The sequence below is a fragment of the Sturnus vulgaris genome, chromosome 18 (assembly GCF_052056855.1).
Source record: "Sturnus vulgaris isolate bStuVul1 chromosome 18, bStuVul1.hap1, whole genome shotgun sequence".
In the NCBI taxonomy this organism is placed as follows: Eukaryota; Metazoa; Chordata; class Aves; order Passeriformes; family Sturnidae; genus Sturnus; species Sturnus vulgaris.
The window spans coordinates 6,422,515-6,681,739 of NC_142260.1; the positions used below are offsets into that span (position 1 = coordinate 6,422,515).

Sequence of the window (259,225 nt, forward strand, 5' to 3'; positions counted from 1 at the left end):
TGCCCCTCCTGCATCTCCCCCTTGGCTGACCCTGCCCACAGAGGCACTTCCCCTTTTATTTGGGGTGACCTGGCTGTGCCTGGCTCTGGTGTGGGACACGAGAGCTCTGAGTGGTGCCTGGGAGGGTGAACAGAGCTGCTCCTGGCTCTGGATCTGGCAGGGAACAGCTCCCTGTCCTCCAAAGCTTCAGCCAGTGCTGATTCCCAACCAGGATCCAACAAAAGGCTGTTTTGGGAATGTCTTTGCACTCCTGCTGACCTACCCGTGGTCACTCTGTCTGTGCTTTGCTTTCAAAGAAAGGCCAATAATTACTGGTGGCAATAATTATGGTACTGGGGAGGCAGGAAAGCAAAATCCTGTTTCTCCAAAGCTCCTCTAGGCCTTCCAGACCTTCTAAAAGAAAATCCAAATAAATGAGATTCCCAGCCAGGCCCAGCTCCTGACTCACTATTAGCCTGATGTTTATTCCTCACTTAGGACTCCTCCTCGTGCAGAGAATTAACAAATCTTGTTTAGCTTTCAATTCCTGTATCTCTGTCACAGTGATTTTTGCTGTACTGCCTGAAACTTCCAGAAGCCAAAACCTGGCATCAGGAACTGGCCTGGGAAGTCATGTGAGCCCAGCTCTCTAAGGATCGTTTTCTTTTTTTTTTAAATAGGGTTTTCTGCAAGAAACAGCTGAATTGGATGATTTTAAATTTTTGGCTACTTAAAAGTAATTATTTAATCAATTTTGCCTGACTCCACCTGGCCACTAGACCCTGTTTTTGGGGAAGCTGTACCAGAGCACCACACTCCTCCTTTTAGGGATGCCTTGCTGCATGTGAGGCACTTCCCAGGCAGTGGAAGATGCAATGCCTCTTTTGCTGTCCCAGCTTCCCAGATTCTGCCACAAATCTATCAAGTGAAGCTACTTTGATCAATCCAAATTCCCTTTTTGGAAGCAATCCAGGGCACTACTCTACACTTGGCCTCGAGATCGATTGATTCCTGCTCTTTTCCTCTGCCCATGGATTAATGTCTCACTTTCTCCTTCACCAAGGGACTTTGCAGCAGCTCCTGTAGAAATGTGCTCAGCGTGAGAGGAATTTGAAGCAGCTTCTTCAAATTTAGTACAAATCCAGCACCACTCCACGAGCATCCCATTGATAGATATGGACATTACTGCAGCCTGAGTTGTGGAGGCTCCACATCCCTCTCTAACAAGGAGAAGCCTGCAGCAAGGGGAAGAGTTCTTGAACATGACCCCAGCAGGAGCTGACTTGGAATATTCAATGTCCATGGGCTGCACTGGGAAAGCTCCTGCTAGACTGGATTGTCTCAGAAAAATCAGAGATGTCTCCAAGTCTGTGTTTGCAAAGCCAAACCAGCACTTAGGGCTGCTCCCTGTGCTTCACTTGGTGATTTCCCCTGACTCCTGCTCCAGGTTGGTTGATTCTTGCTATTGAAAATCTGTTTAAATTAAAAATCAACCACCAGCAGATTGGACAGTCAAGGTGTCTCATGACTGAGAATTTCTCCATTTTGTGAAACCTTCTCCACGAGATGAGCCAATCCATGAATAACAAGTAACATTAATCAGCAGCAGCATTAAAGAATCAAAAAAAGGCTGCTGGGGTTTTCTTCCTCAGTGTTTCCAGCGGTGCATGGAGCACCAGATTCCCAGAGAAGTTCAGGGTTGGAACTGTAAAATCTGGACAGCAAGGCAGGACCTTCCTGCTGGCAGGACTGAGAGGAGCAAAGCCTTGGGAATGACCCACCCTGCCATGAACATGAGCAGAACAGCGTTAAAGGGATGGAAACGTTTATTTGATGTAACCCACGACTGTGCTTGCAAGAGCACTCAGTGCCCTGCTGCCACCAGCATTCCCAAAATCCAGGAGCAGCCACAAACCCTGCAGCCCATTGCTGTTTTTAGCAGAAGTAACTGGCACATAAAAGACAAAGCTGTGCCTGATGCTGAGATTTTTCGAAAGAAAATTATTTAAAAAAAAATATTCCATGCAAATGGTTCAAAAAGTTTATTGAATATTTAATTTACAAAAATCATATCCCTATGAGGTGTTCTATGCAAAATTGGATAAAATAAACTGCATATAAAACCCAACCCTAGTAATGCAAATACAACACAGATATGAGACCATGGAAAGGAGAAAAAATAGTAATAATAATCATGACACACATGTGACATTCATGAAGGATTGTCCCAACCATCCAAGAATTGGCTCAACATGATGCCTTCTCCCTTGATACTCTGTACATTTCACCATTTTGTACAGGCCTTCCATATTCCATTGGTCCAAATTTAGAGTTGATAGAAGTCTTTGCCTTCTTTCTTGGCTGCTACACCAGATTTGCCATTTTCCTTTTGATCAGAAAGTGGGAACAGACAGTACAGACACTGAACACGTGCACTATTGGATGAAACTTGCTATCTTTGGTAGGGACCCTAAATCTGCAGTGGCCAGCTTTCTAAAGCAACAGGAATTTCAGTTTTGGCAAAAAAACCCCCAACAACCAAACAGGTTTAATTGTGTTGTTTAGTAGAACAGTACTGGCAGTTTTTGTTGAACATACAAAAAAAAAGTCTCATTTGGTTTAATAATGGAGATCATTGACATGGGTTTCAAATCCAATGATTAACATTCCTTGACTCGAAAATGGTTCAATAAAATGTCACTACTGCACAGCAGGCCCTTCCTTGTGTGAGCATGAATGCACTGCACAAGAACACAGCTGCAATCCCACCCCTCCTGCCTTTTCCTTCCATTTAAAGCAATGGGAATATTCCTGCAGATCTGGATGCCAGTTTGCTTCTGAACAAGCAGGAATCTCCTTGGGTGACTTAACACTTGCACAGTAACTTTTCCAAGTTTTCCTGGGAAACGAGGAGGGTGAAGCAAAAACAAAAGAGTGAAGGAATTTGGGACAATCAGTGCTAGAGAGTTTGCAGCCCTCCTCTGGGATAACACGAACAGGAGGAGCAGGACCAAGAAAAAATAATTAAAAAAGAGGAAAAAAAATTAATTCGAGAGTCAAGGAACTCCACTTTAAAAGAAAAGGAAAAAGTACCAGACTGTTTCCTTCATAACATTAATATTCCATAAATATTGGACAGTATTTGATTAACTGCCATTAGCTGCAACTTTCAAACATATTGTTTTTTTCAAGCACTATCTGGAAAAGAGGAAAGAAAAAAAAGGAAAAAAAGAAAAGAAAAAATATAATTCTGCACCTCCCAAGTCCTCCCCACTTGGTGGAAATGCAAACAGCCTGCATAGCCATGACTCTCTCATCTGCAAACGCTTAGTGGAAGACTAACTAGACTTGAACACGTGACTAAATCTGCTCATTTAGAAGTAAAACATGCAATATTACAGCAGACAGCTACCTGTCCTCCAAAAGGCTTGGCTAATTTGGCAGAGAAGAAACGTTTCCAGATGAAAATAAATCCCAAGAGCCTCGGTGAAAGGCGGAGTAGTTACAATATATTAGCGATTTCTGTGGCATCAACGTTTTAAAAAGCGTCAGCAAAGTATTAAATATAAAAGCCATATGCATATACCCCCTCCATCGTCGGGAAAGCCTCGTGGTCTGTCTGTAGTGTGTGAAGTGGTGTGTGGGCTGGGGAATTAAGGCATGAGCAGCAGCAGGAGGCCCTACTGCCTGAGCTCCACGTAGTTGGCAGGGAAGAGGCCGTAGCGGCCCTTGCACACCCCTCGCCACCAGCCGTCGTCGATCATCTCGATGTTGGTGATGATGTCGTCGGGGTCGAAGGAGATCTCATCGTCACCCGCTGCAGGGAGAGCCCAACAGGGTCAGCACCCACACAGCCAAGGGCTCACAGCAGCCCCAGCCCTTGGGTGGAACAGCTTTTTGGGAATTCCCACCATTCCCACAGACAGCAGCCAGCAATTTTCAATCCGCGCTCCTGTTAAACCCCCAAATCCCCGACTTCTCATTTGCCACAAGAGACATAAAAAGGCAAAGGAAAAAATCCAGATTTATCTCATGCAGAACAGAGTTTTCAAAGCCAAAGGGTGAAAACAAGAGCTTTGCTCACCAGCTTGGTAGTCGTAAAGGGCTATGGCTGTGATCCCAAGTTCATTTTCATACTCATCATACGTGTTTTCTTCTGAAGAGAGGAGGAAGAACAATGAAAACATGAAGTACACTATCACCCTCAGTTTCCTCCTGCAGTGATTCTCCTTCAATTGCACTGCTAACCCACACAGGAAGCAGGCAACAACCCATGCTAGGTTTCAGCAGTGCTGCTGTTCCTTCTGCATGGACTTTTTCCCTCAATCACACACAACTGAAGCATGAGAAGAAGCATTTACAAGAGACATTGAGTACAGACTACATAAAACCAATCAGCCCTGTACTGCTTCTGTAAAATGTGACAGGACAGCTGAGCCCAAGATTACTGTGTAAGAGAATAATTAATACAAAAGTGCATGCTGGGGGGGCAGAAAAGGGCCTGTTCTAAAATTGCCACGCTTTTGTATCAGAGCAGGTTCATCATTCACAGCTCATTTAGTAACCAGAAGAGGTGAGAAAAAAAAACAGGAGTTCAAAAGAATCTTACTCTTACAGTTTCATAGATCCCTACTCCACTCCCTCACAGGCACAGAACTCAACACATCAATTTCCAACTCCAGGAATTGTTGATTGGGTTTTTTTGCTGGCGTGGCACATGTTTAATCTCCAGCTTGGTGCTTTCTTCTCACGTTGATCAACATTCCATGGGGTGGGAATGATTACTCCTGAATTTCTTTTTGAACTGAGACCCTGGGGAGCACTGTAATTACTCCAACATCATCTCACAGAAGTTAACTAACTTCAACACCTTGCTGTATTTATTAATTTCCTAATTAAAAGTTTGTTGGTGGGGAATATAGAAAGCCTCATGGAAGTGAGAGTTTTGCAAACCAGGACAGTGTGTTACCAGCACAGCTGCTCATTAAGCTCTCGCACAAGGAAATAATTCTTATCCTGAAGGGTTTGCTGTGAGACACAAACCTGCTTGGTAGTGGTCTGCTGCTCCTGCCACCTCATAGACAGTCTCTGGCTCGTACTCTGCCTCCTGCTGGCTCACTGCTTCCTGGTAGTCCGGCTGTGCTGCTTTGTAGCCAGCCTCTGGCTCCCGGGCAGCAGGGTAGGATGGGCTGGAGCTCTTGTAGGCTGACCCTGCTTCATAGGAAACTGCATCCTGCAGGAAGACAGGGGAGCTCTGTCAGGGCTTTGTGAAGAGGTTCCTGTGCTCAGGATCAAAGCCCACATCCCAAAGGGAATCCCAACAAACCTGATAGACCGGGCTGGAGGGCGCCTTCTGCTCCGCCACCTGCGTGACAGGAGAGGCTGGTGGGGTCTGCTTCTTGGCTTTAGCTTGCTCCTAAATCCAGGAGAAAGGAAAACTTCAGTGCAGTTCAGTCACTGAGGAGGTGAACAAGAGACAGCCCTCCAGAAGGAAGGACAGGCAGCATATCCTGCAATGAACTGCTGCAGTCACAGGACTGGGCTGGCTGGGCCAAGCAGAGCACCAGAAATGCAGCACAGCAGAAGAGAAAAATCCCCATGGCACATAAGCATGCTGCATTTCTGACTAAAAACAGTCTGAACATTCTGTTTAAAACAGCCCCAGAGTTTTTTGGCCCATCTCCAGAGGAGCTGCAGAGTTTTGGTGCTCAGTGTATTCATTCTGCTCATCAGCTGGCTGGGCCTTATGTCCCATTTCAGCCTCAGCTTAAAGAACCTGAAGCCCACACATGTTCTGTTCTGGGTGCACAACTGATGAACTGCCTTTGATGATGCTCTGGCAGGTCTGCAAAACATCCTGCCAAGGCAAAGGACTGAATAGCTCAGACAAAAGTGGGTCCTATACAGTGACATTCAAGACTCCAGTGTTCAGAGTACAGAGATATGGTAGAAATAAAAGCAGTGTTGCTTTTGTGTTCTGTGACACAAACAACGTGGATCTGTTCTGGCACTTAAGTGCTTCATGCTGTGCCATCCCACCTGTGAATCCCAGGGCAATTCCACAATCATTGGAAAGCCACTCATTAGGGAGCCAGGACACTGAAGTGCAAGAAATGCTGTGTTGTTGTTCACATGACACAAAACACGGTAACTACTTCAACAGATAACTTTCATTTTGCCTCTCTTTATCACAGGGGAAAAGCAAATAATGAATCCAGAGCCAAACTGGTCTTCTTCATTTAAAAAAGGAAGAGAAGATGTGTGCACTGAGAATCTGTGCAATCCAGTAGTTTAGGCCCATCAAGCTGTAACACTCCAGAGGATTCTCAGGAGAAATGGCAGTACAGAGATGTAGTGGTAGGACTCTGTTGCAAAAAATTCTTCCTTTCCTTTGCTTGTCACAGGTCAGAAAAAAATACGTATAACAAAGTGAAAAGTGTGTCTTGAGAGCAGAAGCAGCTTTGAAGACAATTCAGAGCTTAGTGCTTTGCTTTCTGGAAAAAGTCTCTCATGATGCAAACCCTCCCCCACTTTCAATTCCTGTGCTACAAATAAAAAAGATAAAAAGGCACCAGCAAAGTGATTATTAGAAGTCAAACTTAAGTTTGGGGACAAATGAAGCAGTATCAATCCATTAATGATGGCAAATCTGGCAACAGTTTGACTGATTTGTCCTAGGAAATGGGTCTGCAATCCAGATTATAGTTTAGGATAGACACAGTGTAATTGTCATAAAAATATTTAAATTGCACAGTTCCCCTCAAGCTGGGTTTTGTTTCACGGTGAAATGCTCCATGTGAAAGAGCATCCTGCCTTTTTTTGCAAGGCAGCAGAGCACAGTGAAACCATGAGGCAGCATTGACTCAAACCCAGCCATCAAAGAAGAGCTCCCTGAGCACTCTTTGCCTGTGTGACATTTGTGAAAAGCAAAGCAGAACGAGGATTACCAGTAACCAGGGCTCTGGAAGGAATGCAGTCCATATATAAAATCCTATTGTGGGAGTGTGTATGCCCACATACCCTCTGAAAGTGAGGCTTTATTCTTTTGTGTGAAGAAGTTCACTGACAGAAATAAAGTTCACTCCAGAGTCCATCCCTGCCCTTTGCACTCTCTGTGGATCGTGTGGATCACATCCCTGTCCTTCCCCTGCTCAGCTGGGGAGCAAGGGGCACTGCCAGCAGAGCCATTCCAGTTCCCCTCAACCTCATCCCCCCTCTCTCTGTATCTGCAGAATCCCACAATTAACCATGGAGATGTTCAGGCTGTAAGAACATTAATCATCTGGTTACGGGGAAATTTAAATACCAGCTTTGGGGGAAAAAAACTTCAAATGTGTCCAGGCAACAGAATCTTTGATGAAGCACAAGAAAAATCCAGCATAATGCTTGGATTTAACCCACACTTACAGCATAAATACCAGTAGAGAAATAATGTAATTTCTGAGATAACAAAGTAATTTCAACAAAAGACAGAGCAATTAAGATCCCTTCCAATCCAAACCATTCCATGACCTCTTCCTCTCCCAGCTTTCCTCCAGCACAGTAAAGAAGCCCCAGGAGTATTTGGGGGAAGGTATTAGAAGTCCACGTGGAGGAAAGGCAGCATTAGAATGATGCATAGAAGATGAGCTCCCATTCAGCTCGTGATACATTTCTGCAGTGAACATATGCTCACACTGCACATCGTGATGCCATAAGGCAAAATAGGTGATAAGCTGAGAGACAGAGGGGAAACTGGGAAAAATAAAAAATAAAAGCAATCACTTTAGAGGAAGAGAGCCTACCAGGCACTCTTTTGTACTCTTACAAATTAATTACATCAAACCTTAGTCTCCTCTAACACAAACTAATTCAAACAAATATGCAAATTCCATAAGACAGATAAGATGCAGTTTCTGTCCTGGAATTATCTTGCTTATGAATAACACAAAAATCACGAAGGTTTTACCCACGCCAATGCAAAGTCAATTTTTTTAATTCCCTAACTAAGATTCAATTAACATTTGGAAGATTATCTTCCCCTAATCTCCTGGCTGTGTGCTATACCACCTCCATCTTCCAAAACGCTGATCCCAAAGGAACAGCATCACCAGCTCTCACCACGGGGTTAAACTTCGTGAACCTGCAGGGCCTTTTGAGGACCACAGAGCTCTCATGGGCTCCTCCAAGGCCAAAGGGAACGTGGGACTGCCAAAAGGCAGAAGTACAGGAGGAAATGGCCAGGCCTGAGTCAAACACAGCTGAAGCACAGGCACAAACACACACTTTGAGCTTTAAAGGCCAGCTGGAAAGAAGGAACCTTTTCTCAAAGGTTCCTGTTTCTCCCAGCATTGCATTGAAACCAAGCTGCTCCAATGGGATTTGAGTCTCACTGACCTCCAGTTTCCTCCGAGCCTCCTCCTGTTCCTGCTTCTCCCTGGCCATTCTTTGGGCTCTCTCAGCTTCTGCCTTCCTTCGGTCTTCCTGCTCTTTCTCCTTGGCCAGGTTCTCAAAGTTAGCTCGGATGCTGCTCGTTTTATTGGCAACTGTAACATGGAAAAGAATTGAAATCATGTTTCAGGTTTTATATAAAAGTAGCCTGGAATGAGTTTTTGCTACAAATTTCTGCTCTTCTGCCCTCTGAGCTTATAGAGAAATAGGATTTCCCTGGCTGAACTTTCTTCCTCCCCCTTCCCAGCTCAAACCTCTTGTGCACCTTATTTCTCTTCCAAAAAATCCTCTGTAATGCTTCTCTCTCTTCTCCTTCATGGTACAGCCTCCACCACTACTCCACACAGTTTATTCTCCCTTACTCCTTTCTTATTCTCACGCTTTTTATTCTCCCTTCCTTAACTCTGGTGACCCTCAAGACAAAAAAACAAACTGGAACAACCTCTAAAGGAGGGAGGGAGAGTATCTGAGACTGCTAAAGAGCTGCAAATACAGCAGCTCTCCCTGGATGACCCTTACTCAGCACTACTATCAGTATCCCAGGATTTTGGACATTATCACCTCCAAAGAAAGGACTTGGGGCCAATGCCTTACCAGCTTCTACTGGCTTGGTCTTCTGATAAGTTGATGTTGGTTTCTCAATATCTTCAAAAGTTGCTGCATTCTATCAGTAAGGACAAAAGGGATACATGTAAAAACCCCCACAAATTCACACAGACTCAATCTGAGATATTTTACTGTGATACTGTCCCTAAGGCTTTAAGCAGAGCATCAAAACCAAATCAGGAAGAATCAAAACCTGACAATCAGAATCTTTCTGCAAGTCAAGCTAAAAAGAATTAATCTTCAGAGGCAGTTCTAAACACATGAAAATCCTATTAATTAAAATTTAAAAGTTTGAGTGACTCATCAGAACTAAAAACAAGGCAATAAACATACATTGTGTAGCTGCTGCTGTTCTAATCCACATAAAATGGCATCAGCTCTATGTGTATAAATTTGCTTTTCAAAGGTTTAGAAAAGCACAAAATTCTACCCTTAGACTGGAGAAGTGTCCAGAAATAGAGAGCTGAGCAGTGCAGATCTAACCAGGCTGTTCTGCATGGTCAGAAGTCATGGCTCTTTGAAGCAACTCACCTTGTCCATCCGATCTTTCTGGACACCGTACTTCCCTCCAAATCCTTTGGAATAATCTAAAGGAAGGACAGAAAAGGTCAAGGCAGGGAGCTGGGTGCCCCTCCCGCCTCGCTGCCAAATGCAAAGAGCCACCTCAGGTGCAAAGAGCCATTTCAGCTGCATGCAGAGCCAGTGACAGCCACCAGAGAAAATGCAACTTGGCTTTGATGCAGAGAGGACACAGAAGCCCAGGAGCCCTCAGGAACACCAGCAGATAACAGACTGTGGGCCACATGCATTCCCTGAGTAAACATGAAGCTGAGGATTGAACAGGGATCAAGCAAGGAGTAAGGGAGGAGCCCTCCTGATGCATCACTTCTGTAACACAGCCTTTGACAGCAGCAATTCTGAGCCCTCTGCAGGAATCACAGAGCCTGAGCCATTCTGCTTTGCTCAAAGGGGTCTTCGGTGACCACAGAGGTGTTTTGGTTTTGGCTTTTTTTTTTTTTTTTGTACTTTGTGAATGGCAGGAAAATGTAATAAATTTCTCATTCCAGTGGGTTTGGTTGTGATACCCAGCTGGTGAACATTAAAGCCATTGGTGATAACTCCTGCTCTACACATGGAAGGGGGCAATTGCACAGGCCAGCTTTAGCTGCCTAAAGCAACTCACCAGCACAGAAATGGGGTGGCTGTGCTATCCCACAACAGCTCTGTGCAGCACACTCTTCCTCCCAGCTGCTGCTGCCCTCAGCACTTGTCACACTCCCAAATTCACTCAGTGACATGGATAAAAACAAACAAACCCACACAGGAGAGGGGTTTCTGCTCTCAGAGGAATGTCTGAAGAGCACCAGAGCAGCACAACAGCAGCAGCAAGAGTGTGTGGCTGGAAAAACACCTCTTTGTGGTGGCAGTGAGCTGTAGGAATGTGCCCTTACACTGTCCACGTTTCCTATCCATCCCTGGAATGCAACCCCTTCTCCTCTCAGCCCCCAAACCATTGGTTCTCCCTGCCAGCCATTGCAGTGCTTGCACTCGGGCTCTGGAAGTCTGAATATGTGTCACTATAGCACAGGAAAATATCAGCTATCAATGAACAACCTCATTTTCTTCAGCTTTGTATGTATTTTCAGCCACAATAAATATACTACACTTACATTTTCCTGCTCCAGACTCCTCACTTTAAGATAACGGAAAACCAGGAATTCATGGGTTGTACCCCAACTATTTCACAATGAATAAACAGAGCATTATAACAGCATTTGCTCACCCAAGAACCACAAACATTTTCTACTTCTTTCAAAGACTACAATCTTCTAAAAATCATCTTGCCACAGCCCATTGCTTGTTAATGGTTACATGCATGGTCTTTATCTGAATATTTTCCCACCAATTACCCAGGCAAAACTTTATATTTAGTCCCTAAAGCTGACTTCATTAACATCATACTAACAATAATGTTATTGTCACACCGCATGTACAGCTATTAACTAATTCAGGATTTTGCAGAGCTGTTGACTAAACACTGGGTATTTCCTGAACACAGGCTTGCTTTAGGTAATATTTTAAGGTAAAATGAAGAAAATTGCTGGATCATGATAGAATAGAAGCGCAAGAAAGTGTCTGCACATTCCTGGCGTTGCTCTACTCAGAAAATTATTTCAGACTGTGTAAGAAGTGGCTGCACTGGTAAGAAAGTAACAAGTGAAAACGGTGCCTTGTTGAGATTCATGCTTGGCTAGTTTCTCCTTGTAATCAAACCCCACAGCAGATGGGTCCTGCCTTTCTGTCTGTACACCAAATTTGCCTCCGAAACCACTCTTATAGTCTGAAAAAGCCACATGGGATACATTAAAACCAAGGCAGGAAAATAAAGAAGTTTAGTCAGAGACACTCAAAATAATTTTTGCAATATTTTCAATTATCAGCAATTTTGGATGGTGAAAAAGAAGAAATATCTCAAGATACTTCTGTAAAAGTAAACTGAAAAAAGTCTCAGCTTGAGGTGATTTATCAGATATAAGAACACCATTCTGAAGTCACAGAAAAAAAGCATTTCTCAATATTTTTCATCCATACTGCATAATGCACTTGCATTTGATCAAAGGTATGAACACAGACACACAGGTAATTTGTTCACCCAAACAAAACAACAAAACAAACAAGAGAATAATAAAATAAACACTAAAACATACAATGGAATCAAATGAGCTTCCTTCATCAGTGTGGTTAACATCTGTACAGAGAGCTGACTTTTAAAGAGGTGAAGATGGGCTCCATAGAGAACACCCTCCATATATTCCTTAAAGGAAGGAGGAATATTCCTGCTGCCACACAGCTTGAGGGAGAAAAGGTTTCAGCTAAGAGCTGATCATTCCCTAGTGCTGCCTAGGGAACAGCCCTTTACATATATATATATATATTTATTTATAGATATAAATATACATGTGTGTTATAAAATTACGGATGGCACAGAAAGAAAGGGCTTCAGGTAATCCTCTCATAACAAATCTGCTGGAGCACCCAACAGAACAATATTTTGAGGAAGTTTTAATTTCATTACTAAAAAAATATTAATTTCTTTAAGTCAAGAGCAGTGACAGGCAGAGGCCCTAGGAGCAATAGCTGTATTTTACAGGAAGTTTTATTTTTACTGGGCACCAGGTATTTCACAGAATAGGTACCCCACAGGCCAGGAAAAAGGACAGAATTTGGGTTAGACTCTTCCTGCATGGAAATAGGGATATACACACCAGAATCCAGACGGGAAAATTTATTTGTAGAAAGCACGAGGGAATTCCTAACCTGTTGTTTTCACAGCTCAATTGAAAAAGGAAAATAATCCAGCATGCTTGCAGGCTCATAAAGGGAGAATTTAGCCTTGAGCCTGGACTTTGAGGGGGTGGGTGTCAGCTGTGCCAAAGCTGCTCTGCCACCAGTTCAACCAGTGACAGCAAAACCCAGACACAGGAAAGGAGCCTCACATCAGCCCCTGAGGGGCTGTGCCCAAGACACCAGGGCAGGGCTCACACAGGCAACAGGAGGTCAAAATGAGGGCAGGCAGAAAGAACAGCAAGGAAGTGAGAGCTGATGTACCTTTCTGGGACTCATGCAGCTGCACCTTCTCCTGGTGGTCCCAGCCAAGGGCACATTTGTCTTGTCTGTCTGTCTGCACACCAAACTTGCCTCCAAAGCCCTTTACGTAATCTGTGAAGTTTTCAGAAAACATTATTGCAATCTGTAGCTGTAAACTACATTTAATAAAAAACCCAGGAATATGTTAGGGGGTGAGCTGCCCTGTTCACTTCATACATTCACTTTTTTAAGGGGATCCAAAATTTGCACACACACGGGGCAAACTCACATTTACCACAAAAATAACCCCAAACAAACTAAAAACTCCCACCCAAAAACCCCCCAAAGTATTTTTCCCAGGCTGAAAATGGTCTGAGCTACTATTTTTAAAGAAGATAATAAAAACCTTTCTGTGATTCGTGTTTTTCCGTTTTGCCTTGATATTCAAAGCCAACAGCACTTTTATCCACTTTGTCCTTGTCGACACCATATTTACCACCAAAGCCCTTGGAATAATCTAGAGATAAGAGGGAAGAGTTTTGTTTGTAAGTGTTCAGCAACAAAATCATCACCTTGAGAAACTGTGGTAATCAGGGCTGCTAACATTGCATCATGTTTTGAAAGCAGCACTGACATCCACAGTTTAACTTGATTTCAGACACTGAAGTCAGAAATCCTTCAGAACATATTCTCCAGGATGGAAAATAAAACTGCATTTTGCTGGGCAATATCAGCAGTTCAGCTGCCTGACTCCTCAATAAAATTCTGAAGACACTTATAGCAAAGTGAACTTCAAAACCCATGTCAGCAACAGCCTGGATGATTTTAAACACCCCCTGCTCCTTGCCAGCATTTCTAGAGTGCAAATATTTCTTTGGGATAAACAGAAAAACAGATGACAAAAATATCCCCATTGTTCAATAAAACGGTGGATTTTTGATCAGATATGCCTGTAAACTTTTGAGCAGCCACACAATATTAACTCTAAACACTGCTATGTGTTTTAATCCATAAACAGCTGATTCTTTTAGAAGCACTTCTCTGTGGTTGTTAAGCTGCTCACAGTCTGAGTACTTTGATTTACAGCTTTTCAAAAGGAGCTGTAAAAAACCCCCAGATAAACCTGTGTGCCCTAGACCATCCCTTAAAACCAGGTAGATTATTTTTAGGTTTTTTTGTTGTTGTTGTTTTTGGGGTTCTTTTGGTTTTTTGGGGTTTTTTTTCCAGAATTCAAGGTTTTCAGCAACATAAATTTAACCAGCGTTACCTTTCAGCAGGTTAGTAGTGCAAGAGGTGTAAAATATGAGTATTTTACAACATGGCCTATGGGCAGTGCCTACAGCACCAGGGAAGGAGCCTGCTAACACATGTGTGTCTATTCACCCTTCTGGGAGTCGTGTTTCTCAGTTTTCCCCTGGTAATCAAACCCCACTGCACTCTTGTCCACTCTGTCAGCCTGTACTCCGTATTTTCCACCAAAACCACTTGAGTAGTCTGCATTGAGAGTAAAGCACAATAAAAACAGCATGAAGGCAACTTGTCATGGATACAGCATAGCCTAGCAATTAAGGGGAAAAACAAGTTATTTCAGAACTGGAGTATTATGAATGTTTTAGCACATAAAATTCAGTTTAATTTTAAACACAAGCAACAGTCCTATAGCTTATGATGGTTCCCTTTAAATTTTTACCTATTTCCAATATGGTGCACTGAAGCAAAAAGAGCAACTCCCAGTCTTCCTGACATGTCCTTGAACCTCACTTCAGAGAGAACTCCTGACAACTATTCCCTACTTCCTTGTCTTAAAACCTCATCAAGTCATGAAACTGCTAGAAATTAATTTTTTCCTCCTCTGTTCCACCAAACCCACCATTTGATGCATTAAGAATGTCATGCAGAAGTCTCACTAATGGAGGTATTTCCCATACAGTGAAAGAATCTACTCTATTTTTTATAGAAAATGTGCCCACCGAGGTGACCACCTCCCCACTTTACCTTTCTGGGAGGGATGCTTCTCAGTTTTGCCCTGATATTCAAACCCAACAGCTGACTGGAAGAGAAATAAAATGACAAGTGTGACAGAGTTAGGCATTAGGAGAAAAACTGCACGCACTTCAGTGGACATAGAGCACAGCAAGATCCTGTGTCTTTCTATACTGCTCTGACCTTCTGGACTGGGGGCATAAATACCTCTTTAACTTAGGGGCCATATTAATTTACAAGATCATTCAGTGCATATGTTGATGGCCAGGCTTTTGTCCTCCCTTGCCAAGGCAGATTGTACCAGCAGCACACTCCAGTCTGGCCTTGCCAGGTCCAGCAATTCATTATGACAGAAATCCAGCATTTCCATGCAGGGATTGTTAGGCAGTCTTGGAACAGGACATCAATTATCCTGCCCAGTAACTCACGTTGTGATACAGGACAAACCATCCCCAGACATTCTACAATATTCACACTGACCTTGTCAAAGAACACAGAAAAGTAGTATTTTAACATCTCTTTTCAACTTTCTTTTCAATTCATCTCAACTTTTTTCTACTCTGCTTTAAACAGTAATTTATCTCCCTAGAAGTTAGCGTTAGCTTCTGCTAACCTTCAAAAAGAGCAGCCCACACCAGCATCCTGAGATACTGGAATTTTTCAGTTTTATGTACAAAAGGAGAAAATCAAACACCGTGGGTGTCTGCAGAAAGAGATGAAATCACTCACCTGGTCAACTCTATCGGTTTGTACTCCAAACTTGCCACCAAACCCTTTCACCGAATCCACTTGGGAGCAATGCTTAGAAAGTTTGGATTGGTATTCATGTCCAACAGCTGACTGGAAGAAATTGGTGAAGTTCAGAGACAGCAGCTCTACACAGTCCTGTGTGTCAGACAAAACACTGCACCAAGCAACCTGAGGGTGAGTTTTGTTACCAACATGCATCACTGCCACTCCTCCTGTTGAAAATGACTTCCCTGGAAATCTCTACTCACTTGGGAAGTCTCCACAAGGATGCTGCCATGCTACCAATCCAGCCTAGGCAAGGGAAGTGACTGCATTTTATGAGGACTACTTTATGCCCTGCATTTGCACTTCAAAAGCACAGGAATGAAAACAAGACAGGTACAGAGGGAGTCTTGATGGTGCTCATGCAGAATTTGAAGTGAGTTCTAGGTGAAACACACAGCCTTGTGTTTATTTAGGGATCTGTTTTAGCTGACAGGGGACTGCAACAAATAAAACAATATTGTTGTACAACAATACAAATACAACCCAAGCCAGCTGCCATTTGGTTTAGGGAGGCACCCAAGTCTCCTGCATAAATCACAATTAGGCATCTTCCTCATATGCAAAATGGTATTGAACATGAGGAGATGCATCCACACCTGTGCCAAAGGTATCCCAGCCCTGCATTCTGGCTCTGGAAGTTGAGCTGAATGGAGGCTGAGCTCCATCCACCCCACAACAAGTGGCAGGACACAGGGATATGTAATTACACACCCTGAAGTGCCTCCACACAGCCCTTGCTAGTGTTACACTGACCTAGTGCTAAGGAGCCCTGGAATTGATGCTGGAGCCTCACACCTCCAGCAAAAATGCTTTTTCCTTGCCCAGTGCCAACACTGGGAACTGGCCAGAGCAACCTGCAACTCACCAGTAATCCAATATTGCACAATCCTGTGCCAGGCAGCAAGACCAAGGTGAATTAATTTGAGGACACAAGGTGTCTGCACAGCTAAGTACCCTGGATTTGACAGTGTTTGCTCTTTTATTTCCACACAGGGGCTGGAGGAAACATTCCCAGCTGGTATGGAAGCAAAGCATTACTGGCTGAAGTAATTTGCCAGGTAACAGATCAAGGAGATCAAGGATGACAATAACAGGACACTACTTTAACTCAAAAACATTACAAAAGCTCCTTGTTTTCCTGACTGAACCACGCTCCTGTTCATTCTGCAGGTGTTCTGTAGCAGAGTATCTGTGAAAAGTGACAGAAAAGGCTCCCACCTCCCTTTATTCTTCTCATTACATTTATGGAAAACATGAAGCTCGGACAGTTTTAGGTTTTACATGGTTTTACCTGATCTCCCTTTTTTAAAACCAACTGAGGTATAAGCATGGTGTTTTCTTGGTGGTATCAGGACTTTCTGCATTTCATCAAATACCAAGCATTACAACAATATACCCTTTAGAAAAGACTTAGAATTTTTTTTTTTTGTAATCTGTATTTCAGACTAATACCCTCATAACTTTTCTATACATTTTACACCAGCTCAGGAGGTATGGCACACAGAGTGATGGAAATGTTCATTTTTACTCAGCACCAAGGTTTTGCCCTAAATGCAGCAAAACCCTGCTCCATGACAATGCTGCAGCAACCCTCATTTAATGGCCAAGCTTTCAAGCCAAGCTTTAGGAGCAGCACACCTGCACAGATACCTGCAAAGGAGACATCTCAGCCACAAGGCTTCAGAACTACAGTTACAAGGGAGAAAGATTTATTACAAACAGAAATCATGAACACCTCCTGCCACCAGCATCACTCACATGGGCATGACCAGCATGTTTTTCCCCATGATTAATTCTTGCCTACGGGAAACACTGCTGACTTTTATTCCTTTCTTTTTCCCCGTGGACACAGGTGAGGGATAAACTGCTGACACTAGAGAGCAGCAGAAGAACAGGCCTGGTGGTTGAATCTGCTCAGCAATTCATTTTCTCAGATTCAAAGGTTAGCCTACTTCAAAGGCCTACTGAGAATTGGACAGCAATTAACTCAATTAACAGCAATTAACATGAGAAAAAATTTATGGCTGTCAAGTTACCAAGAATACAGAATACAAATAAAGTAAGAAAACTTTCTTATTTAGAAATGTTTTGACTCTTATCCTAGCAGAGCTCATGAAAGAAAGCAGACAGAAGTTGATATGCTTATTTATCACATGACTAAAGGAATTACACTAAGAATTACATTTTTTTAACAGTGTAACATAAACAGCCATCAACTTCTTATCTAAAAATCTACCATCTGATTGAAGTACAATATTTTAAATATTTGTATTATTTGTCACTGTTCACAGTTTGTTCACAAGACCTGCACTCTGATTTTAATGCATTTCATTTTTTGGCAGTCTCTACCTATACACATAGAGGAGCTGGCCCAGCATCCAAATAAAAAGATCACCCCGGATTTATTAATGCACCAAGTCCTTTGTTCATTTAGAAACATAAATTTAAAAACTTGAATCCTGACTCCGGGGAAATCCTCTCCAGACTTGGCATCAATCAAAACCATGTGTGGCCGTAGCACACCCCAGAGCAAAGCTGGAACAAGCTCAGCTCACACACAGAGTGCTGCTGGCCAGGCTCATCACTGCACTGATCACCTCGCCCCAGGGAAGCCCCATCCACACTTACTTTATCCATGCGATCTTGTTCCACGCCAAACTTCCCTCCGTAGCCATGGGAAGCTTTTGGTCCTGTTTGCAGTTCCCTCTCTTTGAGGTTCTGGTGCTCTTGGAATACATTCTCCCTCAGCTGATGAATACTTTAAAAGACAATGAAGCAGCAACTTTTACTAAGCAAGTTTCAGCTAGCAACTTCATAAAGATGCAAAATATAAAGCTGACAAAACTATCATCTTAATTAGAAATAGGTTTTATTTTTCAAGCCCTTCCTGTTTTTACAGTGTACAAAACATTTCTTCATATTCCGAGACACTGTATTTGTCCCACTGCAAAATGTTGTTTAAAAAAAGAAAAGAAACTGCTGGTTTTAAGACTAATGTGGAAAGGAATTTTGGTCTTTTAACAATCCTTTACCTAGAATTGATTTGTGCCCAAAACATATTATTTTTCCTCATGTCCTAATTCAAATTCTTCCCAACACTTTCTATTTAGATGGCAGCTTTTTGGAACAGGGATCATCTCTTATCACACAGTCCCTGTGGTATCAGGGCAAATTCTAACAGAGCATTCTGGACAGCACTGTACTGCAAAATGAAAATATAAGGAAACTTGCACCTTCTCTTCCCAAAGTGATTCCTTAAAATTTGCAGGAATTGAACTGAGGGCAGTGCAGGCTATGAAAAGAAGGGCAACCCAAGGTGTAATCTGTACTTTAAGCACTTCCCACCTGACTTTTAGGCTTCTTCAGGTGTAATTCAGCCAGCAGGAATCCCCACTGCCCTCAGAATAGAGCAGAGTAACACTGATCCCTGAAGTAACCAGAGTTCAGTCTCCCTCTGTTTGCAACATCACACATTTCCTAAAACTGCTTTAAAGTTCGGTTCTAGACACTTTTTGTAAGAAATACAATATTTAGGAGATGGCATCATTTCTGTTTCACATATCCCTCTGTGATGCACTCATTTGCTTTTCCATCAGAGAGCTCAGTTTGTTACTTTGCCAGGGTTTTTATGAGTTTGGGGTAGCAGCGTTCTAAACAAAATGTAAGAATTAAGGGACCAAACGTTTCCTTAAAGTACCAAGCTGGAGCAGCTCAGATCCCTCAGCATCTCCCCTGGCACTACTGGCTCTTGCACCAAAACAGCACAAAGAAAACCTTTTCATCTACAGAGGCAGGAAAAATTATATTTCCAGTGACAAAGAAAGATTTAAGGGTCCCTGCACCATATTTCTGCTCTTAATTTCAGCTCTGAAGACATTGACAGATTTGAAAGACTAGCAATCTGACAAATAATCAATCTTCTACAGGGACTCTTGTTTTAATTATGAAGACACAAGGAACTGAGATCATGAGTTGATTAGAAGTCGCCTGGGACTGTGCCTATTAATACACTTCACAAGAGAGCTGCTTTACTTGATGTGCTCTTGGTGGCCGGACCCATTCACCGTTTTAGCTCCCCAGCGCTGTTCTTTCTCACTCACATCATTCTGTGAAGGACACACATAAAAAAAGAGTTAAAAACCCAGAGAAATCACTAGTCACACACATTTCAGAGCTCACAGCAAAAGTTTCCAGCAGTCACTGAGACCACAAGTGTTAAAAAAGCAGCTTCACCTCCCCTCCACTCCAGGGACACGCTCCTGACAGTTTACTTGGCCAAGACACAGCTCCCACCCTGCAGAGCTCCTCTGGAGCTGTCCCAGAACATGCTCCTGGTGGATCAGCAAAGCCCAAATCCATACCACAAAGTCTGGATCCGTCTCCCAGTCATCAGCTCCGTCATCCTGGCTGACAGACACGGTGTGGCCTGCAGTAGCCTTCCACATCTGCAACACCAGCAGGAGAAGCAGGGTCATGCTCCCCTCACATGCCAGCTCATTTTATTTGTGCAGAAGCTAACAGAGGAGATGCAATCCAAAATTCCCAATAAAGTATGTTATTTAACCACATCACCAAAAGCTGGGCTTGCAGTGAAAATAGGTTTGACCATTGGTGCTCAGGCTGTCTTCTCAAGCTGGCTTAAAAACCTGTTTAACTCTCCCATCTGCACTGTAAAAAGACTAGGAGCAATTGCTGTTTCAAAGAGAACAAAGTCACCTTTCTTTGCTCAAATTAATGTGTGCTTTTTGTGCAGTCACTGCACTCAAAGACTTCTGCTCACACAGGTTTCCAAGCCAACATGCACTTCCAAAGCCTGCTGCTAATTCTGGATCCTGTGCATACAATTAAGGTGTAGGAACAGGTGATTTTTTTCCCCCCCAGGCATTAAAAATGATGAGCACAGCATTGTTCTTCACCTGCACTACACCTGCACAACCTCCTCTGCCGTGCAGGGAGTTTCAGCACAGTGACAGAAATCCCAACCACTCTAAGAACTTGCACACGAGCCAGGCACTGCTCCAACAACAGACACAGGAGTGTCTGTGCTCCTCGGGTAATCCCCGGTGAGACACAGTGCACAAAAACTCGGCACCTCGTCACCTTTCAGGGGAAACAGAGGGTGACTGCAGGAAGCAAGACTCGTAAAAAAGGCAAACAATGACTTCTAGAAACAACAGCCAGCACTTTCAAGAGGTTAATGATTTGGGGCCTCTCACTTTCTGGAAACTTTATCCCCCATGGAGTATCAAGTTGGATGCTTTTAATTAACACTTCTGAATATAGCTAGTTAGCAGAATTCCTCATCTTCCTGGTGCTAGTGGCTGGATTTCACACCCTTTATTCTACGCAAATCAAAACAAATACATTCTAGAAAGCAAAACTAAAACATCAAACTACAAGCTGCCTGTTCTCCCAGCTTTTTCAGAATACACTTCAGAGAAAGGATTTTGTTTTTCTCTGCTATTCAACTAGAGTTCAGTTTTTTAACATACCATCATTATGTCCACTTACCTTTATACTTCTAATTAAGAACAGATTACGAAGATAATTATCACAGGCTATTTAATTCACACAAGCATAATTCAGTGGGCGGGATGAAAACTCACTCCCTCTTAAATGCATAACTAATAAACCCTGGGTAAAGTCCACAGCTCAGTCTGTCAGGCTTGTTCTGCAGCCTGGCAGAACGAGCTGATGAGCCACTTTAATGGAGCATTTCAGAAATTTCAGGACTACTAATATGAGTGAGAACAGCTGAAAAACTGACAGCCAAACACCAGGGTAGCAAATGCTGGAGTAGCCTGGAAGGAGGTGTAAAAGCAGAGCAGGTGACATCCTAACAGTATTAGCAGGCTTCCCCTCATGCTTTTTCAGGTCTCCCATCTCCAAATTCCTCTGGAAGTTAAGGAAGTAACCTTTACAATAGTACTTCATATCCAAAAAACCTCTGAGACTATAAGTTTATAACCCACTTGTCCAAAGCCTTCTCTCACATGATTGTGTCCGACTGTCCTACTCTTTTCCTACAAAAATCCAACCTCTCTCCAAAAAAAGCCCCCAAAGACCCTGTAAAGCAGAACTTGACCAGCTCAATAATGAAATTCAACACAGGTCCAAGTTCTTGCTAACTTCTCCTAAGAGGGATGCTTTGGATCCATTTTTCCGTGCTCCACCACGCCGTGCAAGATGTTTAGGAATGAAATTCAAGTGATGAGAGCTGACACAGGGGTACTGTGTATGGTGAATTTCTAGACGCTTTGTGCCAAACACAACTTTTTTCCCCAAGTACTTGTTTCTTACGCTCACTTGATTGATGTATTTTGTTCATTCAGCAGTACTTGGACATTTCAAAGAACAAAAGCTGGATCCTTCAGCCTAGGTGTCACTGCTTCCTCCTCAAGCTCTCACAAACAATAGCGCAGGGAAGAAGGATTTCACACGCACCCCCGTGCAAAATCCAGAATGCACCAGGATTCTTTGCAAATCATGCGCACAAACGCCAACATTTTTCCACAGCTCAACCCTGCACTCAGTGAATCCCACAAGGAGCAGAGCAGCCCCAGCGACCAGGGCTGCCAGTCCACAGCTAGCAGCAATAAGCCTGGTTTCCGCCTGCTATTCCAGCACCGATTCCAGGGCAGAACGAGGAGAAACACGATCTATTCATGACTCACTGGCTCACGTGGTCATGATTCCTGAAGGAAGGAGCAAATGCTACGGTTTGAACACAAACCCAGGCTAAATATATGCCTCGAATGTATGCGCTCCTGGGCGCTGCTATGACTAATCAGCACACACATCATCCCAGCCAGCGCCTTCAGCGGCCCCCTGGGCACCTCCCGCTGCCCGGGGCCTAGGGACGGGCTCTGGCCGGCAGTGCCGAGGCTCGGGAGGCAGCTGGGGGAGCCGGGCGGCGGGGCCCAGGCTCGGGAAGCAGCTGAGGGAGCCGGGCGGCGGGGCCCAGGCTCGGGAAGCAGCTGAGGGAGCCGGGCGGCGGGGCCCAGGCTCGGGAAGCAGCTGAGGGAGCCGGGCGGCGGGGCCCAGGCTCGGGAAGCAGCTGAGGGAGCCGGGCAGCAGCTCCCAAGCTGGCCGGGGCCACACGGCCTGAGCCCGGCACGGCGGGCGGGGCTGGGCCCTGAGCGGCTCCCGCAGCGGCGGCACCACGGGTGCGGGGAGCCCCCGCCGCAGACGCTTCCCTTCAAGTTCCCAGCTTCGGAGTTGAAATAAAACTGAAGAAAAAAAAAATAAAAAAGAAGAAGAAAAAGACACCGAGTCGCGACACCCCCCGGCCCTGCCCTGCGCTCCCCGGCCCGGCTCCCTCTCAGCCCCGCCGCGCTTACTGTGCCTCGGCCGCCGCCTCCTCCTCGGCGCTGGCTCCCCGCCGGTGCTTCCCGGGCTGGCGGCGGCTCCTGCCTCTGCAATTTCCGCTTCTCCCGAGCTCCCACTTCCTCTTCCCGGCTCCAGGTGGGAGCGGGACGGGCTCCGCTCCGCCCTGCCGGGAGGGGCGGCTGCGGGAACGCCGCCTCCCGCCGGGCCTGCGAGCCGCTCCGGCTGTGAGAAATGTTTGTTCCTGGAGCTCTTCTGTCTCGCTCTTTCTTTCAGCCGCTCATAAAATGCACCATCGGTAGTTTTGAAATGGCCACAGGGGAGTTGCTGGTGCAGTTTTGAACATCCTTCTTTATTTTTTAGTACTGAGTTTTTGCACCGTCATGGTTTGGAAGTCGCATCTACTCCGTCCCTAAGGGTTTCCATCATTTTTTATCAGTGGGCAAAAGGTTCCCCCGTGGCTGGCATCCCCCAGAGGATCCCAATGAAACGGATGCCAGAATGGAAGCTACGGGGTTTTAAACCACTGTGGTAGGAGGTGCTGGTTTGTCCGCTGTTAGCATCTTCAAGAGGAGCAAGGAATGACATTTCCAGCGAAAAAAACCCCATGTTCTCCAAATCCTGGCATGATAAATCACTACTGTCTATAAGACACTGCTACAGCAGTTCAAAAGACAGTTAAAACATATGTTTTGAGAGTCTCTTTAAACATGCAAAATTGCAAGTTTAAAGTTCACTCAGATAATTCTGAAGCATGCAGACAGGATGCATGGTTTAATTTTTACAGCCCTCTTTCCACCTAAAGCCTTTAAAGACATTTGGCAATTTACAAAACGTTGTATTTATTCAAGTATTATCTAAAGATCACTGCAACAGACCCAGGTGCCTTTTCCACATGCATGGTTTTTTTTCAGCAGGGTGTGTGGGAGTCATTAAAATTGAGCAAGACACGTTTTTCTGGATCTCTCCAGCACAGCTCTGCTGTGTAACTCAGAAGGAAATCACCACACACAGTTTTGCCAGTTTGTGAAAGCTTTCGCCATTTCACTCATTTATTCTACCTCTCGTGTCAGTTCCATTGTTCCATAACAGTTAAGGTTTTACAGCCTCGAAATAATAAACGCATTTTCTGTTCACATTTTACAAGTCTATCCCGCATTGGTTTCACTTTTGAGAAGCAACAATACATGACTTTGAACACCTACTATCACATCAGTGACCAGCAACGCCTAGGCAAGGTTTCTCTAAACAGCAAAGTTTAGCTGAGCAGTGAGTCAGGATTTCCTTCTGCAGTTCCATTTTAGTTTTTTTTTCTAGAAAGATAGATTCTCTGAGAATATAAAAGAGACTGCAAATGAACAGACAGCAACTCGTACAGACAAGCCAGACAAACAGAGATGCATCACTGAACAAGGTTTAGAGCATCCATGGCAGTGTTTCTCCAGGCATTCCACATCCTGCTGTGGAGGGCATGATAAAATACACTTCACTACTGCTTCCATTATTCTGCAACTTTATCCTTCTGTCTTCTACTCAATGAAATGGTTTACAAATATATCAAAATGGACAAGAACAGCCCTATTGTGACCCCATTTTGCATTTCCCTCAACTCCTGTGTTTCTCCCCAAATATCACTATGGCCATGGTCTCTTTGTTACCATAGCAAATGTTGCTGCTGACTAGGACAGCACTTCCATCTTTACCATGTGGACCAGAATACACTGAAGTTGTGTGACAGGTCTGGTTTATTATATTAAAAAGCAAATCATAGCTCTAACTAGGAGTAGAAGTAGGCAATAAAGCAGTTTTTTCCCAGAAAACTGGTATTAATGCATGTGAACTTGAACAATTCCAAAGAAAATGTCACATCTAATGGAATATACTGGAGAAAGGTCATCTCATTTGAAACCAGATCTACAGGGCAGCAAACAATGATTAAGATGCTTTATTGACAATATCCACTCACTGCAAAAGTTTCTGCCTGCATACAATTAGATCTTAGCTTTTCCATAGTGTTTTATTGGCAGTGGAAAATGCATCAGTACTTTATTGAAAGCAATAAATAATACTGTGATAAAAATAGTTCAAAAGTAGACTGTACATATTGTTACATAATCTGAAAATACACAAAAGATTAATAGAAAAACAGAACAGTAACAATGAATTTCAGTTTTACAAGCAAGTTAAAAGTGGAAAACAAAATAAGAAAAAAGACATGCTATATATATTGTTGCATAATAAATAATGCACCATCTGAACAGATTCTTGCTGGCTTTTTAATATGCCATTTACAAGTGTCAAGATACATTTTCTACTCATACAGTCCAACATGGCTACAACCATCCAAATTAAAGTCCAGACAAGTCTTTAGAACAAGTTTACAAAACACATAGGATGACTTACATAAGAAAAGTAAGGCCTTTATTAGAAGATGCACTGCTTTACTTTTCAGCCCATTGTACCTTCATCTTTCACTACTCATTTGTGAGGCTGCAGTGCTTTAGGATTGGTCCATTAAAACTGGTTCCACCAGCATCTTTCCACCAAGTGTTTTCAAGCAAAAAGGTCTAGGACAAAAAAAAACCTCTCTGTGGCCTGTGGCTCACGACCAGGAATCATTATGAAGTCTTTCTTCCTCAGGGAAGGGAAAGCAAAAATAAAAACAGTCCTTGGTTTATGGCTTGTTTTCAGTCACTGCGAAGAGTCGCTACACAAACACAGCAGAGGGTGTTAGGACTGAGGCAACACGTCCTGCAGGGTTAAGAGTTCCTCCCAGCTTTTCAAACCAGTTCTACTTTAAATAAAGACAAATTGCCACTACTTGACACATCCTCTGTGTGGAAAGGTACAGCTCTGAGAAGAACAACACTCGTGTACCGTCCCTCCTACGTCAAGAAAGGCTCACCTGAAAAAAGCTGGACTTGTTTTCAGATCTAAGCTAAGAGCTCCAAAAGACAAAATATATACTGCTCGGTGTCATGATACTTTTACAAAGGTATTAAAATCCTTTTCACCTTCAGTTTCATTATTAAAAAACAATGATAATTACAGTAACTGCATAATTTACAAAAACCCTATACTGGTCATAGGGACATATACATACAAGCATTACAGTACATTCAGTTGGAAAGACTAAAATTAGAATAAAAAATCAGCAATGATTTGATTTGTAGACTGAATAGAAACAGAAAAAGTAAGTAACTATATAAATGAGAAGTCACATAAATATAAGAAACATTTAGATTCTAAAATATTTTCTCTATAGTACTCATGAATTTATTTGCTAATTAAAAACTCTGTAATAAAATATCTCAAAGTGTCCATTTAACAAGTATTAACAGGTTAAGGGTTCCAAATGTTCAAAATGCTGCATATCACCGGTAGAAATAGTGTGGGTAAACTGCAAAAACAACAAACAAAAACAACAAACAAAAACAACACACAAAAAGAAAAAAAACACAGAAGATTCCATTAGCAGGTTTTAACAACTATTTCATTCCAAGAGTGTCACAAACGGCTCAGCAGTGATGCACTGAATTACTGCCATGCCATATGTTGGATATCATTTTATTGCCTCCTGCAATCTCCAGCTGCAATGCAAATAAAGCAGTGAGGGCAAATGTTCTGCCTTGAGGATTTCCATCCCACATCATCTGACTACAGAAAATCCTGAACCAGGGAGGAGAATCTTGGGGAGAAGAGACTTAAAACTTCCATTTCTTGCAACTAAAAATACTTTAAGAGAGCCCCTGAGATTATGAACTGACACACTCATATGGTGCTGTGTGCAGGAGTTTCTTCTCTCAGCATTTCATATCTAAGAACTCTTTAGAACTCAACTCATACATGCAAAAAGGTTCTGAGTTTGAGGAAGCAAACACATGAGTTGGAAGGGATGCTACCAGTAAGAAGAAAGAAGCTGCAAGCAGAGAAGACACACAGCTTACAGTCCATGAAAGATAGCAGTGAGGGGGAAAGATCCACTGAATTGATTTTTTTAAAATTCATTGTAGTTTAAAAAAACAAATGTTTCCAGACTTGCTTGCAAAATGAGAGAAGTACTGTACCAAGAGAAAATACAGCAGAGGCTGCTGCAGAGACATTCCAGATCCTGGAGAAAGACAGGACTACAGACCTTTCACAAGCCAGAATATTTGTATTTTCTGTTACAACACATTAAGCTGCCTTTTATCAGCAGCACTGCTCCCAGCTCCCCAAATTGAAGCTGCAGCTAGCTAAATCCAACCAGCCAGCCTAAGCCATCACAGTAGCATGGAGTGTCCAGGAACTGGAAATATCCCTGTAACAATTCAATACTGAAGATCCCTGTAACAATTCAATACTGAAGCATGTTTTAGTGGGACAACTCCGGCCAAACAAAGACTTTGAGAGATCAATAATCTGAGCTGCGGTGTCACACACTGGATGATTTTCTTTCCATCCCTAATTTATTCTCTTCTCCCCCTTTCCACTTCCACTAGCTGTGCTTCATCCAATCTTTGATTTCAACACTTTCTGCAGAGCTATTTTTAGCACAGGTCCTTTTGGAAGCTGTTTAAAAAAACCTCACAGGAGGAACACAGTACTGACAAAACCCAGTATTGCAACCCTCAGTCTTTGTTGTAAGAAATAAAGTCGGGATTTCCAATATAATAACCTACCCTGAAAACCTGGATTGTTTTTAAGTGGGTAAAAGCACTGTAGGAAAATCTCTGCTGTTTTATTTAATAAATAGCTGCTTCAGTGTTATTCCTACCAGCTTTACTCACCAGGAGAAGGCTTTAACAGGAGTAGGTCCTTACTGTAGCAGAATCCAATCTTTGTGTTCCTGATACACTGCCTATTCCAAGAAGCATGGGAAGACATGCAGAACACAGCATGCATGTTAGTTTTCAAAACAAAAAAAAAAAAACCTCCACAGCAATGGTGATTACAGCTTTGGTACTCACCCAACTCTAAGGTTACAAGTTAGAAAAGCAGAACTAATTTTACAGTTGGTATATTAACCACTTGTTGTTCCAGGGGCTAACAAAAAATTCTAAAAAAAAAAATCTGCTTGCCAACTAGCACAGAGAAATTGGCAATTTTGTACATTATTTAATACCTTATGTAGTTTGTAAATATCTAATATTTCAAAAAGAAAACGGTTTATATGGTAAAGACTTGGCTTACTTTCATTTACAGAATTTTCCACATAAATTCTGGTAAATATTTTGTGCTAGTGGCAGTATCTAAAATTTAGAAGAGCTTACTGAGAGTAGCATCACATGCAAAAATTGGTTTTTTTGAGCTTTATGAATAAATAAGTTTTCAGAACCTCAGGCAACTCCAACAGATTGTGTTCTCATCCTGTCTGTTCCAGTACAAAAAACATTTCATATTTGTTTCTATGTGTCTTTCATAAACTAAATTAAAGCCAAAGTTTATTCTTATGCTGCTACAGATACAGTTTTTAAACAGACAAGATCCCTCATGTGACAGGTGATCAATTTCCACTTCCAGATGGGATTTTTGGGGTCTGCTTTTGTTGGTTTGGTTTTTTTAAACTCATATCTGTGTGTGCACACATATACCCAAAGATCATTAAGTACACAGCAATGAATTAAACAATGATTTCAAATATGGTCAATACTGAACTGACCACTGCAGGGGGAGTAATGCACCTATTACTGAAGTTTTACTCATCTCAAAATTATCTGAGAGGGTTTACTCACATCATTTTTGAATGCTTTTTATTGCATTTCAGAAGTGGGGCTCATATTGGTCTAATTGCTACTAATCAGCAATTATGTATCATGTGATTAAAAGACTCTTACTAAGCTGTCACATTGTACTTTCCTAAATTACATTTCTATGATTCTCATTTTGTTACTCCAGTGATGTAAAAAACTCCACTCCTAGTACAGCTTCCTGAATGACAAAGCACCCTATGGTTAAACAGTGTTACAAATGAAACCATGCACAAGGCAGATGCTTTTATGCAGCAAAAAGGTCATTTGGACTTAATCCCCCTGGAATCTCAGGCAAAAAAAAAAAACCACAGCATGCTTAGAATTATACAAAATCAATACCATCAATCTGCATCTTCTTTGGCTGCATAGAGGGTGAAGACATGGAGGTTGTAACTCTGAAATTTGCAGGAAGAGTCTCTGCTGATCCAGCAGCTAAACCTCTTATGTCCTTTGGTCTAAACTTCTTTCTCCACGAAGGTGCTCTCCTAAAGCTCTTATCATCATCCTGTCATATTGACAAACAACATTAGCAGTGCAAAAAGTGTGGGATTGTTACTGACATTAAAAGGATTACTGACAAACTTAAGTAAATGTATCACCACTGAAGGAGGTGATTGTGAGGAAATAAAAAGTAAGTGTATTAAATACTGCATTGCCAAGCAGGGTTTTCCTTAAGCACTAGGGTAAATGTAACTTAATTACCCAAGTGCATTTTCTTTCCCTCATTAATATATTTGCATCTTTCAAGCAATATTCCCACCTCAGAAAATATAAAACTGTGTTTAGTAAGTGCAGCATAAGTCCCATTCCCAAAACCAGAGAAAGTATTATATCAATGCAAATATACCCACTGGGCAGCTCCATTTGCCAACTTCCCATTTAGAAACAATTCAATTCTTTGAATGCCGTTTTACCTCAGATTTATTCCCTTGTACAATTAGGAGATAAGTGTCTACATTATTTGAAGACATCTTCATGATCAAACTGCCCTGTGCCACTAGAACAGAGCAAACATCTGTTCCCTCAAAGCTCCTTTTGCAGTTTGAAATCTCCAAGGAAAATACTTTAGAAAACCATCGATGCTTTCTGATGGGTTGTTAAAACCTTGGTAAAGATGCAGATGGGAACAGAGCTGTCAGGTGCTTCCCCTTCCCCTGTCCTTTTCCTCATTGCAGCACCAATGATTTTGAGGCTGGTTTCCTGAGCTGGTTAACCACAGAAGGGTTTTGTCACTTCAGCTTTAATCTGGAACACTTTTGCCTACATGTGCTACCACATCAAATCCCATCAGCACCAAAGATGAGGCAGCACAGAGTTAATTAAAGCTCTCCTGGGGAAGTAACACCAGCTTGAATCTGTCCACTGAGCAACTTACAAGTTTAAAGATGGAAAAGATGGAAAACTCTCCTGTGTGCTGTGGGTGCACAGAACAGCTTCACACTTAGAGTTTTACACTAATTTCAATGCAGTTTATACAACAAGATCACAGGCTGCACAACAGAAATTACTTTGTGTTAACACACCTGGTAGTCTTCAGTATGAGTGAAAATTAACACGAGATTTCTTTAAAACCCCTCAAAGCTGTTTCAAATACTGCTCTTCAGAAAAAAGTGCCTTTCTCTATCACAGTTTGTTCATTGCAATGCTGGTCACTAATTTTCCCATATTTTAGGTAAAGAGGATTCAGCCCAAAGCACTACTATTAGATACTAATCATGTGAGCTAGAAAACCAAACTTGCATATCTTCCCAATACTTTCATATTCAAAGTCATCTTACCAAAATACACAAACCATGCTGTATTTAGAAACCCTCAGAGACAAGGAGTTTCAAGTTAAGGTTTCTGTCATTATTCTGTCAAAAACTTGAAGAGCTTCAGGCTAAATTCTTTCACTGAGAAGTTCTGATAAAGTTTCCAGGACCATAAAATGGGTCAACAACTCGAGTAACTTACTTCATCAAGTCTTCTGTCAGTGCCCATAGCAAGAAGGTTATTGAATTCCCTCTCCAGAACAGCACGAGCCTAAAGTTTGTAGCACGAAAGAAATGGAAGATTAGTAATTAGTAACCTATAATGATTAAAAAAACACAACAGGACTCAAATTGTTTAGTTCTTTCTTATCATATTAATAAACATACTTCATACTTGAAAGGTCAGTACTTGAAAAGTTACAATTTAATTTGTAACTTATTAAAAATTTAAGGAAGACTTAACAGCTCTCCTCTAGTTGTATCATGAAAGTTCATGATTCTGCCTCGAACTTAATTATTTCAGAGTAAAAACTAGCACACAACAAAAACGATGAGTTTCACACTACTGTTGTGAAGATGAACTGTGAGGAAAATATTAAAACAATTTTTTTCTCAAGCAAATTTACCAAAGAGAATTGCTATTAACAAGTAGAAAACCATTAGAAAAGCACAATTTTAAGTTTTTGTCTTGTGCGACAATGGACAACTTTGCCCTGTTAAAGTTTCTAGATGTCTTAACGGTGAAAAAAACCCAATCAGCTCCATTTTTAACCTTCCTAGGAGGCCTAAAGTGCCTCGTCCTTGCTTACCTGTGTGTTTTGAGTGGGGATTTGCAGCAGGAGAGCTAATGCATTGTAATCGAAGGACTCATCTAAGGCCACAAGTGCACCGTGAACGCCGCTCTCGAGCAGGTTATTCGCGTATTCCTTAAGGCCGATGGACACCACCCAGTGGATCATCCTCTCGTTGCTCCACACGAGGACATCTAGGGAGGCAAAACCAGAGCCAGGCTCGTTATAACACCACTCCTCTGAACCAAATCATCCACAGTCATTAACTGAATGATTGGACTGGTGTGGAAAGTAATAGAAGTCTGCTGGGAGAAGTTTCACACTGTAACTGAAATATCCCAAGGAGCAGCTCTGTAAAGGCAAGAGAGGCACCCACTCCATTTGGAAAGCTACAAACAGCCCACCAGCCACAACTCTGGCTTGGTTGCTGCCAGTTAGTTGTGACTCCTGGGTATGATCTCAGGCACAATTAGCAAGTTAATCACCAAAAGGTATCAAAGCTGTAAAAGGAAAGGGAAAGAGCAGGCACAGAATCTTCTAAGCAAGTTTTTAGATTCAGATATCAGAAAATACTTCTGCTGTTAGGCAAGGAACAAAATTTGTATGGGAAATCTTGAAAAAACATTAATTCCCACCCCAATTTCTCTTATTCTTTCACTCTTGTACAATAATCATCATGAATCTGTAGGATATAAAATACCTAAGTAACTTGGATATTTTTTCATCAACTGCTGAGCAATCAAAGTTACCAGCCACAAGCAACAGTAAAATCATGCAGATGTAAAGTTAGGTCAAAACAGGGGGAAAAGAAGAAAATAAAGATACCCCCCAACTTAACTCTCATTCTCCTAAACATTTAGTTTCAAACTTCAGAGCAGTATGAGTTTCAAAAATGTTCACATTTGTAGCATAAGTAAATGATTTAATGATGTGTTTTATCATTCAGTGTTCATAACCCACATCTACACATGCCTTGTGCACTTGATATTTTATAAATGGTTCCATCCTCTAAAGACTTTTCTTCGTTAATGAAGGCTGATCAGTGAAAACATGGCAGAATCAGACTGAGGTGAAGACAGTGCACTAACCTTTAATTTCATTCTGGCTTTCTTCTCTTTTTCTTTCCAGTTCTTTTCGATCATAATTCAGTCTTCGGAGGCACATAATTCCACATTGAAAACTGTTCCTGTTTGGACAGAGAAGAGAAAAAAAAATCGGAAAAAATATTTAGAGATAATGGAAACACTTAACTGTGGGTGAGGTCTCCAGCTTCAACCTCCTTACCTGTGAAAGCTGTCCACCATTTTCAGCTGCCCACGCAGGTCTTTTTTAGTTAAGTGGTCCAGCATCCGAGCATCCACCAGACATTCCATGAAGTAGCTGCGGTACTGAGGGAGCCCCAGGCTCGGCAGCCACTCGTTGCCAATCCACTCGTGGTTCATGTCACCATAGGCTAATGTCTGGTTTGGGAAAAAAAAAAATTAAGGGACAAGCTTATTGAAATGAGAAATGAGAAGAGAAAAAGCTGTTTTAGACAGCATAGTTTAAAGAAATTGCTTATTTGATTCTTAGTCTATAAAGATAAGCACATTACTGAATACTACATGTGGGTTTTCCAAAAAAGTCACCCCCATGAAGTAAAGCAAGTTCAGATATTCACATCAGCAAGTAAAACTGTCAATTTATATCAAGAAATAGCATGACAAAATATGCAAGAGCTAATAATATTTTTTAAAAAGACTTATCTACATGGTCGGATAGCAAAAGTCATAGAATTTAATTGAGATGTTGCAAATACTCTCAAAAACTGGGGGGGAATCTTATTTTAAAGGTGACTTTATACAGAAAAGATATCAGAAAAATAACTGCAGGCCTTTTAAAATACAGTTATCTATTTTCAGAAGCTGATAAAATCCTGCTACTGACGAATAAGCCATTCTAAATGCTAGTCCTTATCCTAAAAGAGACTTTTCTCATTACAGTTTTGATCTGCAACTCACTAGGCTTTTTTTAGAGAAAACATCTATCAAGATGAGAGCTTGTAACCATATATCTAATCATTCTTTGGGCAACAAAACCCAGAAGCTCCTTTTTTCAAAAGCATAAGAATTGATTTTTCTGTTAAATGTCAAAAGTTTTATTTCTCCTCTAGAGGAAGCACCTTCCAGAAAGGAGCAAGGCCACACGGAAATGCACCTCTCCAAGCCATCAGAAGGTGGAAGAATGAAAGAGCTCCTTACTCTGGGCTTGTTATCACTGACAATTAACAAATGAGTAGCTGAGATGTAGTTAATGGGACTTATTAAATCAGGTTTAAGCTGGAGGGCAGCCAAGCAAGAAGAGCCCATACTGTCCAAAGATATGGATTATGGGTAAATGCCAAGTTTTGTTTCCATCCCTGTATAAATACTCAGCTACATCAATGCCTGAAAATACAAATAGGATTTGCCACCACTTTAAGGCAAAACAATCAATCAAGGGGGATTACAGAATTAGTGCATAGAAATCTACTTAACCATCCAGGCCCAGGGTATCTTGTGGCACACCTGGGATGGTGGCTGGGTTGGACAGGGACTTTCTGCACAGAGTAGATATTCCTCTTGGAATTCTGGCTTCCTCAGAGAGCCATCCCCCCAAAACATTAAAATATTCAAATCACATGTATTTCCCAAGTGTGCATTGTAGTGAGATAAGCCTGCAGGCTTCCCCCTCTCCCCATCCCCAGGTCAGACCCAGAATCATTAGAAGATGCTGGCCTAAAGGAAAAACAGATTCTTTCATGCTCTAATGATTATGACAGTTTACATACAGTCTGTAATATTAGATAAAGTTTCCAACCTGAGCCCAGCTTCCCTCCTCATCTTCCTGTTAGGTGGTTAAGAAAGCAAAAGAACACACACATATTAGTGTTTAAGTTTAGTAGGGAGGTCAAAGTTAATGGTGCACTGCAAGACTCTAAATCTACTGCATACCAAAACAATCTAGATAAAGCAAGCATCATGCAGTGTAAAAAATTATACACAAGGCACTTTTTTTTGTATGAGAAGTTGCAAGCCCCATCTACTGATTAAGTTTTCTGGAGAGAAGAAATTTCTGCACCAATAATTCAATTTGTCTATTTGTCAATCAAGTCAGAGGTCCATTTTATTAGATTTTTGTTTACAATCTTATCAACATTGATTTTTTTTTCCTCCCTTCTGGAAAAAAAGCGATCAAGATGCAGATTACAAGGTTAATAATTAGAAGAAGCAATAATCCAGAATTTTAGTGCGTTATTTTGAAGAAAAAAAAAGAAAAAGAAAAAAAGACCAAAAAGTACTTGATTCAAATGTTCAAGAAGTGGGAAAAGCACTCTAAGGAAGAGAAGTGGCAACACTGTAAACTAACCGTTTGTTGTGTGGCTGTAAGATTTTCCATCTCTTCATGTGTTACCCAGACATTTCCCGTGGTCTAATATGAGCCCACAGGGAATCAATCCCATCCAGTGAAAGGAAAGCAGTAACAAAGAGGAGAGGTTGCAGAACAGATAAGCAATCGGTACATGTAAGGAGCAGGCATGGGCAAAGCAATGGTCTCTAGGTCAGGTACAGCTACTGACAGTCATGGCATGCAATAAAAGCCTACTCACAGGGATCAACTTCCTTCATACATATTAACAGATATTAACAAAACCGAGCAGCAGAAACGGCTGACAGCATTTAATTAATGGGTAAACACTCGGCTCTGCTCTAATCCGAAAAATACATTTGTAATCTAGCACATAACTCCAGGAACAACTTCAGACTGCAGGGCAGCCAGACTCATGAGAGAAAATTCCCACTAACTGCCTAATTTAATTTTAGAGAGACAGGTAACTCCTAGATGATGTAGTTTGAGTTATATGGAGTTAATGGCTTTATAGCTGCATTAAAAGAGCCTCCAACTATCCTACAAATTTCTGTACGCAGTTGTATGCTTCATCTTGTATTTTAAATTCTCTGGAGGCCAAAAGATGAGGCAAATAACACATACTCTAAATACTTTGGATTGCATACTTAGACTGAAATAAACTTCTCTCTTCCTCAAGAAAGAAAATTGCAGTTATTCCTTTAATTAATTTCCATGAAAGGAAGGAACAACCTATATTTAAATAATATGTTCCTTTCCAGAAATTCTTAGTAGAAGTTCAGTTCTAAGTTAACAGTCAAACAGTGGGGAAATTCTAGGTGTTTAATGGTGCAGGAGTTTCCTTACCGTCCTGGAGGTGGGAGGGGCAGAGGGGCTGGTTAGGGACATGATTTCCTGGATGGCCAGGCGGAGCTTGAGCCTGTGCAGGGGATTGCTGATGCCGATTTCGCGCTGGATTTCCGTGTCAGACAGGGCTGACATGATAGCACCGCTTTTCACATTGGCTCGGCAGGCAGCCACGTACCAGGCTGGCATCCCCACCCACAGCTGGAACACAGACAGAAGGAAGTGAACGGGATATGGAAAACATTCCTGCCTCCAAACCCACACAGTTTTTACAAGTCTGTACCGATGAGGGGCTTTTTATTCATTTTGGGAGGACCACTCACCTCCAGCCACACCACCACAGTGGGCCCATCCCACTGTGCAAAAGGCAAACCTTGTCTTCTGGCCTCCTCCAGCAACTCATGCCTACAGTTACAGAAACAGGCATTAGTTAGAATGGACAGTACAATTCCAGTGCTGCACTCACTTCACTATCTTCTTTCCAATAATTAACTTATTCCTTTCCCAGCCTTATATGATCCACCCTCCTCAGGCAGGTACAGCACATGTACAAAGACTACACAGGGATGAAAGCTGAGCTGGGCAGGAAATCTGAGAGCAGCAGAGATGTGGATCTTGCCTTTCAGAACCTGGTGTCTGAAGCCACTACTGACACTCTACCCAACACTCTCAAGCCAAAGTGGAGATGTCAGGCTGATTTGGCAATCAGATTCTCAGCTGCTCCGTTTTCTGCCCAGCAAAGCTGAACCAAAGTAGTCATTTCTCCTCAGCGTGTACATGCCTGTCCATCAGGGCTGCACACTGGGACAGTGACCATTTCACTGGTGAACCTCAGCCTGTCACAACATGAGGCACAGCCTCACACAACCAGAGTCGTGTTTGGCAATTCTACCCTGACAGGCTTTGTACTGAAACTCCGCTTTTATCTCCCCTGATGACACCATTTCCTTTGTTGTTCTGGAACAGAAGCGTCTGAGGTTTAATATTGACAATTCAGCTTCCAGAGACAATGGAAGCTCACAAGGTCCCTATAAACAGCTGCCGAAATTGTTTGATAAACTAAAGGACAAAAAACTAGAACTGTGGGTATAAGCATGCAATGCTGCTTGGATATGCCTGGCTGAAAACATGGAGAAAACAAAAAAACCACCATTTTACACTTCCTTTGAAAGCCAGTTGTATATGGTTAAATCCCCACTCATTCCCCTTTGAAAATCTGAAAAAACAACTTCACCTAATTAGACTGATTTTACTGTTCTTTATTCATGCCTGTAAGTGTAGAATTAAGATACGCAGCAATGCTACAGATTTAAGATCCTATATTATGTATTTACCATTTTCTTACTATTTAAATCAAATAAAATCTTGCCTTTTCAACTGTCTCACTGGATAGATCTAAGATGATAACACTTTTAGAAGTGTATCAAAATACACAAGGCACCTTTAAGAGAGATTACTGACAGACAAGGAGCTGTTTTGCTACTCCTAGAAAATGGAAATGCAGCATTCAGCTCTTTTAGACATACCTAGGATCCTCACGTTATATTGGCAGGTAACTAAATATTAAGAATCAATCAATGAAGCAATAAACATACTAGCAACTGCTTTAATAGCTAGCAATTCCCCACCTGCACACCAATAAATTCCTATTGTTCTAAAAGAACCTCCCAGTAATTTGTCCTGATTAAATGTACTTCCCAGGAATGGGAAAAGGGGAGGAAGGAAGGCACTGCCGGACAACTGGTTACAAATAATCCTTCTAGGTACCACTTTGGCATCCATCCATTAGGGTGAAACAATGTTCAACAGTCAGCAGCTCAATTGCTGAATTTCACTCCAAAGAAGACTGTAAAAGCTTAGACATATTTATATACTTCAGAAAGAAACATATATTTCTAAATTGGGAATAAAGGATCAGCTATTTCCCTGCTACTGTGGAACACATTACATTCATTCCACAATTAATTAGCCCTGAACACATTTAGTTCTACTTCTCTTTGTTGTTTAAATATTTAAAAATTAGAAAAGTAAGTTAATAAGATCATATGAAACACTATTTGGTAAGAACAGAATAAAGTGCTTAATACTGTATTTGCCAGAAAGGAACACACAGTTTTTTCCAAGTACTTTAGCTTCCAGATTGGTGTCAATGCCTTTCTTTTTGGTGGTTGTATTGTGTGGAGTTCGAGAATAACAATATCGTTTCTGGTTGTTGTGTTAAGTCTCATTGCATACTTCATGGTAACCATGGAACAGTGAATCTTTTGGAGTAGAATACAAAGAATACATCAAAAATTTAAGGAGAAGTTATGATGCCAACTTGAAACTCATAGTGGTATTGTAGGCAGAAAATAATTGTGTGATGGAGGAAAACACATAAAAATAGAAACAGGGAAAAAAATGTTTATGAGATTACTTTATGCAGAAATTATTCAATGGATCCAAGGAGGAAAGCAACCATGAAGTGGAAAATTAATTGCAGAATTTGTTCACATGCAGTAGGAGATAAACTTGCTTGCACAGGAAATCCTTAACCCCAAAGCTCAAGATGTAGCCCAGGCACAAAACATCTCATAGGAAGAATTCAGAAGCAGCTGCTGTTTCATCTGCAAATGATGCATTGATGTTTTTTGCCTATAGCAGAGAACTTCCCTTTTGCCACTATCCCCTTCTAACTCCACCAAGACACTCACTGCATTCCAGTAAAATGTGATCAGATCCCTGAAAGATCACAACTTTGTTTGGCCAGGCCAACTGAGTCTCACCATTATCCCCAGCCATTGTACCACCTAGGAAATAGGTGCAAAATCCAGAATATTTGTGAGGAAAAAGTATTGCAGTGGCATCAGCAATTAACAGGTGGTACAAACCTGGCCCTGTGCCAAAAGAGTAGCTGGCTACTGGAACAACTCCTAGGTGACAAAACCAAGGGAGAGATGTCTGGAGATTTAATAAAAAACCTGGCTGAGCTTCCCTTGGAACAGGAGCCCAAACATGCTGCTGCAAGGGGGGAAGGCTTGTTGTTAGACACATTCCAGAGGCATCTCAAGCAGCTGGAGGGGACAAAAGCTGTGGTCACAGGAAGTGAGAAATGATGTCAAAGCTGCAGGTGGTGCCTGATGCAGCAGAGAGTGCACAGCACCCTCCAGAACCGTGTGAAGTGTCTGTGCTCAGAAGGGCTCTTGGCAGGAGAGCACACACTCACCCCACAAGGAAAATAAAGCAGCCCACAGCAAGCTCACTTTGTCACTGGATGAAGACAGCATGGGAATGGATCCATGCAGAGCTCATAGCCAGAGGGGAATGCTGTATCCCAGATTTCTTGGATGGAACTGAAGAGGACTGATTTGGAAGAAGTTCAGAACACAGTAAACACTGCAGTGTGGGGAAGAGAGTGATGCTGATGGAAGTGACAGAGCTTCAGGGTGTAAAAACTGAGAAGCAACAGTTGTAAAACATGAGATGGAAACAGGCAGAGCATGAGGGGATAGTTAATATCCTTACTCCAGACTGAGCTCGGGGGATGTAGTAAGTGTTTGGTGTGTGAGAGTTTTCTTTAGAGTAAATTTAGGGTTGCCTTCCTTTTTGATTAATACAGTACTGAGTTGGTTGTGCTGTACACAGAAAAGCACAAACACAATTGTGGCAAACATTGTCACTACCACAGCTCACACCAGAGAGGAACACAGCACTATAAACAACTAAGGCTTAGTAAACACCAAACAACACTTTTACAGAAATACATCTACCTTGGAAACACAAATACCTACTACTGCTAAACAACGTTCAAATCCCAGATTACTAAACTAATCTAAGAGTCTAATATTTCCACTATAAAAGCTTCACACCATGCAAATTAAGACAAGACACTGAACTACCTTTCATACTGAACTAGGTGACATTGGATTTATTTCAGCAACATTTTCATAATACATTCTTTTGAATCTAGTATTTCCTCTCATGATCATACTTTTTTGAAGAAAGGATAGAGGTTTTAATATATTGCTAAAAAATCCAAGTGACTTTTATCATACTTGCACAACAATCCTATATAAAAATAAATACAAACTTACCCTGATTTTGCACTACCACATCAAATGGTAAACAAAAGGAAAATAAAATAATGAAGGACAAATATAAAACTAGGATTAAATTGAACTCAAAGGCATACAGAAACAGACAAATAATGTGTACTGTAATTTAATTCTGTAACTATAAATAGGTTTTTGTTAGCAGACACTGAACACTGCCCTCAGCCTGTTTGTGCACATGCAAGCAGAAACCAGAAAGATAAATGAGCAAATAGGGATTAGAGACAGCTATAAATAGAATGAGCTCTTGTTGTTCCAAGCATTCAGGTAGCTGGAATTCTTTTTGCTGAATACAAGGTTTTGTAAGCAGTCAGTCAAAATCTGTTTTAACTTATCCTCCTCCAATATCAGAGTGAAAAGCAATTCAGAGCAGCTTTCCCACTTTTTCTTTTGATAAGGAGCATCTCAAGAAGGCAGCAAGGGATCTTTGACCTCTTGTGATAATATTGCTTCCCATGTTCAGAACACCCCTCAGGATTCTGAACAGCTGCATGAAAGCACCTTGGATTTTTCAAATGATCGTTCTAGATTGAACTAATTTCATTGAGTGCTAGAGAACAGAAGGCTCCAGGGAGCCCTTAGAGCCCCTTCCAGTACCTAAAGGGGCTGTGGAAGAGATGGAGAGGGGCTTTGGAAGAGCTAGGGAAGGCAATTCCAAACTAAAAGTTTTCATTTGTTTAGAAGAGACAGCTGCCTTTTAAGCAATCTGCAACTTGCAGCCATAAATTATGCTTTAAGTAACACCAGTATATTTTTGAAAAGCAGAATGTTTACAAGAAAAGCCATGATTTATCTGCAACTGCACTTCTTGCATTTCTTAAAGCAAGACAGTATGGATTATTTCACTTGAGAATGAAACTTGTGGCTGGTATTGAGAAATACCTATATTGCTCAAAGAACAGACCTTACCACTCTTTAGATATGACCAGACTAAAACTATTTATTCAACCAAGATGTGGTATGACTTTAAAGCGCTGTAGAAAAGGGAAAATACCAGCTCATAATAATATATGATTGCCTTCAGAGCAGCAGTCTGAAGAAAAACAGCTGAGCCTTCTGTTATCCAAACAAACCCACATTCCATTCCAACTTTTCAAACCAACACACTGCTGGTTTTCATTAGCAGCCACCAGGCATTATTCGTATTAGTTAACAGAACTTAGGTACTGCAAGAAATCCCTCTCAAAGGGAAAATTAGCACCCTTTCTTTTCAACATTTACTGTCTGTCCTCAGAAGGCAAGGAAAGTCTGATCTTCATCAGTTTTTTGACAGCTGAACAGAAGCAGCAGAAGTTTAAGGTATATGGCTCAGCACTGGGAGAAAAAAATGCAAGGAATGCCTGATCCTACTAATATAAATATGAGTGTTTCCTGTATCCCCATATAAGCATCAAGTCAGGATTTCTACCAGTAGCAATATCTGTTTTTCACCTATGATTAGTCTTTGCTTCATGTGTTCCAAGTCTGGAAACAACAAAGCATGCAGACACTCCAAAGCTAAGCAGTAAACTAAAGATTTTCTGGGACAGAGTGAAAAAATTCTCATGACTAGGAAAGGGTAACTGCATACAAGGTGCCAAAAAAAAAGGAGTAGTCACAACTGATTAAAAAAAATTGAAGAAACCAGGGCTATATGGTACAAGGAAAAAGATTTCAGCAGACAATCTTAAACAAAAGTGAAAAAATTAGTGGAGAAGCTGCCAGCAGCTGCAACACAAAGGACAGAGAAAGGAGACAGCAAATTCAGACAGAGGGATGTCTGCACACAGCATCTCATGCTTCCCTTCTGTCAACTCCTCCACACTGGAGAAAAGAACAGCCAAGGGCAACTTTTGGAAAACTCTCATTTGAATGAAAGGTATTTTTAATTTATTATATTTAATACCTCCCAAAGCAGGTATGAAATATAATAAATTCAGGGGGAATTTGGTAAGAGTCCACTTCTATCTCCAAATTTCTTTATTACACCAGTCCAACTGTAAGTTTTCAGCTTAAATTCCTTTCAAACTTACCATGACCTATGCTGCTATTAATGTTCTGGAAAAAATAGATCTACAGAGGCTTATTAGCCATAGCACCATATTAGGCAAAAATACCCCAAAACCAAACTAAAAAATAAAACCACAGCATTTTTAAACAAAGCAATACATGAATAACACAGGATTACAAATATTTGATAACTTACTTTTTCTGCATTTTCCTGTTTTTCTCTGCCTGACCTCCAAGTTTGCTGAGACCTAATGCATCCTGAGAGGAACCATCTGCTTCTCCCATGCCACCTACAAAAAAAACCCCAAACTCAAGTCACTCTCAATTTAATCCTTTGTAATATAACTGATCAGGAATGTGTAAAACCAAGCCCCCAAGGCCATCTCTCTCACTGTGTAAGGAAAAGCAAACCAACCTTGTCCTAGAGCTTCCTTGCTTCCTTGGCCAGGTCGTCCCTTTTCCTTCTTGCCAAACAGGCGGCCAATGGAGGATTTGATCCCCTTCTTTTTGGGGGCTTTGTGAAGGGAATCTTGGCTGCTGTTACTGCTGCTAGGATTACTTGTTTGCCCATCTTGTGAACCTGTTGAACTGTACCAAAAAAAATTAAAAAAGAGTCATGAAGGAGCCCACGTACAACAAATTCATCAGAGGTAAGTTCAGGGTTCTGTTCAAGTTAATTAAGTTCAGTAACTCACTAATGACATTCAATTCCAGCTTTTATGAATTATGAAAAGAAATGTTGATGACACAAGTTCCTGACTGAAAGGGGCAAATGAAACACTTGAGTGGAATCCATCAGATACTTAGGTAGTTTGAAAAGAATATCTGTCAATCAAAGTGATGGCAATTTTATGAGTTATTTCGCAATTTATAGCTAAATTACAACTTAAAAAAGAGTTATATTTTTCATATCCCAAGCATGAAGCAAACTTAATGCAGACTTTGAGTACCAAAAGAATTCCCACGAAGCCATTTCTAAGCATTAGCAAAATCTACATTCCTAATGTTTATGTAACACAGTCACCCATTCATGTGTTCACACTCCTGACTTTGGAGAAACATCTTGCAACACTCAGACTAAAATCCTATAGGCTGAACAGCTCTGCAGTTTGGGGCTTTATTCTGATGCTGTGGAATATTGAATTCCTGGTAGGTCTGAGTGATTCCCAGCTACTTACTTCCTAATGTCCCTGATATCTTCGTGGCTCACTGTGTGCAGAGCTCCTTTCTGGACTCTGTCCAGACGCAAAGACCGAGGTGAAGAAGGTGGTGATGTCTCACATTTGATGGTGGTTTTGTCGTCTCGTACCTCTTCTCTGGAAGCTGGAGACTGATGGAAAAGGAAGGAAAACTTCAGGGGTAATGTCAAAACATGAAGGCAATACCAACACTCCACACTATAGTGAAAGGAAGAATCTTATTTCAGTGTTGAAGGATCACTCTTGCCCTTACCATTCTGCAGTTGCCTATTTTTTGCTTGATTGCTTTATGAATTTCTTGTTATCTTCAGTGACAAACTACTAAATTCAGTCTTAGCTACTGAAATGAGAAAGTAGCACTTATCTTTTATTCATTTATAGGGCTAGATAGTGAAGTAATGCCTTCAGCACCATAAAAACAATATACCTGTCCCCAGTTTAAGCAACTGCAAAGACAGAAAAGCTAAAGAGACCTGAGGAAAGAATTATTAGCAAGATTATTGACTCTGTGAAGTCAGTTTCTACACACCTGTGGCTACAAAAGCTTGAGTGGCAGAAAGAATAACTTATTTGTGTGTGCAGTGACAGCTTTTAAAATGAAGCACTGATGCATGAAGCCTGCAAAGCAGTGGTTGCAAACAGAAAGCAGCACAACAGTCCTCCACAGCAGCAAAAACAGGCAAACACAAAAACCCACAAAACAGACCCACACTCAGGCTAAAATGATAAACCATAATCTTGTTTTAATCAGAGCTACCCTGCAAGTGCTTTATGTTCCTGTTATCCACTAATGAGTTTGGGGACAGGGAGGGAGACGAAGGGGCACACCATGAAATAAACTAAAGATTTTTACCTTTCTACGGTGTTTCCTTAAATCACTAGGCTGACAGATGCATGCAAAGAAAAAAAATTTGGAAAAGCTGTATTCATTGTAAACTGTAGAACAGACTGAAACAACTAATACAGACAAAACATCTTAGGGAGAATATAAACAACAATTACAACAATGGCACAGAGAAATACTGGGTGTGAAGTTCTCCTTAAATCACAGATTACTTAAATATAACCCTGAAGTGAGGAAAAAAGGAAGCAAAAATAAACACTTAGAGTTGGTTATCTACCAAAGTACCAGAGATGCTTGAGTGTATTGTACTGAGTGTCTTACCCCCAGTAAAGTGCATGGGGGTGCAAGATTCTGCTTTGAAAAGGTGAGGACCTGCCTTGAACCTCCAGGGCAGCCACAATAAATCATCTGCACTCATCCGTCCTCACAACCCAGGGATTCCTGCAGCTGTTTCCTACACTGCACAAAAAGCAGCCAAGACTTTAATAATGGCAAAGAGTGCCAACAATAGCCCATTTCTATACAGTAACAGGATTCTGTTCTTTTTACAGCTTTCAAGTGCTGGAATGTTTGAGCAGGAATTCACCACCACTTTTATTTTATCCTCCATCCACTGTACCTCACTCCCCAGGGAGTGCTCACCTCTGCCAGTGCACAGAGCAAGAGTTACACAAACAGCTTATTCAGACTGATGCTGACAAAAGTTAAATTTAGATAATTTGTTTAATAGCCCTCATTATTTAAAAAGGCTGTAACCAAAAATAAAGTTGGCCCCCTTTGAAGTGGGACTGAGGGGAGGGATGTTGTTTCCCTCCCACAAAGGGTAACTTTTAATTGTTTTTGATTTAGCATACATGTAAATTTTGCAGCATTAATATGGAAAGTTTTGTTCAATCTGACTGTAGAGTACTACATTAATAAATCATAAGTTCACTGAATCATAGAAGGGACCTTTAAAGATGATCGAGTTCCTCCTCAAGTTCTTGACAAAGCACTGCAGACTCATTTTACCATTATTGGATCTTTCATCCATTAAATCTGATGAGCATAAAAATGAAAATGTTCACCACATGGAATGAACTGCCCACAAGGGCTGCTCAAGAGAGCTGTAGGCTTCACCATTTATCACGTTGATGCTTTTTAATCATGAGGGGCCTTCAACTGACTGAGCTGCATAACCACTGGCATTAAGCTAATTTGCCTACATGATCAAAAACTAATGCAACTCTATTAAATTGGAAGACACAGCAGAACTCAAGTCTAATAATTCATGATAGCTCTTCCTAAAGTTTCTAGAAAGCTCTTGTTCTCTAACTCTTGATTTCAAGCTTTCATAAATCAGTTGCCAAGTACAAAATCCATGAAATACAACTGAAAACATTAGATCAAGTGACTTTGATGCACAATTAGGATCTAAAGTGAACTTAATTACAGTTCACTTTTCTTCAGTTGCATTGGATTTCAGACAAGACACGTTCTCCTGATCTAGTTTTGGGGGAATGAGCTACTTAAATTTGTATACTGTTTTCTGCATGAGAAGTATTTAGTGTAACTAATTGTTGTGAAAGGTTAGAAGATAGAGCACTCCACAATCAGAATTTTGGTAGCTTTTTTTTAGAAGACTGCTTGACCCTGGATATATGGCTAGAGCTAGTACAATGATTTTTATTTTAATGCAAATAAGGCAAATTTATTCCCTTTTGTGAAAAAAACAGCTATTTTGGTATATGTATGCATTCATTTTAAAAAGCCAGCAAAATTACTTAGCTGAAAAACTTGTTTTTAACTGTTCATTTTTAATTAACATTTATGTAAAAACCAGAAAGGGGGAAATTTGTATCTTAATTTTACAGATGTGTTTACATGCATAAAGCAGCTCAGAGAAGGATTAATCTTCCTAAGAATGTCAATAGAATGAAAACATCTTTCTCTACTCTCTGAACTCCTAAGACTAAACTACTTTATCACCTACAGATAAGGTCTAACATATTTCTTTTACCAAGCAGGCTTTAATAGCCAAAAACAGGACACTAGCACTCATTAATATTCAAACAGCAGCGATACCATCCCAGTCTTCAAGATTAATATGCAAATTGCTTTTTAGCTGAGTGTTTAGTGGAATAGTGGACTGCTAAAAATAAAGTTTGAAGCAGAGGGCGAAAGTGGTTGAAAAGAAAACATTTCTTCTAGGAAGAGGAGTCTGAAGAAAGAAACAGAAGGGATAAATACTTAGGCACAAGAGGTTGACCAAATAATAGACTTGAGCTCTGACCGTTTTTCCTAATCTATAAAAAGTGTAAGATACATAATGAAGTTGAAAGGAAACAGTGGGAAAACCTAGAGGAAGCAAAAATACAGCTGAGTAATCAGGAGAGGAAAGAAGGGGCAACCGAACCGAAGCGAGGAGAACAGGCACGTTGCTGCGAGGGCGCTGCAGGCCGCGGGTACCCACCAGGGTCATGATGCCCAGCCTGTCCACCTCCCTGGCCGGGCTGTGCGGGACGCGGCGGGGCGTGGAGCGGCCGCTGCCGGGCGGGGAGGAGCCGGCCAGGGCTCCGCCGTACGCGGGGGCGATGGAGCCCAGCGAGCGGAATCGGCCGTGAGCCTCCAGGCTGCCGCTGCCCACGCGGCTCTCGATCTCCTCCGCGCGCTGCTCCGTGTTCTCCTTCTCCTCCTGGATCAGCCTAGGGGGAAAAAAAAAAAAAAAAAAAAAATCAGCCTCAGTGGAACGGGCGTTCCAGCAAGGAGCACGCATTGAGAGAAGCGGCACTTGGCAGGAAAACACGGGAAAGTTACCATTTCCCAACGGGATTTTAACAGCACACACAGACCGTACCTGATCTCTTTGTTGATTGCATCCAACTGTTCCTGCAGCATTATGGCCAAAGTCTGAGCATCAGCCTGGCCACTTGGTGACAGCAGGTCAACGGAGCTGAAAATGGTCTCCCTGTCGTCCTCCACGTCAGACACATCCACATCACTCTCAAATGCTTGTGCCACGTTTGCCAACACACTGGCTTGCTGGGCCCTCTCCCACTCCTGCTCGTTCAGGGTCTGAACCTACAAGAATCCATTAAAGAAATAAATCCAAGCTCAGATGGGAAAAATGTGACATCTCTACTGCTTATCAAGATGTTTAAAATAATTTATGTAAGTCCACTTACGTGCTGAACGCATCCATCCAGACAGCAATGTTTGGAGAAATGTTAAAAGAAAAGCTATAATTTAAGTATAATAAAAGCTACTATTTGAAGTAGGAAACTTGGAATTTCATTGAACTGCAAGATGCAGAACAAGCTCATTGAGTCAATTATTATACCACATATTTTGGTGATAAACGCTTTTAATTACAGTAGAATTTTGCTATCAATTCCATGGGAACAATGGAATCAGTTTTATGTAATGAGTACTCATGTCCTGAAAGGAAATGGAAATTGCTTGCAGAACAGTAACGTGTTAGATTAAAAAAGCAGGATTGTTTCAAATTGTCCATTAAAGGCTTATCAAAATTTAAAAATAAAAACAAAAATTAAAAAAAAAAAACAAACAACAACTGGACAAAAATTAAAAAAAAACCAACAACCCAACAAAAAATTGGAGCTCCAAACCATAATCTTGCAACTCTTTGCTAACAATTAAAAGGACCAGCAGCTGTTCATGAGTTGGTAATACAGGATCTATAAAATCCAGGAGTTTATTGCCAGGTCCTCCCAATTCAAAAACCTCCTTGCACCCCATTAGCCTCATGCACTGACCAAATCTGGTTTTTTGTGTTATTTTTATTTTCCCTCCTCACCTTTGAAGGCTCGTCCCTGAGAGCAGCCAGACGTCCCTTCTGGGGCCGCCTCAGCACGGAGGAGGTGCCATAGGAGTCAGTGTGACTGTCCCCCACAGAGGAGGATGGCACAGGGAATCTGAAATCCTGTCTGCTGCAACACAAAACAAACATTTCATCCTTACAAAAGGGAGAGAAAAAACCAAAAAAATGTCACCCAAGGGATTCCTCTTGTCCCACCACTGCCAGTTGGTTTTAAGCAATATAAACATTGCTTTGTGTGCTCTATAAAAATGAATTTTATAGCCATGACTAAAACATTTTCGTTTATAATCTACAAAATTCTATTTAGTGACCTTAAAGAAAATAGGAAAAAACAAAACTACTGCTGGTACCTATGATGAAGTGATGTGGCTCTGAGCCTCACTTGGTCGTTTTCAGCCCTTAATGCATCAACATTTAATACAAGCTGATCCTGGAACAATAAACAGAAAAAACATATAATATGCTTTTTTTTTTTAATAGTATCAAATATAAATTTATAAACTAACATTTAGGTTTTTTATCTCATTTCTCTGAAACTTGGAAATAACAGATTTTAAGATATAGCCTTCAACTATTTAAACATTGTTTTTGCTGTACACAATACAGGACTGTCACAAAAGGGCATCCCAGAATAATTCTGTTGCCTCTCTACCCTGACTCTAGTAACGACAATATGTATTTTAAATCAGCTATTAGTTCACATGCTACTAAGTTCATTATAATTAAGTGACGATAAGAAACAAGATTTGTTCAAGCTGTCTGCACAAAAGGATGTAAAAGCATTCACTTTGAACTTGGACATTTTTATATGCTCTAGAAACCCGGAATTTAACAGCAGAGAAATACAATTAATGAGAAAACAACAAAAGCATAAATAAAATAAAAAGTGGTTGATAACGAACATCTGTAAGGAGGGACCTTGTCATTTCCAGGACAAGAACACCAGGCAGCTGCTACTGCCAAGGAGCAGCCAAGTCTAATAAATATTTCTCCCTCTGCTCCCCAGGTCTTAAAAAATATTTGCAGTTGCAGAAGCATTTTGTGATATTCAATGCTTTGAGTTGAAACTTTAAGGAAAAACGCCCAACATTAAAAGTATTTCTTGTTTGGTTGTGCTGTTCAACGTCATATGTACAACAGTATAAAAATTCTACACAATCTCCAAACTTTGGCCAATTGCCAACATATCCAGGCACTTCACATATTCAAAAGTGTGTTAAGTCTTGGACTCAAAGGTTATGTATTACCTATAAAATCCTCCTAAAACTGTGGCACACAATACCATAAAATAAGCAATAACAGCTCATTTCTCTTAAACAGAGCAGGAAATGTTAAGTTTTATGAGTAATTAAAATCTGATACTGCTATGTAGCAAGGCAGCAATTAAGTTCCAAGATAATATTTCAGAAATGCAAAGTCTACCTTTTCATGTTGAAGTTCATCTATTTGTTTTTTTGCATTTTCAATTTCTCGAAGAAGTGAATTCTGAAATTAAAGGCATCACAAATTAAGCCACTCATAAGCTTTACACTTTTAAACTATAACCATGAGGAATATAAAAAAAAATTGCAGTCAACACTACACAAATGCAACTTAAATTACAGATCCTTGATTGTTTCCATCATTTCATTTTGATTATAGCTGAAGGTGTGTACAGCCCTCTAAATAATGGATTTAGTAATAGTACTGGTTCCATAAATCTTTAATAGCAATAGCAGCCCTTTAAAGCTCCATGTCACAGTCTAACTAGTAAAAAAAAGAGAATAATTATGGAATAATTTGAAGTCATTCAAGAAAGAACACGTGATCAGAACAAAGTCTTAAAATGTCATCTCTGTGTTTCTTCCCAACTCAGCATAAAAGAATGAGCTGGAAGCCTCAACAAGAACACTTTTCTAGAAGCTGTTAACTACAGTAAAGGAAAAGTAGATTTTCCTCATTATTTGCAAATGTAGTTATGGTTTGGAAGATAAAGAGTCAAGGTTAACCCTCAGACATCACCTATTCCTCAAGCATTATGCATGAATGCAAGGGCAAGCAAACATTCAGTAAGAGTCTGGAAACACCATTTCTATTCCACAGCGTTTTACTGCCATGACTTTAAAACCAAAGACACTCAGCTTTTCCTGAAACATTTCCCCAGATGGTCATTTTACCCTCTAGTAAAAGAAACCAAATATATTTTAATCCAAGACCAAGTAACTCAAAGTCAGCAAATCAAGCAAAGTGCCACTTTAGAAGACATTGCTTAGCTGGATGGAGAGCAAGGGATCTAACTTCAAGCTGTGCATGGAAGAATAATCCATAAGGACCTGGATCCAAAAGCAGAAGGGAAGAAAAGGAGTAAAAAGTGTGTCAGAAGAGATTAATTGAGTGCAGGGGAAAACTCCAAGATATGCACTGACAATGCAGGAACAGCCCATTGACATTCATAATATGAGTCTCAAAATGAAGTACCTGAGAAGAAAAGCAAATTGCAGGAATCCCACAATGACTCAGGGGAACTGGTACAGCCAAAAGCAGTGGGAAACAAAGGAAACTGAACTGGAAAGGTCAAAGTTCCAATGCTTTAGGCTTCCTGTAATACACTGGATGAGCCTATTTATGTAATCTGCACTGGTCAAGTGAAAAAGGATAAAGATTCTCAAAAGCTGCTTCTCAACACCACAGTGCAGTGCCTAGGGACAACCTCAAAAATTATTTTTAAGAGCATATTTTCAAAATCCATGCTAAAAAAAGCCTTAACAGCAACTACTTATTAATAAGGTGTTTGTGTTTATTTGCTGAAGTTACAGACACATTGCAAAAGGCACAAATCATTACAGAATTACACATTCATTACTGGAATGTGACTTGTTACCTTATCTTCCAGGGCAGCCATCCTCTCCTTGAGATGAAGCTGAAGCCTTTCATTGGATTCAGACAGGAGCTTATCAACAGTTTCTGACAAACGTTTATTATGCTCTTCATTCATCTTCTCTCTCTGTCTAGCCTGAGATACAAAAAAGCTACTGAAAAAACTTGACATTTGCAATACCTCTAACAATTTTCAGCTTATGAAGGCAGCAAGCTTTCTTTAATCCAAATGCATTTTCTCTAACAGCAATATTTTTCCACAGTGTTCCAATGGAACACTGAATGTGCCTCCAGGGCTCTGTAAAGGGAATCTAAGAGACACTTCAGACTTTAATAAGTGATCCAAGATCAGAAGTTTAAAAATCTAAGCATACCTTAAAAAAAAATTAAAAGACACAATTCAGAATGGATTCCATTATTTATAACCCAGGAACCAATTTTTCCATAGTCATTTAATTCAGCAAGTTTCTTCAAACTTTCATTGGAGACTTTCAGCACATTTTCCTTGAGATTTAAGGTTAGCCACAGTACAGTGACTCACTATCAGCCAGCCTAAAACTCTGGCTTTATTTTAAAGCTGAGAAATAAAGAGGATTAGGTTCTTTCTTTCAGCTTTTTGTCTTTGTCAAAATGATGTGCTGTACCCTTTGCAGTTCTTGATTCTTCTCTTCAAGCTGTGCCTCCATCTGTCTCAGTCGCTCCTCGATATTGCCATGTCTCTCCTCAGCCTGTCAATTTGAGAGCAAAATTAGAATTTGGGTGGGTTTTTTCAGGCTTCTAAAGCACAGAAACACTGAGGCACAGGAATATTTCTAACATGCTTTGCACAACTGCCATTTATGGTAAAGGACAATGCAGAACAGATGCTTTTCTGTCACCAAAAGGACCTTGCAAGAGTTCAAATGGGAAGTGGCAAAATGATGAAACCTCTCACCCCTAAGTACCATGAATCAATTACTATTTGTAAATGAGCTTGCAACAGCAAAGTTCATTCAAATTCCCAAGAAATAAAACCAAAAAACAAATAAAAATAAAGACTGAGTGCATTTTCAGTTTCTCCTCACTAGCCTGGACGATGGGACCCTTTGTTAGTAATCATGGCAAAGCAGAAAGCAGCAAGCAGAGACAAGGACTAAGATACAAATTCTACCTTCCTAAGCTTGGTGGCAAGTTCCAAAACTTTAGCATCTTTAGCAGCAGAGCTCCCAGGAGACAAAAGGTCAGACTACAGAGCCAGTTAGGGACAGGAAAGATAACAGGGAAAGAAATGAAACTAAGGCTTTGAAAGAAAGCAGATACACACTTGAAAAGGCTCATTTGTAGTTAACTAAATACAATACTTCAGATTTCATTACTCCATTTGCAGCCCTCTAAAAATCTTGATATTTTCTAGTACAACATCTCTTGCTCTCCACTTGCTTCACTTAGCAAGCACTGGAAGAAACTTAGGTTTCTCTTTCAGAAACAGTTCATGTTTAGAAGATTTTATACCTATTATTGAATAATTTTAATAAAAAGCACCAAAATAATAATGCAGAGAGATATTTTTATGATGTAGAAGAGTTAACAGAAAACCCGCTCAAGTCCAAAAGAGTGAAAACTAAATAAAAAGAGATTAAAATTTTTTTTAAATAAAAAATTAAGTAAATCAGAGTGTCTTCAGAGAGATTAATGGAAAACAAGTAGGAAATAAACAAATATTTTCTGAAATATTTGTGGGAAAACTGGAAACCAACTGTAATCAAACCAACACTAGGAACAGATTTCCTGCACTGGGACACCAGTGGAAGAGGGAGTCTGGAGGACACTGTGCCATCACCTCACCTTTGTAAGTGCTGCCACTCTCTGTGCCAGCTCAGCCTCCACCTCTGGCAAAGTCTCAGCTTTTCTCAGGGTCTGCTGCAGCTTTTGCTCAGCCAGTTCCAGTCGCTCTTGCAGTTGCCTGTTCTTATCTTCACTCTGCACAGGTTATGGCCAGTAGGTGTTGAGGGTTAAAGAAGTGATTAGTTAGAAAGTGGTTGGCTAAACAACCATTTCTGGCTTATAAAGTTGGACTATTTCACATCAAGCACTTGACCAACTTCCTCTCTCACTAAGGCAATAGCCTGTAAAAATCACTACATGCTATGTAAATCTTCAAAGTTTAGCTCAAAATGAGTAATTCTCACCCACAAAACTAAAGATGCTTGGATACACACTCAGTAACTTAAAAATCCACAATTAATAGGGACAATAGCCCTGCTGCCCCAAGATGAAGTGCACTAAATTTCTCAAAACCATTTCCCCTTCCCAGTAAAGCTCTCTCATCTTTATTCCCAGGGTAAAAATCTCTATAATGTATGACTCCAGCTCCTGAAAAACAATCACTAATAACAGCACATTACAGCTGATATTTATCTTCCTAAAAGCAAAGTGCTTCAGCACGGCATGAACCATAATTATCTCCATTAGCTTTATGCTGAGCAAAATGTACTTCATCTCATTTGAAACCACAACCTGTCGGTGCATGGAGTCTTTAGTGGCAATTTCATTTTCAAGTTTATCATTGAGGTCATGCACGGATGTAGCTTCACGTTGTGCGGCGAGGTAGCGTTTCTCCAGAGTGGTGATTCTCTCCTCCATGTCCTCCTTCTGGGCCAGAGTCTGGGCAAGGACAGAAGCCAGAAGGTGAGAAATAATCATTTAGTGATCAAATAAAAAAATTTTTAAATCAGGATATTTTTCTCAGTAGAAAATGAAGTAGGCGGAAGTGTTTTTTTAAACAGTGAATGATTAAGAACCACTGGTCTTAAATACCTTACACCACAGATCTGCTACGCTCCTTTCCAGTGGTACCCAGCAAATTCTTGACTTGCTGGGGATGATCAGAGAGTGTTCTGGAATTTAACTAAGCTCTCTTTCCATTTAATAAGGATATGTGGGACCCTGGAGATCAGGGATTCAGCAGTGACAGGAACTGTCAAACACCACTGAGATCAAAGGGATTCCTCAGCCAAGTGCATCTCTTAAGAAAGGAAGCATGAGCAATAAGCTGAGCGTGTATGACAAGATCAAGCATCTCTTACAGAACATGCCGAAGTTGGCAATAGTAAATCTCCAATCTATTAATGAAATATCTAGTTAGTCATAGATGTATCCTGAAGATAAATTCTCTCAAATGACTGGTCTTTTAAACAAAAAAAAGACACCAAATCATATCCTAAAAAACCATTTTCTTCTCATCTATCAAACCAAAGACTTCCAAAAACATAAAGGTTCAACTGAGCACCTAAAATTTTATAAAGTAATGGCATTTGTGATCCCCCAGATCCTGACAGTTCTTTCCTCACCTCTCGTACATCCCTCTGTAACTTTGTGTTCATTTCTTCAGATTTTATTAAGTCTTTTCTTGCTGTGTCTAGATCTTCTTCCAGCTCTGTTACTCTGCTGGACAAAGCAGTGAGGCGTTCTTTCATTTGAGTCTGCTCTTTGTTTTGCTTATCTATGATGTCTTGGAGTTCAATCACTTTAGCAAGGTTTTCATCGTGGCATAATGAACCATCAGAGGATCTCTATTAAACAGGGAAAAAAAATGTGTATTAGAATGATGCAAATAAGATTGAAAAACAAATTGTTGCTCACCTGTAAACATCCCTCCCCAAAGATAATTTTAGTACTGGATAGACTGCAAAAGCTGAAATTTCAATAACTAAGACTTCTAAATTGGATGATCACTTAAAAATATTTTATTATGGTTTAAAATTAAAATGTTATAGGTAATGATTAAAAACCAGATGTCAGCTAAGCAAAGCAAATAGCTGTACCTTCCCATTTGTAGTTGGTGTATTTTCTTGTTCATGATTTATATCCAGCATCCCATCTGGAAGTGTTTTCTTCTGATTATTTTGCTCTTTCAGAATCATTAACTGAAAGAAAAGTTTACAGACACATGTTTCAAGTCAATTCCTTTCTCACTAATAATATAAGGAACAGCTGCAAAAGCAAAGGAGCAAAACAACAATTACTGATCTTACTGCCAGGTATGTATTAATAAAATCTGGCACAGGCACTCAATTTATGCCACTGCAAACCCTTATTTTAAAGGCACAGGAACTCTTTTTGTTGGTTTGGTTGGGGTTTTTCTGGGGGTAGAGAGGGTGTCAGGAGGTTGAGGTTTGGCTTTTTCCTCTCCTGCTCTTTCAAAGCAGCTAAGTTAAAAATTAACAATTATTTCATTTGGCAAGAAATCAAAAGGAAGAAGTGAAAGTGAAACTTAATAAATTACTCTGTACAAATATTGACTGAAACACCCACAATGGACACATGAAGCCTTCTTTACAGGCAGAAACTTACCTCTTTATGGGTAGTACCTAGTTCTTCTTCCAATAAGCTGCATCTTTCAAGTGCTACTCGTAACCTCTCCCTTACCTGAAAGGGTAATTTCAAATTATTTGAAATTATTCAAATCAAAAAGAAATCAATTTCACTTGCTGCCATGCCTTTACAGATAATAAATGACAGTTTCCATTACACTTAGCAACCTTCTTAATATGGAGTCATCACTAATTACAACACAAGCTACCAAAAAAAGCCAAATAATGTGCATCTTATAATCTAGCTTTTCTTTTTTTGCCATAAGCAACATGACCTGCACATTTAGGCACTAAAGAATTAAACATACCTAGAATTTTCTTGACCTTCTGCAAGGCACAGACTGTTTGCTTTTTCTCATTTACAACATGGAAGAACAAGCAAAATTCCACTTAAAATCATTTGCCAGATTTTATATACAAGGGTCACAAAGTCAGGTAAACCACAAGTTTGCAACAAAATTCACAATGAACTTTAGCAGTTGCATATCCTGCTGTTAATATCAGGCACAACTGACGGTAGGAGTTCTCTTAATTCAGATTTCTATCCCAGTGTAAGCAGATTCCCCTCCTCCTCTTCTCTCTAGTCCATTTCTTGTATTAGATAATCAAAAGGATAAATCCTGATGCTGTACAGGTAAGCAGCTGTGTGCATTCCAACAGCAAATATAGTGCCCTTGAACCATGCTGAGTTTACATTAATACAGTTAATAAAGTGCTTCAATAAACCACAGCACCCTAATTTAGTTAAATCCAGCATCTTAATTTAGGAGAGCAGTTACTAATGCAGTTACACTGCAGAGATTTCTACAACTTCAGTACAAAAACTAGCTGGCCCACACAAAGGAATGAGGATAGAAAGATGTTAGGTACAACACTTCATTACCTTTTCATCAAGGGCTTTGTGGTGCTCAAATAAAGATTTTAGTGCTTTGAGAACTTCTACTTCACTAGAAACTCCTGCTGGAGACTGAGCTTGCCTCTTCACAACAGTCATCCTGAGGGATCGCTCATGCCTGGAGACAAGACACTCCAAATGTTCCAGTAATAGCTAAAGCAAAAGGAAAAAAAAAAAGAAACAATGTTTATTCCTGTTCTGTAAAGCTGCAGAAAACTTTGTCTCCTAGAACATCAAGTTTAGAGTTCTGAACTTCAAATTTCAGAGACAAAGGATATGAGTGTAAGGACTGTTGTTTAGCATTTCAGCTGTATTAGCAGTGTAAGCTGCTCAAACAGATCACCACAACCTGCCCACTGCTCCTCTGATCCCAGAGCTGCAGGATTACAAAACTTTAATAACAAGAAATCTGGATGGCAGATAGCAGTGCAGTCTTACAAGCTTTTCCTGATACTGCACAGCAGCATTTGGAGCTGTGCACAAACTGCCAAACCTTGATGAACACACACACATTTGCACTTCCATGGGGATTCATGTACAAGTATCAGGAAAAAAATACTTTTAGCTTTTCAAATTCAAATTTTTTTTCCCATCTGTGGCTGGATGCTTTAACAATGGTGAGTTTGGAGAAGACAAGGAACTGACCCTTGTATTATTTCTTTCTGCTTTTAGTTCAGCAATTTCTTCTTCCCTTTCAAGCAGCTGCTCCCTGCATACATTCAGCTCTTTTGTGAGTGCTGCAAATTCCTGGAACAAACCAGACAGAAATATAAGCACATCAAATATCAGGATACAGTGAGAGTACATATGAACACTTGACAGTTCCTTGAAGCATTCATTTCAGATGTGCAAAGCCAATACAACTGTAGAGTCGTGCTAAGCCAGCTTCAGTTCAAACACGTAAAACCTTTATGCTGCCAACTGTAAAGACAAAAGATGTTTGACCAGGACTTTGAAAACTTGTTTGTGTCTCAAGGCAATCATATGACTTGGGATTTCCCTGGTAAGCAAAGGGAAAAACAAATATGTAACACACTTTGTTATGGTTTCAAAGATTTGTTAGTTTTGTGTGTTTTGGTTTGTTGGAATATTTTTTTTTTTAAACAACTGCTGAGGGAGACACAAAAAAACAGAGCACTACGCACAGCAAAATAAGGAAATCAACAAACATGACAAATTTCAAGTCAGTATTTAACTGTGAGCAACAATGCATAATCCTGACATGTACCAGAATACAGCTAAATACAGGAATTTCATTCATGCCTTCCTTCCAATCTCTCAAAAGGAAATGAAGCAGCCCTTTCCCTACAGTCCTCCAAGGATTCTAGAAATCTCCGAGGATTAGAATCAGAATTTTCTGAAAGCTGAGCCTGGGGGCTCAAAGCCCTCACAAGACTCACCCTTCAAATTCAGTAAAGATTTCACCAAATAAAACCCAACCAAAGTGAAATAGCACAGAGTGAAGTGTCATCAGGGAACAGGAGTGGAGCTAACTCACATCACTTAGTGCATGCTCATTACTGCAGTGAACACAGTCAATAGGAAAGAATATCCTCCTACAGTTTGGGGTTTCTGTCAGGAAATGATTATCCTAATATCTGCAAGAGCCACTGCAGCCTAAACCATTTCCCCTCACTAAAAATACTTAATATAAAAGACATTTTAATGTTCTATAACCTCAGGGAGCATACTCTGAATAGAATAAAAGGTACAACAATACACCATATTTAGAAGCAAACACAGAGCATAATTTTGTCTACCCTTGCAAAATTTAATACTAATCTGAACCATGCTGGACATGAGAATTGACAGTGTGAATGTGAACAAGTCAGTCCATCCTTTAGAAAAATGCCTTGCAAGAAAGCAATTCTCGTGTCTTGTCAATACAACTTATAATGTGAAAATAAATATGCCTCAGTCACTCCAGTGGCCAGTGAACACCTCAGGAGCACTTGGAAAAGAAAACATCGAAATGCTACGTAAATAACACTCCTTTCTGCTGTCCAAAATAAGGAAAATACTCATAAACAAGAGCCTTGCCTAATAAACAATGGATTTGTGATTAGCAGGACAAGGTGAACACAAATAGCCAGCTAAGTGGAGACACAATTGCTGCTTCTCTACTATTTCCAAACTCTGTAAGACACACTGCTTATCAGCCAGCAGCTGCATATCAAGTGAAAGCTTAAGATGGAGTTGTTTTGCAGCAAAATTCAAAGTGACAGAATGCACATGCTTAAAGGGCCACATCAACCAATTAATTATACTAAGCACATCTGCAAATTCTAACATGCAGCTAAAATAAGACAGTCAAAAGACACTGCAATTTCCAATATTCATTTGGTAAACTTCATTCTAAAATATACACATGACTGAAAAGACAAAAAATACATTGCACAATATACACCTGGAGTGAACTCCTCTGGAATTACTAATGTCTCACGCATTTAGAAGTTGCTGTGATAAAGACAGCAATACCACCACCATAGGCGCAGAATCCATCCCTGTAACTCCTCTTCCTAAATCAAAATCTCCTAATTGGAAAAAAGTTTCAGTCCCTCCACTTAGGAAAAAAGGAAGATTTTTTCCGTTTTTTTGTTGATTTTCTCAACTGCTGAATTATTTGATTGCTCTAACACACTTAATAATTACATTCATATAAATATTACACTGCAGTATTTCATTTGCATTCCTTAAAAAAAAAAAGGGGGGCCTATTATTTTCAAAATGGTCAGGAAATACTTCCAAAACGGTCAGGAAATACTTCCAAAACAACCTGGTCTGTAAATACATCTACCAGTTACACACACAAAAAAAATTACAAAACAAATTTTACAAAAGGGTCTTGAGTGCAAGGTAAATCAAGAAAGGAAAAGCTACTTCAAGCTTCACTGCAGCTGACAGAAGTACTGACTGTACTACAAGCTTTCCCAGTAGAATACTCCTTCACATCCAAGCTTTTCCTGCACCTTCAACACTCCACCTGTGGGAGCTTCCAAGAATCCCAGAGAATTGGCAGCACACTCCCCTTTTGCTCTCACATGAGATCAGCTAAACCAGAAACCAAAGTTGTTATTTCTCACTGCAGTCCCTGCTCATCTTTACAGATTAGATAATTATGTACTACTGAGAAGAGCTTGGTACAAACCTACTTGCTTGCTGTGTTTCCCTTTCCAAATTTATAATATAAGAAGAGTAATTTCAAAAACCCTAAAAATGTCAACATCGACATTTAGAAACACCAATATTGCCCAGCTCTCCAGGTGACACTGGCCTGACATGGGAAGTTTTAGATTTTTCCAGCCTCTATCTCAAGTCTCGAGAACAGGATGAAGAGCACAGCAAGGACTACCAAACACTGTCTCACCATCCTTTTTCAACTTCCAATCACTGCATAGCATCAATCAATATATATCTTTTTATCTGCATGAGCCTTCCCATGTGAAAACCAGCTGTATATTTGAAAGGAAGGTTAGCCCCTCTTCAGATGGTTATAGGACAGAGAGTTCCAGTCCATTGCATACTCCTGTGTAAATATAAATTGTAGCACAAATAGATCCCAATTGTGACACGAACCATCACACTGTCAGCTGACCCAGAGCAAGAGTGCACACAGGAATTTATATTGCTGCTGCATAAATACACTGACAGGGATTGCTGGCATTGCATAACACCTCCATTGCTGTTTGTTTTGACAAAATAAGAGTTGCTTCCAGTCCCGTGAGCTGCCTAAGAAAGAACATTTGAACGTCCTTAGTTTCAGCTGACACTGCCAAAAGACATGTCCTTTCTAGTTTTAATACTTACCTTCAATGGGAGACAATTTGTGATTTCCTTAAGCAGTTCAAAAGCAGAGAAACTATTTGCAGCTTTATAATCTCAAAAAATTTCGAGTTGTCTAATAATTTCTTCCTTGGCATTAGATGAATGTACAGAAAGAATAAAAAGAAAAAGGAAAGAATCCTGAGAAACTTTCCCACTTGTCCACAAAGCTGTGTTACTTTTCTGTAATTAAGAAGACTGAGAGCAACAGAATGAAGTTCTGCTCTGCTTCTGGCTGCCATCAAAATAATAAATACACAGCACTGGGGATTGACAAGAATGGAGCTCACAATAAGCACTTCAGAGCACTCACACAAATAAGTGAGAGAGTGCTGAATTTACCAGGGAAAAATCTCCTGCTGATTAGAACATTCTGGCAAACACCCATACTCCACACTAAACTGAAATGTTTACTGAAGAAAGTAACTTTCTGACCCAACTGAATCATTCCAAACACGTCACTCTTGCTGCCAGAAATAAATATTCTCAATAAAAAGCCACATTGAGCAAGTAAGCTGGTTCTTGTTCAGTAATACATTTTCTGGGGTTTCTTTTGTTCCCAAGCTCCAGGATTTTTTAAAGCAATAGTATTTTTTCTACCTCAACCTTCAGAGCTGACCTTCAACTTCCAGTATTTAGATGCCACAATATAAACATCCTTCCAAGAGCCTGAGCCATCAGTACTGAGCTGTCAAGCCTGGCTGAGCTGACACACTTGGGAACTTCCAAGATGCCAATCCAGGAACATTCCAGCCTTCAGTGAACAGGTTTCCTTTATGTTCATTACAAATATAATTCATAGGTCTCTCAGACAGCACATCACAGACCAATAAATGCTACATGACAGGAAGATAGCATTTAACCTAGGGGAACCACTTGAAAGAAAGAGGTAATTCCCAAAAGTCTGTTAATGTAAGTTGTGTATTAGGGATGCTCTACAAATAACTAAATTTGCTTGGAATTTGATCAAGCAAAAAAACCTTATTACACAAGAAAATGCAACACCACTCAAGTGCACAAGAAATCATGAATTATAAGCAACCACATGGCCAGAAAATTTATATCAATGATGAAAACATATGTAATAATAAAAGAGAAACATTTAAAATTCATCAAGTATTATTGAATACTGTGAAGTAGTAACTTCAGGCAATAGAAATATGAAGTTGTGACTGTTGCATCTCTAGGAACATTTCTGACAGAAATATATGATTGGAATTTATCTGTTTAATTTTCAAGTGATATTTTGGTTTACTGTTAGTAGACTGAATATCAAGCACATCACTCACAAATCTGAGCAACTGAAGAGAGCAGGAAAAGAACAACTGGGGGAAGTATAGGACATCAGGGTGAAAACCAATGGCATCTGAGATAAGTTTCCATCATGATTGTTTGTACTACATATAAACCACAATTATTCCAAATGATGACTGTATGCAAATGGCAAATATACAGTCTAAAATAAAACAAGCAAAGACAATTTAAATGTCTAGGCTTATTTCTAGGGTATTTAACAGTCAATTCACTTTAAACCTAAGGGGCTTAGGTAGCACACAGTGACCAAGAGCCCAAATATATTTGAAAATTTCTAGCAAGCAAATTTTCATACCTATTAAGTCACAGGCTTGTTTTGGGTTTTTAGGCTAAGAATCAGAACTATGAAATTATGGAAACAGTTCAAGAGTATCAAGAGTTAACACTGAGGAGAACTGACTTGTTTTCACCATTAAATCCCGAATTGGAAAAAAACAGTTACACATCAACACAGATTATGCTTTGTCTGTTCCATGTAGTAAAACACATTGCTTTCAACCTTTCCATATCTCTGGCATGTGCTAATGGGAAAGAGAAAAATCAGTCTAGAGTGTGCAAAGAAAAATATTTTCCTTTTCACCTCATGAAAATAATTTCCAGTAAGTATGGAGCAGCCTGAAATGACTAAGCTAGAAACATAAAACTTATTTCAAACATTAATAGAATCCATTCTATGAAACAAGTTTTATCTTTCGTTCTCAAAACTTCCAGAATTTAAAAAGGAGTGTGAGAGTACTTCAAGTAATACCAAAACATGGGTATGTCAAATTCTTGTGTTTCCAACACTGAAAGGCTTTTCATGCTCAAAGTAGCTGTTTTTCCAAGTGGAGCTAACTACCCACCAGAGTGAGAACACACTGGAGCTCATTACATAATTAGTGTATTGGCCTCCTTTCATATTTCTGTGTATGCATAAGATGTTTTATAACTCAAAAGACAAGCACCAAAACAGAGGTGCAGATTTCTTTACGGTCAAAAAAAATTTCCCTTTCCAACTAGTGGCACTGAGATATAGAAGAGGTTTAATATTAATATCACCTTTAGTTAACTCTGAAAAATCTGTATTTTCTTTGAAAAAAATTACCTTTTTTTCCCCCCTCTGTCAAGAAATGCAACACTGCATGAAAACACTAAAGTCAATATTGCTATTAGCTGCCAGTCAGTGATCAATACTAAACCTGAGTGACTTCTTATCATTCCAGACCTTTTTTTTTTAGCAAAGTCTCCTTCTGTGTCCCTCTCGGACTGACCTATCTAGGCTTTGTCATTAACGCTGCTCAATCCTAAACAGGCAATTAAGTTTTAACGTGTTTACAGTTGCATAATGTTATTGCTCTGGAATGAAACTCTCGTTGTTCCCAGTCCACTTTGGAGCTGGAAGCAGAATCAACTGCTTGGCATTGGACAAGCCAAGAGAGCCAAAGGACTCCTTGCTCACAGCCAGCAGGTACCAAACATATGCCCAAGAGCAAAATGGAAAAGCTTATAGCAAGCCCAAGTCTCCATGGCAATAAGTAGGTTTCCAGTTACCATCCTGAGTGAGTTGCCTAAATTTATGCACAGCGTTCCCAGAGCCTGAACTACAAAGCACAAAATCCAGACTTCAGTGCTGGGAGCTTCCGGAAGCGCAAGGAAACATAAATGGAGAAAGGTAGGATTTGGCAGCTTGGCAAAAGGAATGCAGGAGCAGCAGGAAAAGGGAGGTACAAACACATCAGCTCCATGTTCTCCTCCCTGTAACTCCCCTTCCCCAATCCAACACATTTCAGAAATGTCCTGTTTGGGGTGCAGGGGGTAAAATACCGGAACCCAAACCGGGATCCAGTCTCTTGCTCCTCTGAGAATGAGGGGTTTTCCTTTCACCACATGAATCCCTGCTCAGACCTCACTCACACAGCAGCAAAGTGTGGAGAGGGAGCCTGCAAGCCCTGTGCACAGAGCACTGGAATCATTAACCACAGCCTGTCCAAACCTGGACTAGCAGAACCCTTACAGCCTGGCCTCCTGCATTTCATTGTCATTTAACCCAGCAGAATGGTGCTGTTATGTACACGGGGACAGGGGCAAAGCCTCGTGCAAAACCAGATCTTCGTGCATCACTGGAGAGCCAGCATTCCCTGATCACACACCGTGTATGGACTGCAGGGACACAGGGCAACCTTCCAGGCTCCTCCGGTCTACCCAGACCTCCATCCACCCACCGCGGGGAACACAAGTCACACATGTGACACATCACACGGTCCCTACCAGCCTGTTTGCAGGTAATGTGCTGCAGGACAAAACCAAGCCACAGCTGCATCCTACAACTGCTCTGCAGTCTGGGAAACTAAGGAAAGAGAATATGAGGTTGTTTAAACAAGTCAGAAAACCTCATCCAGTCACTCCTAAACCTGCAGATTGCTCTGCATCTTCTGTAGAGTAACCAGCCTTGGGGTCATCAAAACAGTCAGAATCCCTAATTTCTCCAGATAGTGTGTTAATCTTTTCACCAGCCACAACAGATCAACACAGCTTGTTCAAAGCAGGGTAGATCACACGGGGTGATCAATTAACCCAGAGCAGACACAACTCGTTTTTATGCCAGCTTTTTAAACCCCTTTTAAAGATACAGATGTGTATCAAATCAACCAGTGAAAAACTCTACCAAAATACCTCGTTTTCCCCCCAGGGCTTTCTCCAAATACTCATCTGAGGGGGTAAACCCTGCAAGTTAGCAGAATGCACAGAGGATTAACACGAAATGGACATACTGAGCACGAACTTGAAATACCAGTTTTAAGTTATTTTCTTCATCTGTCTTTGCAAAAATACTTACGAAATGTTGCCTCTATTCAGGCAACACCGTGGATCTTCTGAGTAAGAAAGTTCAAAAGCTGAAGCATTACAAGAGAGCAAGAACAGGAAATGCAGAAGCAGCCTTCAGACTTGCATGAAACTTGGCATCTATTCATATGCAATGGTAGCAGAAAATCTTTATCCAATCACTTCACTGTGGTGTGGCTATGCAAAGAATTCCACCTTAGCTGCTCCTCAGTGTACAGGAATACGCCCCCTGAAAGGGCAGATAAGGCACAAAAGTATTCAGAACCATACCGAGCTTGTTTTCCTTGGAAAAATGTCCAGATCAGCTAAAATATGCACCAGGAAAACTTTAGTCATCGTTGAAAAACAGGCTTTTCAACTTGGGATGGCTACTTTGTGCAGAGCAGTAACTGTGAGAACAGCTGATAACAAAGTAATCCTTTCCAATACTGTACCACTCCAACCACCAAGATTCCAGAATAACAGCTTAATTTAACACAAAATAAGGCTACAATACTTGGGGGATGTTAGAAAAACAACTGCCTCTCAGTGACACTCTGAATCAGTGAATTCTAGGGGTTTCACAATCAGAATTACCACATTCCTGCACCCCCAGCCTAGTCTATTTTGATTAGGAACTAATACAGTAAAGTAGCAGCACAACTTCGGTGTAGCTTTAGGCATCTCCATTTTTGGAGTCCATGTGAAGAAACTACCCACACCCATACCCACCATGGCAAAAGGAGAATACACTTGTACTTAATTAAAGAGCAAGAATCTTGCATTACCAGTTTGACAAGGTATGGGACAAAACCAGTCTCCATCTTTAATATGACAGTAGAGGGATTTCACTGAAGTTTTTCCTCTCCTCACACAAAGCTGGTCAAGATTTCCTGGGATTCCATGCTGGATAGCACAGCATGAAATCCTCCTTGGGGATGCCAAACTAGAAGGACTGCAAGATGTACTGAGAAGATTTAAGAAGCTCTGTAATCTTCCTGGGACCCCCATTCTGGAGACTAAGCAGCTATAACAAGGTCTTTTAAGTTGTAAAGAACACTGAATTGTAAGTTTACTTGGGCAAGAAAAAAAGATTTCTGCACATCAATTCTCAACATACTGCACTCACAAGAAACAGCACAATTCTGGCTCAGCTTGCATTAAATATTAAATTCCTATTGTTTTTATGAATTAAAAATTATTTAAACCTGCATACTATGTTCTAGTCATCTTACATGACTAATACTGCACAGTTCTTTTACAAACAGACCCAGGACAAGACCTATCATGCACAACTATTTCAGTGACAAGATACTCCTGCTTGCAAAAACCGTGAGCAGCAACCGAGGCCCTGCCCTATTCTAATCGTTCATCTTGGCCTCTGGTTGCCAGCTTCAGTTCTGTGGCTAGCAGCTAAAAAGTACATTTTTCACACTCTGTTAAGAGGGAATGCTTGGGAATATCTGAATAAGGCTGGCCAAGCCACCCTCATTAAACAAGCACCAGCATGTACTTCCCCCTCAGTGCTCTCCTATTATATACACATGTATTTATTATTTTTGCCAAGTGATGAACACTTCAGTCTCATAATTTCAAACTTGTTTAAGCAAGTAATACTCACTGAGGACAGATACGTGCCTTCAGCAGGAAATTCGACTTACCAGTTCTTCAGATCTCGTTTTTTGCTACTTCTATGTACTCTATCACCCCAGTTTACAGTCTGTGATTTATTTGGCTAACTGAAGTTAAATATGTCCAAATCTGTGATATTCTGAATAAATTCTACTGGACCATTCCATGGAAAAGTTACTCCATTTTAGCAAATATGCCAAAACAAAGCAATTCCAAAGTCCACACAGAAAAAGCAGTCTCAGGTCCTACAACAGACACATCTTGCTGTCTAAACACAGAAAAAAACCAGCAACATAGATTAAACATTGAAGAGCTGTTTTAGGGGGACAGTTAAAGCTTTTTTTAAAGTAGAAAGTAAATTTTGTTTGCCATAAAAAAAAATCCATAATGAACAGTTCTGAACTTGATGACTCCCTGAACCCAGACAGCAGAAGGAAACCAGGGAGATGAGCAAGGCTATAATGCAGAGAAGAAATAATAAAAAAAAGATAAATAAATGAAAAATAAATAACTGAATAAAAGACAGGGGCAGACTGTCAATATGGTGTTACCACTAACAAATGCTGAAGTGAAAGATGGGTTGGTGGGGAACCTGTGAAGCTCCTGTTCCACACTGGACTAAAAACAAGGCAAAGATGATGCAACAGGGAAGCCCTGCAGGCTCCTACTCAGTTGAGACAAAAGAAGAGCTTGGCCCATTTCTCCTCTACTTCCCAGGACTTAATATTTTATAACCATTGCACAAAATTCAGGAGAGGGTTATGCAGCCTCCACAAACTACAGCTGCAATGGGATCAGAGTTACACCAACTTCAGTATAAGCATAAGAGAGACCCCGAGGGGGGGAAAAGGACAGCTAGAATCCTAAAAAGCTGTCCTTTCACACTTTACATGAAGCAAAGTAATTCCAGATTTCTTGAGACAAAGACTCAGCTTTTGGAAGATAATAGTCTGGAGCCACACCCTCCAAAGACATTCTGAAAACTCAAGGTACATGTTTTAAAAAATAAAGTACTGGATGCACCTGCCTCGTGCTCTTTAACATAAGGCTAAAAGAATGTTATGACCTTCCAAGCCTTTTCCCATGAACTACAAAAAGCTGGTCATGCTGCATGAAAAATTCATTACCCAAGAGTAACAAAAATATTCACAGTGGTATCCCAAGGTATCCCTGAAATTATCTAAACCAAACTTTTAGTCATTACCCCAATGACTACAGTAAATAGAGAGAGCTTTAAAGGGATTATCTGAAATTAGAAATTTACCTTACACAGGCATAAACATGTGGAAAGGCCAACTAGATTCACCCACACATCCAATATTACCCCCCACACGGGCTCTGCTCTTCCAGTCTTGGGTCTCCTGGGTGCAAAATCATTCTCCACATCCAAATCAGATTAACTGAAGAACTCTAAACAAAAGAACCCCATTTATTAATTTTAATTTGGAGCAGAAGTTTCTTTTACTTCTAGGTTTCCACAGGAGCCCATGCTTTAAATCCCAGTAGAAGCAAAAGATTCAAGTGTGAAATGCATCCAGGACTTTAAATACCCCACACAACAGAACGTTAAAGTATATAAAATTAGAGTCCAACTTCCCACTGGGAAAAGCAAATCCACAAGCACAAGCTACAGCGAAAAGAACAGCAAATAACAGAATTTAGGTCTGGTACTATTAGTTCAGCAAGGTTAACAGAGTCTCATGACTCCCAGCATGTTCAGCTCACGGGTTTCCCAATTACAGAGAGGAATGCAAAGAAAATGAGAGTTTTGACTCTAACATTCTACTGACAAAAGTATATATTGCTTAATAATTGTGGCAGGCTCACATAGGACAATTGAGAATCCAAAACTCAAACCCACAAACCCACAGTTTAAACCCTGCCACTGATCAAGACAGCAGTCCTATCAGATGTGTACAGAGCTCCCTTTTCACCCAGTTTTCTTTTTCAAGGCAGCTCAGTGAAAAAACTTCATATCAGGCATTCTGTAAAGCAAATGAGCAATTCCACTTTTCATGACTGTGTTTGAATATTCAGAATTAATAAGAGTGGTCACTTTTATGGAGATAACCAGAGATATACTACCAATAAAAAAACCCAGGAATTTATGATCCTCTTTACTGAGTGAGTCCTCTCCACACTGAAGAATGTTTAGCTTTCACACCAAAGATTTTGGTGGCCAAAATTCGTTTTCAAGTAATTCAAAATAAACCCCATTTCTCAGCACTGGACACTGTCAGTGCTGAAGACAATGATCAATAGACTTCACCACCTGCAAGGCAGTTCCTTTACATGAGCACTCACAGATCTTTCAACCACACATCAAGGCAGTCTCAACTTTGTACAGGTCAACATAGAAATTCTTTGTTTAAACTGCACGTCTTAGGGTGGCTTTGTTTTGTTTGGCTTTTTTACCTATGTAAATTACTCAGCTCCATAGGCTTATATAATTAAATACTTATACTGTGCACTGTTCTGTAAATTTGAGGTAGGAAAAGAAAATCTCACTTCTCTCTGCAGTACAGTGTTCATCAATCTCCACGCTTTACTCATTTTTACCAGATAATCTACCCTGCCATTCTACATAAAAGGTAAATATGCCTCTAAAAACAATGTTTTAAGTGTATAGAACAAAATTTTATAAGCACTGATGTGAGAGGTAGGATAAAAAAAAAAAAAAAGTAAGCATTGTGCTTCAGAGTATTTCTTTACAATTGGATACCCAACTCTACTATACACTAGCAATAGGAGAAAAGCACAGCATGGCTCACACCATACCCAAAAAGAGATTACTGTTCTACAGAAAGAAAAAAACCCAAAAAAGTGCTAATTGAATTAATAAAATCAAGAGCTGCTCATTTGCCTATCACAATGAAGAAAATTGCTTATTTTCTAAAGTTCTTTTTTCTCCCTAACAAAACTCAAAAGGTCACAAATTTTCAAATTTTCCAAGTTTTTTTCCAAGTAGCCCTTTAAACAAGTCCTTGTTTAAAATCCGTCCCGAAGATATCTCATTATGCTCAATACTGCTCTTTTCATTAAGGAATCACAAAATCTGAGAACAGTTTGGGTTGGAAGGGACCTTAAAGTTCACCTGTGCCATGGGCAGGGGCACCTTCCACTAGATCAGCTTGCTCAGAGCTCCATCCAGCCTGGACTTGAACCTTGGTGCACTTCACAGAATTTGTAAAACAAAAGACTAATTCTGGATATTTATCTTTCTGAACACATAACCAGAAGATGAATTACAGGAATAATATGCTGTTATTCATCTGTATCCACCAACAGCCATGGCATATTTCAGATCAAACCAAAATTATATTTCTGTTAAGATTTCCACCACCATCCTCGAAAAACATATCCTCACTAGACAGGAGCATAAACACATGAGCAAAGTTCAAGGCCACTGTGGAACAGCAAAACAGAAGATTAGGCAACAAAGCTTCTCTTCTGAAAAATGCTGCAGCTCCAGACCACAGAGCCTTGTCAGGCTGATCAGAAGAAAAGGAGCTGATTTTCAGTAGAGCTTATGTGAAACCAAAGGTCAAGTCTGAAACAGATGAAGGTCACGGGCAAAAAACAAAAGGAACCAACTACTCACATCAGCTTAGAAGAAAACAACACATCAAAATGAAAGTGAGCTTTAACTTGGACTTACACTCCAATTCTAAACATCCAAACTCCCAGAGCAATCTCCTCAAGTGACCTACAGATTCAGCTCCCTACACAATCATCTGGAGTTTCCAAAATGTGGAAACATTATTTCCCTGTTCCTCTGTGAAAAAGTCAAGCTGAATAAAAAACCCACTCTATTCAGTAGCAAAATAATAAACCTTCTTTCAGCCCAGAGAATGTGAAAACATTTTTCCTGGCAAAAATTGCATTACACTTACACTTGGGGAACCCACAGGCAAGACTACAAAAAAAGACTCTTGGAAATTTATGAGCATCCAGATTACCTGACAACAGAAATGCATCTCTTCTCAGTATTTGTAGCTTGAGATGTATATACACAAGAGATTATGGTGAGTATTTTCTAATATATGTCAACAGATACCAGCCAGCCTTACAGACTTTAAGTGACTTAAGCTGCCTAAATTGCCACAAGCAGCTTATACAAAGACCTCTGTCATATTCCTTTAAAAATGGAAAGCTAAAAAATAAATCCTCAAATTCAATTGTGAAGTATATTCATGGAGTTCTGAGATGCAGTGCTAACTTAGGGAGAGGTAAAAAAAAGAAATTATTAATAGCAACTTAAAAAGTTCTTTCCAACAAGTCAAGGCCTCGGACAACACTCTTAACTATAAGGGGCCTGCATATATTAAAACACAATGTGTCTTCCTAATTCTATGATCAAAACCTACAGTGAATAAAACCAACATTCAACTCTCCTAAATACATTACAGAAAGTTTCAGGCCAGGGGACATTAAAACACCAAGAATGTGTCAGGGGGTAGGGAATTGTGTTCTTAATTCATATGAAGTCAAGGGGGTTGGGTATTTTTTTTCTGGAATTGCAATTATGTAGCCACATTGAATCTTCAAGTTGCTACTAAACATCTTCAAGGCACTTTTTAGTTACTCTCTTAGAAAAAAAAATGGAGGGAAAAAAAAAAATAGGTAACAGAGCAAGAATTCCCTAAATACCGAGAGACACTACCTGTTGTACCAGAGGAGACAGGCAAGCTAGCACTGATGGGAGTACACACGAAATGTTCACCTGGTTCTAAACATCTATTTTAAGTACTTTGTTTTGATTATAGCTCTTTTCATCTAATATACAACCTGTTTTTAGGCTGCAGGTTACACTAGAGCACCCCAAGCATTAATAAACCCACTGTCAGACATCTGTCCACAGTAGCACGAGAGTAGGAAAAAATAATCACTAGCTCCTGTTTCAGGGCCTCATCCACTACTAAGAACAAATAAAAAGCATTTCTGTGCAGTCACCAAAACATTCTTCCTACAAATAAACCAAGGGAAATAAAATCAATAGCTTCGGACTTCACCAAATCTGCTTATTAAGGGGATGGATGAGACATCATTCAGCAGTAAAACAGCAGTAAATTTCACCCCAAATTTAACAGCAATAAAATTTACCCTCAAATACACAGAAACTCAAAATGAATTCCAAATTTAATCTAGCTAAATGGTCTATTTATAATCTAGAAAACCTAAATTAAAAGCACCGTATAAACAGCAAGTTGCTAACAATAGGCAAACAGATGTCTGCTGGGCAGGGGTGGGATGTTTCAATAAACAAACCCAAACATATCCACATGAGAAACCAAGAAGACAGAACCAGTGCTGGAGACTCAGTGCTCAATATACTCCACTGCATTATTTCAGTGCAGCTTCTCCTTTTTGCCCAAACACAGAGCATTACTTCAGATAAATTTGTACTTTGAAGGTTTGGAGCAAAATGTGTCTGTTTCTATGTCTTAAAGGAAATATTAGGGAAGATGAGGTTTATTGATAATCAGTGAGGAATTCTGAATGTTAACTGCTCTCTCCATCTGACCTAAACCAGTGTAAAGCCAAATCAGTTCAGTAATTTACTAGCAGTAAGAGCCAAGTAAGATGTAGCAACTGAAACACAACATAAATGTCTGAAAATGCAACAGGAAGAGTCCTGTTCATCTCTGCTGTCAGAACGGGGCAGGAGCAGTGGAGGATGTGAAACCCTTTGGCACCTCCAGGATTCCTGGGCACTCTGCTGAGATTAATGACTGTTACTCAGAAGTCAGCACCAGCAGCTGCCAGAGTAAGAAGTGCAAGCTATGGCACCTCAGGGCTGAACATCTGGGAATGCTGGAAATGGAGCTGCACTGCAGGTGCTGAGGAAATTTCAGCTGCTGCAGAGCCTGTCAAGGCCTTTGCTTAATGGGTTTTCTGCCACTGTGTTCTTCGTATTAGGTACAATTCAAAACCTCATTTCTACATCTATGACATCCTGTATTACTCAAAACTTGTCTGGAGGAAATCCAAATACCACTATTCATAACATGGCAACAAAATCCTTAAGTCCATCATTTCAAAACAATGGGCAGTCCTTTGGCCAGGTGTTTTGGTATTTCTTACATGTGAGACATTGAGTATTTCTGAGATTGTCTAAGGAACATCACTCTATAAGGACATACCTGAACTTCACTGAATACAAATATGAACTGACACACACCATTTTTAACTGAAGTGTGAAGTAATGATAAAATATTTTCTATGGATAGAAAGCAACTTCTACTTTAACCTTCTATTTTGCTCACCTTGTACAGAAAAAATAAGGCATGATAAATTTAACACCAAAAAGATCAGAGGCACAAGATTAAGGTGGACCTTAATATGTGTAGCTTCATATTTGTATTGTATTTATCCGCTTATAAAATTAACATACATATTAAAATGTTCATCTTGATAACAACTGTTGTGAATTCACCAACTGTGTTTTTATTTGTGATAGGCACCAGAGTCACTGGAGAATAAAGTCTGGTCTTCACAATTCAAAACAAGCATCATGTTTTCATTTACTGAAAACATCTACATGAAATTCTATAAGCAAAATGGACCCTGGCCTGCAACATTTTAATAGCAAGAACTGTAGTAACTTGGGCGTCATCTACCTTAGGTTCAAAATTTAACCTTTAAATACAGTTTTACAGAAGACCTTATAAATTTGAAGTACACAAATCTTGAATTTAGTAGAATGCACTCTAAAAGTCACATAAAGGGCATAATTAAATCCACTAAGACTGTAATTAGAATTGTAACAATGTGTTTATGTTATAAAGCTCTTCAAGTAAAAAGTTAAATGTTTTTTTCTGTGAAAAATTCTAGAAAGAATAAAATTAAGTTCTAGCACAGCAATTTGATTTCCTCAACTTCATTTTCCAAGGTCAGAGTACAGTTTGACTAGGGTAATCTGTAATAGAGGAAACTCCCAGAAAACAAAGAGCATTGCCAAGAATCCAGTTATTTTATCAAGGCAGTGGTGATTTATTTCACTTCCAGCTGTCCACACTAAAAACCCAGAAAAAGTCAGCTTTACTTTAAGTAAATGTAACAGATAAAGCACATCTATATACGATTAAAATTTGCTCCTCTCAGTGAATCAGACATCCACAAAAGCTCCCTTACCCTAAATAGCTGTCCCAGGTTTATGGAGCTAGAACTGATGCCTTAAATTCCCAGCTGCCCACCACACTAAGAAATGCGACCATGAAATGTGCATCACTGCTGCAGAAAAACTGTATTTACTTTTACAATCTCAGAGGTGCAAATACTGATTTGCCATTTTGAAATTAATTATATGCACATACACACACCAGTGTGAACTTCTTTCTTATACAATGTAAGGAATTAAGCACAGGGATGACACCAGAAATTGAGTGTCTCCATAGAAAAACCAGAGTAATTCTGATATAGAAGAAATTCATCTGGCATTCCTGCTTTTATACCAGGACTTTCCATCAATCATCAGAACGGTCTAAAACTGGCTGGTTCAGCTAAAGTTCTAAAACAGGAAAAGTACACATAGAAACAATTCAATCCAATACATAGAAACAATTCAATTCAATACCTGTTAAGATAAAGTAGTCTAAAATCAACTACAAAGACTTGTTACAAGCCAAGTCTGAGAAGAAATAATACTTTGGTTAACAGTGATTTAGTAATTCATGAAATTACACTGGTCTTTGTACAGTTAGTTAAATTAACCTCACAGATCTACTAAATTAAAAATAACTACTATGTTAAAAAATTAAATTCACAATAATATCCCTTCTTTGGTGAAAAAAATAAAACGGTTGCTTTATTAACTTTAAAGATATCCTGAATTTACCCTCCTTGAAATCCACAGCTAAACAACAGTTCAGTTGAGGCAGTAGTTCAAAAGAATGCTCAGCTTGAAATAATTAACAAGAAAGCTTGAATAGTTTCAAATATTAGTCACCATAAAGTTTTGACAGTGAACACGTGCTTGAACTTTTTTTAAAAAATTGTTTCACCTCATCAAAAATTTACACCCATAAAGGAACTGACTCTACTATAACAACATCAAAAACTGCCCAAATACAGAAGCTACTTCTGATGTAATAATAATGAAAATATTTCTGATTTTTGAAAGCAACACACTCACTTGAGCTGAGCACCACTGAGGACAAAAGCAGCAGTTCCACAAGATGAAAAGAGTATTTTCTAACAGCAATCTACAAAAATCCCTACACTGCTGTATGTTTATATAAAACTGCAGTAAAATTTCTCCCTCAGCTGACTAGCTTTTCCAACAGATTTCATATGAAACCATGCAATTATGGCATTCTTGAAAAGGGGAACTGTTTATTAATCTTCCAGAAATGTTTAGAAAGTGATGGTTACATGCACATAGCCTCCTAGATTCAGGAAGGAAAGCTGAGAACTGAAAAAGCAAAAGGGGAACAGCAAAGTTGAGAGCTGGGACGATTCTGCTCAGCCACAAACTCAGGTCTAACACTTTGCAGGTCATGCGAGTGGTTAATGGCCTCCATTAATGTAGCAGACCTGACACAGAGGATGAGGAGAAGCCACAATTATTACAACAAAAAAACAAAGAACAATTTTTGCCTGCAGCACACGATTTAACATGGGCAGCAGCAAAGGTTGGAAACTTCTCCTTTCTGATTTTCATCACTGTAACAGAACTAGATTAACACGTGTAACATTTTCGTTTCTATCCCTCAGTAATTACCAGCACCAATTACCATACCAAGAGTCATACAGTCATTACCTTATAATGAGAGCAGTGAAACAGAAGGATTTAACACCATTGTTTGAAAGGGTATAAAGAGTAACTCCAATATTTAAGGATATGGGAACATTTGTAAAAGGCACAGCATCATTGTGCCACGATTGGGACAACAACTACTATGCCAGGAAGCACAAGGCTGTCAACAGTTAACCAATATTTGAGAGCAGCTCCTGCTTTGCCTAGAGCCAAATGCTCCTCAACATGTTCAAAGTCCAGTTGTATTATTTTTAACTCAAATGGATAAAGCCCAAAGAGTTCTGCAGACACCAATCACCTTTCCTAACTATGCTCCTTACATAACAAACCTAGCACTGCAGACCACGTGCATCCTCCACAAGGCACTAATTAGGAAATCCTAGCAGGACCAAAAAAAAACCCTCAAAAAAAACAAATCCAAACTTTTCAAAAGTAACTAAACAGGTTAAACAACACAGTCAGACTTCCATATTGTCATGACAACTCAGCATGCATTCACAAGGCAGCAGTCTTCAAATTTTTAAATCAAAGTCCACAATAGTGTCAGAATGGTCTGTTTGGAATTCATAGAATGCCAGAATGGTTTGGGTTGGTAGGGACCTTAAAGACTATCCAGTTCCTGCCACGGGTCCCACTAGACCAGGTTCTTAAGTACATTCTTAAGCACATGAATGAATGAATTAGGCAATTAGGAAATAGCATTTAAAAAGTACTAGCTGCAGAAAAAAGTCCATCAAGTTCTATTGAACAAAAGGATGTAGATATCATTCCACGTTTATGCTAAGCCAAGGAAATTCCAGAAACTAGGAAAACAGACTGAAGGGAAAGGGCTGCTCTTCCCTGCTTTTCTTGCTTTTGCATCTTTCTCAAAGTGAGCAAGCACCAACAGATCCTTCAGGATAGATTAATCTTCCCCTAAGTCAACCTGACTCTTCAGTAAATCAAACAGACAACAAGCCAACAACAGACCACGAAGAACACAAGAATCACTGAAAAACCCTTTCCTTCCCAAACATCCATACCTGTGGAAGTGCAGTATTGAGCTGCCTCTGCAAGGAATCCCTCTCATGGCCAACCTCATGCAGCTTGCCCTGGGTGAGTGCGAGCGTCTCCTGAGTTTCTCGGAGCGTTTCCAGCAGGCGATCCCTTTCTTCCAGCATGGACACCATTAACTGCTCAAAGTGGGAATCAGCATCCGACTGCAACGGGGAACCTGAACCGTGGCCTCCATTTCCCCCGGCGGGAATCTCGGCCTCACTGATGGTTGGCATCACCTCACACATCATCTTGAAACAAAAGGAGACACAACAAAGGCAGAAATTTCGGTCAAACAAATCTAAACAGGAACTTTGAGTGCTGCCCATAATACCCACTTAGCTCTCCCCATGATAGCATCAGCAAAGGTTGCCAGCACCTTGGTGTTTGCCACTATTTCATTAAGAGTGAAGAAAAGGTACACAGTCAACTTAATCAAGGCTTCGCTTCATAATGAGAATCTTGTGACTTCTTGCAAAACCAGATTTTTGCAGCTACGTCTCAAACTGTGACCTCATTTTAATGGATTTATGTTTTTGTGAGGAGTAAACTGCTGCCGAGATATTTAAAAAAAACAAAGATAAGGCATGCAGCCTGACACCAAAAATTATAGACTTTACCCAGTAACTGATTACACTGCACATTTTGGGAATCATTATCTGCTTCTTCCATCACTTCAAACGTACAAAGATTGTATCTACAACACTACTTCGAGCTTGTGTTGGCTGTAGAAGGTTTATGGTGGTGAAAGTGATGTATGGTAAATGAGTGTTAAATCCAAACAGTCCAATTCGAGAGATAAAAACATGTAAAGGAAGGTAAAAAGCAAAAAATTCATTATGAAGTAGTAGCAGCTGTCAATGCGGACAGCAAAAAGAATTAAAGGCAGAGCATGAATACAGTTAACAATGCAAATGAGAGCACTGCACTACTGGAAGTGAGGACACTGTAAACGGGGAGCACCTTTAAGACACCCTAACAGAACCCCACCTAAAAGCTAAGGCATCAATGTTTTAAAAAGCATAGAAAAAACCCACTCGTGTAATTACTGCATAGTGGACCAACAAGAAAGTTCCTCAGGCAACGTCTCTCAAAAGCACAAACCTACAAGAACTTAAGGCAAAATCAGGAAAAGTAGCTCTCCCCAAACTCTCAGGTACCACAAGCTTTGTTCTCAGCCTTAAATTTCGCACTCATATCTGAAAATTTTAAAAGAACAATTCATTCTGAGTCTTACTGTGGGTCCTCTCAATCCCTTGAAAGACTTGAACAGTCTGAAATGCTTTGTAACAGTTTCATGCATGATTACTACAAGCCCTGAATTTTCACCACTACATTATTTACCTTGCTCAATAAAACGAAAAGACTTGGAAAACAGGCCCCAGGTTTCCTGCAGCACCAGTTCTTCTCTGTTTTAGCAATTTTCTGTTATCCCCCAAAACCTTTGGATTGCAAAGCATCCATCCAGCTCTGGTCCAATGCCTGTTTAATCGAAGCACATGAAAAAAAAAAATAAAATAAACCTGCCGAGGAAAGAGAAGATCCAGTAAAAAGCAGCAGCTTCAGCTAACTTGCCAAGTCCCCGGCACAGAAGAATGTGAAAATAAACTGTCTCAGCTTCCCATCCCTGTATTACTGGCCCATAGGTCCTGCAACAGCTGGGATGGAGGAATCATGTGCTGACGAAAAAATAAAAATGTAGTCCGATGCAGAGGTGCAAAAAGCTTCAATAGTTCATCGCCCATAAATTCCACTCAGGTCACAATCGCATTATTAAACAGAGTACGGACAGCAGGGGAAAACAGCACGAGCTTTCTTGTAGAGGATTTGGGAAAGCCTCTCTTCTTTTCTCTTCTATTAATTCCAAGGGGAAGCTCTCCTTCCAGTTCCCTGGGTCTTAGTTCAAACATTTATAATCCCAAGAGCAAGGCGCTGGCGTCGCTTTGGAAGGCGAGCAGGGAGCGAGACCTGTTGTTTCCTCTGCACTAGTCCCGCAGACGATGCTCCGCAAGCGAGAGCAGGGAAATAAAGGACCCGGCAGCTCCGGGGGCACGGGCCCGGTCCCGCCGCTCCCGTTCCCCGCCGCGGGCCCGGCTAACAAAGCTGGGGCGGAGGACGCGGGGCTGGCTCTCCCGCTCCCCCCGCCCGTCTCGGGGAGCACCGGGCCGGGCCTCCCTCCTCGCCTCGTTCGTTCCCCGCCGGAGGCCCCAGCGGCGCCGGGAGCGCGGCCGGCCCAAGCCCCACGCAGCCCCTGCGGAGCGAGCCCGCCCTCGCTCCGGCCCCTACCGAGCGGCGGGGGCTCCGCCGCACCGGGACAGTCCCCTATGGGCCGGGCCCGGCTCCGCCCGCCGCCGCCTCCACGTCCGTGGTGGCGGGCGCGGGGTCGGCTGAGGCCGGGTGGGTGGTGCCGGCCTCCCGGCGGTGCCGCCACGGCCTCAGGGGGCGGCAGAAGCGCTGCGCACCCGGAGAGCCGCGATCGCCGCCGCGGCCCCGCCGCTCCCGGCCCCGCTCCCGGCCCCGCTCGCCGCCTCCTCCCGCCGCTCCCGGCGCGCTCCGCGGCCCCGCATAAATCAGTGCGGCGCCCACAATGCACCGCGCGGGGCGGCGCGGCCGCTCCTGCCCCGCTCCTCGCCGCCGGGGACCCGGGTTCGAGACCCGCTCGGCGCTGCCTGCTGTGTGAGCGATACTGCCGCCGCCCACGCTGCCCGCCCCGAAGGAAAGGACGGGAGAGCCGCAGCGGAGCCGCGGGCGGCAGGCGTGCTCGCTGAGGACTGGGAACAGGGCAGGGCTGGAGTGGCCCCGCAGTCGCAGCCCGTGCCGGGGCCTGCGTGTGGCCGGGTGGGATCGCAGCGCCTCGACTTCCCCCGGCTGCCCGTGCCCGCTCCGAGCGCCTCGGCCAGCCCGGGGCCTGTGACCTGCCCTGGGCACCTCAGTTCCGAAGGCTATGGAGGGCCTGGAGCGAGTCAAGAGCAGGGAATGGAGCTGGGGAAGGGTCTGAAGCAGCAGGAGAGGCTGATGGAGCTGGGAGGCTCAGCCTGGACAAAATCAGGGGACATTATCACTGCACAACTCCCTGAGAGGAGGTTGTCGCCACGTTGGTCTCTTTTCCCAGACAACAAGTGACAGGACAAGAGGATAAAGTCTTGAGCTGCCAGGGGATGTTTAGGATGGACATTAGGAAGAATTTCTTCACAGAAAGGCTGATCAGACATTGGAATGAGCTGCTCACACCGGTGCTGGAGTCAGCACCCCTGGAGGTGTCTAAGGAAGGACACTCAGGACGTGGCACTCACTGCCATGGCCTGGTTGACACCATGGTGTTCAGTCATGGACTGGACTCAATAAGAAGTATTGAATCTCAATAAGAATAAGATTTCTGATCCCAGAGGTCTTTTCCAGCCTAATCTGTTCTATGATTCTGTGGACTGGAGCCGCCAGATCCCCAGCACAGCGAGGGGTGACTTCAGTGACATAGCTTGTTCTGCACAGGAAACTGGGTTTGGCTACATTGGCTATTATTTTTCCAAAACACTATAGAAATGTTTTTCCACTTGCATTTCTATAGCTTTTACTCCCTTCCTGGAGCCTTCACCTTGCCCATGAACTGAAAGCTGGAGTCTGCAGGCAAAGCTTAGAAAACTCCTCTCTTCATATTTGTATCACCACCCTGAATAAAGTATTTGCATTTTGGACCCTATTGCTTCTTTTACAGTGGAAAGCTCTAAAAAGCATCAAGGGCCAGTTAGGCAGACAGAGGCAAGTCATGCCAAAAAGTGGCAGTCCCTGCACAGAAGGTTCTGCAGATTTGTGGCTGGATTATGTGGGTTAATTTGTAAGCACAACATCTCCACACCTAGCACTGGATAGAAAGGATCACTAATGAGTCAATCTTCCTTTCCCCACATAGGAAATTCTTTATAAGTTTACTACATTGTGCTCTTTTGTGCTCTGTGCCCTTTTTTATCTGAGCCTTTAGACTGAATTCAAGTCACATTTTTTAAGCTTTCCCTGTACAGCCATGAGGTCTAGATTACTTTTTTTTTTCCTCCTGAAGTTTCCAATATAATGCCATGACTCTGGGAGCTGGAACTTTGAGAAAAAAGCCAAATATGATGAGGAACATTCAAATCGCAAGTTCTGCCAAATATTGATCAGCACAGATTTAATGCTGAATATCTGAATAACTGAGGTCTGACTTTTCAATGTAGGAAGAGTAGCAAAAAGATTACAAAATGAAGTGTTATGAATTAACCTATATGTAGATAAATGCTTTTATTTATAAGCTTTGATCCAGATTTTCAGTGGATGAAGAACACTTCAGGCTAAGCAGCTGCCAAGGCAGCATCTTCAAAATAACCTGTTCCAGCAAAACCAAAACAAGGCTGGAAAATAAAGAGAAATTTATGGCTGTGTGAAAAAACATCATTCCACTTCAACTCATCACACATAATAAAATGAAAATTTATCATGTTAGTAGAAAGACTGAATTGGCTTGATCTCTGATTTGTATTTAACATGTGAGTCAAATGGAGACTTTGTGGATGAAATGGCAAAAGGTTAAAGACTGTAATGGGCATGGAGTTGATAATCTCTCTGAAACTGGACACTGCAATATATCCAGTCAGATTAACTTATCTCAGAGCCAGGTCATGTGGAATAAATTAATAAGTGAACCTCAGTATTCATGTAGATCCTAAAACATGGAATTACATTTTCTCTCAATCTGGGATGCCTTGGAATGTGTGTCTTTCTTTTGTAACTAAGTTTTGTTTAGTGCTTAAATAGTTAAAACCAAAAAATGAAGATTTGTACCATGCTATAATCCTGCTTCATTATGAAAGCGAAGAACATACCACACAATCCTGAACTGAGAATAAATATGGATGAGCTCCATATATTAATTTTCACTTCACCCAGTTTGTTAACAAGGCACAGACATTCACATGCAGCTTGTTCAGCTCCTCATTGCCACAGTTGGATTTCCCATCTAAGAGGCAGGAGGTTTTATCTGCAGACCCTCCTCAGCCTCAAGGAGTTGCCACCTTCAAATCACTCTGTACACAAGTTTCAGAGGAGGGTGGAAATGCCAGTGGTTAGGCACTTTCTTGAGAAATGGGTTTCAGCCTCAGGTGGGAACAGAGTTCCCATAGCATATAAATGTCTGCTATATGAGAAGGAGGCACTGCACAGAGCCAGGTATTTATTCATGCCCAAAAGGATGGCTTAGTCCAGGAGGGAACCTACATCCAGAATACCCTAGCTAAGGAATATGCCTTCCTTGTGGCATACTGCAAATACCTTCCTTAGGCACCACTCTGTGAATGCCACATAGAGCTCAGACCATGGATACAGCAGAGTTTCTGAGGTGCCCCAAAAATATTTGAATAGCTTGACTTTAAAGCCGATTGCTACTCCCATGTGCAGTCCACCAAAGCTGGGACCAGACCAGTGGGAAAGGCCGGCCAGGACTTGAAGAGGAAAAAGTGAATAACCAGATCTTTGCATAATGCTCTGCACTGCAGAAAATAAACATGGAATGATAAAGCCAGAACTCCCAAGCTCAGCAAATACCAAAATATTTCTCAGTCCCATTTACTTTGTAGTACAAGGAAAACAGTTTCCTCTTTTTTCTTCCTCCTGGGCACGTAACTCAGGATATACCATCCGACATGAAGAGCACCAGCAGCTCAGATCTTTTTAATTAAATGAGTGTGATGTCTCTTTTGTAAGTTCAGCAAGAGGTCTGGCTCCCTGTCCGTGTCATTTAGTGAGATGTAACACTTGTGGATGTGTCTGGAAAGAGCCCCACATACATCAGCTGACAGCAAAGTAATCAGTCCAGAGACCCAGGTTAAATCTCTCTCCATCTTTGCACCTCCAAAACCACACGCTGAAATTCAAACAAAGGCTGTTAAAAACAGGGAGGGGGTGGGAGGGGGGGGAGGTTTCTTTTCCTGTCACATGATAAACTAGATCCTAATGTTTATCCAAGCTCAGCAAAGCTCAGCTCTTCCTGGCAGGCGGTGCCGGGTGAGGTGCGGGGTCGGAGCTGCCGTGCCCGTGCGCTCTGAGCACAAACACCTGCTGGGAGCGCACTCCCCTGCCCGCCCAGGGCTGCGCGCTTCATCTGTGCCGAAATTCCCTTCGGGAGCCTCCGAGCCACCCCACGCGAGCACTAAACCTCTGCTGAAAATAGCCCAAGAGCGCCTACGCAGTTTTTGTTCCCCCTCCCGAGTCGAGCCCCTTGTCCTTTACAAATCGCTTAATGACTTAGCAGCAAAGTGCATTTCGAACACATTTCAGGCATTTCATACCGAAATGAATAGATGCAAGAACAGGATTTTTGCCAGCAGCACTGATTATCCTTTTGTCAGTAGATAGACGTGACCTGGACCATTCTGTTGCCATTAAAAAATGTCTCTAGAGGTTGCTAGACAGAGGAGACGCTTTGCCTGAGGGAGAAGGAATGAGAGGGAAGAGGCTGGAAGGTGGCCTGTGGAGAAGAGGACAGAGGTAATTAATGGTTATGCCCATGTATAAAGATAAGTGCACCAGTAAATGTGTCAGCCCTTGGGCGATGGAAGCCACGACTTCTACAAACCCCAACACAGTCCTTTACATCGACATTTTATTTATATAATGTGGCCTACATGGATCTATGCCGGATTCAGGCAGGTGTAAATCAAATGGGAATCGGCTGCTCTGGAACTGAAGAGGGTTTTTGACCTGGACTTAAGAAGAAAAGTCTCTAAAAAGCAACTGGAGACATGGCAAGACTCTTAAAAGACCAGATGAACTTACAGAATTTATTTTAGTGGGAATCATACTTATGTCAAGACCATAAATATTTTTCAAATTTAGCTGTTACTCCTGCAACCAAAACCACATATTCTCACTCAAGTACCAACCTGCTGAACTCAAAAAGGCTTTCAGCTTAGTTTCAGCTTCAGTTGTGCAATTTGCAGTTCAGAATTATTGCACCTGCTGTCTTTTTAGTATGGATTTACAGCAGCAGAAATCCCCTTGAGCTAGAAAGAATTTCTAAAACCAAGTATCGTTTATTTCAATCAAAAATGAAATACACCCCTAATATCCAATTCAAACATAGTACATTCCCTCAGTGTAGGCTGATTTCAGCACGCCTTCAGATAGTTTATAGGCATTATGAAAGGTATTGAGCTAAAAGTGCATTTGGTTGCAAGTCTAGGGCAATAGAGTTGCACATTATTCAGTTAAGCATTTTTAAAAAGATAATATTTTTGGAAAGGCTTTATTCATGCGACGTAGCTGTGAATAATATTGGAAGAAGAAACTGAAGGATTCAGAACCAGCTGTGATAATGCAGCTCCTGCCTAACTAGAGCAGGTCTGGATACATTCCACCTGGCTGACCACCTACAGCATGAACCCATTTACCCTGGGTTGCCTCTGTAATCAGTGGAGCAAGAGAGCCACTCCATGGGAGGAGTGATTCACACCTTTGGTGTGGTCCATGAATCACCTGCTCCAGGTGCCTGTCTGTTCCCATTGGCTCCAGAGGGAGCCCAGGGCAGCCGGACTCTTGCTGGGAGCTGTGCTCAGATGTCTAAAGCAGAGTGAGATGAATCTGGATGTTGGGTACGTGTGGGATCAGCACAGCTTGTGGCTGTAGGAAAGCAAGGGATATGGATGTGATTGTCCACAGAAATGAGCAGGGCTGTTCCTGGCTTCATTGCTGTGGATTTAGCAGCCCACGGTTTGTCTGTCTCAGTAATTTTAACTGGTCTGCAATTCAATTACTGTACTTGCAAGACTAGAGCCTAGAGCTTCAGAGCCATGGCAGCCTCTCAGTGTAGAGAATCATAGAAACACAGAATAGTTTGGGTCAGAAGGGACCTTAAAGATGATCCAGTTCTAACCCCTTGCCACGGGCAGGGACACCTTCAACTATCCCAGGCTGCTCCGAGCCCTCTCCAGCCTGGCCCTGAACACTTCCAGGGGTGGGAAGTCCATAACCTCTCTGGGCAACCCATGCCAGTGCCTTATCACCCTCTCAGCAAAGAATTTATTTCTTATATCTAATCTAAACCCACCCTCCTCCAGCTTAAGATCATTCCCCTGTCACTCCATGCCCTTGCCCAGAGTCCCTCTCCATCTCCCCTGTAGCCCTTTTAGGTACTGCAAGGGGCTCTAAGGTCTCCCCAGAGCTTCTTCTTCTCCAGGATGAGCAGCCCCAACTCCCTCAGCCTGTCTTCATTCCAAGAGAAAAGAATGATGTTAATTTTTATTCCAAATCACCTGTATACATACTGATTGATCCCAGAGCGAAGGCTATAGACATTGAGTTCTCTCTTCTCTTCTCTTCTCTTCTCTTCTCTTCTCTTCTCTTCTCTTCTCTTCTCTTCTCTTCTCTTCTCTTCTCTTCTCTTCTCTTCTCTTCTCTTCTCTTCATTGGGTTCTACCTGGATCACTTCAATATTGAGGCTTCAGTTTTTAGAATGTTTTGAGACCTGGTAGGAGAAAATTTAAAATATTGTATTATTTTAATAATATATTTAATAAACTTTATAAATAGTCCAACTACGGGAAAACAAAAAGGATTTGCATGTGAAGTAACACTTCTGTTCCTGTAAATCAGTGTTTGAGGGAAAAAAATGGGGGTTTTTTTCTGCTTTGTCTGCTATGCAAAGGCTCCTTCTGTTTCAAGTGGCTTTGGAGTAGGTACTAAGCAAAGTGGACCACGATTTCTATGTACTCAGTGTCCTCTACTATTAGTCCTTCATACTGTAGTAAAGTAGATAAAAACATTTGAAAAATAAAGAGACCTCAAATGGCACTTAAGCCTATTTTTAATCCTTACCTGACTAGATTTCAAGTGATAACATACCTTTCATTACTTGCACATTGCCTGCATGAAATTGTTTGTGGCAATCACCATCTTCTTTATTCAGCTGCACACTGAATTGAAGCATTAACCTGTGTGTGTGAAGATAATAATGTTGGGAAGGTATTAGTCCCAAATCATAGTGTGTGTTACAAGGCTGAAGGATTTTTCCGTGCAACCAGCTTCAGCTTACAGGCAAATGAAAATATAAATAACACTTTCAGTGAATCACCAGTTTATGCATGAGTTAAAATGTTTATTTTCGCCATTTTAGAACTCCCCACTGTCTTGACAGCATTTACTAGGAATATTAATTTGCTAAAATGAATTTGCTGAGATGGTGACTAAAAACCAAGATAGCCTCAAAATGAAGTCATAAAGCAAACTGCAACAGATAAAAATTATAAAAACTATGGGCACTTGCAATGGCAACAGTGTGCTTGGCAAAAAAACATCTCCAGCTTCAAGGTGAACCTTGATGAAATTGTCTGCCAATAGGTACGGTGTATTAAAGTGCTGTCAAAGTTCAGTTCCTGTTCTGACAGGAACTGTTCTGCTCTGTTCTGTTCTGTTATTTCCTGTTCTGACTAGTAGCAATTCTGCCTAGACAACCAGGTCATTTCAGACTAAATCTCACCTTTGGCATTTGGAGAAGAAGGTTACTAGGTCAGGATCCGACACAAAAAATGAGTATAGGTATAAGCCAGCTAATGGTAACCATTCAGCTCAGACCACCTACCAGCAGCCTAAAGCAGCAGAGTGACATTTAAAAGCAATCAGAGTCAAAAGAAAACCTTCAGGGAAAGCAGACAATTCTTCAGAAAAAGCAGCTCTACATTTGCCAGAGGAAAAAAAATAAAGACCTTTGGGAACAGTGCTCAGGTCGACTTGAAATAAATATCAAGAAAAATAATGGAAATATAGAAAATAGGGCTTCTTCTAAAGTAAATTCCTTACCCACTTGCTTCTCTACTGGTCTGTCCCTACCCAGTATTATCCCTGTGAATGGTTTCATCCTTAGCTTTTGAAGAAAACACCATAACTTTGAGTGAATTTCCTGCAAATTCATAAACTCAGAGCACATAGCACACAGCCTGGGTGAGACATGCTGTGGAGAGGAGATCCTCATGGAGAAGGAAGGATCCTCTCTAATGCCAACAGGAGCAGGAGCTGCCTTTGCACTGCCTTGCTCATATGGGTTATCCCTGCTGGTGGACTCACAATGCCCTAAAGTAAGGCAGTTTTAGGATTCATGTCTGAAATTTTAATCTTAGTGCTGCTATGATATCCTAGTTTTAAGATTAATGTTTTTAGGATGCTTAAACCCTTATGGAACCATCTGTTATTTTAATAATAAAAGCACAATGAAGCCTTGCATCCCTTCTTGGCTGGCAGAGTGTCTGTCACTAATCTGGCCCAATTTACCTTCCCTCTATACAGAAGTCTCCTCTGTAAAACTTGTGGTCAGCTCACGCTGCCTCCTCCAGCTGGAGTCAGGTTTTCTGTGTGTAGCTTGTGCTGCTCAGCCCATCCCTGTGGGTCACTCCGAGTTCAGGCCCCTTACAGGAATGTCTTTATCTGCACCTGGGGTTTCATCCAGTGTATCCTCAGCTGCCATGGGGGTCTCCACGTGTCATCTTCTGACTCAGCTACCAACAAAAGGTTTGTCCCTGCCTTGTGCCAGATAGCACTCTTAGTCACTCAAGTGTTCCTTTTCCCTTCTTCTGTTTGCCTGAATGCCTTGTTCCTTTGCACAGAGGTATTTACACAGCTTTTGTCAAATTACAATTAATTAAGGCTGGCTGTTACTGAATAAATAGTCATTTACTATCTAGCTGCTGAAGGTAAGGTGTGTAAAAGACACGGTGTGTAACTTGGAAAAAAATACAAAACACAAGAGAAAAAGGTAAGAAAGGCTGGCTTTCCCTGCTCTTGGTTAGGAATCATCATTTCTGGGAAGGTGGGCAACAGCTGAACAAACCTTGTCATTGTCTTACACTAATCCTTAAATGAAGTGAGAATAGCACATGTAAGATATAAAAGGGAATAACTGATAATAGAAGAAACCAGCAGCCCTGATATTGTTCATCTGTGCTGTAACAAGCAGGGGAGCTGATTTATTTCGAAGCTAAATTCCCTGTTCTCCTGAACACAGTTCATATTAAAGACCCTTTGACCACGCCATCTGTTTGCATTGTAATCCACATCTAAAAGAGTCAACAGAAATATTGACTCACGAGCTGGTTCTACCTTAGGCCTGCGAGTTAAGCTCCCTCAACACACATAGGCTTTTGCACAAAGAGCTACAGCAGCACTCCTCTCACCTTTTCCTTTCGTGCTACAATCAATCATCCAGCACTCCAAACAAAGGTCAGGTCCTCCCCAAATGCAAACAATACCTTCCCTTTGTCTCTCAAACAACTCTAAATAACAATGCCTAAAACTTCCAGGAATCATTAGCATTTCTTCATGCACAAATGGGAAATACTAAGTCTAGCCAAGGTGAGATTAATCTGGCAGTTTCAGTCTGGTGCAGTGCTGCCCTCACCACAAAAGCCATCGAGGAACTTGGCACTGACTTGCTCTTTGTACTTTTTACCTGTGAAGCCAAAGGCTGGAGTGGCAGGGACTCACCTGCCCGGTGCTGGAATCGTTTAGGGCACTGGAAAAGCACAAGCAGAGCGAGAGAAGGACTCTTACTTTAGCCACGTATAATTTCTAAATTTTTTTTGTTAGATAATTTCCTCGGTGTCTCCAGCTGCTGCCTGCAAAAGCAGAAGCAATAGGGAAGAGAACAGAAGGTAATTTCAGCATCATGAAATGACCAGCATGACCCAAAACACTAGACTGAAGGAAAATGCTGAAAATCACAGAAACTGCTCTAATGCACACCAGGAATTTAGCCAATTCTTGCATTTAAAGCTGTGAGTAGAAAACAGTGGCTCGAAATCACTCCTGATCCTGGAGATGCAGCAGCTGGCTCTGAATTTTTACTTATTTTTAATGAGTTGGCCCAGAAATACCACCTTTGTTTCTAACAGAATTAGGCTGCTCTTGGAGACTGCTGTATTTTTTTACAGATGCAGTATAGAGCATATAAGGGACAGACAGAAGCTGGAGAAGGAGTATTGAGAAATAGCCCTGTCAGGAAAATCTTGTTTTCCAGATTATATCAAATAACTTTACTGAAGGGTGTGTATGTATGCATATGGAAACACACACTGTACACACACAGATATGTGCATATCAGGATTAATGAGACACGTAATTTTCATGTCCAATACTTTCTTTCTCTCCTGTAATTAAATGTGCAGTTTCCTTTCACCAAAATAACGTGGCACCAGTTTGATTTTAATATCTTTAAGCCATGTACAAACAGTGAGGTTCCTTGCATGAATACTCAGCACTTACCTGTCACATGCCCATGGATATTCAGCAAATAAAGGAATATTCAGGCAGAAGTGATACAACAAAACATGCTGCAGTACCAGATTTTTGCTGTAAACAGGATCACCAAATTTTGTGCCAGCCAAAACAGTGATAATTTAAATTTTTATCTGTGAAATCCAGCAGTGCTTTGCTGGGTTGTTTTATCCTGTCAAGGTCAGGATATTTGGTAACAGCAATGGGGATGGATCCTGACTCCCAGTTTTCAATGCTCATGGAGATAGCATGTCTCAGTCACAGCCAAAATGCTGCAGAAAAGCCTCTGTATCCAGACACCAGCTAGGTCATAGCCAGGTTTCTGAGTGCACAAAGGAAGGGTTTTTCAGCTCCTAGGGTTCACTTTGGTTGCATGATTTAGAGGCTTTTTTTGTCTGTCTTTAATAATGCCACCTTTGTAGTACCAAAATACACAGCTGAGAGAAGCTGGCAGCTCCCCGTGGCCTGCAGCTCCCTCATTCCTTCTCCTTGCATGGGGAAAAAGAAAAGAAACAATAACCAAACCAGGAAGCTGCCACTGCTGCTGTGACATCTGACATGACAATGCTGCCAGACCAGGATACTCCCTGACCTGCTCACAGGTACCGTGGCAATTCCACCCGTGCCCATTTTTCCCTAGCTGAGGGACCCTATTTGAGTGCATGAAACACCACTGGAACAGGCTCTCTGAATAACCAGGAGAACTGTCAGAGTCCTCTTCAAACCACCAAGAAAACGAGTGTTTGTCCTCCCTCAGGCCTGCCTGCTGGAATTACTCAGCATTTCATGATGAGTTGGGGGATGAGTCTGTGGGAAGGAGATAAGGGATGAAAGTAACCTTTTAAAGGAGAAAATGGGAGAAGCCTATGGGGCACTCCAGGTACCCTTTAAATAAAAGAAACTGGGATCTGATTTCTCTATAATTCCTTCTCTAATTCCTCTGAATTAGCCTGTGGGAACTTCTCAGCCCTCACAAAACAAATTGAGCTCCCCACAAGTCAGACCCAAGGACCAGACATTAGACTCACTGGTGAGGCCCCTTCTGGCAAAAGACCTGGCTCAAGCCTATTTGGATCACCACCCATTAGTAAATAAATCACCTTCAAAAAAAGTCAGTTCAACCTAAATTCCATCTAACCTAATAGTAATAAACCATAAACCAGTGAAGATACTAACCTAGGGAATGGACAAACATTGTGTGAGAAGCAAACTTGGGATTTTCAGAGTTGTTGGTCGACATTGAATTTGGTTAAGTAGCTGTGTGATGGCATCTTCTCTGAGACACCTCTGTAAACCTTAATTCACAGGAGGCAAATCTGCCTTTGGCTTTCAAGCTGCAAAATGATCTGGTCCTTTCACATTGCTCAGCATCTTATCCAGTGGAAGTGATTATGGAAGAATCAGGAATTTCTAGAGCTGAGGATTCCCCTCTCTGATGAGGATTCCTGCCTCCATTCCCACTTTAAGGCAAATTAGGTGAAAGGAGATATTCCTAGGGAGAAAATCATGATCAGGGTACCTTATGCCATGCTCCAGCTGCTTTTAGTTACTCCCAGTGGCTGGAGGGAGCACAGGCATCAGTTCCATATGCTGAGGAGCTCAGGGATTATTTGGAACCTTGGCTAAGCACTTTCATTCCCCAGCATATTTATTTACTGGATGCAGAGTGGGAAAAAAAAAGGGTCCCATCAGAATTACTCATACAATCAAAGGCCAGGTTGTGGGGGTGCCTCTTGCTCAGGTCTAACATGAAAACAAGGGGTTTAAATTCTCCCTCAGCCACTGAGTCACGTCAGAAAAAGTTCAAAGTCAGTCAGGGCTGGAGATCTTTAACCATGAAATTTCAGGAATTAAGGGGAAAAATAATGCATGAAGTGAAGTGCCTTATAAACACAGTCCTCAAGAGACAATGCAACATTTAATAGCCCTGAAAATTCACAGGCCAGATGTGGAATTTGACATTCTAATTTAAAATTCAAACATAAGGTTTTTCACATGAAGCTTTTTGATTTTTTCTTTTTGTAAAAAGTAGAATATGGTTTACAGAAAATTGTATGAGCAGGTCCACAGTGAATAACTTAATTAGGTGGAGTGTAACAGAGCTGCATGCAGCCGTTAGCTAGAAATGTGCACTTTGCTGGCTTTAGCTCTAATTAGTTTTAATTCATCTGCATATATATGAGCTGCTTCATGCACAAACATGCAGCTACACGCACAGGCTGGAGCTTTACCATTCCAGCTGGAAACACAAATGGAAGCACCACGTGGTAAACTGAGGACAAAAAAAAAAATATATATATTTCTTAATATTTAGCCCTGCTCTCTCACATGTCTTGTTCCAGGGAGAAGTGGAACTGAGGGGATTTGCCGAGAGGTTTCGTTTCCGTTCCTGCCCGCGGATTTTGGGTGGCGGGCACGGTGGGAGCGGGCAGTGCCCGGAGCAGAGTGGGTGCCTGTTTCCCAGCAGTGGGAGGCTGGCTGGGCTGGCGGGCAGGCAGCGGCTGCAGCCACTTGCCCCTGCACTGCCGTGCACTCGGATTGCCATGGAAACCCGGCTTTGGGGGGAATTCAGGCTACCCTGGCTGTCCCACAGCCAAGGAGCTGTGAATAAATTCTGCTTACGCTGAGCCGAACATAAATTAAACAATGTGGGATGTGAGGCACAGACCTGCCAGTGCTGCGCCCTTTTAATTCACATTTTCTCGGCAATTTCTGTTTGAAATTTGGCGATATGCCTGGGAGTGACAGAAAGCACCTCTCAGGAGATGACTGGAAGGCAAACATAAGATTTAGCTCAACACATACAGACATTAATGGCAAGTATGGTTTTATAGTTTCATTTTTATGTAAAACCTTTCTCACACTTTTTACGCTGTCTACAAAATCTAGTACCAGGTTTGCCTACAAAAATCACCAGCTTTTGTATAGAAATTTACTTTGTGCATCCCTTTTGCCACAGGTGGCGTGTACACTTGCAGAATAGCTGCTACAACCCTTTTAGAATTTAGACCACAATAAGAACTGCTCAGATTAAATTCTGAAAATCATTTTTTTAAAGTTAATACTCCTGCTGCTATCAATAGGATTAGCAGAATTAAGAAATGGAGAAGAAAACATTTTAAAAATTGTGAGCATTTTTAATGGCAAGATGATTGCTTTCTGTAGTTCTCCCAAGCCGGGCTCACCTGTAAATAAAACACCTCCCACAGAAAGCCCCAGGTGGGTGTTTTTTACATCTCCCATGACAATGGTCCAGTTTTATGCCTGTGTAACTTCACACAGCACCAGCGCCAGCTCTGAAGGTTTGAACATGAAGTAGTAAATAAAAAATACCAGTCTGACAGCTTTTTGAAGCATTCGGCAGAGATACAAAGTCGGCATTAAGCTGCTTTCCTTAGCAAAGGCACTTTTTTATTACATTGTACTGGAGACGCCTCACGACCTCCCTTGCAGCTGTTATTTTTTATAGAGCAGAGAACACACAAACCCCTTCTCTTTGCTACAAGAGCTGGTTACTGTGAGCACTGCCTGCAGTTCTGTGACCTGCCCCAATACAGCACAAGAAACCAAAATAAAGGAGAGCTCAGCTGCCATCCACGCGGGAACTGTACACACAGAGAGTGTGGAAAAGGCTTTCAGCTTCCAAAACTGATCCAGTCAGAGAAATTACCGAATTCAAACTCGGCCAGGATGGCCAGCTTCAGGGATTTCAACGGTGTCTATTACATCATGTTTCACAAGAACAAGCCTGTTGTTTTCACTCCAGCCTGCTTTAAGAGAGGCATGTGTAATGCTCTCAGGAATGAGGCAGGAGCAGGAATGGTTCTGTGGACGGGACTTTTTAATGATTAAGAGTTGGTTCCATGCAGATTCCCACGCAGACCTGCATGACCCTGCCTTTCCCAGCAGCTGAGTAAAGCCCTGCTTCCTCCTCTCCCTGAACCTACAGTTCCCAGTACACACACATTGCAACACACCCTGCTCCTGTGAAGCAATCCTCAGCTGCGACAGTTTTTATTGAAACTCAGATTCTCCAAAAGTTCCTGAATCTTTACTCACAACTCCTTCCCCTACCCCTCAGCTCACCCCCACGGTTCCTATTTTTATGGTTGAAACAGTGAGCTAATTTCTCTCAATTCCACCAGAGCACCAAAACACTGTCAGGGAAAAGCAATAAATCAAAGAGGGAAGAAAACCTAGAAAAATATTTGTGCTGGAACACATTTTAAGAATATAGGTGATTTATGCAGAAGAAGAAAGGCACAAGGCAGTGATTAGAAATAAACTTGAATTGAAAAATACTCAGCCAAAAAGCCTAAATTAAGAACATGCTGAGCACCAGAGAGAGCTTGGAGACAAAGTCAGTGCTATTAAGCTTTCTGCATTAAACAATTAAATGAAGCAATTAGATTTCAGAAAGGAGACAATTATTTCAGGAATGAAACAAAGGCTGGAGGAAATGCAGCTGCCTGAGTGTGGAGAATGAAGAAAAGGAAACCAAAGCATTGTATTAGAAATGTTCACAACAACCAATTTGTGTAAGAGGATTTTTAATTAATGGTCTAGAAAACCTTTTTTAACCTAGTAATGAAAATAATGCAATTTTGGAAAAGAAAACCACCTCAATATGTGATTATAATTGATATCTTCAAAAATCATAGGCAATGGCAAGTAAGTGCTGAAAGGGACTGAGAAGTGACATGGAAAAACAACTCTCTGAGATGAGAATTCTCCTGAGATGGCACTCTTAACTCTGCATGTTTTGATGTGCTGTTTTCTCAAGGCTGTGAGGAAAGATTACTCTCATGAGACCAAAAGGAAAAGGTTTGAGTAATTCCTCACAGGCAGATACTCTTGCAAAGCATCCTAAAGGATTTGATAAAATGGGCAATTAAGTTATTTGTCTTACTCACTCACAGCTTTAAGTGCAGGCTGACACTCCACAGAGCACCCAAGACTCTGTCAATTCGTTCTGAGCACTTCCTCTAAAAACCCGACCAAGCTTAGACAAAACTAGAAGCCAGGCTTTTAATTAATTCTCAAACAAATATGACATCCTTAGCACAGATTCGCTAGCAGAGGAAAAGAGAAGGAAGTTTACCCACTGGCAGCCTGTCTCCCAAGCACACTGGGCCTGAGTTTAGGCTCCTGAGGGCTGTCAGGGCACCTTTTTTTCCTTATACCTCCCTGAGTGACAGCATTTAAATGCTGCTGCTGCTGGCAAACTGCAGCCTGTTGAGCACTTCTGAGAAACTCAACGACAAAACACTTCGCTTTTTGTCTTTAATATCCCAAGATGGGCACTGGTAACACAATGCTTGTTTAGCACCACTCCTTGCTTCCAAACTGTCTTTAACATCCACTTTCTCCCAGAGATCTCACTGCAGACAGCAATCCCATCAAACAAGAAAAAACCCTGTTCCACTTATTGTTTTTTTAAAGGAATTATTTTTAATTAAATGTACACAGAGTTATACAATATAAAACTGTAATTCAAGTTATAAAAATATGTATGAGTTCAAGGTGTTTAATTTGAAAAGAAAAGGTTGTCAACTGGATCAGAAAACATTCCCTTACAAATTCCACTCTTTATCCTTCCTCCCAATAACAAGATTTTGTTCCCTTAATTTAAGTTGATTTTGATTTCACATAAACAACATTTTAATATCTCATAAAAATGTTCTTAATTGGCTCTGAGGTATGGCACAGATTGATGCAGTCTAGGTTATTGCTTTCAGACACAGTAAAAGGATGTACAAAATCCTTAAAGAAACAAGAGGTTTTTAATTCCTGAAGCAGAATATTTCTTGTAGCTGATGAGCTCTTGGCTACAACCAACAGGTTATTCCAACTGATTCCTAAAATATCCTGGCTGCATGCAGTAGGCAGTATGCTCCTCCTATTCCACATAAATCTGCTTGGAGAAGCAGAAGACTTATTAAAAGTGGATAAGAAAAGCAATTGAGAGAGAGATTGGACTTGGAGCTGCTGCAGGGCTGTTTGAGCACTCACATAACCTATCCTGCTCACTTCCACTCCTCTGCCCTGCTCAGGGATTGCTCAGAGGCAGGAAGGAAAAACTGCTGGAGCAATCCTTTTCTTTAGATACTGCAGAATTGTTACCCCTGGTGTCTATGAAACAAAAATCTCCAAAACACTTGAGCTGGTCATCCAGCTGAAGCTCAGCATCTCCTCCTGGGAGCCTGGAATTGACAACTGATACAAGTAAAGGAAAGTAAGTACTTGGAGAACTCTGCCTGCTGGAGAGGCAGACAGGTGGCAACGCCTGTATTTCCCTTTTTTTGGATACAAACAGTGATACCACAATTGGAAAGATACTGAGAATCGGCACACAATCCTGTTTTGGGCAGGGAGGGACCTAAAAAATCATCCAGTTGCAACCAATGACTCTTTCCACTCGACCAGGTTGCTCCAAGTCCCATCCAGCCTGGCCTTGAGCACTCCTAGGAATGAGGACAAGAATCATTGAAGGGAAAAAAGCCCTGACTGAAAGGATTTTTCTATCATGTGAACTTATGGTAGTTTTCACTAATTACAATTAAGCCTCACTGTTTGAGTAAGAGGCACCATGAGCAACAAAAACTTGAAAATTGTCAGTGCCATGACATTTCTGCAGAGCAGTGACAGGTTATGTGCTGACACCTGGCCTTCACAGCAATGGCACCACATAAAAACAACTTGGGAAGAGCTGGAAGGTGCAGCATCAATTAAAGCTCTTCCAGTATCTAGCCAGGCACTTGGGAGATGCCTGCAGAAACGCAGGATCCTACAGCTGTTCAAGCAGTAATGATTTCATGGGATTCTCCTCCCTGAGGCCTTACAGCCCTGCATGTCCTGGACTGTGCAACTGTGCAATTTCTCCAGCCTTAGGTCAGGCGTGAAGGCCACTGACTGACTGAAGTTTGTTCCAGATGAAAGCTGAGAACTGAATCTGACACAGGTTCATGAATCCTGTTCCCTCTGTGAGTGGCTCACACCTTCCAGCACACAGGAGCAGCCTCTGTGACAGAGGTCATGGAAGGATTCCCAGCAAGTCACAGCTTTGAAAAGAGGCTGCTGTAAACATCTGTGAGACACACAGTCTCTTGGATGGTTTCAGGAGAGCACTTCCTCTGGGATGATGAAGGCACTTGGTGCAGACGTTTGATTTCATTTTCAAACCCAGGCACGTTTTTTCCAAGAAAGCCACCACAATATTTAATGTCCCTCTTGCACTGCAGTCTGAGGTTACAGTTGTCTTAATGTCCTTTCATGGACAGCAAATATATTTGATGAATTACCTAAGATATTACTTTATGCTACTCCAAAAGAAAAGCCAGCATCCAGCTGAAAGGTTTACTCCTTCTCCCTTTTACACTGTATTTATGATAGGCCATAAAAAAAAATCCAATCTCTCAATGACATTTTAAATTCCAGTTGCCTCAGAAGTGTCCCATGGATGTATTTCCAGTGGAGATGCATCTGAAAAGTGACTACAGCAAAGCAAATCTTTCATGGTGAGTGGCAGAACAAGAGTGACAATTTCTAGAGAATGGAGTTTGGATCTTGTGAAAGTTAAAAATATCTTGAAAGAAAATCAAACTACAAAGTGTTCCCTGAAAGGAATCTGTTTCCATGTCAATTTTTACCTGAGCATAAATTAACTTCTTAAGGCACATAAATAAATGGCATGATAAGCAGCCAGCGATAATTATTTTGGTTCAGAAGAGAAGAAGGCACCCTGACTTTTTTCATTCAAAGTTTTACACTATTTCATCTGGTTTCCATGTTCAGCTGTGAGATCTTCTCTTCAACCTTGTCTGCAGCGTATTTCAGATTGCAGGCTTGGAGGGCTTTTATTAAGTCAGCCACCTTTGCATCCTTCCCCTTCTGCACCTGCCACTCCCGAAGTCCCTGAAAAAGCTGCTCATACAAACTATTTGGATAGGCTGCCACTACCCTGTCCAGCTTCACCTCTGACATCCCGAGTTCTCGCAGCAGCTTCTTCCAGTCTCTCCCAACGTTGTCACATATGACATTAATAGCGACTTTCAGGAGACCTGAAATAGCAGAAGCAGATCAAGTTAGCCATGGATTTACTAAGAAATACTTTAAAACGTTTAGAAGTTGTTGTTTTATTTCAGCAAAACGCCACTACTCTTGTTGCACTGCACAAACCGAGAGTTCTGTGGAAGCCACCGGATAGACTTGGAATCCCAAAAGATAAAAGAAAAGGAAGATTAAAAAGGGGGTGGGGGGGGGAAATTCCAACCCGGAAAAACGTTTGTGTACACATTACTGGGGTTGCTGGGGAGCGATATATACGGGGTATACCTATAGACATAAAACTATATATATAATAATAATAATCCACCTACGTTTTTCATGAACATCTGGCTGATCATCAGGTGCATGAGGTTCTTCCTCTTCGAACTGCACCACCTGTGCCAGCAAATCGCTCCTACGCATTTCCTGCAGCATCTTTTTCAGGAATTCCAGGTTGTTGTGGGTGATCAGCTGCTGCTCCATCAGGATGATGAAGAGCTCCCGGCCGCTTTGCACCTCATCAAGTTTTCGCTTCCCAATTTTGTCCTTGCAGAGGAACTTCATCTGGGAGAGCTCCGCGTCCGACAGGCCCGAGGCGATGGAGTTCAGCAGGCTCAGGAAAGGATTCACGGCGGCGGGGCCCGCGCTCAGCAAAGGCCGCGCGCGGGGGATTTCGGCATCCTGTCCCAACGTTCCGGAGGAGAAAGCCATTCCTGTTGGCACAGAGCGACTTCCCGGGAACGCGGAGAGACGGCGGAGACACAGCGGAGAGACCAACCCAGCCAAGGCCGGCCCTGCCCCGCCGCGATGGCCGCGACCCGTGCCCGGAACTCACGTGACCCCGCGGGTTTCCCGCCCGCCCCAAGATGGCGGCCGCGCCGCCGCCCGTGAGGGGAGGGGTGCGCGCACTCGCCGCCGCCTAACCCGGGGCTGGGGACGCGCTGCCCCCAACCCCTCCCGAGGTGAACGGGCTCGTGTGGTGCTGCTGAATCCGAGCGTGTGCTGGAGCCGAGCTCGGCGCTGCCCGTGTCCTGCTGCAGGAGAAGTCCCGGTGCCTCAGTGCCTCAGCCGTGGCCAGGTCACCGCAGAATCAAAGAGTTACAGAATCACAGTTACAGAATCACAGAGTCACAGTCACAGAATCACAGAATCAGAATCACAGAGTTACAGAATAACAGAATTAAGTCGCTTGGGAAAGACCTCGGAGATCATCGAGTCCAATCTATGACTGAGCATCACCACGTCAGCCAGAGCATGGCACTGAGAGCCACATCCAGTCTTTTGTTAAACACTTCCAGGGACAGTGACTCCGTCATCTCTCTAGACAAGCCATTCCAATGTCTGATCAACCTTTCTGCAAAGGAATTCTTCCTATTATCCGACCTAAACCTCTCCTGGTGCAGCTTAGACTGTGTCTTCTTGTCCCATTCCCGTTCCCTGGGAGCAGAGCCCGGCCCCGGGGCTGTCCCCTCCTCCAGGGAGTTGTGCAGAGCCACAGGGTCCCCCCTGAGCCCCCTTTTCTCCAGGCTGAGCCCCTTTCCCATCTCCCTCAGCCCCTCCTGGTGCTTCACTCCCTTCCCTGAACATGCTCCAGCCCCTCCATGTCCTTCCCAAATCGAGGAACCCAGACCAGGACACAAGACTCAAGGCGTGACCTCAGCCAAGCCTGAAGTTGGGGGAACTGTAGATTTCGTGTTTAATACAGAATCACTGGATTTCTTGTGAACACCTACCCCTATAAGGGTTAATCTCTGTGGGATTTTTTTTTCAAAAGGTGGAAAGAAAGACAGTGCAAGGATGAAAGGTTCAGCATGGGGATGAGGAGGTTCAGGGGGTACCTTTTGGCTCTCACTGAGAGGAGCATGTAGACAGAAGGGGCTTGGTCTCTTTTCCCAAGGAAAAGGGGATGGACAAGGGGAAAATCACCAGAGGAGGTTTAGGTGGGATATTAGGAGAAATTTCTTCACTGAAAGGGCACACAGGCATTGGAACAGGCTGCCATGGGGAAGTATTGGGGTTACCATCCCTGGAGAGATTTAAAAGACATGAATTGGGGTGCTTTGAGACATGGTGGTGGACTTGGCAGTGCTGGGTTAATAGCTGGGCTCAATGATCCTCAAGGTCTTTTCCAGCCTTAGTTGTTCAATGGTTCTATGATTCTATAAAGGGCTTTCTCCACCACAACAGAGCCCTGACCCCAAAGAAATGCCATTCCCATGATTTCCCTGCCTGACAGCTGCCCAGGGAAGCAGGCTCTGCCCTCCCTGTGTGGCCCCTGCTGTCCCCACAGACCCCCAGCCTTTCCCTGGAAACACAGGGCATGCAGCCTGGCCTTTGTTCCTCATGAAGATTAATTGTGACACTAAGTACCTCCTGACCTTTAAGAGGCAAGAAATAGGGCAAATGTTAAGTCCCTGTATTTTAGAGGTGACTCTTACACAGGGTGGAAGGTTGTGAACTTTTCTTAAATGGGAAAGATCAAGTTCATCCCATTGTTTGGTAGGTGCCTTTTGGTTTTTCTTCTCAGCACATGTAGATAGTTCAGAGATTTCCTTGTTCCTTCTGTGAGTGCTGGCATATTGATTCCCCAAGCTACCCCATTCCTAAGTTGTTTCCAGCACACTTTATTATTCTTACAACACACAGGCATATGTTCTCTCATCAGAAAAAGATTTCTGACTGATAAATGGATTTAAACACTTTCATTCTCCTCATCTCCATCTCCACTCTCACATTCTGACGTGAAGGCTGACCCCCAAAGCATTTCTAAAACACTAACAGGCACAAGCCCTCCTTAGATAAACCCACTAGATATTTTTGTTTATTTCCTAAATGCTGCAGACTGGAGGGAATTAACTTGTTGCAAGGTCTTGTGGTAAAACAAAGAGTGAGAGGAATCCCCACGGTGAATCTGAGCTGGGACAAGACGTACCTGATTTAGGAGGTTGGTTTTTTTCAGCCCTGAATGTACTTTAAACTCAAAAAAGGACATTAACAAAAAGGGTAGCATAGGAGAAATACATTTGCTGTGTGTGCATTAATTTATGAAGCAGGAGTAACCCTTGTAATGGTATAAGAAGTATAAAATCCAGTTAAATAAAATTTCTTTTTAATTTTGCCAAGGAAGGTGACTCTACAAAACAGCAGGGACCAAATCACATGGTGCCTGGTGAGGGCAACCAGCTGAATTCAGAGACAAATCTACATGAGAGAAGTCTAAATCAGTACAATTTATACCTTTATTCTCTATACCCTGACATGCAATTGAAAACAACATCAACTGAGATTTTAATCAGTTGATACAAACCTAGTGGCCAGATTCAGCACTGAGGTACAAGGAGCCTGAAAGTGATGCTGCACATTTATGTAATTCCAAAGGTGTCTAAATTAGTAACAAATGTGAAACTGAAAGACACAAATCAATATTTTATTAAGATTCTTAAATGCTTTTAAACTTGCTCCTAATGGAAGGCAGAGTGATTGAGCAGGGTCTTTTATGCTGTCCAAACCTGACTTGCACACATTCACCAGTAACAATACCCACTGGAATAAATTGCTCTATTCCAGTGATTTCTTTTGGAAGCAGTTCCTGGGGCTTTGGCAAAGAAAGTATTAGGCGAGCCTAACAGATTGTAAGCACTTCTGCATCAGAATAAAACTTAATAGAAATGATTTATTCGAGCAGCTCAGATTTCAGTAGAAGTTTCCCAGAAATTTAAGTGCTGTGAATGATCTGGTTCCTAACCAATAATCCTCAGGTTTCTCCAGGCAAGATGAGTCCTTGCAAAATACTGCAGAGGGAGCTCGAAGCCTGGGAGTGCTTCAGACTTGGCTTTGGCTTCACTTGCTGGAGGAGCAGGGCAAAGAGAGAACGGAAAGATTAATTTCAGCAGAGCCCGTAGGGAGGTGTCAATCACCAGGACATTCGGGCAGGAAACATCCATTTGGGGACTGCAAAAATGGCAAAGCGTGGGGCTGTCCTGAACTTTGGGTGATTGAGGTGTGTTTGTGTGGAAACTCAAGAAAAACCTTCATTATTTCCAGCCGAGGCAGCTGGTGCAGAGAAATGGGAGTATTCAGGAGCTGCTGGGTTTTTAAGTGAAGCAGCTTGATAATTTCTTTAATTTCCCATGCAATTCGATAGCAGATGACCCAGGGGGAATTTAAAATCCTCATCCTGACGGTTCTGAGACACAGGTTGGGCAAACACCTTGGCACAGACAGTGCTGAGGAGCTGTTTCTCTTTTGAGGCCCAGTGGATTGTACACTTCTTTTAATGTACCTACTCCTGGCTCCCAAGGGAATTCATAGCACCTTCTTTTTTCTTTGCTGTCTTCAAGATAAGAGGAGATTTTGCACAAAAAAAGAGCAACCCCTCCCTACTAGCAGAATTGGGCTGCAAGAGGTTTTTAATTTGCTTGCTTGCTTTTTTACTCCCATGGTGAATAAACTGATTTCCATACAATTTCTTAATTTATTTATACAATGCCTCTCACTCATTTTTTTTGCAAAACCCTAAAATGGACATTTTCAGCAAAGAAAAGACAGGTTCTGTATTTTCTTTTGTGAATGAATTGATCTGCACATGTTTATTTTGTCGGCTGTCCCCCCTCTGTTGCTATAACATCCAGTCTAGAAAGAAGTGCTCTGGTAGAGATACTCATTTGTGAAGAGATGGAGGATCTTACGAGAAAACTGTCCCTGACAAAAGGGCCTGTAAGAAATGTCAAATTATTGTGGGTTGAGAGAGAAAATTAGAAGCAGAGTGTGGGAAAAGTAAATAAGTACTGAAAAGAGAGTGAACTCTGGCATGACTAGGTTGTATACAGATAAAAGATCTGGCCAAGTAACAACAACAACAAGCAATAAGTTGTTAACAGATGCTTGAACTTAATATTGAAACAGCAGAAGTGTTGATATAATTCTGTTGATATAGTTCTGTTGTGTTATTGTTGGCAGAAGAAGTTAGTTTAACTTTAGGGGAAGGGTAAATTGTAGACTTTTGTTTATTTGCTCCGGCTAAAAACCTCTGACTTGACTTTTTACCTATTTTTGTATTGAATTTTCATCATACCATGGAAGTATGAAATCATTCAGACAAACATTTCACATGTCAATAAAGCTGTGTGTATATATTAGCCCAGCACATCTCATTCCTCTAAACCATATTTATTACTTAAGCTCTGCAACATCAATTTTGCACTTGGAAAAACAGAAGAACAGAGAAGACAGAGAGCAAGGGTTGTTTGCAGAGGAATGTCGTTGTGAAATGACAAAACGTCCCCAAATAACAGTGAATGATCATTAGATCTCTTTTGGGGCCCTTTCTATTTCTATTCTGTTCAGTTCCTGCTCTGTGACTGGCTGAGGGCAAAGCAAAGCAAGTTAAGATCCAAACTGGAAGTTGCTATTCATCCAGGGAAATAATCCAGCAGCTCTCATTGCCAGGCTTGGAGGCTAATACTAATTAATTTCTGCAGAGTATGTATAATTTGTTCTTTATTTTCCTGAGCTGCTGTATTGCCTGCTCCTAAATCAGATAAAATGATGAAAAGGTAAATACTTTCCACAATAACATTTATTTTCTGTAAATTGAGGTGTTTTTCTTCATTCTCCATCTTTGTATTAGAAAATACAATACTCTGAGCAGCTATAAAATAGAGGTTAAGGTAATAAAAATAATAATTTTGCAGAAAATTGATCAATTTTGCACCACTTTGGAGTACTTCTTATAAGCATGCCATTAGTTCTGTGCCACAGGACTTTATCCTCCCATCCAAGGAGAAGTTTTCTTCCCCTTTCCTTACTGAGGAGCAGCACTCCATTTCCTGCTGCAGAGCATTGCAGCTGAAATAATGACACCAGGGATTTATCTTTTTTTTGGTGCCCGTGAATATTCAGCTCTTATCTCTTCTGCACCAACAGACTCTGCTTTGGACCTGGTGAAAAACGTAAACTTTTTCCCAACTGTGCCTCTGCATCCAGCCTGCAGAGTGGCCTCTTCAGAGACCAGAAAATACCTAAATGTCTCTCAGAGGTGCTGAAATTTTGCTATAATAAATAAAAATGAGTGAGCCTGGTCACACTTACTTGATTTCTGAGTTAAACTCGGGTATTGTGAACTCACTGCTGTGACTGGAGATAATGACAAGCCAAGAGGTGGGGGTTATTTCCTAGAAACAAGTATTGCCTTAGATAGCTGTGATTTTCATTCTTTTCAGGATGTGCCAATGCAGTATTTTCCATGTGAGCCACTGTCCTGGAGGTTGGAAGGTGCAAGTTTTTTACTCAGTTCCGATTAGAGAGGGAGTGCCTCGTCTGCTCAAACACAGTGCAGTTATTATCCAGTTATTTCCTTTTTAAACATGAATAGATTTGTGTGGCCACTAAGTGAAACAGGATATGACTGGGTGAGTTACTCACAGGGATTTAGATATAATAAATAAGAAAGCAAATCTGGTTTCATCATCTCTCCCCCTTGATTCTTTGGGGAGGAAGTATTATTTTCTGCTTTCTGAAGAAACGCTGTAATTTGAGCTGGTCCACAGTGCTGTGGTCAGAACCAGATACCAGCTAGTCCTAAACCACAATTTGGAGTCCATTTTCGTACACAAACATGTGGGAAACTTGTTGCATTTGTTCCCAGAGATGAACAGTTTAGGGAGGGAGCGTGACTTCCTGAGAGAAGGCTGGGTTACTCTAATCCAATATATAGCATTTATATATTTTCCTTACCATCTGTATACTTCAGAAGAAGTGAAGAAGTTGCACACGCCACAGCTTGGTGCCAGAAAAGCCAGAGTGGGTTTTATTTTTTTTCCTTGTGTAGATACAACCAAAATGAAATGACTTGTAGCATAAGATCAGCCCCAAGTTTACCTTCTCTGATCACATTTAACCATACAAATACACATTTAACCATACTTTGCTGTTCTTCACCAGTTTTGGAGTGAGGCTTTTGAAAGGGGGCCTGTAGCACATCTTTGCCAAGCACCTAAACCTGGCAGTGATTAATTAATTGCCACTTTTTATCTCCAAGAAGCCCCAGAGGTGATTACCAGATTAGCTGACCAGCTGTAAAAGGCAAGCCTTGTAAAGAGGTGGAGGGGCTTGGTTTCAGGAGTCAAAGGCAGAGAGGCAAAAGGGCCAAGGTTCAGTGGAAGTTCAGAACTGCCTCTCGGTTTTACTTCTTTCACTCTTTGAGGACAGGGTGAAGATGGAGCTGAGGTTCATGTTGGTTTTCTTGCAGGAGTTTCACTGTTCCTTCCCTGCTCACAACTCCTCTTTTCCAGTCCCAGCAGTGCCTGAGGAGAGTGGAATGGCCAAGCAGTTCCAGCAGTGAGAGCCCAGCAGACACACAGTGCACACACATCACCTCCTGCAGTAAACCCAGTCTGCTCTGCTGGGATTTATTGCTTCCCCACTTGCTGGCCAATTACTTGCAATTATCTTCCTTCTTTACCTGGAGATGTATTTCAGAGATTAATACACTGAGAAATGTGAGCTGCTCCTGTAATTACACGCTGCTGCCAGGACAGATGGGAATTCCAGGCTGGTGAGCTCCATTCCTCTCCCAGGACCAAAGCCTTCCAGCTTCCATCTGCACACAAGACACACAGCATTTCCTGGCTTGGCATGGGTGGGATGGCACATGGCTGTGGGAACACTGGCAAAGGCTGCCCCATAACCCACCTACAAGGTGTCCTTGCCTTAGGACATCCTCTTTCCAGAAAAAAACTCTCCTGTGACTGATCTGTCAGCTAACTTGAGTCTGGGAACAGCAGGCAAAAGCCTTTTCTTCTTCTCTTCCCCACTTTGCACCTTTTCCTTAGCTCCATTTCAGCTGGAGAAGATAACCACCATTTTTTCATTTAGCAGTAAAAATAGGGAATAACCTTTTCTTCTTTTATAAGATTGCTTAACCACAAGCCTCTCGCTCTGAAAAATTGACTTTATTATACTTAAGCTTGTTCAACACAAACACTCTGCTAAATATTTTGTATTTTGATTCTTATTTCTCATGGTCATCTGAACAGATACATTTCCTGGTTTTTTTTCCAGAGATGGTACTAAGCCAGATGAAAGCCATTATGACCTCAAAATCTTCAATTTTCTTGGATTTTCCAAGGCCTTTGCCTCATGGAAACCAACACAATGATGCATCCAGCTCCTTACTGCTCTCACAACACATCTGCATCGATTTATTTTGGCTTTATGTGATACTGAAGGTTAGAAAAGTCACCTACAAAAACTGTCAGAAGGTTTTATTTTATCCAAAGTGAAACCAGTCACTCAATAAGTACTGCTTAACCTCGTGCAAAGCATGCTGGAGGAAATCAATGGAAATATTTTCTTTGGCTTCAGGTGGTGGCCATGGCCTTAAAAATTAAGGATAGAGTTAAAATTCAAAACAAGCTACATTCATAGTTAGTTTTTTGTTCAGAAAGGCCTGTTGGGCTAAAAAAAGAAGGTTAAAAAAAGAACTTTGGTTTTTCTCTGCTATACTAAAAATGGCATGTTTTGTTTGGTTATGGAATAAATAGTGCTCGAATGTGCAAAGAATTGAACCAGAGTTTGAATGGAATTCATATAAATTTTAAGACGGGGTTTTTTTTCAGTGGCAAGGGGAAGAGAACTTGTTTACTCTGAAAACTTCATAGGAAAATATAAATGCACTCAAGTGATGTATGGAACTCTGGGAGGTTCAGACTCCGGAGGCATGAAGATGGAAAATAAATTATTATTGCTTATTGGAAATCACAACAGCCAAAAAGATCATTAACAGCTCAGGACCAGAGAACATGGGGGGGTTAAAAATAGAAACGTGTCTGTGCCTTGATGTGAGACTTATTCACCCTTAAGCTATTTAAGACTGCAAAATATTTGTAGGACAGTATCTTGGAAACACAATGAGATGGAAATCCAGGAGATTCAGACTCACACTGGCAGCTCTTGGGGTGGGAACAGCTTCCTCCTGGGATGCACCGGCTGACGTCGTGTCTTTGCTACAAATGTCACATGGCAAACAGCAAACAGTGACTCAGGAATGGCTCAGGAATGGCCCATGCAGCCATTTCCACCTGCAGCCTTCCCCATGGCCTGCATTTTCTCTTGGACCAAGCAAACTGGTGCCATGACTTCCCTCTTCAATGCATTAAGATGTTGGGTGTGGGACATTTTTTTTTTCTTCTTTGATCAAATCCGGGCTGGGAAATGGTTTTGTGCTTATGGTTTGGGGCAGAAACATGCCAAGAGCAGGCTGAATGCCTGTCATGGATATGGTGTCATACCAACACAGAATTCAGCTTTGTATTTGCACAGATAAAATACTTGGTTTGCTATCTTTCATCAAACCTGGTTACTGTGAGTCGCATCAAGGCTTGTCCAGGTATCCTTTGATCACTTCCAGATCCCTGCTTCCCTGTTTCTTTTTTCCCCCCCTCTATCCCAGTAAATCCTTACTAGCACAATCCTGCCTCAAATTTGCTGCTGGTAAAAGCAAACCTTTTTTTTTGTGTCCCAAAAAGGAAAGGACCTTCAGGAAAAGTGCCCCAACCACAGTGCAAGTGTTTTTCTGGAAGGCATTATCTTATATCTCGTGATTCATCTGTACAATTTTGTCTTTAATAAATGACAATCCTACATGGTTACCAGCCAGACTGTGGTGTGCCTGCTTCTGGTGTCTATATCCATTCTCTCAGGACACAATTCCCACCTTATAACTAAATGTCCTGACTTGGAGCATTAATATTTTCCATCAAGGAAAGGAGGGTTGGCGTGAAGCCTCGTGCTTTGCCTTCTCACACAACAGTTAAATGGGAGAGGGAGAAAAAAAGTTGCAATCAACAAGTGAGGTTCTGAGGCCAGCTTTGCTTGGACAGGTCCCTCAGGGCTATGAAAATGTGACAGCCACAGTGGAGCCATTCTGCAGCCAAAAACTCCCTTTGTGCTCTTGGAGATGGATTTCTGGTGGGATTCACTCACCTCCAAGTGGGTCTCCAAAGCACCTCAAAGACCAGACCTACCTGGGACATGTCTGTACACTCAGAGCAAAAGCAGGGTTGGGAACAGAACCTGTCCCACAGGAGAAACTCTTGGATATTTAAGTTTATTTCAAATAAGTGTTCAAGGAAAAAGAAAAAAAAAACCAAATAAAACAGATTTAGTATATATTTGCTTTTCTTAAAAAATTATTCCATGAAAGAATTTTATAGATATCTAAGTAGTAATACAGATTTTTATATACAAAAATTCCATTTCAAACAATTTACTGTACAAAAGAAAGTATAAGCAACTGCTTCTATTCCATGATTTCAGCAAATAATGAAAAATTCGGATAAGTATGTGTTCAGGATATAGTTCCACCGTTTACAGGAATGTCAGTATTAAGTTGGGAACACTTTCAGGTCAGTATTTACAGATCAAATCCCCTTCGAGGACGCTCCCTAAGATTTCTCTTCAGAATAGGTAGTTTGGCTTTCTCCTGGATCTTCTGGGCTACCAAGGAATGAGAGGAAGAACAGGTTTTCAACAAAATGTGTGGGCAGAATTCTGCTTGATTTCTCCCCACTGCCAGTCCTATTGCAGTCAGTGGGCCTGATCTGGTAAACATTTCCTACCAGGCATTACATTTATGTGGGAATAAATCAGGCAGGATTTGGCCCTACAGCAACACACTATCATAAGTTACAAATTTTAAAAATAGTGACATTCCTGCAAGTCAAAATACAACAGAAACAAGAGTTAACAAAATATAAGCCCTTTATTAATAAAAATCTTTGGTTGGATCAATATTTTAAATAAGCTTCAAGAATATTTGGTTAATACCATTTTCTTTCTTCCACATAATTTCTCTTCTGGTACCTTCTTTGGACAGACTACAGAAAAATATCAAGTTTATCACATACTTTAAAACAAATAAATATATCAAAAGCTATATATAGCATTCTTTTTAGAGTTCTAGCAATAATCTTTAAATTAGTTTGGCAAAGAAAAAAGAAAAGAAAAAAAGAAATAACTAACTTCTTCTGAAAACAGTTTGGTTTTGTAACAAACCATACAGTAGTTAGACTTTAAAGAAATCTTTCCTTTTTATTTTTTTTTTTCTTCAGTTTTATAATGCAAGTGCCATGGACAAGACAAAGCAATAAAAGAAATTAGGTTAATTGCACCAATATTATTTGGAAGTGCAGTTTACCGGTCGACAAAGCAAAACTAAAACGTATTATGCTTAAAAAGAGCTGTACTGATGGGATTTAACTAGTATGGTAAGTAAGCATTTCAGACTTATACTTCAGGAAAAAGCTCCTTGTACAAAAGATAGAGGATTTTAAGACAGAAGAAAAGTCCTGTAACTAAGTGAAGGTCTGGTCCTGTAGCCCCAGTGCAGGCAAAGCTTCCACTGAAGACAGCGAGTGGGATGCATTTGGGATTGACCCCTCTGGCACTCTGGGAAGTGCCAGGCAGCAGCAGAAAGTCTGTGGGAAAAGCTGGCTGTGAAACACGGGTGCAAGCACTCCCTGCTCCTGCTCCAGAGGGCTACAGGGAAAAGCCTGGCTGGAACAACGGGGAAAAGGGAATTTCCTCAGCAACAGCAGTGTCTGAGTGCTTGGCAGGGCAGGGAGAGTCCCTGGAGCTCTCTGTGTGCTCATTAACTCAGGGCATTAAACAAAATGCTCCCATGGACCTGCTGGGAGGATGGATCTCTGGAATTGTGCTGCTGCTGCTGCTGCTGCCAAGAAAGCGCTGCCCAGATTGCCTGCACTGATGTTTCCAGAGGCAGCAGTGCCTCAGGGAGGGGCTGGGGGACACAGCAGGCTGCCACAGGTGCCCCCCACACCTGTGGGACTCCAAAGCTCAGTTCCACAGAGCTAAACCCAGCCTTGGGAAGCAAGTCAGCCTGGTAGGCTTTATGGAGTACTAGGGAATACTGATTTTGCATATAATTTATCGAGTTACCTCATGGACCTTTGAACCTGGGTTTCCAAAAATAGTTCAAGTTAGCATTACTGTTATTATTACTTCAAATTTACCTTTATTTCATTAGCTAATTGATAGGCTAAGATCAGATTCTCAGAGAATATCTCTAGCAAGATTGTCCTAAGTACCTGCATTTCTTAATGCACGCCAATGTCAATAGTGTTACCTAAGGATGAAATATAAAATCTCCCTGCATTACTGCTTGTGCAAAAGGAAAAAAAAAAAAACCGAACCAAACCCCCAACATTGTCAGAAATAGAACGTGGTCCTCCATGTTAGCAAGAAGGGCATTTCTCACAAAGATGGCAGCGAAATGGCAGCACATCCCTCGACAGGCAGCGGGGTGTCCGTCACCGGAGCCCTGCCCTTGGCGCCGTGGCTTTTGTCTCTGGAATGCCCCGACAGACTCAGCTCCCTCCTCTCCTAAACGTCCAGAGGATAGGAATGGCAGGAGGACAAGCTCCCACTGCGGCTCCTGGAGAGCCTGGGGCTGTGGTTGTTACAGTTTTCCCCTTTTCTCTTGTCCTTGTCTTTCCAGGTTTCCAGCATCTGCAGCTTCCCTTGCTCTTCCCTCATGAAGACCTCCACCATGAGAACCTTCTCCTTGTGAATCTGCTGACTAATGTCCTTGGGAATGTCTGGGATAATCCAGTCAACAAATTCACTCATGAACATGACCAAGTTCTGAAAATGAAGTTGTGAGAAAGAGTCAGTGGGGTCAGATGAAAGGGTGGCTGTAGGGAAAGGAAGGGGCTGATTTTGGTGCACTTATGGAGGAAAAATGAAGAGAGGACAATATTTGAGTTGGACAACTGGACCAAATTCCCCTCAACTGCTTTGTGTGTGCTAGAAGTAGAGAAATGCATCAGGCATTTATGCTTTATGTACCAATCCTGACACTGCAGCCACTTAGAAATCCAAAGGAATTTGCAATTGGTGAGTGGCTCATGAGATTTACATCAAGAAGGCAGAAGCAAACACAAGAGGTAAAAATTGGTAAAATACATTCCAATTAAATTTTTCTGATTGAAAACCCTTGATTCAAGGAAAGGGTTCCCAAAAAGATAATTTTTAATCAAAAAACCCAATAAATGTTTCAAAACAAGTTATTCAGATAAGGCAGACTTAAAACATTTGTGTTACAGTAAGTAGCCTCACTGTTGTGATGAAATGTCTTTTAAGGACAAATTACAATATTCTGGCTTCTTATTCATATGCAAATTGAACTCTAACTTGGAAAATTTTGAAAATCTCATTCTTGGCTAGCTCTAAAAATGATTCTGGATTAAATTTATGGTGCTTCAGTGAAATTGTTGATGTCCTATGGTAGGAATTGGTGGGGACCTGACTAGAATCAGCTTTGCGCTTTGCTGGTCTTTAAGGTCATTAAGTTCTTCTGCATCAAACCAATTTAGGGAATCCCTGGGGATGAATTTTTCCACTGAGGATATACCAATGCCTGGGTGGGTGTGACAAAGAGGGTGATGAAGATGGGCAAATTTCTTTGTCTATTCCATGAAACAACTGAGAAAGAAGTTATTCCTTTCACCCAATAACTTATTTCCAGGTGCTTGCAGTGTCACCTACCTGGAAAACTATCACAAATGCCAATCTTGCTGCGAGGACAGCCCAGAAATCCTTTGAAATGTCATATTTGTTTTCAGACCAGGGGGGCTCTCTATAATCTTTGTACCTGCAAAACAAAGACTCAGTAAATCAGGGGTGCAATTCAGAAATGTTAGCAGTGGAAGGAGTTATTAACAAACAATTAAACAATAAATGGAAGTGTCTAAAAGAAAGTTCACTGTATTAACCTCTTGGATACAAGACACAGCTGAAACTTTCTCATAGTCTTCAGGGTTAATACATCTTAATACCCTCTGATTACTACAAATAACATCAATTTTGCATGAGACAGAGTAAAATTACACAGCTCAGGTCATTTATTTTAAGATAGGTAAAAAGGCAACATGTATTTTTTAAACTATTTTTCAAGACTAAAATACTGACTGATCTGAGATTCATAGAATGTGTTTAACACATGATTAGCAAAAGGTTGAAGCTAAATTTTGCCGTATGGGGAGAAGAGAATTTTTCTTTAGCTATGGCTTATGGAAAAATCTATGTGTTGATAAACAGGACCAAGAAAAATACATTAAATTCAAAACCACAGCATCCTGTCAATATTTTGAAAGAATTAGGGCTCTGTATTTCAAATGATTTTAAAATCCTTGGTATACGGATGGGATTGGAAGAAGACAGAGGCTGGGAGTGAAAAGCAAATAAATCTGGCATTTTGCTTTTGGACCACGATGCCAACACTTCCATTCTGTGCTGAAACATGTTTGCCAACCTTGCTTAACCTCTGCCAGAGAGCAGCAGAAGGAAGCCAGGAGAAAGTAAAAGCAAGCAAAGCTACTGCAAATGCAGTTTGGGTTGGTTTTACTTTCATCTCTGAGTGAATTTTCTCTTTAGAGGTAATTTCACCATATTAACTTGCACTACTCAAATACATAAAGAATATAATATAAAATAATACGATTCAAAGGCAGAGTTTTTTACTTGGTCAGTTAGTGTGATTTTTTTTGGTATGTGTGTATCAAAGTCATCTTTGTTTTTTTTCTCCCCTGGAATATCTCTTTCTTCCTTACTCTTCTCTCCCTCTTCCCCCTTCTGTTGTCCCCCTTTCAGCTTTGCTGGTCTAAGTGCTTTCACTCTCAGATTTGGATTTGATCCCCAGTCCTTAGAATTCATTAGCTGAAATAGGTAGCCACAATTTTCCTTTAAACATGAGAAAAATAGATATTAATTGTCACAGGCATGCTAATTTCTCCTGTGTGATGACACTGTAAATAAGTCCTAAGTTCCAGTGCAGATAAGGATGCTACTGCTCATCAGGAATTGGGAACTGGACAAAAAAAGAAGTCACGGTCAGGATATCATGATATAACATCAGAGTGACATCATTTTCTGTCCTTAAAGCATCATTGTGCTGTTTATCATTATTTGTCTTCTTCCCTGGAAAAGGAAATCCATAATAATAAAAATCTTTGCGTGGATAAGCACTGAATTTAACTAATGCTAATTTCACAAAATAAGCAGTAAATCTTATTCAGGTCTGTGATTACTTAATATGTAAGCAAGATGTTCAAGGCAATGGATCCATCTGATATAGAAGGCTAGCAAAGTGCTAAAAAAGGTATTGAAAATACAGGGAACCTGCCCTAGGAATGTAAGAATTTGCCACACTCTTAGCCAAGTGATCATTCAAGAGAGTACCTGCATATCTGAACCTCGTAGCCAAGATCCAGGGGGTCGTTGGGAGCTGTTCCTGCTTGGAAATCGCTGACATTAAAAGAGGATAGTGTATGGTTGACGAAGCCATGCATGGTGCCATTCTCACTGTACATGTACAGGTACACGAGGCGTGGAATGAAGTCGGATGTGAATGAGATCACAAATGCCTGAGCCACAAGAGTAAAGAGTGAGCGCAGTACCCAGGCAGAGCTGAACATCATCACATCCTCCACCATGCCCAGACAGCTCACACAACTCAGGGCAGCCTGAGGGCCCTGGAAGTGGAGCATTCCCTGTCCCAGCCAGGGACTGTGCACTGCCCACTCTGCCGAGGTGCAGCACATCCCCTGCAGTAGTGCCACGCCAGCTGAGCTGTCTGCGTGGGTGACAACCTGAGCCCCCCAAAAATGGAGCAGCTGTAACCCCCAGCACAGGGGAGAGCTCCCACAGCTCTGCTTCCCTGTGTCCCCATCACAGCTTCTCCCTGGTGCCTGGCACCGGGTCCAACTGATCGATTTCCAGCTGCTTTTCCGTCCTGCAAACAACCCACGGTGATTTGACTCTTCAAAGTCTCATTGCATTGCAAAAGGACGTTAATTGTGTGTGGTTCTAAACTTCATCAGGATAAAAGGATGAGGAGACTGAGCCCAGATTTATTTTTGTGGTCACAAAAGTTGCATTTCATCCAGTTATTTAAAATTTTCTGAAAAGATCGTGGAGAAAAGGCACGACAGCCAATTGGGCTGAGTTCCTCATGACTTTATCCTTCCTCATTTATCATCATTATGAATTGCTACTGGCATAAATCTCCTGTACATGTGGAACAAACACAGTACAAAATGTTTTACTTATTTTATGGTAAAGAGGAGCAGTACATTGATCAAAGAGGGAAAAATAACACTGAGTATTGATGAGGAGAGACTACACAGAACAAAAGAGAAAAACAGAGGAATTATTTCCAAAGGAAAAGAGGAGAAATGGGAAAGACAGACTAAGGCAGCATACCAAAATAATGGGTTTGCCATAGCACAACAGAACCCTGGGGACAAAATGAAGAGATTTCAAGTTTGGATAATGTAAAAAAACCCAAGGGAGTCCATGGCCATGTGGCCATAAGCCCTACAGAACCCCTGCTTTGCTGCACTGCAAACACATTGAATTTCAGCTGGCTTTTGTTTTCATCTTTCCCCAGATGGGGTGCAAGGAGGATGATCATTGTGGATGTCTATTCATATAGAACAGTGCAGAAGTATGTGTATTAATATATTAAGGCCTGCTAAATTTTTGTGAAGTGTTGAAATAAACTTTTTTTTCCCAGCTCTATGAGTGGGGGCAATGCAGCACGAGGACAGATTTTCCATGGAGTGATTCTGCACTCTGAAGAGCTCAACTGATTCTCACCTTACCCAAAATAGCACTGAAATTAAAAAATACATCTCATCCTACTGATAGTATTTCAAAAGCAACTGTGGTCATATTTGTTTGAAGGACAGAACTGTTTTATGGAAACATTCTGGAAAAAAGCAGCAGTGACTACTTACTATTTTGTATTATTGCTACTGCTATCACAGCTTGAAAATAAAACGTAGCAACTCATCCTCAAGTATTTCCAAAAATTTCTCAATCATATACTTTCACTTGATTTAAGGGATTTTGTGCTGAAATAAAACTAATGGAGCAGAATGGAAAAGCCAGCCTATTTGATTCAAATTTAATTCATGCTGATTTACTTACATTTATGATGACAGCAAGCTTTCCAATACCTCTGAGGATATTATACCAGATTCCTAAGGAAGGAGACAAACATGTAAATGCTATTCTAGTCCTTAAAATTAGATAAATTACATCTTCGTTTAACAGAGTTAGGAGCATGTATGGTTATGCTGAGCTAGTTATAGTTTAAATAGAAAAGGAACCTACTATAAAAAATTAATCTAATGGCTTGTAAGCAAAAGGAGACCAACTGTGTTTTGGCACCTAGAGTGTTTTAGGTTTTGAAGAATGGGATTGAACTGCAGTGAATTGCAATTAACACATTCTCAGAAACAAATAAAAAAAAATAATCAAACCCCCACTACAATCAAAAAAATCAACATCACCCTCCCAATCATGTCCACCAGTAACCTGAACCTGCAGCATCAAATCAAGGAGCCACAAATCACCCCCAAAGCAAAGTCATGGCAAAACATGATGTGTTCTTCAGGTCTAGGGTGATCCTGGGGCACAAGGGTGAGCCCAAGGAAAATCTCTGCCTGTGCTGCAGTAGAATGAACGTAGAGTTTAATAACAGATAAACTTCTCTGCTCTTGCTGCCTGGCTCTGTAACAAGAACAATCCTTTTATTACTACTTTTATTTTTATTTTAATGAGTTTTGAGTCATAGGTAAGCACCATTTGGGAGAAGCAGCTCCCTCAGGTGTGAGCCCTCCTGTAAGGGCAGGGCTGGGTTCTTGTCCCCACACAGCCACAGAGCCCAGTTCAGCTCCATCCACTGCAGTTCTCACCTTCCCCATGTTCCTGCAAAGCAGGGACAAAGGGACACATGTACCCACAGACTTTTGAGTCTCCTCTCATTCCCAAGGGTACTTCTGAGGCCAGTGCAGAGTTAGTAAATGTGGAAATTTTTGCTTCTGCACAAAAACTGCATTGCCAGGAAGGGCTGTTGATGTCAGAACCATGTGAGATGTTTTGCTATTGCACTGATCATTTTGATTTAAAAAGTGATAATATTTACTTAATGAAATATTCATCTGAATTGAAAGCTTTGGTCTTCCTATTTTAAAGGAAAAACTTCAATAAATTATGACAATTCACAGGTAAGCCACAGCTGAATGTTTTGACTTTTCCTATAAATATCTCCCTGTTATTGGAACTAGCTCAGCATAATAATATCCTGCCATCAATCCAGGAATAAACAAACAGAGATACAATAACAATATCCACTTACCTATATCCTTTGCTCTCACTGCTACCGGTCTCCTCAGCTCAGTAACAAATTTTTTGGCATCCAGACGGATTTCAATGATGTTGTTCAATAAAGCAAATAAAGGTGCCAGAGGGAAGGAGGCAACAAACAAAGTTACAAACCCAAACTGGATAACTGGAAAGAAAAAGAAAACATTTCAGTGCCTGTGTCAGTATTTACCAAATGCACCCATCACCACATCAGTGCCAGCCCCTAAATTCTGACAAGGTGACAAGTTCTGGGAAACTCAATCCCATTTTCTGTGTCAGGCACAATTTGCACGATGGCTGCTCCATTTGGGCCAGTTGTCACCTTGTAAAAGGCAAGGCAATGGTAACCAGAAGGATGGGGGAGCTCCTAAAACAATTGTCCCGTGGGCAAAGCTGGCACAGGAGTCACCTGAAGGAGTGGGATTATGGCAGTGGCCATGTTGGCTCTACCTAAATTTGCCATGTTCCACCAAGGTTTTTGGCCTTCACCAATCCCACTGGAAGCTTTGGAAAGGACATGGCTGATTCCTGCCTCTGCCAGGAATAACTTGCTTCCTATAACCTGGGATCATATTTGCTTTTTGCATGGATGTCATGCTCATCCTGGTACTGCCAGTGCCCATCTTTCTCCTATTACTTCCAAATGCTGATCTCAGTAACCACATCTTTCCTTATTTTTAGGAACTGGCAGCATGGCCTTGTAATTTGTACCACTGAACTCTCATCTGCTTCAAGCACTCTGAACATCAAGGTCACCAGATATTCTAATTTGTCTCACACAACATAAGGTATTACTTGAAAAAAAAAAAACTTCTATGTGATCTGTCAAGTACAACCAGGTCTACAGACTTGCATGGCTCTCAGAAGATTTAGTTCAGATATCAGATAAAAGACTGGTGTGGAAATGATCAAATCTGAACTAGCTTATTTCCAGTGAAGGTTTCAACTGATGGTAAAATATGCCTCACAATCTCAAGTAGATGCCACTTAATCATTTGCATTTGAAACTCGGCAGTAATGTGTTACATGGTTTGAAAGAAAATATCTAAAATATCATTCTAAGTAAGGGCTTGCAAACAGCAGAGAGCACAATGCAGCCCTCCAGCAGCCAGGGTTGGCTGAAACACGCTCCAGTCCGAGCCTGCACACATTAATAATTCAGTTATCTCATATCCACTGTCTGCTGAATGTACATTTCAAAAAGCTCAGCTCTCCATCCCAATTAGTCACAATAATTATGGTTTAAAATGCCTTCTTTCCACCTCACTCACTCATTTCCATGTACTCAGGGGTGAGTCCAGCAAAGGGCTCCAGGTTATAGTCCACTTCATAGCGCTGCTTTTTCTTCATGTGCTCTTCATGGTCCAGAGAACGCCGGCGCTTCAATTTCAAGTATCGTATAAACTTCTTCATTTTTCTGAGGGAAACGGGGACAATTTGCTGAGCACTCCCTTCTGCTCACTCAGTGCTCATTTCTCAGTAATTTTACATTACCAGGCACAATACTTAAAGAAAAAGAAAGCGCAGAAGTTGCTACTTACGGGATGCCAATCTCAAACAAATTGTTCTGGATCAGCTGCTTGCCCAACATGATTATACTGAGCTGGATACACAACTCCATTAGGCAACCTCCTGGGGCACACTGGGGTGGACAGAGGACAGGTCACTCAGAACATCTCCTCCACCCCATCCATCCAACTCAGTCCCAGACAGGATAGAAATTCAATTACCTCTTCCATTCGGAAGGAATGGAAAATGTAGACGTAGTCGCCCGGGCGTCCAACAAACCTAGGGCACAATGGTTAGAGTCAAAAACATCAGATGGATTTTATACTTTCAATATTTGATTCCTAAACTAATTTGTGTCATACTCCACGCCTCTGAGTGGGACCACCTAATGTTTAGTCCTGAAAAGGCTGCCAACAAGCTGAAACCCCAAAAAGCCCTTTTGCCACTCACCGGCCTTTGAAGAAAGCCACGTAGAAAATGGGGGTGTAGGCATTGACAAATTTCAGCAGGAAAGCCTTGAAAATCAGCCGCTCCTCAAAGTTCTTGTCTGTCTTTGGTACCTCTGGAACCAATGGGACATGGATGAGAAACGTTAAGGAATTATCCTACCTGGAAACATTTCAAGATCTTATAAGTGTGGGTTTTAGAGAACATCAGCCACCTTTTAAACAAGGGGATATATATGGATAGTGCTACATATATGTATAAAAAAGCAGTATGGCTGCACTGAGGTCAGTGGTCAATCTGCTGAGGATCCCACCAGTCAGACATGTTACAACAGCAATTCCAATTTCATTCCACATCTGCCTGACCCTCATAACAATTATTTGTTGACCCTCATGACAATCATTTGTAGATGGGCAAAAACTTAACCTGAAAAGATTTCTGGACCTTTCATTACTGACAATTTTTTGGAAATAATTAAAAAAAAAAAAAAAAAAAAAAGTTCCACAGTGGAATTTTAGCCACAAATGTGCCTGTCCTTGGCTTTGCTGATGAGCCTCAGTGATGTGGGTGTCCCAACGTGTCGCTATCTGCTATAGGGAGTGTGAAGAAATCAGCAACACAGCTTCCTCTCAAAAAGTAAAAAAACCTGATTTACTGTGAAAGTACACACATTTGATAGACTACTTCGCTGAACCAAGAATAATGTCAGCTTACTGGCCTAAGGAAGGCAACACCTCTTGTAAACATGCTTTCACCAAAGCATCACGTCTCACACGCACACATTCCGCCAACAACATCGGGCGCAACTTTTGCCACTCATTTTACTCCTTTCTGTTTTCCTTCGAGCGCCTGGGCAAACCGCTGCTTTCAAAGGCCTGCAGCATGCACGGCAACGCACCGATCTGCGTGAGCCACCTGGCGATGCAGCCGTACACCTCGTCCAGGATGATGATGACCACCAGGTTGATGATGACGGCGGTGGCGGTGACGGTGACGCGGACACTGGAGCGCCCCGAGGGCGTGGAGCTGATGGCCAGGGCAGCGGCCGTGGAGATCCTGTAGATGATCACTCCAAACACGATGGCGAACGTCAGCCCAACCTGCGGGGAGCAACCATCCCAAAGATTTGCCTTTAAACACTTCCCTTGGGGTTTAGAAATAACCCTAAAAATGGGCACAAGTCCACCCAACACTGCATTAAGGCTTTGATGAACTGTGGGAAAGGAGCCTCTTTCATTACTTGAATATCACATGGAAAAGAATGGCATCATGATGCCACAATTGCAGGCAATTAAAAAATGCTACATATTACTAATAAATTCTAGAATACTATATATTAGTAATGAACATATATATATATAAAATATTATAATAATATAAACTAATATGTAATTATAATATATGTGAAATATAATATCATAATATAATATAAAATATCATATCATCATATCATATCATATCATAATATAATATAATGTAAAGTAACGTAACGTAACGTAACGTAACATAACGTAATATAATATAATATAATATAATATAATATAATATAATATAATATAATATAATATAATATAATATAATATAATATAATATAATATAATATAATATAATATAATATAATATAATATAATATAATATAATATAATATAATATAATATAATATAATATAATATAATATAATATAATATATATACTATTATTAAAAGTATTAATGGGCTTGCGTTCAGGCCTGACACCTGCAGCATATACACATGGTATTTCCTCTGTGATAAACAAAAAAACCCCAAATTTGAAACAAATAGGAGTATTTCAGCTTTGCTCCACACGCCAGCCTCCAAATCCCTTACTCAGGCTCGTCATGCTCTCATAATCACAAACTGAAATTGAATCTGATTAAACCAACACACTTTCTGCCACAGTAAAATCTCTCTCAATTTTTCACTGCTTAAATAAAGGAATTATTTTAAAACACGATTCTCAAAAGGTACTGATTCTTCAGTTGAGCATATGAAATTTGCTGCATTTCTGTTCTCTGAAAATACAAATATTTAAAAAACTCAGCCCTAAACCAAAATCCCTACCCCAGAAAACCAAATTAATTGACTTAGTCTGGGGAATTTTACCTTTAGAAAGGGTTTAAGATTTTTTTTTTTTTTAATATATCTGCCAATCTGTTCCATAACTTGAATTATTATTATTTCGGTCAATATTTGTTTTAAATGCTGTTGCTTTATCAGCAAATGGAAGAAGGCTGTTCTCATCATTATTTTACCTTTTCCTTGAATTAAGTGCTCTGTTTGCAGTTCTGCTGTTAGATGGTATAGGTCCAAATGTGACTGATTTATTAAAAATCGTTGCAATTATGATTGCAACTGGCAACATCCTTTCTTTCCTAAAGTTTGATTATAAAAACAATGTTGGTCTCTATTTCCTGACTGCTTTCTGAGAGGGCTCTCTGTACTTTTTAAGATTCATCCCATCAGTGGTGTGGGAATTTCCATTTCTGTGCCCTCATTTTCCCCTACCTTATTCTAGTATTCTTTTTTCTTTATTGGAAAGAGACAGCAAAGTAGAAATTCAAGCTCTTGAAAAGACTTTAGATCATAAAACAATAAAACGCTTAAATTTTTTCACTGGGAAAAAAATTAATTTTGAACCACATCCACCTGATAAAGTTTCTATCACTTCTCTTCCATACAATGACTCCATAACAAAAATTTCAGGTTTTGCCAGGTGATGCTTACCATGAAGATGATGCCAACAAAATTGGTTAAATAGGCTGGAAAGCGGTCCTTCCATGTCAGCTTCTCTTTATCCGTCTAAATTTTTTTTTTTGGGGGGGGGGGGAAATAAAAAAGTACATTTAGTAAAGAAGGAGAGCGTGATTTTGCACGTGTGATGAACACAGAGAGGGGGAAGGAAAGGCTGGCAAAACCACAACCAGTTAGAAGATGCAGACACAGTGTTTACAGTCACAATTCCACACAGGCAAATTGTTTACTCCGTATCCAGGTTCAGACTGGGCAAGTGCCTGTGCTGGGAGTATAAATAAACCACATTTTTCTGTGTACTTTTTGAAGGAAACATGCAAATAGGCTGTCATAAACCATGAAGTAAGGTCTCCCTTGCTGTTAAATATTTTCTTTTACTTTCCCTAGAAAAATCCCCCTCCTTCCTCTCCCTCTCCACAGTTAATATTTGCAGCTCTGCTGTGGCACCACTGGCTCCACTGGAATACAGATTTAAGTATTAAATTAATTCAGGCTATGGAGTAGCTCCAAGGTGAACATTCAGCTGACAGGGAAGATTTAGTTTTGGTGTGTGGTAAGACTTGAGATTCCTTTGATAGGAGTGATTTTTAATTTTACCTGGCTATTCCCATTGTATTCAGTGGACTACACTAATAGGAATTATAGAAGGAGGGCTGGAATGAGGTGATCTTTAAGGTCTCTTCCAACCCAAACCATTTTGTTATTTTCTATGTAGCAACTCTGTATATTCTCTGAATTCCCTAAATCAAATCAATCAGCCACTGCCTGAATTTTGGCTACAAAATATTCATTTAGAAGAGTGTTGCTCCTCTGGAGTCCTTCACAAACTTGGATGCCCGGAATTGTTTTGAAACACCAGAAAATCAACAGCAAAATGAACATCACAGAGGATGATGCACACGTTGTAATGCAGATAAAAATATTGCTCAAATTCTATTTTTATGACATGCACGTTGTCTCAGGGAAGTGCAAGCGGCTCTTTCAACACACGGCCCATGCTACTCTGCAAAACATAACATAACATCCAGGATGGGAAATCTAAGATTAGCCATGCAGTGCCATTCCCAACTCATAGCCCAGCATCCCAAAAAGTGCTGTAGGAACGAGGGGAGGAAGGGGAAGAAACCCAGAACTGAATGTGAATATTAAACAAAGGTTCAACAGCCAAAAACAAATTGATTTGTGTCTTCCATAATTACTCATAATTTGAATTTCTTCATAAGTTTGAATAAAAAGAACCAATTTCACCCCAGCCATGACTCTCTTAACTCTTTGTTTCCATTTGTTTGCTGTCTCTTCTGGAAAATATCCGTGCTTCTGATGGCAGTCAAAGGAAACAGAAAAGGGTCGGGCAATATGGCATCACAAAGCACTGCTCAGTTAATTCCATTAATTAATTCCATATTCTCTACTGACACAGCACTTTAGCACAAGTGAATGCTCTGTTAGTTTGCTTAAGGCTTTGTGTTTCAGCTTTAAGTTAATAAAATATAACAGCAACAAAAGAGAAATGCTTGCCCCAAATCCTAGGGAACATCAGTCATTCCTGCAAAGGACATTCCCTTTTTAATACAGGACTGTGCTCTGCTTTCATCTTTATGAGGTGTAAAGAATGTCCAAATTTCTTTCCTTTAATTTTTTTTAAAATTAGACTTCTCTTGAAAAAGCTATAAGCAATTTTGGTATAGCTTTAGATACTTTTCTTTAAGAAGGTTTCCAAGACTTACAACTGTCAAATTTGAACTTCAACACACTAGATCCCAATGAAAGATAACCACCAAGTCTTTCAGCAAAAACCTCTTTTTCTCACGTTTCCCAAATTAGTAACATCCAAATTGAACACAGCCCAAAAACTTATAAATAGTCTGGTTAAAAAAAATAAAAAATAAAAAAAATGAAACCCCTTTCTTAATTGCTCAACTTTCATTCTCCATTATTAGAGGGCCACCATTCATTGTCTGATTAGTCTTCCACGTTTGAGACCTGAATTCTGATTATACTTAAAAGTACAGCAAGTTACAGGTTTTTAGCAGAATACAGTAAAATCTGTATTCAAATTCATTTACCCAGACTATCATAGTGCAGCAGCCCAAATTGCTTTTCTTCTGCAGAGGATTTAAAAAGGGATTTGATTTGCTTATGGCTCTGAACCACTTACACACAGCACCCTATAGATTAATGGGAACACACCACCAGCAGCTCTGTAGCATTTTTTAAGAGGGGCCCAGTGATACTCCAGTATAAATTTACTTTAACACTCATCTATATGTGCTGCCCCTGAAGAGTGTAAATGTTATTGCAGTTGTATTTCCACAGGGTTGTCATAAAATCCCAATTTAGGGAACGGTTCCACATTGTGGTGCCACTGGCAACAGACACAAGAGAGGAAATTCTGCCAAATTTTATGCTGCAGATTTTACTTCTGTCATTAAAACCACAGCATGCAATTGGCTCAGTTCTTGCAGTGAAGGGGGAATAACCTCAGGTAGGGTGGGGGGCATCAGTGTGCAGGGGAGAAAAGGAGCTTTTCCAAATCTTTCTGCTGCTGACAGGAAAGGAATTCCAGCTGCAGTGAAAGGGCAGGGAAGCTGCTTGCAGGGATTGCCCCATCCCTTGGCAAGAGGCAGGTGCTCCCGGGGTGACTGGCAGCACCTTTGTCATGGTGATGTAAAGAGCAGGTTCAGAGCATCAGTGAGCACTGCCTCGTTCAGCAGGATAAAAGGGGAAGCTGTGTTCTTAAAAGGCAGAAAGTTATTGCCAAAGCTGAAATTCGGCATGGAAATGGGAGTTAGTACTCTTCATTAATATTTTTATTTGCAGAGAAAGTCCAGCAAGACAGAGAACTTCTCCTGAGAGGCTTTAGGTACTTTTACTGCACAGAACAAGATGGTTTGTTATGGTTTTCTGAAACTTGATTTATTACAGTTTTCTCAAATCTGATTTATTAGCATTAGAGCAGCACCTCTTTGATGAGGCTCAGTTAGTTTCCCTGAGCCACACTCCTGAATCTAATTAGTAAAGGCATTTCTAGATTTAACCAGGTAGTGTGCCTGGCAGACCCTGAGCACCTCATGTATGGATGAGGACATCTGGAATTTAAACACAGTGAGCATTGATTATTTTTTACCTATTTCTTAGTCTTGGGTCACTGCCTGCTGTAACAACTTTCTTTTTCATAACTGAAATAAATTAATATTTTTACCATACCTCTTTATGTTTGTGTTCTTTTCTCAATGATTTTTCTAAAACTTTCGCTTCATATTCTGCTCTCGGATGATCCTATGAAAGAAGTAATATTTAATGAAAAAACAACATTACTTATTTTCTCTATCAGCTACAGATTTACTCTCTGCAGGTCGATTTCCTGATAATTTCTGAGTTTTCAAACCGAATTCCAATTCACTTGGTATGCTATTCTTGTCAACTGATAGTTGACTATAATTAAAAAATGTTAAGGCCTGTGTCTACAGGAGCAACTGCAAAATGATTTGGACAGCAACGTGCAGTGCTGTGTAGATTAAATTTAATATATGAGATATGCAGTACAACCTGCAGACAGCATGCTCATGATGCTTGGATTTTAGTTACCTCTATTTTTGATAAAAGTTAAATGTCATTAACTAATTTCAGTGGTCCTCAGCTCACGAGGGGATTAATTTTCTGCTGTAAGTATGCAAAATACTTGGCTTTGGGATCCCATAAAATGTCAGTTGGGGTGTTCCCCTAATTCTGTCCTGGACAGCAGCCACAGATTCTCCGTCTGCATTGCAGGAGATGGTGCAGGAAACACTTGGAAGGAAGAGACAGCCAAAAGATTGAGGAAGATTCATGGATTCAGAATTCCCGATAATTATACATTCATAAAAGAGTCAGAATTCAAAATTATGCATTGGATGGGAAACAGAACGGAGCTGAAAAAAGTCTGAACAAGTGGAGAGGGGAAAGGTGTAAAGGCAAAGCAATCAGTGGGAGTTCCAAAGAAAATCTGATGCTCAAAAAAGGAGAAATGGAGATCAAAAGATGGCATTCATCAGTAGACATGGAATAAAAAAGGTAGGAGCGATTTTAAAAAAAAATGTTTTCCAAACCTTGACTGCCTCCTTCAGGAAACCAGAAAAAAACCACGAAAAACAAGAAAAAACAAAAAACAAATAAACAAAAATTTGATTACTGAACTGTTGCAGGTCATATTGTATCTACATATTAAAAGTTACATAAAACAAACATAGGTACAGTGGATGGTTAGACACTACCATTCTATTAATGTTCTACATTAATTAACATTACTGCAAGTACTGTGTGAACCAGGCATCCCTAAAAACACCAGAAAATGAGATATTTTGTGCTTCAGTATTTGCATTGAAACCCCGACTGTTCAACATGATTCTAGCTTAAGTTTCCCCCAAATCAGCTACAGGAGAATCCTAAATTCTGTGCTAAACCCATGACTGTATTATTTATCACTGGCCACTAAAACCACAGAATAAAATATATGGAATTGACAGCTGCTGGTTTGGCTGTGCAGAGCTCTGAACTCAGCCATGAAGCAGACATTGGAAAGATACACTTAATCCTCTCCACTTTCACGGATGCTAACAAGTTACCAAAAATAAAGGAGCATATAGTGTCCAGGAAATAAATCCCTATATTCTCCCCCAGTAAATAGGTATGGACCAGCACAGAGGCTGCTGGCACAGGGCACCCAGATATATTATGGAGGAGATGAATCTATTTAAGGGGAGATAATTCCAGCAGAAAGGCTCTGGGGGCGAGGGGAGCGCGGCTGTGCCAGGGAGAGCTGCTGAGGTTTGTGTTTCACCTGAGCACTGTTTGTTGTGCATCTATTTAGGACATCTAGAGACACGACAAGGGAGGTCACACTGCTTTTAATAACACCAGCAGGGCAGGGCTGGGGGCTGGGGCTGTGCCCTGCTCCGGGAAGTTGTCTCCTTTATTTTCTGTAAAGCGGCAAAATCGAAACCAAAAAGTGGGAAACAGTTTCTCAGCTGACTGAGGATTTTGTCTCCTTTCCTTCTAAACTTCACTGATTTTGAAGATCTTTCTTCACACAGATTTGGCCCTTTTATCCTTTATGCTCTTTATCAGATTTAGTGTAAACCTGGCCAGGGATATTATTTTTTTTTTTAGCCCATTGCAAAAAACTGCCCCACCTCCACACCGTGTCCCTCCCCATGCCTCCAGCCCACATGTCTGGCAATGCTTTCTGAGGCATTTTCCAAGTCAGGGCTTGATCCTGCATCGTTAAAGTTAATAGGAATTTTTCAGCGCTTTTTTTTTACAGCGCTGTAACTTTATCAGCTTCAATGCACTCATTTCTGATTTACAGCAGTGTGTGATGAATGAGCTCCTTGGCTCTTGGCACTCTGACTTTAGCCCAGCAGGTCTGAGCTGTATATTCCATGCCTACACTGCTAGGTGTGACCCCACTACAAGCTTCAAAAAAAAAAAAAAGAAATCACATTTTGTGGCTATACAATTACGTTCCCATGGCAACAGGACCAGACTAGTCATGCCCTTGCTACAAAAACCTCAAATGGTTCATGTATAGGGATTTTCCTTCCTCCTATAGGAATGGAACCCTCCCAGGAACACGAGGCAAAGTCTGTAAGGTCAGGGGAACAGCAGGGTGGAAGGCAAAGAGTCAGAACTGAAGGGACAAACCTCCTCCTCTTCAAACCCAGTCAGGTCCCACCTGTAGTTGAGGCGCATCTGTTTTCTCTTCCAGTGCTCCATAAAGGTGGCAGCTGAAACAAGTTTAACACATAACACAGATTACCACATCATTTCTGGTTTCTTTTATTCAGCAGTCAGGTCTGGCTGGGAAACACTGATGCACCAGGAGGCAAATGTTTTATCCAGGTGAGCTCAGAAAAGGGCATTAGCTTCATGTGGGAAGATGCCTGCAATTTTTAAGGGGTCTAAGAAAGCCAGCCAAACTTATTTAAATATTTATAAGTCTGACTAATGATATTATTGGTCTTTAACTGCATATTGTTTCATCTGTGAGTCCAAAAAACCTGAATCTTACCTGTACAAAATAGGAATAATTTCGCTTGTACTGATAGCAAAGTTATTCCCTCAAAGATAATCAAGATAAAGCATTTTAATATCATTATAATTGCATCCACCTAGTGGTCACAATAGTGTGGTTGGCTCTAATCATCCCACTCAAACACTCTTGTGTGAAAGCTGCATATGGGCAGGTGTGAAAGAGGAAGCCTTTAAGAGTTTTAATCATTAAAAACATAGCCATTTTCTTTTTGATGGAGAAGGCTCAGAGAAAAATCCCTTGTTAAAGCCATTCTTGAGTCCCTATGAATGATCCCAGTCTATATCAGTCTATCTGCCCCTGAGACCGAGTGAGTTCTCAGAGGACATATTTAGATGCTGGGAATACACCAGTGTTGTATAATAAATAAGTGATTATGAAAGAGGCAAGTCTACCAAGAAATGGTGTTCCCAGGGGAGCTTCCCACAGTGAGTATTAACAGATGTGCTCAGAAATGTTCATATCCAGAAAAAACAGAGACAGGGAGAGGGTAACAAAGTTGAGCAGAGAGGAAAGGACACCCTCTTGGCTGGAGCCAGGCTGGGGCCATGACATCCATTCGCCTTCCAAGTGAAACTCTCATGTGGAAAAGCTGCAGCTGAGCCCCTTCACAAGCCACAGGCTTCCTGTGAACAGGGTGGCCAGAGCTGTGTCTTGAGAGGGTTCCTCTCCTCTCCTCTCCTCTCCTCTCCTCTCCTCTCCTCTCCTCTCCTCTCCTCTCCTCTCCTCTCCTCTCCTCTCCTCTCCTCTCCTCTCCTCTCCTCTCCTCTCCTCTCCAGCCAGAGATGTGGAAAATGAACGAGATGCTGCTGGGAATCCTCCCATGGCACTGATTTAGAGCAGGGTGTCTGGAATGCTGGGTTGTTTTGGGAGCCCTGGGTGAAGGTGCCAGGGAGCTGCATCCCTGCTCTGCCATGAGCACCTGCACTTGCCTATTTCAACTGTACGTGAATTTAACAACACGAATTCAAAACTATGTGGAGAAAGTTCTTAGTTTTCCAGTTGAAGAAGACCTTTTGGAAACAATGTTAGTTTTATATGCTATTGTACCACAATAAAACTTTATGTTGACTCCAAAGAGCTTGAGGAGTTTGACATCCCACTTGAAAATCCTCTCAGATTTTGTGCAGAGCCCAGAACCCGGCTTCTCCCAATCTGCCTTACTTTGCACGAGAGTATAAAAAAAAATGGATAAAGAGACCCATAGTTGTTTGCTGTAGAAAGGGAGGCAAACTTTTACTTTTTGGACAAGAGGATAACATGCCAAGATCCATGTGAGGCTCACAATAATGGTGAATGAGGGAGACCAAAGCTGACACTTGACTTTCCTTGTGGTACTTGATAATAAGCTCTCAGTGCTGCATCGAAAACAATGTTATCCCAAACACAGACCCTGGCCAAAAATTAGAATTATTATGTTGAATTGTACTTAAATCAGTTTAGATGACTGGCAATGTACAAAGAGTTCCCTATGTACTGGAAGAGATAAAAACTCAGGGTGTATAATTAGGATGAAATATAATCCAGAACAGGTTATGTTAATTCACAACGAGGTGTGCAGGAAGGTTTGGCTGCTCTCACTGCTGCTGGGAAGATGAGGCCATCAAAGCTCCTGAACATTCCTGGAGCAGGGAGCCTCCCCATCCCTCCCCCAGCAGGTAGGGGAGAAGCCCTCCATAACCATTCCTGAAGACATCCTCACAAAGATTTCATCAGAGGGGTCATATTTTGATCCAAGTGCTAGAGACTTGCCCAGAAAGGGCTCAAAGCATGAGGGCAGCATCGGGATCAGGAAAAATCCCTCTCCAAAAATCCCTCTCCACCACTGTTGCCTTTTCCCAGACTCCTTGCATGATGTCTGCCTGCTGATAAACCTAATTGCATCTCGGAGCACGCTCAGGAATCAATGTTGGTTTGTCCTGAAGACACTAAAGGCCATTACACTTCCCCCAGAGCCCTCCCCTCAACCCCAGAGTACATTAATACATTTCTTCTGTAATGTTCTAAAGTGGAAGCTGGCTCTGCAAAGAGATTTGTTGTTTTTTTTTTCTTTGGCAAGCTGTTCAATCCCGTTAATGAAATTTTGACATACCACGCAGCAGTTTTATGACAGATGCTTAACAATTTCATTTGCTATTCAGCTTGAGCAACTTTTTGAATTTTAGCCTCCAGTCCAGAATATAAATTCGGGTGTGACAGTTCCATGGGAAAGAAAAAAAAAGGAAGAAAAAAAAAAATAGAAGTTCTTTGTATCATTAAGTGCCTGTGTATAAATATACTGCTTTATCTCCTCTGTTTCTTCCTGTTGTATTTTCAATAATTAAAAGCTTAGCATCAAGGCATAGATCTTCTTACCCCAGAGAGCCATGAAGACTGAGAAGAAGACAGTGGCAGGGTTATCAAACAGGTGACTCGCACGGGCAGTGGCACAGGCAGAGCTCATCTTCCAGTAACTGCACGTTTTGTCACACAGGGGACACATGGTGATGTTGTTCCTCTGGTCACACATCTCCATACTGCAACAAAGCCACAAGAGAAGGGAAAAGCACGGTCAGGATGGCTCCAGCTTTGTGCTCTGGTGATCTTATCTCCCCTGCTATTTCTGTAGGATCATTGGATATGATCCTACACCACTGCAGGGGCTGAAATCCTCGTGGTAGGCTGTGTCCTTCCTTCCCCAGCTCTACTGCCATTCCAGGGAATAACAGGGAACATTAAGAAATCCATAAGGCTCTATGCTTTCTACTCTAAGACCTTACAGAATAAAATGAATAAAAATAAAATAAAACACTCTTGTTTTGAAATACAAACTACAGTGATAGATAAGGTACAAGGGAAGTGCTGAACATCAAGAGACTGGAGTTCAACCAATTTATCTCCTCTGTGCTCCATCTGTGAAATAGCAACAGTGACCCTCCCTTTGACTTTCTTCAACTGTTGGAAGCACTACAAAGCAATCTTAATGAACAAAATAAAATTTCAATCTATTTTTTGGTACCCATTATCTGCTTTGTTATTCAGGGCTGGTGCTCGTTGTACAAACCATGTAATTTGCATCTCCAGCTGATGATGCATGCAGGGCAAATAATGCAAAATCAGAGGGCTTCAAAAATGTTTTAATACAAAACTTGCTGAAAGATTAAAAGTAGGAGGACATCCAGATTTTGTTGATGTGATCACAGTAGCTTATTTGAGGGATGTATATTCTTGATGCATCTCTCTGTCACACAATGCCCTCCTCAGCACTCTGTGCTGGGACCAAACCCCCTCATTAGCAGAATTTTGCTGGTTTGTTTTAACATAATGATCTGAGTTTGGAAAAAACCCAAGCACCTGAGCAACCGGCCAAGAATTATTTTTAGGACATCAATGCAAGTCCCCAAGTAATATTAACAGTGAATGCTAATGAGATAGAAATGGGCTGTTCTGTGCCCTTGGGAGAGCTCTGTGGCTTACTGGAAGCTGAGATCAGGGGGGCTTGTGGAGGTGGATTAATTTTAAGCACAGCTTCCAAAAGATGAAGTGAGGATGCAGAGTTTTAGGAGCACACCATCCCTCTGCAACAGGCACAGATGGGAACAGGGATTGGGGTGTTGGGATGTGGGTGGCATGGGACAAGACCTGGGAAGAAGAGACCCCAATTTCAGCTGTGCTCAGCCTAGCTATTCCTGACAAAACATTTCTAAAGTGAGGCAACTTTGAGCTTGAGGTGTCCTCCAACAACAGAATCTATTTATTCTTCCATTTTACCTGGGTATGTTCTCATCCACAGTTGCACAGCCATACAGGAAAACAATAATTCCTACAATTGAAGCTGGAATGAGCATTTGTGTATAAACTCCCAGCCAGGCAAAATATAGCCCAATCTTCTCTCCGAAATATTTTCTGAAATACATTTAGAAAAAAAGAGAAAGAAATGAGAGAGAGAGAGAAATGTTTCCTATTTCTTAAAATATAACGTGGCTAAAATTATGAGTCACATCTGGATTAGGCATGGAGAAAGTAAGATCTGATGACCTGTGGGAATTTTTTTCTTCTCAGAGGACTCTCTTTCTCATGATGCTTGGAGTCCATCCAGAGATACAGGCACCCTGAAAACAAGTTTGTCCCACTGTGTTTCTGCTGTGCAAATTGGTATCTTTGGACCTTCTGTGAGTGAATCCTTTTAAAAAGGCACCTCATTTTCTTCAGAGAGTCTCAGGTCTTATCACGAGCAAACAAAATTAATTAAAAATATATCCCCCACAAGCTTTCACACTATGTGAGATACATCAGCACGTTCTAAACTCATGGAAAACTGCTTTTCTTCCAGTGAATTTCCCATTCTCTGGAATCCCCTGGGGGTGGCACAGAGGGCAGCATCCCCCCAGGGGCACAGGGCACGAGCATCCCTGCAGAGCTTCATCTGTGCCCCGTGGAAACTCCACACCAAGGGCTGAACTCTCACCTCACCAGGTCGATGGGCTGGTATTTGTAAAACACTCCATAGCTCGCCCACTCCTCACACAGCAGCTGGAAAACAGAAAGGCAAGAGAAAAGGGAGAGCTGAAGCACCAGTGGCTTCTCCTTTGGGCACTGCAGGACCACAGGCCCCTCTCACCACGCTGGTGTTTCAGCCCAAATCGTGCCCACACACACAGCCTGCATATTTCATGAAATATGAAAAGTGAATGGGATGCTCTGGTGTGCTCCAACAGAGTGGTGAATTCCAGCATGGTAAAAGGCTCCTCAGCAGCTGGACTGATGGACACCTACAGCAGAGACAGGGACAGCAGTGCTGGGTTTGTGATCCCAGTCTGGGGGAAGAACCTTTTCCTGACATCCAACCTCAACCTCCTCTGACACAACTTCAGGCCATTTTGCTATAATTCATCATCCAGCAAGAGGTGCTGGGCTTGAGGTGCCCCAAAGGTTGCATTTAAGATTTTTTTCAGCTTTAAACCACAAGAAGCCAATGATTTCCACTCCTCCTTTTTGTCAGGATGTGGGCCAAGGAAAACAATTATCCCCATTACTGATTTGCAAAACTGAATCCCTCACAAAAATAGGTTCCTCTGAGACCTTCAACTTACCCTTTATTTTGTAAAATGTATAAATAGTGCTTCTCAAACCTGACTTTTTTCTCTCATTCAGTTCAGCCAACAGAGTGAACAAGAAATTGAACTCAATGGGGAACGAAGACTGAACCCAGTATCAGTACAAGGAGGGCAACAGGATTAATCTTGTTCCTGCACCAAACAGGATGTTATTCCCTGAACTCCAGGCTATTTTATCATGGGAAACTTGACAGATGTCAAACTCCTACATGTCTCCAGTGAAATGCAGCAAAGATAAAAAGGGCAGAGCAGAGCCTGGCCACTCCTCATGCCCATTCCTCCTGCTCACTCTTGAATCACAGAGAAGTCCACAGCAACCATGTTCCTACAGCAATTTTGGAATTCTCCTGCCAAACCATTAACAGAGAATTTCCAAGCTGAACTGCTGTACTTACACTAATGGCTTGACTCATTTAAAAAAAACCCCAAAAAACAACAAAGCAACTTCTCAGCTTTTACAGAAATATGACGTCAAAAATGTAAGTGGGATGTGGGTTTTCCCCTCTGCAACCCAAAATCATTCATCATCATTAATTTTCTTACAACAGCAAGGGCAGGAACTGAAACTTAACAGCAGGCCTTTATTAAACAGCAACATTCTTGCAAATTTTATTTTTATTCTGCTTTAGGTTTCCTTCAACCACATTTTCCAAAGGTTTAAAGCCAACTGCCTGTGTCTGGAAAGCAATGATTTGGGACACCTCAACATCCACATGCAGCACTAGCTAAGCCCTTTCCTTTTATATATATTTTTTTTAAAATTTAATCTTTAAAACATAAGTTTATGCTGGAAATTAGATGCCTTTTCTGTGATCTAAGTTGGTCAGGCATATCAGGAAAACACTAAGCTGAGGAGATTTTGCATCAGTGCCATGTTTTAGTTTTGTGCAACTCGAAACCAGATTTGTCCCTAAAGTACAAATGAATTATCTCATTTACCCTGACATTTATCAGCCTGATATTCAAAGCACAGCTTCAAAGACATGATTAGAGGAGATCAGCACACTAGACCTAAATATTTACTTCATTTCTAGGCCTCAAATCTTTAATTTTCTTGTTAAAAAAGGCACAGGCCTGGCCTGGAACTGGATAAGATTAAAGAAAGCTTCAAGAAACCAGAAGAGACATGCCAAAACACACCAAAAGATTATTTGATGGAACTGAAAGTCAAAAGCCAAGGTAAACACTTCCAAACACACAATGAACTTGTGAAATTAGTGAAGCTGTGAGGTTTGAGATGTTAGTAATGAAGAAGATAATCTGGACACTTTTAGAAAACTTGGACCTTCATCCTATTTTTAGTTCAGCAATGTGTTGCTTAATAATGAAAAGACAGATGTGTGGTATTTTTAACACAAATCAATAGAGAGAGGGAAATAACATTCACTGCCTTTTGATGAGCCATTTGCACCTGAAGGACCAGCACACTGTCAATTTTGGGAATCTATTTTTATATATAAAACCTGACGGTCTTGGGATCCGCTTTTCCTATGACCTGAATGTTCAGAGCATTTCTTTGGAGGAAAAAAAATTCATGAAGCAAACAGGGAAGGCAAAGCTTCAGGTCTGAAAGCCCAGCATATACAGCACCCAAATTTAGTTGCTCCTGCTGAGAGAACTGGTTGTCACCTCTCCACTTCAGCTTTTGTCTGATGCACAGACAAAAGCCACCCTTCTTTGGGGGACTGTGATGGGGAGGATGCAGTAACTGAGCTTTGAATTTAAGAAATCAGCATTTCCACAAAGGGTGGAAATTTTGGTTTTTCTCTCATATTTCCTTACTATAAAGTACTACTTCCTACTTCCCTTAGGAAAAGTACTTCCTTAGGATAATTCCTACTTGTTTTATCACAGTGAACAAATGTCTTTCACTATACAGACAATAAAACCATAATTTAAAGCATTAACTTCAGCAAAAAATGATGCAATGTCTCAGTGTACATCCACAGGGCAGCTTCTGGCTGCAGAGCACACATTAAAACATTGTTGAGGACCTCTTATTCCTGAAAAATATTCAATATTTATCTTTCCCAATCACTTTTATACTTATGTGCCTAAACTGCCTCTGCCTCCCACTCCTCCAATTCTGTTCCTCATGCCATGGAATGAAGCAGGATTTATGCCCAATACAGATACCAGAATATGACAGAGCATACTGTCATCAGAGCTGGCCTGAAATGACATCACCTGAACCTTAGGAGGAGTTATATGTCAATATTCTTACCAATGTGGCATGAAATATCATTACTGAGCTGGGTACTTTATACCTAGCCACACTACATTCCACATTTGGGCAAATTTAAATGCTGGAAAGCAGTTTTTTTTTTCTTAAACTTCTTGGCATTTAATGCCTTTTTGCAGCATTTTCTGTGGGCAAAAACATCAAGACTCCAACAGGTGACTCTTCAGGCTGGGATTCTTGTGAATATGTTAAACCCCCCCTGTGCATCAACTTACTTTTCTGTCATTGGGCTCCACGTTTTCACCTTCATAGTCACCCTTTAAAGAGAGAGAAAACCTGCGTCATCCAGCGGGCTGTGCCAAGAACTGCTCTGCATCCTGCATACCCACGTCTCCCACTCACTTAATGCATCAAAACCAGAAAAAGCAATCTGTAAAATAATGCTGTATTTTAGGAGCCCATTTGTCACGGCACACTTTGTCTTCTGTCGTCGGGCACATTAGGAGAGAGCAATAGTGTCTGTCATGGGGGGGAAAGGAATGAATAAGTGATAAAGGTGGCCTAAAAATGTCAAGGGAAAGGATGCAGTATTGCCATGGTATTTGGGGTTCAGCTCAGACCGCTGGAAAGAGAAGAATCCAGCTGAGAGAGCTGCTCCCTCTCCAGGCTCTCCAAACACTCAGGGCTGATTAGATTTGAGGTTTTAATTTGGAGCTATTTTTTGAGTAAACTAAGACAATAAATAACTTCTATAGAAGACTATCAGCAGCTGTCTGAAGATGTAAGGCAGGAACAGGAAGAGAAGTTTATTTAATCTTCCTTTCTTGATTTCTACACAGCACTGATGTAGTTTGAGAGCCCTGACATGTATGACAAACATCAGGCAGACAAAGAGGCTGCTCTTCTCTTGGGTGCTCCAAGATAAAGCTCTCACAGTCCCGTGTAAAACCAGCGTGAGGCTGGAAAACCAGCAGTGACTCGACAGCTCTTGGACACTCACACTCCCCTCAGGACTGCCAGTCCCTCTGACATGTGCCAAGCTTTTCTGCAGGCTAACAGTGATTGTTTGTCACTTCTAGTTGCACCCTGAACCTCTAAATCAGGACACCAGCACCCAGATGTGTGCATCTCTGACAGGATGGGGTCCCTGGCATGGCTTGAGTGCCACCAGAATTCCTGAGCTCTCACCGACCCTCTCGACGAGCACTGCAGCTGAACACACTGCTGACATCTCACTGAGCTGCTCAGAAGCAGATTTCATCAGTAGGAAGGTCTGCAGTCACGTCCAGCCCCATGGAATATGTGACATCAGATCCTTGATTATGGTTTTTCCTGGTGGCATGGACACAGGAATCCACAGGGAGATGTGGCCAAGGCAACGAGCTACTTGGTGCCCTGGGAATGAATGTGTTTCCTGGCACTGGTGGCAGGGATCTTGGGGACAGAAGGTCAGGAAACAACAGAAGAATTTCATTTGCTGAAGCGCAGTAACAACTCTTCTAATGTTATGTTCAAATTTATGATCATCGGATGTAGAACTGAGGTGGGGAATTCCTTAAAAGCCAGCAGAGGGATGGAAACAACCTGCAGAAGTTACTGCAGTCGTGACACAAGTGAGAAGAAAGTCAGTCATGTTTGGGATGATGCCACCAACACGTCACACACGAGGGATTTCTTGGTGACAGACAGCAGATGTGTAAAATATATTGCGAGATCACTTACGTCATGCAGAGGATATGCAGCACTGTAAACTCCATTGGCAAGCAGGCTGGTGATCCCTTGAAAAATAAAGACATAATAGTTATTTATAATTTCAAGGTTAGACAGCCTCACTTCATCATCCTTCCTGGAGATTTCCCTCAAAATAACAGCCATTTGATCAGGTAATGATTTTGCTGCCATCTCATTCCTTTCCATGTAGTTTCATTTTTAATCATATAGGTTATTATACATGACTCATTTTATGAAATGGAAAACTGCAGAGAGCAAGAGGAAGTCATATATATTTGAGAATCAAGAATTAGAAGCCAATGACTTGAAATTAGTCATTAAAATAAATTACATTTTCTGAAAAGTCAGTTTGATTTAAGGGCAAGCCTGAAGATTTGAAAGTGTAGCAGAAGGCTGGATCACAAGGAGAATGTGGCTGGAATTGATGGCATAGGGGAACCCACATCCACAAGCATCACCCACGCAAAGTTTTGAATTCAGGTTTCAGATTGATCAGAGAAATTGTAGGGAAAGCCTTTGCGAAGACCTTGGCGTAATACTTACCATATTTACCACATTTTCGTCTTTTATTTAAAAGGGCAGTTTCCTTCTTTCTTCCCTCTCCTTTCCCTGTTTACACAGCCGTTCATTAGTGACATGCATGAGGCTGAAAGCAATTAGTGCTTCATCTATTAAATGTCTGTGGCACAAGGGACTGGCAGGAGTCCTGCCTTAACCGGGGCCAGAGGGAGGAGCTGGTGGGGAAGTTTGGAGGAGCACTGCACCATTCCCAAAGGTGGCTGGACCTGGGCTTTTGGAGGGCTGTAGCTCATTAATTCCCTAATGTTCTTTCCTCCTGCAGCTGCTGGCTTTAATAGAGCTGCTTCCAATTCTGTTCACCACGTCTGGAGGTGTCCTGTGGCCCGTGAACATACATTTGGGGATGGAATGAACCAGTTTTGGGTGCTGAGTCAGAGCAAAGTCAAGCACTTGTCTTTGTGCAGGGCAACGATGATTAATGCCAACTGAAAAAAATATACACATATAAATCTGGCCACTGGCATTGGGGAGGATTTGAAAAGACTTAAAAAAAAGAAAAGAAAAATGAGGTGCTCCAGTGTGCTCCATGCTGCCCATCAGTTCATGGCTAAGAAAAGAGTGTGGGACTGGGCTTGAAAGAACAGCGACTATGAACCAGGAACCAGCTCACTGTAGAGTCATTTCTGATTGCTCTTGAAATGAGGATTGTTCAAGTTCATTAACATTTCCAAGATACTAATCACCTGCTGGAGGAGCAGCTCCAGGAGTGCTCAGTATCTTGCGGTATCATTAATTTTCAAAGCTCTATTTAAGATTATACAGGTCCATGAATTGTCTGCAAATGTTTCCACACTCCTGGCAGAAACAACCTGTGAGCAGATAAATTATTTTTCTAGGGCTGTGAGAAGAGCTACATAGTCCCCTTCTACTACAGATCTGGATTTAACAGTGAAGCCAGATTCACGTTTTCACAAAATTTTTCTAAAAAATAACAAAGTCTGCAGCATTCACCTGGGCAGTTGCTTTTTTCCTGCTGGGCAGCAGTGCTGCAGCATGATCTGTGTTTGTTTAAAGCTGTTTGCCACCTCTGCTGGGTTGTAACCCAGCATTCCAGCACTGGAACACAAAGGAGCTGATTGAGTTATGCTGGGCTGGCCTGATGGCGTTTTTATTAGTGATATTGTGTGGCCTTGCCAGTCTCAGGTAGAAGAACCATCCAGGAATCCTAACACTCTACCATCCATTACTGTCTTCCCTATTCAACTAATCCCTACTGTGCTTCCCATTTTCTGGACCAAAAAAAATCCCCAAACCAACAAATTAAAAAAAAAAAAAAACCAACCAAAAATAAAACAAAAACAAATCAACTGAGAAAGCAACTCCAAGGCAAGAATTCAAACTGAGATGTGTGACCTTCCCCTTTCAAGAGTCCAAAGATGTAATTTCCAGCAAATGATCCAGCACCAGACTCGAAAAGGGTCTTGAAAGTCACAGAATAATTTGGATTTCCCATGCTACAGAGAACAGCACTTCTGTTAATACTGGCTGGACACCAAATTTTAGTGTATATAAGGAGTCAACAATTGTGCATTGTATGTTGTTACTTCAACACAAAAGTCAAAGCATGGAAATAATTTGTGGCGTAATTGTTCTTCTATTATTTGATGTCTTTCTAAGCAGCTGATGGGTCAATATTGGACAGAACTACCTGTAATTCAAGTTCTTATTGTTTTATTTAACTGCTTGTAGGCAAATAGGCACCATAACAGATTTCAACAGTTACCAAACATTTTCTTCCATGTTCACGCACTTTTCTCACTCTGTCTGGGAATTCACCCTTCTACTTCATTTGTTTGGATTTACCATTAACTATTTGTTAACTTTGGTCCCACAGTCAAATGTGTATCTGTGCATCATGTATAAAATAAAGCATATAACAGCTGAGCAGGATCAGCTGCCAACAAATCTTTAAGGTGGCTTGATCTGCAATTCATCTTTGTTATGAGTTTAGCTCTTACAGCACAAACCCTAGGGCTGAAATCCTAAAAGTCTTGGTCGTGGTGGTACAAATGTCACATCCCCTGACTTGTAGCTCTTGCTCTGAGGGCTGAGGTGCCCAGTTCCAGTGCAAGCCTTGGCCCCTGGCTGTTCCAGGGGGTTCATCTCAGTCCCACTCAGCACAGTCATCAGTCAAGACCATTCCACTCAAGTCACTGGAAAACAATCCCACTATAAAATGTGACGTTCCTGCTTGAACAAAATGGGCCAAGCCACAGACTTTCACTGCAGTTATTGGATTTTACAGAAATACCCTCATCCATTTCAGGGGGTGTAGAACACAGAGCAAATCTCATCTGCTGGTTTATGTCACCATCCATTCTAAGTCACATCTGCAGGGGTTACATGCTCTCTTACCATTTAATTTAGAGTTTAATCTATAAATTCACATTTGAAAAAATGTCAAACAGTTGCATAAATTGAATCTAATTTCCAAATAAAACAATTACAGCCACGTACATCAAATTAGAGAGCAGGGGGGAAACCTAAACTCCACAGCCATTTACAACATGCAATTATTTTCAATAGCTGAAAAAGATATTGATCTTAAAGCTAAATAAAGTTCCTTACCCATGCTATATTTTGCTTTGGTACACGTCGTTCTTTTCAGTATTTCATAAACCTACAGAAGCAAAAGAAAAGAAAGGGTTACTTCAGACACTGCCAGTGAAAAGCACAATCTTTTTGTGTACAGCTCAAATATTGGCCAAACCAAGATGTCGATGAAGTCATCATTCTTTAATAAAAGTCGTGGTATTCAGGAGAGCGGGGCTCGGGGCTCTCCGTGCTGTGCTTTCTGCACAGGAGACAAAACCTTAACTAAATAGTCAGCTACCAGGAGGATGGATGGGGGCAAACAGGGCTACTCCTACCCCCTGGCATAACAGAAATGCAATTTTTGCTCATGCTAGCCATCGATCAAAGCTCAGGGGTGCTCGTCCCTGGCTCTGGGGGCTGGCTGCATCCCAAGGAGCCGAGCAGAGCTCCGGGCTCACGGCGTGTACACAGCACGCAGCCCTTTATCAAACTGGACTAACACAGGCTGACCTTAACATCTCTGAGCCTGCCTGACCTCGGTGGCAAAACACACGTATTTATTTTGGGATTTATTGCATTTATTGTCGGGTAACCTTTGCACAGCTCAGCAGGCTGCCCGCGAGGTTCAGCTTTGGGCTGCTCCTGTGCAGCGATGCTCTCCAGCAAGGCAAGGAGGCAGCTCAGGGAAACCTGGAGCAAAGGCCCCTCCTGCCACTGCCTGGCCTGTCCAGGGAGCTGGGGACTGTTTCCCAGCTCCCTAACCCGTTTGCTAACTTGACTCTTGCCCAATTCACTGGAGGAAGCAAGAGAGGGCATCTGGGGCAAGTCCCACAGGTCATCCGTCTGTCATCTTGTAACCACAGTGAATTCAAGGGCTGTCACAGAGAGATTTTTCAGTTATATAATTTTTTTTTTATTTTCTTTTTTAATAACTGAAAGGTCTTTGGCTTAGTTCTATTCATCAAAGACTCACGGGTAGTGACTAGATTCCTGTTCATTTCGCAGTAGGTGGAAGGGTCAATATTTGCACTGTGGTTCAAAAATACATATGAGAAAGGCAGGGGAGAACTTTAAGAAAGAAGAATACAAACAGCAATACACACAGAATAAAATTATGTTGGGAAACATTCAATATGTTCTTCATTACTGGGTGATTTGCAGGGATTTCACACAAAGCAGCATAGCACCAGCATTATTTTTAAATGCCCAGTGTTCCTTCAGTCATTTAAAAAACCCTCTTCCCTCCTTTTCCTCTCAGCCTCTGCTCTGAGCTTCTGTTTCAACCCATTTTCCAGTCAGTGTTGCTCATCCTCTTGTCTCATGGAGCCATTGTGTCTTGCTGCCTTGCTCAGCCTGTCATGAATTTTAACTTTTCATCTCTTGAGTTCCTTGTACTTACGAGATGTTTTCCTACACATCTGGATATATAAAAGAAAGCCTACAAACAAAACCCAGGCTTTTTCTTTTTTTTTTTTCTCCCAATCTCAAGTTAAATGTTTTATTTGCAAATAAACCAAATCAATATTTGCCTTTTTCTTCCCCATTTCTGTGCTCCTGCCTCTGCCTCCCCTGGTCCAGCTCACCTCGCCCCCATAACCAGGGCTCACATCAAAGCCCTGCTCTTCTGGCTAGCAGGGAACTGCACTGTGGAATAAGCTGGAATTTCAGAGCAGGAAAGGGAAGTTGGATATCTTACACCCCTTATCACCACAGCAATGAAAGGCAGCTACGATTGGAATATAAACTCTTTTGGAAACCACTTGGCACCCCAAAAGGCTGATGTTAAATATAAGATAAAAGCACGCTGGCAGTCACATTCCAAGGCACTGGTTAGGAGCAGTGGAATGGGGCAAAGAGTCCCTGTTATCCTCTGAAATGTGCTGCAGCCAGGGCTGCCTGGCACGGCCCCTTCCAGCTGCCCTGGATGCCACACGAGCTGGCCTTTCAGTTCCTCCTTTGGTGGCTATAAATGAGGCTACACCTTCTTCCCCAACTCTATTTCATGTCAGATAAAAGCCATCAACCTCAACACTTTCAATGCCATTACAGAGAATTTCCCCCCAGATACTATAAAGAATATTCCCTGTAAATACCTGGCTGTTTTGTTGGAAATTGCCTTGGGATATTTAGCAGCATTTTGCAAAAAGAACAATATATAGTTACAAAAAGTTAAATCACTCATGGGTGCAGGCAGCTGGTGGGCAGAACGAGTGGTAAAATATAAACATTCCCAGCTGGTGATATCTCTGCTAAGAAAATTACCCATGAACTAGAAAGAAGATCCAAATTATTTTCCAAAAGTCGGCAACCTGTTAGCATCAAACACTACTCAGCAGTAAATCTGGAATTATTTATAATTTCAGTACCTGATGGCACAGGAGATTCTTGGCATCTGGTTAAGAAAGATAAACTTGAACAGGCATTGTATTAAAGCTGTTAACACCGTGACTGAGGGAATATTCACCATAAATTATTTATAGGCAGTACTTACTATAGTGCTTCTCGTTTTACTGTCAAAGAAGGAATCTTTGTCAGACAAATCAAATCTGTTAAAAGATTAGAAGGAAGCCCATTAGGTTAAAAAAAAAAAAAACAACTCAGTAATTTCCTGTTCTTGTTGACCCCTTCAATATTTTCATTTCTCCTGGGGATCTCTCAGAGCTCACATTAAAGAATAGCTTGTAGAAACCCTGTTAAAAAGCAAGTCAACCCAACTCCCACAATTTAAAGAGGCTGCTTATACATTTCACTGGTTTTATGTCTTTATAGGTTTTTCAGTACAAAAGAGAGTGCTGATGCTTATTTAAGCTGAATCCCTGACTGCTGCTGGCCTTGAATTTCTCCTCATAATCTTTAATTTTCCCTGTGAGGCTGCTGTTTCCTCCCCAGCTCAGCAGAGACACAGGTGGTGTCCCTGGAAAAGCCACCTGCAAACAGTGTGAGGCTCATCCATGTCCACACTCAGGAGCTTCTTGTGGACCTTCTCTAATCCCCCAGGAACACCCCACACCCAGCAAACACACAAACACATTTCCTGCCGGCCCAAGGTGTCCCACACACTGACTGGCCCAAGCCCACCAGGGCTCTGCATGTCTGGATTTTAGTGGAAACACTAAAACCCTGGATGTGGGTGCAGGTCCTGCCCTGGGAGTGCTGCCTGTTCCAGCTGGCACATCCATAAACACAGCCTTCAAAGCAACTCCTCTGGGATGCTGGCCAGGGAAGAGCAGCAGCAGAGCAATCCAGGGCAGGGGAAGCTTTGCCTGGGCTCTGCCTCCTGGTTTTTTCCCTGCACCCACATTTACAGCTGTTCTTGCTGATCTGGGATCGATGGCAAAGCCACCTCTGACTTCACTTCAAAAGGCAAGGCCTGGTTGGCACTCCCTGTGTCAGCTGCCCACACCAGATATATGAAATTACTCTGAAATTTATCAGCCCACATCTCTGGCTACAAGTTTTACTGAGCATTTTATTTAATGTAGAGAAGAGGCTGTTACAAACCACATTCTAAATCCCCTTTTGGCAGCCTAACAGGTGAAGTGTATGGTTGTACAAATGCACATTATGTGCCACAACAGCAGCTAAAACACACAGAGATTTCTCTGCAAAGACTCATTCCCCAACAGCGAGCCAAAAAAATCCACCCAAAAAGTAAATTTACTGCAAAATGGAAATATTCTTTGCAGCAATGCCCACCAAAGAGTTGGTGCCTGAGCTGCTCAGAGAGGCTGGGACCTGTGGACATGGACATTTGGGGAAGGTTTTCACTTACAAGTGCTGCTTCTCTCTGGAGAAGGGGTAGGAGAGGCGCTTCACTGTCTGAGGTTTGTGCTCTGCCACTTTTGGCTGGATGGGCTCCGTTATTTTTTGAATCACAGAATTAATCTTTTTCAGGAGGCCGTGGGTCTGGTTGATCTGATACATCTGAGGGAGCAAGGAGGAAAAAAAAAACACAGTAAAACTTCACTGCTTTTTGGTTATCCATAGGTCAGAGTGATCTGTAAGGAATAAACCAGCAATTAGATAAATATATCACAATAAACTATTGAGGAGTGTGGTTTGCATTCTTGAAATCATCCAGAAAGAAAGGGATGGGAAAATCAAACCAAGGGTTAGGTAACCACAGGCTCACAACAGATTTTTTTATCTAATTGTGCTTCTGATTAAAATCCCTGGTAAGTGAGGCAATAACGGGGATTAATACGAAATCCAAACCAAAAGTGTGGTTTTAGTGTTGTAATAGATGATGCTGGGCTTGGAGACTGTCTCCTGCTCCATTATGGACTTCCCTGTGCAGGCTGGGACCTGCACTTAGTCTGTGTTTAAATATTAATCCATCTCTGAGCTGTGCTCACTGAGCAGGTAGCTATCTATCCATCTATCTATCATGGGTGATTTAGAATTGATGAAAATACACTGTCGTTCCTTTAATGATATTTCAAATATTCTGAAAGGTAATTTATTTTGTGGTAGAGTGGTCCCAACCCCTGCAAACCTGACTGACTGTGTATATGAACAGTCACTGAACCCAGTGAGATAAATTCTTATCCTTGTGTTCATTTTTAACAGTCTTCAGGTGAGAAAAAAAAGTCCAAAAGGCACACAGAAATTTCACCATCAATTGAAATCGCTCATTTTAAAACATACTGAGGATGAAATCATGCTCATCATGTAAAGACAGTGGTAGCAGCCAAAAATTCTTCATTTCCATTCTTCCTTCCAATTTTTCCCTCTGCTGCCCCAAGCAGGTACATTTGTGACTTTCATTTCTGGTGCACATCAGTTAATTGTTTTTAAAATGCTTGTGGAAAGAAAAGTCTGCATTTGTAAGATGCTCTGAGAGGAACATATGTTTAAACTAAGCCTTCACGAAGAAAACAAGAAAATCAGGGCTCACCTTTTTTGTGGGCATCTTGAGCTTAAGGAATTCTGCCTCTCGACACAATACATTCCATGGTGCATGTATTTTTACAAACCCAATCCCATGGATTTTAGTCTTAAAAAAAAAAGAAAAAAAAGAAGCAGGGGAAAATGTTACTGATGAGAGGAAATTAAACACATTACCCCTTGTGATTCATACATATTTAAGGAACAAACAGTCCATTAGGACCAACATGATAAATCTCCTTTGTTTGAGAGAGTTGGTTTCTAACAACAGGACAATCACTGAACACCTCACTGTGCTGAGCTGCTATAGAACGTGACTCAAAAAACGCTATTCACTCCCACAGCAATTACCACAAGGTTAAACAGATAAAAACTCTTTGGGAAATAAAAGCTAATGACTGTGGACACAAACACGGGCTGAGCCAGTTAAATTTGAAGCAGAGGCACCCAGCCAAAATGGTGTGATTTGGTGAGTGTGTTGTAATTGCTGGGGCTGAGAGAGTCCCTGCTGCTCATCCCTCAGAGCAGCAGCCTCAGAGTCAAATGTGAATATATCCATTAAACCATCATAATTAGGAAAACCAGTAGGAAGAACTCCACCAAACCAAGCAAAAGGAGGATAGGAGTTAATGGCAATGTTAGTGGTTTATCTGCAGCTCAGTAATTCTCAGAGCTGTGTTCTGGAGGGCCGGACATGGATGTTTGCTTCTGGCACTCCCACATACACCCATGTTTGCTCCCCCTGGAGCAGCCATTCCAAAGGCAAACGATATCTGACCAGGAGGCATTCAGCAAATAGAAGAGAAATGAGCAACAATGAATCTTTCTAATCTTGCTGCTGCACCAACTCAGAAATTATAATAACTAGCTTTCACACAGCTGTATTCTCACTGGCTTTCTAGAAACTGGTACTCAGAGGACCATGGAATGGTTTGGGTTGGAAGGAAGCTTAGGGGACATCCAGTTCCAACACTCCTGCCATGGACAGGCCAGGCTGCCCCAAGCCCTGTCCAACCTGGCCTTGTTTTAATCAATTATTCGTGGACATCGAGCCACTGACCACAACTCTTTGTGTGTGACCATCCAGCCATTTCATTGAAGAGAGCTTGATTGATTTATTAAACACCATCTGTTCAAGAAACCTTTGCTCTTTTGGAGTCAGTGAGGTCTCCAATGCAGCTTTGTGGCTTTTCAGGCCCAAGTGATTGCAGATCTTTCCCCCTCCATGGACATGCTGACTGTGGAAGCTGATGTAAATCCCTGAGTCTTGCTTTCACCTTTACACTTTCATCTCATGTGGTTTGGTGTCTTGCACTGAAAGGACAAGGTTCCCTCTCTTTTACACTGTCCTGGCTTGACTCCTGAGCCCTTCTGCATAATCTGAAATCATATTACATGTCATAGGTGGAACCTCCCATCTGGCAAAGGATTTAAATATCTATGACTTTGCACAGGCAACCTCCCTGTTTGCTATAGGAACCTGCAAGTAGGGCAGAAAGCAAGTCTGATTTTCACTGGAAGACAGAGAGGGAAAAGGTTTTGGGGTTTTCTTACACTGTACCATGTTAAGTATATATATTACATGTACATAATACATAAAAAATATAAATGTCTGTAATTTGTGAGTAATAGGTGACAGATTTATTTTTTGCAGCCTGTTCCCAGGTCAAAATGTTGATCTCAGCTTTTAGATCCTGTAAATTAAACCAGCATAAATGTTTACCCTCTCTCAGGAGTCTGAGGCACATTGGTTGGGTCAGATAATTGTAGCAGCTTTCTTTGAAATTAATACTGCTGTGTCTATTTCTACTAATCACACACTGGCAGCACTTCACATACATCATTTTTTACACGGTCTAATGGGCTTTTAATAGAATATCCTGTTTTCAGGGTGCAGGTGGAAGATGTTACAAGCTGTACTGTTCATGTCTAAGAATGGAAAGAGCAAACTGTAACACAGACCCATGTGCTCCAGCAGGAGCGTGGACCAGAGCCTCCTGAACAAATTTAATTCTCCTCAAGCCTATATTGAGGAATAAAGATGACACTGCCTGTATCAGGTTTTTCTTTTTTTCTCAGAACTGGAATTGCCAGAGAATCAAAACCACTGCATGCTGTAAACCCACCAAACTGGGATTAGAGTTCAGAGCAATTTAAGCTTCATTTCCAGACAGTACAACACAGCTGTGTTGCAACGGTGGGTGTGCCACAAATCCTGGCCAAGAAAAGTCAGGAATTTCACCTCATCAAGGCATTCACACTCCTGTGCAGCCAACTAAATCAGTGGGTGAGGATGGCACTGACTGCCAGAGCTGCAATCAGATCAGCAAGAGCTGAGCTTGTGCAACCTTGGTCAGAGCCAGGTTCAGAGGCACAGCTCAGCATCCCCCAGGACCTGGCCACCAGTCACCCTCTCTATTGCTAACCCTTCCAAGGGGATCCTTACATCTTCATCACGCTCCAGCTCCAGCCCAGCCTCCACGAGGTTCCCTTCATACTCCTCCCTGCGGAACCTCTTGTCATCCTCGTGGTAATCCAGGTGAGGCTCACTGTCCCCCATCTCCAGCTGCACCCCCTTCCCAGGGAGTGGCTGGTCCTGCTTGCTGCTTCGGACACTGGCATCATTCTGCTGGGCTCTCCTGGCCAGAGTCTTCCCAGCCGAGGATTTCTTGTAGTGGTACACCAGGATGTAATCCACCTTCCTCTTGCCATCTCGGAAGTAGAGCCCGTATTTGCAGTCAGCATCCGGGTTTTTGGATAGGGAATTTAATAACTGGGAGAGGGGAATGGGGGTGTGGAGAGAAGAAGAGAGAAGAATAATGAATGCACAGCCCAACACAAGCACCAGGCAGACCATCCTCTCCTATCGAGGCTCCTTTTGCCTGGAGCACAGGATGCCCTCTCTCCAGACAGCCAGCAGATGGGAGGAGTGCCCCCCCATGCTACTTACTCTAAAAATTTTTGCAAGTTAACACCTTTAATATTACTGATAGCCCGCTGGGATTTTATTGGCAAGAAATAAATAGATTGCATGACTGGGGTTTAATCTAATCACCAGCACACTGGTTCATAAGTCAGCTAGTTGCTGGGTTTGGTTTTCTCCTTCGGGGGTTAATTGCCACTAAGATCGTCTGTCCTTTTCCACCCATGACATCTGCAATGCTGCAATTCTGACAAATAGATTAATATCGTGTGGAAACATTTCTCACTTCTCTTATCTATCATTGCAAGTCCATATCATCTGAGAAAGAGATCATCTTAGATACAGACTGAAGGGAGCCAGCTGGTCCTGCAGCACGGCCAAAAACGCCATGGAAAGTAGCCAGGGAAGTGGGGTCACTGCTTATTGAGTTCACCACTTCTTTTTCCCACTTACAAAACTATGTCACTATGTGATCTGATGGTGGCAATGGCTTTATTCCCAGCCTGAGTTAATGCTGGGTAAGTGCTGCAAGATACGTGAAAGGTAAGGCTTAAAACACAATTTCATTTCCAGGCATTTATCTGAAAACTTCACAGGGCAACTGTAGAAACAAACAAACAAACAAAAAGTACTAACAATTTATCTATTTCTACTTTTATAACACTCCTCATGCATAATTCACAATTCTACCCTTGGAGATGCATGTACTATTAAAAATAAAATAGGAAGAAAATGCACTAGTAACTGGCATTTGTTTTTACAAAATATACCCATCCCAGGAGTGGCTTTTCAGTGGTCAGGGAACTTTTCTGGCTTTTAAACTTATAGAAGAATGTCCACCCTCTATGGAGGGAAAAGGACTTGTGCTCCAAAAGAGAGTAAGTGGTCATCAGCTGCAAAATGCTAAAATATGTTTAGGATGTGCACACCTGCTTATTTCATACATAAAACACTAAATGTAAGTTATTTTAGATAGCCTTTTCTTCTCTTTCCTTTAGGATCTCATCCCTCTTTCCCATTTAACCAAAACCCTTTACAGCAAGTTAATAAATATATAATAAAATAAGACAGCATTTGGAGCCACCATGGAATTCACTCATTGTCCTCTTGCCTCTATTCCCTGTTCCATGAAAACAGGGGAGGTTATTTAGCCATGTAAAACTCTTCAGGGCACAGTCTATTCTTGTTTGTGCCCTACCTAGATATTCTCATTTAGTTTGTAAGCATAACTTTGATATCAAAGACCCTTAATATCTCTTACTGTCCAATTGCTTTATGATTAATGGCACGCGCCTGTGAATTCAGAACATTTTTTTTAAAGCAAGAAGACAGTCTGCTTGTGGCAGGCAACTCACTTAGGGAAATTTCTACAGAAACAAAATAGTAACAAATGGCAACTAACTGGATTGTGTTTAATTTTGTTTTAATTGGCTGATCTTACTAATAATTAAACAGCAGTTTCTGAAAAACTGGGCTGAACTACTACTGTGGCTACTAAAGGCTCAACAAATTCATTATTATGTGAGAGTTGCTATATCCCATTGCAAACAGGAAGCAGCCAAAAGCTTGGTTCTGTTTTAAATAAATTAATGGTCATATTATTTTAAAGATGGGGTATAGATGCTGAAAGATACTCATGGGCCAGATGCTCTCTTGCAGTACTGCTGTGCTTAAATGAAGTTGCATTGACTTAGACCATGTAAAGCTCATGTCTCTTCAGCTGTGAATGAGACAGAGAAAAGACATTTCAGTTTCACCACAGCAGGAGCATTTTAACACCCTGACAGAATCATTCATCCATGCTCCATCCTAATTTTAAGCACAAGCACAATAAATCACATGTTGCTTTTTCTGGTACCTCTTTCCCCAGCGAATCTGTTGTATAGCCCACTCCACCTTAATAAACTTCTTTTTATGTTTAAATTACATAACCAAGTCATAATCATGCCAGGTATTCATATTACTAACTTCCTTTAAAATCTGTGTTAAAGAATTTAACCGAGGAGCAATTAATGACACTGGCAACCTAATCTCCATTGTGTGCTGGAGAAGATCAGTTCAATGTTACCTATGTGAACAATGGCTTTTGCATGAAATTTTAGACATTCTCTTCTGTTCTTCTCTGCACTGGCAAGAAGATGTAAAGGTTGGCACAGCCTTGTTGCCAGATTTCTTACTCTGAGAAGAGTCAGCCCCTTTTTATGTTACAGGTTAATCCATTTCTCACACCTCCAAGAACAACCCCCACCACATCAGCACAGACTGTGCCTGGTGGCAATCCTTCCCAGCACCTTGGAAAAACAGAGGGAGAGGATTTCAGAGCATCCTGGGAGTGATGAGGATGGGGAATAAGCTGAGGGCTGAGCTTATTTCTGTCCCAGCAGCCGTGACCACTCACCGTGCTCTCGTGCTGGTCGTAGCCGATGTCCTCGATGGCTCGGATGTTGATGATGTGGATGCCCTTCTCCTCAGCAGGCAGGCAGGAGTACTTCTTGTTCACCCTCATTCCTGTCTCCTCTGGAGCCTGGCTGAGATCTTCTGGCAGAAAATCCACCCCATGAAACTCGCTGTCTGCGTCTGAGAAGGGAGGGAACAATTTTATCAAGACTCTTTAATCCCAACCTTGCTCCTCCCAGAGCCACCCAAAAGCTGAAACGTATCCTGTTCCTGCCTTCTCCTGCCAACGAGCCCTTGGGCAGGGCTCCCATCCCTTCTCCATTGCTCTGTTCTCAGCTTTCCTCAGCCCTCTTCAGCCCTACCTGGGTCTTCTCCTCCTCCTCCAGAGGAAGAGTGCTCCGTTCACTTTTTATCCTGCACTGCTGTCTCAGGATGTTTTTACTCTCTGGGCTCATGGAATGATTGTATTTCTTGGCAAGAGGAGGAAAAGGGGGGGAAGGGAAAATCTGCTGGTGAGGGTAGGTGCCATGGTGCCTTTCTCTTTTCAGGAGGTGTTTTCTCCTTTAACTTGTTCATGATGGAAAAACTAATCAAGGGCTTCCCCTCAAGAACCTACATCCTGCATCTGATTTACTTAAATAAATTTACTTTAAATAAGCATTCTTATTTAAGTAGTCCTGGAAATCTGGGGGTTTTTCCCTCTCAACCTGCTTCTGATGAAGACATCAGACCAGTTCCCATTTCCTGTTTAAGTATACAGATAGGCTAAAGGATTTAATGTAAACATTTCACGACAAACTGAGCAACCACATAAGTGATAGAATGCAAACTGGTGTTTGCATATGGGCAATGCATATGCTTTATGCAAGCAATAGAAGGCAAAGTGTTCCAAGATTTTATTAATTTTGACACTGAAATAAAATGCTGCAGCTTGTACCCTCTTTTTTTGAAAGCACACAGGAGCAGAGCTTGCTCATCTAAAGAGTGAAGATAAAGCAAGAATTGTAGAATTTATGGATACTAAATTGCCTTTCCCAAATAACAAAGACCATGAAACTGAATTACCCTGTCTGGTTGAACTTCAGGGATAATGTCAAAGGAAGAGATGGAAAATCCCACTCCCCAGCAAATTTGCAGATGATGTGAAACTGAGGAGCAGGATTGATGAACTGGAGGGCAAGGCTGCCACTTCAAGGGGTCTTGACAGGGTGGAGAAATGGAAACCCAAAACAGTCCCCCACTTTTGCAGCCCAAAGAAAGGAAGGCAAATGCTGGGGCCCCACTCCTGCCTTCAACTACCAGCTGAGTAGGTACAGACACAGCAGTGCCAGATTCTTCTCACGGGTGCATGAGAAAAGGATGAGAGGCTACAGACACAAGTTGCAACATGGGAAATTGTGACCAAACATTAAAAAAAACAAAAACCATCAATTCTCTAACAAGAGTGATCACACGATGGGGAAGGAACCAGTGAAGCTACAAATCTCCATCCATCCCTGGAGAAGTCAGAGTTGACCACACCTGGCCCCCCAGTCTGAATGTTGGGACGGCACTGCAATGATCACTGCACTTCTGATCAGGCTCTTCATGGGGACAAGAGGAGCCAGCACAGGCAACAACCTGCAGCAGGCAGAGCAGGAGGATGCAACCAAAGCCTTGGCACATGTCCTGAGCTTATCAGAGAAAGGTAAACATTGCTGTTACGAAAGCCATGCTTCTGTGGAATTTGCAGTTGTGCTCCTCTGGAGCTTGCCAACACCACGAGGATGTTCTGGGCAATCTGCTGCCCCAAGCTGCTTTCTTAGGAACTCCAGTGCTCATTGCCATCATCACTTACCATGAAACCTGGGCAGCAATCACCCTCTACATATTCATGTGCAACACCCACACCTTTGCAGATGTGGGCTGCTGTTCTTGGCTCTTCTTTAACACTCCCCAATAGTTCTCTCAGAACAGACACCACTCATGAGATCTCAGGGCAGCATCACCAAACTCAGAGAGCCACTTGAACAGCAATTTGTAACAGCTCAAGGAGCTTTTTTTTGGGGGTAATACAGAGATGCAGCCAAAAATCTGCTGGCTCATGGGAGCAGCTGGAATGTTTGTAGCAATTCCCTACATGTGTATGGGTGTCTTTTTCCCAGCACTCACATGGGCACACATGGGCAGGCTCCCTGAGCAATGGGAATTGAAACAAGTGTGGGCAGTTGCAGAATCCTGTGCACTCAAGCCTTTATTCTGCAGCTGCAAAATACTCATAAAATAATATAACATAAAGAATAACTTTATGTTACTTCATAACTGCAACAACCTGCATTTTTATTTGGGAGGATGCAGGAAACAACTTTGTAAAAACAATTAATTAAGTGCTGTAAAAGTCCTCTCTTCTTTTCCCTCCTTTTCACACGTGCACTAAGTAAAACCCAGTTATTTCAGAATTTTGCAGGGGGTATTAGGAGAAGCACCTTTTACTGACTGTGAATCTGAATAATGGAGCTGTGAACTGAAAAGTGCCAGTTCAGGAATCACCACTGGGACGGAATAGGCTCAGAGGAGAAAATCCCAAGCTTCATTGAGCCCAAAGGACCTCCCTGTGCCTGGAGCTGCACTTCCAAGCAGCGTTTGTGAAGTCCCAGCACGGAGCAAGGAGACCTGCTCAGATGATTCAGCACCATTGTGCAAGCCCCAACAATCCCCCAGACACAAGCAGACATTTACATTTCTGTTTACACACCAGTAGCCTGGCAATATTGGAAAGAACAAGTGCTTCAGGTAGACAATGAATCATAGAATTTTGGTTTATTATGACTACTGGAAAATATGTGGATTGTGAGAGCTTTCTCGATATAATCTTAGTTACAGCAAGTTTGATTTCTGCACTTAAGGATGATGTCAGGATTTAATACTAAGTAAAGCCATCCAAACCACTTTGGTAATTACAAACACCCAGGGATTACAAGCAGTTCACTTGTGCTGGTTTGGCAAAGGTTTGACAGAACACAAAACCTTTTTTTTTTTTTTACATGGAGTAGAGCATTTCAAAGACTTAAAACCATTAATATTTTATGTTAATCACATTAAACAAGGACAATAATTTAATCTCAAAATAAATTCATGTTCAGAATTATTTATGGCAAGAAAGAAGAGGAAAGGTGAGGAGTGCAAAGAACATTAATGTCCTAATTCAGCTAGACTGACATCCTAATCTCTTTGTTGGGAGCTAAAAGAGGAGAGCATTGTGAAAACTGCTGGCTTTGCTGCCTTCTAATGCTGACTAACCCACTCTCTGCTATTTATTAAGCAGAAAACACTACAACAAAGACTTGAAGAAGCACTCAATGTATTTCACCACAGCCATAAAGCCAATCCCAAAAACCCATGGATTTTGAGTCAGCAGAAGTCTCTAATATTCCCGGGACACGGAGTCAAAACATGCTTGAGTCTCTCACTCTGAACAATACGGTAAACGAGACTGAACTGATAGAAAAAAATTTCAAACATGAAACCATTTCCTTCTCTATTCAAATTTCAGCCGCAGCTGTCAAAATTCCCAACCTCATCTTGCAAAGATTAACACTAATTAATTAATGATCACTTTTCCACCAGTGAAATCTGCACACTCTAACCTTTCCTCATTCATACAATGCTTCTTCACAGAATGCTGAAGACTAGGTGAACCAGAAACAAAAACCTGCTGTAGTAACCGATGTATTTTCTCCATGACTCAATCAAACATTAACATTATAGCCATAACCATGCATAGCCACTGAACATCCCCCAGAAAAAAAGTGTTTTCATCATTAAAATGAATTTTAAAATTGAATTCACACAATGCAACTCTTAAAGAAACACCCTGCATTAGTTCTAAAACAAACATCATCAAATCACCACGAGTACATCTAAACAAATGAACAACTATTTCCCTGGCTCAGCCTGAAAACAATATTGTCACTGAAACGGCCTTCTCTTGGTTTCTTTTTCTTTTTTGCCATGTTTCCTCTTGTTTTCTTTTTTAGGGAGTATGTTTAAAAAAAAGTGGGAGAACAAAAAGAAGTCACAAAGACCTCTGAGTTAGCTGTCCCAGCTGTTCCCAAAAGGGAAGCAGCAGGACAGTTACAAGACCATGTGATTCGAGGCTTTTAAATGTCCACGTCCTTATCTTTTTGCTTTATATAAATGATGATAGAATTCAGAATGAAAAATTAAGAATCACGCAGGTAACTAGGAAGCACATGAAGGAAGTGATGGACACACACACATATATATACTAAAAGAAACACATGCAACCTATAAGCAAAGGTTGAATATTTGTTTATAGAATACTTTTTCTACAGAAAAAAAAAAGTTAGTGTGCACATTGTAAAAAATGTTAGTGCAGTACATTGGACAAGTTTTGGATTTAAGTTCTTGTCTTGAAGAGATAAGATACTGAGATAAAACGCCTTTACTGGGGTTTTGCTTGCTATATATTGCCCCCTAGCAGCAGGATCCTCCTCCAGCACATCCTCACCCAGTCCTCTACCAAAGGACTGCATCTCCCAAATTCCAAGTTAGAGGTTAATAATGAGAGGAGAAAACCAGCATTCTCACAAGTGACTCGCCTATTGCTTCCCCTTTTCCTTCCCCACCTCCTGATACTCTCCAAGGCTGTCAGGTTTGGGGGCCAGGATCTCTGGAGAACAAGGCCAGGCCAGTGCTGGGCAGGCTCAGAGAGCCACCCCAGCAGCAGAGCAGCAGAAGAGCAGCAGCAGAGCAGCAGCAGTGCAAAAGCAGCAGAGCAGCAGCAGAAGCACAGCAGCAGCAGCAGCAGAGCAGCAGCAGAACAGCAGTCACAGCAGCAGCAGAACAGCAGTAGTGCAGCAGTCACAGCAGCAGAACAGCAGTAGTGCAGCAGTCACAGCAGCAGTCACAGCAGCAGAGCAGAAGCACAGCAGCAGTCACAGCCCCAGGTCCCGCTGCTGACCAGCAGGTCATTCGTGCTGGCCCGAGGAGCCGTGCCCAGGAATGCCAGCGAGGATGCTGGAATGCCAGCGAGGATACCCGCTGCTGGCAAGGAGGGCAGTTCTTTTTTTGGGATGCTGACACCTGTTTACGAGGCACTGGCCCCGGACCAACAGCCCGGGCAGGAGCTGCCCTGCTCTCCAAGGAACGCCCACACGTGTCCTGAACTTGTGTTCTGCTCTAAGCCCTGACATCAGGACCTGATTATCTGCACATCAGGGACAATTCGATGTAAATTTTCCCTCGGCTCTCCAGCTGTGAGCAGCCAGATGTTGCCTTGAGCTGTGCTGCTTATGGGGAGGCAGCAGGTTTCACTCACAGGGCCTGGGAGGAAAAGGGAGCAAATTTAACACCTCTGGGGATGCTGATACCTCCTGTCCATCCTTTCAGGGATGCAGGGATGTTGGTATCTCCTGCCCTTCCATCTGCAGGAAGGTGAACCCTGCCTCTTTCCTCTTCTCCAACACCACACTAAGTAGGACACTTTGGAACTTTCCCATCTCCTTTGCTTTTCCATTTTCAAACTTGTAGCCTACATCTGTGCTGGTTATCACCTTAATGAATCAAGCATGATGTTATGACCCAATCCATTTAAAAAGAAAAAGCTCAAACAGTGAAATAAATCTTGGATTCCATGGACAGTTTCCTTTGCAGAGGAGAAATACTTTCAAAGCAGGATGACCTTGATGTGCCTGATGCTGACAACTCACACTGAAGGGCAGAGCCCATTCAGACACTTCATGTCCAGTGCTTGGGAGTCACACGGGTGGAAAAACTTCAGCTCCTGGCAGGATGATTTGGATGATCAGCTGGCTTAGCTCTGTTCCTCACTACTGAGAATGGTGGGGCTCTGGAGTGGGGCTGCAGCTTTCCTGGAAGTCTGGCTGCAGCTTTAAAATTATTGATCTATTATTATCAGCAACATACTCAAAGCAGGTTAGAAGGACGCACAGCTATGACATAATTTTTTATTTATGCCTGTCTATTTTTGTTTTTAAAGATTTATTTACCCTGTTTGCAGGATGCAGCCCTGGGCTTGAACACACGTCTGATCTGACACAAGCCTTGTGAAATGTAAAAACAAAGAGCAAAACCACCTAAAGCCTGTAAAGACAATGAACATTTTTGTTTAAATAGCATTTTGAACAGCACATAAAGGACCAGAAAATACAAATTCTACCCTAACACTACTGCCTGTTTATTTAGACCCTGTAAAATCTCACATTTTATAAAAACACATAAAGCCTCTTCCCATCCCAAAACAAATTTCACTTTTTTTTCTCCACAACTATCAACAACTATTTAATGATCTATTAAGTAAACCTGTTTTCAGACCTATTTCTAAATTAAGCACTCTTCTTCTGTCAGGCACCAGAAAAATATTATTTGCTTCTGTTGCCATTGCACAAAGATCAGCACTAAAACTATGCTCAAGGTTGTGGTGAAAACAAAACTAGATATGGGAGAGCCACTGAATCTATGTTTTGTGAATCCTGTTAAATATGTTTTGCAGGGTTATGATGCTCATTATTTTTGTTTGCATGTTCCAAGAGAAGGCAGTTTTTATCAATGGGAGCAGTAAGATGAAAGGAAAGAAAGGATTATGGTGAGAGAATTGGTATTTATAGGTATTTTATGGATACCTAAACTCTCACCAGAATCTAAATATAAAAGATATCTAGATACATTTAAAATATGATGCATATTTTCCTTTACCAGGCTGTAACAAAGGATTCTTTATACCAAACATGTAAAAATGAGGATCCAAAAATTACCAGTTTTACTCTGAAATCTCAGTCATGGGCTGCAGCCTGGGGCTGAGGCCATGGCACACGTGCTGGCTGGCAGAGCCAGCTGCTCTTTATCCCTGAGGTTTCCCATTTAAAGTCCTAATCTCGAGACATTTGCACTCGTGTTTACATTTCCATGCAAAGCCACGAGGGCGTTTGGGCTGCACAAACCCAGCCATGGATGTTTTGGAAGGCTTTGCTCATCTGATAAAGAGGGTTTGGGCCACAGGCACCAACCACATCCAGGAGTTGCTTTTCTACACCTGAGCTGAGAGAGGCAGTCACTGGCGCTGGGTTCTGCAGGGCAGAGCTCCACCTTATTTATATATATATATTTTCTGGGTGTGCCCAGGCAGGTGGAGCTGATGTGGTGGGGAGATGGGGGTGGGAGAGATCCAGCCAAGGTCCCAGCTCTGTTCTCCCTGAGGAAATCTAACCAAATCCTGCCCTGAGTAAGAGCTTGGCTCTCCTGAGTTTTCTTCACAGCCCTGCAATTTTAACTTGGAATAACACTGATATAAGATATAAGATAACAAAGGGGCAAGTTCCACAAGCAGCCGGAAGAATCTCCCTCCTTGAGCAAGGGAATGCAAATCAATGGGTAGGAAAAGCTCCATTCACTCCTGTCTACCCACGGGAATGCCATTCCTGTGTCTCAGGAGCCAAGCTGAGGCACACCAGAGGCAGAAGCCCTAAGAAGTGTCAATGCAGCCAGGTACTCTGCTCCTTGGTTTTTAGAAAGAGCTGACATCTGGAGGGTGCCACATCCCACCAGCCAGCTCTCCCCATGCCAGGGGATGCAGAAATCCATGCTGCAGGAAAACAAGACACTCCTGCTTAGGATACCCCATAGAGGCCCCATCCTGAGTGGCAGAATTCTTGGAGCAGAAAGCTGATCCATCAGCAAAGGCAGCTTCCCTTTGGGGCCAGCATGGGAAGGAGTGGGCTAGCACCCTGGTAAGGCTTCCTGACAGCCCCCAGTGAAAGGCACACGTGGAGTGATCGAGGATGGACATTCTTTGCAGTTTGGCCCTTGGCAGGGAAGCTGAGAAAGACTCAGGGCAGCAGGGCTGAGCCCAGGCTCTCCAAATCTCCTCCTCAGGGAGCTTTTGACAATATTTATTATCTAACACATCTTTGTATCAAAGGAGCAGTCAAGATCCAGTCTAAGTGTAAACAGCTGCCCTGTAGGTTTAGTAACAGGGGACAGGCTTACTAATAAACCTGGATTATCCAAGGTACATTGGTCAATCCACATTTCCTGCCCAAAAACAAAGGAGTGGAAATTGCCATGAAATTGCTGTCACCTGTACAATGGAAAGAAGCAGAGCGTGGAGGGCTCTGTGGTTGCTGCAGGTGCTCAAAGGCAGCCGGGCCAAAATCTCTGTCCAAATATCGAACTTTCATTCCTAACGTGTTCCTGTTTGCTCTGCAGCAGCACTTTTCCAAAAGGAGCTCAGAGTCCATCCCAAAGGATGTCAGTGCCTAACACTGCTCCCCTAAAAAAACAAACAACAAATCCAAGGAGTTCTTATCACAAGAACCTAAGACAGATCTATTTTGAAGGATCACTGTGATCTACCTGTATATAAACAGGGACATCTTGGCAAATTCAAAGAGATGACAGAGAGGTCCTATACAGAAAAAAAAAAAGACACACCTTTGTAATTATGGTGACCAGGTAAAACACTAGTGAAAACAGAAATAATAAAGGGCAACTCTAATCTAGTATTTTATTTCAAAAAGTGAGAGATAGGATTCCCCTGTTTTGCCATCTTTCAGTTCATTATTCTTTGAGAAATCATCCCCAGAAAGAGCATCACCAAACAATCACCAGAGGGGCATCATTCTTCCCACAACAAACCCTCAACACTCCCTTCAGTGCTAGAAATGAATCCTCCTCCACTGAGGAAACCCCTCTGAGCACCACAAAAGTATGGCCCAAACAAGCAAAACTAGAAATTACAGATTTTCAAACAGAATGTATTTTCTGCAGCCAAATCTTTTTTAAATTCCCAAACTGCAGCTGTTCCACCACAGAAGAGCCCAAAATTCATCACAGGCACGTGGTCAGTGATGGGCTGCCCAAAGATATTCTGGGTAAGAAAGGAAACAGCAGCTCCTGCCAAGAGCAAGCATTTGACATCAACGCAGAGAGAAAGAGAGAAAACATTATTTGTTTTCATATTTCCTGAGAAAGACATTGAGGATGTAACCTTGTTATTTATGCAGGGTCAAGGTTTCATCCTAGAATTTAGGAAAGGAATTTGTTTTCCCCTAAAGTGTGATTAAGTTTATAAGACCAAGACAAGTTTTGATTGTGGGTTTTTTCTGTTTTGGTTAGCAGAATAATATTTCACTTTCTGTCTTCTCTTTTATTTGAAAAAGGAAAATATGCTGTTCATTTATCTGCTAAATGTTTATCCATTCTCTGTTAAAAAACCCTAAACAATAGAAGAAAATGGAATTAAACTTTAATATATTGCTTATCTTCAAGCACTGAAACACTTAGAAAAACAATACTCTGCATGAAAAAAAAGACCCATGTTTTACCAAAATGTTTAGAAAAAGTAATTTTTTTTGATACCTTAAAAGACAGTATCTGTTATTCCATAAACTTTTTCAAAATACGTTGTAAATGGCTATTTACAAACTTGATTGCTTTTTAATAGTACATACTTTATGCTGGTGGGTTTGTTAAAACACAGTTTACAAAACACAGCTAGGTTTCTAGTCTCATAAACAGTCTACAAATTTATTTTTTTTAATATTCAAGATCTCTGGAAATTATCTTGAAGTGGCTGCTTTTAAACCTACAATAAATGTATTGTCAATGGAGAGAAAGGGAGCTTCTGACTGCAGTAATTATGTCAATATTGGTATTTTTAAGGAAGAGAGGGCAACTAGCTTAATAAAAACAAAGGTATTGCAGTTCTGATTGATTTCAAATCTGAGATAACATTCTAGCAACATCCTTGGGCCATTTGCTTTACTGACCTTTTGGATGTCTGTGGCCTGTAGCACTTTCTGGTTTTTATTACAATATTGCACGAAGCATTTTTTATGTTTGAGGGACAGACAATATTTAAAAATATTTGAACGGTTTGCAGAGGGTGAAAAAAAAAATGTTTGATGGGGTAAATTTTTGTTTTCACATTGTCAGACTCCACAGCCCAATTCAGCATCCAGGCACCTTTCCATGAGTAAGGATGGACAGAGGGGTGGGCACCTCACCACAGCCTCCCCCTGAGCCAACACTTGTCATGTTTCTCTATCTACTTATTTTCTTTGCCTGATTTTAACACAATTTTTTTTATTTAGGTGAAACCAACCCTTCTTCCTTGGAAACTCTCATCTCTTAACTGTATTCCTTGAGGAAGTATTTGCAACTCAGATCCACAGTTTGAATTCTTTATGCCTTTTCTGCCTGCAGGCTGTGGACAGAGAATGCCACCACAGCACACCTCCAGGCAGCCCAGCAGGATCCTTTGGGGAACCCAGAGCACAAAGCCAAGTCCTCTTGATGAACATCCCACAGTGGCACGGCACAAAACTCTATTTTGTGAAAGGCTGGATGCTCCAGTGGCACTGAACACTGGAGCAAGTGTAAATGCAGGTATGAGCTGACTCCGCCCAAAGTTTTTTGGAGTGCCAGCTCTCACAGGAGGAAATACCCACAGACCCAGGTTGTCACTCCTGAACAGGATGTTCCAGTGGGAAAAAACCCATCACCACACCTACTGCAGCCCATGAAACAATTCCCACAGCCCCATCGGGACCTCCCCAGGCTAAAAACATCGAGTGCTTTCTCTGCTAATCTCTCTACACTTGCTAATCAGCCACCAGGCTCTTAGAAAGGACTCAACCTTTTAAACAAGATTTAAGAAGCCAGGCAGCAAAAATCAGCCATTTGCAGAAAAATCTGTGTCTGAAATGCTACTTTTCATGGTGAAACAATGACTTGCTGGTTTGACAGAAAGGCACTTCTTGCTGATCCTGAGTCTTTTGAGCACTTATATCCTGTTTGGCTTCTCTCCTTTATGCCTATTTATTTGGGAAATTTATGGTGCAATTCCCAGAGGTTCGGATGCTCTATCACTTACCCATGTCAATAAACAATCTGTTTAAATATGGAAACACTCTGTAGCAGCACAACCAAAGGTACTGGTTGTGCTGCTGCTGTGCCTGAGGGAAAAAATGAAATTGGGGGAAAAAGGGATTTTTTGGTGAAGACAGCCATTTATCTTTCATTAATCCACCAACACCATTGGGGCACACCACACAGCTGGAAAGATTTACAAATTCTGCCCATTCTACCCTTAATTATCCCTTAAGGATAATTGGTTGCACCATTTACTGACAGTTCTCTCTCCTTAATTTTTAGATGCCAAAACTGAATCTGTTTCTGCTCACATCCCAATATCTTGGTTTTGGGAGAGACTTGGTGTTGAGAACTTCCAGCCACCACTGGCAGCAGAGGAGCTCTCAGAGCAGAGCTGCAGAAAGCAGTGTCAAACCAACTGGAAGCCAACACCTTAAGGTCAAACTGCACACCCACTGCCTGTCCACCCTGTGCCCAAACACAGCACAACTCCTCCATTTCAAGGAACACCCACAAAAATATCTTTCTCATGACTCTAGAGCCTCAACGAGCCCGTCAGAGCTCCCAGCACGGTGTAATGTGTCCTGCTCAAACACAGGCTGCTCCTAATCTTCTCCAGGTTTGTCACCTGCCAGCGCTGTCTGGATTCCTTCATTCTGTGTCAGTACAACTGTCCCTCTGTGAGAAACAGCTCAGAAAAAGGCAAATTACAGTTTAGGGTATGTCCAGTGAAGATGAACAAGCAACAGCAGCTTTTTTCTGGGATATTGCCTGCAGCACTCCTCACCTGTGTCAGACACAGGAACTCAAATTTAAACAGATGCAAGATGACAGAGGGAATTGTGGCAGAGATGGAGGGAGGAGCTTCTCTTCCTAGAACACATTAAAATAATTAAAACCTACCCCCTCATTACCCATTTTCCCCATCCTTGACTGAATGGTCAAGAAGGCAAAGGGAAATGAAGGACAAATAAAGTGCACAAGTGATTAATTAACATTTAAAACACTCAAAAGCAATCATTAGAGATGAGGCTCCAAAGCAGAGGTTCGTGCCAGGGCAACAGTGGCAAAAAAAAATTAAATAAATAAATATATAAATAAAGTAAAACAAAACTATTTTCGTAATGGTACTTGAGAAATTTATGAATGGGATTCTGTGATGTGGTTGCCCGAAATAGCAAAGATTTGGACATGGTGACCCCAGGAGTTCCTGAGAGCAGCTGGCACAGAGGCCACGCGTGAACAGAGGGTTTCCCACTGCTCCCTCTCCTCTCCTGTCAGGATGGGCTTTTCCCTCAGTTACAAACAAAATTCACCATCAGCATAAGGCACCTCACACTAGGACAAGGATGATAAATATTGCCTAAAAACCAACAACTCTGTCCAGAAACCCAAAGGGAACTTTGCAACCCCCCCCGGCCAGATGCATCTCTGTCTTTACTTTCTTCCAAAACATATTTCCCCGGATTTCTTTTCATTTTTGTTGCTTTAGGCTGTAGGCTACACATTTTTCTTGTGAAAAGATGCTTGAAACAAGATAAAATACTCCAGGTCAGGCTTTTCCAGCCCTGAGCAGTGTTACTACATGTTCCCTACACAGAGATACTGTGGATTTATGTTTAGTTTATGAGTCTAGACCCTTCTCTGGCATTTAACTGGCTAATTATCCCTGCCCAGATGGAGGATTTTGCACTTGTCTGGTTCTCATCTCCAGTCCTGGGAGCACATCCTTTTCCAGGAAGATAAGCAACAACAAGTCTGCTTTAACAATGTGAGATTTAAGGCTGCTGGTACCAGATCCAAACCTCCACAGGCACAGACACAGAAAGCTGAAGGGAGAGCACACCAACTTCACTGGTTCAAGTTTCAAGAAATTTTTGGTGGGGCAGTCTGTCATCAGCAGGCTTTATTTTAGATCTATTATCAACTGTCCTGCCATGTCCAGCCTGAAGTCAGCTTAGAGGAGCAGAGCTGCCATTAACCCATCTGGGTGCTTTTTTTTTTTTGAGGAATTTGATGGCAATACAGACCATATGTGACTGTACTCAAAGAAAATAAAACCAGTACTTTTGAGTGGCCTGATACTACACAGATCCAAAATTGTGGAATCAGGGCAGAAGTTTGGTTTTTACACAGTAAAACTTAGGAGGAGTAAACCTGGAGGAGATTCTTCCCTGTAAACATGAGAGCACATCTGACGTGGAGATCAAAAGGAGAACTTACACTAATTATACTGAAAAACAATCAGTGCTCCAGAACAGATAATAATGAGAAATGAACACTGAAGGAAACTTTGATGTACTTCTTAGATAACTGTGGTACTTTAAAATTGGATGCAGTTCAAACATTTAAAACATGTCAGTCTGAGATCTACATTTCAGATTGAGAATGTGTTGATGCACAAGTAGATTTTAAAATAAACACACGGTGGAGCAGAACACAAACACGGATTAAAATTAAAAAAAACCCAAAAAACTACAAACCCAAACCCCTGCTCTTCAGCTAAATCTCCCCTGTTGAAGAGGCTTTAAAATCTCTTCTCCTTCACACAAGCTAAACTCAAATGCCAAACTTTACTGAAATCATTGTTAATAATTCAGTTTGCAGCCTGGATTGGCTGGGGTGCCTGTTGACTCAGTGCAATTTGAGTCACAGGCACAGCCCAGATCACACTGCCAGCCCCTGCTCCCACCAGCAGGCACAACACTAAGGGCAAAACCCAGCCCTGATGGAGGAGAACACAAACCTGTGGATATTTCATTTGCTGATGCTAGTGAAGATTTCTCAAAGTGGGTAGGTCTGGTTCATTACTGCCTAAACTGTGGGACCAAGCTGAAAAGGTGCTCCCAAAAGCATCAGTAGTGGCAGGATGAGGAACACAAAGCAAAAGGACAGAAATTTGGTCAAGCTTCTCTAAATAGTCTTCCTTGCACTCCTGTTTAGCAGTAAAATATTTTCCTGTAACACCCTTCACCAGAAAGTCACCTAAAACAAAACAAAGAACTAAAAAGACAGCTAAAGTTTTTCTAAGACTGCAGCTGAATGAAATATGTGAAGACAAAGGCCACCACAGGGATGTAAAGGACCATTCCAACAGCACCATCAATCCCTCCATTTACAAAAGAAATAATGTCCATGTGGTGCACTTCATTTCCACTCTGCAGCCAAGCCATGGGAAGTGGATTTTCTCAGTATCATGATGTGAGTTTTGATGGGCATCAAAAAACACACAATAATCTTCAAAATACTCTGAAAATTCAGAAATGCTATTAATAACAAAAAGTGTTTCCCCCCCCCCCCCCCCACTCTACAGTTCCTATTTCCATCTCCCGTGTTCTGAAGTTTAAAATTCCTATGAAAGTCCCATCTGGGGGCATGGAGAGCACAACTGGAAGAGGTCCATGAGCTCCACAAAAAAATTAACATAAAGATAAATTTTTAGAGCACTCTGTCTATATAAACTACAAGACAGCACGTGCTGCCAGGATTACCCTTCAGGAACAACATGTGCCAGCACCTATTGGACTGTTTATGAAATTGGCCATTAAATTTAAACACTTTGGAGGATGGAGAAGAGCCTGTGGCTTGCTGGTTTTAATTACTTTGCTGAAGTAATTAAAGGGGGGGTTCAGGGAGTGTGTGACAGCTCCAGGGATGAGCACACCACATGGGAACAACCTTGGACAAGGTTGCTCGTGTGCCCTGGTTATATCCATGCTCCAGGAACCACAGCTTTTCAAATCGAAGCAAATTAACCAGCAATCCTCATTAACCTGGCCAACCTTAAGGACATTTGACCCGAGGGCACGGAGTGGGGCATCAAAGGGACATGGGGAGCTCTCAGTTGCAGGCAAGCACGGGCTTGCTGCCACCAGAATGTCCTGACTCGTGTCCATCATGTCATTTTCAAAACAGCTGCTGCCCACAGGCGCTGTTGGAGTGTTTAATTTCATGGCATAAGCACTGAGAGCCCGGGGCTGCTCCAGCTCCTGTGCTGGGCCACCAGCAGGGCCACCACGCCGGGCTCTGTGTGACCCCGGGTGACACAGCACAGCTGTCACCTGCAGGATGCCTCCTTCCTGGTGCCCACACCATTGATTCCCTGCTGCACTCCATCCCCTGGCCTTGGAGCTTCTGGAGCCAAGCAGACACACAGCACATGAAACCTGAACATGCACCACCACAAACATCGGTTTCCTTTCCTTAAGAGGCAAAGGGAACAGCTCTCATTTTATTTTCAGGGTGCAACAGCAGCCAGCACCAAGGAAAACAGAGGTGGAAATATTTTTCTAAAGCCCTTTCCAAAAACATTTGCCATCTGCATGCTGGATGACGGACCTTGTGTGATTCCATGAGCAGATTTCAGGGATTTCACATTTCTGAAGCAGTTGGGAGTCAAATATTTTCCAGCCCGTACTTCTTTCAATCAGTTACTTGTCTATTGCTTACAGAAGTATTAGAAATCCTGCAGTTTGGGACCTACTCTTAAGGTCCAAATTCATTATTTGAACATATAAATCTGCTGAGACAACATGCACCTACTCCTCTATCCTAAAAAAGGGTTCCTGGAGCCCATGCAGCAAACTCCCAGGCAGCAAGCCCTGTTTGCATGGAAATGTTTAAGAAGAGAAACAATATCAGAGTGCCCCCTATGTTTATAATTATAGCTTTAATAACATTCCACCTCCTTTCTAGTTTTTCCTCCAGGTTCCATTTTTGGCCTGTTCTCAGTGACAGCCTCTCACAGGCATTTCCAAACTACAACACATACTTTGGTGAACTATCAGTTTCACTTACTCCACTCTGATTTTTTACTTGATGGCAGCATTTATTTTTCCTGGTGGGGCTATCTATGAAGAATAAGGAATAAAGCACTTAAAGGTTAAGTGCTCTCAGAAAGATTTAGCAGGTTTTAGTCACCCAGGCATCTGTTCACTCATCTGTTCACTTTTACCTGGAGTTTTTGATGGGTTAAAGCTGTACATGGATAGAGGAAGAAATGACAGGATTGAAGTTTTAAGCTGGAAGACTGTAGAGTAAATTAGGGTGGAATGAAACAGCACTACCAAGTCCAAGGAAAGGTGAAGGCTGTGTGTAGCAGACTCAATCGATTGATTGATTGATCAAGTGTTTAAGCAAGAGAATGCTGAGGATGGGACAAGATCTCCTAATGAGCTGAAGCTGGTGCTGCTGTAAGGTCCCTGCTCCTGAAACCACACACGATGGGAAGCAAAGAACCTGGCTGATGTAAGGGCTCAGAAATGCTGCAGTTATAACCCTCATGGGCCAAGTCCATCATTTTACTGGATAAATTCAGTGAGGCAAGGTGGGTCTTTTCCTCTATTTTCCACAGAGTTTCTTCATCCTATATCACACTGCTGTACACCACCACCAAAATACAGAAAATGGAAAGTGAAACCCTTGTTCACAAAAATTTTGACAAACCTTCACTACAAAACACCAACCAAAGCAGATCATAATGGGTTCAGGAAAGACTTTGGCATGTTTTTACAAAAACAGCCTCTCAAACCACGTTTTACCAAGCAGTGTGGAACCCAGAAGTTATGAATATGAAAGAAAACTCCTCAGGGCTATGTTGTCCTCCCTCTGTTTGGGCTCAGTCTCCTTTCCCCCTCCTCAGACATGCCTGGAGGGAGCCTGGAGATCCAGCCTGTAGGAATGCACCCATTTCCCACAGTGAATTTCTGCGCCCTCCAAACTGGGTGAGTAAATATTCCCTAAATAAAAAAATATCTGTCCATCATGCCACAGATGTAAAACAAATCAGGCTGTGTAAGATGAGAAGCTGGAAAACGCAGATCACCCAGATTTACCCTCTTTCAACAGCTTTTAAAAAAGATCCCTTTTCCCCAGGTGCAGCCTCTCTGGACTGCCCTGGTGCTCCCACAGGGTCCCAAGAGGACTCTAACATTCCTGGGCACAGCACGTGGCAGAGGGATGGAGCAGGAGGCTCCTCTCCTGCATCCAAGGAACTCACACTCCAACAGCATCCAGCTGCTCTGCATCCATTGCTTCCTTCCCAAATATAACCAGCTACTTGCCCCATATCCACAAACTTAACAAATAGCTGGGGCACTACTGCTTTTTTAACGAAAAAGGGAAAATATCAGGGGGGATAAAAAGAAAGAAACAAAGAAAGAAAAAGAACAGACACAAAATTAAACAATCTACCTTAAAATAAACTCTGTGGTATTATCTGTCTCTTGTCAGAAAGTTATTAGGGAATAAAAGTGACAGACTGTCTACTAAGATACATCCCATGACCAAGTGACACACCTAAAACTTGTCAAAGACTTCCCTCTGTTGACGTGTCTGCTTATCCTTAGTGCCCACACGTGTTACATTACTGTATATTCTTGGAGGGTGGAAGCTCTGGATTTATTTGTTGCAGGGAAAGAACACTTCTTTCCCGCACCTGATTTCACCCTTCTGATGTGACAGGTCTTTGTCTGCTCCTCACATAAACCAGAGAAGTCCTCGACTAAAACCAGACTCCATGTAATTATTTTCCCTTAAAAATAAAGTCAATAAAACTGGCAAATGTGAACAAAACTGGAACTGATCTATCAAAGAACTGTAAACAGATTTTTCTGCAGTGCACATTCTTCACACTGAGGCATTACTACTGGTCAGCATTAAAACCAGACAAATGATGTGGTGCTTTGGTGAAAGAGGAGATGAAACAACTCATGTGGACAAGTTACAGAAATGGGTAAACGAGATGGTGCCTGAGCCCAGACAGAAATTTTGGGAACTCGGTTTCTGGTGTCCAGCATTGGCCACATGCAGGGCCCTACAGAACACATCACATCAGAACTGAAACACCCAACTCTGCTTGAAAACTGGGCTTCCACCACAGCTTTGATGTGGTTGTGCACTGGGTGAGTTCCCATGAAGTTTTAATTCTTGTTAAATCTGTGGGAGGGTGGAGCAAGGACACCAGGAGGGCTCAGGAGGAAAGTGCTACCGTGGGGGCAGTCTGGAAAGGGTTTCCTCTGCAGTGTAGCCAAAAACATTCAGAGAGATTTAAAAACTGTTTGCAGATGAATAAGTGTACTTTTTTTCTGAGAATAAATTTTAAATGAAAATTAAACTGAGCAAATAAAGCAAGCTACAGCTATTGAAATAGAAAGTGTACAGATCACGGGAAGGAGAAAAGAGCAAGAGAAACATTCCACACTGGAAGGTGCACCCAGGAGGGCAAGTACACAAGAGTTTGAGTCTGAGCAAGAGCAAACTGTGAGCCAGAAACCAGTCTACACCACATCAGCTGGACAGATGGAGAGAGATCTTACCTGCTAACACTGCTAAGACCAGATTCAGCACAAAGATTCATTTTGTTGTTTCATTAGCTCTTCTTGGGGAGCAATTGAAACTCTCTTTTCCACACTGCATCTACTTTTATTTGCACTTGTCTCAATGCAACCTGAGTGATGTGAAGGTAGCCCAACAAGAGCAAAATGTTTCTTTCCCAATGTTGTGAGGAATCCATAGCATCTGGAATTCCCTGCCTTCCTGGACTGTTCCTCAGAGCATCCCAACACCAGCACAGCACTGCTTCACGGGGTTCTATCACCCAGTGCTAGTGAGTCAACCAGAAAAGAAAAGTACAGTCAGACATGAAGAGAAATCTCTGGCCTCTCCAGAAGGAAGTGCAGGGGGCAGTTCAAAGCTGAACCCTAAGAAAACCCTGGCCACAGAGGGTTTTGCCTTGCAATACGGTTTGGATTAAAATCCTATCTGTCTCCACAGCTTTGATGAAAGTCTCGTTTTTTCTGTGTCAACTGAAAGCAATGAACTAAAACAAAGAACTTGACACATGTACATGTCTCCAACGTACAAACAACTGGCTGTTTCCATAGAAAAAAGAGAGAACGAACTGAAATAACTCTAAAAAAATGAATTCCTGATTTTGTAATAAAGGCCACATGGTCTGCTCAAGTGAGCACAGAACTGGAGAGGAAAACTGATTGGTTTTACCCAAACTCCAATACTGATTTCATCCCTTACTTCATCTCTTCTCCATCCCAGGACACATTCCTGTGGAAACTGCAGGATTCACCTCTTACTCAGCAGAGCTTTGGCAGAATTAATTATTGAGCATTTAATCAAATCAAAGAGTGAATGAACATACCCTGCAGTACAAGTTTGTGGAAAACACAAAGCAAACCTGACATCATCAACCAAATTTTTGTGGTTGAATGCAAGTCTCTTATCTGTATTCCCTGGAACCATTCTGGTCTGGACTGCACACAAACTTATTTGGTACACCAGAGTCACAGTTCAACAAAGCAGAAAATCAACAGAAACACCATTTGGAAGTTAGATAACACAAACACCTCTTGTGAGATTTTAATACCATCAGACTCCAGATTTTGCCTTGATATTCTGAACATTTTACAAATCCCACAAGGCCAAACTTAACCTTGCCTCCACTGGGCACCACTATCAGAAAAAAGTTACTGATCAATAATGCTGGCACTGTAAGTTCATGCAAGGAATAGTACTGGCAAAGGCTTTGGATGTGAGCTGAAAACCCATTTAGTTAAGAATATTTTATTGTGGAAAAGGACGTGGAAACAGAAAATAAGTTAAAATGATAAAGAGACCTGAATAGAAAACTGTGGTTATAAATGGAACAGTCGCTGTGAGCAGACAGTTCTGTACATCCACATCTGTTCCAGTTCAAAGCAGTTCATGTGAACCAGGGGAAGGAACTATTTTTTCCTTCAGTGCTGCAAACCTATCTGCAGTCTGGCCAGGACACAGGGTAGGAAGAGGGAGAAGCCACCATCACTGGCTCGATCCAAATGAGATGGAGCTGCCACCAACATCTCTTCTTGCCTTTCCCTGTGTTGTCTTCCGTATTGAAACACACTTAGAAGAGAACAGCAAAGCTGTTTGTTTTCGCTAAAACCAAGATTAACAAAAGCTCTGTTTTTGTTCCTCTGCTCACAGATAGTTTCTGTTTCACAACTGTCCCTTCTGGGGCCACTTTGATGATAACGTGGGAAAAACAGGCAGAACAGTCAAAGAAGGAAATAAATATATAAAAATAGTGGGGCTGCTCCAGGACTCATTCAGGTTCTAGAGGAGCTCACAGATTTCCTGCCTGTGGATAGCTGAAACATTTTATCTACCCAGTTTGGTCTTTGTTTCTCGAATATCCTCTTTTCCCCTTCTTTTGCATCTTAAAAATTATCTATTTTAAAAAGTAACAAAGAAAGCAGTGGCAAGAAAAACGTGGTGCAAACAAACAGAAAGAGCACTCAAAAAAGAGTGAGAGCTGGAATTAGCTCCCTGTTTTGGTCTGACAGCAATACCATACTTCAGAGGAAAGACACTCCCCTGTAATAATCTGGTCATGAAATATATTTGTTTTCCTACTTACATTATTAAATGACTACACATATGCAATCCGTGGGATTTAAAAGCTTTTTTTTTTTTTTTTCAACCTCAGATTGCTCACATGGAGGTTGAAATATCTTTATAGACTCCCTGAGTTTATTTGCCACAGGAAAGACATGAAACTTCCCGCAAACAACCCTGCTCCTGACGGAAAACGGCCCCAAGTCAGTCAATACTGAGTAATTGAAATCAATCACAAACTCACAGACACTGCTTCAACCGGGTTTTGCTGTAAAGATTCAGTGCTGTGACTGGTGAGGCGCTGAAATCCTCAGCTACCATTAGGCATTGCTTCCAAACGGGATGGCAAAGCCTCGCCCGGAGCAGAGCTCAGGAGAAGCTCCCCGAAAGGCAGAGACCTTCCACTCCAACTCCATAATCCTCCAAGCCCCTTACAGGGATGCTGGATGAAGGGGCAGGGCTGTGTTGTTAAACGCTGCTCGTGTCAGGTGGAAAAGCTCAGTGGAGGGTGGGAAGCTGCTGCAGATTCCCCTTGGACACAGAGGCACGGAAGCTGTCGGGACACACGGGAGGGTCTCCTGCTCAGCTGCCCACCAAAACCAGGGCTATTTGTACACTTAAGTGCTTCTCTGGATGAGGGCCAGAGGGCACAGGGAATTGCAGGACACAATCCCCAGGAGCTATTCTGAGAAAATGTACTGAAGAGAGAGAAAAAGGAAAGCTTTAGTTAATTTATATTATCAAGACAACAAAGACCTTGTTTTGGAAACAATAATCTGGTTCTTTTAACTGAGAGCTTCTTAGCAAGATGCTACAAAGAGAAGTTTTAAAAATTAAATTATTTCATCTGCCATTTAGAAGCTATTAGCTTTAAAAGGCTTAGATTTGATTTCTATGCCTCTGGTATGTAATGATGTTTAAAATCTAAACCAAAACCTGTTTCTGCTCTTCCTCTGATAATTAGTAGATGGTCTCTGGTTTTCATTATCTAACTATTCATTTATATTGTTAGATGGGCTTAAACGGTAAAGATTAATCAAAAATACTTTATCACAACACACAAAAGACAAGTCATTACGACATGTAAGAGTGATACCAGTGAGCACAATTTCTCTTGCAGGCAATGAATTGTCATGATTTTCATTGTGTTTGAGGGAGAAGATTCATTGTCAGAAGAAAATGATCAGCTGCAAATTTACAAAATAAACTATTTAATTTTTACAGTGTGATGGCACTCCTCAGTCCCTTACAAAGTAAGCAGCAGAGTGAACAAGCGTGGCCCAATAGTTCAAACTCCAGTTCTGAACTAAGGAGCAGCCAGAACAGTTTTACCCTGTGTGATCTGGGGCAGACCCAGAGCACTCTGCTTCTTCCTCACCTACACAGTGCACAGGGTCTTACCCAGGACAAATGTTCTCTCAGCTGAATCCATTTCAAGTGAACTAAAATGACAGTTCTTGTTCTCTGTTACCTGTCAAGCCTATAAATTCAACATATTCATTCTTGTCATATGCCACAAGTTCTGCAACTTGAATAAAGTGCAGATGAAGTGACAGACTCTCACGATGTCTCCCTAAAGTTTGTGAAGTCCTCTAAGATCTGTGGATACAGAAATACCTTCTAAAGCATATACAGAAGGGCTGGGACATGTTTATGGTGCTCAGCCTCTTAACCTGGGAATTAAAGGAGAATCTCCCACATATCCTTGAGTACAATTGTTCAAAACCAGGATCTGTTCCTATTCCAAGTGCTCAAACATCATCTAACACCCCAGGGCACGTGAAGCCAAATGTTTCTCCAAAATGACTGAATCTGAAATCTGTAGCATAGTTAGCTGAAGTGTGTCCTGGCAACACACCTCAAGCTGCTCTCTCATGCCTTTAGCTGGCCTCAGCTTTCTGGCAAATGGATTATTGACAGCAATAAAGATGTAAAGATGAAATAACATTTCAAATCTATGTCCCTGTCAATGTCAATGCTATACCCTAGCAGACAAGTTGTGGGAGCCTGCAAACACAACCCTGCTACTACAGTGCTGATACATAAAACCCCAGAAACTTTGAAATTAAAGTTAAGGATTACTCAATTCACGCCCTCTGTACAATCAGTTAAGCTGATTAAAAAAATATGGAGTATGTGGACACTCACTCTTCATTATTCTGTTTGCCACTAAGAGAGGTGTTCCCAAGATATATCCTGCAAAGGAAATGGTGCTCAGCATGTTTTAGCTTAGATTACTTGCCATTTATAAGGAGTGAACAAAACTGCAGGATCTTCTGCTACTGTTGTACAGAGGCAGCCTTAAATTTCACCCAAAGGAGACCTCTAGCTAAAATTCCTGATAACACTCATTTATTTTCAAATCTGTTTGATTCAAATTTATGGTTGGTTTGAGGCAGCAGCATGATGAACTGACTCTATGCCCTAGGAGACTAAATTTGTGAAAATTTGTTACTTGAGCTGCTTAAAGGAAAGTAAGTGTTGCTTTGGATGTTGGTCTGATGAACCTTAGGGATAGTGTGAGAGGAATAATTGACTGGAATCTCACTTTTATTACTTTAGTGATAAACTAACCTTAAGAATTCCACTTCTAAATGATTTTAACTCTTTGTACAGAGCTGCAAGGTCTGGCCACACTGGAGGCAGATGCAGAAAGCAGCTGTCCCCTCCGTGTGCCCGTGTCATGTGTGAGAGCCCTGAGGCACAGCCCCATAGCCAGCCTTTCCCTCACTGACCCTGGAGCTGCAACTCCTACACCTGGCGAAAATCCTGGAAAAAGCCTGGCTCCACATCCTTACTTTGTGACTCAGGCTCATTTCTGTTTATACTCTTGTGAGCTGAAGAATGATGATGACTAGTAGCTATATAGATAAATAAAGTATATTAAGTCACAGGAAGTAAAAAGGGAAAACCATTAATTTATTTTTAGAAACCTGTTCTTGCCATTCATCAGAAGAAGAACATCCAAAAGTTTGCAGTGAGATACAAGCATCTGGATGGGGTTTGCTGACCACATACCAGCGTTCAGACTACTCACAGAGCAGCGTTTGCCTTCTTTAGACCTGACCCAGACTCTGTGCCAGGAACACAGGATACAGACAATAACGGAGTAGTTTCCACTAGCAGCAAAGGCTGCTTTCACCACACGGGCTACAGCTGCTTGGTCTCCCCATTCCAGTGGTCCTACAGCAGATTCCTCTCCCCAGATGCACCATGGCACCCGCTGGTACATCCCAAACTGCTGCCCACACACCTTCCACCAGCAGTGCCCACACCAGGGAAAATGTCCCAAGGTCCAGATTGCCTTCTCCAGATGGACAGACCAAGGTCTTGCACCCCATCTGGGGCAATCCCAAAATACAGAGAATGGATTGAGAGCAGCCTGAGGAGGAGGACTCGGGGTTGCTGGCTGAAGAGCAGCTCAACATGAGCTGTCAAGGTGTGCTGGCAGCCCAAAAAGCCACACGTGTCCTGGGGTGCCACAGAAACAGCGTGGCCAGCAGGGTGAGGGAGGGGGTTCTGCCCCTCTGCTCTGGAGCTCTGCATCCAGCTCTGGGGCCCCAGCATGGAGAGGATGTGGATGGGCTGGAGCAAGTCCAGAGGAGGCCATGGAGAAACCTGGAGCCATCTCTGGAACCTGAGATGGGCTGGGAGAGGTTGGGCTGCTCAGCCTGGAGAAGAGAAAGCTTTGGAGAGACCTTAGAGCCTCTTGCATTGCCTAAAGGGGGCTCCAGGAGAGCTGGAGAGGGACTTTGGACAAAGGCCTGGAGTGACAGCACAAGGGGGAATGGCTTCAAACAGGGAGGGCAGGTTCAGATGGGATATTGGGAAGGAATTTTTCCCTGTGAGGGTGGTTAGGCCCTGGAACAGAGAAGCTGTGGCTTCCCCGTCTCTGGAAGTGTCCAAGGCTGAGCTGGACAGGGCTTGGAGCAACCTGGGATAGTGGAAGATGTCCCTGCCCATGGCAGGGGGTGAAACAAGATGATCTTTAAGACCCATTCCAACCCAAACCACCCTGGCATTCTGTGACCAGACCAATGCTAATCAAAACCAAAGAGGTGATTAAATCTGGAGCTGGATGCTCAACTCCCAAACACTGAGGGAACTCAGCACACCCATTCACCCTTTGCTTCCCCTCCTCTTGCTGGTTTGCCAAAACAGCACCAATCCAGCAGTGGAAAACCTTTTGAGGCCAACAGCGCCACACTCGTGACGAATTTAACGGGATTTGCATAAAAGCTTCCATCTCTTGTGGCCTGCAGAAGTTATTTTTTTTTTCTGGGCAGTCATACCACAAGCATAAAGTCACATCATATTTTGAATCTTTGCCTTCCAAAATCCGGGAAGAATTGCAAGGCACGCTCATTGACATGTCTTGTGGTGTGGGGGCAGCCAGGATGCCATAGTGCAAATGGTCAGACACAAACACGCAAGAGGTTTTTCCCTGACTGCTAATGCTGCTCTGGACAAGTGTCTGTCACCATCCTTACTTCAAAGCAGTAAAAACCCTAAAAGTCTGAATGATGCTGAGGCCCTGAAACTTCCACCTTGGCTCCCTTTCCACTTCTTAAGAAAAATTATAAAACTCCTACAGTATTATGTTGAAAAGTTGAGTTTTAAAATGTACTCAGAGTTCATTACTTTTACCTCCATGATGTCACTGAAGTCACTATCTGCTCACTTTTCCTATTCAATTTTTAACAATGTATCCTGAATCTGCTCTGAAAATGTAATTTAGTTGCTAGACTTTTCCCTTTTTTTCACTAATTGAACACTGTGAAATGTATTTCTCCCTCCCTGGCACATTTTCTCTTAGTAAACCTTACTTATCAACACATGGATCCCTATTGCACATTGCAAGCTTGTTCTGCAAGCAGGATATCAGCTGACGTCAATGAAGATGTACAAGGGGCACCAAATATTTTGCAATATGTTTAGAAAACAGATTTTTCTTGTTTTAGCATGTACTCACCAGGATACAAATAGAGGGAGAGGTAAACCAGCAGGACTGGGAGCCAGGAATACATAGCTCAGATTGTTATGTATCAGTAATGTCATGATAGAAGTTCAATAATTTATAGGATATGAAAAGAGCAGTTAATGCCTGCAAACCACTTAGGCTTTTCATAACAGAGTTCAGGTTTTAAAACCTCAGAGCACTTACAGTTGTGTGGAAAAAGTCATAGGTGTTTGTGTCAGTGTAAAAAAAGAAAAGGATCTGCCTTTCAGAGCTGCAGCTTGAAAGGCCATCTCAGTAATTGTATACATTATTAATATACCACTGATAGGAATAAGAATGTACATCCAGGTCCTTGCACAGATAGAGGGCTGCCAAGAATAAATCAGATATGTAGATAAGGTAAGCAGGCAAAGATATTAAAGAGGAATGGCACTGGGTCTGGTGTTACTGCTATCTTTCCATCAGTTCAAATCTGGAAATAGTTTCCGTAATGGCTGGAAGGACAGACTGCCAGCAGAAGGTTCAAAAAATGTGAACTGTGGGAGTCTGAAGAAGACAGCAAACACTGGCATGAGGGCCAGCCACAGAGGAGAGGCAGGGACAAGGCACTGGAAAGAGCAAAGGGAGCTGGAACACGGAGCACAGGAGCAGCACAAAGGCACGGAACAAAGGCGAGGTGAGGACGGAGCGGGGACACGGGTCAGCTGCTGCAGAGAAAGGATAAAGGATGCAGGGAGGTTAGGGGGCAGGGAGAAGGGCTGGCCCTCCCACCAGGATGTAGTACTACTTTCAGAAATAGAGGGATGAGGGATACAAATCAAAGGCTAAACCAAATAAATAAGAGTCTATTTCCCTGGAGGGCATGTGGGATCGCCTCGCATGCAGCCGTGGTGACTAATGCAGAGGAGCTCTGCTTCCTGTGCATTCCAAGCCTCCCCAGCCAGGCAGACATTGTGGTTGCTGCTAAAAGACCCACATTGACCATAAATTACCTCGCAGGAACAATGGAGACACCACTATCTCTGTGCTCTTCAGAGCACCAGAACAAAGTGGCGCAGTGTTAGTGGCATTGCTTAGATCTAACAGCTGGCACAAGATGACTTAGCACCACTGAAAATAACCCCGTGACAGGGCCCCAGCAAAGCTGCCAACCCCTGAAAATTTGTCATTTGTAAAACCCCCTTCCCTTGGGATTTGTGCCTATGACAGAGCTGCAAGTCTTGTCCTGATCTCCAGTTTGGCTGCAAACATGGGCGAGGCCGGGGAGGTGAATAACCCCACGCCAGCTGAACACCTTCTCCAGTCTCTGTAATCATGCACAGCTCTTTCATCCCACTCTTGCTAACTCGCCTTGTGTAATAAAACATGAGGCTGTGAGGAGAAGGGTTTTGCCGGAATCCCTGAAAACACTCACAAAGAAATAAGAAAAGTGGTGACTTCTATCCACCGGACCAGTTGTGCACCTATGCAGTGACCCAACAATTCTATATGAAAAGCATGTTTTGATAGTATGGATCCTTCAAATTCCCACTCATCTTGCCCGAGGACAATGCCAAGGACTTCGGACAGGCTTTTCTCTGGAGCCTGCTCGGTGCCTTTGGCTTTCCCAGATCTCATCCCTGTGCTGACTGCCCTCTATGGCAAATGAGGATATAGCAGAGGGATCAGCCTTCCGAGGGCACAGGGCGAAGATTCGTGAGTACCTGGGCAACAGGGAGCGGGATGCTGAGCTCTGTGTGGAGGCTAAGGGGATCTCTTTCCCCAGGAGTCACAGACCTTGCTGTACAGTGTGATACAAGCATCTCTTCAGCACTAGGATCTCAGTGAGAGCAGCTCCTTCCTGCTGGAGAGCTTTCTGGTCAGGGGTATATCGCAGGGGATCTTGTTCAGGACCCAGCTGTGTAAGATGCCAAACGTGTTCCTGTTAGTGCCAAGTATCCCCAATAAAATGGGAGGTGGGGCCAAACTTGGCTTTCATCAGTCTTTCACACAGTAAAGTCCTCAAGCTTTTCAATCCTGTCACATCCTTTCTTCCTCTCCCCAAAGTGATCCTAATTAAAAGTGAGCCTTATTTTCCAACCACAGCACGTCCCCAAGCATTTCCTTTTCTCAAAACTGCCAGAACCCAAAGGGTGCAATTCGAGTCAAAAGGGACATTTTTCCCTTCCCGATGCCAACAAACACTGCTGCTTCCCAGGGTTACTCTGCTGCCTGCCTTCTGTTTTGGCACGTTGATTTCCCCCATATCTCACACCACGCACCCGTGCAACCTCAGCATGTGGCCCTGGAGCTCCGCAGCATCTTCCCAGCACATCCACCACACCTGACTCCACAATTCCCCATTTCCCAAAGCCCTGCCAGAGCTCCCAGTGACTGCCAGGCTGCCCTGCTTGCTGCCAGCCCGGGGCAGGACAGGGAGTGTTTCCCGTGGCACATTCCTGCAGTCCGGCACAAAGTCAGAGCCTCTGCCCCGGCCGCGTGCATGCTCACCCCCAGGAATTAATAACTTATTACGACAAATTAAAATATTAAGTTAATGATGTGCATGACTGCAAGTTACAGAGCTGGAAAAGAAGTCCTAATTAAATCAATACAGTTATTAGTCCCTTGTCATCTCTGATTAATTATTAGCTTAATATACTCCATCATTTTCACTGTTAATGGAAAGAGCTGCAGCGCTACCAGGGGAAGCTGGGCAGTACACACCAGAAACCTATGGAGACAGGCTGGAACTCCCAGTTCAGGACTGAACAAGGTCTTTCAGAGACGAGGGGAAGACACATTTCATTTTTGGGGCTCTGGTCTGAGTGTATTTAAGTTTGTTTTCAAAGGGGGAGCAGATGTTCATTCAGGAGATTTTTGACTGCTGAAAGGTTAAGGGGTAAAGACTTGACTCCTAAAGCTGGGCTTAGTCCCAGGCACTTGTCCCAGTGCCTCCAAGCCTTTCTCTGCAGTGACAAGATATCACCACGGTCCTTTCAGAAGCCAACGTGCCCCTCCCTTGCCCCAGAGCTCACCCCAGCTGTGACCTTCACCCCATCCTCACCAGATGCACTCATTACCCCAGGGCACAGAGAAGGAGTGGGCACACAATAAGCTGGCAGGCATCAGCTGTGGTGCCTGGCTCCTCAGGGCACAGATGTAGCTCAGGACACCTGTCCTTTCATGCCACCGACAGGGCCAAAAATAATGTGCTGAGGTCACTTTTCTCCTTGCTAGTGATAAGTGAAACAGTACTTTGGATTTAGGCAACAGATAGTATTTACCCAGAGCTTAGGGGAGCACAGATTCCCTTTGGCTTTGCTGTCTTCCATCATCCTTTCACTGCCCCCAACTTTTCCCTAACTCCTTGCAATGAACAGGTTTCCTTTGCTGTCTGCAGGAGGATTTTTCTGAGTGTAAAACTTCAAGGATGGGTCTCTACGTGTCTCTCCAGCAAGTCACAAAGCGAATTTGTACCACAAAAGCTGCTATGTCATTAGACAGGAGTTTTGTCTTAGAAACAGCTTTTACAAAGAAGCTCTTTTGGATAGGTTATCAACAGAAATACAAACACACACTACCGAGAACAAAACTGCTCCTTGAACTCGTCAATGAAGCTGCTCATGGTGCTAAGGGGTGATTCAGTAAATTAAATAATGTCACTGTAAAAGACTGTGCTTCTCAAAGATAAAAAGCCACTCAAACGATTTCTCAGGACTCTCACCACCCTATCGCTGCGATTACCTCGTGATAAATTGCCACCTGCCTCATGAGTAATGGCAGTTCCCAGTGCCATTTTATCATTTAGTCCTCTTGCTGATATCTCTGTTAACGTACTGCCACAACACTTCAGCTTCCCATGCTCTACTTGCCTTCCACTGCAGTTGTGCAAAGTTGGAGCTCCTTATTTCCAGAAAGAAGTTAAGGTGGGACAATCAGTGTCATGCAGAACCCCTGTCCCCTGCTCCTGAGATAAAACCCACCTGTTTCGTGTCAGACATTAAATTTCAAATTCTGAGCACTCTGGCCACCTTAGGTTTGATGAGTAAACAGCACTTCTTCTAGAAATGGGCTGAACTCCAGTGAAATATTTGGCTATTTAATGAGCAGGCTCTAGGATAACGGTTTTCATGGGAATCAAAAAAGAAGGAGTAAAGAAAAGGGCTCCCCACGCTATTCTTAGCTACAAACAGCTAGATTTGGAATTTTGATTGTAAAGCATGGAATTTATAAATGGTGCCATGCTAAATTTACTTCATTTGTATACAATTCAGCCGGATAATCAGAAGTGTTCCAGTATGTTCCTGGTTAGCATCTTGGTTCTGGTTTTATTGTCTCCAAGTTGGTAGAAAAAATGCGTTCAGTAAATAGTGCTTGCAGAATTTGTGTCCCAGTGCGTGTGCAGGAAGGTTTTCTATACACAGATTTTATATAAATGCGCATGTGGGTGCACATGCATGCACACAGACACTGAGCAGTGATTTATTTCCAGAGGGAAGCCAAGGAAATTCCCACCCCCTACCATTTAAACGATCTGCTCTTTGGCTCCAAACATTCTGCAACTTCTCAGCCAAGGAATGTATTTTCCCCTTCCAATATATATAATTTATTTTGCTGCACACATTAGTTAATGATAGCGAGATACATCAGTTCTGTAAAAACATTACTGACAATCTCAGACAGATCCATTTCATTTAGTAAGTTGGGCTTTTTTTTAGCTCGTCTTCCGCAGCACGGTGTGAATTAACAGCAATCATCAACTCAAGAATTTGTCACATATACTTCTAACTCCGGCAATTTTTCATAATTAGATTGGCTTCCCGCGGTTAGACTAGCTTTTAATTATGATATTAATATAGGTTAGAAGGACTTTACACTGTTTTACGCTTCGGAGGCGGGGAGGGGGAAAGCGGGAGGTGGGAAACGAGCTATTTCATTTCACCGGTATACTCTGCGGCGATTATTTCTGGATTTTTAAAAATAGTCGATGAAACGCTAATAATAAATCCCTTATCGGGGCACCCGGGGCGCCGAGCCCGTCCCCGGCCGGGCAGGAACGCGCCCCCATCCCGCACCTTCCCCAGGCCGAGACTTACGCGGTCCCCAGGGCGCGGCGGCCGGCAGCCTGCGCAGGTGGATCTCATCCTTCTCCATCGCCCGTCCGAGCCCCGCAGCCCGCCTGCCACTTGGTACCAAAGTGAACTTGCCAGGATCCCTCCTCCTGCCGCTCCTCCTCCTCCTCCTCCTCCCTCGTCCCCCACTGCAGCCGGGGCGGGCGCGCTGCTCCGGGAGCGGCTCCGCGCAGCGCCCCGCCGCCCCCGGGCACACTTTAAATACGGGCGCCGGGCGGGGAACCGGCCCGGCCCGCCGGAGCGCGGCCCTCGGCGGGGAGCCGGCCCTCCTCCTCCTCCTCCTCCTGCCCTGCCTTCCCTCCCCCGGTGACGCCGCGGCTCTCCCCGCCCGGCCGCCCGCGCGTTATCCCCGCGCTGTCCCCGCTCTGTCCCCGCTCTACCTGCGGCGGCGGCGGCGGCGGGGCTGACCTTGGGCGCGGGGCGGCGGCGCCGGAGCGACGGCGGCAGCTGCGGGCGGGGACAGCGCGGCCGCGAAAGGTCAGCGCGCCCTGCGCTGCGGGAGCGCCCCCGCCGCGCCCCGCACTCGCCGCGGAACCCCCCGCGCCGCTTCACGCTCCTTTCTGTTTGGGTTTTGTGGTTTTTTTTTTTTTTTTTTTTGTAATTTTTTTTTTTTTTTTTTTTTTTTTTTTTTACCCGCACCTTCCCGTTTCTCCCGCGGTGAAAAGGAAAAGCGAGGCTGGGTCTGCTGTTGAAGCACCGGGATCGCTCCCCCTCGCCCAGAGTGCGGGCTGGCCACTCCCCGTGTTTCTCACAGCCCCGGTGGGAAAGGTGACGAGATTCCCAGCTGGCAGAGCAGGGACAAGGTTCTCCACCCCGCCGGCACGGGGGCAGCCAGGGCAGCCCATCTCCCGGGAAAACTGCTTCTCCCAGGTCTGGTCCAGGAGGGATGCTCTGAAGGTCACCATAGACACTAACAAGCTTGGGCCCTCAAAGAACAATTTTTAAAAACTTTTTCTTTTTTTTTTTTTTAGAAATGAGAGGTGTAAAATAGCTGGAGCTCGCTTTTTACACCTCCCACTGCGTGGCTACGGTATTTGTACAGGAGTTTGAATAGGAATTTCAGGCTATTCCCCTTTTCAGTGCCCCACAGGGATTCCCTGGTCTTCTCCAAAGTTACAGCCTGAGCCTGTGCTGTGCTGCAGAAACCCACTCAGGCAGACCTGACACAGATTTATCTGTGCCATTCTCTGACTGTTTTCTCTCTTTTTTAAGTTGTAATCTCTGACCAGCACTTAACCCTCAAAATGCAAAGCCAGGAGTGTGCAAGGGCTCTGCCAGAAGGAAAGAGGTTCAGCAGGCTTCTCAGCTTCTGGCAGGCGGCCCCCAAGTGTCCCCCATTTGCAAGCCCCTCTCACTGCCATGCTCCTGCTGTACCCAGGCCCTTCCCAGCCCCCTTGCATCCAGGGAAATTGCAGGTACATTGGTGAGTGGCATCTTGCTGGTGGCACTCGCCCCCAGGCTATAGATCACGGTTCTAATTCCGCTCTGAATTCCCCTTTGCTACTGAAAATGTAGCGGCTTATGGCTTAGGTATCTTTTAGGTGGGGCTGCATTTTGGAAAAGTGTAAAAGCATCTTTCCTGGGTTGGTTGGGGGTTTGACAGGAAAGGCAGAAATCACAGTGTGGTGAATACATAAACAAGGGAATTCATTCATGTGAACTTTTCCTTCATGGAATATAAGCCCCAGAGGCCCGGATGGTTTCTGACTACGTTTCCTATCTTTTTTTACTCCATTTTAACTTTTGGGCTGGGTTTGGGACAATATGGATGGGACTATTTTTACAGTGCACATCACTGGGTTTAATTTTAGCAGGGGAAGGGGCGAGTAGATTGTGTTGCACTGAAGCCTCACTCAGCAGCTCCCTTAACCCCCAGATCAAAGGCACTTGGGAACGTGCTCTTTTCCCTTCGCCTATAATTAATTTATTTTGGACAGAGATCTGCGACAGACCCAAATGTGGGCACAGGACCAACATATATATTTGTTTTACAAATGTGAGACACAAAGAGAGATCTGGGAATCATGCTGGATTCCAGTATCCCATCTCATCGTGACCACAAGCTCCGTGAGCATCTGCTGGATAGAGCTGGGGTGGGAATTCAGCCTGGATGCATACACAGGGCCTTCATCACTGAAGTGCCACCTTTCCTGGGGGTACTCCCTACTGAAAGCCCAGCCAGAGGTAGACAAGCTGATTGATGACATCATTTTGTAGCAGATCTTAGGAAGTTTTAGTCTGACAAGTTGGATTTTGAAAATTAGGTGTGTATTCCAGCTTCAAACCTGAAAAAAAAAAGTTGACATTAGTGCCTCATTTGAAGTGTTTAAGTCTTAATGAGCAATAATTTATCTTAGTGTCCTGAAAATTAAAATACATTAATTGACTGGCATTATTTTGGAAGCTCCTAGGCTGACATGGCCCAGATTTGAGTGGAAATGGAAAAATCTCAGTGCAGTGTGGAACCTGTCCTCCACCCAGTAGTACTGAGAGGCAGGACAACCAATTCCCATCTCACACGCCTGGATGAGCTCTGGCAGATCCTTTAGCTCCTCTGCAGAAGCCCATTGTTGGAAACTGCTGTAAAGATATCGGGGAAACCATGAACCTGGAGAGAGCCTGCCTGACCTCCATCCCCCTGCGCTGCTTCCCCACACTATTCCTTTTGCCTGTCAATATTCCCTCCTCTGCGTGGGCATATGGACTTTGTAATTGGGCTCATAAAGGCTGGACCACTCACCTGAGGTGAAGAGCAGCACTGTGGGACTGCTCAGGCTCCAACAGGCACAGAGGAAATGCGATTTGTCTTCTCAAGAGCCCCACGAGCTAAAATAGGCTGCTGGGATGACAGGAAGCAGAGACTCCAGCTCCAGTTTTCTTCCTCAGCCTGTGATAAACCCAGCGTGCCATCTCAACACATACTTGTGAGAAGAACGGCGAGGGGATGGAGAGCCCACTGTCTGTGCAATTAAACAAAAACGCTCTCCCAGCAGTGAGGAAGGCGACAGCGGGGCTTGGCACCCACACCTGCAGTGAGTGCTCTTGCTGGAAATATTTACAGTCTGTAAAATGAATTGTGTGCCTTCTGAACAATAATAATGCAGCTCTGGGCTGCTGTGCTGTGGAGCTGAGTGGAGGCTCTGTGTGCTCAGGGTGCTCCAGCTCTGAGGAAATGCCCGTGTGTGGCACCAGCCCCACCACCCCAAAGGGCAAACCAACCACCCACCCACCCCTCTGACTCGGAGTTGCATCTGGATGATTTTTCTGAATCTTTTACACTTTTTAGGGGCGCTCAGTGAAGGCAGGGATCCACTGCAGCCCTGCTCTCAGCTGGGACACCCAGAGATAAGAGCCCATATCCCTGGCAGGCACCCGAAGCAGCGTGAACACAATCACATGATGGTGAAACTAACCCTGGCCCTGGCTGTGACAGCAGCACTGCCCCTGCCCCTCACTGTCACTGCCACACACTGCACACTGCCTGCCTGCCATGGCCTCACAGACAGAAATAAAATAAGGGTATATTGTGTAGAGTCACAGAGCCCTAAAACCACAGGCAATGCGGGAAAGATAAACAGGGAGTGATAAGTCACAGTATAAAAGTTAAGGCATGCCCAGAGGAATTAGCAGGTGGCAAGATTAAATAAAGAGGATGAGTGTTTTTTCCATGTAATGCACTGAAGCCATAGGATCATTAAGTAAATTACTATATACTAGTAAATAGAACAAAACTATATACAGAATGCAGAATACTGTTACATGGTCATGAGATGCAAGTCAAGCCAAAGTTTTTTTGTTTTTTTTTTTTAAAGGGATGAGAAATATTTATGAAAAATAGCTCCAGTGATGTCTACTGTGCAAAGAAGTCTGGCTGTAATTTTCAGGTTAGTAAGCTCTCAAAGCTCTGATGGTTGGAAGGACATTTGTGGGGATGTTCTATTTCCAATCTCCTTTCCTTGCTGCTTACCCCTGACAGACAGTGGGTCCTGGGTGAGGTGGTCCTCAGAGCATGGCAAGTTCTTTTGGCTCTATAGCACTTAGCATTTATGTAGAGCTCATGTACCTAAAGCACAGACGACTTTATTTGCTTTGAACTCATTCAGGTCTGTTACTTCTGAGACTAGTCTCTGCTTCATTTTAATTTTTTTTTTATTTATTTTTTTTGGTGGTTTAACATTTTGCAGAGCTCAGCGAGAAAAATGTTGCTGCTTGTAAATAGCAATGTCCAGAAGGAGCAGGACTATTCCCTTTCTTAGGTCCCCACGAAATACTTCCAGCAGCTGCTTTCAGCCACGAATCTGGGAAACACCCCGGGTTTTCCCATCAATGCTGCCGAAGTTTCCGAGTGTCGTTTTACAGGAGCAGTCAGAGGCACCTCCCACTTCTTCCCGGTGCAGTTTGCAAGGATCACGAGCCGAGAGCCCGGGCAGGCTTTGAAGTGAATTTGGGAGATGCTGTAAGGAGAAGGTTTGACTCAGCCCGTGTGAGTCACAGCCGCTCCCGCTGCTCCGGGAGGGAAATTTGGACAGATGTGGCACAGCTGCACGGCCAGGGGGCCGGGGAGCGAAATGGAGCCCACTCCCAACTTTTTAAACCTTCTGCTATTGGATCCAGTCGCCGTCTCTGTCCCAAAGCTGATTGAACCGGAGCCAAACTACTCCTGGGGTGAGTTTCCTCGTGGTGAGATCGCCGTCATCCATCTCCAGCTCCTGTGGGATTCTGGTGCTGTGCTCAAACTTATCCTTGCCTTTAGAAGTTTTCCCTAATCCCAAGCACTTCTTGCTATAGGGCAAGACAATTGGTCCGTGGCCATTTCCATCAGACACAGCAGTGTGTGTTCCTTGCTCTTTGATCTTTGTGACTAACAGCAGCACAAATTTATTACCTTTTTGAACTGAATCTTCAGGTAACCATGAGAGGAAAAATCAGAATGGTTTGGGTTTTTTTTTCTTTATTTTTTTCCAAAAGCAAAAGCCAGCCCACAGTGTTTCCATCTTCCAGCATGCTACAACCTTCATCTGTGTCTGTGGTCCTCAGCAATGAAGGTAAAAAAAATGATACAAAATCCCTTAGCAGAGTTACCTGTAGAGCTTTAGTCACTTGAATCACAAAGAAGAGGAAAGGGCGAAGCATTTACTTGTGACTCCACTTGCCACTCTTTGCTTTTATGGGAGCCAGCATCTCCCTCAACACACATTTAGTCCAGGTGTTTACTGCAACTCCATTTTGAACCTGCAATGGTTTCACCATTTGTAATTGAGCAAAAGGCAGCAAAGCCTTTTGTTGTAAAATACAAAGAGGCACTAAAATGAGTCAGGTTAATACTTTAAGTGGCTTGGATACTGGAAGATTGCAGCCTCATGTGCTCATGTCATTCTACAGCAGATTTAGCCTCCTGCAGCCTGCTGAGAGACAAGGCTTTAACACTTCATTAACTGTGATGGGAGTTTTGCCATCAGCACGATGGTTTTCACATGCCAGGACCTAAATATTTCATATCCTCCTTCCTTATCAGCAGATATCCCCTAAAACAGCTCAAGATTTGTTATCCACTGGAGATGTGAGACTCTGTAAAGCTCAGAGCTCTGACAGCTCTTGCCAAAGGAGGTGCTGGTTCTTCCAGCCCATCCATGAGGCCATCTGCTCACCAGGATAACAGAGATCACACCCAGACACCCAAACCATGGGGTTTTGCTCCTTGTCCATCTCCCACCTCCTAAGTAGCCCAGACTGATCTCCCTTTTCTGAAAACCCTGCACAAAAAGTAGCAAATTTGTACTTCTGTACATGAGTGCAGACCTGAAGCTGCAACAGTCCCAGATTATGGTATAACAGCAAGGAAGCTGTTGCTCTAATAGTGGATAATATTCCACTCATATATATCTTATATTTCACTCATATATATCTTATATTCCACTCATATATATCTGCTTTGTCTGATTTGAATTATGGCAGTGCAGCTCTCAGTGGTCTACATACAGCAATTACCTACAAATATTGTAAGGCCTTTCCATGAGACATCACCAGTGAAATTACACATAAGACTGCACTGAAATGCAGATTTAAATTCTGCACTTTCATATATTCAGTTGCAACTGGTCGTTACAGCTTTTTGTGTGTTTCATTGTTTGGGGCTTTTTTAAAATATCCACAGTTTATCTCCAAGGTGTTTGTGGTTTAAACACATGAATCATGAACTGAGTCGGGATCACTGTGAAGACTCCCTGGAAACAAGAGGACAATGAGCTGAGAATCCAGCCCAGGGCTGAGTCAGAGCAGGTTCAGAGACATTCACCAATATTTTCCAAAGCACAGATACCTATGGCCTGCATGAGAAACAGTGAGAGTGGTGAGCTGGTTAAAGGAACAGCTGTGTTCACTTTTTCAGCCTCAGACATCTGTGTTTCTGCAGGACAGGTACTGAAAGAAGAAACAGAGACAAAATTGAAGAAGGATGTTTCAATATGCAATCACCCCCCTGAGATAGATCTTAACAAGAGAGAGCCTACCTGGAGTAGCTGAGTCCTGGTGAGGTAATCAGGTATGGCTGTGTCCTCACGTGCATGTGTTTGAATATCAAATGGTTCCAGGAAAGAATACAGACCTTTTTATATTGTGCTTCGAATCCATATAAATAAAATAATGCAGCAGCGATTGTTTCCTGGTGAGGCTGAGCACTGCATACCTTCCTGCACGCTATCTGTAAATATAAGTAACCTGTCTACATCCAGATGGGTAATCAGGATTAACAAAACTAGGCCATTTGTTACTGTACACAAATGTGCCATAAACATGCTCCACTCACAGCAAACACTGGTGTTTGAGAAGCAGCACTGTGTGATCCCAACAGCTCCAGGAAAAATCAGGGCAGGAAGGCAGGCAGAGCCAGAGGGGATGGCAAAACCAAGGTGATGCAAAAGTCCAGAGCTGGGGGCTAGGTTTAGTAATAAGAGGGGAAGGCTGGACGAGAAAGGATTAAAAAATGTGATACAAAAGTTTGTAAAGTCCTTGTGTCTTATTCAGCGTGCCTAATCCAAAGTCAAACTCCTCTGATGAGCTGTTGCCTCCTGTCAGGGTAGCTGTGACATCCAGGCCATTCCTTCAGCTCTAATGCCACCTTCTCCATGGAATCCTAATACATCTTTTCAATTGCACCACTTAGGAGTGAATCTGTCATGGGGGAATTTTTTTGTAGCTCCCCTCCAGCCTGTCAGATCTGCCTGTAAGAAAAGAAGAAAAGGTGTTCCACTGCTATTTTTGTCAGGACTGCGATCCAAGAGGCACCGCACGAAGGAGTTTTCTTTTTCAGAGGTGAGCTCGCATCACAGCAGCCTCTTGCTGGCCAGAGATGAAAACTGAATTTGAGTGGGTTCAGGAAGTTCTGTGTGCACCATTTATGTAGGTCAAGGTGGGAAATAGATACATTCACACAAATTGCTGGTGATCCTGGTGATTTCTTGTCAAGAGCAGCTCTTGAATGCTCCCTTTCAAAACACAGGGTTTTCAACATTTGTAATATTTCTTTGGCCTATTTTATAAGCTATTCTAATTATAAAAACCAAGTTCTTATATATATATATAGTATATATATATAAATACAGAATTTTTTTATCTTGACAGCAGGTTAAACTCCCATGGGAAGATGCCAGCACATACCCTGAGGATGAGGATATCAGCAGCTATGAGGTGAGGGACTTGGCACAAGGTCTGAAAGGCACCAGTGACACAGGAGAAGAATTTCCAGTGCCTCGTTCTCTCCTCCCCATGTACGACCTGCACACCCAACCATTCACACACCTGAAAATATTTTTACCTGAAAGCAAGTCCTCAGATACTTTTCACCATCAGATCATGAAGAGTATTATTTAGTTATTGATTATGGACAATAAACTTGAACAGAATAAAAAGAAGAAATCTCAGTGTTCTTTCTGAGTATTTTAAAATACTTTTAAAAATGCACTTATTGCAAACTTGTAAGTAACTCTGATTTAGCAGTGGGTTTGGGAACATCTGGACATATGTAAAAACAATCCTAAAAAATCACAAGATAAAACTCTGTTTTCAATTCTGAAAAAAGAGGTTTTCAAGTATCTTTTTTTTTCCCTGTGCCCTAATTCTCACACCTTTCTCAGGTAGAGTTGTTTAAGTTCTTCTCCACGAATCTTGCATCTTAAAAAACACACAGATGCAATTGATCTTTATCAAGATCTTTTAAACACGAGGGGGCACCAAAAAGCCAGAGGAGCAAGATAAAAACGGTTCCCTTACAATAAATCAGAAATAAACCTGTAACAACTCTTGATAGCCTCGTCAGATTTTGAAGGGAGAAAAAAGGAAAGCAATGCAATGTTTTATCATTCCTTCATCTGAAAGGACTGGGAAAGTAATCCCTGCCATGTGCATCTTTTGTTGCCTGATTTCTTTTACTAGACAGAATATGGGTTATTTCCCACCACAGATGGTTCTCAAGGAAGGTGAAATGCTGTGTCCATGGTTTTGTAATGGAGGAATCCAGCCTTGAAGCAGAAAGATGCCAAATACCTCCTAAAATGCAAAGTTGAGACAAAGAACCATTAAATTTTTAAATGTTTTTACTACAGAAACATCAGTTATGCTTGTGTTAATAAAATTTCCAGCCCTTTTTCAATCAATTTGTGTTTCCATAGTAAAGCTGACCAGAAAGGAAGTTCTGATATTTAGATTAAGGTGTGAAAGTTCTTCATGTCGTGTGATCCCATCTGTTGAAACGTGGGTGTCTGCACACACAAACCAGGGGGAATTTTCCCGGTCCTGGGGGAAAGCAGGAGACCTAACACTGTGCAAATTCCTCGGGTAGAGCTGTGGTGTGAGGAAAGTGCTGCTCCATCACCCCTGTGTGTCACTGCTGGGGCTGCTCCATCCCCTGTGTGCCATTGTTGGGGCTGCTCCATCCCCTGTGTCACTGCTGGGGCTGCTCCATCCCCTGTGTGCCATTGTTGGGGCTGCTCCATCACCCCTGTGTGTCACTGCTGGGGCTGCTCCATCCCTGTGTCACTGCTGGGGCTGCTCCATCACCCCTGTGTGTCACTGCTGGGGCTGCTCCATCCCCTGTGTGTCACTGCTGGGGTTTCTCCATTCCCCCTGTCACTGCTGGGGCTGCTCCATCATCCCTGTGTGTGACTGCTGGGGCTGCTCCATCATCCCTGTGTGTGACTGCTGGGGCTGCTCCATCATCCCTGTGTGTCACTGCTGGGGTTTCTCCATCCCCCCTGTCACTGCTGGGGCTGCTCCATCCCCTGTGTGTCACTGCTGGGGTTTCTCCATTCCCCCTGTCACTGTTGGGGCTGCTCCATCCCCTGTGTGTCACTGCTGGGGCTGCTCCATCATCCCTGTGTCACTGCTGGGGTTTCTCCATCCCCCCTGTCACTGCTGGGGCTGCTCCATCCCCTGTGTCACTGCTGGGGCTGCTCCATCATCCCTGTGTCACTGCTGGGGTTTCTCCATCCCCCCTGTCACTGCTGGGGCTCCACTGAGCTTTTCCAGCCCCGCACCAGGTCCGAGGTCAGGCTCCAGGGTTTGATATGTGACAGATCACTGCTCTTCATCCTCCCACTGCTGCTCATAAAAGGGAGCAGAATTCAAAGGAATGCCAGGTTTCAGTGCAATGAATGAAAGCAATGCTTCAGGGAATGGCTTTGGCAGAGTGTTTTTCATTCTAACTTTTCCTAACTTTTCCTTTTTTCCTCCTCTTTGACTTCAGATATTGAAGGTTTCCTCCCGAGGAGTTTCCTGCTTTCTTAGGTGCACTCTTGTTCTTCCTGGATTTTTTATGTTCTCCTAACTCTCAAGGCAATTATCCATCCAGCCCTTCCCTCTTCCCAGCCTAAACAAACATTGGTAGAACGAGTTTTCAAAGGAATTAACTCTTGCCAGGTCAACCTGAGGTCTCAAGGGACACATCCCTAACTGAAAGCAACTTTAGGTGGATTCCTTAAGTCAGAGGGTAGCAATCACAATGAGGAAATATATTTTTTTTGCAAGTGTTAAATTTTTTTAACTCCTTTTTTTAACTTTAAAATCCCAGATGAGCCCTGCATGGAGTTAAAATGTCTTTTCTGTGTAGTCAGACCATACAAGAGTTGATTATTCCATCCATGAGATGATGGTCCAGGTATGAAGGCTTCAAACTCCTGTTATTGTGCTCGGGAAAATGGTTCGACAGTGACACAGATCTCATGGTTAAGATTTTCCTGATAACTGACTTTGTTTGGACCTGCACAGGACTGCTGTTCCCATTCTCTGTGTTCATCTAGTTTATGAACTCCCTGTTCACTGCTATGTGTGTTACCTCCTTAATGTAGGTAAAAATGTTTATAAATGGTTTCCAAAATGAGAGAACTCTTTGGGCTTTATATATACATATTTATATATATATATATATATATATATATATATATATATATATATATATATATATATATATATATATATACATATATATATATACATAAAATATATAAATTATATAAATTAATATATATATAAATATATAAACAAATAAAATATATACTATATAAAACATAAATATATTATATACAATTTATTTATATATATATGTTGAAGACGTGATGTGTTCTTTAAATTCATCATAAACTCTGAAGAATCCCCTTACTCAAAAACGGATTTATGGATAAAACACAGGAGAAGAGAGTCATGAGATGTGAATAATTTTCACACCATTACCTTTCTTGTGAATGAGTCAGTGAACTCGACTGTGCATTATTGTCACGTGTAAATGTTTAACCTTGTGCATTTCTGACAACAGACCCAGCTACGAGGAAAAAACCCCATCACTTCTGCAAACTTGAGACCAAAGTCTGGCTTGTCCAACCTCGATGTCAGGGCTTCCACTGCACTTACCAGCCCTTGAAATCAGGGGAGTCTCTGACTTGATGAAGTTTGTAGGTGTGTGAGGGACTTTTTATTAAATCGCTTAAAGAGGTGTTGGGATGGAGTAGGGTGAGGAGCAGGTTGGTTTAGGAGTGTTCAACTGCTGCCTAATCCAAATTTTTCTCTCTTTTTGCTTAATTCCAAAAATACTAGAGGTTCTGCTTGCATTATGCCCCAGGTCTCCAAGCATTTCTGTGTGTGTGTGTGTGTGTGTTGGTTGCAGCATTCATTCCTGCACGTTCCAGAGCTGGGGTTTTGCTTGTGCTGAGCTGCACAACATCTCTTCAAGCAGAGCTGCTGCTGTCTGGCACTGCTGGAACATTCCACAATCAGCTCCCTCAATAAACTCAGCATCATCACCTGATGCTTTCATTCAGATCTTTAGTGTGCTTTGCTTACTTTTTGGGGGTCATTGTTCCTGCAATTGTGTTTGGGTTTGGCTTCTCTTTTTCCCCTCACATAAATACATGTTATTCTTTTTGGCTGCCTTCCATTTGTCACCTTCCCTCTTTCAGCTGCAGACATTTGCCCAACTGTGCTGAGATGCCTTTGCTGGGTGCCTTACATTAACCATGAGTGCAGCATCCCTCCCTGCAGTGTATCCAAACCAGGCACAGCACCAGGGAAGCTCTCCAAGGACACCAGAGCCGCCTCTGTCATTGCCAAAGCTGTCCTGGGATTTTTAACCTTCACACCAAACATCTGCTTCTTATCCACCCACCATTCTTAATGTATCTCACACATGAACCAGCTCTCTGGGCATTTGGAATCGTTGATTTGAGGAAACAAGGTAGTCCATACTTGATAATGAAATCAGACAGTGATTGTGGCTCCACATGAACAACTTTTGGTGCCAGCTCTGGCTCAATCCCTCCCTTTTCCTGTACATGCTGGGCCTTTTATTGCTGCACTCACCCATTCCTCTGAACGATGGTTCTGGAAGCCTGTGGGGAACAGCCCAGGCAACTTATCTGAATGAGGGAAAAAAGGAAAAGAAGATTTGGGGTTTTGTTCTGTTGAACCAGGTCCTCAAGCAATCTCTCAATGACAACACGCATGTTAGTGATGGCCCAGAGCAGGAGCAGCTCAGAAAAAGGGAAAGAGTTACTTATAAATTCATGAATAAGCATGCTGCTGGATGTGGTACTACAGCCTGAACTGGAATCAGTCAGAAAAGTTAAAACATGGCCCTTTGTGAATATTGAAACTTCTGACATCATGAATGTCAGGTCTGATAAAATTTCCTTTCAGGCAGCAATGAAAACTTCCTGATCCTTATTTCATTCACTCTGTCAAATACAGCATATAGTGTTTCAATCAACCTGAAATAAATTGTTCTTTCCAAAGCACAGGACTTTCCTGCAGACAGGAAATTCTCTTACTAACCAACCAAGTAGAAATAAAGTCAAATGATGAATGCAATCTGGCCTTCTTGCTGTTATATTTAAATTTCCACCCAAGACAATCAAAAAATAGGGAGAAATTGTACCTTAGCCTTTCCAAACTGACAAACCCAACCTCAAAATAAAGCTTTCTTGCCATGGTGCTGTTTCTTTTCTGTACTGTGCAGGTGTGCTGCAGACTTCCCCTTCATTTTGCAATACTCAATTTGTATAGAGGAGGAAAAGGAACTTTGATCTGCCAAGCTGAATTTTATCCATCAGCTCTGGAGCTGTCTTTTAAAAGGAATTAGTGTTTCCTGAATGCATTTGATACACACAAAACCCAGAAGCAGCTGGAAACCTTGGACATAATAGATAATAAAATCCACCAGGGAATCAGAAAAGTGTAGCTAACCTGAGTGGAGAAATGCACAGAGCTCATGAAACTCGTGCCCATTCTTACCTTCATCCCTTCTCCCCCTCCCTCCCACCTGGCACCAGCACACAAAAGATCATTTCCAGTGACAGAGGAAGGAGCTGCCTCCTCCTCAAGTGGCTCTGCTTCCGTGGCACACGGTGCTAGAAACAAAACAAAGCATCCTTTGCCTTAAAAGAACGTGGCTGTGAAAAAAGGGAAGTGTCAGCAGTGGTTTCAGCACTCTGGGAATGCATGGCTGTGCTGATTTTGAACATCAAGCACTCAGCTGATGAGAAAAACCTCATCTGGTAGAGCTGTACCAGCATCACCCTGGGTCTTGCAAAGCTGGAAAAATTATAATAGCTCTCCTGATTTTCGTCAGGGTGGAGGAAGAAATCCTTTCCTCCTCACAGCACACCATTGCCCTCCTTTCTGGGGAGTGAACACCCGCTGACTTAAAGCTTGATTCAAACCATAACACAGACTAGAAGCAGGGAATAAAATCCTGGGGATGTATTTCAGCTGCTGTGGCCTGGGTCTGGTGCCAAGAAAGCCTCCAGCAGGATGAGGGGCTGATCAGCACCAGGTAGGAATGGCAGCACCACCAGGAGAGCCCGGGGGAGCTCTGCCCAGCTGCTGCTGCAGGGCTGGCAGGGTGATCACAACACAGGAAAGAGAAATGTGTGATGGGATTTTGTGGTTTGGATCTGTCTCCTTTCACTGGGGTGATCCAAAGCAACTCTGGCTAAGTCAAAAGTTGTAATGGTAAGAGGGGATAGTAACAAATCATTAAAAAACTTTAGGATGCTGTCAGACAATCTAATGTTTTAGTCTTGGTAAGAGGCTAAAGCAGCAGTTTAAAAATTGCCTGGTATAGGGGTTAAGTATTTATACATATTTTATTAACATTTATTTTATAATTACCAACATGTTATGGTGCCAGATGTATGTTTATAAATACCACCAGGCTCTCTGTAGCACCAACTTCACTTGTGTGATAAATATTGACATGTTTGTCTTATAAAATGATCTCTTTTGCTTTGGAGTCTTTAATTAGTTCCGCTTTCTGTCATTCCCTGGAATTGATTTTTGCATGTTTACTCTTTGGGAACTGTGTGTACAATCCTTGCATAGCTGCCAGAAGTTGGGTGATATGTTGCTCATCTCTGGAGCTTTGTTAAAGTGTTTTGAAAAGTGAAAAACGGAGGTTTCTATAAATCTGCCAGAGAGTTGTAGCCAGCTTTGTTATTATTTTAATTTTTTTTTTTTTTAGAAGTTGAAGAAACTTGGAAATGGGCAGGAAAAGTTTAAAAGTGTTTTCTTTAACAGTTTGAAACATCATATTTCACGTTGCTATTATAAACAGTGAAATGCCCTGTTCCCTTATTTGGTTAAAAAAGCAGACAAGCTATATGCACTGAGTATTCTGCCTTTAGGACCTTTTTTAACAACAATTATTAATTACAGTGCATGCTGGTTGGCATCCCAGATTGGTGCTACTGAGCTGAGAAGCCAAATATTGAAAGTTTCTGTTTGAAGGCTCAGTTCATAACCCCTCTGTTTGGATTAAGAGCAGAATGTTTGTGTGAATTTTTTTGTAAAAAAGTTGAGCTTCCAATGTTTAATGGAAGTGGTATTATAACACAGGCCATGTCTCCAAAGTCCTCTCAGAATGAACAGCAAAACAGTTTTAAATGCAAACATATGTTTCATAAACTTTGGTTTATTTAACTTTTTTTTTAATGAGGAGATGAATTTTACAGCTGACAGAGTCAAAATTAGGCAGCATTATGTTCAACAAGCATTCCATCCTGAGGGGGTTTTTTTAAGCTTCACAACAAAGCTTTCTATTTATCTCAGATTACACAATATTCAGTGACTGGAAGTCTAGCCTGTGTCAGAATTCTCACATTGCTCTGCATCCCATCTTCCAGGTTGGTTATCTGTTGCAATCTTAGCCTAAACTTAGCATTTAAAAGCTTTGTGCTGGCCCACAGTGCTCAGACATGGAATACTGCCTGACTTCCCCACACACTGGTGGCATTTTCTCAGGAGGAAGGAGTTGACCACATGTGCCACTGCTTGCCCAGGAGCTGGGGGGCAACTCTCCTTCCAAGAGGTGCTAAATTATCAAAAAGCAAAAATGTCTTTAGATGAGCTTGTCCTAAATGTTTTAGATGTAAAAGTGGAACACAGAAGAAAGAATTGTGGAAGGTTGAGGTGATTTGCCCAAATAGACTCAGCTCATCCAGGCTGCACACAAAGCAGAGCTGCTGTAACAATCCACCAGGATTTCTGCAACACAAAGCAAGGCTGGGGGGGTCTACCTGTGTAAATTCACTGTAAAAGGAGAAAATTCACAGTCTTCAGACCCCTCCATAAAGGCCCTGGAATTTACTCCCTTTTTTCCCCCCTCACAGGTGTTCTGGGATCACCCCAAACAGAGACTTTCTGGCATGCTCTGACCAAGTGAAAGACGTTTCCCTTAAAACTCCCAGTTTTGGGTGTTTTTGGGGGGTATGGGATCAAGTGTACACGAGGTTATTAATAGGCTCTGTAAGTGCCTGACAGTGCCAAGCAAGGAATTCAAGATTGTTACAAAAGAAAAATCCAACAACTTTAAAAATGAAACAGAAATAATCTGTAACCTTCTGAAAATTCAAAATGAAGCATTGTTTTTCCAAGTTCAACTACAACAGAAAGGAGAGTTTAATGTTTTTAACTTGTTTTTATTTTTCTTTACTACTCACAGGCAGTGAATAAGAAAATACATCTGTAGCATAAAAATTTAGACTACTTGTCCATTGGAATAAATTTGAAATCAAAACTGTGAGCACCTAACCCACCCTTTATCATTCTGAAGAGAATTAAACTTCATATTTTAAAAGAGTCCTTTAATTTTTCTGTCTGTCAGCTTTTCCTGTAGCTGGTACTGAATGTAACTAAGGAGTTTGGTGGGGAATTTAACACCTGGAGTCACCAAATTCTCACCCTTGGGTAGAAACTGGAGGACTTATGGGTCAAGTGGAGAAAATATATGGCAAAATATTAGGTTGTGCTTCTGTTTGGAATGTCTGGAAAAGTGTCAGTGTGTGGAATTGCTCCATCTAGGAGAGCAGATTTTACTCTTCATCATTCCTGCCAAATGGGAACAACCAGTAAAATGAAAATATTGATCTAAAATCTCTCCATACATTGCACATAATCAGCAGAATGGTCTATTACATGAGTACACTTCACATTAATAGAGTTCCAGAGATTAATGAGATTAAGAAATACCACTGGAGACACTGGGCAAACTGGCAAGTCTGCTCTTTCTTGTGAAGCTGTGCAATTAGAAATGAATCCAAGCTCATTCTTAGGTCTCAGACTGAGACTGCAACGTCTGCAGGGGAAGGAGAAAAACCCTATAACAAGCAGCTCAATGCCCCATGAGCCATTACAGCCATAACTGAGAGAAATCTTGACTGAAATTTAGGAGAATGAATAAAATCTTCTAGACACAAATCCAAGGTACCCCAAAAATAATCAAGTATGTTCAGAATTATATTCCCAATTTTTGATTGTTTTACAAGGTTTATTCAACACCTGTCTCTATGTCTTACCATGCAAAATCCAAAGCTCGTGAACTCCAAATATGTCTTGGTTTAGTTTGAATTTCCTGGCCAACACACCAATAAATGTTATAGTTTAGGTTTGCTAATTTCAATGTACTCATGTTTTGTTGTGAGATAGAATTAGGATAACCAGCACAAAATAGAATCAGGTTAAGCAGATAGATCTTTTCTTTTCTTCTCTTAATTTGGTTTATGTATGTCCAGCAGCATGGTCTTAATTACTTTTATGTGTTCCAGAATTAGCAGGGGAGGGAATAACTGAATGGAAATAAAACATTATCAAGTGAGTAGAGCTGATGAAGACTAATTCTGAATTAGTTTTGTCAGCTGCATTTCTGGCTTCTGAGAATCTGAAGGGTCTCGTTTCTGAGATGTCAAGCCAGCAGTGGGGGAGTTGCCAAAAATAAAAGACAGCTTAAGAATAAATATAAATCCCATCTAGTTTAGAAGAACTCGTCATAGGGTAAGAGTTTCCCACAGGACTGAGCCCAGGCAGGGAAATGGTCCTGAGGACGCTTCCGTTCCAGAGGAATCCCCCTTCAAACTCCAACGTGTTGTCACAGAGCCACCATCTCCAGCTGCCAGAAAGAGTCCTATGAGAAAATGACTACCCTGACATTTCCTTCTGAGGTCTCTTCTTTCTCATTTTCTGACTGCAGAGCCTCTGCCTGGGCGTGTGAGTCAGTGGCACGAGCAGGATTCATTGACTCTGAGGCAGAAATGCAGCTTTTCCATGGATTTCTATACCCCATCTACCAGAGCTTTATCCAAATGCCCTTCAGCTGTATTTAACAGGACTGCCATGTGCCATGTGCCTGCTCCCTGCTCTCCTTGCCAGTGGGAGAAGTGGGAACAGTGCAGTGTGTTTTATAACACACCCTCTCACCCAGCATGTGCATCAAGGCACCCAGAGCTCTGTAAATTAGAGGAAGATCGACATCCCAGACATGCTCCCTGAACTTTGTCTGGAGGGTTGTGACATTTAGGATGGTCCCCAGCTGCTTGGGAAATCACCAGGAGATGGGGAGACATGCAAGGAGGTGAATTTTATTGTAGAGCTCCACCACACCAGGGAGTGTGCATCAGCCTGGCCAAAGGTGTTTCTTCTGTTATTAACAGCAGCTGAAAATTAGGGGTTTCTCTGGAAAGTCCAGGAGCATTTCTAAAGTCAAGGCAAGCTACAGGCTTGACTGGCCAGCTGTAAGACCTTTAACCAAAGGCATTCCAATAAAAGCTTTTATGATTTCTGTCACATAACATGAGCTGTGCTTTGAAGGTTCCAGAAAACATTGCATATGAAGGAGCTGCTTTGCAGTACAAATGGGCAGAATTAAAGTAATCAAATCTGTAGGAAGTGGGTATAAAATATGGTCAGTATTCAGAATGAAACTGTAAGAAGCCTCGACTTATTTGTACACAGGCTGCTCAAGATTCTTATGCTCTCCTCGATGTGCTGGTCCATGGGAGTTTCCATGTCTTGATTCTCCAAGGAATCCCAAAAGTACAGCAAAAGCTGCAGGGGAAAAAAAAAATAAGGACAGCAGGGTAGTTGTACTCAGAGGACCTAATTCCTGTTATTCACGTAATGCATGATTCACTTTATTATCTCTCTGTGCCTGTATCTTTCTCTATTCTTGGTCTGCTCAGATTGAACCTTCTCAGAAACATCAATCATATTTGGGCATCATCACTGCCATCTTTCAATAAACCTATTCTTCATTTTGAAAAATGAGTTGGGCACTAACTAGGTAGGTACTTTGGATAAGGACTCAGGAAAATGGAGTTCACTTCTCAGTGAACAAGGTTCCTGCAGGAATTTAAACAGGTATTTAGCTGGGCTTCCATTTCCCACATGTAAAAGAAGGAGTTTTGCTTACTTTCTGTGTCTTGCCTAATTGGATTTGAAATTCTGTGGTGCATGGTCCTCCAACAAAATATATTTATCTACATGCAGGAGATAAAAAATATAAGAGCAAGGGAAACTCAGGTAGAGCCTCTGGAATGAGGCTGTTTTACATCTACTGGTTAGGACTGAGTTTTGCCTAGGGTTGAAGATTTGCACATTGATTTGCACTTTTTTCCCCAAATCTGGAAGACAAGCCAGCTTTGGAAAAACCTCAGCCAGGTTCACCAGTGCTTATAAACTATTTTTTTTTTTTTTTTGGTTTAACTCTGCCTCTTTAGACAGTGAGAAAATATGAAATTAGATAAACTTAATCTCTTTTTGTATTTTGTTATCAGAACTTTACACAACTCAGATTTTCACTTTACATCTGTGACAAATTACCAATCTGGATTCCTCACTGAAGTTAAAATGTTGGCAGAACTGTTGTCCAGGTATGGATTCCTGGATTTAGTGCCTGTTGTTCACTCTTAAATATTGTTATACACGTACCAGTGGGGGCAGAAGGAGAGTCTGGCACTGAGTCTGTTTTCAAATTACCCCATTAATGCAGAAGTTTTTACCCCACAGTCAATCCTTTTGCTCAAAAGCAGAAACTTGGCATTCAACAAATCTAACAGCAAACTGCCACACAGGAAAATTCCATCTGAAGCTTAGGTGGCAGTTGTTATTCCCTCTTTTCCTTCTTCTGAGTCTTAGAAACTGCCCTTCTCTTCCCAGAGACCTCCTTTTAAACTCATTTCCCTAAGGAAATGAGAATGTGTATCTACTTAATTTAAAAAGACTGCACAGAACTGTGTTTTGGAAATTTTCTAATCTGATGATGGGCTGCAGTCCCTCTCACTGTGCTGCAGACACTGAACCAAAACAAACCAAGTTTTTGCTGACACTCTTTGCTCTCCAAGTGGATTCTCATTTTCAGAAAGGATCAACACATCTTCCACTACTAAAAGGTCAGTCAGGTCCTTCTACCCCTCAGCAGATGTCTGAGCTTTGTTTTTTATTTTAATGGGAATTGGTATCACCAGAAACTGAGACACTTGTTTCAGCCATTTAGAGAAATGGGAGGATTCAGATGAAGATTTTACACATTTTAAACTAAAATAAAGATGCTGAGCAATCTTGGTAGAAGGATAATATCAGGTAAACAGAGCTGGGGGCTGGTATTTAGTAATTGCTGAGAGCAGCTAAATGGTAAACAGCTGAAATGCATCTCTATTTGTCAGGAGAGTTGAAGAAAACTCCAAATTATTCCTCTGTTTTTCATTCCCAACATCTTGAAAAGAAGGCCATTTATTTGAAAGTAATGGGTGATACTGTGTGGGAATTAGCAGTGATGAAATGCTTAGACTCCCTGAAAATCATAATCAGCATGATGTTATTATTGCCTCACTTCCATCCTTCAAAATACATTCTGTTCTCAAACTCTTCAAGTTAAATGATTTCATTAAAAACCTTTAGGCTTAGGAAATTATAGTTGTCTGAAATATTCTCAGCTAAAATTAGTTATATGCTGTGTGAACTATGCTACAATAATGGTGGTGTCATGTGTACTGTTTAAACTGCTTTGCAAATGCAAACTGCTTTTCCATCTATTCTTTTACTATTATAATCACAGTAAATATATCTTTTTATACTTAATTTCCCTGTCTGTGATTTAATATTTTGCTTAAATACAGCAGTATGTTTATTTTATCCAATCCTGCTACTACCCCAATAAAATTTTAGAGGGTTGAATAGAAGAAAAAATAGCTGTGTAGAACTGTGAGTGCTACACAGCTCCATCCTTATTCCAATGCATATATTACAATAAATACTTCATGCTTAAATTTTTTTGCAAATATATCAGTGATATAAATGCTAAATACATTGAGAGTGGTTTTGCTTTGAGGAAATTATAATCAATATCTCTCTTTTTCATCCTCAACTTTATTTCATTGCTGAAAGGGGTCCTGTGCAGTGGCTTTAAAACCAAAAAAATTCTGATTTCCCAATAAATATTAGTCATATATTGCCAAAACATGGGAATAATTTTATACACCTGACATTAAACTGAAAACCATTTAGGACACATATTTTCATACATGTTTTTTTTTCCTAGCTTACTCTTGCATAGTCAAGAGAATATATCTTATGGAGATGTCTAATTCTTCTTCATAGTTCCTTTTGTCTAAAGAATAATATAATATAAATATAATATATTTATAATTATAATAATATAATACAAATATAACAAGTCCACTGTGCTATTGCTCAACCTTAAATCCAGTGCTGGATAAAACCGGGTTTACCAGAGGTTCCATTTTGATTTTCTCAGGAAAACACTTCCTTTCATCCTCTCAATTTTTCAGTGGTCATCAAAAACCCAAATCAGTAATGAGTCAAGCTGAAATAGATTACACAGAATCCTGTCCATGCTTGTTTGAATAACTTTTGCCTGGAATTCACACTGCAGATCTCCCGAGACCTTCTCATCACATTGACATTTCCTCGCCCTGCTGGGTCAGGAACAGGGCACTGAACGTTCAGAGCCTTTGCTTCTGATCACCACCAAGCAGTGAAAACAATTAACCTGAGCTTAAAGGCTTGCTAAGCTCCAAAAAATTGAAGTACATTTGGTTGGATTTTGGACCCACAGGTTATATCCTATACATTTCATCAAAGACCAAGGCCAATGTTTTCTCTAACCAGGAGCTGCAGCCATAATCTGGAGGCTTTAACCTCCATTCAGTCCTTGTTCAAACAAAGAATAAAGGAACGGCCAGCAATGAGGAAGGAATTAAAGGACCCTTTAAAACAACACCTAAATAAGTATCAAAGTCCAAACTCAGCACAGCAAAGTTGTGTCTTGCCTAGAGTTAAGCTAGACTGAAGTGATTTCCTGCAGGTATTGAAAAAAAACCAACAAAACCCAAACCACCTTGGGAACTTCAAAAAAAATTCAAGCATAAATTATGTGAGTTACAGAGAAAACAACTTCCTCTTTTATTATAAGTACTCTAATAGTGTTTAATTCTATCACAGGTTCTTCTAAGGTATCAGAAACAAGGGGGCCAGAAAAGTTTTAAAACCAAATTTCTCTTTTGCAGTGATGAACTTCATCACTTTACTTATTAAACACATGATACTTAATAACCATCAGTAAAACAGAGATGTTAGTTTAGCAGCCATTTCTAAACATAATTTTGGTGACAAAAATGATTTCTTTCAAACATTTTAAACATTTTTCCTGTTTCTGAGTTCAAAAGGCTTTCTGAGGTGTGTCTGCAGTATGATCTCAAGCACTAAATTCAATTAGACACGGGTTTATTTACTACTGTAATTATTATAGGAAAAATGGAATTATTCCTTGCAGGGAAGCTGACAGCAGACTACAGAAATCTGCTCAAAGGCTGGGACTTTTTTTTTTTTTTTTTTTTTTTTTGATTGCTGCAAAGGAATCTGTTGAGAAAACAGGATATTATTTGCATAATGCATCAAAATGACTGTTAGTTTTCCTTTATGAAGGCACAACAAACTTCCTGACACAGATAATATCCTAGCAACTCCTTGTGGTAACAGAGACACCATTCCAGCAACAGAAATATTTACAGTATGTTTTTATGGCATATTAAGTCTCAGCTATTTAAAAAGCTGGAGGAATTGTTCTGTATTTCTAAAAATGGATGCTTGAGAGTAAGCTTTTAGAACTATGCATAGTTTAAAATCCAATTGTTTCTTTTTGTGTGAGATGCAGGTTAATTTTGGAGGAATATTTTTAAAAGACATGATATTTCTGTAATTTTGTATTGGTCAGTGTTTTCAACAAATTTGCAGCAGAGTGGTAACTTTTTGTTAGACAAAGACAGGAGAATTTGGAGTAAGAGTAGCCATATGGCAAAATTCAATTTTACTAAGTAAAATAAGTCATGAATATCTGTATAAAAAAATATCAACAGGAAACTGGGGTAAGGCATACTTGAAAATCCATATTTTAAGATCCAAATATTCGACTTCCATTTTATTTAAAATATAATTTTTTTAAGAATAGCATAGCATATTAATTATAGTCTATTGATGGCATAATCTTAATTTACATATACAATTTTAATCTTGAAAATGTTTACACCATAGGAAATTTTCATTAATATGACACTCTTAAAGGAAAAATTAAAGAATTTGGATAGTAAAAGTCTGTTTTCTGAGCTGGCTTTACACTCTGGGGGTGGTTACTCATATCTGCCCATTCCATTACAGGACTTCATGGGTGAGGAACTTCCTGAGGCCCCTTCCTGAAGAAAGTTTTGGCTGCAGAAGGATGATTAGGTAAAGGTGGAGGTTTCTCCTGAGCAACATTTTTCCATTTATATGCTGAAATGTCTTCCGTGGTGCCTTGCCTCAAAAAGTGAATATGTACCCAGTCTAAAGCTGCATTAAATGGGTGTGAAAAACCAGCTTGAATTATGTATTTCATAAAAACCTTTTTCTTTAGTTGCAAATTTGGATACTTCATTGTTTTTACATTTCAAAGCTGATCAGAAATATCAAATAAGTGAAGAAGGGCAGCCCTGTTTCCTGTGAATGAGCTCTGCTGTACACATTTCCCTGGCATCTCTGAGAGCTGATGATCTCTTTGGAGGACACCACATTAATAACCCAGCATGGCCAACACTTGTATATTTATGTTTTTGCAGCTTTCTCATTGAATGAACTGAGGGATTCGTTTGCCTGATGACCCAAGTCAGGAAAATGTGTGTTCAAAGTACCCTGTCATCAATCATTTTCTTAACTTTAAACACATGTCAGGTCCCCATGAAGTTGACCAACCCTTTGGGTCACTCTGGCTTTGGAGCAGCTGAAAGAAGTAAGATGTAGTTTTAAAGAGTTTTAACTTAATCCTTCATTCCTCAAGATAAAAAAAGTCAAGACTAGACCAGGAAGCTTATGATTTTTTAGCAAATGGAAAATAAGGCTCAGCACACTCAGCTACCACCACAACCAGGAGCTACAAGAATTCTGCAAAGTTTTCTGTGAACGCAGGAATCTGTGTGGAGTTTTGCTTAATTTGTTTCATTAACTCTGTCAGGAAATATGATATAGTGCTCAGGAACGTAAACATTCTGACTTACAAGTTTGTTGCCATACAAGTAAAGGGCTTTTTCTCAGAGTCATGGCAGACATGAGTGTACACAAAGATATTCTGCATAGCAGGGGAGGCCACCCACAAAGTTCTATGAATTCAATTTTTGATTCACATTCCTCCTCTCCCATAAAAGCCAAGGTGGGCCATGGCTGTTTTCCCATAAAGCTCTGAGAATGCTCATTTGGGCCTTGAACAGAGAACAAACCCACCCACAACCCCTGGCCCCCCCAAAAAGATCCTCTTTTGGTGCATCCAACAGGGTAGCAAATTCCCCAGGGGAAACACTCAGGCTGAGGGAAGCACTGCAAGGATGTTTTCCTTCTGCATTTTAAAAGAAATTCCCTGGCTGCCATCAGACCTGTCCCCAACGCCAGCCCAAGGCCACAGGAGATGGCACTGCTGGAGAAAAGGCATTTTTGGCTCTGGGCACCTTTGTTTTACAGCTGCTGAGGAGGCCCCGTGGGTGGTCGGAGCCTTTGGTTTCCCTTCTGCAGCCGACAAGAGACGGGAGGGAGATAACAGCAAGGGAAAAGAGAGAGAGTGTCACAGAATGGACAATCTGAGACATGTGGAGCCAGATTCTCTGAGAGCTAAATTAGCTTGTCCCTGGTTATGCCAATTTACGATTTTGATGTCTTGAGAAAAGTGCATTTTATGCCGCAAAATTAACGATGGAGTAAAATTAACCTCTAAACCCAAATTTCTACTGAGTTCATTCCTCATCTTCCACTTTAGTACAAGCATGAACCAAATCAAGAACAACACTGATATATTTTCTTAACAGAGGCTAAAAACCTGTCCCTGCTCCCTTATTGTTATTTGTTTCTGTGTTTGCCTGGAATTTGAGCAGACACTTCTGCGTGGCAGTTCTGGGGTGTATGGAGCCACTCACCTTGCTGTCTGAGTGGTTTTAAATCCGTGCAAAGCAGTTTCTGGCATTCCAAATATGTGTGTACATAGACATTGTCAGGTCATTTCTTTTTCAAGTTACTACTGGATTCTAACAAAAATCCTAGGAAAAGGCTCACTATAATTCCCTGCAAGTATCATTGGTTTAGGAAGATGAAATTGGGAACTGGGGTATTCCTCTCTTGGAAGAAGCTGAAAACAAGCCCAGCAGATCTGCTTTAATTCTGTCTATGTTTTTTCCTGAAAGTGAAAATATCCTTTCCCTTATAATCTTGACAGTGTTGGTCCTTGATCTGCATCAGACAGCAAATACACAGATGAATTTTGTAATGCAGTGGAGGAAAAACGATTTTCTCTGTTCCCCACGTTCTTTATTGGGAAAAAAAAAAAAAAAAAAAAGAGAGAGCTTTCAGGACAAACCTGTGCTTCCAAAGGAAGGTGTGGGTTCAACACCAATATCCCTGCTCACTGTCTAATGGCATTAAGGGTTACTTCTCCAGCATCCTCTTAGGTTTTTCCCATGGCAGCTATGGAGATGGAAGCCCAGGCTCTGTTCTGTGCTGACAGACACCCTGAGAGTCCCCAGAGCAGCCAGCCAAGGTCAGTCCTGTCCATGTGGGGTCTGCAACCTTTCTGAGGCACCCCACCCTCAGCCTGGATGACCCAAATTCTGTAATGTACAACAAGTCCCAAAGCACCCTGGAAGGCAGTGCCAGGTGGGATGTGCTGCTTTTCCTGCCGTGTCTCCTCCAAAACTCCTGTCCTGGCAAGCCCTGTGGTGCTCTTATTGTGCATGTGGTGTTCAACCAGCACGTGGTGGAGCAAGCAGAAATCCTTTACACTGTGTTTGCAGGAAATCATTGCTGGTCATGCTTACACAGCCACATCTCCGTGGAGTTCAGTGACCAGAGGGGCCAAATAACAGAGGGGATGCAAAGGCAGCAGCTGTCCCCTCTCCCTGAGGGACAGGCACGACCCTGACTTTGCAGGGCTCTGCCTCTGAGGGTGCAGATCCGCCCAGGATGATGCACAGGGTGGCCCTGGGAGTCAAACTCGTGGTGTGTGAGTCCAAAGAACCCCATCCAGCAGCAGCCCTGTCCTCCGTGCTGTGCTGCAGAGCCCAGGAGTTTGCTGGTTAAGCACTGACAGTGTGGGACAGATCTTGGTTGCTCCAGTGGTCACAAGTGATGGATATCCAGACAAACTCTGAGCAGTGTGAAGCCAGTGGATCCAGTACTGTCCTGAGCATCAAACCCTGTCAAACCCTCAGAAGAAGAAAGAAGGTACTAAAAATCACTCATCCCATCAAATGCTGTGTCAGATTGTCCCTCAGAGGAGGGATACAGAGCCAAAGCCCTAAAGCAAAAATCACCATTTCTGTGCTACCCTGGTTCTGACAGAAATTCTCCAAACTGACCAAAGCTGCAGCCCTTGGGCTGGTGGTCATTGTCCTGACTTGCTGAGGGTGAGCACCTGGTCCAGCTGCTCACACAGCTCTGTCTCATGGCCTGTGAACCACCCCAGCCTAGCTAAGACACTCACCTGCTGGGACACTTACAGCACACACCTGGGGCTCCGGGCAGGCAGGATACCTTGGAGCATCTCAGCTGGGCTGTGGGGCATCAAGATCTACATCTCTGCATTGACCTTCACTCTGAACTAAAAAATTCAGACAAAACAGAGTGATGGGCACTGTGAGGGAAGCACAGACAGAGAGAAGGATCCCTCTTTGTGTGCAGGTCATTTTTCCCAGGCATGCTCATGATCAAGCCCAAACTTTCCTTATCATCACCTTGTTCAAGCATCTTTTCATTTATTACAGCAGGATCTGAAGCTTCCCGTGGAACTTGAAGTTGGCTTCCCATGGGGACTTGTGTGATCTCCAGGACTTAACATCCTGAGGCCAAATTAGCTTTAACACCTCTTTATTGAGTGGGTAAATATTTACATCAAATTGTCCAGACTTTAGCATAACAACTTCAATTCCTCCTGGCAAGAAAGCCAGCACAGGTCACTTTGTCAATGACAAGGCTTCCAGATAATTAAACAACACTCACTGGACACTAATTTATATGCATTATAACTCAGACTTAAGAACCCAAGTAGAATAAACTTCACAGACACTAAACACTTATTTGCTGTGACATTATTTACATTTGGGTCTACAGAAAGCAGTAAATCAAAAGAGGACTTTAGGAGAGGAAGAAGAGAGAATAGTCTTCCTTTTCCCAATATTAATATTTAATAACCTTTCAGACATATGCAGCTTTGGATGCAATTCCTAGGAATGGGAATTTTACATAAGGACTTGAATGAGCCGAATAATTAATGGCTAAAAATGCTACAACTGCTTTTTCTGGCATAGTGGCAGGGTCTACTGTGAGACTTTAGGGCCTGGTGTGAAAAGAGGCAAACGAAGACGTGTAAAAACATATTAGAAGTGATTGTTCATGTGGCAGAATTTGCAAATTGAATGTTGCAAAATTATTTCCAGGAGTGCTATGAATTCTTCTTCATATGAAATAAGTCAAAAAGAATAAAGAATACAAATAGTATTCAATCAAAAGGGCACTCTCCCCAAAAGTAGACTAGAAAAAACATCTGAATTATAGAAATATTTGGGGGTTTAAAGTGTTGGTTTTTTTTAACTAATAGTGAGCCTTGAAAACAGGGAAGCTGAACAGGCAAGAAGTACAGCTACAATTCCAGGGGTCATTTATCTCTGCCACGGGGAAATAAATAAATCAATTTCTGTTAACGTTCCTGGGTTTTATTGTCTGGTGCTCAATTTTTTTCACCATCTTTAATTTTCATCATATGATTTTAGTAAAATGATTTTAAATTATTCAATTTATAACCATGTATGGAGAAATCATTTCCCATTCCTTTTTCTGTGTGCAGCAATATCCAAACCAATGTAAAAGTTGTTTTGTTTTATTTTGAGCCTTTTGCTTCTGTGTTTCCCAAGGTGTTTTATTTCAGGAAAACGACCATGGAGATAGGTTGCATTCTTGATTGCTTTTGTATTTCCTTAGCTGTTGTGTCTTTTATTACTCTTGGCAACAAATCAAAACCAGCAGAGGTGTCTTTTCACTTGCAAGCAGAGAGTATTATATACACCTTATCACTTCATTCAATCAATTGTTGTAGTGATTTCTCAGATTTTCTTGGCTGTTCTTCCAGTCAAACATCAAAGGGTACAATTAGTGCTAATAGTCAGCCATTATCTACATCATTTTTCAAAAAGGAAGTATTTGATACATTTTACAGTGCAGGAGATCTGTTGGTTAATAAAGCCAGCTGGAAATGTAGGTATTTTTTCCTCGTTCTAAGTTTTGTTATTTTACATCCTGTTTGGTGTTAAGTAAATGCACTGCTTGAACGAGGAGTGTGTTTTCTGTGTGGGCACACAAGAAGGGAAGGTACAAGCCCAGATGGATTTCTCATGGCAGCAGACTTTGCAGACGTTTGTGTTTAATCCCTCTCAGGGCTTTGAGAGAGACCTCAATGTTCAGGGCAGACACCAAGGTGCTTCCTCTTGATGCCAGAGGAGTTTTCACTCTCATAAATAAGAGGCCTTATCTGCAGCACTGAAAATGAAGGATATTTTCAGACCAGCCCTATCAGATGGGATGCAGCAGGGGCAGCCTCTCGGTTTGCTCATGGGTGTCAGCATCCCTGGTGCTCCATCACACAGCCCAAGGCTCCAGGCAGTCGTGGTGCCTCCTCCCAAGTGCTGCTCTTGCTCACTGCTTCCCATTTTAGGCAGAGCAGCCACGAGAAGCTGCCCTGCTCTGGAGCTATTATTGCAGAGACAATGTCCTGACATTTCTTCAGCTCTGTATTGCTACTGGATTTGTGTACTTGTGTTTATATACATTTTAGATTCAAAGGGCTCCCCTGTGCTGGAGTACATCCAGGCTCACAGGAGAGGTCACATTAGGGAGAGTTTTCCTTGACAGCTTCTCAGGGAAAGGCATTTTCTGCACTTTCTGTACTGAGCCTGGGGCTACAATTCATCACCACAGGAATCTTTGATGGGGACGGCCAGATCTTCGAAACAAGCAAATAAAAGTAAATATTTTGGAATTATCATGGTGTAAGAAAATGTCCTCATCTAATACTCTCTCATCCTGCAGAGATAAGAAGTCACTCTCCTACCCCAGCCCAGAAAAATTGCCCCTGACAGGGGCCTTATAACCAAAATAGAAAAGGCAATGCTAAAATACTGCTCATTCAGTGTGAAAGTGGAGAAATATGGGGCCAGTCTTAGTCACAGGGTCCTGACTGCACTCTCAGACCTTGACATTTTTAGGCTCTCTAAGTGATGTGAAAATCAAGATGAAGTGAAAATTGATGTTGAGGACGTCTCCAGTATAAAGAACAAAGCCAGTGGCAGCCCCATTAAGCTGGGAGAAGGAAAGCAGGATCTTCTCAGGAACATGCTGAAGGAGTGACTGGAGGTACAGCAGGAGGGATAGAATAAAGAAAAATAATTTGTCACTGGTAAAAGCTAAAGGAGGCCAGGATTTCTAAACTAACACTAATCACCTCTCTGAAGGCTGACAGACTAAGGAAAATAAATAAATGCAGGAAATAATTACTGGCTACAGTAACATTATTACAAACACTGCATATCACTGGAACTGTCTCCTGATCTTTCATCATCCAAGTGATGATTCCACAAGAAAATAGATCTTGCAGCTACCAATCTCTTCAGGTGACTGAAGCATTGAGGCTTTCCCTGAGGACTCTAATGGATACTATTATGCCTAGGTCATATATCTATATTCAAATACCTTTGTTCTGCCTGGGAATGTACGTCCTGGCAGTGTCCTGCAGACTAAGAGAGACTGCAGGACAAAGGAATTGACCCTCAAACTCACTGGAAAATGAGTTTTTGTATCGTCAGCTGTACCATCTGATACTGAGCCATGGATATTTTTTTCTCTCCAATAAAATATGGATTTAAAGGCACAGCTTTGATAAGTCACTGTCGTAAACAGTCCACACAAACTGAGCCTAAGAATTTTTCCAGGGAATTGAATTCCCACTGAAGAAATGTTGAAGCTGCCCATTTTCCATGTGAACTGGGTAATCATTTTCTTTCCTCTGCTAGGGAAACTGAAATCACCAAAACAACTAAAAATCCTATTCTGATAATAGACAAGCTGGCATTTATATAGATGCAATTGCAATTTACCTCTCAAAAGTTCACTAGCAGATGAAAAGGTTGATGACACTCTTTAGAATATGAATCATACATTTGTCTTTTCCTCTCTGGTGAAGCCTTTAGTGAAATAATAAGTGCAGAAAAATTAATGCCTCTCCTCTAGAAGGGAGATGCATGAAAGTGCTGGAGCTGGTTCTATCTGTGTTGGACTAAATCAGGGGCTGTTGCATTTATCCATGCATGTATCCTCACGTTAAAATATGGTCTGTACAGTGCAAGAACAAGTGCTTTGATTGCATTATTTTATTTCAGAGTGGTGGTTCTAAGCCCTCCTGTTTTATGACTTCATAGCAGCCATGGGTAGATCCCAGTACTGCTCAATTTTTTCTGCACAAACTCACATTTTCCTTTGTTCAGGTTTTCCTGATCCAATCAGATTGGGATTTAATGTTTTTAGTGTTTCAAAGGTTGCTTAATAAACACCAGCCTGGAATAACTTGAACTATTATTTTCTAAGACCTTCAGATTTGTCACTGGAAGGCCAAGCAGTGGAATGACCACGTTCCAAGCATCTCTGAAGCTAAAACAAAAGCAACAATACAAATACATATGTCAAGGACTTGTGCTCTTCCACCATTCCTTTCACCATCCCACACATAGTTGTTGCTGCTCTCAAACATTCTCCCAACATTTATGTAATTGCCTCTGTCCTCAGGTCACTGCATGTTTAAGTCTTAGTGCTTTGAATTAATTGCATGTGAACTCATTAATCAAGAAAGCAGTTTTAAAAACCAGTATTGTTTGTTGAGGGCCCTACAGAATCAGACCAAGAGCAGGGCTCTATGAAAACTGGAATAATTTGGGAGTTGGAAGAAAAGGTCACATGAATTGTGTTTGTCTTTCAGGACTTTTTGGTGATGGAAATTCGAGGCACCTGAAGTCCATCTGAATCTTGGCCCAAGGAGCACCGAAGGACATTGTCAGGCACACAGATCTGACAGGAAAAAAAAGTGGGGCTCGAAGGAAACAAGTGTCTCTCATACGTCTTGAAACTAGGAATTAATAAAAATATTAAATTAAAAAGAGGTGTTTTTCAGACACATCCTTCAAATGTCAACATAAAGAATATCTGGTGATGAGCAACCACAGAGACAAACATCAGGTGTTTGTACCTCTGCTTACACAGTTGCCACAATTTCTCTACTTTTCTATGACTCTGCAACTTTCTTTTATGACAATGGAAAAATTAATTTGATAGTAATACATACTCTGACAATGAAGACTTGGTTTCAAATGTCAAGTGCCACAAAGAGAGAGGCTTATTTTAACAATTTATTGCCAGTGGAAATGGGTGAAGACCCAAAAGGCCTGGCAGGATATTTATTGGTCTATCAGGCAATCGGAAAGCTCATGACTACAAGCACAGTCTCAGATTCTATTGTTGTTTCCAGTAGGACCTATAAACCACTATCCACATTTTCCAAAAACAAAGAGGGCAATAGCCTTCTTCCCGAATTTCCTATCACTGAAATAAGCAGATTTCAGCTGCTCTCAGCCTCACCAGGCCAAACTGAAACAGAGCAGCCCTATCTGTAATTAGAAATTCATAAATCACTCATCCAGATTGTGTATTTTTTGTAATTCAAGGTAGGCAGGATGTGTTATGCTAACTTTTAAATCCAATCCATGACCTCCTGTGTTTTGAGAACAGGGCCAAAGATGGAGCTGGAAAATGAGTGTCTTGGTGTTACAAGACACACTGTGCATTTGTGAAATACAGTTTGGAAAGCGCTGCAGAGTGGCAGCCATGCACAGGAAATTTGATATGTAACAGATTTAGAACAGTTATAAGGAACAACTTCCTTTATGATGACGTCTAGGAAGTCATTTATCATCTCACAGAGGAGTCTGGCACCTTAAAGTGTTTATCTAAGGAAAGGAAATGAACCCCTGTCATCTAATAGAAACAGTATTTGATCCGTCTCACAAAGAAGTACACTGGTCAAAGGAATTTTAAATAATCCTCAGCTCCAGCATTTGGCTATACCTGCTTCTTGTCTCCAGGAAGCTCTCAATCCATTACTTTCCTGGTGTTTTCCTTTCTTTTCAATCCTTTCCTTATTTAGACAATCTCTGGGTTTGAACATTATCCAAGATTTATTCCTTTTCAGATTAAATTAACAAATACCTCCAGTTACATTGAGTTAAATAGCAGGTGTACTTTAAACACACCAAAAATTTAGTTTTCAGGAAGAAAACTGACTTGGATTCACTAAATATTCCTGAAGTTTATTCCACAGACTGGAGCACAAAGGCAGCCTCAGGGACCACCACTTTTAATGCACGATCCAAAGCCCATTAAAAACTTTCCTCAGTCTTCAATGGGGCTTTGATTAAGGCATGTGGGTGGGACCATCATTGAAAGCTTTCCTGAAAGAAGTGTGTTATAAGGAGAAATTTATTTAATATGAGCAGAGAATGAGGAGGGAAAACTGGAAGAGAGGCAAAAAGGAGGACAGGATGGGAACAGGTTTGGTGGGAAATATAAAATGGAGTGAAAATAGCAAGAAAGCCCAAGAGGAGAAATAAGACCCAGAATGAACAATGTAGTAGATTTATTGGTCCTTTGAGACAGAGATTTAAAATTGATATCTGGGCTGAGAAATCCAAGCAGGAATCTGAATAAGACACCAAGAACAGCAAGAAATAATGATGACTCTTCCCATAGTATTTAGGGATGGATGAGAAAATAGGTAGGGAGGAGATCTGGGGAAAAAACCAGAATCCTGGAGCTTCAAGTCTTATTTGCTGAGTTCTTGGTAGTGAGAGCTTAATTGGAAAAGGAGCAGCCTAATGCCATCCCCAGCCTGCTGTCCTGAATTTCCATGAGGGTAAAACTAAAAGAAAAGTGTGAAATTTGGTATTCTCTGGAATGTTTGCACCTTTTATATCTTCTTCTGCACAAACCAACCAACCACATGGACATAGAAATGTCTGTTTCAAGGGCAAGTATGAAGGAGGTCATAGGCTCAAAGTGATCAGTACTGAAAGTTGTAATTAATTTCCCAAAAGAATGAAATAGAAACTGAAAAATTAGTCCTGGTCTGCAGTCAAGAAAAGCAGAAGAAAGAAGATTGTAGGGAGACTAGAGGATAAGATTGTTTTCTCTGTGGGGGAAAAAAAATTATGAAGTGAAAATAAAACTTGAGCAAAAGTTATTGCCAAATTTCAGCTTCTGGTCAAGGGGCGGAATGGAAACAGTTCTTTAGAATTTATTTAGAGATGATTGCTCTCTAGGGCTTCAGACACAAAATATTCCTGTGAAGTGACCAATAACAGCTGAAACAGGTTTGTATTGAATTTGTAGTTTGGGGACAATGTCGACTGCTTCATCAGGTAGTGCAGGTGAGTTCTAGAGCCTTCAGCTTTCCCTTTCACTAGGGAGCCACTGCACACTGCACACACGAGCTTTCCCTAAAAAACAAGCAAATAAAAAGAAAAGAAAATGATTTTTCTGTTCCCTTTGACCCAAATCTCCCTTTTCATGATGGTTCATCATGACCACTGCTGCATGATACCTTTGAGTTTCCCACCTTTATCACCTTTACTCTGATCTGCAGAGCTCAAAGCTTGTGATTCCTGGCTTGTCCTGACTGTCAGGTTCAGCAGCTTCCTCCAGCACTGCCCTTGGTTTCCCCACAGGATTTACACTCCCTGGACTCTTTGCCTTCCCCCATGGCACAGAGAGCTGCTGGGACAGAATTCAGTGCTTTGTTCTTGGTGCTGAATTCAGCACATTCCCACAGAACAGGATCACAGGGTTAATTCTGGCAAATTCCACTTGGTATTCCCTGCCTTCTTCCTCTCCTACCTGTCATGGGACGTGGCCATTGCTGTTATCTGCCTTCTACCTTCCTCCAACTTTTGGTTAATGGTTTATGAAGAATGTAATTATCTGCCTGAGCATCTTTCACCCTGTTTATAACACATTTGAACCCCTCATTAAAAACATTTTTAGGAACCAAAGTAAGGTGGGGAGGAGGGAGGAAAAAAAGCTCCTTCCCTGTCGCTGGTCTTGGAAAGAAACTCTCCAGGTGACAGGTTTTAGCTATGACATTTTTTATATGTTTCATCCTTTATTTGGAGAGAGTGTTATCTAATTGCAGCACGATGACAAATCAATTCCAACTCCTCTCTGACACAACTTGCTTTGTTCTCTTACTTTACACTGAGACCTCATTTGGCTGTGCTCTCCTACCTGACTGAACTGTCCTGCCCTGACCTGTGCCTGCCTTTGGAACAGCACATCAGAGGCAGGAGCTGAGCTGGACAGGAAAAGTGTCCCGAGTCCAACAATCCTTTTAGGTTTATCTCTTCTCCCTGTTCCTGAAGCGCCAGTAAAACCTTAAATCACTCTCTCAAGTACAGAACATCTGTCTTCCCCACGAGTTATCCAAGCTTTTCTTCCTTAACGACCTTACTTGGCAAATTACTCCTGTGCTTACTACCTTGGTGAGATCTCAGAGTTTGAATTCCCAGTCTGGCCTTAATTTTCCAACTTCATTCTGCATGTACCATTCTCAGAGTAGTTTCCTGTTCAGTTTTATGATCATTCATTACACATTTTCACTATTTCTAGAAGTAAACCTCTTTTTCCTTTTCCCTGCATAGATCCTGGCTTTGGCTGATTTGTAACAACAAGAATTCCTGAGAAAAGCTAATTCCTTTATAGCTGTGTGAAATAGGTGCTAAGGCCAGGCTGCAGGTTATTGTCACTTAAGTCTACATAAACCCTGAATAATACCACTGAAACCAAAGGAAATAGATTTCAAATTACCTATCCCATGTTATACCTTTCAAGCAATGAGTTTCGTGTAATTTCAGAAGAACAGAGGCCAACTTCTAAAGTAGTCTTGCTTTTATTTTAACATTTTTGTAGTAAGACATGTTCAGCCCGATAAATTGTCTGAGCTAGCATGTAAAAACCCTCTTTTTACCAAAAACCCAGAAGAATGGCTCAGAATTGTGTGATAGCATAACCTGCTGTATGTCTCATGACCTCCCTTGATAAAGCATTGATGGCAGTTCACTACAAATCCCAGTCAGGCCCTCTGAGGCCTAAATGTAATTTTTTTTACGATATATTTTCATCTCTGGTGTAAATCCATGAGGTTTTATATAATTTCTATTCTGCAAGAAATAAATTCAATTCTTATGCATATAATTTCTATTCTATTCTGTGACTACAGTGGAAGTGGGGCTCCTGTCTCCTCCAAGGGCAATGTTTTATGTGACTGTGTCCTTTGAATGGAGTCAGTAAATAAAATCAGCCCTTCAGTGTCTCCGACTTTTGATACATTCATCCAAAAAATTTCGAATCTTTTAAAATCTTGTACCATCCATCAACCTTTCAATGCTTCCAATTCTAGCATCTGCCAGCTCTGGATGTTGGCACTCTCCCATCACGATCATTTCTACCCTGCTCATCATTCAGCCCTCAAGAGTAAGGGATTAGAGAAAGCCTAAAAATACCACGAAGGATGTCATTAATTTCAGTCACTTCCCTGGAAAGGCAGACACTGCACATTCTGTTCAGAGCTTTGTCCACCTCAGCCTTTCAGCCTTTCCACAGCTGCCCCCAAGGCATGGAGCTCCTCCTCAGGAGCACAGGGAGCCTGGTGAGCCTGTCCCAGAGCCCTTCACACACTTTCCTGCTCTCCAATATCAAAAGCTAAATACTACTGAGATAATTCTGTCATTGCCTGGTGGTGCCTGAGAAAATTATTTCCCTAATGTTTTGGTTCCTCATCTACTTTCTGCCTACTCCGTGTCTATAAATAGGGTTAGTGTCATTTGAGCAGGGAACTGCAGCTTCGTGCTCAAGGTTTATTTCTGCTCCTCTAATCATCTGGTAATGGACTATGTTGTAACATTCCTCTGCATCAAAAGGAGTAGTCAGCATTTATTTTTGCTCCAGAGCCTGAAGACATCCTAACTGCTTCAGAAAAGAAGCAGGAAACCCATTGCCAAACACATAACCTGCCATCACCAGATTGAAGGGTAGCTAACAGCACACAGCAGGTGAGTGACAGCAAATGAGGAGAATGGTTTAACATAAAAAGATAACCAAAACAACAATGGGATTGTGGGTTTTCTGAGCAAGGCCATGGTGTGGTGTCACTGAAGCTGTCTGAATGAGCAATTCATTTCCTGCTGGTTTGTGCAAAAAAAAGATTTACTTCTGAATATTTGCCTGTAGCATTGATATTGTTTCCTGTGTGCTAACCAAGAAAGGAAATAACCTCTGAAGAGACTGGGAAGTTGCAAAGGACAGAGTTTAGTCCAATGTGATTTTTTCCAAGGGAGAAGGACAAGGCACAAGGGAAAGTGGAGTTGCTTACAAAAGAAGCAGAGAGCTGTATGCAGGACACCCACTGGTGCCACTTGCTGAGCACCCTAACCAGGACCACTGGGATGAGCTCCAACAGTGGGTGGGATTTCTCATGTTGTTTCTCCTTATTCACAGAAGTTTAGTTGAAAGAAGTTTTTTTTTTTAATATTTTTGGTTCCCCAGACAGTGTCCTGCTGCAGTGGGATCATTTGAGGTCAGGACTGTCCCTGTAACACGGGGCTGTCTCTGGGGATGACTGACACCAGGCAGGGCTGCACAGCCTTGGCAGAAGGGCAGGGCAGCACTGCTGCATTATTATTATTCATAATAATTAACAATTATTACTATTATAGCTGTAGGAATGTGACTCCCCCATTTCCTCATGTGGAGAAGAAGTTGGGAATAACAACACAGGCTGGGCTCAGCAAGGCCTCAGCCCTCTCTAAAATCTGCACCATATTTAAAGTTCAGACCACCTTCAAAGCATCACTTGACTTTATCTCTCCTTGTGTCTGTTCACACTGTCCTGGCCAAGCTGTTTTACTGCATTTTATCTGCAGGCTCGCTGTGACTCATGGCCACCCTCCCACTGTCACAGCCTTGCTCCTGTTGCCATTACTGGAATTGCAGTGGCATGTGCTGTGGCTCAGGATGAAATACAGCTTCCCACAGCAGCCCTTGGTTCTCATCATTTCTTATGCATGTTTTATTGAGGGCTCTCAGGCCTGGCATGACTCCTCTCCCCAGGTCACTCCAGATGAATAGCTGTGGTTTCAGCATGGAAAAGGGATCAGCCACGCTGCTGTGGCTGCCACACCAGTGGGAATCAGTCTCCTGCTGTCCAGAGCACCAAACACCACTAAATTACCCCTTTGTGAGGGATTATGTACCCAGAAAATAGCATGAAGTAGCCATCCTATAGGAAAAAAAAATACCTGGAATGCTGAAAATGAACAGTTTGCTTTACTCATAACTCCAAGGTGGGAGAGCTTATATCTTATCTTACTAATTCTAGAGGGGAGAAAATGTGTTGTTAGTTTGCACTTCACTAATTTTGGGAGGTGCTTCTGAGCACAAAAAAATGACACAGACAACCTTCAGACAGACAATCCTTCTTATTAGGATTTATTTGAAATATGTGGACTAAGAGCTGAATTTTCTATGTTCACAAGAGACAAACATTCCTATGTTATTTAGTGTTTGTTAGTAAGAAATTAGGCAAACCAAGGCCAAGATCAGTAAAGCATGTAAATCTTGCCTTAACTCTGTCCTTAAGCACTGGGGTTTTTCAGAACTTGCTTTTTATAGCCCCACACTAAGTCCTGTGGCCCTCAGCATCACATAAGAATAAGACTTCAGCTGGCTCTCTGTGAAAAGTTATGCCAAAAAACACAGTCCAGAACAATTCAGAGGCACGATGCTTTTAAAGCAGCATTTATAACCTTCCCCTCTGTATTTCTGCACAAAGTATCTGAACCTGCCTTTCAACAGGTAACGTTTGGACAGCATTTTTCATTACAAATGTTATTCACAACAGCACATTAAGCTGAAAGGGAAAGAATAAAAATTACTTTTCTCTTTTTCAATACGAATTCCCATGCTGTACTAAGGTGAGGGGATCTTGCCAAGAAGTCAAGCTCCATCTACTGGCATTAAATTGAATTTGTAACTCAGCACGCCGAGGTTTGGGTTTATCTACAAGAAACAAGCAGGCAATTTCACTGTCTTTGTGGAATTTTAGTCCAATTCCATTATATTATATGTTAACCCATCTTATTTAAATTTCAGCTATATATTCAAACTCTTGTGACAATTGCAAAATTATGTGAGCATAGGAGAAAAGTCACTGCATGAGGTGCTGGGCTGTGCATAAATAACAATATCCACACAGCAAGACCAGAGAAGTTTGTAGGGCTCTGTTTGGTGTGGTACTCACGTCCCAAAGACATGACCTGTGGAAAGCCAACAATTTATACCTGTACATAGCTCCCCAAATGATTAAAAAGGGAGGGGAAATCTCCCTTCAGCTGCCACACATGGAGGAGCAGGGAACAACAAATGTGGGCTGCAAAAAGAGACACATCTCATCCTTTAACCAAGGATACAAATTTGATTTGTTTTTCTATCAGTATTTACCTCAAATTCATAATTTCTATATATACTCTGCCTTTTCATATACACTCTGCCTGCTCTCAAATGTAAAATCATTGTATTTTATTGGAAATAAATTTATTTGGAAATAAATTCAATGATTGTTTTGAAGAAGGACAACTGCTTCTTGTACCTGCAATTTTCATATCACGTGGGACTTTTGATAACCTAGAGATAAAAATTCATCATGCTAAAGTCATACTGAATAAATGGGCACCGTAACAATCGTGTGTATTCATGATAAAATAAAATCAGTCAACTCAAATACAGAATGGCAAGGCTTCTGTAACAGGGCATCACACAAATTCAAATTATTTTCAAGATATTGAAGACGTGAAAGGCTTGAAGAAGTGCATTTCTTCCTGACTGATGTACAAGAGACATAGATTTTAATCTCATTGAGCCAAAAAAAAAAGAAAAAAGAAAAAGAAGGAGAGAGCAGGAAAAGCCTTGACAGGGATCTGGTGTTCAGAAAACTCAACAATCAGAAAAGTCTGTGATTAGTGTTAATAGAACATAACATCCCATCCGTTTCATGTTTATTTCCTTTTGAGGGAACATTCTTGCCTGAAATTGCATCCTGTTTCCAAAAAAGCCTCTGTGCTGCAGCCTTACAGTAGCCAGCTGAGGAAAGCAGGTGGAGCAAGCCCTGTTGGTGTGCAGTGCAGTCAGCCCAGGGGATGTGCAGCTTCCAGCTAACACTGGGACTGCGGTCCCTTCCTCCTGCAGCGCTGCCTGGAGCTGCAAAACCAAATCCCTTCCCCGTTTTCCCGTGGTTTGTGCTGGTGACCATCGGCTCCCCGCTCCAAACTTCTCCTCCCTTGGCTTTTCTGATTCTGCCCTCTCCTGGCTGCTTTCCCTCCTTGTTCGTTGTTTTCTCCTTCCTGGGGCAAGAATGGAGGGGAATCTCGCAGAGATCAGCCCTTGGCCTCCATCCCCACTCTGTGTATTTCAATAGTTAGTAGTCTGAGTAGTTTTTAGGAAATAACTGTTTCTGTTTCATCACACCTGACAAATGCTGGTGACCACCTAAATCATATATCTGCTATTTTTCAACTATTTTCATTCTCTGGAAAATCCCATTCCAAAGCATAGGGTCATTGACAATATCTTCTCTGTTTTCTTTTCTCAAGCTTAGGAACAACAGCAATATAATTTTATGACACCATCAATAGGAAGATTAACAAAAGCACTAACTGAAAATACTGTGAAAACATTATCACTTTTTTGTTTCAGTTTGAGCATGTTGTTTGTTGGGTTTTTTTTTCTGTGTTTCTCTTCCTCTTTTGATTTAGAACTCATTTCAACTAAAACTCATTAATAATTAAATATATTTTGCCCAGCTCTGCACTTGGCAAATGCTCTCCTGTCACCCCAAATCTATTCCAAAATCCTTGGCAAAGCCATGACCCTGGACTTGCTCATGTCAGTCCCTCCATAACCTGACTCTTCCTCCTCCTTCAGCCTCACTCAAAACTCTTTGAAATTCCTCCAGTTCTTCTTACCCCTAAGCCTGACAACTTTTCCCAGACAAGACGCAGAGCTGTGTCTTACAGAGATGTCCTTGACTGTCTCATTCGTTTTTTTTCATTTCTATTTTTATGCAACTGTTTGTTACTCTTTTGGGGGAGATTTCCACAGAAATCCCCTCTTCCAGAGCCACCCTAGGCCATAAAATGTGTAGGACAAAATCTGATTTAATAAGGTGTGACTTTGGATATCAATCTCAAGCTCCAGCCTTTTACTTTTTTTCTTGTTCCTCTGTTGGGCAACACCTTACCTGCCTTCATTAATGTAATATAAAATATCTAATATATATAAAGGATCTGCCTGTAGCAGCCTCTGACTGCCCTAAGCATCCTGGAAGCTTTTAATCAGCTGTAAATATGGAGGTAATCTCATTCAAGAAAATGGGACTAACCAACTGGGACTCTTGACTTCAATACTGAGGTCCTTAAATAGTCAAAATGTGAAATAAACTAAATAAAAGAAGCATATTTTGGTACTTTCATAACATTGAGACAGTATTCCACTCATTTTTCTCAGAGTGCTCAGTGGGAAATGTTGGTATCTCAAATCACATAATTTGTCTTTACTAAGTGCAAAATTGTCCTTTAGTATTTCCTGGAGCAGCCTAAGGCACTGATAACTCTGGAAAGAAGAGAGGTCATGAGTCAAATATGGGGAGCAGCAGCACTCCAGTATCCAAACAACTTTATGATCTTTATTTTGCCTTGCCAACTTGTCATGAGCAGACATTTTTCTTCAGAGAAATCTGTGTGAGATAGAGGCAGAAATATTTGGGGAATCTGGGCCTAAAGTCATCTGATAAGGAAGCAGAGGGCTGGGGGCAACCTCTTATTATTTCTGAAGTGGGAGATGACACATAACTGGGGAAAAGCCCCTCCTCTCCTGCCCCTCCACGAACAGAATTGCACTGCTTTGTCTTCACACTCCCAAAGGGGATCCCTACCCTGGGCACGGGCTCCAAGAATATTTTAATGTACCCTGACAGCTCATTAAAATAAATGCAAGGTGATAAAAGAAAAAAAAATAGAGAAATAATAATAATAATAAAAAAATCTTTATTCTTCTTAATTTGTTCTCTGGTTATTCCTGTTGTCCCTTTTTTCCCTTGAAAAACGAGGATTTTGACAGCTCTATCTAACACAGTAAGACATAACAGGATTGACCACAGAAAGGATTTCATTCTACCTTACATTTTGCTGTATGGGTTAGTTGGTAAAGCATATTTTAAATCTACAAGCTGTTCTGCTGGGTATATTTAAATGTGCATAACCTTTCCTCTACAATTTCCCCAGCAGTTTTCCCTTTTGCCCTGGCATCTCTCCCTTCCTGAGCACTGCTACAAAACCTTCTCCTGTTTTCCTTCTGCTCTGTCCATGGCCCAATCCCACATCTCTGCAGACTTTTCACCTTGAAATCCTCTCAGAAGTGCACCTTGCTGATCCCTGTTCTCTGCTGAAATACCAGTAGGGAAAGGCAACACCATGGGCATTTGGAGACTGAAAATCTCCTTTCCCTGTGACCTGGGATGGAGTAGAATCTGTCCATGCATTCTCTCTCCGCATCTTCTTCACACTGCTGACCAAACTTTCCCTGGGAAGTTTCACTCAATTTTCTCTCTTTTTTTTTTTTTTTTAATCTGATGCAAGATGTTTGACTCCAGTTAAGAAAACATACTTTGATGGAAATGCATTTGGCTGAAACTGTTCCAAAGCATCAGCTCTAATCACCTCTGACTTTTAATCAGCCCCTGATAGCAGCATCCCACTGCCAGCTTGCTACTTTTTCAAATTTTAGAGTACCCTGCTTCCTCCCATGCTGTTTTTTAAACCCCCACAAAACTATGTCATCCTCCTTCTTCTAATCTCTCCCTTTAGGGACGCTTGTAAAAAAAAAGTATTCTGCTGTACAAAGAAATTAGTAATTCTGAAGAAAAGAAACTAATGCAGCAAAACAAGCGAATGAATGAGCAGCTTGCAAGTCAGCTTTTTAGAATTTACCTTTGAGTGAAGCAGGAAATTTCAACTCAGCAGAAACTTTCTCTAGGAGAGATTTCTCAGGAAAAGATGAAATTTCTGATTAAAAGGGCGGGTATGTTTATATTCATAGCTTTGAGTTTCAGTTCCCCACTTGGCCTGATGAGGAGAAGCAAGTGCACTGGATGCTGGGCATAGTTTGAATTTGGGATTCATTCTTTATTTCCCCTTAAAAATAATTATCTGTGGTTTCATTTTAGGGCAAACCTAAACCTTACCATGAATCGGCAAAATATTTCAAAGAATGAGAAAGAAGATTGTTTTTCTACATCTTTAATTTTAAGTATTTAAACATGGTTTTGTGGGGCAAATTGCTCTGAACTGGTTCCAGGCCCCAAACACCAATATGTTGGAATGGATAATAGAATAAGCTGCAGAAATATTTCAATATTGCTCACACATATAAAAAATCATGTCATACCTGTAACATGTCCCTGTGTACTCATAAAAGTTATGCTTATATCACCAAAAAACCAAACACTGGGATATGTGACCATCCAACAGGGAAATCAGTCTCCTCTGACTGTAAGAAGCTCCACTAATTGCAATAAATAAATTCCTTCTTCAAAAGCTTTTCAGTAAATCAATCAATTTTCAATTCCAAATATAGTATGAATATACAGTTGGCAAATGCAAACAAGAAGCAAACATTTCAATTCCAAACTTTTATTTCAAAGTGAAACAACTTTTTTGTGTCCTTTTCTTCACTATTTTTGTCAGTTTAGGAAATGAAAGTTTATGTTGAAGTGTTGGTTTGAAACAACAGAGGTAAATGTTCAAAGAAATTGTTTCTACATTTCAGACAAGAAAACTCTCAATTCTATCTAAAGATTAAGTCTCTATCTAGAACTGAAAGAGGTTAACTTTGAAATGACATTATGCCAAATAATTGAAATTACTTTATTGTTGACACCCAGACTCTTCTTGTTGTCAGCAGATGGCAGCCTCGACATATTTCAGTGAAATGCAGGGTTCTTATGTGAAGTTTAAATTGGCTTTAGTCAGCATTTCCCTTTTGGGGTGATTCCTTAGCTCCCCACACTCTGTCCTGATTTTCTCTCCATCTCAGTGGTCTGCAGTCAGTTCCAGCTGAAGTCAGTCAGCCCCGAGTCAATTTGCTGCTTTAAAATTGGCACCTCTGCTTCTCAATTGCAATGGAATTTAGGGCTACAGAAGGATTTCCTAGGCAAACATGCAGAAGGTAAGCCCAAGAGCAGAAGCCCAAATCCCCTTACCTGATTCATGGTGTTTAATTTTTATTTTCACTGCAAGATGACCCGAGTATCATAAACAAATTATGCTCTGCTATACTGAGCATTGTACAAAGCCTGAATTCCTGGCTCTGCTCTCCTGCCCGAGTTTTACTTGAAAATGCCAATACCTTCAAACGAGGATAAACATTTCCATGATGTTTTTCTTCCTCCAAAGAGCTGTGTATCCTTTATCCTTCTTGTTGGTGGTGAAAAAAAAAAAAGGAAAATTATTTGCTTAAAACTCTAGTATTTTAATCCACAGGAGATTAAATTTTTTGGAGATATTAAGCCTGATCTATAAAGAAAGCAAAGGAAACATAAGGTGTAGCATTGTCTGCTGCCATTGCCACCATAGTCATGTCACTTCTGAAAAGAGAAGGTTAAGTATGAGATGAAAATAGGGCCTCAAATGCCTGTGAACTTTTTAGAAGTAGCAAGAATCTAAATCCAAATTTTGGAGCTAGGTTCATAACACTGGTTCAAATCCTCTTGTCAGGAATATACTTAAATCATTGGGATTTCTGGCATGAGAAACTTCAGTCTGAGTTTGGTGCTTCAGCCCTCCTTCATTTACTGCTATCAGATATTAACAGATATTACCCCAAGCTTACTGTGCCTTGGATGAGAAGGCAGAAGCTCACAGCAAGTGCCATTTACACGAGAGTCTGAGGTGAAAAATAGCAGTAAAGCCCTCAGGTCATGAAATGCAGAGTATGTGTGCAGGATGTCTGGTTTAAAACTTCTCATCCTGAAGACATCTATGTAGCCAAGTGCTTTTTTTTTTAATTCCTGAAATTCATGCTCAAATCCATTTCAAATTGAGTTCATTTTTACTTTAGAGATATCAAATCAACACTTGCAGGCCTTGGATGCTCCTTCTGGAGAGTGTATCAGAAGGGAAATTATTCCTTAATACTTGGGGGTGATGCATTTGTGTTAATTGTAAGATTTGAAATGTGTCATGAGCTCCAGGTATTCATGCAGGTGGTTCTCCAGGAATATTGTCCTCATTTTCTTTTTCATTTCCTTCCCTTTAATCAGATGTTCTGATAATCAAACCAGCCTGAGGATTAATTCAGCAGGTAATAATTCATCCTGCAGCTCAGGGAGAGCCTGAGGCTGAATATGCTGGGGTATGAATAACACACAGGTATTTCCCACCTGCTGTTTTTACTGCCACATCCCTTGGCTTGCTTGAGGAGTGAGCACAGGACCTGTGACACCAACCTTGTCCCCTGCCAAGGACAGAGCTCTCCTTGCCCCCACCCTCCTTGCAGGATGAAAACCTCTAGCAACAAAGATCTGGTTGATATATATATAAAAAATCTGTGACTGGAGGTGAAGATATTGATGTTTCATTGCTCAGGAGTTTATGTTCTTAACTCATTATGCAGTTGTTGGTGCTGCACCGTGTTTATTCCCTGCTGAGCCGTTCGTGACTGAGGTCAACCCACGGCATTTATAAACACACTTTGTTTAGTCTCAGGGTTCATCCCACCCTAAAAGGGAGCCATAAATAAGTAAATAAATAAATACATAAATATCTAAATAAATAAATAACTGGCCACACGAAGGACAGGCTTCCAAAATCAGGATGATGGATGCTTTGCTTCGAGCCCCACAGCTTCAGAGATTTATGAAAACTTTTAAAGCTTGAACTAGAAAAAGCACATGTGTGCTTGTAGGCTGAGGACAACGGAGCCTGGCTGCTTGAGCCAGGATTAAGTGTGTGAACTGATGCTGACACTCTGTCATCGGTACCCAGAGCTGCTCCAACTGGGCCTGCCACACACGGCACTGGTGGCTTCAGCCACCCTCCTAAAGATAGCAAAATGCAGCCAGGGAGCCTTTGCTCCGGTTTCAGGCTCATTAGATGAGTGATGACAGCTCATAGTAGTGGTCCCCCGTGGCCAGACAACAAGCAAGGCCCCCCACTGCTGCTGCCCACCCTGATGGCAGCTGAATTTTGGCAGCTGAATTTTGGCAGCTGAATTTTGGCAGCTGTCGTGGCAAGCGCTGGGACACCAGCACAGATCTCCCCCTGTCTGTGCTTCTGGAGCCCCTCACTCCTCAGAAACGTGCCCCCCACACCCAGAATTCTGCTTAAAAGTGTTTTCCCTGTTTCTCTTTGCAAGTCATTTTACCAAAGATAACCTGAAGAAGACATAAACCCCCTCAGTCTCTCCTCCTTGTTTTGAATCATTTCAATGTTGAGCATTCCCACCTGTGAGATGACTATTCACTCAAGAAAGACTGTTTGCTAATTAAAAGTTGAATTTTGGGGTCTTTAAGCATCAAAACCATTATATGGTTGCCTCAGCCTAATCTGTAATGTGATCTTCATGTGTCCATTTTATGCCATTGACTGTAATCTTATCTAGGCTCCAAAATAAGTTAAACTCATAGCACTTCCAGTTTTTATGGTCCTTCCCTGTACTCACTATTTTCTGAATTACTGGATCATACCTAATTTCATGGGTCTATGAAAGGACTATTTTTAAAGTCTGTGTTAGCAATTAAAACTAGGAAAGCTTCTTGAATGTTCTCCAGTGTGAAAAAAACTACTCAGAATATGTGGGAAAGGTTTTGTTTCTGTAATGTAAATGTGTCGATTCATTGTTCCAACTGTTTCCTAGTAAAACATCACACATCACTTGATGCAGATGAAGGCAAGGCAGAGAGCCAGGCATGAGGCATGGTTTGAGAACATGATGAAGCCTTTGTGGTTCTCTAAGTCATATTTTAAAATAAATTGCCTTAATAACAATGAGGTATTGAGATATTGCAAGTATTTTCTTAACACCATCTCTTGCTTTCAGCTCTCAGAGAGACAAGGATCTTCTTCTTCCTAGAGATATTGTGATGCATGAAACATCATAACTGAACAAAGCACCGATCTAAATCCAAATAGAAAAGAGTATTTTTATGGAAAACTCTATCACCACTCTGTGCAGTGGTTGGAGATCAGTTCCTTAAATGGCTCTGAGTTAATACTTTCTGTTACATCTTAGTGATTACTGATTTTTGTCCTAATTACAAAAGTGATTTCATGGTTTTATGGATAGCTATTCAGTGCTAAATTTAAGTCTTTATTTCATTTTCGTAATTTTCTTAGCCATGCTGCATTCTTGGAAAGACCTGCTGTCCTGGTTGTCTTTGTTTAGTGTGAGCATCAGAACATGCAACATTTGGCACATAATGCATAGTCTGTATTTGTAATAGACACTAGAGAATTAATTCTAACTCCAGAGGAATAAACAGCAACTCCTCTACTTCAAATGCTGAGATTTGCTTGTAGTTGTTTGCTTCAGATCTGAAATATTTAAGCAAAAGTATTCTTCCTCCTTTTTTAAAAAAAATTTTGTTACACAACTCAATTTCCCCTACATTTACTTCATTCAATACATAAAAAAATTTCTCCACTCCAGAACTAACTCAGAGACACTCACTGAGGCCTCACTGAACTGCACCACTCTTCACAGACTGGTGCAAATTCCTCACACATTTTCATGATACTTCTCACTACAGTAGCTGAGTGCAACACAAACAGGAATATTCGTGTATTCACAACTTCTTTGGGAGGTGAAAAGTGGTGTTACACTGTCATTTTACAGCCTCGTGTTCCAGAGAGCTGCATTTAGGGCAGTCTAAATCCCAAAACTCACACTGAGCTGTCAGGCCTGTGACCTACAGGTCATGTAGCTGCCAGGATGAGAATTTCTGGCTCCACCTGTCAGATTGGGAAGGGAGGATCTAGACCCAAAGTCCAGTACCCAAGTCACAAGATCATTCCTCTCCACACGGATAAAATCTGGAATTGATACAGGTCACCTGTAGAGTAATCAGTAAAAAGATGACCTGCAGTCAGGAGCACAGCAGAGTTATTCAGAAACACCACTGAAACGATCTGTAGTAATTCTGAACTGTTTATCACCTTCATTCACTAAAAACATTGTTATAGCAGAAGAAGAGGAAGGACAGGGGCAAGTGTTGGCTCTGACATTGTTACTCATTTCCCTGGATTACCCTGGTGCCCTGAATTAAACCCCCAAAACTAACAAGAAACTATTTCCCAGAAAAAAAAAAAAGCCTCAGCCTGGTGTGTTTTTTCAGAGCTATTTTCACTGGTGTTTATTTCATGTGAGCTGATGAAAGCCCCAGGGGCTTACCTTGGACAAAAAGAGTGGGACAAACACACGAGTGCCCAGCAGCTCAACCCAGCTGTGGCGAGGCTGCCAAAGGAGATAATTCTGCCAAGCCAAACGGCTTCCAGACTGTGCACTTGTGTGTCAAAGTGACATTAGTGTATTTTGACATAAGTGCTGTCTTTTATCAGGGATAAGCTTCAAAGCCACGGAGATGGAGAGATGGGAAACTGGAGGTTGGCAGGAAAAATAGAAGCTGACAGAAAAACATAAAGAGAATTTGTTAAAATAAACCAAACACTCCAAGAGGCAGCGATACCCTCAAGCATCAAATTCAGAGCAAAGGGTGTTCTATTGCTGTGAGACCATGATAGTTTTGGCATGGTAAAATAAATTTTCTCTGCAAAATGCAGTGGAATTTGAAAAACCTTGTGTTTGCTCTAAAGTCTGGAGCTGTCTGCTGATGAGAGAAGCTTTAGTCACAGAGAATGGAAGTGGTTAAAATAGACTGACATGCCTGTTCATATCTATTTTGATTCAAGTTCTGGACAGCTCAGGTCCTTACTTAAATAAAGTTTGTCAAGAACTCTCCAAAAAGCACTGGAAAGCATTTCAATTCCACAGCCTCCTGAATAGATACTTTCAGAGGTGAAATTATTTGCCAAAGTTTACATTCATAGCCGGCCAGTAATGATACCAAGACCAGAAAAAGGCACCCCCAGTCCAGCCTGGAGCAGAATCCCACAGCTCAGTCGTGTTGTGGGTTGCTGATAGTGTGGATGAACTCACCCTGGGTCAGACAATTCTCCTGAACAATCTCTCCCTGATGCATGGCAGGGTATTGGGAAGTGCAGAAAGAGGAACATACAGCTTGGTTTGCAGCACTTATCACTGAGGTTTCCTGTGTCTTCAGCTAGCAAGACAAAATTTCCATGAAATTCCATGGGCCAAAGCCTTGCAGGATGGGGCTAAAGGTTTCTAACTTCACATCAAAATTTCCTGCCAGAGTGATTGTTATGCCCAGCAAGGTAGGTCATTTCCCTCTTGAGTGTTTTCCTCCTCTTATCTCTGGTGGCTCCCAAAAGCACATAGGTTTCACAGGAGCTCAAACTAAAACAACATCCAGCATCTGGTAAATCAGGACATCTCTGATCTTTTGGTCAGTCCCCTTTGACAGCCACACAGTCAATAAAAGGCTCAGGGGTGCAAGTAAGCTGAATCCCCCTCTCTGTTCCTTTCTGAGGCTTGAAGCCTGCAAAAGACAGAATGACAATTTTCAGCTTCCTACCCAAATTTCAGCAATCAAAGAAGAATCTGCCAATTAAAGGTGCCACAGCTTCCTCTGACAGCTGTCTTTTAGCATGACTGATGTCTGCTGGAGCCCAGAAGTTTCTGCAGGGCACACATGAAGATCAAAGACTTCTATCTAAGTCCCTTACATCAAAATATTTACTTGCTGTCATCTGGACAGATAAAGAGAAGTCATGGCCTCAACATCTGACAACTCTCCTGTGATGCTACGAATGTGCCCCGTTTGCCATTAATGCCCTGATGATATAAATAGGATATTGCAATGCCTACACAAGGGTGGTTTCCAGACAGAGATAGCCAGATCAAATTCGACCTGGATAAGGCAAAAGGAAAACAGCCAGGAAGGAGGGATCACCAGGAAAATGGCCCCTGTGGAAGGAGATATACAGAGAGAACAAGCCCTTTAGCTTAAAAGACTTTTTTTTATTATTCAAAAAAGGGCCTCTGATCCTTTAGCCCAGATCTGTGTGCTTAGATTTGATTCTCAGCTTGTTGTTATTCCTTAATGCTACACAATCCACCATGATTTAATCACTCCAGCTGCACAAGGCTGAAGAAAACATTTCATCACCTTGATTAGCAACATATTAATAAAACTGCAATATCATATCTGAAGAAAGCCAGGAGTCACTGAGGGAACAGAGGAACTCCACAGCAGAATATGTTGAGACAAATAAAGAACATTAGAAATAAAAAACAATCATAAATCAATATTAAAATATTACAAGTATCAACGCTCAAGTAAAAGCTGTATTTAGAGAGCTGCTTGTTTTCTCCCTCCTCAAGGCCTTTTTAAGCTTCTCATAAACAAGATTTTACTGTATAGGACAAGGACCAGCACAGCAGTGACAGCAGGAGCTAAGGGACAATTCTGAATCAGTGTTTGTTTACAGTTCTATATGCTGCTGCAAATATCTCCTGGCAAGTTCTGGTATTTTTTAAAAAATTGCACCAGGTCCACAAAAGCATTGAGATGCTTCACTCCCATTAAAATCCCTGAAGAAATCAGCAGGAGTTCAGCACTTGCTGCTAATCAGAGCATTGGAGCAGCAGAGGCTGGTGATAAACAGTGAACCCTGCTGCTACAGCTGCATCTGAGAAAGGATGACAAGTTTTAAGTCCAGTTGATATGCAAATCCCTAGTTTTATGCCTCCAACAGCAGCCTCATTTTTGTTTAAATGACATTTTGTTAATTACTTTTCTAGGCCACACAGTACATGGCCTGGCAGTCATTGAGCATGAACTGAAGACCACAAGTCATGACTCTTAAAATGATTTAATTTCATGCGCAAAACCAGGCATCATGAACTGAACGAATCTTTTACACGCCTCCTTAGTGAAGCAGCCCAGGGTTAAACCTGTGATCTGGACACTTGGGATGTTTACTGATTCCTAATAGGAATTTTGGTCTTTCCCAGTCCTAGGAAAAGTGGTGATTTTTCAGAACATTTATTTGGAGGCGTGTTGAATTCATATTCCCATACTTAATTCACAGGTTGCAGAGGTAATTTCTGCAGCAGCTCCTGGAAATGGCAGTCAACCTGTCTGTTGCTCCCAGCACATTTTGCAGCACTTGGATTCCTGGACCTTTTCCAAAGTGTGGCATTGTTCACGTCCTTTGTCTTGCCATTAATGTCCCTACTGTTACGGTTTTGTCTGTTGGGTCAACGAGATTAGATTTCATTAGCACAGCAAACTGAAAAAAAAATGCGAGTTATTAGATAATCATTAAAGCACATCTGTTGCCTTTTTCAGAGTGCCAAAGTCTGAATTCCATTGAACTACTGACATGGCACTTGACCAGCGCTTAGTTCAGCTATGGGCAATGAGCTGCAAAAGGATTAAAATATTAGCAGCCAGTGGATTCAGCCTAATCCCTGGCACTTTTGTTTGGATGGCAGAGAAAGGTGCCCAGAGCAAGAGAGAATGAAACAATTGCAGTAAGAAAATGCCAACATTTTTGAGGCCATTCCACAAATTGTGCTGTGCTGGTGCTCCACTTTGGTGTCATGCCAAGACATCAGTTCTTCACTTCCACGCTTTCATCTGCTTCCACCCCGGGTCAAAACTCCCTGAGAACTTCCCAGCCTGAAAGTCTGGCTGCTGGAAAATGGAAACAGGTTTTCCCTCCATCATCCAGAGTGACAGCTATCTGCACTGGGAACAAGCATCATGTCTCAGCCACCAGCTCCTTTTCTCTTTCAGAAAATCCTCAGAAACATCACATGGCAAATATTTTGAGTCATAGGCGCTTTTTATTAATAACTTTTGTCTGTTTTTTAAAGAAAACTTGTATGTGTGATGTATATCTCTTTGCAAAGTACTGGAAATCACATTTTGACAGACAAAATCTAGGTTTTCCAAAGAAGTCAGCATGGAGGAGGCACCCAGTTCCCAGAAGATGTTACTCGTGATTTGAAATTAAAGTGTTATCATATAAGCACTGTAGAAAATGTACCCATTTATGACTAATTCTACAGAAAGATACAAGAATTTACAAGGGAAGAAAAGGAAAAAAATCTTTAATCATAAAAAAAGTCACATATTACATCACAAACATTTAGGAGGATTTACTTTCCTTAAGGAATGGTCTGGAGTATTGAAAGCACTGTTGCTTTGACGTGGCTGTCAGCAGCTAATTAAAGAGTTATGTTGTGATTTTGTATGAATTAAGGTATTTTATGATTTAGTACAGGAATCTTGATTTTTTTAGAGATCGAGCAAGATATACACACAATGAAAAGAAAATTATTGGATGCTTTTGTGCCATCCCTGACCACAGCAAAAATCCAGAGTCCACCTCTGTCCTACATAGAAATTCATAGGTGCTAAAAACAGTCTAAAGGCACTTAAGTTTTTCTTAGTTTGGGTTTTTTGCCTAAGAAACACTTACAAAACCAAACTACACTGAGGAGCTTCTCTACCTGGATTGATTAAATTATTCCACCGTGGAGGAAAAGTTGGAAATTTTTTACTAGCTGTTAATTGCTACATTTCAAGCAAATTTAGATGAATGGAAATTCTATCGATGCTGATTTTACAGTGTAAGACACATACACCAAGGGGAGAGAGTGGCTCAGAGGCAATCTGGTTTAGCCAGAAATCTGGATGTATGTTTATAAATGATCATTTTTTTATGCTTAATCAAATAATTGTCTCAGATGTCCTTCTCTCCATGACTATTGCCAGCACTACTGCTACCCTCCCATGCAGCTATTACTGTCTTTGCACTCATTAATCCCAATAAATGGTTGCTCACACAATTCCTCTGCCCTCCCATGTATTACTCACCTGGGATATCAGTAATAAACAAGAAAATTATGATAAGCCATCAAATCTGTAACAGGTGGTGAAAGGCAGTGAGGAGATAAACCCTACAATTAGAAGTTTATCATTGATGATTATTTCATCAATTGTTTTGTTTTTAACAATGATTTTTCTTTCTATGACTGACTTATCTTGTTGGAATTCCTCTTCTAATGAGCAGGAAGTCAGCAGGATGACTTTGCTACTTCTTAACAGGCTGCAAAAAGGCATGCCTGAGAAAACACAGTGCCTGGGTAATGTTCCAGAAAAAGCAATTAAGGAATAAAACCCGTGCAACTCTGTACTCCTTGCCTACATAAAAGGTCATATTTTTGATTGCTTTTCCTAGGGGAGGTTCTACCTTGATTCCAGTCTTGCAACATTCAGGGATAAGAACTGTGTCTAGGATATACCCTGCTGCTTGTCTGTGGTACATGCTCTACATGTACACTAACAGTCCCTAAAAACTCACCAAAAAAGTCATTGTTAAAGTGGATTGATGAAATATTTCCAGTTTAACTAATTGATGGACTTGACAGTCCATGCATGGAGCTCATCCACAAGGCCCATGGATGACCCTTCTGTGTCATGGAGGAACTTGGAAGAACTTCCACTGACTTGGAGGTCAGTTTATGCACCTGAAGAGTCTGCATTGTTTATCTCAGCTTGTCAAGAGCAGCTGCAAATTTATCTGGAGAGAACCTGGCTCCTGTGGCTTCCAGAACAAAATGAAAGTCAAGAAATTATAAATAATTGGCTGAAAGGGTGGTTTGGGTTTTTTGTTTCTTTGTTTGTTTTGTTTTTCTCTTTTAAAATCCAGATCATTTCTCAGTCCTTTGGAAGGAAGAAGAAAAACAAATACCCTGGACATGAAGCCTAATTTTAGCTTTTTTTTGTCACCCTAGGAGGGATCAGCCCCCATGTCTGGCTTTCATGTAAGGTACCCCAGCCGCCAGAGCAAAGGGTGCCAGCATTCAGGAAAGAATTCAAAATTCTCAGGATGAGAATTGCTGTCTCATGCTGTTCAAATGATGGTTCAGGAACTCACTGAGGGTGTGAAAAATTCAGATTCTAGTGTCCCCTCCACCAACAGACAGGGTATTTTCATAGAATCAAAGAATCATTGAATGGTCTGGGTTGGAAGGGGCCATAAAAATGGGGGATTGCATTTTTACAAGATTAATGCAAAACAGGCCAAGGAAGGAACAGTTTTCAGGGCTCTCCTTTTCTGTCTGCTTACTAGAGGAAGCAACCACACAAAAGCAGTTTCCTTGGCTTGGCAGCTCCTGAGGTTTTTTTTCTGAAGAACAGAATAATGTTAGTGGGAAACAGAGAGCACACAGAGACGTCTGGAGCATCCCTCAGACTGGGAAAATTCTAATCCAGGTCCTCCACCCACTCAGACATGGTGCTAACACTCCATTTCTGTATGAAAATGTCCCAACTGGCCCAGTGAGAATGGTCCTTCCAGTCTCTGCCACTGACCCCCAGACTCTTTGCAGTGTTTAACAGAGCACTGAAATGCAAATCTTCTGGGAGGCCCCTGCCCACCTCCCCAGTGCTTGTTACAGCTATAAAATGGGATTGGGGCCAAAGTGTGATGTGATCTGGCAACTGTAGGCAGCAGAATAGTGCCCTGTGGAGCACTGGCTTCCCAAAGCAGGTTAGAGAAGCCATAAATCTGTTTGCACTTGCAGTGGGAGCCCATTTGCTCTCTTTCTTCCCAGGCATCTCTCTCCTCTTTGTAGATCCTCAATTGTTCCCAGTGATTTTGGATTTTATTTGTAGATCCTGGGATTTCCTACAGGAGACTTTATGACAACACACCTCCAGATTTGTACAAGCCTGACTTAAAACATTTCATTAAAGTTTGCTTTCCATTTTTAGAGACAAAACCAAGACTAAGTCAGTCAGATGTGACAAAGGTTTGCTTCACACCTTGTGTATGGGTTTGGGTAGAATCTCAGCATGGGAGGCAAACAAACAAGACACTTCAGCTTTCCAAAGAAAGTTCCTGTGACTCAGACCACTGCCTTCTGGACAGTGATGACCTAAATGTGACTGAAATTCTCCTAATCTGTGCAGTGGCCTGTGTGCACTGCTAAAATGTCCATTTACCTGCTGTGGTCACAGGCTGACATCAGTTCCTCCTGTGATGCCATGATCAAATATTCCCTGGTGTTCAAGTGCCTGAATACCCACCAAGATCTAAAAGCCCCTGTCGTGGTTTAGGCCTGGGGAATATTTTCACGGCACAAAAGTTAGAAATAGTAAAATAATGATTCATTTCTGATCTTTTAGCAGCCTGATGCTCTTCCAGCTGAGCTCTGCGTCTCGATGTGTGACTTTATTCCCATCAGCAAAGAGCACGACCTCTTCTTATTTCAGTCACTGGAGAAGTGCCCAGGAGAAAAATATGGCTCATTTTGGCTCTTTGGGAAACATCACCATGTTCCTAACAGGGAAAAGAAGATGCAGTTGGGTTCCATAGAGGCGATTGATCAGTTCTATCACCCCTTTAATGGTGTAAGACACGTGTAACATAGAGCAGAGAGCCACGAGAGGGAACAGCTTAAGGGGTGAACAATTTGTGGCCAAACAGTGTTATACCAACCTTGCACCTCCTAAAAATAGGGTCTGCTGTTAAACACAGACAGGTACATTTATTTTTATGCAGTGGATTATTGTATCAGTTATTGCACCCTTCAGAGGCTACAACACCACCTTTCCCAAAAATCCAGATTAAACCATTTTGCTCTTTACCTGAAACAGTCCCGTGTACTTGGGAAGCCCTCACTGAATGAAGACCAGGATCTGGTGAGCATTACCACATCCCAACAAGCTCTTCATTTCTCCTGCAGGAGGAGTTTATACACCCTGAGCTGACCATGGGGGTTGGTATGGAGCTATGGGGAGCACAGCCCCTGCTCTGCCTCCAGCACACCACTGGATTTTGGTTAGTCAGGTAAGAGAGTGCATAGAAAGGGACATCAGGGAGGTTTGGGGTCTTCTCTCCCTCTCTGGAATGGCTGTTGTGATATTCTGAGCACCGAAATTGATGGAGTGCCAGTGCAGGTTCCAATTAAGTTCAACACTCTTTGTTAAATGCAAAGCCTGATCCTTAATATTCAAAGTCCTAGTGCTTGTAGGGATCCAACAGTGTTTTCACAGGGTGTTCACTGTCTCACAGAGGTCTGGGAAAAAAAAAAGCAACCTGTTGCTTTCCACTGGCTACATTAGAAAAGAATGAGCACTCTGTGGAAGCCTCCTGCAGGAAAACACAGGCATCCTGAGTTACACTGAACTGCTCTTTTCCCAGTCACCTACACGGAAAAAAAAATTAGAACAACATATTTGTTTTTCTATGTAGAATAAGAAGAGAAGATAACAAATATTTGGCCCTTCGTTTTCAAGGAAAAAAAAAATCATCTTTTTGTGTAACTTCAATTTTCAGGTTCAAGCATGGACATGACTGACAGGTATTGAATTTATGTACTGCCAAGATTTTCCATGGAAAAGAAGCAATCAAATAGAAATTACAGTCTGCTATTTTTAAACATGTGATTTCATTATTAAAAAAAAAAAAAAAAGAAAAAAGTGTTTCAATTTTATTATAAAACAAATATTTGTATATTTAAGAGTTGAAGCTGAATGGAAATCAGCTTAGTCATGGTTTGGCCAGAAGTTACCTGTAACTTTTACCTGACATAGAAGGTTTTCCTCTTTCCTCTTGGCAGCATTCAGAATACTGTAGGCCTGCCATTTACGGCAAAGAGTTGTGTTTATTGCTCAGGATGAAGAACACACTGCAGATAAAGGCACACAATTCTTTTAATTCTAATATCCTTGAATGAGAATCAGGAATTGTGTTAACCTCAAGGTCCATTTTTCCAAGAATTCTTGAGACCTTTGGAATATCCCATAAAATACCTCCTTCTTCACAGCATTCTTTTATTGTCAAGAAATAAAGTTGGCACATCTCAATAAGTCTGAAAGTTTTTATTGACGGGTTTTCAAAATTAATTTTTAATTACAAAAAAACAAAACAAACCTTTAACATCCTTCTCTTATCTCAAAAGCAATCAAAAGGAACAAATTAATGGAGTAACTTCAGAGTACTTATTACTCACTGGGAGATACTGTACCAGACACTCCATGGCACCTAAAATAATTATCAAACTTTTATTATATTATTACTGCCACCTGCCCTGGCAAAGAAATCATGTGACTTAAGAAGAAACTCTGTAGTAAGAGAAAATGTTGGATAATAATAGGTTGAAGTCTTGTTCCATTTAGGTCAAAGACAAGAATTCCTGCTGATTTCAGTTGTCTTCGTGGGGATTAAGGAATATTTTGCCAGAGTCACTCGGCCTGATAGAGTTCTGGGTTTATTTTTAGTCAAACTGTGGTAGCAGAAATTAGAGAAAGGACCTGATAAGTTCTTGTTCTGATACTCCCAACTCCATTCCCAACAGCAGATGCTTGTCTGGGCAGAGTGGGTCACTTTAGGGGTCTTTTCTAAGAAAATGCTGCTTTTTTCTTTGTTGTGGCCTTCCCCAGAAGTGACATTGTCCTGAGCTGCAGCTTCAACTCCACAGCATTTCAGCAGGGAAATATTGAGGTCATGGATTACTCACCTTCTGCCTCAGTAATCCAGATGCAGAGACCTGTATTTTTTTAATAAATACTACACAGGGAGCAACTAGCCATGGATATCTTCATTCAATCTCCATGTAGCTAGTGCTTGTTTCTTGGTGGAAACAGCTCTTTCTCTAACAGCAGCACTTACGGGCTCATCAAAAACAAAAAAAAAAAGAAACCCAAAAAAAAACTCAGAGAGGAGAAGTCACCACCTCAAGTTCTGAATAGCTGTAGAATGCATCTCGATTTTTGAGTGTGTATTGACATTTGAGTTTCTCTTATCAAAGTGTTTTACTTACCACAAGATGTCACTGTTTTTTATTTCTTTCCCCTCATCTGGCACTGTCTGTAGTCCTCTTGAGTTCCACAATGCTCTCTAAAGGGGAAAGGACCAGATCTCACCAGCATAAATACTTTGTGTACCTGTTTATTTTGACCATCTGCTCTCTTTATGCTGGATTTGAAAAAAACACTGTTTTATGGCTTTCAGTGTTTATTTATTGAAGATATTCTCTTCCTTTCTGACAGCCCACCACTTCGCTTTTGAATTTTCATTCTCAAGCCAGCTCAGGCTTAATTTGGGTCCACTAAACAAGAAAAATGTTTTAGATGAGAGACTAATCCAGATATTCTGCTAAATTTGGGGGGTTCTGTCAAGATCTGAAGGGTCAGGGTTTGAGTTTTAAATTCCTAGTGAAATCAAGCACACAAGTTTCTAGACATCATTTAACATACTTCTAGTACAATAATGCTTTATTTAGGTATGGTTTTATTGCATAAATTTATAAATATGAAATTGTTGAGTAGGTAAATATTGCCATAACAGACTTGTACTGCCTGCAAAGACAACGGGATTTACTGATATCCATAATTCTGTTTTAAAAAAAGGGACATTTCCATTAGCTGAAATGGGAGATGGTGACAATTGATTTCATCCTAAGATGTATTCAAAATGTTCCTCGTTGTCTCTGTTTATCTGGATTCACCATGATGCTGTCAGCATACTCTCAAATAAAGGTGTTACACTGGGGCAGGATTTCTGCAGAATTCAGATCTTAAGGAAGTTTCTCACAGTGCTGGCTGTCTGAGGGAAATGTTGGCTTTGTGTTTCTTGTTGAAAATCCACGAGGTTCTGCGAGCAGCCCCAGCAGGAGCCCAGTGTTTGCAGTGTCCCTGGTGAGGGAAATGGTTCACACTGGTGAGCAGGGTGAACATCTCCCAGGCCTGAGCCACCTCTGCTTGCTCCTTCCATAACCCAGCTCCCTGTGCACAGGGACTGGGACATGCAGGGCTCTCCTTTCCACACAATGGACAGGCTGCACTGACCTTGCATCTGCTCCTGTGTTAGCCTGTCACTCACAGGCAGGGGTTACTTGATGCCTAAAATAATTCCTCCCCTGACAACTAATTCATCTGGGAAGAAAAAAGACTCCATCCAGATGGTGGGAATCTCACAGGCTCCTATTTTCTTTCTTTTTTTTTTTTTTTTCTGAAATGGCAAAGTCTCTCTATTTTTTAATAGACACTCTGTAAGTTATATAACATTCTTGGAGCTATCCCAGGCTATTATCAGCCTTTAACTATGCATTAGGCATTCAGAAAATAAGGCCTTCCCTGACCTGGGAGACTCCATCTCTAAAAATGGGGGCTGCTAAAATCCTCTACAGAAGTGAGCCCTAATACCAAACACTATCTTTTTCTCAAGATGTGAAAACTAAGAATGGTGATGGGGAAAGGAATGGGGCAGACATTTTAAACTCTGTGCAGCGTTGATTTGCAGAGGTTGTTGGCGAGTGTCACCATCTGTGACTTCCTTGTGGCCCAGACACAGGAATAAGTGCCCTTAGGCCAGCCTTCAGCAGGTGTCCCAGTGATAAAATGCAGAATGATCTGTGAGTTGTAACTGAGGAAATAAAGACATAATATTTGTGAAAGGAGGCCTTATTTCCTTAGCTAGAGTGTACCAGGCTTCAGCAATGGGTTTTCAAGGAACACGTGCTCTGCCTGTTGGGAAAGCTCACCCAGCCTCGCCCTGCAAGGCAGGGGGGTGCCAGTGTCATTGAGTTTCCATTGTTTGGTTGTAGAACTAGAGCAGCATGACAGTTGTAATGCTATTTTTCATCAACTGAGGTTTTTATTCTGGCATGGGTCAGCTCTCCTGGCTTTTGAAAAGTGAGTTTCCTCATAATGTGTTTTGCAGGGAAGGGCTTGGCAAAAGTTTCAGGGAGGGTCAGAGGCCAAAATGCAAACATGAAGGTTATCTACCAAGCAGTATTTTGAGACAATTTTTTATCAGAATATCTGCTGCCTTCCACGAGAGCAAGCAGAGAACCACCAGTAGTGACAGAATATTCATCTGTATTAGTGGGAGTATGAAATATCCTGCTTTTGCCAATGACACAAGTGGAAGATAGTAACACTGCGTGGGGTTTTTATTTGTGGCCATTCTTTTAGCACAGTGCAACATTCTGCTGTAACAAAAGATGAAATTGGGATTTCCAAACTGGCATCCCAGAGCCACAGGAAGGCTCCCAGCCCTGGCATCCCTCTTGTGCTGTGGGAATAACCCTGCCCAGGACCATCCCAACAATGATGAGCTGCTCCCTGTGTAGTATTTATTAAAAATCACAGGTCTCTGCATCGGGATTACTGAGCCAGAAGGTGAGAAATCCTTGACCTCAATATTTCCCTGCTGAAATGCTGTGGAGTCGAAGCTGCAGCTCAGGACAGTGTCACTTCTGGGGAAGGCCACAACAAAGAAAAAAAGGAGCATTTTCTCGGATAAGACCCCTAAAGTGACCCACTCTGCCCAGACAAGCATCTGCTGTTGGGAATGGAGTTGGGAGTATCAGAACAAGAACTTATCAGGTCCTTGGTCTAATTTCTGCTACCACAGTTTGACTAAAAATAAACCCAGAACTCTATCAGGCCGAGTGACTCTGGCGAAATATTCCTTAATCCCCACGAAGACAACTGAAATCAGCAGGAATTCTTGTCTTTGACCTAAATGGAACAAGACTGGATGATGGCCATCCCAAGAGAAATTCCCAAGAGAAATTCCCTGGATATGGGAGCTTGTGTGACTCTTTATTTGCTGTGATCTCCAGCATGGGCACCTGTGAGCAGTCCTGGAACAGCCCCAGACCTCACCCCATGTTCCCACCAGGTGATCCCTTAAAGCTGCCTTAGGAGCAGCTGGGCACAGCAACAAACTAATGAAAATCAACTGTTTCACTGTAAAATCACTTCCTTGGGCTCCAGATGCCACCTGAGCCCTTCACAGAGCCAGGCTCTGGGCTGCTCTTGGGGACCAGGGCTCCCTGTTTGCTGCCCATCCCAGGTGGTAACAGCTACTGTGGGGTGCCCTTTCCCATTTATTGCAAAATCCCATTGCTTTGGGAGTCTCTGGCTTTGGGGGGCTCTGTGAGGAGAGGCTGGGGCTGCCCTGAACAGGACACAGCTGCTCCAGCCACCCCAGTGCCACCCCCAGGCACAGCTGAGCTCATCTGGCCTGGTGGCACCTCCAGGAAAGGTGTTCAATAAAGGGAAAAAAAGCTGGATAGGCAGAGGAGAAGGGGTAATAGCCGAGGAGCAGGACTGGAGCACCCAGGTGAGGGAAGAAGAGGAGGAGAAGAGGTGCTGCAGGTGCTGGCTGGAGCAGGGATTCCTCTCACAGGGACCACAGTGCAGTGGGGACACATACGAGGATGGGGAGGCAGAGAAGCCAGAGTGGAGCTGAGTCTGGGAAAGGATGAGTGATTTCCCTGTCCTTATCTCAACCCATGAGCTACTCCAGCCCATTTTTTCCCCTCTCCCCATGTCCCTGAGGAGGGTGAGAAGCTGGACAGTGGCCAGAGTCAGCCCACCATATTTGTACAGAGTACAGCTTCTTGCTCTGAGGAACTTCCCAGAAAAACAAGGTGATAAAGTGGACAAAAGGGAAAGATGTTTTATTTTAGAAGTAATTCAGAAGCTGAGGCACAGAAGCTGCTAATATTGTAGGGTTACACAGGGAGAGCCAGCTCAGTGACTCAGTGTTCCAGGCACTCAGGTCCTCAAACACCTTCCAGGACCATGGAAAAGGGCTCTTCTCCTGTATTTTTGCCAGTTAACTGGCACTTTATATTCCACACGGGCTCAGGCTGCATGCATTGAATTTGGCCTGAAAACAGGCTGTGGTATTTCCATCTGTCAGTAACAGATTAAAAGAAGATTTCACGGATTCTTTATAAACAACCCTAAAGCTTCACCTAAGCTATTTATATCTAAACTGCAGAAACTCTCATGACTGATGGCTGGGCTCCTCTGCCAAATTCTTGCCAATACACTGACAACCCGAATTCAGTGGGACCTGTGCCCCACTGAAGGGATCAGGAGCAGCACTGCATTCCCATTCCTCAACAGGCTGAAGTGTTTTCTACTGACCCGTGACCTGTGGGAATGAATATTCATTTTGCAAGAAGGTTACTAAGTATCAAATACTAATTTACTCATTTTCAACACTTGCTTTTCTGCTTAAAACATTATTTTTAGGGATTTTTTGGCCAACAAGCATAGGACTAGCATGTAATATTTATTTATGATTTCCAGATATCTGTTTATTGCTAATCAAGGGGACCATGGTTTTAAAAGGAAGCAATGAGTGGGTGATTTCTTTATAAGAGAGAAATGTGTGGTTGACCTACTACAATAATGAGCATTTTAATACTGGAAAATAAAGATGATTTTAATTAATTGGCCCTCTGTGTTGATATTGCTATCCACCAAGGTTCTCAGAAAGTTAATTTAAATGAAGCTCTTGAACATAAGAACCTCTGAAATATTTATCCATGAGCAGAGCTGGGAGAAGGATCAGCACACACATTTCTAGCACAGCTGGTTTTATTTTATTAGTTGGAAAGCTTCATTTACCAAGTTAAATACAAATGTTTCGGGCTAAATGGGTTGGACAAATCCATTTACAAAACTGATAGCTTCAATTCTGAAACACTGTTCAGTCCAAGTGGATTTGCTACAAACAGATGAGGAAACTAAAATCAGGAGCAGAGGAAAGTAAATTTCCTTCCATCCTTCCCAACTTTCTTTCACCATTTTGGGGGTTTGTTTAGAAAGCAGTGCTGAGAATCCTGTAAAGATGTGTTGGGTTTTCCCCAAAATTTTGCTCTTTAATGTAAGCACTTTCCACGTCCTTCTCACACTTCATAATTTTCCAGCGAGGAAAAAATGAGGAAAATAAAAGGAGAAAAAAAGAGAAATATCTGGGAATTTTTTGTATTTTCAAAACCTAGTGGGTTTTGGCATATGGAATTGTATAAGAAATACATATTTATTCCTCAACAAATCCCATTTCATATGGATATTCCATCCTGGCCTAACCAAATGTGTAATTTTTTCCCCAGTACTGTACTTGAATGATCATCACTGCTAATGTAATGTATTTTTAGCACTCTTTGTGCTCCAAGTTCTAGATATGAGTGACCACACTGATGTGAACATGAACAGAGATGTGAGAACTCAGACCTGACCTCTCTGGGTGCCCCAAAAAGCAAGAGGAGCCCTCAGAGACCTCAATGGTGCCAGAGATGAAGTGTCTGGTTGACATTTTGAAAAGTCTAACAGTGAACCAATAACTTTATGCTCAGAGGTTTTGTAAGTGCTGGCAGTGGGTGAATTTCCTCCACCCTGATCCTTGGGATGCTCTAAACCACATCACAAAATAATCTCGAGCTGTTCTAGCTTGACAGGGGGAAGGAAATAAAATTATTGGGCTCGTCCTGGACTTGGCTAAAAATAATAATACAAATGGGTCCTGATCTTTTTGAATCTCCACAGTCAAGCCTCTGAACAGTGACCAGCAGTGTGATATTTTGTCAGCTTCTCTGGCAACAGTGAATTAATGCTGCTGACCTTTCAAACAAAAAGCCAAAACCTTGTCCTGGTTGCTGGGTGAGCTTCTTTAAACAGAGTTTGTTGCACTATTAAACTTTTTCATCTATGTGTATTTGATTAGTCTGGTACAATGACTACTTGATTCTCACTTCAGAAGCCCCTCAGGGTCTGGGAAGGCAGGGAAGTTTGTCTTCCCCTCCCAGCCCTGAATAAAGTGAGACTGTGAGAGATGGTACACAATAAATCTCAAATTCTGATCTACAGTGATCAAAACCCAATCAATTAAGCTTAATACATAGAGATAAAATACTTCTTTAGCTAAAGAGTCTGTCAACACCTTATCTTGATAAAACTGTCATTTTCTTACCTGTATTTAGAGTAGAAATATTTTGGCAAAATATCATGTGTTTTATTTAGTTTCAGATTCTCATCTAAATGCAGCTTCACAGATCTGAGTAATGCATGAGTAATGCACACTAGGCAGTGCAAATTGAAATAAATGTGATGAGACACAGGGAATCTTTTTGGTAAAAAAGGAGAAGGAGGCTTTATTGAAGGAACAGTCTTTTTGAATGGGAAAACAAGAATAAGCACATCAGAGTCTTTCATGTAAACTCTGTATGTAATCAAGCATCTTTCTTATTGATTTTAAATCTGATTAAAATCAACTGTTATTATCGGTCCACCTTGTTTGAGTGTGTGCTGCCAACTGGGACACCCTGCCTGCTTCTGAAGGAGAGTGAAGAGTGTGTGTAAACAAACTGTGTTCTTGCTTCTGCAAGATATTTGAAGATTTTTAATATTTCTTTTAAATGACAAAGTGATGTTTGATTGCAATGTCTGTTTCCAGGAGTGCTTAACTTTTATGCTGATGTAAACCAAGGGTTTTCACACTTTCTGGAAACATCTTGTATGTGCAGCTAGAGTAGAGACAAGGAACTGGTGAGGGAAAGGTAAGGTCAGTGCCTCAGATTCCTTCACGTGAGCTTTCAGGCAGGATTGGAATAGCTGCTGTGGCTTGATTTATTTTTTATTTTGGCAGCAGCCCTTCGAGGGAGCCTTTGTGTTGGGATGCTTGCATGGAACTGCCCCTACAAGCCATTTGTCTCATCAAAGACCTTCTGTTTACAGCTGTCCCACAGCACCTCATGGCTACAAGGGCTGCAGTTCTCACGTTTGCTGGATGTCAATGAACTATAAAATAATTAGCTCAGAATCAGGCAGTTTAACCTGGATCAGTTTATGGCACGGTGTTTTCTCAGTGTTTCTTCAGCACCATGCAGCCAGTCCCATTTGCACCACCTTAACATGGAGCTGATCATGCATTAGGCAGCAGTTATTCACACATTGCCCCGTGGAATAATTTCACAAAGAGCTGTATAACCAGGAGATGAAAAGGAGTTGGGTTTCACTGCTGGTTTAATATGTGCAGCTGTTTCACCCTGACACCCTTTTGCTAAATGCTCAGGAAACCCCATGCCCTAACACATCATTAAAAAACAACACCAAAAAAAGAATCTCCTATTCTCCTGGGCGTCTCAGATCAGATAAGGCTCATAGCCCAAAATATATCATTGCTTAAAGTCCCATAGAGCTGCCACTTAAAAAAAATGCTTCCATAAAGCACTTCCAAAAGACATGAACTCTAAAGAGATTAAAGGAAATTTCGTTTATGTGCACGGATACGTATTTGAGTGGGAAGTGGGGCTCTGTGTTTTAATCAAAATTGATTGACTCAGTCATGATCCAATTGCAAACATGAGCAACCTGGGCTGGTGGAAGGTGTTCCTGCCCATGGCAGGAGATTGGAATTAAATCATCCTTAAGGTCCTTTCCAACTCAAACCATTCTGTGATTCTATGACAGAACGGGCTGGTGCTGCTACCCAGGCAGTAATTTTAACCCAGCCATTTCAATAATAATAAGGAGTCTTAATCACCCTTCTAGATTGGATAAGATTCCACTGTAAGTAGTAGGTTGTTCTAAGAGAAGTTATCTTCTGTCTTATCTTAGTTAAGCATTGAGACACTTCAGAGAATTAAAGAAGATCACAACTAATGACGGAGGATACTCCGATAGAAGATATTTGTAGTGGTCAAAAAATTTCCCACATGGTGGAAATAAATAAAAGCAACTTGTGAAACCTTTGCAATTTTTAAAGGGGCATCAAAGGTGTAAAATTTCCATGGTTAATGCAAGGACTGGTTCTGGTATTCGCCAGTGTTGTTCTATGTCTAATGAAATCTCACTGACAATGGCACTTTATTGAATTTATTCATAGTTGGAGTCAGTGCTGTTGAAGAGGTAACAACCAAATGCTTCAAAATTTTAGACCTTGAGGCAATCAAGAGACATTTTTGAGATAGCAGAAAGCTCCAGCCTATTTATTATAGGATTTTCACACTTGTGGTTCACACTTGAATTCTTGCTCTATTCTGCTTAAAAGAGATGCTTCTCTAGATCTGATGCTGTATCTTTAACCTTCTTAAAGAAGTGCCTGTGAAACACAACCCTGCCCAGAATAGTTAATTCAGTGCCTGCTAGAGGGGTAGATGAACAAGGCAATCTGCACTCTCCAGCTTCTGAAGCCAGACCCTTGGCTGGCAGACCTTGTGACTGGCAGAGCTCTTAGAAAGGATCTGAAAGAGGCAAGGAAAGTAATCAGAACTTTTCGGGAGAAACCTGAGCTGTAAAATGCCATAAAGCAACATTTCAATTAGCCAATTGACCAAAGAAAGTCAACAAGGAAAAAGCAATGCTTCAAATAATAATAACACATAAATCAGGTGGCATTGGCTTTTTCCTGGAAGCAAACTGGTGTGAGACAGAGCCTAATTCTACTCCTGGTGCGAGGCAGGAGGAATTCTGCTAAAAGCAGCACCAGTGGAAGCCAGGTCAGACTCATCCCTGGTTTCCCAGTGCTCTAGATCAGGTTGACAAGCTGTCACCTGTAAGTCCTTCCTGTAAGCCCAAGTCAGGGGGTTTGGGAGCCAGGCTGAGGGTTAGAGGGTTATACCAGTTAACATCCCCTTGAATAGCAGAGTGCCATGGGTCAGTGGTAAAATGGAAGGCTTAGCAATGGATCAAATTGTATCTGCCAAGTATATTTATCTTTCTGCCTGCTAAGTGTTAAAGAGTCCTGGTGACACTGATAAGGGAACTGTTACTTATATTTGCAAAGCCTAAATACATCAGGTCACGACCCCCATTGGATAAGTGGTAGCTAAACCCTTATGGCTCCCTAACAATGGGAAAAAATTACAGCGCTGGTAATTGGGCACCAGCTACGAGGGAAAATGGGAATGGCCAGAAGTACAAAGCCAGATTATGACTTTCTGACTCGCTGGCATGCTTTAGTGAGTATATGGACCATGCCACTTCAGTCTGACCTGCACAAAGGGTTTGTCTTTGAACAAGCCGAGACTGACAGCTCTTTTCGGGCTCTGTGTGGGGTTAAAGTCTGGGACCTGGCACTCATGTCACTGGAGCATGACAAAAAGTGGAGAAGTAACACTTCAGAGACACAGTGGGCTTTCTGCTGCCTCCTTTGTGTCCTGGACAGTGCAGTGTTCTTGCGTGTCCCCAGATACAATAAAGGTGCTGGCCACTGCTTTGGTCAAGGATGGAGCTGGCATAACAGCCCTGCAATGGTGCAGAACTAATCTGTGCCGGGCCTTTCCTGTGTGATAAACCCACACCAAGTAACCTAATCTGCAATGGGAAATCACACACACACCACCAACAAAAAAACCCTAAAAAAAAAACCCCAAAGAACCCCCCAAGTGCCCAGCGTTTAGTGACAGCCTGAATTTTTTCACAGTCATTTGAAGGTTTCCATCGGGGACCCTGGTCATTTGATGTGACAATTAGCAAGAGGACTTTTGTACTCCACCGAGATGAAACAGCCCTCTATAATAATTATTTTATGCCTTGAACAGAAACAAAAAAAAAAAAAACCAGAGAGTAAATAATGCTGTTACATCAAATGGGAAATTTGTTGTGCTTGTAACTATTTATTTTCTTTTATTAAAGCAAAGTGTTACGTTACGTATGGGAAAAAAAATAAAACCTTGAAAATATATGACAAAATTTCCCCATACTGCCTTTAGTCTCCCCACATTTTTACCTTTTTAACCTGGTCAGTTTGGTCAGTCAGAATTTTTAAATTCTCCTGGTCCTGTATAAAAAAATTAGTGACCTGAAGGGGAAAATTGTCCATACCACCTGCAAGCTCTTTTTTTCTTTTGCCATCAGGGCCAACAGGCTGGAAGATCATGTACCATACTCAGGGGGCTGAAAAGCTCTCTTCCTCTACAGTTTTAATTTTGTGCAAGGTACCTCTAAGTAGAATTGTTCACCATTCTGAAGAGACAGTCAAGGAGCAGTGGATACAAGCAAAGATGTTTGAGAAAAAAATAAATGAAAACAGATCTCCAAGCCTGTTTTTAGAAATTTCAACAGATAACTTCCTATTTTTTTCTTTAGATTATTGAGAGATCTATACATGAAACTGGAGATTCCTTCACTGGGATGCAGTTTCCTTTGTAGAAAATCAGATTAAGTATATCTTGACTTCCCTGGGATAGAATTAGAGGTATTCTCCTCCCTTCTGGACACACATGCTCACAACACATTTTCAAGTTATCACCTACACTGTAGAAACCCCTAACTCACCCAGCATGCTGTTATTGGCATTTAGTCCTAGCAAAATAAATCATTTTTAAAAGGCAGAATGGGTGGGACTAATCATGTTCTCACTTGGATAATCTGAGTACAAGAGAAACCAGGTTCAGGATGCATTTTTTCCCCCAAAGACAGAGTGAATAATCTTACCAATTTCACTGGTAGCTATGCTTGTACTTTGCATTCTCACTGCTTGTGGAAAGATAAGGAGCCAGCACAGGCTCAGGACTGAGGATGCTGTTACCCAGATATTACCCAGATGAGTTTCAGAGCAGTACAGAGCATTGACTTCAACGGGATTTACACTGCAGCCTAAGTGTTTAACTGAGATATCTATCTTTTAAAAACTCTTTTTAAGGCTTAGTTACATGGGGAAGCTGCACTGGTTTGACCTAGGATATGAATTTAATTGATTTAGGGAAATCAGTGAGAACTCTCGTGGGAATATGTTCATTTTAGCATAAAAGAACAGTGATAAGTTTGTCTTAAATTAGCTTAGCTTTAAATTAAATTAGAAGTGCTATTAATCTACTTAACTAATTATTTAACCAAGCTTTAATGATGTTGATTTAAAAACTGCCTGGAATTAAACCAGTGCACTTCTGCTGTGGACACAGGACTTTTGACCTTGTTGCCTGAATTATGCAGTGTTCATCCCTGATTCAATTGATTCTGTAGTCACCTCCTAGAGTGGCTGTGAAGAGAAGCCAACAGCTTGTGTTTCCTCGAGTGTCTTAACAACAAGAGCCAGTTACTTTTGGTGGACCTGTGAAAGAGATGTTCCAAAAACATGTTTGCAGTCTGCTCCAGGAGTGTCCATGCACATGTGTTCTTTTAACTGCCAGGGATGACGTGGAAAACATCAGAGTTTAGGAAATGACAGAGCGAGTGGGTGGCAAGGAAGGATCACATCATCCTCCAAGGCATCCTCTGGGCAGGGGCTGATTCCAGGCTGTGAACAGCAGCTCTGGGCTGCATCAAAGTCCTTACACAACTTCGGACTGGGACAACACGACTGAGAGTTTGAAGGGGCTTTAATGCAGGCTCAGCACGGCAGCTCTCTGAAATTCTCCTTGGCTTCCTCCTCCCCACCCTGAGCCTTCCAGGAGAGGAATGGTGGAAGAAGTTTCATGCCAGGCCTGGCCCAGCAGACTTCTTTGAGTTTTTGTACACATAGAGAGAGCCACTCCATATCCCAAGGTAGATGCCACTGACATTCTTCCTCAGGCCTTGATGGTCCCTTTCCTTCAGAAAAATACACCTGCTCCCTCACCTGTTCATGTCTTAAATATCCAGGTAAGGACCTAAAGGAACATGAACAGAGCCCCAGATACAATGGAAATTCAAATAAACAAACAAACAAACAAAAACCAACCAACAACAAAAAAACCCCAAACCAAACCAAAAATATCTCCAATTAAGGTGCAGTTGGGATTGGTCTAGTTCAAGTCTCTGATGCCCGTTGTATTAATTGGGATATTAAGACCCAAGATACAAAATGCTGATATGACTCAATTGCTCCTGGGATAATGGGATTGCCATTCAGCTCCTGGGCTATTTTGTTCCCTCCCCATGGAGTTATCTTGTCTGTTCAGATCATGAACTCTTTGGGATCTGAGCTTGCCCCTGCTCTGCTGAGCATCTCGTACAACAGTGATCCTTTCACAGCTGGTCCCCTGGCAATCCAGCAGCCCTCCCCTCACTATTGCCCCGGGGCAGTGGGAATTTTTCCATCGAGTTTCACTGGAATTAGATAAGGCTCATGGACCCTTTGAAACACATCACTCATAATGCTGGAGTAGAGCAGTGCTCCAGGATATGGTTTCATGGAATGTCAGAGGTCGGAAGCAGGAACAATCCCAGACATTGTTCCCATTTCTAGCTCCTGGCATTCCACAAAACAATCTTTTGGACGGCTTTTCCCAGACTTCCACGGCCATCTTCTGACAGAGGGTGTCTGTGGGATTATGCTGGTGCCTCATCTGCTCCAGGAGCAGCTCCCCAGCAAGGCAGTGTGCGTTGTACAGGGACAAATGCTGCACCTTCTCTGCCCTTGCTCTGTTATTTATTGCAGTTACATTTCTAATTGCTACACGTGCCCTGCACGTGTTTAATCAGACAAACAAAGGCTGACTGCCAAACCAAATGTGCTTTGGAATGCCTGAATATTGTCCAAGGTGGGGCAACTGCAGGTGTGAAATCTGTGAGGTTTTACACCAAGGGTTTGTGAAGAGTTCCAGCGTAAAGGAGATAACAGCATTTAATTACTCTGGGTTATCAACCAGGCACAGAGCAGAGGTAAGGCTGTGCCCCCAGCACTTCTCTCTTCAGCCACACAAGTCCAAATGAACACTGGAAAACTTATTCCAGCTGTGATTCTTAGTCACTAATCTCAAAACTAGCAAGAAATGCACCTGGCACTATCTAAAGCCCAAATGTAATTAAAATGTTTGGGTTAAAATATTTATTGTTGAATCATGGTCTTTTCTCAGCATAAACTCCTTATGTGTAATATTATTAACTGGATAGATATTTTCATTTTTAAATTAAGATTTTTATCAAAATGTTTCATTTTTTTTATTATTTCCAGTTGTTCATATTATCATTTCTTACCACAAGTGAGAGTCTAAAACAAACTCTCTTAAAATTATCTCAGAAGGAGGTTCTTCCATGTAATTTTTGAGGGAAATATTGTGAAATTTGGCTCACAATTGAGCCCGGATCAACCAAAGCAATGCATAAAATTTTTACTATTACAGTTCTTGCCTCAGCACTGAAAAGGACTGTCTGTAGTTTTGCACTCTGACAAAACTGGGAGAAAAGAAGCATGATCATGATTGGTTGGAAATGGGAAAAACAAAGCTTGCAGAATTTCAGGCCTGGTAAAGAGCAGCCTGTCTGCCATCAGCAGTCTCTAGAACACAACCTGGAGTGATTGCAGTTCACCACTGCATGGCCTTCAGCTGCAGGAGCTTTTTGGGCTCTAATTCAGATGCTAAGAGACCTAGGAAATAGAGAACAAAAGGACCATTTTATCTTCAAAATGTCACTGTACTGATAATCCTGCTCTGCAGATTAATAAAAGGTTACTCCATCAAAAGGGCTACTTGCTTTACCATAACAAAATAAAAGAACTAACCAAACAAAAAATAGTTCAGAATATAATCTAGATAAGTTAATTCTGAATAATTCTAACTGGTTCAAAATGGTTATTGTTCATTAAACATTTTCAGACATTTAGTTTGGTTATAATTTTTAAGATTTTGCTTTTGTGGTTTTTCAGAAGATGAAAGGCTAAACTAAAATTAAAACAAGATTTTTAATTTTTTTTTTAATATAACCAAAGGTGAAAGAAAACTCCCAAAGTGTTTTCCAGGCAGGTAGTCACCACGGGTTAGGAAATTGGTGGTTCAAATGTCATGGGGAAATAGCATGTCAGTGCAAGTTCTTTAGTGATCAATAAAGTATTCTGCATTCAGGCTTCACAAAAAGGTTTCTGAGAACCTTCTCAGACTCCCCGTGGGACAATCCTTTGACATATTCATTGACACCTACTGGGGTAGTTGTCTTTTTAGTTTTGCCATAAGACAGCAATTTGCCACCTCATTATCAGCGTGATTGATGAGAACACCATCTGAAAATCTGTCACATGATGATTGTGGGCTTGACTCCCTCTCTAGATTGATCTTCTTAGAGTCATACACTGATGTGCATGACAAAATGTTTTCTGGGGAAAGATGTCAATGACAGGTTTTTTGAAAGAAACTGCAGCTTCTGCAAAAGCAATTGACTCTTCTCTCCCTCCTCCCCAGCCCTCCAACTCTCTCTTTTTTCCCCCCTCTCTTTGATATTTGTGCTTAAAAAGTAGAACATTAGACAGCATTTGCTTTTAACAGAATGCCAGAGCTGACTCAATCCACTGGCAGATGCGGTGGCTTTGGCACGAGTGTGTGAGGTCTTTGCAGAGCCCTGAATGAAAAGTGCTTTGCAAAACAGAGTTACGAGCAGTGCACGAACAGGAGAGCCCTGAACAGCACTTCACTGCAGTGCTGCTGCGAGTCTGCACGATTTCACCCTCTCTGGTTACTGCTGCACTTCCACACTCTCTCTGCCACTTTTATAGCTGCTGTTTGTGTAACTGAACATCTCCCATTTTTGCTGGTTCCATTTGTCCTTCTCATTTCAAGCTCCTCAGTCTCATTTAAGACTGGACTGGGACTTAATATTCAGTAAGAACCTGGGTAATAATCTTTAAAAAACACCCCAACACCAAATATTTTGGCCAACCTAGATTTGCAAGCACTTTCCTTGAAGTTTTACAGAGTATAAACTCCATTAGCAATACTTCATTGCTGTTGTTCTGCATTTTCACTGAGACAACAGGCTCACACTTCTCTCCAGCCATGGGCAGATTTCCATTCTTTCCTCTTCTTCCCTTTCATTCTACTACAACTTTTCCAACAGAGATCACCACCACGTCATTCACTGACAAAAAACTGGCATCTGACAATCAGGATGACAAAGATGGAGATGTTAGACTTGAAACCCCAGTAACTCACACAACCCAGAACATTACCTTGAGATGCGAGATGCAAAATCTACTATTTTAATTTCTTTGTAAATTCTACAGAATAACCTCAGAAAACTGAAATTGTGTTTTTTTGGTTTTTTTTTTTTTCTTAAATAGGTATTTACCTCAGTTTTCAGCAAATAGGCTTTTGCCTATTTGAGTAGCAGACATACTTTTATTGGCTAATATTTGGGAAAAAGATCTCGATCTGCAAGATATTCAGACTGGTGCCTAATGAACAGTGGGTATATTTAATCTACTGTCCTGAAACGGCTGTTACACAAACATGTCCGACTGTTTATATAAAGGTTTTCAAGCAAAGGTTGCCTTAAAGGTATTTAAAGACATTATCATCAAATTATTACGGAAAAAGCAGTCTTTTAAAAGAAAATATATATTTTAATAAATTTTAATATATATTTAAAGCTGAGGTCTTTGAGAGCTTTGCTCCACAACGTGATTTAAAAAGTAACAAATTTGCTGGCTAGAGTTCTTTGAACAGAGATAAAAAGTGCTACTTCTCACACCTTCTGCCTTTTGTCAAGTATTAAACAGGATTCACTGGGGACAGAGATGTTGCAAGACCCACCCTAATCCCTAAAAAGCACAAACTGCTCCCAGGTTGAATCAAACAACTCCATGCAACACATCCCAATAGCCCTGCAGAGCACAGAGAGGGGACTGGTTTGGGTAAGTGGCGCTGCACTGGGAACTTCAGTGAGCACACTGCAGTGGGGGTTTGGAATTCAGTTAAATCCTTCAGGAAGAGACCCTGGATAACGAATGGAGGCCCAGGGGAAGAGCCTCAGCCAGCACAGGTTGCTGCAGTCTCTGATTTCCACCAAAGTAAGGATTGCCGAGGTAGGGATGTGCTCCTGGGGCACACTCCGAGGCTGGCAGTGTTGGTGAGGAATTGAGGAATTGAGGAATTGAGGAATTGCTGCCCCAGGGGGGGATGTTCCTGTTCTGCACCAAGGCAAAGAGCATCCCAGTGCTGGGGTGCCCAGGTGCTGCTCTCCCTGCAGGCAGGACCCAGTGCTCCCCCAGGGCCACTGGGGCTCAGGGGGGCTGCAAGGGGGAGAGAGGTCGGGGAGGGGGGACCCCAGCACAATGTGGAGTGACTCCAGGCAATTAAAAGGAAAACGAAAGAAATATCTGGCTGAATGCCAAAGCGCGCCTTCTTCTTTTTCCTTTTTTATTTTTTTTTTCTTCCTTCTTCACTGCCAACAGTCCATGAAAATGGGAAGGTATGTGAGGAATTCTCCCACTTTATATTCCAGCTCCCAGCCATTGTGTTTTGGCTGTGGCAGAGCAGCAGTGCTATTCTCCCATGCAGCCTGGGAAGAGGCAGGCACCTTGTCCCACAAGACAGATGACGGGGCTGGGGCTGAGTGAGCAGCACCCAGGGTTTGTCAATGCAGGCCCAAGGAATCTGCTGATCAGATAGGGGAAACAAGAGCACTGCCCTCTGCAGAGAGCCACCTTTTGGGGGGATCTCTTTTGTTGCCTCTCTTTGATCTACAGGAAAATAAACAGCCTTTGCTTGGTCATTCTGCTGGCAGCAGTGGGAGGTCGGCGATAGCAGATCGATATTGTGACATCGCACAGAGCTCTTGGAGTTGTCCTGCTTATGTTCTACTTTTTGGGTCACATTAAAAAAATGTTCATTGGATTTTGTCGTGCAAAAAATCCTCTCCTTGTTGAAGCCGCTGGCAAAAATCTTGCAGATGATTGTAATTTAGTTATGGATAATTTTCTAATTATCTCCAAATTAATTAGCTGAGTCTAGCAAACATTCTTTATGAGGGAGATTAATATTAGCAGCGTGCACCTGCCAAAAAATAATGGCTCTGGAGCTGGAAAGGAAGATGAGAGCCCTCATCATAAGAGAGCTCTGGAGAGGCACCAAACTTGCTCTTTGCAGGTGTCCTCATTCCTGCACAGAAGAGATCCTTAAGGTCCCTTTCTGACCAAAACATTCTGTGATTCTATGATAAAAAAGACACTGAATATTTATGATTTTTTTTTTCTGCAGTAGGAAAAAGCATGTGCCATTCTCAATTTCCAAATCTCTTCCTCCTGTACGTGAAATGTGTTTGAATAGGCTCTCAGACCCTGGAAGTTGGAATTCTGGATTCAGGAAATGAGACCTGGTGCAAATATCTTTGAATATTAGCAAATATTTTTTTAATCTTACAGATGGTTGTTAAAACAGGTGCTGAACTCTCTGCAGATTTGTCTTGTCTTTTCAATTGAAAGGTTTTCAGTAGTTCAGGAATACATGCTGTCTAAAGTGAAAATCACAATCACATGAATAATATGGTCAGAATTACACTGTCTGAAATTGAAAACAATTATATCTACAATTTTATTTTGCCCATTTGTTCTAAAATACAGCACAAAATCAATATTTGATGGAAAACAGCCTGCATCATCTGCGGAAACCTTAGCTGTAAAATAAGAAAATTTTGTGGAGCTAAAATTTTCTTCTTCAATTTTTTTTAGAATTCTTATTTTTAGTAAATTTTTCTGAGCAACTCTACTAAAATCATAGCAACACTCCCCTCCTGTCTCTCTCTCTGCACATTCAAATACACATGCATGTGCAGTCTCAACATAATTTTGTGGTGATTCTGTTGAAACCAAAAGACTTTAGTATCCAGAAGCATGGAGAGGATGCACACACATACCCCGTTCCAGGGGATTTCTTGGTGAATATCTTCCTCCAGGTCCTCCTGCAGTTTGACACAAGGCTCCTTGAGCAGATCTGTGATTTAATGATCAGCAGCTGCAGCTGAAGGGATTTCTGGCCTAGTTTTGGTTGCATGCATTCAGGGAGCCACTCCAAACTTGTTTTATATCACATTACATAGCAACAGAACACAGAAAAGCCAAGTACTTCTCTTTCTGAGTGTGGGCAGTCGAGAGGCAATAAGAATCAGAATTAATAACAAGGAAATAACAACTAACAAGGAATGACAACACTGCAGGCAGCGATGATGCACTTAAATCATGCAGCAAATTTGATTCAGGGCACATAAATGATTTATCTTGTTGATGTAATTGATCACAGACTTTCCACTCCTCCAGCTCCCTTTCACCAAGGGCTCCTCTCATGGAGAATGTTGTCCAGAAAACAGACATGGCCAGAGTGCCATGGCCAGGGACATGAAGCACCCTCCCCTGTTTCCAGAACTGCTCCAAGGAAATGTGTGGATTCATGGGCAGAAGGTGAAGCTCAATTCACCTTCCCTCCAGTGCCTACAGTGAGCATTCATAGAGCTGAATCCATGTTTTGGGAGGATTTAAGAAAAACAGGCACGTTTGTGTCAGCATTTCTCTTACTGCCAGCTTAAATCACTAATTTCAGAATTATATTTAATCACAAACTCTATTTATTTCGCTCCAGCCCCTCTAAGAAGAGTAAAGATGGTAACTCTGGAGCTGAAGCATGTGAAGTTGGGAGGCAGGAGCCCACAGACAGCACCAGAGTGTACCAGACACCACACTCCAGATTAACTGTGCCTGAAGACTGAACTGGATGAATCAGCTTTGGGGTTGTATCATCACAAATGAAGATGTAAGTTAGGGCATTTCTTCTTTTTTTTTCTTTTTCCTATATGGAAAAAGAAAAGAAAAGAAAGAAGGAAAGGAAGAAAGGAAGAAAGGAAGAAAGAAAGGAAGAAAGAAAGGAAGAAAGAAAGGAAGAAAGGAAGGAAGGAAGGAAGGAAGGAAGGAAGAAAGAAAGAAAGAAAGAAAGAAAGAAAGAAAGAAAGAAAGAAAGAAAGAAAGAAAGAAAGAAAGAAAGAAAGAAAGAAAGAAAGAAAGAAAGAAAGAAAGAAAGAAAGAAAGAAAGAAAGAAAGAAAGAAAGAAAGAAAGAAAGAAAGAAAGAAAGAAAGAAAGAAAGAAGATACTTTCTAGAGTTATTTTTTGAAGCTTTCTTTTTTTTTGCTGATGCCATCTTTAGCTGGCATTTATCAGTCTTCTAATTATGTGATCACACCAGAATATCCTTTTCTTGTTTGATTTATCTAAATAATAATCTAGATACCTACAGCTGCAAAGAGATTAAAGCAAAAATGCAAACAGAAATCACCCTTAATTCACTGTTTGATACGAACAGCATTTTTACTAATTAGGCATTAAAAGTTTCTTTTTTTTCTTCCCTGCTCCCTTCTCCTCTGAGAGTAAATAAACATCACGATATCTTTAGGTCAAGCTTTTCACACTCCCATTTGTGTTTGCAATTTTTTTGAAATTTTGCATCTTTTCTCTGTGGATGAGCCCAGAGATAAGCTGATACTTTCAGTTTCTAGTGTGTCCCAGGGTTTAATTGCTAAAAGCTCCGGTTCTTGTGTCGTTTTCAGACTGGAGTTCTGCAATCCCAGGGTCCTGTCTGAGCACTGCTAATGTGGGCTGATAAAAAGGGATTTGGCACTTGCTGTGGGTGTGTACACCCTGCCTCCTCACAGTGACAATTTACCACGGCAGTGCTGATATAATTCAAATAAATACAGCCTGGAGGACCCCAGAGATCCAACTGCTGATTCAGGCCAGCACCTCTGGTTTCACACCTCAGAGTTTGCCTGAGTGCCATATGCCATGTGAATTCGAGTTCATTTTTGCAGAGTTAAATGCAGGATTAATCTGAAGTGTGTCATTTCACAGAGTGTAAGGAGCTGTACAACAGGTCCCCTTAAATATTCCAGGGAGATGGGCAGCAGCAACCTCCCTGAAGGCTGGTGGAGCATGCACACAGGCACAGACCCTCATTTATATTCCCTTATTTATGACTATTTTTATGTGCAGTCATGCATTTTTACATGTATTTTACAATCTCCCAGAACTCACTGTTTCTGAAAGCTGAATCACACATGCACAGATGGAGAGCTGCAGGAAACAGTACTGTGCAAGTAAATGGAATTTATTGTGGAAAACATTGGCTCTCCAGCACACACAGAGTCCCTCTCACCTGGGTATACAAAATTATGGGAATGTCTCCTGTCCCCTGAATCCCCAGCCCAGTGAGCAGCAGTGATGAGCAGCAGTTCCCCCAACAGCAGGCATCCAAATATGAGTTACCCAGTGCTGTTCTATTGGTGAGATTAATTTGTCAAAGGTGTTCAGAACCTGCAGTAAATAAAGGACAAACCCACATCAAAGACAGGTGTAGGTTGCTCTCCTAAAAGCACTTTACAAAACAAGAACAGATTATGGAGCAGTTGAGGATTAAGGGTTATCAAGTCCACCTTAAAGTGTCAGAGAAAAAAATGTTTTGTTGTTAAAATACCAGAGTGGATGTCTGATTTGATAAGTATGTTCAGAGAATATTTATTTTAAACAATGTAGGCAGATTATTGATGAAAAATAGATTTGCCTTCAATTTCAAATTGAGACCAGTCAAATTACAGAGTGTTTAAGTGAAGCAAAAGGCATTTGCAAAGGCTCCTACTTGCATCTTTAGTAATAAACCCAGCAGGTGCTGACCCCTGCAGCAATGAGGCACTTCAATTTAATTACTTCGTTTTTAAAGTTAGACCTGGAATGTCTGGATTTGGATTTCCAGATCTTCACTTCTGCATTTCCATTCAGTGGGGTTAAACAGGTTGAACTTTAGCTTAGTTTTGAGGATTCTCAGGACTGATTGTCTGAATGCAAACAGCAAAGCCTTGCAGAAGCCTCACACCTTCCCTGGCAAGATTTACTGGTCAGAACGTATCAATGGCAACAGAACACTTGCTAACTTTCTTCTAAAACATATCATTTTAAGAAGATGATTTTCCACAGTTCCATCAACGTGGAAATACATTTATTTTGTATTGCTATGCTCTTAATAAGTCAGTAATTCATATTTATACATCCTAAGTAATTTATGTATGTTTATGCTTATGTGAATCTATTTTGACTCTTTGGAGCTTTGTGCAATTATACTGCAATTATTATAGTGCAATTTGGAATGGATTTCTGGGTTTTAAATCCTCAGCCCGTCGGGTTTGTGTTGGATACTGAAAACCTTAGGATAAAATCTGGTTCAATATATGACATGCACCAACTGAAGTTGGGATTTGCTCTGAATTCAGGACATATTATAAACCCTGACAAAGACTTTTTAGGACCAGGACTGCAAAAAAAGTAACAGGCTGGCTGGATCACAAAGCTATGCACAGCATGGAACAGATGCTGGATGGTATCACAGAATTATGAAAATTCCAAAGATTCTTCCTGGTTTTCGGCCACCTCTGCACTGGGAGGCTCTGACAGCTCCATTGATTGCTTATCAATCATCAGAGTGCTGATCAAACAGTTCTAAAGGGAAAGTCCTGATTGGAAATTGACTCTGAAAATCTAGAGCTGACTTCTGGTTACATGACATGCAACAGGCATTTCCCCCCACTTCATAGTCTGTGGATTTATTTTTATCCAGTGATTGTTAACAAATTATCTCGCTGGACTTTCAGATCTACATCTGCCCTTTCTTTTTTCCCAATTTCCTTCTTTAGCTTTATTAGACCAATAGTTGTGTATACTGAACCCCCCAAAATATTAAGACTTAATCAGAAGATCAAGGACTGGCCATTTTTTCCTTTCCTTGTTTCCAGGAATTATATGTTGATTTTCCCCACTGATTCCTAGCCTTGCCATTATTCCATGAACATTGCTTCACCACTCCCCCTTCCCCAGGTTAGAAAGCCCAAGAATCAATCTTGTGTTTGCTAAATAATGCTGAATTAGGACAGTTTACATCTAGGTTACAGGATTCAAAATACTTCTCTTTTTTTTCCTGACCTGCCCTTTGTTTAGCCTCTTTGATTTATTATTGGAGGCTTCTTTTTGATCTGGCTTTACCTTGTCAGTCCTTCGTGTCCCACCCACAGACTTTTTATTTCTTTTTCATCTAGTGATGCTGGCAAAGAACTTTAAAAAAAAAAAAAAAGACAGAGGGAGGGATTTGGGATTGTCATATAAAACCTGTGTTACTCACTTTTCAATATCTCATTGAACTCCTCACAGCTTTGATATTTTAAGTAGGTATCACAACAAAGGGAAGCAGAAGTGACTGGAAAGGTAATGCAGTGTATTAGGCTTGTTAATGGCCCTGAAAGTCCCAAGAAAAACCTGCTGAAAGAAGGATCCTTTCCCATGAGTACTATTTAATTTCTCTGAGAGGGTTTTCCTGGTGAATTAAAACTCTAAAGAGCACATTTAGCAACACAACTGTGATCTTAGCCTATGCTGTGTGCACAGTGACATTCATTTTACAAATCTTTTTGTGAAAAAGCCTATGGTAGAGAGATTTCTGGAGAATCTGGCCCTCCTTTTGCTCTGCTGCTAACATACTTGGAAATGCAGAAAATTTGAGTAGAAAACTGTTTCCCACAAGGGCAGAGCAAGACTAAATAAATGCCATGAGTATTTTACTAAATAATTCCTTTTAAGTGTTGTAAGTAATGCCCCTGCACCAACACTTCAAATTGTTCAATGTCTGAGTATGAAGCAGGTTAAACATCTATTTCAAATAATTTTAAAAGACAAAATTTGAGTCTAACAGGCAGAAGAACAAATGCTCCAGAGCTTATGATGTCAATTCAAAGCTCTGGCTGTTGGATTTCTTCAGCAAAAAAAAGAAACTTCAGGTTGACCCACAAGCAGTTAATTACCACAGGGATGCAGTAAAAATGTGAAACCCCGTGGTTTATCTTTCCCTTGTGCCACCTGTAAGCTCTGCCAGCAATGCCCACAACACACAGAGGCACTGAGAGCCTTTAAACATTTTGATCCCACTGGAATCAGTGGGAATGGGAGTTTTAGAAAAGGAATGTTTCTTAAAGGATCAATCCTTAAGCCTTACAATCCAAACTGTGCTGATGTTTGCACGTGTAAAATGACAAAGACTTTAAATAACACTATGCCTTCTTTCTTGAAAAAACAACGAAAAAAGTCAATTGTTCTCAAGTTCTTACCAATTATTTTCAGTTTCTGGTCGTCTTATTGCTCAATACAATAATGCTGATTGGATTGCACCACAGAGGACTTCATCCACCAACCTAAGTGATTATTGATTTAAGAGTGCAAATTGAACATTTCCACATGGAACAGATTTTCAGAAAATATTGATCATCCTCAAACTGAGCCTTGACTTTCCCCACTGAGGCCAACTCCCTTTGTGTGACTTGCTTTGGAAATTACACATTTCAACAATTGCCTGCATCTCCTCATTTTGTGATCTCTCACACTGAAGACCCTTCAAACCTGACCTGCACATTGAGATGTTTCAATTAGAGAAACTTTAACTTTAGCTTTAACTTTGCAGTTTCTCGTGTCCAGGGTGCAGGAAGGGGCAATAACAGAGGGTTTGCAGTGGTAAGTGCAGAGCTGAGCCTGCTCCCTGCTCTGAGATCAGGTGTTCTGCAGCCCTGGAGCAGCTGGCCCTGCTCAGGCTGACAAACAGCCCTGACACCATTCATCTATGAAAATGATGTGCATCTCCAGAAAAAAAGTTTTTCTAAATGATTCCTTCATTTGAAAATACCAAGGCTGGGTAATGTCATCAAATCTGAGAAATTCAAAGTTTGTTATCAAAATTTGTATTAACCTTAGAGTTGGCATTTCTATAGAATTCATTTTATGTTGTAAATTGTCATTCTGACACGGCTTATTTACTGTCTCTAAGATGGACTGGCAGCTATTTTTATAGCTATCTTTGAAGCTATTTTTCTTGATAAAATCAGTGCTGGACACTCCAGAAGTTAGTGTTCTGGTGGCTGCAGTTTAAGCACTAGAATCTGAAACAAACTCCTGACAGACAAGATCCATTAGGAAGATTTTTATTTGTCTTTGAGACATAACAGTGAAGCTCCTCCACTGAAGTGTGCTGTAAAACACAAGAAGTGAAATTCAGGCAGAGTCAAGAAAAGACGAAGAAGCCACAGTAGAACTTACACGATTTTTGTTGGTATTATGCAGATTTTTTTTCCCAGGAATTTCCGTTGTTGTTGTTGATATGGAGAATCCAAAGTTTCCATTTTCAAGACAAATTTGTCTGCATGAAATTTATCTTTACTCAAAAAACTCAGAACTTCCCAATTATTTTTATAATTTGTAAATTTAGACACTGTCTTCCGGTGGACAAAGAGAATTCTACTCTTCTTTATAACAGACACAGTCCCACTTTATTTTTCTGATGATTGTTTTTAATGATTACAGTAGTCTTTTTTCATGGTTCAATGCAGTTTATGTGAGGGAGGTGTCCAGGGAAAGACTGGATGTGATTCATGGTCTGGTTGACAAGGCGGGGATCAGTCAAAGGTTGGACTCCACGATCTCAGAGGTCTTTTCCAATCTAATTGATTTTGTGGTTCCTAATTGATAGCTGCCAGAAAAGGAAATTAATTTGTACAGCACAGCAAACTCCAGACTAAGATCCAAGTCAAAGCTTTGGAATGTCTACTGACTTCTTGCTAAGTATCCTCATCTTACTTTACAGTAATGAATAAACTGTAAATGTTTGCTGTTTTACAAAATGCAAAGTCGTTATTAAGCACTGCTTTCATAAATGGTGCTCAAATGCCAGTGTGCTGTGGTGGATCCCTGTCTTTGTGTACACTCATTATTCTCACATTTCGCTGCATTCGTTTTGCAAGTTATTTATGATGCCTGCATCAAGAATACTTGGTCTCTGTAAAGGAACTCGTAAAAAATGATTGTATGTCAAATCCTTACCTGCCCATCTGAGGATCATTTTATGTGTGTGTAACAGAAAATATTTAGGGCTGTCGATTTGAAACTCCCGGATCCGGCAGTATTTAATAATAATTGTCTGCTCCTTTAGATACTCCTGTTCTATTTAAATGCAATTGTGGGTAGTAAAGTCTAACTCTACTGAATTCAAGTCAGCTAGGAAATAAAAATTTACTGATTATCCTGCTGTTATTTTAAAGAATATTGCCCGGATTTTTCCAAGTTGCCTCTGAAACGCTCAGAGCTGAAACTTTTTTTCCACTGCCTGGATTCCTAAATACCTGCAGAGATGCATTCACGCTCCCGATGGAAGGCAAGCAGGGCTGTATTAAATGTGGAATGGCACAGGGAAGTGCAGTTGCACGTCCAGGCAGGAGCCCTGTGGCCACCTCAGCCTGGGGCGAGCGCGGATGGTCAGCGGCTCCTCCGGGAGCTCGCTCTGCTCACAGGCTGGAACGGGAGACTGATCCTGCTGCCCCTGCTAGAGAGCTGCTCCAGCCTGCCTGGCACAACTGCTTATTCCCAAAAAAGATATTTCAGCCCTGTGGTCTTGGGAGAGGCCGTTGAAAGCACTAATTAGTGATCGTTTAAAGTACTTAGGTAATGTTAACTCCGGCGCACAAGGGATGCTCTTGAGTCTGACCCCTGCTCATTCCTTTGCTTTTTGGAGCTTTGAAGACAATTGATTTTTGAAGACTGCAGCCTTCCCTGAAAATCAGGGACTAACAAGAGTGGGGACCTAATCTTGATTCAACCATTCATGCCATCCTTTAAAGACATGTTTACTTTTTTTTTCTTCTGGACGTCAATGAATAGATTTTAAAGTCAGTGAATTAACCCAATGTGAAAGAGTTTAGAGCACAATTGCATGTGGGCAGAAAATGCTAATTATAAATAATCAGGCTTAAAAAAAAAAAGTGAGTGCACCTTAAATAGCTGATGGGAACAGGTTAAAAAAATAAAAAGGCAGGGGAAGGGTTTTCAAGCCTAGTTTGAAAGCTGTGTGTAGAATTACATGGAGGAGAATGTCAGTCAAAACAATTGATAGCAAAGGTAACTTGGAGCTGACTTTTATACATGTCGGGTCAAACATGAGCTGCATTTTCCCTTTATAAAAGCAAAGAAATTCTATAAGACTCTAATTTACCCTGGTTAAAACAAAAAGGTTAGTGGTAGCCACAAAAATATCTGCAGAACATTATGGTGACGGGGCTTCTCTCTGGCATCTTTGGCAACATCTCCTTGGAATTTTTATTCCCAGTTGTCATATAGATTGTTTTCTTCCCTATAAATGTACCTGCAGCAGTGCAGTTCAGCTTGGGTTAACAGCAGCAGCAGCATCACCACATGCACCACATATTTATTAGGTCTAATCCTTCCCAGAGCAGGCTTGGATGATCTGGCCCAGCCACAATCAGGATCCCCATGAAATTCCATGAAAAATGACCCTACCCCAAACT

The 259,225-nt window shown here is 41.7% G+C and overlaps 4 protein-coding genes across 19 annotated transcripts; all 4 read right to left on the reverse strand.

Moving 5' to 3' along the window:
* Positions 1 to 2,006: 2,006 nt before the first annotated feature.
* Positions 2,007 to 22,864, reverse strand: CTTN (cortactin). 4 transcript variants are annotated; one of them, XM_014878795.2, is made up of 17 exons: positions 22,722 to 22,864; positions 19,743 to 19,826; positions 19,414 to 19,487; positions 18,010 to 18,139; positions 15,316 to 15,426; positions 14,599 to 14,653; positions 13,987 to 14,097; positions 13,010 to 13,120; positions 12,625 to 12,735; positions 11,246 to 11,356; positions 9,547 to 9,602; positions 9,004 to 9,073; positions 8,356 to 8,504; positions 5,306 to 5,395; positions 5,023 to 5,212; positions 4,064 to 4,135; positions 2,007 to 3,796 (listed from the first exon to the last, which is right to left on the reverse strand). In XM_014878795.2, the coding sequence occupies exons 2-17, from the start codon at positions 19,824 to 19,826 to the stop codon at positions 3,660 to 3,662; spliced, it is 1,662 nt and encodes a 553-aa protein (XP_014734281.2). In that variant the 5' UTR covers positions 22,722 to 22,864; the 3' UTR covers positions 2,007 to 3,659. The 4 variants fall into 4 exon arrangements, with proteins under 4 accessions (XP_014734281.2, XP_088031449.1, XP_088031448.1 ...); XM_088175323.1 differs by lacking the exon at positions 13,987 to 14,097; XM_088175322.1 differs by lacking the exon at positions 11,246 to 11,356.
* Positions 22,865 to 23,721: 857 nt separating this feature from the next.
* Positions 23,722 to 76,660, reverse strand: PPFIA1 (PPFI scaffold protein A1). 10 transcript variants are annotated; one of them, XM_088175316.1, is made up of 32 exons: positions 75,968 to 76,659; positions 74,611 to 74,874; positions 55,906 to 56,007; positions 55,249 to 55,413; positions 54,346 to 54,420; positions 53,817 to 53,918; positions 53,343 to 53,564; positions 52,510 to 52,656; positions 51,838 to 51,972; positions 51,164 to 51,238; positions 50,658 to 50,741; positions 50,018 to 50,149; positions 48,580 to 48,642; positions 47,508 to 47,587; positions 47,134 to 47,263; positions 46,174 to 46,397; positions 45,790 to 46,021; positions 43,347 to 43,376; positions 42,473 to 42,624; positions 41,710 to 41,882; positions 41,491 to 41,584; positions 35,538 to 35,619; positions 35,215 to 35,415; positions 34,369 to 34,431; positions 33,820 to 33,846; positions 32,266 to 32,441; positions 32,070 to 32,167; positions 31,000 to 31,175; positions 30,393 to 30,461; positions 28,779 to 28,944; positions 27,477 to 27,547; positions 23,722 to 26,107 (listed from the first exon to the last, which is right to left on the reverse strand). In XM_088175316.1, the coding sequence occupies exons 2-31, from the start codon at positions 74,872 to 74,874 to the stop codon at positions 27,489 to 27,491; spliced, it is 3,798 nt and encodes a 1,265-aa protein (XP_088031442.1). In that variant the 5' UTR covers positions 75,968 to 76,659; the 3' UTR covers positions 23,722 to 26,107; positions 27,477 to 27,488. The 10 variants fall into 10 exon arrangements, with proteins under 10 accessions (XP_088031442.1, XP_088031441.1, XP_088031444.1 ...); XM_088175315.1 differs by having other exon boundaries at positions 47,134 to 47,266; XM_088175318.1 differs by lacking the exon at positions 34,369 to 34,431 and having other exon boundaries at positions 47,134 to 47,266; positions 75,968 to 76,660.
* A 15,676-nt stretch (positions 76,661 to 92,336) lies between these two features.
* FADD (Fas associated via death domain) lies at positions 92,337 to 95,808 on the reverse strand. Its single transcript, XM_014878906.2, has 2 exons — positions 95,287 to 95,808; positions 92,337 to 94,968 (listed from the first exon to the last, which is right to left on the reverse strand). Exons 1-2 carry the CDS (start codon positions 95,663 to 95,665, stop codon positions 94,682 to 94,684), a joined length of 666 nt encoding a protein of 221 aa, XP_014734392.1. The 5' UTR covers positions 95,666 to 95,808; the 3' UTR covers positions 92,337 to 94,681.
* Positions 95,809 to 105,697: 9,889 nt separating this feature from the next.
* On the reverse strand, positions 105,698 to 176,749 carry ANO1 (anoctamin 1). Of its 4 annotated transcripts, XM_088175326.1 has the most exons (28): positions 176,634 to 176,749; positions 146,314 to 146,492; positions 143,439 to 143,765; positions 141,003 to 141,101; positions 139,878 to 140,029; positions 138,597 to 138,651; positions 136,139 to 136,190; positions 133,535 to 133,600; positions 132,983 to 133,038; positions 131,536 to 131,577; positions 128,430 to 128,494; positions 127,733 to 127,867; positions 126,338 to 126,498; positions 123,595 to 123,677; positions 122,001 to 122,012; positions 121,120 to 121,191; positions 119,182 to 119,229; positions 117,886 to 117,960; positions 116,040 to 116,241; positions 115,145 to 115,256; positions 114,916 to 114,973; positions 114,727 to 114,827; positions 114,457 to 114,602; positions 113,178 to 113,330; positions 111,965 to 112,017; positions 110,213 to 110,397; positions 108,521 to 108,626; positions 105,698 to 107,617 (listed from the first exon to the last, which is right to left on the reverse strand). In XM_088175326.1, exons 1-28 carry the CDS (start codon positions 176,689 to 176,691, stop codon positions 107,357 to 107,359), a joined length of 3,114 nt encoding a protein of 1,037 aa, XP_088031452.1. In that variant the 5' UTR covers positions 176,692 to 176,749; the 3' UTR covers positions 105,698 to 107,356. The 4 variants fall into 4 exon arrangements, with proteins under 4 accessions (XP_088031452.1, XP_088031453.1, XP_088031454.1 ...); XM_088175327.1 differs by lacking the exon at positions 122,001 to 122,012; XM_088175328.1 differs by lacking the exons at positions 122,001 to 122,012; positions 133,535 to 133,600.
* Between the last annotated feature and the right edge of the window lie 82,476 nt (positions 176,750 to 259,225).

Bases quoted from the DNA above. Each gene is read 5' to 3' on its own strand.
- PPFIA1 (XM_088175315.1), bottom strand. From the start codon at position 74,874: ATGATGTGTGAGGTGATGCCAACCATCAGTGAGGCCGAGATTCCCGCC. The intron at 46,398-47,133 runs GTGAGGAGGGAA...GGATTCTTGTAG, and splicing joins TCAGGGACGAGCCTTCAAAG to GTTCAGACCCTGAACGAGCA. The intron at 41,585-41,709 runs GTTGGTTTGCTT...TTTTTTTTGTAG, and splicing joins CAAGGAAGCTCTAGGACAAG to GTGGCATGGGAGAAGCAGAT.
- CTTN (XM_014878795.2), bottom strand. From the start codon at position 19,826: ATGTGGAAGGCTACTGCAGGCCACACCGTGTCTGTCAGCCAGGATGAC. The intron at 9,074-9,546 runs GTGAGTTGCTTC...CCTTACTGATAG, and splicing joins AGAAAGATCGGATGGACAAG to AATGCAGCAACTTTTGAAGA. The intron at 8,505-9,003 runs GTAAGGCATTGG...TCCATGTTACAG, and splicing joins GACCAAGCCAGTAGAAGCTG to TTGCCAATAAAACGAGCAGC.
- FADD (XM_014878906.2), bottom strand. From the start codon at position 95,665: ATGGCTTTCTCCTCCGGAACGTTGGGACAGGATGCCGAAATCCCCCGC. The intron at 94,969-95,286 runs GTAGGTGGATTA...CTGCTATTTCAG, and splicing joins GCCAGATGTTCATGAAAAAC to GTCTCCTGAAAGTCGCTATT.
- ANO1 (XM_088175326.1), bottom strand. From the start codon at position 176,691: ATGGAGAAGGATGAGATCCACCTGCGCAGGCTGCCGGCCGCCGCGCCC. The intron at 138,652-139,877 runs GTAAGTGAAAAC...ATCTTTTAACAG, and splicing joins TCCAGAGAGAAGCAGCACTT to ATTTGATTTGTCTGACAAAG. The intron at 107,618-108,520 runs GTAGGTGACACT...CTTCATTTTCAG, and splicing joins CATTTGTGATAGTTTTCCAG to AACTTGGTCATGTTCATGAG.